Source organism: Pseudophryne corroboree, chromosome 3, assembly GCF_028390025.1.
Source record: "Pseudophryne corroboree isolate aPseCor3 chromosome 3, aPseCor3.hap2, whole genome shotgun sequence".
Taxonomy (NCBI): domain Eukaryota; kingdom Metazoa; phylum Chordata; class Amphibia; order Anura; family Myobatrachidae; genus Pseudophryne; species Pseudophryne corroboree.
Genome location: NC_086446.1, coordinates 355991443 through 356279800, shown reverse-complemented (window position 1 = coordinate 356279800; position 288358 = coordinate 355991443). Strand labels below are relative to the sequence as shown.

The 288358-nt window shown below is 45.3% G+C and overlaps 1 protein-coding gene and 1 long non-coding RNA gene across 2 annotated transcripts; both read left to right on the top strand.

The window, feature by feature from the left end:
* Positions 1–59557: 59557 nt before the first annotated feature.
* On the top strand, positions 59558–107304 carry TNS4 (tensin 4). The gene is made up of 13 exons (XM_063959792.1): positions 59558–59776; positions 67013–67570; positions 71027–71411; positions 71562–71956; positions 72107–72193; positions 73951–74064; positions 83942–84034; positions 84123–84200; positions 87523–87591; positions 87983–88151; positions 88247–88315; positions 102559–102585; positions 106136–107304. Exons 2-13 carry the CDS (start codon positions 67051–67053, stop codon positions 106275–106277), a joined length of 2148 nt encoding a protein of 715 aa, XP_063815862.1. The 5' UTR covers positions 59558–59776; positions 67013–67050; the 3' UTR covers positions 106278–107304.
* Positions 107305–148422: 41118 nt separating this feature from the next.
* Positions 148423–282289, top strand: LOC135057783 (uncharacterized). The gene is made up of 3 exons (XR_010244361.1): positions 148423–149068; positions 281468–281643; positions 281754–282289. It is a non-coding gene; the product is annotated as an uncharacterized LOC135057783 (long non-coding RNA).
* Positions 282290–288358: the final 6069 nt, after the last annotated feature.

The following is a 288358-nucleotide window of genomic DNA, read 5'->3' as shown; positions in this document are numbered from 1 at the left end:
TTTATAGAGAGTGAGACTAGAGTAGAGAGAGACACAGTAGTAATTTTGGGGAGCATTAGGAGGAGTACTTTAGGAGGAGTACTACTACTTGCTGAAGTGATAGATAGATAGTGTGACTGTATAATGTATATCTGACTTGTGGGGGAGACACTGACAGTGGGGAGCAGTTAGAGTCTGAGAGCAGGTCTCAGGAGTACATATAACGTACAGTGCACACTTTTGCTGCCAGAGTGCCACACTGCCATTGTGACCACACTGACCACCAGTATAATATATATTGTGATTGTCTGCTTAGGAGTACTACTTGCAAGTTGCTGATAGTGTGACCAGTGACCTGACCACCAGTTTATAATAATCACCACCAGTTTAATATATATAATATATATATATATATATAATTGTATATAATATATATATAATATTGTATACCACCTACCCGTGTTTTTTTTTTTTTGTCTTTCTTCTTGATACATACTACTATAGTAGCTTACTGTAGCAGTCTGCGGTGCTGCTGAGCTGACAGTGTCCAGCAGGTCCGTCATCAGTCATTACATAATAAATATATATTATATACCTGTCCGGCTGCAGTACTAGTGATATTATATATATATATATATTGATTTCATCTCATTATCATCCAGTCTATATTAGCAGCAGACACAGTACGGTAGTCCACGGCTGTAGCTACCTCTGTGTCGGCAGTCGCTGGTCCATCCATAATTGTATACCACCTACCCGTGTTTTTTTTTTTTCTTTCTTCTTGATACATACTACTATAGTAGCTTACTGTAGCAGTCTGCGGTGCTGCTGAGCTGACAGTGTCCAGCAGGTCCGTCATCAGTCATTAGTACATAATAAATATATATTATATACCTGTCCGGCTGCAGTACTAGTGTGATATTATATATATATATATATTGATTTCATCTCATTATCATCCAGTCTATATTAGCAGCAGACACAGTACGGTAGTCCACGGCTGTAGCTACCTCTGTGTCGGCAGTCGCTGGTCCATCCATAATTGTATACCACCTACCCGTGTTTTTTTCTTTTCTTTCTTCTTGATACATACTACTATAGTAGCTTACTGTAGCAGTCTGCGGTGCTGCTGAGCTGACAGTGTCCAGCAGGTCCGTCATCAGTCATTAGTACATAATAAACATATATTATATACCTGTCCGGCTGCAGTACTAGTGTGATATTATATATATATATATTGATTTCATCTCATTATCATCCAGTCTATATTAGCAGCAGACACAGTACGGTAGTCCACAGCTGTAGCTACCTCTGTGTCGGCAGTCGCTGGTCCATCCATAATTGTATACCACCTACCCGTGGTTTTTTTTTTTTCTTTCTTCTTGATACATACTACTATAGTAGCTTACTGTACCAGTCTGCGGTGCTGCTGAGCTGACAGTGTCCAGCAGGTCCGTCATCAGTCATTAGTACATAATAAATATATATTATATACCTGTCCGGCTGCAGTACTAGTGTGATATTATATATATATATATATATATTGATTTCATCTCATTATCATCCAGTCTATATTAGCAGCAGACACAGTACGGTAGTCCACGGCTGTAGCTACCTCTGTGTCGGCAGTCGCTGGTCCATCCATAATTGTATACCACCTACCCGTGGTTTTTTTTTTCTTTCTTCTTGATACATACTACTATAGTAGCTTACTGTAGCAGTCTGCGGTGCTGCTGAGCTGACAGTGTCCAGCAGGTCCGTCATCAGTCATTAGTACATAATAAATATATATTATATACCTGTCCGGCTGCAGTACTAGTGTGATATTATATATATATATATTGATTTCATCTCATTATCATCCAGTCTATATTAGCAGCAGACACAGTACGGTAGTCCACGGCTGTAGCTACCTCTGTGTCGGCAGTCGCTGGTCCATCCATAATTGTATACCACCTACCCGTGGTTTTTTTTTTCTTTCTTCTTGATACATACTACTATAGTAGCTTACTGTAGCAGTCTGCGGTGCTGCTGAGCTGACAGTGTCCAGCAGGTCCGTCATCAGTCATTAGTACATAATAAATATATATTATATACCTGTCCGGCTGCAGTACTAGTGTGATATTATATATATATATATATATTGATTTCATCTCATTATCATCCAGTCTATATTAGCAGCAGACACAGTACGGTAGTCCACGGCTGTAGCTACCTCTGTGTCGGCAGTCGCTGGTCCATCCATAATTGTATACCACCTACCCGTGGTTTTTTTTTTCTTTCTTCTTGATATATACTACTATAGTAGCTTACTGTAGCAGTCTGCGGTGCTGCTGAGCTGACAGTGTCCAGCAGGTCCGTCATCAGTCATTAGTACATAATAAATATATATTATATACCTGTCCGGCTGCAGTACTAGTGTGATATTATATATATATATATATTGATTTCATCTCATTATCATCCAGTCTATATTAGCAGCAGACACAGTACGGTAGTCCACGGCTGTAGCTACCTCTGTGTCGGCAGTCGCTGGTCCATCCATAATTGTATACCACCTACCCGTGGTTTTTTTTTTTTTCTTTCTTCTTGATACATACTACTATAGTAGCTTACTGTAGCAGTCTGCGGTGCTGCTGAGCTGACAGTGTCCAGCAGGTCCGTCATCAGTCATTAGTACATAATAAATATATATTATATACCTGTCCGGCTGCAGTACTAGTGTGATATTATATATACATATATTGATTTCATCTCATTATCATCCAGTCTATATTAGCAGCAGACACAGTACGGTAGTCCACGGCTGTAGCTACCTCTGTGTCGGCAGTCGCTGGTCCATCCATAATTGTATACCACCTACCCGTGGTTTTTTTTTTTTCTTTCTTCTTGATACATACTACTATAGTAGCTTACTGTAGCAGTCTGCGGTGCTGCTGAGCTGACAGTGTCCAGCAGGTCCGTCATCAGTCATTAGTACATAATAAATATATATTATATACCTGTCCGGCTGCAGTACTAGTGTGATATTATATATATATATATATTGATTTCATCTCATTATCATCCAGTCTATATTAGCAGCAGACACAGTACGGTAGTCCACGGCTGTAGCTACCTCTGTGTCTTTTAGTTGTGCCTATTAAAATATGGAGAACAAAAATGTTGAGGTTCCAAAATTAGGGAAAGATCAAGATCCACTTCCACCTCGTGCTGAAGCTGCTGCCACTAGTCATGGCCGAGACGATGAAATGCCAGCAACGTCGTCTGCCAAGGCCGATGCCCAATGTCATAGTACAGAGCATGTAAAATCCAAAACACCAAATATCAGTAAAAAAAGGACTCCAAAATCTAAAATAAAATTGTCGGAGGAGAAGCGTAAACTTGCCAATATGCCATTTACCACACGGAGTGGCAAGGAACGGCTGAGGCCCTGGCCTATGTTCATGGCTAGTGGTTCAGCTTCACATGAGGATGGAAGCACTCAGCCTCTCGCTAGAAAACTGAAAAGACTCAAGCTGGCAAAAGCACCGCAAAGAACTGTGCGTTCTTCCAAATCCCAAATCCACAAGGAGAGTCCAATTGTGTCGGTTGCGATGCCTGACCTTCCCAACACTGGACGTGAAGAGCATGCGCCTTCCACCATTTGCACGCCCCCTGCAAGTGCTGGAAGGAGCACCCGCAGTCCAGTTCCTGATAGTCAGATTGAAGATGTCAGTGTTGAAGTACACCAGGATGAGGAGGATATGGGTGTTGCTGGCGCTGGGGAGGAAATTGACCAGGAGGATTCTGATGGTGAGGTGGTTTGTTTAAGTCAGGCACCCGGGGAGACACCTGTTGTCCGTGGGAGGAATAGGGCCGTTGACATGCCTGGTGAAAATACCAAAAAAATCAGCTCTTCGGTGTGGAAGTATTTCACCAGAAATGCGGACAACATTTGTCAAGCCGTGTGTTGCCTTTGTCAAGCTGTAATAAGTAGGGGTAAGGACGTTAACCACCTCGGAACATCCTTCCTTATACGTCACCTGCAGCGCATTCATAATAAGTCAGTGACAAGTTCAAAAACTTTGGGCGACAGCGGAAGCAGTCCACTGACCAGTAAATCCCTTCCTCTTGTAACCAAGCTCACGCAAACCACCCCACCAACTCCCTCAGTGTCAATTTCCTCCTTCCCCAGGAATGCCAATAGTCCTGCAGGCCATGTCACTGGCAATTCTGACGAGTCCTCTCCTGCCTGGGATTCCTCCGATGCATCCTTGTGTGTAACGCCTACTGCTGCTGGCGCTGCTGTTGTTGCTGCTGGGAGTCGATGGTCATCCCAGAGGGGAAGTCGTACTCGTAAGACCACTTTTACTACTTCCACCAAGCAATTGACTGTCCAACAGTCCTTTGCGAGGAAGATGAAATATCACAGCAGTCATCCTGCTGCAAAGCGGATAACTGAGGCCTTGGCATCCTGGGTGGTGAGAAACGTGGTTCCGGTATCCATCATTACTGCAGAGCCAACTAGAGACTTGTTGGAGGTACTGTGTCCCCGGTACCAAATACCATCTAGGTTCCATTTCTCTAGGCAGGCGATACCGAAAATGTACACAGACCTCAGAAAAAGAGTCACCAGTGTCCTAAAAAATGCAGCTGTACCCAATGTCCACTTAACCACGGACATGTGGACAAGTGGAGCAGGGCAGGGTCAGGACTATATGACTGTGACAGCCCACTGGGTAGATGTATGGACTCCCGCCGCAAGAACAGCAGCGGCGGCACCAGTAGCAGCATCTCGCAAACGCCAACTCTTTCCTAGGCAGGCTACGCTTTGTATCACCGCTTTCCAGAATACGCACACAGCTGAAAACCTCTTACGGCAACTGAGGAAGATCATCGCGGAATGGCTTACCCCAATTGGACTCTCCTGTGGATTTGTGGCATCGGACAACGCCAGCAATATTGTGTGTGCATTAAATATGGGCAAATTCCAGCACGTCCCATGTTTTGCACATACCTTGAATTTGGTGGTGCAGAATTTTTTAAAAAACGAGAGGGGCGTGCAAGAGATGCTGTCGGTGGCCAGAAGAATTGCGGGCCACTTTCGGCGTACAGGCACCACGTACAGAAAACTGGAGCACCACCAAAAACGCCTGAACCTGCCCTGCCATCATCTGAAGCAAGAAGTGGTAACGAGGTGGAATTCAACCCTCTATATGCTTCAGAGGTTGGAGGAGCAGCAAAAGGCCATTCAAGCCTATACAATTGAGCACGATATAGGAGGTGGAATGTACCTGTCTCAAGCGCAGTGGAGAATGATTTCAACGTTGTGCAAGGTTCTGCAACCTTTTGAACTTGCCACACGTGAAGTCAGTTCAGACACTGCCAGCCTGAGTCAGGTCATTCCCCTCATCAGGCTTTTGCAGAAGAAGCTGGAGGCATTGAAGGAGGAGCTAAAAGGGAGCGATTCCGCTAGGCATGTGGGACTTGTGGATGCAGCCCTTAATTCGCTTAACAAGGATTCACGGGTGGTCAATCTGTTGAAATCAGAGCACTACATTTTGGCCACCGTGCTCGATCCTAGATTTAAAACCTACCTTGGATCTCTCTTTCCGGCAGACACAAGTCTGCTGGGGTTCAAAGACCTGCTGGTGACAAAATTGTCAAGTCAAGCGGAACGCGACCTGTCAACATCTCCTCCTTCACATTCTCCCGCAACTGGGGGTGCGAGGAAAAGGCTCAGAATTCCGAGCCCACCCGCTGGCGGTGATGCAGGGCAGTCTGGAGCGACTGCTGATGCTGACATCTGGTCCGGACTGAAGGACCTGACAACGATTACGGACATGTCGTCTACTGTCACTGCATATGATTCTCTCACCATTGAAAGAATGGTGGAGGATTATATGAGTGACCGCATCCAAGTAGGCACGTCAGACAGTCCGTACTTATACTGGCAGGAAAAAGAGGCAATTTGGAGGCCCTTGCACAAACTGGCTTTATTCTACCTAAGTTGCCCTCCCACAAGTGTGTACTCCGAAAGAGTGTTTAGTGCCGCCGCTCACCTTGTCAGCAATCGGCGTACGAGGTTACTTCCAGAAAATGTGGAGAAGATGATGTTCATTAAAATGAATTATAATCAATTCCTCCGTGGAGACATTGACCAGCAGCAATTGCCTCCACAAAGTACACAGGGAGCTGAGATGGTGGATTCCAGTGGGGACGAATTGATAATCTGTGAGGAGCGGGATGTACACGGTGATATATCGGAGGATGATGATGAGGTGGACATCTTGCCTCTGTAGAGCCAGTTTGTGCAAGGAGAGATTAATTGCTTCTTTTTCGGTGGGGCTCCAAACCAACCCGTCATTTCAGTCACAGTCGTGTGGCAGACCCTGTCACTGAAATGATGGGTTGGTTAAAGTGTGCATGTCCTGTTTATACAACATAAGGGTGGGTGGGAGGGCCCAAGGACAATTCCATCTTGCACCTCTTTTTTCTTTCATTTTTATTTGCGTCATGTGCGGTTTGGGGAGTGTTTTTTGGAAGGGCCATCCTGCGTGACACTGCAGTGCCACTCCTAGATGGGCCCGGTGTTTGTGTCGGCCACTAGGGTCGCTTATCTTACTCACACAGCTACCTCATTGCGCCTCTTTTTTTCTCTTTGCGTCATGTGCTGTTTGGGGAGTGTTTTTTGGAAGGTCCATCCTGCGTGACACTGCAGTGCCACTCCTAGATGGGCCAGGTGTTTGTGTCGGCCACTAGGGTCGCTTAGCTTACTCACACAGCTACCTCATTGCGCCTCTTTTTTTCTTTGCGTCATGTGCTGTTTGGGGAGTGTTTTTTGGAAGGGCCATCCTGCGTGACACTGCAGTGACACTCCTAGATGGGCCCGGTGTTTGTGTCGGCCACTAGGGTCGCTTATCTAACTCACACAGCTACCTCATTGCGCCTCTTTTTTTCTTTGCGTCATGTGCTGTTTGGGGAGTGTTTTTTGGAAGGGCCATCCTGCGTGACACTGCAGTGCCACTCCTAGATGGGCCCGGTGTTTGTGTCGGCCACTAGGGTCGCTTATCTTACTCACACAGCTACCTCATTGCGCCTCTTTTTTTCTTCTTTGCGTCATGTGCTGTTTGGGGAGTGTTTTTTGGAAGGGCCATCCTGCGTGACACTGCAGTGCCACTCCTAGATGGGCCAGGTGTTTGTGTCGGCCACTAGGGTCGCTTAGCTTACTCACACAGCTACCTCATTGCGCCTCTTTTTTCTTTGCGTCATGTGCTGTTTGGGGAGTGTTTTTTGGAAGGGCCATCCTGCGTGACACTGCAGTGCCACTCCTAGATGGGCCCGGTGTTTGTGTCGGCCACTAGGGTCGCTTATCTTACTCACACAGCTACCTCATTGCGCCTCTTTTTTTCTTTGCGTCAAGTGCTGTTTGGGGAGTGTTTTTTGGAAGGGCCTTCCTGCGTGACACTGCAGTGCCACTCCTAGATGGGCCCGGTGTTTGTGTCGGCCACTAGGGTCGCTTATCTTACTCACACAGCTACCTCATTGCGCCTCTTTTTTTCTTCTTTGCGTCATGTGCTGTTTGGGGAGTGTTTTTTGGAAGGGCCATCCTGCGTGACACTGCAGTGCCACTCCTAGATGTGCCAGGTGTTTGTGTCGGCCACTAGGGTCGCTTAGCTTACTCACACAGCTACCTCATTGCGCCTCTTTTTTTCTTTGCGTCATGTGCTGTTTGGGGAGTGTTTTTTGGAAGGGCCATCCTGCATGACACTGCAGTGCCACTCCTAGATGGGCCCGGTGTTTGTGTCGGCCACTAGGGTCGCTTATCTTACTCACACAGCTACCTCATTGCGCCTCTTTTTTTCTTTGCATCATGTGCTGTTTGGGGAGTGTTTTTTGGAAGGGCCATCCTGCGTGACACTGCAGTGCCACTCCTAGATGGGCCCGGTGTTTGTGTCGGCCACTAGGGTCGCTTATCTTACTCACACAGCTACCTCATTGCGCCTCTTTTTTTCTTCTTTGCGTCATGTGCTGTTTGGGGAGTGTTTTTTGGAAGGTCCATCCTGCGTGACACTGCAGTGCCACTCCTAGATGGGCCAGGTGTTTGTGTCGGCCACTAGGGTCGCTTAGCTTACTCACACAGCTACCTCATTGCGCCTCTTTTTTTCTTTGCGTCATGTGCTGTTTGGGGAGTGTTTTTTGGAAGGGCCATCCTGCGTGACACTGCAGTGCCACTCCTAGATGGGCCCGGTGTTTGTGTCGGCCACTAGGGTCGCTTATCTAACTCACACAGCTACCTCATTGCGCCTCTTTTTTTCTTTGCGTCATGTGCTGTTTGGGGAGTGTTTTTTGGAAGGGCCATCCTGCGTGACACTGCAGTGCCACTCCTAGATGGGCCCGGTGTTTGTGTCGGCCACTAGGGTCGCTTATCTTACTCACACAGCTACCTCATTGCGCCTCTTTTTTTCTTCTTTGCGTCATGTGCTGTTTGGGGAGTGTTTTTTGGAAGTGCCATCCTGCGTGACACTGCAGTGCCACTCCTAGATGGGCCAGGTGTTTGTGTCGGCCACTAGGGTCGCTTAGCTTACTCACACAGCTACCTCATTGCGCCTCTTTTTTCTTTGCGTCATGTGCTGTTTGGGGAGTGTTTTTTGGAAGGGCCATCCTGCGTGACACTGCAGTGCCACTCCTAGATGGGCCCGGTGTTTGTGTCGGCCACTAGGGTCGCTTATCTTACTCACACAGCTACCTCATTGCGCCTCTTTTTTTCTTTGCGTCATGTGCTGTTTGGGGAGTGTTTTTTGGAAGGGCCATCCTGCGTGACACTGCAGTGCCACTCCTAGATGGGCCCGGTGTTTGTGTCGGCCACTAGGGTCGCTTATCTTACTCACACAGCTACCTCATTGCGCCTCTTTTTTTCTTCTTTGCGTCATGTGCTGTTTGGGGAGTGTTTTTTGGAAGGGCCATCCTGCGTGACACTGCAGTGCCACTCCTAGATGGGCCAGGTGTTTGTGTCGGCCACTAGGGTCGCTTAGCTTACTCACACAGCTACCTCATTGCGCCTCTTTTTTTCTTTGCGTCATGTGCTGTTTGGGGAGTGTTTTTTGGATGGGCCATCCTGCGTGACACTGCAGTGCCACTCCTAGATGGGCCCGGTGTTTGTGTCGGCCACTAGGGTCGCTTATCTTACTCACACAGCTACCTCATTGCGCCTCTTTTTTTTCTTTGCGTCATGTGCTGTTTGGGGAGTATTTTTTGGAAGGGCCATCCTGCGTGACACTGCAGTGCCACTCCTAGATGGGCCAGGTGTTTGTGTCGGCCACTAGGGTCGCTTAGCTTACTCACACAGCTACCTCATTGCGCCTCTTTTTTTCTTTGCGTCACGTGCTGTTTGGGGAGTGTTTTTTGGAAGGGCCATCCTGCGTGACACTGCAGTGCCACTCCTAGATGGGCCCGGTGTTTGTGTCGGCCACTAGGGTCGCTTATCTTACTCACACAGCTACCTCATTGCGCCTCTTTTTTTCTTTGCGTCATGTGCTGTTTGGGGAGTATTTTTTGGAAGGGCCATCCTGCGTGACACTGCAGTGCCACTCCTAGATGGGCCCGGTGTTTGTGTCGGCCACTAGGGTCGCTTAGCTTAGTCATCCAGCGACCTCGGTGTAAATTTTAGGACTAAAAATAATATTTTGAGGTGTGAGGTATTCAGAATAGACTGAAAATGAGTGGAAATTATGGATTTTGAGGTTAATAATACTTTGGGATCAAAATGACCCCCAAATTCTATGATTTAAGCTGTTTTTTAGTGTTTTTTGAAAAAAACACCCGAATCCAAAACACACCCGAATCCGACAAAAAAAATTCGGTGAGGTTTTGCCCAAACGCGGTCGAACCCAAAACACGGCTGCGGAACCGAACCCAAAACCTAAACACAAAACCCGAAAAATTTCAAGTGCACATCTCTAATATATAATATAATAAAATGATCTTTGGGAGTCTAAATACTGCAGTATAGCTTAGTGACCCTCGGGCTTCATTACATTTTTTTAAAGTGGCCCACACTGTCTAAAAGGTTGAAGACTCCTTCTGTAAATCATTATGGACACCAGGTGGTCTAATTAAACATCACTTACTCCTATCTGAGGAATGGATTATTATCTGTAATACTACAGCATACGTATCGGACATATGAGCTACTTTGAGGAATTGTGTTTGTGATCCTGTTAGTACTTATTTACACAGGCTGCTTTTAGTGCATCACAAATCGCTGTATTAACCAGCTACATAGAATAGAATTATCTTTAGATCACGTTTATCGATGTAGCCATTATTTAGATGTTTTATTTTAGATATATGTGGCAAGATGTAATAGGGTGCAGGTTTTAAAAAGAGTGCGAGTTTAGTGCTAAAATCACACTTTTTACAACTTACACAATGTAATAGGATGCGGGAACATGCAAACTCACAATCCTGCAACACGCAGTGGAAAAACCCGCATCCAGATGTTTTGCCATTGCACACATAAAACTCCTGCAAAACATTACCAAAAAAATGTAAAAAAACAAACAAAAAAAACCACAGCAACTTCTGGCTAGCCAGTTTGACAGAAGGAGACACAGCTCAGTGAGATCTGTGCATGCTTCTGTTTGTTAAAGTTAACAAACAGTAAAAAAAAAAAAAATGTTTCATTGAGGTGGAATCTACACCAAAAAGCATAACCAGCCAGTCCTGGTTGAAAAAACTACAGGAGAAAAAATTGCGGAGGTCCCCCTGTATTTTAACAACAAGCACAGGGCTCTTAGACCATTCCTGGTTCAAAAAATAGGTGGGGGGAAAAAAGACATAGGGGTCCCCTATATTTCCGAAAACAGCTCTGGGTGCCACTAGCCAGGGAGGTAGTGCCACAGCTTGGGGGACACGTTTATATTGGTCCCTTTGGTTGTAGCATTATCCCCCCCCCCCCAACTAGTCAGCCCAGGTTGGGTATTCCTGGGGTAGTGGGGACTCCGCTATTAAAGGGGTCCCCCCTCCAGGGTACCCAAGGCCAGAGCTGAAGCTCAAGGCATCCACGGCACCCCTGGGTTGTGGGTGCTGAGTTGATAGCATTAAAATGTAAAATTTAAATATTGTCTTTTACAGTAGAACTACACTGACCTGTACATGCTTCTGTCAAAACTCGCACATTGCAATGAGGTCACCTAACAAGGTGCAAGTTTACTAGCCAAAAAACTCACCCTACATAGCACATTGTTATAGCCTCAAGCTTACAAAATCACAGGCTATTACATTGTGCGAGTTGCGGGACAAACTTGCACCTTTTAATGTGCGAGACGATGCAAGTTTGTCTTGTATAAAAAGTTCTGAACCTATTACATCCCATCCATAATTTTCAACTACTTTTGAATATATATTTCACCTAAACACCGTTGGTTTACCACGTATGATAAGAAATTACAGATTTACCTTAATGATCATTTCTTGGTAAAAAAAAAAAAAAACTGACTATTTTACTTTTTGTTGTATTGTCATTTTTGTGTGTTTAACTAAAGATAACAAATAAAAATTCTTATGGAGGAAGATTGCTGTCACACAGGGGTCAGGCAGGCTGTGTTCTCTCCTGTAAGGGGATCAAAATAGGGATGCTGAGAGATGACAGCAAGAACTACAGGTACCAGTGGGCCCTTTAATACCCTGCATGTTGGTACTTGTGGTTCTCTAAGTACCAGCATGCATTGAGGCAATATTTTATCTGATTTTTACTTAAGGGCTATCAGCTCGGCACCCACTGGCAACCGGTTCTGGGGACAGCCTTTATTGGGGGTCCCTATGCCCCCAGGGAACCTCAGCCAGGTCTGACCAGTTGGGGGGGTAATGCCATGGGCGCATGGACCTGCATAAATGTGCCCCCCAGCTGTGGTATTATCTTCTTAACTAGTGGAGCCTGGTGCTGGTTTAAAAATATGGGGGATCCCTAAGTTTTTTTTCTCCATATTTTTGGAACCAGGGTCAGTCCAAGAGCCTGGTGCTGGTTCTTAAAGTACTGGAGACCCCTACGCAATTTTTCCTTTGTATTTTTAGAACCAGGAGTGGCTCAAAGAGCCTGGGGCTGGTTATGCTTAGGAGGGTCCCATGCAGTTCTTTTTCTGAATTTTAACTCTTTCAGACATATTTACACAGAGAAGCATGCATGGATCTCACTATCTGTGCATGAGTCTAAAAACACACCAACCAAAAGTAGGTCTATTTGAAAGTTCTATTTCTGTACGAATTTCATCCTTTTGCGGCAGTGTTTGTATAATGTTGCAAGTGATTGAGAATACGAATTCTTGATAAACTACCATGTTCTATGAGGCAATGTGAAAAACTAACCATGTTTGGTTGATGGTGTATTGATTCGTATTTGTGGTGGTCGACACTGAAACTGAATACTAATTGGCCCAACACTGCAGTGTTTAGCATTTAGTAAGTTACCAAAATGGATTTTTGTCCGAAAATGCAATCTCTAATGGATTTGGGAGCTTAGTAGATTTCCCTTTTTTTGATACCTGTTACATTTGGCACCTGAACAGGGACCACAATTGCTGGACGGTATCCTCAGCAAAACCCTGAAACTGTAGCCGAATCCACCCACAGTGGCAGTGAGACACATAGCAGGACACTATCCATTGCATAGCGGCTTGGTGAGTTTTTGAATCAATAAACGGCAGTAGATAATACTACATGGTTCTTTTGCAGGCTCTGCACAATACAAACTGTTTGCTAATTCCTGTGTATAGGGCCAGAGGCCCACGGAATGGTGTGAAGTGCTAAGGGAAACCAGCTGAGATAGTGTTATGGGAAGCTGGCTTACCCTAGCCAGTTATTTAAGCCTGCTAAACTTGTATATGAAAAGCAGGGAAACATGGACGAAATTATGAAAGTGATTGCTGAGCTGGCTACAGGCCAGCAAAACCAAATACTGTTATTGCATCCTGATTTAAAAGAGAGTCACAGCGAGCCTATACTGACCTGATGATAGCTGAAGCTAGCCGTTATTTGATGAAGCCTTGGAAAGAAAGTGTCAGTCAGCCTTCTCTAGTGGCGGTGGAAACCCCAGAATGTCAGGTGCCCATTGAAGTCACCTTGAGTCCTAGCCAGAAACAAGAAGTGGTACACTTAGTAGCACGGCACCAGGATGTGTTCTCTGCCCTCCCGGGAAAAAAAACAAATCTTACAGCATGGCATTGTTACTCCACCTGGGGTGGTGATAAAACAAAGGCCATATTGTATACCTGATGCCAAACAGACAGTGGGAAGTGGAAGAGATGCTGCACCTATGGGTCATAGAGGAGTCATACAGTGAATGGTATAATCCCATTCTTTTACTGCCCAAGCCTTTGGGAGCTTTGAGATTCTTTAATGACTCCAGAAAGTTAACGTTTCTCAGTTTGATTCTTATCCTATGCCATGGGTTGATGAACTGGTAGAAAATTTAGCAACAAGACAGTTTCTTACCATGCTAGATTTTACAAGTGGGTACAGGCAAATTCCTCTGATGGAAGCCGCCAGAGCAAAGACAGCCTTTTCTAACCCCGAGGGGTTGTTCCAATATAAAGTGCTGCCCTTTGGTTTGCATGGCACCCCTAAAACTTTCCAGAGAGCTATAAATAAATTGGTCCGGCTGCACAGGAAATATGCAGCAGCATAATTAGATGACATTGTCATTTTTAGCTCTAACTGGAAGTTGCTCCTTCCAAACGTGGAGAGTGTTACAGTCTTCATGGGCACATGGGTTCACAGCTAACTCAGAGAATTGTGCCATCAGAATGGTAGAAGCAAAGTTACTGGGGGTACTGTAGGCCGAGGGCAAGTTAAACCTCAACCCAGAAAGATGGAAGCAGTCCTCATGTAGCCTAAGCGAAAATGTAAGTCACAACTCAGGACGTTCTTGGGTCTGGTGGGCTATTATCGTAGATTTATACACGATTTTGCCACCAGGGCTGACCCTTAACTGAATATCTCAGGAAACAGTCCCCAGACAACATAATGTGGTCTAGGCTCGCAGAGACTGCTTGGTAGGATTTAAGGCAAGCTTTATGCGCAGAGCCTGTATTGTGAGCAGTTGAAGACTGATGTCTCTGGGACAGGGTTATGGGCAGTACTTTCCCAAGAGGTAGAAGGGAAAGAGAACCCTTCTCTTCCTAAGCTGGAAATTGCTGCCCAGAGAATGGAACTTTGAAGCAGGAATGCTTGGTGATTAAATGGGTAGCAGAGTCACTGAGATACTATTGGTTGTAGTGAGAATTCCAGCTAATCACTGACCATGCACCCTTAAACTGGATGCACACAAACAAAAAGGTGAATGCTGTGTGACTCGCTGGTTTCTGGCCTTACAGACATTACAATTTGAGGTGCAGCATCATCCATGGAAACAGCAACTCAATGCAGATGCCCTTTCTAGGAAGTTTATGGGGCCTGATCCTCCTAGCAACCCTGTGGTGAAGTTAGGGGAGGAGGAGGATGGTGAAGAAGGGTATCCTTGGAAGCTAATTGAGGAGTGTATTCCTGGACGGATGGCACAAATAGGCATGGGAACGACAGAGAACTTTCCGGTGAATTCATAGCTTCACTAGAGTGGCTGAAGCTAAGGGGGAAGGAGTGTGGCAGGGACATCATGATTCCCTCTGAGGTTAATGTGGAATGGCAGGCTTTTGCAGGATTTGAGCAGCAGCAATCGGTCTGATGGAATCCAGTCCGAGTTTTAGCTGAGTCCATTGTAAGCCACAGCTGGGCTAATCACTACAACTTGTCTGCTACCTTTAAAAATCTGTTTGTGAGGGGGCGTGGATTAGCAGACAAGTGAGGAGAGATGTGTCCCGGTAGATCTCCTGCTGGGACAGGGTTTAAAACTCATCTAACCTGCATCCTGGGACAGTGTGTTTGTGTCATTGCTTTGTTGCTTAGTTTAGCCAGCCTTTAGCCAATATTATATGAAAGAGACTGGGGGGACTAAGCACTAACTACCTGGTAGTGCTTGGTGAAATTGGGGGCTGCACGACCCTGGCAGCGGTACCCAAATTCCCTGTAGTCAATGATATAAGCAGACCCCTTACCTTCTCCATTTAGACAATATTAGTGGTATATTGTGAGCTGTGAGGTGGTCAAAATTGAGTGGAAAGTACTGGAAATGAATGTCATTGAGGTTAGTAAGACCGCAGGAACAAAAAAGGCCCAAAGTATGTGATTTTAGCAGTTTTTATCAATTTATGAGAAAAAAAATACAGATCCAAAATCAAAACATGCGAGGGTGGTTTTGGCAAAATCAAAACCAAAACACAAATTTTATACAGATCCAAATCCAAAACATGGGGTTGGCACACATCTAATAATAATACTGTTAGGACAAGTGTCTTATATGCTTTGAAAGCTAAAAGTATGTTCTACAAGTACCAGCATTCCAAAGCAGTTTATGGCTGAAAGTGTTTGCTGTTACTGGGAGTGCCACATAAGTAAGCATATGGCAAGTATATCTTCTGCAGATATGTACAGTGGCTTTCTTAACCTATGGGCTGCAGGACTGAGGCCTCCCAGGTAAAATCCGACACCCAGCTCAGAGTCAGTGAAGTCAGTTGCAGTCCGTGAGACTGCACTGACTACACTGTGACTGGCAGTGACTTCCTATTGGAAGTCCTACCTGCCAGTCACAGACACTACAGTCAGTCCCATTGGGAGGTGTTTCCTTCCTCCAGGACTGCCAGACCGGGCTGCGATAGGCAGAGAGCTGGCTTCCTGTAGAAAGCCAGCTCCCTGCCTCATTAGCCCAAGCCGGCTTCTATGGACTGCAGCCGAAGCAGTCCATAGAAGCCGTGGGTTTGCACATGAGCAGTACCATCGCCGCTACTGCGCCGGTTCCCTGTGTCTGTGATCCGTACATAGTACAGGTGCCAGGACCCAGGCAGCAGTGGGAGCAAGGTGGCGTAGAGCCGGCAGCATCACCAGCGGCAGCCCTCCTCTTCCACCATGGTAGGAGTCGCCACTGGATATGTCTACCTCTGATTTACTTGCAGTTAGGTGAACATAGGCCCATACTGGGCATACACTCACCTGATCCTTCAGTCCATTTCACCTCTCAAAGCATAAGGAATGATACAAAATAAAATGCACCAGATGTGCATGCAGACGTAGGAATATGCATCTTTGCCTGCTTAAACATCTTGTGCATAGTACAGATATGCATTAATTAGACATGCAGAAACAGTTAGTGTTAGCATAAAAATAGTTAGCTGTGATTAATCATTATACACAGAACTCCTGTCATTTTTGTTTTTATATGCACTATGTCACTTTAAATGGGAGTCGAACACCTGATGAACTTGAATACGGACATCAAAGAATTTTCCCAAAAGGAACATATTGTATAAAAGGAACGTATTGTATTTTATATTTTTCTTTCCTAAATTTACGCGCCGAGGGTTATATACCTCCCACTTTTTTTCTTTGGTATTGTGATGTATGGTGACATCTTAGGGAGGCACGTTATCCAAGGCAGCTATATTGTGTGCCAGTGCAGCAGGAATTCTCTAACCCCCTTGTTGCAGAATATGTATCTTTGGCTGCTTATGCATCTTGTGCATAGTACAGATATGCATTAATTAGATATGTAGAATCAGTTAGTGTTAGCATAAAAATAGTTAGCTGCGATTAATTATTTTACACAGAACTCCTGCAATTTCCTTGTGATTGCTTTACAAAATTCTCCCTTTGCCAACTAATACCTCACCTATATTTACTCTACCTTATCTCCAATATATTGTCCCACAAGAAACGGTTTGTGTTAGCTTATCCCCTGTACATTTCTGTATATTACCAGACAGGTGTTCTCCTAGGTTGACCCCTGTTGAAGAAGAAATCTCCTACTACCTGCTACAAATACAAAAGGACACATCTGTGCTGAACTGATTTTGATCGATTTTTTACTGAATGGTTCCTTGAGATCCTCCGACTAACTAATTTTTCTCTATTAATTGGCTAATTAGGGAGTAGGGAGAAGTAGACATGGGTAATAGGACACTTAATAATATGACATTTTATATTTTATTTTATTCAAGTGCAGTAACACATTGTACAAAGGCGCGCACCAGTACGGGAGAGGGGGGACAAGGGGCTCCAGTTAGTGTCATGGGATGCAGTGAGCTGAGGGTACTATAAATGTTTGCCCGTCATCTGCATGTCCCCAACTGCAGTCTGTCAGCAGGAGTGTAGCGAGGGTGGGTCCGGTGGAGCGCGAGCTCCGGGTGCTGAAAAAGTTAGAAGGTGCCCTGCCGCCAGACTCCCCCCTCCCTCCACCCACTATATCGCGGGCCGCTGTTCAGGCAGCCACAGGGTAGGAGGAGGTGAAGCAGAAAGGGCAGACTTGGTATGGAACAGGGCAGGCCAGAGGTGACAGCAGGAGCCAGCAGTTTGGAAATTATTTATTTTACTAAAGTGCAGCAAAACAGTGCGCACCCATGAGCAGCAGTGTCCCGTGAGTAGAGGGAAAGTTGGAGGATCCTTTGATCACCCACTGCTCTGCTCTGCAAAGCAGTGAGTGATCTCTGAATACAGCTGTGCTCGCGCACAGCATCTATTCAGTTAGGGGAGGTGAGCCGGGGGCTGTCAAGCTGCTCAGGGAGCGCTGAGTATGCCCCCAAAATGCCAAAAACGGGTCCATACAGGTAGGCCACGCTCATTCGGCTGAGGCCAGGCATCCAATACAAGAGGCTACACACACCTTTCTGGGAACGATCCCCTTCTGATAAAAGTTGGGAGGTATGTTTTAGCTGTCACCTGCATGCCCCTGACTGCAGTGCTGCTGACTTAGGTGGGCGGCAGACAGCTTGCGACTTCTGGCTGGCTGCTCATGGTCCTGACAGATAGAGGTGTAGCTAGGTGCCATGGTGCCCGGAGCAAAGGTATGTTTCGACACCCCCTCCCCTTTACTGAATTGGGTGCATCTGATATTTGAACAGAAAAAATAATAAAAATTGGTGACAGGGTCGGTTCTAGACCATGTGGAGCTCAAGGCGAAAGTTTCCTTTGGGTGCCCCCATTTTTAAAATTGGGGCAGTGCGCACCAAAGGCACAGAACAAAAATGTAGGAGAGTGGATTCACGGGGAAGGGGCATGGCCATAGAATAGTACCAGTTCAGATTACACTGCACCGTAGTGTCCGTTATTCACATTACACCACACAGTAGTACCCACAGTAGAGGTGCTGCAGCAGCAGCTTGGACAGAGACAGGTGCTGCAGCAGCAGCTTGGACAGAGAGAGGTACTGCAGCATCAATGTAGAAAGAGAGGTGCTGTAGCAGCCAGGGCAGAGAGCGGTGCTGCAACAGCCCGGGCAAAGAGAGGTGCAGCAGCAGCTGGGACAGAGAGAGGTGCTGCAGCAGCCAGGGCAGAAAGAGGTGCTGCAGCAGCCAGGGCAGAAAGAAGTGCTGCAGCAGCCAGGGCAGAGAGTGGTGTAGCTAGACAGAAGTAACCCTGCTGCACAGCTACAAGCAGTGAGACATATAAAGAGGGCAGCAGAGCTCTGGCATGTGCTGGCTGTCAGTGTCTCCTGCTGTCACCTCTGGCCTGCCCTGTTCCATACCAAGTCTTTCCTTTCCGCTTCACCTCCTCCTACCCTGTGGCTGCCTGAACGGCGAACCGCGACGTAGCGGGTGGATGGAGGGGTGGAGTCAGGCGGCAGGGCGCCCTCTAACTTTTTCAGCACCCGGAGCTCGCGCTCCACCGGAGCCACCCTCGCTATACCCCTGCTTGCAAACCCATGCTGACTTTGCTAATAATCTTATTAACCTGCAGATAATCCTCTATGCTATCCCTCAAAATACCTTCCAATATTTTACCCACTATAGAGGTTAAGCTAACTGGTCTATAGTTAACATGATTATTTTTAGTTCCCTTTTTAAATAAAGGCACTACCTCAGCTGTGCACCAATCCTTTGGTACCATGATTGATGTAATTGAACTATGGAAAATCAAGTATAGTGGTTTTGCTAGCTGCAACCGAAGCTCCATAATAACCCTCGGATGAAAACCATCTGGGCCTGGTGATTTATTAATCTTTATGTTACTTAGTCTCTCCAGGACTACTTCCTCACTTAAACAAGCATGAAGCCAAGAGTCATTACCTTCACTATCGTTATGCAATACTCTCACCATCTGATCCTCCCTGGTGAATACTGAGGGAAAAAAATTGTTCAGTTTTTCAGCTTTTATTTTATCATCGTTTATCAAAGCTCCCAATTCATCTTTTAATGGGCCTACGCTCTCCTTCTTTAACTTTTTACTGTTTATGTATTTATAAAACTTTTTAGGATTCGTTTAACTCTCTATAGCGATTTGCTTTTCGTTTACAATTTTAGCTGCCCTTATTACTTTTTTGCATTTTTTATTGCATTCCTTATAATGCTGGAATGACTCCTCCACTTAATTAGATTTAAATATTTTGAAAGCACGCCTCTTTTTAGCAATTGCTTCTTTGACCTCCTTATTAAGCCACATAGGCTTATGTTTAGTACTCCTTCGTTTACTGCTCATGGGAATGAATTTGTGAATATTGCTATCAAGCAACCCTTTTAAAGCTACCCACATTTCCGATGTGTCTTTACCATGAAACAAAACTTCCCAGTCAATGTCGTTTAGTGCCTGTCTCAGCATATTGAAGTTAGCTTTTCTAAAGTTAAATGTTTTAGTTGTCCCCTTATAGCTATGCTTCTTGAAACTGATATTGAATGTGATCATATAGTGGTCAATGTTTCCCAAGGTCTCCCCAACTTTAGTGTTTGATATAATGTCCACATTATTGGTAATAACTAGGTCCACAATAGTTTTACCTCTAGTTTGGTCCTCGACTAATTGAGACAAGTATTGATCCTTTAATGTATTTAAGAATCTGCTGCTCCTAGTTTTTACACATGAATCGTTACTCCAATTTATATCCGGATAGTTAAAATCCCCTAACACTAGGATGTCCCCCATTCCCGCAGCTTTTTAAAATTTGCAGTAAGAGTTGTTCCTCGTCATGTACGCTAATATCTGGTTGCTTGTAGCACGTGACAATGATTAGTTTCTTTGCTTCTGTTCTCCAACTTGTGATCTCAACCCACAGTGATTCACGTTATCTCCAGTCCCTTCATAAATACCATCTATTAAGTTTGGTTTTAGAGATGGATTAACAAAGAGACATACCCCTCCTCTCCTTTTGGTAGCCCTATCCCTCCTGAAAAGAGAATATCCCTCCAAATTCGCAACCCATTCGTGAGAGTCGTCCCACCATGTTTCTGTAATACCTATATCATACTGAGATTCTGATACAAGCCAATCCAATTCCACCATTTTACCTGATAGGCTTCTTGCGTTCGCAAGCATACATTTTAGCTTAGCATCTCCCTTGCCCGTTTGTTTTAATGGTATCATATCATTATTACAAGTGCCCTTCTAGACTTACCCTTACTGACTGCTATTCTCCTCCCTCCCTTTCCACCCCATCATGCTTAATACAGTCTTCCCCACTACTATCTCTATTTGACCCATTAAGTCCTTCGAAAAAAAACCCGATGTTAGTATCTTCCCTCATGCTATGGACATCATTTTCTATATACCTTATTGTTGAGCCATATTCGTCATTAGATGATAAATTGGGAATATCTTGGGCAATACCTGCGTCAGTATTTCCAGTGTTAATACCCATGCAAATGCCCTTGCTGGCTGATATTTTGCTCCCCCCTGCTCCACCCCCAAATTGGTCAGTACCCCCATCCTTACTGTTTTCACTGTTTGACCTGTAGCTTTTAGCTAAACCCCCCCCCCCCCCAGGCTCCTAGTTTAAAAGCTCCTCCAACCTTCTAACCATTCTGCCCCCCCAGCACCGCAGCCCCCTCCTCATTCAGGTGCAATCCATCGCGACAAAAAAGATGGCGCCTGACTGAGAAGTCCACCCAGTGTTCCAAGAACACAAACCCTTCCTTCCTACACCAGTCTCTAAGCCACATATTTACCTCCCTAATCTCCCTCTGCCTCCCTGGGCTAGCGCGTGGCACTGGTAATATTTCGGAGAATATTACCTCAGATGTCCTTGCCTTTAGTTTCTTGCATAATTTCCTATAGTCTTTCTTAAGGACATCCCACCTACCACTAACTTTGTCATTGGTGCCGACTTGCACCAAGACTGCCGGGTCTTTACCAACCCCTCCCAACAATCTATCTACCCGGTCCGCGATGTGTCGTACCCGAGCACCCGGGAGACAACAGACTGTACGGCAGTTACGGTCCTGGTAGCAGATTGCCCTGTCTGTCCTCCTGATAATAGAATCCCCTACCACCACAATCTGACTAGGTACCTCACTTCCTTTTTTCCCATCTGTACCAGGGGGACCGCTCCTCTGCTTGCTAGAGGGAACAGTCTCCTCTAGTTCCAACATTTCCTCACTCCGATCCTCAAAATCTTCATCCAATCAGGGCAAATTTGTTGGGGTTTGGCAGTTCGGAGATGTCCTGTCTCCCCCTCCCCCTCTTTTTCGTCCTTCTAACTGATCGTCTACCAGTGATTCCCCCTGCAACTCCTCCTCTGTTCTATCTAAACTTTGCTCAAAATTGTGAATACTCCTCAGTCGTGTAACGGTCCACTCTAGATCAGTTACCTGGGCTTCCAGGGCGGCCGTTCACTCACATCTCGTACAGATGTACCCACACTCGGACTGTTGTGCCAGGTGCGCATACATCACGCACAACACGCACTGAGTGAGATTCTCAATCGAGGCCACCCCAATTTTTAATTAGTGCTAACTCGCTGTTACCTTTAGAAATAAAAAAAGACGGGGACAACTATATATAAGGACAATATATAAGGGACAATAAAGGACAATAAATAAATAAAGGACAAAAAGTATAAATAAAGTATAAATAAAATACAGTAAAGGTCACAATCTATGCAATACAATACTATAGCCTAGCTGTAAAGAAAAACAATATTCAATAACAGAACAGTAATTGATAAAACAATACAGTCAAGGACAATTGGAAATACAGAAGGACAGAAAAAAGAAATAAAAGAGTCACTGATACAGTCAGGGCCCGCTCTTCCATTAGGCAGCTTTAGGCGGCTGCCTAGGGGCGCCGGGCTCTGGAGGGCGGCACTGAATTCAACTAGCAAAAAACTGAAGGATGTATCTGTATGTGGCCTCCTCCTTTTACACTGCGCTGGCTGCTGCTGCAGGTCTAATCAGGAGCAACTGCTGCTATCAGGCTGTACCATAGTGTCTCAGCGCTTCCTCCGTGCTGACATGTGTAACATCAGGTCATGCGAAGGCACATAGGAGGTGGATGTAACTTTGGCTCCTGAGGGGCGCCCCCATAGCCACTCCTCATAGCCCTGATGCTCCTCCTCCAGGCCCCTGGATCCCGGCTCTCCAGCAGCAAGCAGAACCTGACTACATGTCTCCACCCCGTAGTGTCACTGTAATGCTGCTGCTGCCTATAAGAGGAACCATTCCAATTAAAAGGAAAACAAGGCAAAAACTTTTAGGTAAGTAACCCATGGGGGTCTCTGCTGGACCACAGACAGTACAGATCTTACATGATATCTGGTTTGACCTTGTGAACAGCACTATAGGGAAAACACAGGCACTGGGGCACAATACAGTACATATGGGGGGGCGGGGGCAGTAATGAAATTACAGATGGACAGATGGAACCCAATATGGAGCATACAAATATATGTATGACTGTGCGTTAATATGTATGTATAGTATACACATACAATTAAAGGGATTTAATTAGCATCCCAGCAGATACCAGCATACAGAATACCGGCACCGGAATGTTAGTATGCCAGAGAGGGTTAGGCTTAGGCTGCGGGGAGGGACGGTTAGGGGAAGGGTAAGGGGTAGGGTTAATTAATTTAATTCAAAACGTCGGGATTATGGTGGTCTGTATGCCACTGTCAGTATTCTGACCACTGACATCCCATACCCAACCCCAATTATGGTTCCCCACCAGACCCTATATATAGTATATATGTATAAAAAAAAGTAGAACTGGCCTTTGTGTCCTATATGATTCCTAACATGCTTGCTAATGTGTATATATAAAAAATAGACTGCACTCAAGGACTTTTAAAGTAAATGTATATTGGCCCTCTTTCCGAGTTGTTCGCTCGTTTCTGAGTTTCGCTATATTGCGATTAGTCGCTTACTGCGCATGCGCAAGGGTCGCAGAGCGCATGTGCTTAGTTATTTTACTCAAAAGTTAGGTATTTTACTCACGGCATAACGAGGATTTTTCATCGTTCTGGTGATCGGAGTGTGATTGACAGGAAGTGGGTGTTTCTGGGCGTAAACTGGCCGTTTTATGGGAGTGTGCGAAAAAACGCTGGCGTTTCTGGGAAAAACGCGGGAGTGTCTGAAGAAACGGGGGAGTGTCTGGGCGAACGCTGGGTGTGTTTGTGACGTCAAACCAGGAACGAAACTGACTGAACTGATCGCAATGGCTGAGTAAGTCTGGAGCTACTCAGAAACTGCTAAGAAATTTCTATTCGCAAATCTGCTAATCTTTCGTTCGCAATTCTGCTTAGCTAAGATACACTCCCAGAGGGCGGCGGCCTAGCGTGTGCAATGCTGTTAAAAGCAGCTAGCGACCGAACAACTCGGAATGAGGGCCCTTGTGAGCAAAATTCTGTGACTGTTTACAATATACTTTAAAAGTCACTGGGGGGAATTCAAATGTTTGAAAAGTCGGTTGGGTGTCTGCTTTTTCCTGTCTATTAGACAGGGAAAAAAAGACACCCAACTGACTTTTCAAACATTTGAATTCCCTCCCTTGAGTGTTGCCCCTTTTCTCTGTATATGTATAATGTAGTGATGTGCACCGGACATTTTTCGGGTTTTGTGTTTTGGTTTTGGATTCGGTTCCGCGGCCGTGTTTTGGATTCGGACGCGTTTTGGCAAAACCTCACCGAAATTTTTTTGTCGGATTCGGGTGTGTTTTGGATTCGGGTGTTTTTTACAAAAAACCCTACAAAAAAACTTCTTAAATCATAGAATTTGGGGGTCATTTTGATCCCATAGTTTTATTAACCTCAATAACCATAATTTCCACTCATTCCCAGTCTATTCTGAACACCTCACAATATTATTTTTAGTCCTAAAATTAGCACCAAGGTCGCTGGATGGCTAAACTAAGCGACACAAGTGGCCGACACAAACACCTGGCCCATCTAGGAGTGGCACTGCAGTGTCAGGCAGGATGGCACTTCAAAAAAATAGTCCCCAAACAGCACATGATGCAAAGAAAAAAAGAGGCGCACCAAGGTCGCTGTGTGACTAAGCTAAGCGACACAAGTGGCCGACACAAACACCTGGCCCATCTAGGAGTGGCACTGCAGTGTCAGGCAGGATGGCACTTCAAAAAAATAGTCCCCAAACAGCACATGATGCAAAGAAAAAAAGAGGCGCACCAAGGTCGCTGTGTGACTAAGCTAAGCGACACAAGTGGCCGACACAAACACCTGGCCCATCTAGGAGTGGCACTGCAGTGTCAGGCAGGATGGCACTTCAAAAAAATAGTCCCCAAACAGCACATGATGCAAAGAAAAAAAGAGGCGCACCAAGGTCGCTGTGTGACTAAGCTAAGCGACACAAGTGGCCGACACAAACACCTGGCCCATCTATGAGTGGCACTGCAGTGTCAGGCAGGATGGCACTTCAAAAAAATAGTCCCCAAACAGCACATGATGCAAAGAAAAATTAAAGAAAAAAGAGGTGCAAGATGGAATTGTCCTTGGGCCCTCCCACCCACCCTTATGTTGTATAAACAGGACATGCACACTTTAACGAACCCATCATTTCAGTGACAGGGTCTGCCACACGACTGTGACTGAAATGACTGGTTGGTTTGGGCCCCCACCAAAAAAAGAAGCAATCAATCTCTCCTTGCACAAACTGGCTCTAAAGAGGCAAGATGTCCACCTCATCATCATCCTCCTCACAGATTATTAATTCGTCCCCACTGGAATCCACCATCTCAGGTCCCTGTGTACTTTGTGGAGTCAATTGCTGCTGGTGAATGTCTCCACGGAGGAATTGATTATAATTCATTTTGATGAACATCATCTTCTACACATTTTCTGGAAGTAACCTCGTACGCCGATTGCTGACAAGGTGAGCGGCTGCACTAAACACTCTTTCAGAGTACACACTGGAGGGAGGGCAACTTAGGTAGAATAAAGCCAGTTTGTGCAAGGGCCTCCAAATTGCCTCTTTTTCCTGCCAGTATACGTACGGACTGTCTGACGTGCCTACTTGGATGCGGTCACTCATATAATCCTCCACCATTCTTTCAATGGTGAGAGAATCATATGAAGTGACAGTAGACGACATGTCAGCAATCGTTGGCAGGTCCTTCAGTCCGGACCAGATGTCAGCACTCGCTCCAGACTGCCCTGCATCACCGCCAGCGGGTGGGCTCGGAATTCTTAGCCTTTTCCTCGCACCCCCAGTTGCGGGAGAATGTGAAGGAGGAGATGTTGACGGGTCACGTTCCGCTTGACTTGACAATTTTCTCACCAGCAGGTCTTTGAACCTCTGCAGACTTGTGTCTGCCGGAAAGAGAGATCCAACGTAGGTTTTAAATCTAGGATCGAGCACGGTGGCCAAAATGTGGTGCTCTGATTTCAACAGATTGACCACCCGTGAATCCTGGTTAAGCGAATTAAGGGCTCCATCCACAAGTCCCACATGCCTAGCGGAATCGCTCTGTTTTAGCTCCTCCTTCAATGTCTCCAGCTTCTTCTGCAAAAGCCTGATGAGGGGAATGACCTGACTCAGGCTGGCAGTGTCTGAACTGACTTCACGTGTGGCAAGTTCAAAGGGTTGCAGAACCTTGCACAACGTTGAAATCATTCTCCACTGCGCTTGAGTCAGGTGCATTCACCCTCCTTTGCCTATATCGTGGGCAGATGTATAGGCTTGAATGGCCTTTTGCTGCTCCTCCATCCTCTGAAGCATATAGAGGGTTGAATTCCACCTCGTTACCATCTCTTGCTTCAGATGATGGCAGGGCAGGTTCAGGAATGTTTGGTGGTGCTCCAGTCTTCTGTACGCAGTGGCTGAATGCCGAAAGTGGCCCGCAATTCTTCGGGCCACCGACAGCATCTCTTGCATGCCCCTGTCGTTTTTGAAATAATTCTGCACCACCAAATTCAATGTATGTGCAAAACATGGGACGTGCTGGAATTTGCCCACAATATTGCTGGCGTTGTCCGATGTCACAAATCCCCAGGAGAGTCCAATTGTGGTAAGCCATTCTGCGATGATCTTCCTCAGTTGCCGTAAGAGGTTGTCAGCTGTGTGCCTCTTCTGGAAAGCGGTGATACAAAGCGTAGCCTGCCTAGGAACGAGTTGGCGTTTGCGAGATGCTGCTACTGGTGCCACCGCTGCTGTTCTTGCTGCGGGAGGCAATACATCTACCCAGTGGGCTGTCACAGTCATATAGTCCTGAGTCTGCCCTGCTCCACTTGTCCACATGTCCGTGGTTAAGTGGACATTGGGTACAACTGCATTTTTTAGGACACTGGTGAGTCTTTTTCTGAGGTCTGTGTACATTTTCGGTATCGCCTGCCTAGAGAAATGGAACCTAGATGGTATTTGGTACCGGGGACACAGTACCTCAATCAAGTCTCAAGTTGCCTCTGAATTAACGGTGGATACCGGAACCACGTTTCTCACCGCCAAGGCTGCCAAGGTCTGAGTTATCTGCTTTGCAGCAGGATGACTGCTGTGATATTTCATCTTCCTCGCAAAGGACTGTTGGACATTCAATTGCTTACTGGAAGTAGTACAAGTGGTCTTCCGACTTCCCCTCTGGGATGACGATCGACTCCCAGCAGCTACAACAGCAGCGCCAGCAGCAGTAGGCGTTACACTCAAGAATGCATTGGAGGAATCCCAGGCAGGAGAGGACTCGTCAGACTTGCCAGTGACATGGCCTGCAAGACTATTGGCTTTCCTGGGTAAGGAGAAAATTGACACTGAGGGAGTTGGTGGTGTGGTTTGTAGGAGCTTGGTTACAAGAGGAAGGGATTTAGTGGTCAGTGGACTGCTTCCGCTGTCACCCCAAGTTTTTGAACTTGTCACTGACTTATGATGAATGCGCTGCAGGTGACGTATAAGGGAGGATGTTCCGAGGTGGTTAACGACCTTATCCCTACTTATTACAGCTTGACAAAGGCAACACACGGCTTGACACCTGTTGTCCGCATTTGTGTTGAAATAATTCCACACCGAAGAGCTGATTTTTTTTTGTATTTTGACCAGGCATGTTAATGGCCACATTCGTCCCACGGACAACAGGTGTCTCCCCGGGTGCCTGACTTAAACAAACCACCTCACCATCAGAATCCTCCTTGTCAATTTCCTCCCCAGCGCCAGCAACACCCATATCCTCATCCTGGTGTACTTCAACAGTGACATCTTCAATTTGACTATCAGGAACTGGACTGCGGGTGCTCCTTCCAGCACTTGCAGGGGACGTGCAAATGGTGGAAGGCGCAAGCTCTTCCCGTCCAGTGTTGGGAAGGTCAGGCATCGCAACCGACACAATTGGACTCTCCTTGGGTATTTGTGATTTAGAAGAACGCACAGTTCTTTGCTGTGCTTTTGCCAGCTTAAGTCTTTTCATTTTTCTAGCGAGAGGATGAGTGCTTCCATCCTCATGTGAAGCTGAACCACTAGCCATGAACATAGGCCAGGGCCTCCGCCGTTCCTTGCCACTCCGTGTCGTAAATGGCATATTGGCAAGTTTACGCTTCTCCTCAGACGCTTTTAATTTTGATTTTTGGGTCATTTTACTGAACTTTTGTTTTTTGGATTTTACATGCTCTCTACTATGACATTGGGCATCGGCCTTGGCAGACGACGTTGATGGCATTTCATCATCTCGGCCATGACTAGTGGCAGCAGCTTCAGCACGAGGTGGAAGTGGATCTTGATATTTCCCTATTTTAACCTCCACATTTTTGTTCTCCATTTTTTAATGTGTGGAATTATATGCCAGTAACTATCAATAGCAATGGCCTACTACTATATATACTGCGCACAACTGAAATGCACCACAGGTATGGATGGATAGTATTCTTGACGACACAGAGGTAGGTAGAGCAGTGGCCTTCCGTACCGTACTGCTATATATACTGGTGGTCACTATCAGCAATATGCAAAACTAAAATGCACCACAGGTATAGAATGTAGATGGATAGTATACTTAATGACGACACAGAGGTAGGTACAGCAGTGGCCTTCCGTACCGTACTGCTATATATAGTAAACTGGTGGTCACTGTGTCAGCAAACTGCAAAACTAAAATGCACCACAGGTATAGAATGTAGATGGATAGTATACTTAATGACGACACAGACGTAGGTACAGCAGTGGCCTTCCGTAACGTACTGCTATATATAGTATACTGGTGGTCACTGTGTCAGCAAACTGCAAAACTAAAATGCACCACAGGTATAGAATGTAGATGGATAGTATACTTAATGACGACACAGAGGTAGGTACAGCAGTGGCCTTCCGTACCGTACTGCTATATATAGTATACTGGTGGTCACTGTGTCAGCAAACTGCAAAACTAAAATGCACCACAGGTATAGAATGTAGATGGATAGTATACTTAATGACGATACAGAGGTAGGTACAGCAGTGGCCTTATGTACCGTACTGCTATATATAGTATACTGGTGGTCACTGTGTCAGCAAACTGCAAAACTAAAATGCACCACAGGTATAGAATGTAGATGGATAGTATACTTAATGACGACACAGAGGTAGGTACAGCAGTGGCCTTCCATACTGTACTGCTATATATAGTATACTGGTGGTCACTGTGTCAGCAAACTTCAAAACTAAAATGCACCACAGGTATAGAATGTAGATGGATAGTATACTTAATGACGACACAGAGGTAGGTACAGCAGTGGCCTTCCGTACCGTACTGCTATATATAGTATACTGGTGGTCACTGTGTCAGCAAACTGCAAAACTAAAATGCACCACAGGTATAGAATGTAGATGGATAGTATACTTAATGACGATACAGAGGTAGGTACAGCAGTGGCCTTCTGTACCGTACTGCTATATATAGTATACTGGTGGTCACTGTGTCAGCAAACTGCAAAACTAAAATGCACCACAGGTATAGAATGTAGATGCATAGTATACTTAATGACGACACAGAGGTAGGTACAGCAGTGGCCTTCCGTACCGTACTGCTATATATAGTATACTGGTGGTCACTGTGTCAGCAAACTGCAAAACTAAAATGCACCACAGGTATAGAATGTAGATGGATAGTATACTTAATGACGACACAGAGGTAGGTACAGCAGTGGCCTTCCGTACCGTACTGCTATATATAGTATACTGGTGGTCACTGTGTCAGCAAACTGCAAAACTAAAATGCACCACAGGTATAGAATGTAGATGGATAGTATACTTAATGACGAAACAGAGGTAGGTACAGCAGTGGCCTTCCGTACCGTACTGCTGTATATAGTATACTGGTGGTCACTGTGTCAGCAAACTGCAAATCTAAAATGCACCACAGGTATAGAATGTAGATGGATAGTATACTTAATGACGACACAGAGGTAGGTACAGCAGTGGCCTTCCGTACCGTACTGCTATATATAGTATACTGGTGGTCACTGTGTCAGCAAACTGCAAAACTAAAATGCACCACAGGTATAGAATGTAGATGGATAGTATACTTAATGACGACACAGAGGTAGGTACAGCAGTGGCCTTCCGTACCGTACTGCTATATATAGTATACTGGTGGTCACTGTGTCAGCAAACTGCAAAACTAAAATGCACCACAGGTATAGAATGTAGATGGATAGTATACTTAATGACGACACAGAGGTAGGTACAGCAGTGGCCTTCCGTACCGTACTGCTATATATAGTATACTGGTGGTCACTGTGTCAGCAAACTGCAAAACTAAAATGCACCACAGGTATAGAATGTAGATGGATAGTATACTTAATGACGACACAGAGGTAGGTACAGCAGTGGCCTTCCGTGCCGTACTGCTATATATACTGGTGGTCACTGTGTCAGCAAACTGCACAACTGAAATGCACCACAGGTATAGAATCTAGATGGATAGTATACTTAATGACGACACAGAGGTAGGTACAGCAGTGGCCTACTGTACCGTAATGCTATATATTATATACTGGTGGTCACTGGTCAGCATAACTCTGCACTGTACTCCTCCTATATAATATTATACTGGTGGTCCCCAGTCCCCACAATAAAGCAGCACTCTGAGCACAGATATGGAGTGTTTTTCAGGCAGACAACGTATACTGGTGGTCACTGTCAGCAAAACTCTGCACTGTACTCCTGCTATATAATACAGCTGCTCCCCAGTCCCCACAATTAAGCAGTGTGAGCACAGATATATGCAGCACACTGAGCACAGATATGGAGCGTTTTTTTCAGGCAGAGAACGGATAACTGGTGGTTACTGATCAGCAAAACTCTGCACTGTACTTCTCCTATATTATACAGCTGCTCCCCAGCCCTCCCCACAATTAAGCAATAGTGCACAATCAAGTTCAACAATAACGGAGAGGACGCCAGCCACGTCCTCTCCCTAACATTTCCAATGCACGAGTGAAAATGGCGGCGACGCGCGGCTGCTTATATAGAATCCGAATCTCGCGAGAATCCGACAGCGGGATGATGACGTTCGGGCGCGCTCGGGTTAACCGAGCCATATGGGAGAATCCGAGTATGCCTCAGAACCGTGTAAAAAGGGTGAAGTTCGGGGGGGTTCGGTTTCCGAGAAACCGAACCCGCTCATCACTAGTATAATGATGCATTTCACCCCATCCCACCTAGTGGCCACCTGCATTTCCCCTCCAGGAGGTGATGGGGGGGAGAAGTGGTTTGCAGGTTAGGGGGCGCTAGGTTGAAGCTTTGCCTAGGGTGCAGAAAGAGCTTGCACCGGCCCTGGATACAGTAATGTAGTTAAGCTTATACTTATCGATCCTTGTGCCCCCCTTGATCTTTTTCTTTATTGCAGCAGTAGTCCCCAGTTCTCTGCAGCAAGCTCCTTAAGTAGTAGCAGCAGCAACGGCAGCAGTTTACGGCCCCCTCTGTCACGCTCCTCCGATAGCGGCAGCAGCAATCTCCGGCCCAGACCGCAGCAGAGTTGCCAGGCAGCCCCTAGTACAAACTCACACAAAAAACGCAGCACCTAACTCACATACAGAATCACAGCCACTCACACAATAACCAAAACGCAGCCCCTCACACCCACACAATATCTCAGCCCCTCACACAATAACTCAGCCTCTTACACGCCCACAAAAATGCAGCCCGTCACACACTCACACAATATCTCAGCCTCTCTCACACACACACACACACACAAAAACACAGCCCCTCACACACTCACACAATATCTCAGCCCCTCACACAAAATGCAGCCTCTTACACGCCCACAAAAATGCAGCCCGTCACACACTCACACAATATCTCAGACTCTCTCACACACACACACACACACACAAAAAAACACAGCCCCTCACACACTCACACAATATCTCAGCCCCTCACACAAAACGCAGCCTCTTACACGCCCACAAAAATGCAGCCCGTCACACACTCACACAATATCTGAGCCTCTCACACACACACACACACACACACACAAACACAGCCCCTCACACACTCACACAATATCTCAGCTCCTCACACAAAACGCAGCCCCTTACACGACCTCCACAAAGAGCAGCAGCTCCTACTCTTGCTGCACGCTCCGCTCCTCTCAGCATCGTCCCCTTCCTCTCCGGCGCCCGCTCTGTCCCCTCTCTGGTTCAGGCACCCACTCCTCCCCTGATTGGCACCACTCTCCCACACGTGCAGCCATCAACTTCCGGTTCCGGGTCTTGGCTCTCAACGCGTCATTGGCTCACGGCTTGGAAATGATGGAGAGACGCTGCTAGTGCTGTATATCTTTGAAAATGTCTTTCTCAAATAATTTCTCAACTGGGTATTGGTTACCTAAAAAGGTAAAAAGGTGTTGTGGGGTTCCAATGTTAGGTCAACAGTCATTCGGTCGACACCATATGGTCGGCATGCATGGGGTCGACACCGACAAACTGTCAACACTGGAATAGGTCGACAGGCACAAAAGGTCGACTGTTTCAAATGGTCGGCATGTCAATGGTCAACACTCTGATTGGCACCACTCTCCCACACGTGCAGCCATCAACTTCCGGTTCCGGGTCTTGGCTCTCAACGCGTCATTGGCTCACGGCTTGGAAATGATGGAGAGACGCTGCTAGTGCTGTATATCTTTGAAAATGTCTTTCTCAAATAATTTCTCAACTGGGTATTGGTTACCTAAAAAGGTAAAAAGGTGTTGTGGGGTTCCAATGTTAGGTCAACAGTCATTCGGTCGACACCATATGGTCGGCATGCATGAGGTCGACACCGACAAACTGTCAACACTGGAATAGGTCGACAGGCACAAAAGGTCGACTGTTTCAAATGGTCGGCATGTCAATGGTCAACACTCATATGGTCGACAGCATTTTAAGATTTTTTTTTGCATTTTTCACACCTTTTTCATACTTTACCATCCACGTGGACTACTATTGGGAATAGTAACCTGTGCCAGGCAGGGTCCCTGTGACGGCGAAAACGATACCCCCCAAAAAAAATTCTTGACCCTTTTTGTGTCAACCAATTGCCGTGTCGTCATTTCCATGTGTCGACCTTCAGCACCTGTCAACCTTTTTATGTGTCAACCTTTTGTCAATGTCGACTTAAGGCATGTCGACCATATGGGGTCGACCTAATGACTTTCAACCTAGACTCTGTAGATCTTCTATGCCACACCCATTAAACTGCAGTGTGTACTGTAGCTGCAGCCTTTGAAATATTTTGATGAAAATATTGACATTTGTGAGGTGGTAATTACTAATTAGAAAATTGACTGCAAATAACTTTAGATTAATGCTAATTATATAAATACTAAAGTGTGAACCTAAACAGCTCCAAATTACATGATTTTACCTTTTATTGTCTATTTGAATGAAATCCAAGATCAAAACAAATTATGATGGTTTATTGTACTGTAATGTTCTCCATGTTGCACTGTTCAGCAGAGAAGGATATTTGCAGGTGCATGTGGCACGTGTAATAAAACAGTGAGCAGTACATCATTAAAAAACATAGCAACTTAGCTTACCTCCCTCTCCTAGGGACATATTAAATAGTTAAAGATGTGTCATCCTTGACAGTTCAAAGTCAATGCTGACACCTAGGCAGCGAGCTTGTGGGGAAGGATTGATTGTCGAGTTCTCAACAGTGATAGAGATATCAGGTTGGTAACTACTATTGGCCTGTGGAAATATAATTAACTCTGTTTTGGAAATATTAAGTTTGAGGTGGCGAGATGTGATCCAAGATGAAACAGCAGAAAGGCATTCAGTGACACGGACCAATACAGAAGGTGACAAATCTGCGGAGGAAAATTAGATTGGAGTATAATCTGCATACAGATAATACGGAAATCCAAAGGAGCTAATTAGTTTGCTTTATTCCTTAAATGTACCAATATCTCCTGTTTTAATAGGAATGGTATTCAGATGTGTTAGCTCATTACCTGCAATGGGGGAGCCCTCCTGAAGAAGGATGACATAATGTCAATAGCCATCCCAGGTGCACCACTAATGCCTGTGACACCCGGTGTGTTGACAATACCGACTGTACACATTCGCCATGAGTCTCCAAATAGGGTGACGACTTTGTGGGAAGGAGCATGGCCTCATGACCCGAGAGATGCTGGGTTGCCCCCCGAAGATTGCCTGGCTGCACTGCTGACTCCTACACTGTGACAGGACTTGAGTGCTGCACATGTTACAGTGCTGCACATGTTACCCGGCTCCTGTCACTGAGGAGCAGGCACTGGGTGAGGCCTGCACCCCTCTAGTACGATCACTCTTCAATGGGCTGCAGGAGGTGCTGCGCTCATAACGGCCAAGCGTGTTCCTTACCTATGAGGGGGTCCATAAAGTAAATAGATGCTTCATTTTCAAAGGCTTGCCACATTTTAGAATAAATATGCCCCCAGCCCTCAAGCAACAGTGTAAACCAGGAGGGTATACATAAAAAAAAAAATGCTTCTACTTTCTGTCAGTCCTTCATTCAAAACGTCTGGGATTCAACCCTGTAGACTGTGTAGGCTGTGTTAATCAACCAAACAAGGGCCTCTGGAGTTCCAACATTACCACCCCGTGGTTTCATTATAATGGTCAGAGGTCTGTAATGTGTGATGTAGACATAATGTCGATATTTGCAGATGTAGACACGCCCATCTATTTGCGGCAAGCCTGGTGTGGCAAGTGTGCCCAAGACTAGGACGTGTGCTTGAGTCTAAGTACGTGTGCCCATATGAATACATGGATGACATACTAAGGCTCGTCATGCTAAGGTGCACCTAGGCACAGCACATGTGGCCATGCCGCAGACTGGATAAGCGTGGCTACATCTGTACATTGTCAACATCACAATACCGAAAGCTATGGTGTCAACATTGTTGAAATGTCATATACTAAAAAGACCAGCACTGAATATATTAGTCACACCAATAGGGTTGAATATAACCAGGACTCAGCGAATAAATTCACATATACACATGGAGCCTCTGTTATCTTTGCTGGCTGAGGTGTTAGTCACGATCAGGCATACGCAGCACGCCTGGGTGCAAGGAGGCTTACCTAGTCATAGGGAGGTACACAGAGCATTTGGCGTTACCTTTGAGTGTAATACCTGCGATCATCCACCAGATGTCACTTTTTAAAATCACCACTGCGCATGCATTTGGTCTCCATTAAAATACAACACTGAACTACAGCGTAAGAACTACTTTACCGGAGCGTCTCATTATGCTACAGTATGCTACAGTATGTCAAATACAGTATATAGTACTGTATTTAGGGGGTAATTCCAAGTTGATCGCAGCAGGAATTTTGTTAGCAGTTGGGCAAAACCATGTGCACTGCAGGGGAGGCAGATATAACATGTGCAGAAAGAGTTAGATTTGGGTGGGTAATTTTGTTTCTGTGCAGGGTAACAACTGGCTGCTTTAATTTTACACTGCAAATTAGATTGCAGATTGAACACACCACACCCAAATCTAACTCTCTCTGCACATGTTAAATCTGCCTCCCCTGCAGTGCACATGGTTTTGCCCAACTGCTAACAAAATTCCTGCTGCGATCAACTTGGAATTACCCCCCTAGTACAGAATATACAGACGCAAATAGTACAGCATATACAGATGCAAACGAATGTGCTAAAGCGACAGTATAGTCCATTGAAGTTAGGGTTATGTTAGCGTCCAAGTCCCGCAGACAAATCAACAAATAAAAATAGTAGTGTATACATACACAAATGAACGTGTTACAGGTATGGTCTATTGATGTTAGGGATATGTGAGCATCCCGCAGCCATTACGGCATAATCAAAACCAACGGGCTTATGTATCTGTCATGCGGCGACGTGTCCGAGAGGTGAAGTGTGCCGCTTCCCATGCTTAGAGTCCTGGGTTTGATTCCCAAAGTGTGAATGCATGTTAATTTTTATCTGACACTTTATTAAGTTTTTATTTTTGTATTTACTGTAATATACCTTCACATTCAATAGACGTGTGCACACAAGTTTTACATAATGCAGGGCAAAGCTGCAGGAGCGTATCTAAAATACACAGTGGCTATGGGGATAAGCAAGCTCTATGCACTGTACGGTACACATGCAATACTGTAGCAGGCCAGACTCGATTGACATGGCTGTGACCCTGCACCTCTTGGAAGCCCTCAGCTATGGGGAGATCGACGGCGATGGTTTTGCAAGAATCAGGGCAATGCTGAAGGAGTGTCTCAATACCCTAGTTATATTACACAGGAGCAATAGGGATAAGCGAGCTCTATGCACGTTATGATACACCAGACTCAATTGCATAGCAAGTTGACAAAATGGCTGCCGCCCGTGACCCTGCGCATCTTGGAAGCCCCCAGCTATGGAGCCAGTGACGGCATCAGTTTTGCAAGAGTCAGGGCAATGCTGAAGGAGTGTCTCAATACCCTAGGTAATATACACAGTGGCAATGAGGTCCCGTAGAATGAGCAATTAATAAATATAGTGTATACAGATGCAAAATAATGTGTTTAAGCTACAGTATGGTCCATTGAAGTTAGGGATACAGTACAGTACAGTATGTGAGCGGCCATGTCTCGTAGCCATTAGGGCATTATCAAAAACCAATGGGTAGGTAAGTAACACGGCAATGGACAAGTCTTTTAACACATACATTTTTAGTCTGCATAAACTATTTATTTTATTTCTTCTATTGACTCTCTCCGTCTGACCATTTGTCTATGTGTACAGTATACAGTAACATTACAGTCATCACTGACCATTAGCCAGAGCTTGTAGATCAATCCGCCGCTATTCACTGTAAAGTACTGGTTTAGTGAAGCATTAGCCACCCATTGGTGGAGATGTGTATTGCATTCTAGGTATGTAGTTGTGCCTCAATGCGCCTGTTCGTGCATAAACTCAACAACCTAAGCTATCACCTAGGTGCAACTAAATCTCCGTTTAGGTGGAGAAATGACAAAGATGAGGGAGGCTCTATCTGTACTTTTACAAATATTTATCTTATAATATTAATATATAACAGTATGGGGGTATTCAGTTGTTTGAAAAGTCAGTTGGGTGTCTGTTTTTTTCAGGGACGTGCAGTCAGGGGAGGCAGGGGAGGAGAGGATTCGTGAGGAGGAAGAGGCCGGGGATCTTCCATGAGTAACTCCTGAAGATCTGGATACCAAGCCCTCCTTGGCCAGTCCGGGGCAATGAGGATTGCTCGAACCCTTGTTCTTCTTATTATTTTGAGAACTTTTGGTATTAGTGAAAGAGGAAGGAAGACATATACCGACCGAAACACCCACTGGGTCACCAGTGCATCCACTGCTACTGCTTGAGGGTCTCTCGACCTGGAACAATATCTCTGAAGCTTCTTGTTGAGACGAGATGCCATCATGTCTACTTGAGGAACTCCCCAAAGACTTGTCACCTCTGCGAAGACTTCTTAGTGGAGGTCCCACTCTCCTGGATGGAGATCGTATCTGCTGAGGAAGTCTGCTTCCCAGTTGTCCACTCCCGGAATGAAAATTGCCGACAGAGCTTTCGCATGTCTTTCTGCCCAGAGGAGGATCTTTGTCACCTCTGCCATTGCCGCTCTGCTTTTCGTTCCGCCCTGACGGTTTATATACGTGACTGCTGTTACATTGTCCGACTGGATCTGCACTGGCCGATCTTGTAGAAGATGTACCACTTGTAGAAGGCCATTGTAAATGGCTCTCCATTCCAAAACGTTTATGTGAAGACAGGATTCCTGACTTGACCATTTTCCTTGGAAGCTTCTTCCCTGTGTGACTGCTCCCCAGCCTTGGATACTTGCATCTGTGGTTATGAGGACCCAGTCCTGAATCCCGAATCTACGTCCCTCTAATAGGTGAGAACTGTGCAGCCACCATAGGAGTGAAATCCTGGCTTTAGATGACAGGATTATCTTCTGGTGCATGTGTAGGTGGGATCCGGACCACTTGTCCAACAGATCCCACTGGAAAACTCTGGCATGGAATCTGCCAAACTGTATGGCCTCGTGTGCTGCTACCATCTTTCCCAACAACCGAATGCATTGGTGTATTGACACTTGTCGGTTTCAAAACTTGTTTGACCATTTTCTGGATCTCCAGAGCTTTTTCCATGGAAGAAATACCCTCTGAATTTCTGTGTCCAGTATCATCCCCAGAAAAGACAATCATGTCGTTGGTTCCAACTGTGACTTTGGAAAATTCGAAATCCAACCGTGTTGTTGGAGCACTGACAGGGAGAGTGCAATGTTCTGCACCAACCATTCCTTGGATCTCGCTTTTATCAGGAGATCGTCCAGGTAAGGAATTATATGGACTCCTTGTTGTCGAAGGAGGACCATCATCTCTGCCATCACCTTGGTGAATACCCTTGGTGCCGTGGAGAGTCCGAACGGCAACGTCTGGAACTGGTAATGGCAATCCTGTATGGTGAACCTCAGATAAGCCTGATGTGGAGGATAAATGGGAACATGTAAGTAGGTATCTTTTATGTCTACCGACACCATGACATCTCCTTCCTCCAGACTGGAAATCACTGCCCTCAGAGATTCCATCTTGAACTTGAAACTTTTCAGGTAGAGATTCAGAGATTTTAGGTTCAGAATTGGTCGGACCGAGCCGTCTGGCTTCGGAACTACGAAGAGGCTTGAATAAAAACCTCCTCCCTGCCGTGACAATTCTTGAAACTCCAGCTAGTATCCCTGGGACACCATTTGCAAAACCCAAGCGTCCAGGCCAGATTGAGCCCAGATCTGACTGAAAAGTTTCAGACGTGCTCCCACCCGAGCGGACTCCCACAAGGGAGCCCCAGAGTCATACTGCAGATTTGGCAGAAGCAGGGGTGGACTTCTGCTCCTGTGTTCCGGGAGACGCTGCAGACTTTTTTCCTCGTCCTCTCCCTCTACCTGCAAAGAAGTGGGAACCTTTGGCCTTTTTATATTTGTTGGGCCGAAAGGACTGCATCTGAGAGTGATGTGTCTTTTTTGTCGGTGCTGGAGCATAAGGCAAGAATGTCGACTTACCTGCGGTAGACGCAGAGACCAACACATCCAACCCATCTCCAAACAAGGCCTCACCTTTATACGGGAGAGCCTCCATATTTCTCTTGGAATCTGCGTCAGTATTCCACTGGCGAATCCACAACGACCTCCTAGCCGAGACTGCCATGGTAGCGGCTTTTGAACCTAAAAGCCCAATATCCTTCATGGCCTCTAGCATGTATGCAGCAGCGTCTTTGATATGACCTAACTTTAGGAGAATCTCGTCTCTATCTATCGTCTCATTTTCAGATGACAAGTTATCTGACCATTTTTCGCTAGCCCTACTCACCGAAGTGCAAGCAATGGTGGGCCTGAGCAGCGTACCATTGGCCACATAAATAGATTTTAATGTAGTCTCCAACTTGCCGTCTGCCGGCTCCTTTAGTGAAGCCGTCCAAGGTGCAAGGAGAATCACCTTTTTTGTTAACCGTGACAGGGCACTGTCTAAAACTGGGGATGACACCCACCTTTTCCTGTCCTCTGCCGGGAAAGGATAAGCAACCTGAATCCTTTTGGGAATCTGAAATTTCTTTTCAGGGTTTACTCAAACTCCCTCAAAAAGAGTATTTAGCTCGTGAGAAGGAGGGAAAGTTACATTAATTTTCTTTTCTTTATAAAAATAAGCCTTCTCCTGAGGTACCGGAGGGGCTTCCGTAACTTCCAAAACCTCCCTTATAGCAACAATCATGTATTGAATGCTTTTTGCCAATTTAGGATCTATCTCCCTGGATCACTAGTGTCGACACAGGAATCAGAGTCCGTGTCGGTATCAGTTTGTACTATTTGTGCAAATGGCCTTTTATGTGACCCAGAGGTGACGCCTGTGGATGAAAAAGCAGAACCACTAAAAATCACATCTTCCACTGATTTTCTCCAGCTTTCTGCATGAGACTGAGACTTATCTAATCTCTTACTGATATGATTCACACTATCACGTAATTCTTTCACCCATTCAGGCTCATGGTGTGTTAGCAGTGCCACCACATTACAACTCTGTATCCCTAAAATGGCTCCCTCAGGGGAAGAGCTCCCTTCCTCAGACATGTCACGCACGTGCACAATCACACCACAGACACTCCGGGACTTATAGGGGACAGACCCACAGTAAAGTCTGTCAGAAGGACACAGATAGGATTTGCCAGTTCACAACCCAGCGCCAGTAATAAAATGTCTGTGTAACACAAAATGTCCACAGACCTGTAGCGCTTTTATAATCACACAATATTATATATGTATAGCACCAAACTTCACTGTGCCCCCCCTGTTTAGCACCCTGATACTTAGTTCAGCAGTGGAGGAGGACCAGCGTTCTTCTCTGCAGCCTGGAGGGAGAGAAAATGGCGCTGAGCAGTGTGCTGGCTGACTGAGGAGGAAGCCCCGCCCCCGTAATGGTGCATTTCCCCTCAGATCTTTTGAACTAATATTTATACTGGCCGGGGTAGGACTGTGCCTCAGCATCTTATGCCCCTTATTTTTGCCAGTTTTAGTAGGTTTCTTGCTGCCAAGGGCGACCCCCTCCCCCCCCGTGCCTTGCACCCTGCAGTGCCTGTGTGTGATGGGAAGCATGGCGCGCAGCGTACCCGCCCGCTGTGCAGTACCTTTCAGCTATCACGATGTCTGAAGAACCTTTTCTTCTTACACTCACCTGTCTTCTGACTTCTGGCTCTGTAAGGGGGGTGACGGCGGGCTGTGGCAGTGAGCACATAGCCACAGCTAGCGTTCAGTACCCTTCAGAAGCTAATGGTGTCCTGTCAGCCAGAAGCAGAGCCATGAAACTATTCAGGAAGTTGGTTCCTACTTCTGCCCCCTAAGTCCCACGAAGCAGGAAGACTGTTGCCAGCAGTCCTCCCTGAAAATAAAAAGCATAACATAAGTCTTTCAGAGAAACTCAGTAGAGCTCCCCTGGAGTGCATCCAGTCTGCCTGGGCACATTTTCTAAACTGAGGTCTGGAGAAGGGGCATAGAGGGAGGAGCCAGTTCACACCCTTGAAAAGTCTTAAAGTGCCCATGGCTCCTGCAGATCCGTCTATACCCCATGGTACTGAAGTGGACCCAAGCATCCTCTAGGACGTATGAGAAAATATAGATACATACACAATTTTTCTAAATGAAATCAAGTTTCTTCACTGCATTGCAAAATGATGTACAGTGGTTTGCAAATTCCATATATTGCTATGAATGTATTCCCTCCTCTTCCAGGAGATCCTAGAGAGGAGATCAAGGAAGCAAATGCAAATAATGTGGCAACATGATTTCTGTCATCCTGGTTGCTCAGTACCACAATTTGTGATGGGGAGGGTGACTAGTAACGTGCATATTGTTACGGTTAATTGGGTTTTTGTAGTGATTCACCTAGGAGTCAGAAGTGAATGATGTGATGTTTATTTAAACACAAACACACAGTGGCAAAGAATAGTGGAGCCCTCAGGCTACGGGCAAAATGCAGCAATACAATACATATAGCACATATGTGGAAACCTATAGGGGGGTACACACAGAGAGATCAGTGTTTAAATGCTAAGCAATCTGACTAGATTGCTTAGAACTTAAGCACTGATCTCTCCATGTGTACCCCCTACAGCGACAGCGATGCGCTGTCCCCCGCGTCGCTATCGCCGCTGCTAGATTGGTCTGCATGCAGGCTCAATGTAGCACATCTCTCATTTCACCCGCTGGGTGAAATGAGCGCCCCCCATCCACCCCCCTCGTTCATCACACATCGCGCTGTGCTGAGCGGGGGGGGGGGGGGAGAGATGTGTGCTGAGCGGTCTGTATTAAGATCGCTCAGCACACATCTCTCCCATCAGTACTAGCCTTAACTTACAAATCCTGTGTTTGCCCCTGCTGGAAAATTGCAGACAATAATTCCTGGAAAAACAATGAATTACCTTCAAAGTGCGTAGTGAGGGCAGGAATATAAAGTCAGTGAGATAGGTGCAAGTGAGCAAACCAGAGAAGGACATTGCTTCTATATGTAATATGTAATTGTACAGGGGGTCATTCAGATTTGATCGTAGATGTGCTAAATTTACATGACTTGACATGTGGGGGGACACTCAGCACAGGGCTAGTCCGCCCCGTATGTCAGGCCCTGCCCCGTTGCACAAGTACAAAAGCATCGCACAGCGGCCATTTCTTTTGTACTGGTAGAGTAGCTCCCCACCAGCGCAGCTCCTGCGCGCTGACAGAAAGCTACTCGTCACTGCTCAGGTCGCAGCGGCTGCGTGTGATATCACGCAGCCGCCGCGCCCCCCCCAATGGTCCGGGCACGCCTGCGGCCAAACGCCGCGGCCCGTCCAGCGACCGCCTCTGCCTGTCAATCAGACAGAGGCGATCGCAGGGCTAAGACAGCCGTCGGTTGTATGGTATGCACCGACACACAGTGGCGACAGCGCATGCACAGTTCAGACCTGATCGCTGCTGTGCAAACACGCACAGCAGCAATCAGGTCTGAATTAGCCCCCAGGTACGCAAGAGGAGCACCACTGGTAAAACAGAGGAACGGTAACTCATTTACACATACAGATTCCTAACACACACAAGGGTGAATGGACCACCTAGCATTTAAAAACTTTAATTTCCAGCCATTTCCTCAGTTTGGGTTCAGTGCTGAGTTGAACGTATTTTTGCAACTACAATAGTTTAGGATGGTACACGTGCGCACTGATGATTATGAGTGATGACAAGTAACAACCCAAGTGTACGGCTAGGGCAGGGGTGGGCAATTATTTCAGCTGGGGGGCCGCTTAACACTTCCAGCGAATATTCGAGGGCCACACACAAAATACTCAAAAAGAGATCCCTTTTTACACATTACGGCAGACAGCGTGCCCTTTTTACACATTATGGCAGACAGTGTCCCCCTTTTTACACATTACGACAGACAGTGTCCCCTTTTTACAGATTATGACAGACAGCACCCCCATTTTTATAATTACGGCAGACAGCGCCCCCGCTTTTATACATTACGGCAGACAGTGCCCCCGCTTTTATACATTACGGCAGACAGCGCCCCCGCTTTTATACATTACGGCAGACAGCGCCCCCGCTTTTATACATTACGGCAGACAGCGCCCCCGCTTTTATACATTACGGCAGACAGCGCCCCCGCTTTTATACATTACGGCAGACAGCGCCCCCGCTTTTATACATTACGGCAGATAGCGCCCCCGCTTTTATACATTACGGCAGACAGTGCCCCCGTTTTTACACATTACGGCAGACAGCACCCCCCGTTTTTACACATTACGGCAGACAGCACCCCCGTTTTTATAATTACGGCAGACAGCGCCCCCGTTTTTATACATTACGGCAGACAGCGCCCCCGTTTTTACACATTACGGCAGACAGCGCCCCCGTTTTTACACATTACGGCAGACAGGGCCCCCGTTTTTACACATTACGGCAGACAGTCCCTACCCCCCTTTCCCCACCCTCCCCTAAACCTATATAGCAGTCCTTACCCCCCCCCCCACTCCCCTAAACCCATACAACCGTTTTTAACTCCCCTCCCCATAACTTATAGGGCAGCTTTAGCTTTATCCAGGGGGTTTACCTATTTGTCAGTGACGATCCCCACTGTCAGTGATGATCCGCGCTGCTGCTGCTGCTTCTGATGCTGCTTCTCCCCGCTGGCCGCCGTTTCTTCTCCCCACTGGCCTCCGCTTGTGCTCCCCACTGGCCGCTTCGTTCTGCTCCGAGTCCCACTCTGCAGTGCCCGCCCAGCACCGCCCCCGTGACGCCCAGCGCCGCCCCCGTGACGCCCAGCGCATGAGATAGAGGAAATCCCGGTCAGCTGACCATGTGACGTGACCGGGATTTCCTCAGCGGCGCCGCGTCTGCGAGCAGTGCAATGACAAGCGGCCTGTCGGGCCTCTTGTCATTGCACTCTGGTGGGGCACAGCGGGCCAGGCAGGATCGGTCCGCGGGCCGCATGTTGCCCACCCCTAGGCTAGGGGGTGGGAGCACCACAAGGTGCATATGACTGTGTAATGTGAAAGCACATGCTACTCATTTAGTTCCACCTCTGCATCTTCCTATTTCATTTATTTAAAAAAGAACGTTTCCAGAAAAATGTATTGGTTTTCAATAAATGATTCCCATTATCCCAGTAGAAATAAACATTTTAGATACAAACGGACAGAAAGATGCAAATGGTGTAACAATATCAGACCAGGCAATAGTCAAAAGGGTTATAGACATAATCACCTGTTGTACGGTACATACATTAGTATGCAAACAGATAACATCCAATAACAGGAGAAACAGAAGTATTAACAAATATATCAAAAATCATTCAAAATGTTGGGGTCAATCAGGGGAGGAAGAGGGAAGGGGAAAGACAAAGGAAAAAAAACATAAAAGGGATGAGAAAGGTAAAAATGGGAATTTCTTCCAGTTTTTTTTTTGTTAACTTGAAATATTCTTAAATTGCTCACACAAGGTAAGCACATTGTTACTTTTGTTTCAGAGTTTCCTTATGGGACATACGTGGGCAGTGGCATTACTATTGTTGATGACACCAAGTGCACAACAGAAACCCTCTGCACGCGCCTTTAGTGCACATAGCTAAAAAGGAGGTGTGGTCTCACAGGACGCCTCCATTTTCATCACTCTACTGGGCATGCGCTTAACATTCCTAGATATGTTGGGCTGCCCCCTGGAGACTTGCCTGCACTGCCAGGTCCTTCCTTAGTGACATTAGCCAGATGTGATGCACAATGATATCACAGTGCAGCACCTGGTTCCTAGTCACTGCGGAGAAGCCGGCATTTTGGTGTCACCCCTTGGAAGGGTGACACCCAGGCGGGGTCAGCATCCCCCACACCGCCATGGTGAAACCAGTATATGTAACTGAAGTGTCACAAACTGGGTATTCTGTAGATCCATCTCGGGACCCTCTGGCTTAACTGAAGCAATGGTGAAACATGGAGGCTTTAGACAGGTAACATTGATGGCATAGGCAGGAAATCACTGACTGGAGCTGTGTTAGGATACGGCACTGGAACCCATGGATGTCAACCTACAACTGTATGTGAGACACTCCCCTCATAACCTAATATAGGCTAGCAGAGCTGAAACTCACTATGGAACTCAGGACCTTACTCAGCTTCAGTTGCAATTTTGCAAAAGCACAAATCAGCCAATTATCATACAACTGAGAATGCGTTGTGTCAGTATGTGGTCCAGAAGTGGGGGCCTTGCGTTAGCAGAGACAGCCCAGGGCAAATGCAGGATTTGCGTGGGGGTTTCCAGATATGCTATACATATATATATATATATATATATATATATATATAAAATAAAAAACAGTTTCCCAAGTGCGCTAAATAAGACTGTATCTACAATGATTCTTCCAGGACACCCCTCACCAAGATGGTCACCCAAACAAGAGGCCCAAGGCCAATTAGTAAAAAATTGTTTTAATAACACATGTTAAAACAAATACAGTTTCACATAAAATTCCTCATATAGTGTTCACAAAGATGTGTTTAAAATGATGACAATAAAGGATAACCAGTATGTTCGTTGTGTGGTCTTTAACTCTAGATACTCCCTCACCTTTTTCAAGGTGCGAGCTTGGGCCTCTTGTTTGGGTGACCATCCGTTACAGGTTCCCAGATACAAATCTTCTCCAGTATTCAATTCTGACTTATGGAAACAACACTGGAAGAATCATTGTACAGTGGTTTGCAAAGATTTTAGGTATATCCAGCACTGAAAATAGGGTGGTATGGGGTGGTACGGAGTACCATTAAGAAATATGGTGGTGGTAAGCAGCACCACCAGCCCACCGCTGGGGCATAATTTATAAGGGGCATTTTTGTAAAATGGTGTCAGTGGCATAACTGTGTGTGGCATAATATGTAATAGGCATTATGGTGTGTGGTATAATATGTAATAGGCATTACTGTGTGTGCCATAATGTGTAATAAGCATTACGGTGTGTGGCATAATGTGTAATGGGCATTATGGTGTGTGGCATGATGTGTAATGAGCATTACGGTGTGTGGCATAATGTGGCCATGCCACTATTATCTTTTAGCCAATCCCCTAGTTTTGTGTGACCATGCCCCCTCATGACACGTGACCACGCACATTTTTACTATCAGTACCACTAAGAAATTTTTTCTACTTGCACTACTGGGTATATCAATGGCTCAGCAGCACATTTTATTAAATTAAATCGACTGAGGTACTATTTTAATCACCTGTAGCCAAGCATGGATAAACTTACAACCTGGACCGCTGGGGTGCCTTAAGGACCGTGTTTGAGACCCTCCGGACTAGTTCCATGTTTCCAATTACTTCTCTCAGCAGTGTTTAAGAGCCGGTGAAATAATGAACTAAATGAACTACAAGAACTAACATTTTGAACTAATCTTTTGAGTGAACAAAATCATAATAAACTAGTCACCAAAATGAACTAGATTTCCCATCACTAAGCTGATGGTGTATGCTCAGTGTCGGACTGGGGCATGAAGGGCCCACCGAGGGGATGCAGTAAAAAGGGGCCCATACTTATAGGTGTGGCCGGCCTACAAAGGGGGTGTGACCAGCCTTCACAGAGGCTTGAAATACACAATTGTTTTGTGCAGTGTAATGCAACATAGCTACCATGTATAATACAAGTGCACAGTCTGGAACCTCCTTAGAAGAGGGGGTGTGCCCTCGGGCAGTGGGGCCCACCGGTGGTTTCCCCTGTTCCCCTGTACCCCTGTGGGCCAGTCCGATCCTGTGTATGCTCCGCTCTTGAAAACAGGTACCAAAGCACTTCTTTCCCTGATAGGACAAATCACTCCCAGCTTTATCACTCTGCCCCTCTCTCCAACTGTCACCAGTGTCTGTGAACTGTATATGTGCAGCCCTAAGTCCACTGCCACCAATGCAATAAAAGTAACACACATCTCATCATAATAGGCCTTAAATAATACATGTAGATTTTACATGTGATTATGTACATACATAATATATTCACTGTATCTAACATAGGACATGAATGTCTAATACAGTTATTGTAATACGTGGTTGCATAAAGGTTAGAAATTAAAAATAGCAGCAAGTAAAATAGCAAAATCCCTGAAAACAGTTCATGTCTGGCTATTAGTATACTGGAAAATGGCTGGTTATGTGGGTGGCTATTATCACCTGTAATCTCTAGAGTACTGATGCCCCTGTTGTCATAATAGCTGTATGTGTCACACTGTTATTGTATACACTGTTCCTAGGTTACCCCAGGTTACTATAAATGTGCTGTAAAGTATTTCTACTTTAGAGACTACTAAGTGATCTGTATAGCTAGAGCATACGTATGCAAACACTTATCTTCAGCTCATATTACAGACACATATGCCTTTACTATGAAACTTATGAAATGGTAGACTGTCAAAATTTGTGTTAGCATTGTACAGACCTTTAGCTCAACGGATCTCGGATTATTTATCAAGCAATTATTATTATTTTTGCTGTTATTATGTCTTGCACCAGACTGAAAGTAATATTGTGAACAAACATATTTGTTGAAGTTCAACTCACACAACCCTTATTAATCTCCTACACACAGTGGGGTCTATGTGGCTGACTCTGTGTTCACTACATCTCTTTTCATGGATGTAAGTAGCAAGTTTTAGAACACAGCGAATTTACACATTTGTGAATATCTCCTTCCAATTCTGAGTCAGACAGACCTATGCCAGATCTTGCTTTGCATAAAATGGGCAATTCGGTGGGAACTGAGCGGTGACATTGCAGTCGCATGGAACTGTTCTGTCTTGTGGCAGTGTTGTGGGAGTGTCATGGGAGTGTTGTGGGAATGTCATGAGTGTGTAGAAAGCTCCGTGCTATTCTAAATCATGCAGGGAAGCCTGTTTCAGACAGATCTCTTGGACCTAGTGTAACCCCCTTTTCCCGTTATCCCTACCCTGTAGAGTAGTTACAAAGTAAATGTGCCTCCACCCAAGCTGTAATGGTATGATATGTAGGCTTGCTTGGGTAAGCCTAGTTTAATAAGAATATGCACAATTTTAGTGAGTTTCACTTGCAGGTTGAGATGGACAACTTCCAGGACATATCACTTATATGGTAAGTATTAGTCTTTAATGCTCAGATTCATATCACAATATGGTAAAGTATATTATTATTAACACAAATACTGCAAAATATACTCTGACAATGAATAGTGTTCAAAACTCACTCCCTCACTCTACCCCTTTCCTATACAACAACATTTGCATACAATACAAAAAAAATAAAATATTTATATACTCATAAAATAAGTCATGGACAAAAATGCTATACCTGAATTGCAGTATAGTACACCGTTGGGGTCCTTTCCTATTGGTATAATTAACTAATAACTTTTTCCGGAATAGAGTAAAGATATGTATTGTTAGATCAATCTATATGTATATCCGCTTCCTATAGTTCTCTACTTATGCACTTGTTAATGCTAATAGGTGATCCTGTCTGATGCTGAAGAACAATAGTCTTTGTTAACTGTGTTTGTGCTTCACTAGAAATCTGCTTTAAAATGCTCTGACGATAGTCTTTTGGCAGAGTAGTTGGGAAACTGTAGCTCAATAGGTAAGCAAATAGTTACAAAGTATTTCTTATGGTTGAACAGCTGGGTCCTTGAATTGGATACACTATAGTTCCCTAGTGGCTCCTAAGAGGTCAACACATTGCAACTGTGTCAGAAAGACGCTAGTTAATCAGTATAGTCAGATGTATGCACACACTCCTCTGGGCGTTAATCCCCTGATATGAATATAGTGCACAGTACTTTCAAGATTGTTCCAAATCTATAACAGAATATCTCAGCTATACACTAGGAGTGCCAATTGTCATCCAATTCATAACAAGTGGCTCTGAGAAGGCATAACATGGATAATATCTGTTGACATGAGTAATCAATACTATATGAAGATAGAAGTCCTGGTCAGCAAGGACTAGATAGCAGTACCATATAACCCAATGGTTATGTTATTATTCAAATGAAAAGGAACTTAAAAGGGGTGACACAGGGTTGAATCCACTCTTGTAGGGGTTGCGTTTAGTGTATTATGAGGTGAAGTATAAAGGGGACACCCCATACTGCAGTTAGCTCCACTAGCTAGTTTGTCATTCACTACACTCCCCCAACAGTCTGCGGCTAAAGAGGGCAGCTTCTAGTGTCTTCCCTAGGAAATTATTAATCACGTCAGAGAATCCCTGTTAATGTGCCAAGTGGGGTAATGACTACCCAGCTCTCCTCCGCTTCAGATTTGCTGTATGTGCAGAACTCCAACCAAAGGGCCTAATTCAGACCTGATCGCACCTCTGCAAATTTGCAGAGGTTTGCGATCATATAGTCACCTCCTAGCCAGAGTGAAAATCCGCCCCGCGCAAGTCTGTGCACGTTGTGCGAATAGCTTTGCATAGGCCGGTCAGCTGCAAATCCGTTCACAACTCACTCACCATCAAATTATTTTTCCAATCTGTGCAGCCTGTGCGTAGCCCAAGATTTACTCCTACTGTGCGAAAAAACAGACTGATTGGGCCGGAGCTGAGCCTCCCTGAAATTGCTTGGGACATTTCCCGACACTTCCAGATAATGACCAGTTACCACCCCCAAACATTCACTTCCTGTCAATCAATCTGCGTACGCCTAGCGATCATAAAAGACGCAGGATTTTTACCTAACCCTCCTCCTATTGCTTAACAATTACCCTCCCCTTCTATAGCCTAACCATAATACTCCCACAGCTTAACCCTAACCCACTCCATAGTGCCTAAAACTAACCCTCCCCTCCCGTAGCCTAACCTTAACACTCTCATCCCACATCCTAACCCTAACCCTCCCCATAGTGCCAAACACTGCAATGTAGTTGGCATCCTGATGGTGAGTATGCCAATGGTCACAATCCCAGCATCAGAATCGATAGCGGATCTTGCCATGGGCAAGCAGGACTTTTGCCCGGGGCGCCGCCTTCCGGAGGGCGCCGGCGCCATCCGGAGGGCGCCCACCATGGCAAGATCCGCTGCTGCTGTGCTGCCCCCCGCTGCCGCGGCCCGCTGTCCCGTTGTCCGTTGTGAAGGGAAACTAGACGCTACGCGTCTAGTTTCCCTTCGTGGGCTGCCCGCTGTGAAGGGAAACTAGACGTTACGCGTCTAGTTCCTGGAGAGGACCTTCACTGTAATGATGTGCGGTGCGCGTTAACGTCATTGTGCACCGCACAGCAAAGGTCCTCTCCACGAAGGGAACTGGATGCTTAGAGTCTAGTTTACCTTCGTGGAGAGGACCTTTGCTGTGCGGTGCGCGATGACGTAATCGCGCACCGCACATTCTACAACAGTACAGGGGCGTAACTGGCCACCACCACTGTATTAAGCCACACCCCTAATGTGCCCTGGGCGCCAGAAGCCCCGCAACCGGCCCTGATCAGAATCTCAACAGCACTCACAATACTGCCTGTACAGGCCCAGCGGTCACAGTCCCAAAGGAAAGTATTACAGTAGGGTTAGGGTTAGGCTGTGGGAGGGGAGGGTTAGGGTTATACTGGGAGAGTAGAGGGTTAGGGTTAGGCTGCGGGAGTGGAGGGAAGGGGTAAGTATTAGAGTACAGATCAAAATGTGTCTGGATTCTGACCACCGAGATGACACTGTCTGTATTCTGACTTCGGGCATCCTGACTGTCAGTATCCTGTATCCAACCTCCTAACACTAACCCTCCCCTCCCATAACCTAACCATAACACTCACATCCCACAGCACAACCCTTGCGTATGTTGACATGTCAACATTATGTACATGTCAACATTCAGCAGATGCTGACATGTTCAATGCTGCCATTTAAGCAATGTTGACATCTTAGCTGTCGACACCGTGGTGTTGACATTATGACTGTTGATATTGTAAATGTCAACATTATGACTGCATCCAATTTGCAACTGTTGTATTTACAAGTCCATCAACTGTAAATGTAAATACAGTATATGCTGTAAATATAAATCCCTTCCAAAATTATCCCCATCCATCACACTTTCTTTGTTGAAGTTTTGGATGGAGAAAGGCACAATTTGGAGACTTTGAAAGTCAGTTTGGTTAGAAACTTTCAAAGCTCTGTCATAGTTGCAGAGGTGTAGCTAGGTGCCATGGTGCCCGGAGCAAGGGTATGTTTCGGCACCCCCTCCCCTTTACTGAATTGGGTGCATCTGATATTTGAAAATAAAAAATAATAAAAAATTTGTGAAAGGTTCGGTTCTAGACCTTGTGGAGCTCAAGGCGAAAGTTTCCTTTGGGTGCCCCCATTTTTAAAATTGGGGCAGTGCGCACCAAAGGCACAGAACAAAAATGTAGGAGCATGGCTTCATGGGGAAGGGGCATGGCCATAGAATAGTACCAGTTCAGATTACACTGCACAGTAGTGTCCGTTATTCACATTACACCACACAGTAGTACCCCTTATACACGCTACACCACAATAAAGCCACTTATACATGTTACTCTACAGCTTCTAATGCAGAGAGAGGTGCTGCAGCAGCAGCAGCTTGGACAGAGACAGGTGCTGCAGCATCAATGTAAAGAGAGAGGTGCTGCAGCAGCCAGGGCAGAAAGAGGTGCTGCAGCAGCCAGGGCAGAGAGTGGTGTAGCTGGACAGAAGTAACCCTGCTGCACAGTTACAAGCAGTGAGACATATATAGAGGGCAGCAGAGCTCTGGTATGTGCTGGCTGTCAGTGTCTCCTGCTGTCACCTCTGGCCTGCCCTGTTCCATACCAAGTCTGCCCTTTCTGCTTCACCTCCTCCTGCGCTGTGGTTGCTTGAACAGCGGCCCGCGATATAGCGGGTGGAGGGAGGGGGTAGTCAGGCGGCAGGGCGCTCTCTAACTTTTTCAGCACACAGAGCTCGCGCTCCACCGGAGCCACCCTCGCTACACCCCTGCACAGTTGACATCATTAACCCCATTGCTGTGGAGGATGAGTGAGGATCCTGCTTGAACATGTTTGCTTTTGGTTCACTTTTTTTCAAATTTCATATACAGTACTTTGATAAAACAACATCTTATGAAAAAAGCAAGGTATAATTTGCATGGGGACTGCTAAAGAAAAAGGTATGATATTGATGTTGGAATGTGAAAATTGCAAATGTCTGAAAATTGCCTCAGCACAAGAGTGAGAACAATCTCAACAGTGGAAGAGTTAAAAACCTATTTACACAACTTCAAATGTTTAATTTAATGATGTGCACCGGAAATTTTTCGGGTTTTGTGTTTTGGTTGTGGATTCGGATCCACGGCCGTGTTTTGGATTCGGATGCGTTTTGGCAAAACCTCCCTGAAAATTTTTTGTCGGATTTGGGTGTTTTTTTTACAAAAACCCCTCAAAAACAGCTTAAATCATAGAATTTGGGGGTCATTTTGATCCCATAGTATTATTAACCTCAATAACCATAATTTCCACTCATTTGCAGTCTATTCTGAACACCTCACACCTCACAATATTATTTTTAGTCCTAAAATTTGCACCGAGGTCGCTGGATGGCTAAGCTAAGCGACCCAAGTGGCCGACACAAACACCTGGCCCATCTAGGAGTGGCACTGCAGTGTCAGACAGGATGGCCGATTTAAAAAAATAGTCCCCAAACAGCACATGATGCAAAGAAAAAAAGAGGCGCACCAAGGTCACTGTGTGACTAAGCTAAGCGACACAAGTGGCCGACACAAGCACCTGGCCCATCTAGGAGTGGCACTGCAGTTTTCTAGCGAGAGGATGAGTGCTTCCATCCTCATGTGAATCTGAACCACTAGCCATGAACATAGGCCAGGGCCTCAGCCGTTCCTTGCCACTCCGTGTCGTAAATGGCATATTGGCAAGTTTACGCTTCTCATCAGACGCTTTTAATTTTGATTTTTGGGTCATTTTACTGAACTTTTGTAGTATACTTGACGACACAGAGGTAGAGCAATGGACTACTGTACCGTACTGCTATATATATACTGGTGGTCACAGCAACATTCTGCACTGTCCCCTCCTACTATATACTGAGCACAACTAAAATGCAGCACAGGTATGGATGCATAGTATACTTGACGACACAGAGGTAGAGCAGTGGACTACTGTACAGTACTGCTATATATATATACTGGTGGTCACAGCAACATTCTGCACTGTCCCTCCTACTATATACTGTGCACAACTAAAATGCAGCACAGGTATGGATGCATAGTATACTTGACGACACAGAGGTAGAGCAGTGGACTACTGTACCGTACTGCTATATATATACTGGTGGTCACAGCAACATTCTGCACTGTCCCCTCCTACTATATACTGTGCACAACTAAAATGCAGCACAGGTATGGATGCATAGTATACTTGACGACACAGAGGTAGAGCGGTGGACTACTGTACCGTACTGCTATATATATACTGGTGGTCACAGCAACATTCTGCACTGTCCCCTCCTACTATATACTGCGCACAACTAAAATGCAGCACAGGTATGGATGCATAGTATACTTGACGACACACAGGTAGAGCAGTGGACTACTGTACCGTACTGCTATATATATACTGGTGGTCACACAACTTTCTGCACTGTCCCCTCCTACTATATACTGCGCACAACTAAAATGCAGCACAGGTATGGATGCATAGTATACTTGACGACACAGAGGTAGAGCAGTGGACTACTGTACCGTACTGCTATATATATACTGGTGATCACAGCAACATTCTGCACTGTCCCCTCCTACTATATACTGTGCACAACTAAAATGCAGCACAGGTATGGATGCATAGTATACTTGACGACACAGAGGTAGAGCAGTGGACTACTGTACCGTACTGCTATATATATATACTGGTGGTCACACAACTTTCTGCACTGCCCCCTCCTACTATATACTGCGCACAACTAAAATGCAGCACAGGTATGGATGCATAGTATACTTGACGACACAGAGGTAGAGCAGTGGACTATTGTACCGTACTACTATATATATATATATATACTGGTGGTCACAGCAACATTCTGCATTGTCCCCTCCTACTATATACTGCGCACAACTAAAATGCAGCACAGGTATGGATGCATAGTATACTTGACGACACAGAGGTAGAGCAGTGGACTACTGTACCGTACTGCTATATATATACTGGTGATCACAGCAACATTCTGCACTGTCCCCTCCTACTATATACTGTGCACAACTAAAATGCAGCACAGGTATGGATGCATAGTATACTTGACGACACAGAGGTAGAGCAGTGGACTACTGTACCGTACTGCTATATATATATATACTGGTGGTCACACAACTTTCTGCACTGTCCCCTCCTACTATATACTGCGCACAACTAAAATGCAGCACAGGTATGGATGCATAGTATACTTGACGGCACAGAGGTAGAGCAGTGGACTACTGTACCGTACTGCTATATATATATATATATATATATATATACTGGTGGTCACAGCAACATTCTGCATTGTCCCCTCCTACTATATACTGCGCACAACTAAAATGCAGCACAGGTATGGATGCATAGTATACTTGACGACACACAGGTAGAGCAGTGGACTACTGTACCGTACTGCTATATATATACTGGTGGTCACACAACTTTCTGCACTGTCCCCTCCTACTATATACTGTGCACAACTAAAATGCAGCACAGGTATGGATGCATAGTATACTTGACGACACAGAGGTAGAGCAGTGGACTACTGTACCGTACTGCTATATATATACTGGTGATCACAGCAACATTCTGCACTGTCCCCTCCTACTATATACTGTGCACAACTAAAATGCAGCACAGGTATGGATGCATAGTATACTTGACGACACAGAGGTAGAGCAGTGGACTACTGTACCGTACTGCTATATATATACTGGTGGTCACAGCAACATTCTGCACTGTCCTCCAACTATATACTACAATGCAGCACAGATATGGAGCGTTTTTCAGGCAGAGAACGTAGATATTTTCAGCACACTGAGCACAGATATTTGCAGCACACTGAGCAGATATTTGCAGCACACTGAACATAGAAACTGAGAGAATGCAGCCACGTCATCTCCAAAGCACGAGTGAAAATTGCGGCGACGCGCGGCTCCTTATATAGAATACGAATCTCGCGAGAATCCGACAGCGGGATGATGACGTTCGGGCGCGCTCGGGTTAACCAAGCAATGCGGGAAGATCCGAGGCTGCCTCGGAACCGTGTAAAATGGGTGAAGTTCGGGGGGGTTCGGATCCCGAGGAACCGAACCCGGTCATCACTAGTTTAATTTGACTAAAAGTGTCACTGTTGCTAATTCTGAACATATATGGTAATAGCCACAGTAATACCGTCATATAGGTACTGTACTAAACAAACTGCATTTTTCATAAATACCTTGATGACCACATGACTGTACACCTGGCACAGTAACTGCTTGGAAAGACATCCATGTACCATTAATGTATACTTTGCAGTTCTATCTACATAAACCCCACTGTAATGCTGTATAATTCAAGTCAAAGGTCTACCTTACTGCATGTGACACAGTCACACTGCTATGTCATATAATATTACAGTCACCGGTCTCCCTTACTGTATATGACATAGTAACACTTCTATGTTATATTATAATACTGTCACAGCTAAGCTCCCCCTTACTGTAAATGACACATTCACACAGCTGTACTACAGTATAGTACAGAGATGATGTGAAAATATGTCAAATATCCTGTACAATATCTCCTTATATTGAGTAGTGATCTCATTGCTTATATTTGGTGAATACTAGTAATGTCTTATCAGTCAAATATAACTCCTATTTGGAAAGTAGTGTTGTTACTTCTGCTAGATGGCTCTTTAATGGAATGTGTAACTGTCAGTCACATAATTGATAGCACCTTATACAGTACAACCAACTTTTTGTTTAAAGGGGGGTACTCACGGAGCGATATTCTAAGCAATCGGACTAGATTGCTTAGAATTTGAGCATGGGCCCTCATTCCGAGTTGTTCGCTCGTTATTTTCCTTCGCATCGGTGCGATTTTCCGCTAACTGCGCATGCGCAATGGCCCTCATTCCGAGTTGATCGCTCGCAAGGCGAATTTAGCAGAGTTGCTCACGCTAAGCCTACGCCTACTGGGAGTGTATCTTAGCTTCTTAAAATTGCGACCGATGTATTCGCAATATTGCGATTTCAAACTACTTAGCAGTTTCAGAGTAGCTTCAGACTTACTCGGCATCTGCGATCAGTTCAGTGCTTGTCGTTCCTGGTTTGATGTCATAAACACACCCAGCGTTCGCCCAGACACTCCCCCGTTTCTCCGGCCACTCCTGCGTTTTTTCCGGAAACGGTAGCGTTTTTATCCACACGCCCCTAAAACGCTGTGTTTCCGCCCAGTAACACCCATTTCCTGTCAATCACACTACGTTAGCCGGAGCGAAGAAAAAGCCGTGAGTAAAAATACTATCTTCATTGTAAAATTACTTGGCGCAGTCGCAGTGCGAATATTGCGCATGCGTACTAAGCGGAATTTCACTGCGATGCGATGAAAATTACCGAGCGAACTACTCGGAATGAGGGCCAATGTTCGCACTGCGGCTGCACCAAGTAAATTTGCTAAGAAGTTTGGTATTTTACTCACGGCATTACGAGGTTTTTTCTTCGTTCTGCTGATCATAGTGTGATTGACAGGAAGTGGGTGTTTCTGGGTGGCAACTGGCCGTTTTATGGGAGTGTGTGAAAAAACGCTGCCGTTTCTGGGAAAAACGCGGGAGTGGCTGGAGAAACGGGGGAGTGGCTGGGCGAACGCTGGGTGTGTTTGTGACGTCAAACCAGGAACGACAAGCACTGAACTGATCGCACTGGAAGAGTAAGTCTCGAGCTACTCAGAAACTGCAAAGAAAAATCTTTTCGCTATATTGCGAATACTTTGTTCACAATTCTGCTAAGCTAAGATTCACTCCCAGACGGCGGCGGCTTAGCGTGTGCACTGCTGCGAAAAGCGGCTAGCGAGTGAACAACTCGAAATGAGGGCCATTATCGCTCCGTGTGTACCCCCTACAGCGATAGCGATGCGCAGCCCTGCACATCACTATTGCTGCTGCTAGATCGGCCTGCAGTGCAGGCCAATCTAGCGGGTCGCTCATTTCACCCGCTGGGTGAAATGAGCGGCCCCCCGTCTCCCCCCGCACGCTCAGCACACATCGCGCTGTGCTGAGCGTCGGGAGAGATGTGTGCTGAGCAGTTCGCTCAGCACACATTTCTCCCGCATCGGCCCGTCTATATGGGCCTTTAGGAGTCTTTATATCATTGGTGACAGTCCCCGTGTAAACTATCAATTGTTATCAGTGCACTATACAGTGATAAGAATTTAAGAAGCTATTTTAAGTGCCAATTTATAGAGACCGTCCTGGACAAGAGTGAAAAGTTGATAGCTTGCACTATCATTTTGCTGGCACATTCAGAATAATCTTATATACTGCTCATGTGTAAAGGCTAGTACTCACTGGCCGATGCGGGAGAGATGTGTGCTGAGCGAACCGCTCAGCACACATCTCTCCCGCTGCTCAGCACAGCGCAATGTGTGCTGAGCGTGCGGGGGGAGATGGGGGGGGGGGCGCTCATTTCACCCAGCGGGTGAAATGAGCGACCCGCTAGATTGGCCTGCACGGCAGGTCAATCTAGCACCAGCGATAGCGATGTGCGGGGATGCGCATCGCTATCGCTGTAGGGGGTACACACGGAGCGATCAGGCTTAAAATCTAAGCAATCTAGTCAGATTGCTTAGATTTTAAGCAGCGATCGCTCCGTGAGTACCCCCCTTAAGTATAGACTGCCATGACGGATCTTCAGAAAGGTAACCTATAGAGTATCTTTTTTTTTTTCATGGTTACGCCACATATTTTATGTTTGGTAGCGACAAATGCTGGTTTTACCTTTTGCATTGACGTAAATAATTTGAAATTGTAAGTGTTATTCAGAGATGGACGCAGATCTTGCTTCCGCAGCCAAATCTACATCCATATACTCACATGCTGGCCCTGCGACTGCATCGAATAGAGGTTGATCCCTGTCTACGCAGCCTGGCTGCATAGGTAGGGGTTCCACCGGCATTTTTCCATACGCAGGATACGCAGGCAATGTCATAGGCCAGCCCTGAAAACAGCCATGACATGCCTGCATTTCCCGATTGCAACCGCGTTGCTGGCCCCGGATGCCCATCACCTGTCAATCAACATGCGATCACAGCCTTCCGGAATGCGATTTCATGGTGAAGGGTTGCGCACATTCACTATATGCCAGTGCATGTGAGCAGACCCTATAGACACGAACGCAGTGGCTGCATCCATCTCTGAATAATGCCCTTGGTCCTGGACCACCAACCCAGGGCACCCCTGCAAGTGACCAGAGGCACCCAGTTTGGAAAGGTGTGCTTTTAAAGAGCATTGTAATTTGGACTATATAACCATTCCCAGAGAGGTCTATAGATATCTATGCTATATCCTGCGTTTCAGCTGTAATACATTGCTCCAAAACTAAAAGTTCAGATTATGATTTACCCCCATTAGAAATCGTATGGATATTAGAAATCATTCCAAGTTTAAAGATATGTATAATAAAGTTCATATAGCTATTGTCAGAGAACTCAGCAAAAACTTCTAGTACAGTATCTCTATATTTACAACTGTCACACCAATGTGATAGATAATAGTACATGTACATGGGGAATCCGTGATGTCTGTTATAAAAAGATGTATTCATGATAGACTCTTCCATCACCTCTAAATTTTGGATACGACTCTAATTAAACGTTTGGTACACTAAAGGTGCATACACACACTGGGCGATTTTCAGCTCAAAGTAGCAAATTTTTGGCGTTTTGAGCTACTTTGAGCTCAAACTCACCTAGTGTGTATGGCCGGGCGATGAGCGCTGATGCGCGCTCCCGCATCATCGCTAGCCGCCGTCATCTGTTGGCCTGTTTTACTGCCCGAGTGACCACTTTCCACAGTCTCCTACAGTGGAAAGTGGTTCACCCCGTAAACATCACTGGCCACAGTGAAAATTGCTCAGTGTGTATGCACTGTGCGATTTTCCGGCCATCGATTTTCACATCATCTCTCAGCAGACACACTGGGCACTTGCCCAGTGTGTATGCAGCTTAAGTTATAGCACTAAGGGGGTCATTCTGACCCGTTCGCACGCAGCGGTTCTTCGCTGCGTTGCAAACCGGTCGGAACTGCCCATGCGCGGCTGGCGCAATGCACACGCGCGTCTTTGCTCGCCAGGCAGCAGCTAGAACAAAGAAGAAAGTGATTGCTGGCATGATCGCAAGAAGATTGACAGGGAGGAGGCGTTCCGGGGCGTCTACTCACCGTTTTCCGGGCGTGGAGATCCGAACGCAGATGTGTCCAGGCGATTCGAGGGCGGATGTCTGACATCAATCCCGGGACCTTCCACATGGTAAGGAGGTCTGACCCTGGTCTTGTTTTGCAGGAAACTTTTTTAGCATAGCAGGGCTGCACAAGCGATCGCATCCCTGCTATGCTAAAATGCACTCCCCCATAGGCGGCGTCAAGTTGATCGCACGAGCAGCAAAAAGTTTCTACGTGCGATCAACTCAGAATGACCACCAATGACCAACCGAATATATATGTTTTGCATTCTGTTTTGGCAATCTCCACTACAGATGAATCTGACGTCAGCATCAAATGGAGTTGTTTCACACCTTTATTCTCCCATCCCCGTCACCACAGGGGCGTAACTAGTGTCTTCTCGCCTACAGGCACAGGGAACACGCACTCTGTGTGGGAAGCCGAATTATTAACACTAACTATTCCAGCCAGGCTGTGTCACACAGAAGTGCTGATCTCACCTCTTGTGTGTCAGCAGTGCAAGGGTTACATTAAGGGTGTATCTGTTCTGTCTATATATACATCTAGATATAACCAACATGCAAGGCACAGTTTTCCCAGCTAAGCTAAAGGCAGCTCCTGATCTATAAGGGCACATACAACTCAGTACAATACAAAGGAGGTACAGTATGCTTTTTTTTCTTTAATACACAGTATAAATACCTCATTTAATTTACATACACTTCTGCTTTTAAATTTGCTATATCTGCAGCTAACAGACAAAAATAATAGAAATATTTCCAGAAAGCGCCTTGGGTACTCTTCTGTTATAAAAGTTATATTATTATTATTATTATTATTATTATTATTATTAATATTTAGCAGCAAAAATATAATTCTTGTTTGCATTTGTTTCTGAATCATTTCTACTAAGTAACAATCCCATGCATTTATCACACTTTTAGCTGTAATGTAAGTTACAGGATATGTACATTCTTGTTGTCACTAGTACTTCTTACACATATATAAATAGGATAGACAGAGGACATATTTTATGGAATAAGAATGTGTTGTTTAACATACATTGATTTTAGTAAATGTGGATGGCAATGTTGCTTTTAGTCTATGAATTGAAAGTTAAAAAGTATACTGAATAATGGAGATGTGCGGTTTGGTTTTCCTGAAATACAAACACACCCGAACTTAGGGGTTCCGTATCTAATCGGGTCCCAGTTCGGAATAAGTTTGGGGTTCCGAGTGGAACAGAGTCCTGGCTTGAGTCTGTTGTCAATTCGGAACTCAGATTTAAAAAGTGAACTCGGTTTCGGTTTCCATGGATACAGGTCCAAATTACATGATTTTAGGCGTTTTATCATTTTTTTTATCAATGTTTATTGATTTTCATTGATTTTAAAGGAATCCAAATCCCAACCAAAAGCCGAATCCAAACCAAAAAACTTGAGGTAAGTTTTGCCAAATCCAAAACTAAAACATGGTGAATTAGAACCAAATCCAGAACCAAAACATGGGGGTTCGCGCACATCTCTACTAAAAAGCTTGCTTTTAATACATGTGGCAGTCAAGATATTTTTCAGGTGCCTTGCAAAAGGCCCTGTCTTACCAGGGAAACCTTTGCTGTAAACCACCAAATCATATTAGAAGCTTGTACAGTAGGTGAAGATAACACTATTCAGTCACTTGATGACTGACCTGTTACATAGACTGAACATTAGACTAACGGGGTAATTCAGAGTTGATCGCAGCAAATTTGTTAGCAGTTGGGCAAAACCATGGCCCTCATTCCGAGTCGTTCGCTCGGTATTTTTCATCGCATCGCAGTGAAATTCCGCTTAGTACGCATGCGCAATATTCGCACTGCGACTGCGCCAAGTAATTTTACAATGGAGATAGTATTTTTACTCACGGCTTTTTCATCGCTCCGGCGATCGTAATGTGATTGACAGGAAATGGGTGTTACTGGGCGGAAACAGGCCGTTTTATGGGCGTGCGGGAAAAAACGCTACCGTTTCCGGAAAAAACGCAGGAGTGGCCGGGGAAACGGGGGAGTGTCTGGGCGAACGCTGGGTGTGTTTGTGACGTCAAACCAGGAACGACAAGCACTGAACTGATCGCAGATGCCGAGTAAGTCTGAAGCTACTCTGAAACTGCTAAGTAGTTTGTAATCGCAATATTGCGAATACATCGGTCGCAATTTTAAGAAGCTAAGATACACTCCCAGTAGGCGTAGGCTTAGCCTGAGCAACTCTGCTAAATTCGCCTTGCGAGCGATCAACTCGGAATGAGGGCCCATGTGCACTGCAGGTGTGGCAGATATAACATTTGCAGAAAGAGTTAGATTTGGGTGTGTTATTTTGTTTCTGTGCAGGGTAAATACTGGCTGCTTTATTTTTACACTGAAATTAGATTTCAGTTTGAACATACCCCACCCAAATCTAACTCTCTCTGCACATGTTATATCTTCCTCCCCCTGCAGTGCACATGGGGGGGTCATTCCGAGTTGATCGCACGTAGCAACTTTTTGCTGCTCATGCGATCAACTAGACGCCGCCTATGGGGGAGTGTATTTTATCATAGCAAGGCTGCGATTGCTTGTGCAGCCCTGCTATGCTAAAAAGGTTTGGGTTAAAGAAGACTAGCCCTGCAGTTACTTACCCTGTGCGATGAATCCAGCGATGAAGGTCCCAGAATTGACGTCAGACATCTGCCCTCCAAACGCCTCGACACGCTCGCGTTCGGATCTCAGCGCCCGGAAAACGGTGAGTAGACACTCTGATCCACCTCCCACCTGTCAAACTTCTTGCAATCCGCGATGTGACCGCTTTCTTCGTTCCCGGCATTGTTGGCCAGCGACTGCCGTCGCCGAGCAACGACGCGCCTGCGCATTGCGTCTACCATGCATGCTCAGAACTGACCCGTTGGCACTGCTGCAATGAACCGTAACCGAACTGCTAACAAAATGTGCTGCTGCTATCAACTCTGAATTACCCCCTATCTTTAGTAAAACATCAATAATCACAAGAAAGAGGACAAAAGAGCAAGACATACCTGATCAGGAAAGCTTAATGTGATCCTAATGATGGCCTTGGTGCCCTTTGAATTGGGTGTGCCTAGCATCTTTTAGTCAAAATAATTCACTATTATTTTTGTTTGTTGTTACTATATACACCAGTGGTTCCCAAACGTTTTGGAATCACAGCGCCCTAGAATATCCAGATTTTCTTCAAGGCACCCCATGGCCAAAAGTTTCTTATTGTAAAAATCTGAAAAAAATATGAAATGAAGTAAATTGTGTTTATATGTCATCCTTACAATCAGTTATGTGGTGAGGGACAGTATTTGCTCCTGTTTGTCCACATATTTTTTGACTGGCAGCCACCACCACTGGTTTTGTCTGTTACATTGATCATAAATAATTTGATATGATTCTGGATCACTAACCCAGGGAACCCCTGCAAGTGCCCCAAGGCACCTCAGGATTCCACGGTGCCCCCCCGTCAGTGGAAAGTTGTCAACAGCACAATACACACCTCTTAAAGAACACACTGTATTTTACACTAGTGTCGAGCTATATATCTCCACTAAGTGAATATTAATGCAGTTTGTATTGTAGCACAAACATGAGAATACTGTAGAACGCAGTCTACACAAATTGCCCAAGGCCACATGCAAAGGACTATGTATATGCCCTGTATTTGAATAATATTCATAACATATATGTTTTACCATTCCACCTGTCTCCTGAAACCGTAAACATAAAAATAATTTGTCATGCTTATGCTCAGGCCAATTGTTTTTAATGTTAGAAATAGTCACTCTTTGCACTCATTTTAAGGTCTTATTTGATATTTTGTGTGCTTTGTGTTTGAATTTTGTTTTGTGTGTATTTGAACAAAATAAAAACAAAAAAAATCTATAAAAAAACTTCTATAAACACAATATATGATATATTGGACGATGTTGAGATCCACAACAGGGGATGTGATTAGCATCCCTGCACTGGTGATGCCATTGGTCATGTGACCAACGCCAGAAACCCGACACCACTCGGAATCTCGGCACCTGAACACCAAATGCCGACATCCCGAGGGTAAGTATCAGACGCCCTGTTAAAGTTAGGACCTGGGGGGGTTAGGCACTAGAGGGGGGAGTTTAGCTGTAGCCACAACCCCAGGCAGGTTAGGGTAGAGGTAAAATAATGACCCCATCTCCTGTCAGCATTCTCATGGTTGAGATGCCGGTGTTAGTCATGTGACTGCCAGCATCCCGACCACGGGGATTTTGTATCACACACCACAACAGATCACAACAACCATCATATACTGTAGTGTGTACTCTCAAATTCACCCAATTCATCGTGGCATCATCCCTTCTGATGTGCTGCACATCAGAAGGGGCAATGCCCCATACAACGCAGTGTTGTTACATTATGCCTATAACAATATACTGCGTTATCATACAACAGATTGTGTAGTATATACAGCGATGCAATATATATATCGATACATGTCATTGCTGCATCGCTGGATCACACCATCGTTCAGATGTGTACCAAGCTTTAAATATACCACATATATTAAATGCAAGCTCTTCAGTGGCTGAAATCACTTTACTATATTTTCTCAGGACACTTGGCTGCTAGGCTGGCACTTCTGACCACATCTTGTGCAGGGAAGTCTAGGCAGATACCTTGCTGAATATGTCATTATTTTGTATTCTAAATAACTCATTTACAAGTCACTGAGAATAAGAGCACATACTGAGTATTGGATCCTATAAATAGAAAAATAATTGTACTATACAGTTTGCCAATACTGAAGTATAGTGATGTTTCAAGGGAACAGACTTGAAAACCTCACTGTCATTAGAAAATAGGGTGATTTGGCTTCCGCACAGTTACTTGTCCCCCTGGTTGATATTGTGGAACCCACTTACTTGTAGCGCTGGTTTGTTGATAATGCTGCTTTTGAAGATGTCTTTCCTTTTGATTTCCAAGGCGAAATCACCATGGACACATTTGGCTATCTAGTTTGTCTACTTCAGAACTAATATGAATAGGGCCATGTTAACAGCATTGTAGGTCTTGGGCAAAGCAATGCACAAGAGCTCCTCACAGAATTACTTCTGGAACTAGTTGCCAAAATTAATAAAAAGATACAAAAATAGTGCCAGCACTGTGTACCAGTGAGTATCATCAGAAAAAAAGCACTTGGTCTTAGGTGAGTTGAAAATTCTAAGTGCATAAAGTTCACTCCATTCTTTTAACATCACAACTAATATAAAATATTCTAGAAGTCTTTTCCAACTAGCCCTGTTATGATGAGGAGAGCACACTTTGGGAAAATATCATTAGATAAGTAACATTTTAGGCCTGTCCCGTGTAAATCAGAAGCCATGGGGCTGGAAACCTAAAATATGATCATAGTTGTATGCAGCAGCAGCCACAATATTCAGCAAGTGGGGGCAAAGGGGTCTAAGCCGTGGACAGAGAAAAAGTGCAGAGATATAAAGTAAAAGCCAATCAGCTCCTAACTGTCATTTTTCAAAATCAGCCTGTAACATGGCAGTTAGGAGTCGATTACACTGGTACTTTATCTCCGTCCACTTTATCTCCATCCAAGGCTTAGTAAATAGGCCCCAAAGTCAGGTAGAATTAAGCAAAAGCTAATATGGCATATGTTAACTTATTACTGGTAAGTAGGGCATCATGACCACCTCTGGCCCTATATGATGATAGGAATACCTCATAATTTAGTGGAAGGACAAGGGCCATTGAGCTAAGAGGGCGAGTATAACTATTATGAATGGAAATGAGAGGGATTGTCTCCCTTACATGGGACTAATTTCCTTATGATCAGAGGCTTGTGTTTGAACACTGGATTTCACTAAATGTGCACTAGGAAGCACCTTCACTTTGCCGCAGAGCAGTTTGGCACAGAGCACAAGGTGCACACCAGCGCTAACAAATACAACCTGAAAAGGTGCACTGTGGAAAAATGTCAATGTCACATTACAAAACAATCTGCTAACCCTTTCGAAAATTAGCATTTTATTAAGCTTCTCTGGCCTTCACTTAAAATACTGCTCTGTTTTACGTCATTGTATTTTTAATTAATCATGACAATGAGTGGGATCATTTGGAATGTTTTCATTACGTACAGTACAGTACAGTATGTCCACAGATGAAATCCTAACACAGCCAGCTCTGAGTTACAATGATCATGTTTCACCTCTGCAAAGCCTCTATAACTGCACCCTCCCCACCCCTGTATCTTGCTTCAGTAATCTTGTTTTTGCACTGCTCCATAAAACTAGGTTCATCAGTGTGTCCCTTCTCTTTACTAAGGGAACACCTTCAATCCGCCCAATTCCTCCCATCATATCAAAGTTCTACTTTCCTAACTGACAAATAGCTCCATAATAACTTATCTTTCAAGGTCATTAAAGTCTTTGGGAATGCTTCAGTTATGTACAAGTTGCCTCGTACATTGTTTCAACATGTGTAATGTGCTGGAGACCAAAAGACATTTAGACATTTTGGGAATATAACACCTATTAAAGCTATGTGTGAGAGGCAATTTGTACCAAATTGAATTGCCCGCATAATCTGCAGCCTTCCAAGTAAAAACATTCAATGTAAATAAGGGTAATGTTTATATGATGTTTAGCAATATGATATTATCTTTTATTGTTATCTTTTGTTTTTTTATAATATTTAGAGTTAAATATATCCTACAATTTTATGTTAATTTAGTCTACTGTACCGTGCATAGAACACACTTGACCACTCTATTGTAACTTCTGGAGACTCCCAAATTTGGTGAATGGCCAACTCTCCCGTATCCCGCTGACAGACACGGATGATGACAAAATTGGCTATGAATCTCATCATGGTGCCTCTGCCCCTGGTATCGCAAAGCCAGGAATTCTGGCAAAATGTTGCAGGGGGTGCGGCTGTGAGGATGCAATTTGATGGGGTCTATACACATCCCGCCCACCTGCCTTTTCCTCTTCTTAGACCTCCTGTTGCCTAAATTGGCAAGTATTAGTGTAGTGTAGAAATTATTCTTACTTTACGCAAAAGTTAAACATGTGGTGAGTTGGGAGCTCACAAGAGGTAAGCATGGCAACTCTACCGAGTGATTAATGATAACAGTTTGTGCCTAATTTCTGAAATATTAGGTTTTCTTGCAAGAAAACCACAATGGCATGTGCACCATACATTCAATTCAAAATACATGAATACTCTTGAGTTTGATCTTTGCGAATAAGGTTTCTGTCAAACTCCATTTTATGAATGGCTCTTGCCGTTTTTTGCACTACTCGTGCATCAGACTACAGACTATTCAGAGTCATAAATACCTTAGTTGCATTTCCACTTGTGGCTGGATAAGTGTAACTGGACGGCAATGGGGAGTTCACATGTAGGCTTAGTGAACTGAGGGTGTGTCATGTAGGCAGAAGTGTGGGCTATGCTGACCTAAGCACGAGCAGAGTACAGTCTGATTTCACACAGATCTCTTGCATCTGGTATAGGGATGGTACAGATGTGATGATGGTTAGTTCCACAAGCAGGTGGATAGTGGCAGTGCAGCCACATAGATGGGCGCAAACTCTGCATATAGGCAAATATCTGCATTTAGATCCATGCACACACTGTGAGTACACTGGCAGCCAACTAAAGTATAAGCATGAATCAAAATTCCTCCCCCTGAAATATTATTTTTCCGCTGGTGTTATGGACCTTGGTTTAATAAGCAAGGCTCTATGTGTTCTTGTATAATTACCAATGTAGAACTGGGTTTGCTAGTCTCTGCCTTGGACTATTATTGACCTTAGAGATCCATCTCCTCTCACTGTACACATTTTGCCTAAGCTATTTTTCATTCCTTTCTTGCAGGACTCATTTGTACCAGTTGACAATAAATAAAACCCACTATGTCCCATGTAATACCCAACCATGTGTTGCGTGTGGGACAGTCAGTTTGCATGGCACCCAAAGAAGAAGGAGGGGGTTTCAGACAAGTCATTCAGCCAAGAGGCATTCCGATGACAACTAAATACTCTTACTTCACTTCAGAAAAATGTGTCGGAAATATGACATCACAAGTATGTGCCAATAGTTTGGCTGATACAGCTCGGTACAGTGGTCAGAAACACAACTCCAGTTCATTATACAAGTCTGTGGAGGAAGCGCCTCACAACCCTATGAATGCTCACCAGCGTTTCCCAGAGAGTGTTGGAACTAACCCGCACAACATAATACATGGATCAGTACCCGAGGTCTGCAATGGAGGGGATCCTTTATCTCCATCACTGGACATATCCATAGATAACCTGAACCAGCTCATCTTGCAGCTGGATCCCACTTTCAAACCTTTGCCTCTTAACTCTGAGCTGGTGGTAAAAAGGCATGAGCCATGTAGTCAAGGGACTGTGAAGACCACCTGTCCTACAGGTAAATGAAGCACAAAAACATTCTAAGTAAAAATGTCCTATACTGAAACTCTGTTTTTTAAGCTAGTTCTCAGAATGTATGTCACTCAGATTGTTTACAATACTGATTTTCTACTGCTGTATAGTGAAGAATATTTTATTGAGCAGATACTTTAACAATATGTAGTGCTTTTCATTACCTTTGATTCAGGTTTATATCATGTCATAGTCATCTGTATAACCTGGTCCTTATTTAGCAGAAAGGATATCACAATTCTACAATTCTCTCATCCCTCATATTAATGGCACAGTTAATATCATCATACATATTGCACCTGACTCCTCAGTATTATATACAGAATACTGCATATGTACATATATATATATATATATATATTAGTAAAGTTGCACTCACAAGTAATAACCTTTCCACATAAGCTGGGGTGCACAAATCCAGGGATTTACCTGCTCCAGCAGTATCCCTATACTACTGTAGTTTAATAAGGAGAGCACTTACCAGTCTTTTTCAAGACCAGTAGTATAGCAGTGATTGTGACTGCTACACTATTGGTCTTGAAAAAGGTCCAGTTTGGTACCGAAACGTTGGCCCTGTATTTGCCGCTGATATGAGGTTTGATCAACTTTTTTTTGCACATATCCTGACGAAGGGGGAGACCCTGAAACGTTGATTTTGCACCAATACAAGTTTTTATGATTCAAAAGTCTCCGAGTGACGCCTCATCTTTCCATGGTGTATATATATATATATATATATATATATATATATATATTCCAGGGAGACCAGCACTCCATAGAAGCAATCAATAATACCTGAGTGCCCTCAAAAAAAACAGCTGAGTGGTCTAACTCACAGGTTCTCAAAGTCGGTCCTCAGGACCCCACACAGGGCATGTTTTGCAGGTCTCCTCACAGAATTGCAAGTGAAATAATTAGCTCCACCTGTGGACCTTTTAAAATGTGTCAGTGAGCAATTAATACACCTGTGCACCTGCTGGGTTACCTGCAAAACATGCACTGTGTGGGGTCCTGAGGACCGAGTTTGAGAACCACTGGTCTAACTAATAGTGGCAGATAAGGAGGCACTTCTCGGATTTTTATACCTCAATAATTGTCCATTTAATGCCCAATACAGAGTATATATGGTCATGAATCGGACATTTATTGAGGTTTGATAATCCGAGGAGTGTCTCCCTACCTGCCACTATATATATATATATATATATATATATACTTAAATATATACATACATACACAGTATATATATAATTTTTCATTTAAAGAATGTTTAACGGGTACTTAATTTATCTTAAGTGGTCATGTACATTTAATGTGGAAAATAAGGGAGTTCATGTAAATTGTTGCATATACTGTACTGATATTACACTTTTAATTTGTGGCACAGATTGATCTCAGGTACTGTAAGACTCACAAAGGTGTTGGAATCCTGTCTCAGATAGCCCAAAACCTTTGGGAAAATATATGCATGTTTCAGAAACAACAAGACCACAAAATAAAATGTGCATTTCTGCCAAATGTAGGTGGGACCACACCCCCAGTGAGATGCCACCACAGAACTATATGGAGTCCTGTGGCTATGGTAATGTTACATCTTGTATAACTGCAGCCAGACTCAACAAACATTTTATACAGCCACCTGAGGGCCTGGCAGATTAGTGAACTAAGGCACAGTACTGACTTGTTATGTTTCTGATCATCATGAAATGTGATGCCTGGAAGGCTTGCGTTTCCTGATGAAATCAGACCGACCCAGTGAGGCAGCATAAGCTATTAACTAAGAAAAGTTTGTCTTACCGTGAAGTTCCACAAGACGACCGTCATATTTGTTTCAAGTTTATGCTCGCAGGAGCAGGAGTGGTCCGTGATGTCACAGGATGCATAGACAATAAGACAGAGAGAGATTAGTATGGGGCTGCATAGCTTAAAGTGTTTAGATAAAACTGTGCCAGATTTGGAAGTTATGCAATAAAAACATTACTAACTGGGTTTTACGGCTCTTTCTGAAAAAATTTCATCAATGTCTATGTAGAAATCTAGTTATGTAAGCTAAAAAGCCAAACTTTTTCATTCAATAAAAAATAAACTTAATTATTGAGGCTTTCATATTTAAATATACAGTACATTGCTGTTTTACATTCTATATTGAATGTATTTAAATCAAGGGATGTGTGCTTTATAACATAGATCACTGCCGTAGGCAGCTTGGTAATTACCCTTTCTCCTGTTTTTTTTTTTTTTTACTTGGGCTGCTACTAACAATTGATTCAACAGATTTACCATGGCAACCACAGACATGTAGCACATGATATAGGGGACAGAAACTCTTTTAAATGCCCCACAGAGCTTTGTTTCTAATGTGACATACCCGCCCCCGCCTCCCCACTGGAACCACCACCACCACTACTGCTCTCACATGACTGCTAGAAAGCATTTATAAGGCAGCCATACTTGATTTCCTCTACAAAGGTTTTCAAATGGAAATAATGATTTGTAGGTGGATGGCTATGAAAAATTATTTGAAAAGTCTATGGTGGGATTGCTGCTTTTCTTTAAACACAAATTAATAGGATGTCCAGCAATGGAAGTTTCTGTCCTTAAACTGTGCCTCCACCATCATATATGTGATCCACCCACTGTAATCACCACATTTTTCTTGTTATAACTTCCAATGTTATCAAACTTACTGTTCTCCAGGTATCTCACTGAAGTATTTAGAAGGTGTTAAGTCTGTGTGTTAGAGGGATACCAGCATCTGGTCATGCTATCAGATGTCTCCTTCTCAGAGCTGTCTAGGCCCACTTACTAGGTTTCCAGGGCGATGAGTAGCAAATAATAAACCCGAGGGCATATAAATGTTTAGTAATTTATAGTAAAGGTAGGGATTCACAGTTTTCCGAGCCCGGAGCCCATATGCTATCTTAAGACGCATTCAATGAATAAAATGGACATCTTTTTCAAAGGCATGTGTTAATAGTCTAGTCTTTATTTTGATTTTAAAGTGTTTTGTTGCCTAGATATAATCACGCCTCTTTACAGGTACAAGCATGCTCTTAGATGTTCAGTACACTAAGGAACATTAATATTCTCAGACATTTGACTGCACTTTCCATGAGAGATTGACACAACCATTTTTGCTACAGGCTGTAAACTGTGATTGCTTTAAAAATCTGCTCTGATTTTCAAAATATAGCACTCTGGCAAAATAGGACAGTGAAATGTAAATTATGTCCTACAAGCTTCACCGATTATTTTTTTTTTTTATCAATATAGAGCAATTTATACTATTAAAGAAAATACATGAATAGTTAGGGTTGATTATTTTCAATTAATACAATAATTATAATTTAATTAGTCCCTTATTAAACTCATGCAATGCAAAACCAATAAGGAAAACACCACATACTGTTAAGAAATAAACATACTGTTTCTCTTTTCCCAGAAATTAAATGTGGCAGGGTGAATTCTACAAGAGTGGTTTGTCAGGAGAATATACAACGTTCTTCTAGTCCCACCCCAAAAGTTGAAGGCATTCTGATTGCTCGGGGAACACAAAACTGTACGCCCAATAGCAGCCTTATTTTCGGTGAGTCCCAATCACATGTCAGTGGGCACCAAGGTCATCATCAATATCCATCTGCTGCAAGTTCCTACCAAACCACTGAAATCATTGCTGTTCCACTTCAGAGGTCACGACAATACAACCCTACAATATCCACATCACTTGGCTCAGACAGCTCACATGACATAAGACCTTCATTCTTCAACAACGAGGGTTCCTTCATGTCTACAAGCCCTGGGTCAGACACCAGTTACATTCTGGGAAGGTGAGTACACCAACACTTGTCACCAATATTTGCAGAGAGGTTATTCAGGAGGGAAGATTATCAGCTCGGTAATTGTTCATGTTCTACATCAGGTATATAAAGGATGATTTAGGTTCCACCATAAAATGTAATGTCCTGTTTGTTTTACAGCACCCAGTCTCTTCAGTATGATGACTTTGATGGTCACCAATTTCCTTCAAGATTATCAGACAGCCCATTTGGGTCACTTGGCTCATTTTCCAATCTGAACAGCCCTAGTATCATGTCAACTACCACATCTATACATCACTTTGAGCACAAGGGCAGTTTTGACCACAAGTCCAAGACGTTTCCTCGCACTCCTACAAATGGCCATGCCAACAGTTGCCCCCCTTCTGTCAACAATTCTATTATGGACATCCCCATCCTTCTGGTTAACGGGTGCCTGGAAAACGGAGACAGCTCCCCCAAATCTTCAAGGCGGTTTCTGGGTGGAAACAGAAGAAAAAGTTCCTCCACGTTCAACAAAACCTGCTCTGAATCCTCTATTCCAACTTGCTCAGACAGTAAGTGACTTTCCCTATACAATTGCTGATATGGTAATGCACTAAGTAAAAAATGTCAAAATTAAGCTCATTAACTTATTGTATTATACTATTATATATTACTATTATACATGTATCTTAATGGACTACTTGGTTTTGCTTCTTGCTTAGGTACCATAAAAGAGGGGCAGCATGGCATGAAGTTTGTGATGGACACTTCCAAACACTGGTTTAAAGCCAACATCACACGAGACCAAGGTAAAATCATCTATACGCTTTCGGAAAATATGGTTTGTGGTTCAACATGAAAAAACTTCTAAGAGTTACTGTGGATCTTGTACAAGTCTATGATTTTATATAGCAATAGATAGCGAGTCTACAGTATTTATGAAAAATTATAGTCCAGGGATGTGATATATGAGAGTGTAAAATTTATCACAAAAAAAGTGTAAAATGTGTATACCTCTTTTCTCAGTAACCGAACATGATTCTAAACATGGCAAAAAAAACCTATGCTTACAATTTTACAGACCACAAAAGCTATTTTTATATTTTAATGGTGCCTGCACACTCATAAATCATTCCGACACAGTGAGACAATTTATAATCTAAAATAACCCACAGTCAGAGTTGAGCGTGTTATCTTGACCATTGTCTAAAATCATCCTTCGTATGACTCATTCTGATCCTCCTGCTATCACATGGAAAGAGTGGGAACAGGGTTGTGTCTATGTTGCCTTCGTGGTAAGGACCTGGATGTGACAAAACAAGAGGGCAGGAAAGAACTTCCGCCCTTACAGCACCTAAATGTCTTCTTCGTTCTCCGTTCGTTTGGGGGATTTATTTTTTCTATGCAGCATTGGACCCTCGCCACGCTTCGGGCTCGGTGTCTCGCTCCACTCTGCTTCGCTCGCCACACTTTACTATTACAAATAGTATGTGACATGGACCCAGGGGGTTATGGGAAAGGTCCTCTCCACGAAGGTAATCTAGACGCTACCATGGCTACAGTAATGAGTGACCAGGGTTTCTGTTCTTTTTACTATTACTTTTATATTTATATTCTCCTTTATAAATTAATGGAAATTTCATGATAATCAGCATATTTTACTTTCATTCCTGGAGTCCTTAATAATTGGAAACATGGTACTGACAGCACTTCTCACCTTCAAGCCAATCTGTTGGTGCATGTAGTGAGAACTTGAGTAGGAGGACATATCTTTACCGCTCACCGTGATTTTGTGTTTAACTGATCATTACCAAACATGGTAAAAATACAATGTCCTACTGTAACTCACACTCCCCTTTAGTTTGTTCCTTTGTCTAGGAATTGATCTGAATGCAGCAACAAATTTGTTAGCAAATGAGTAAAACCATGTGCACTACAGGAGGGGCAAATATAACATGTGCAGAGAGAGTTAGATTTGGGTGTGGTGTATTCAAACTGAACTCTAAATTGCAGTGTAAAAATAAAGCAGCCAGTATTTACCCTGCACAGAAACAAAATAACCCACCTAAATCTAACTCTCTCTGCACATGTTAGATTTGTCTCTCCTGCAGAGCACATGGTTTTGCCCAACTGCTAACAAATTTGCTGCTGCGATCAGATCTGAATTAGGCCCTAAGATCAGTTATTCAGGATGGTGAGCTAATAATAACAGGCATATCTCCCAACAAGTTTGGTGGTTTCAGCTGGACAATTCTGTAGTAAGCTCTGTGGCCTATTTGGTTATAGATATAGCCAAATTGAGGAGTCAAGTGTAGAGCATCCTAGGGTAGCCTACATAGTTTGGGAGTAGTGCATAGGTGATTTCAGTTTTTAAATGTTGAATTCAAGTGGTATGGGCATAAGTGCGCTCAGTGACTGACAAAAAATATTCCTTTATCCCCTGTTTATGGCAAGACTGATGAAAACAAGATTTTTGGGGGGCATTAATTAACACAATAAAAATCTTTGCAATGATGTGTTTCAGTGTAAGTGTTAACTAAATAGGCATTTCTTATTTTATACACAGCCATTGAGTTCCTGAAGGACAAAGTGCCTGGAACATTCATTATACGAGACAGCACATCTTACCGAGGATCCTTTGGGCTGGCCATGAAGGTCCCAGGAATGCCATCAAAAACAGGTTTGTGTACTGTCTCAATCAGTATCAGTAACACACAAACAGTAGTGGCAGCCATTTTGGGAGATGACCCAATATTTACAAGAAAGCAGCTGAAGAAGTAGGGGTCACAAGGCTAGCAGACAAGAGATCTCGGTGCAGAATCAAGGTTTTATGCCATGTTAGCTGACTGAGCTTAGTGATCAGGCACAGAGTGGCTGCATTTATTGTATGCAGATTAGGAATGGTCACTGGCATGTTAACCATTTGTGTGTACCATTGGTGGTGAACTTCGATTATATAAAATCATCCATAGGGAAACCATCAACGGTTTCACCCACCGATGGTCATCCTTGCTCTATTACTCAATGTGCTGTGGGCCAATCAGAGCTGGTAGCGAGGGGCTAAGCTCTGGCCAGGACGGCACCAAGGTCAAAAATATTACTGGGGGGGGGGGGGGCTCTGTGCCATTGATGGTGGAGAACAACTGGATCTGCACCATCACTAACAAAACTATCTAACATTAGTGGTTAACCATCTAAAGTCAATGGCCAACCCTAATGCAAGTATCAGGTAAAATTGAATCAATCATCAGAATAATTTATAATTTTACATTACATTTCTGAACTTTTTTTGTGAATAATAGAAAGAGTAATAGCCAGTACACATGGTCAGAGATGTGTGCTGCGCGATCTAACATACCGCTCAGCGCACATCTCTCCCCCGCTCAGCATAGTGTACTGAGCGAGGGGGTGGATGGGGAAGGTGCTCATTTCATCCAGCGGGTGCATGCAGGCCAATCTAGCCGCGCATCGCTATCGCCGTGGGGCATACACACGGAGAGATCCGTGCTTAACTTCTAAGCAATCTAGTCAGATTGCTTAGATTTTAAGCATGGATCTCTCCGTGTGTCCCCTTAAAGGCCCATATAGACGGGCCGATGCAGGAGAGATGTGTGCTGAGCGAACCACTCAGCACACATCTCTCCCGCCGCTCAGCACAGCACGATCTGTGCTGAGCATGCGGGGGGAGACGGGGGCCGCTCACTTCACCCAGCGGGTGAAATGAGCGACCTGCTAGATTGGCCTGCATGCAGGCCAATCTAGCACCAGCGATAGCGATGCGCGGGGCTGCGCATCTGTTAGGATCTCCTGCTCTGTGCTGCCACGTCGCCATGGCAACCGGGAGGCAAGTGTTAGCGAAGTAACCTGAGCGCAGCTGATACTCCGGTCCGGGTTTTTACTGTGTAGTGGTTACAGGCTCTGTGCACGGCAGAGAATCCGGCGCTGGTTTTGTGCTCACAGTCTGTGAGGTCTGAGTGGGGCGTGGACAGCACCTGCTATATAAACCATCCTCTCAGGCTAGGCAAATGCTGCTGAATCTTTGTTTGTTAGTCAGTTCCAGAGAGTTAGCTAGTACAGTGTGACTTTGTATTTACTTGTTGCTTACTGCGAATAGGCCTTGGGATTCGGTACTTCATTCTGCCAATCCGGACCTAGCAGTAAGACTGGAGTCAGTTGTTTGACCTGCTGGGGTTCTTTTGCTATTCTGTGAACCCAGCAGGTTTGCGGCTGTACTCTCAGACCTGCTTGCTTAATCCTCCCTCACTGTGCAGGGCGTCCAGGTGTCAGTTTAGTGGCAGTAAGCTGAACCTTTGCCCTGCAAGTGGGGGTTAGGATTGTGGATACTCTCCTTGTGTCTATATTTCTATCTCTGACCAAGGAGTTTATTCCCACACCCGTTGGTAACCCTTTGGGGTTTTTTCTGTTGCTCTTAGCAACATCATTTCAGGTGCTCCACGTGTGAAATCGCTACACATCGCTTCATTGTCCGCTCTATTCCATCTGAGCATTCCTGACACTAGGGAGACACCCAATTCCTGAGCCTTTGGGCTTCTCCGTTCACTTTGTCTTTATTAGTTATTCCATCACCTCCTTTGTATGTTATGTTATACTGTCTGTGGGTTCGTTTGCTTCGCTTCCCTCTCTGATCATACACCAGTATACTCCTGTTAGCACTGGTGTGCGTAACATATTCAGCAGCCCTACTCCTGTTGAAATTTTGTGGGAATATGGAGCATACCCCTCAAAATACTTTGCAACAGGTGGTCGATCAGGTGCAGGTCCTGACTCGACAATTTAATGAGATGTCCATTAAAATGAACACCCCGCAGGCCGCTAGCGGAGCTCCCGCAGCAGCAGCGGCAAGTTCAGGGGTTAAGGAGCCGAAAGTAAATCTCCCGGATCGTTTTTCTGGAGATCGCTCGCAGTTCTTTTGTTTCAAGGAGAGCTGTAAGCTATATTTCAGGCTTAGGCCCCAGTCTTCTGGGTCGGAGATTCAGCAGGTGGGCATGGTGATTTCCTTGCTACAAGGAGACCCACAGGTCTGGGCATATGGGTTACAGCCTGACTGTCCGTCGCTTAAAAGTGTTGATGCTTTTTTTACGGCACTGGGCATTTTGTATGATGACCCTGACAAGATGGCTTCAGCCGAGGCTCAGAGTACGGTTCTTAAGCAAGGGCGACGGCCAGCTGAGGTTTATAGTACGGAGTTTCGGAGGTTGGCTCATGATACCCAGTGGAATGACCCAGCCCTGAGAAACCAGTACCGAAGGGGCCTTTCTGACCAGATAAAGGACCAACTGGTACAATATCCCTCGCCTGATAGCTTAGATCAGCTCATGCAGTTATTCATCCGGGTGGATAGACGGCTGAGAGAGCGTAGGCTTGAAAGGGAGACCGCAGTTTCCTTTTTTCCCAAGGGAACCTCAGACTCTGAGGAATATTCCGAGGAGCCTATGCAGATTGGGGCTACCCGCCTCTCCTCGCGTGAGAAGACGCGGAGGAGACAGCAGGGTTTGTGTTTGTACTGTGGGAATAAAGGTCATGTTGTAGTATCATGCCCAGAAAAAACGGAAAACTTCAGGGCCTGAGGGTGATGGGAAATATCCTGTCAGGCCAGAAGTCAGAATTTCCCAAAAAGACTTTTCTCATTCCGGTGACTTTGGAGATCCTCGGTCAAACTGTCAAGACTGAAGCCTTTGTTGACAGTGGGGCCGATGGGGTTTTCATGGACCGTCAATTCACCCTGGAACACTCTGTTCCCTCAGTACCTTTGGCATCAGAGATTGAGATCTGTGGGTTAAACGGGGAACCATTGTCCCAGGGTAAAATTACCTCCTGCACCAGCCAAATTCCTTTGTTTATTGGAGCCACACACTCTGAAAAATTGTCTTTTTATGTGACTGTCTGTTCTTTTGCCCCATTGGTTTTGGGGTTACCCTGGTTAAGGGCCCATAACCCTCAATTTGACTGGGTCTCTGGGCAGATTCTTAGTTGGGGTAGTGATTGTTTCAGGAGTTGCTTGAGCCTTCCAGTCAGGCTCTCGCAGCTAAGTTTGCCAGGATTGCCAGGATGTTATGCAGATTTTGCGGATGTGTTCTCCAAAAAAGTTGCGGAGGTGCTACCTCCCCATCGCCCCTATGACTGTGCCATTGATTTGTTGCCGGATGCTAAGCTTCCCAAGAGCAGGTTGTACTCCCTGTCACGTCCTGAGACTCAGGCTATGGCAGAGTACATTCAGGAGAACTTGGCTAAGGGATTTATCAGACCCTCACAGTCCCCAGTTGGGTCGGGGTTCTTTTTCGTGGGTAAAAAGGACGGTTCATTGCGACCCTGCATCGACTTCAGGGAATTGAACCGTATCACGATTAAAAACTCGTACCCACTGCCTCTCATTTCGGTTTTGTTTGACCAGCTTCGTACTGCCACCATTTTTTCTAAGATTGACCTACGCGGTGCTTACAATCTAATCCGAATAAGAGAGGGGGATGAATGGAAGACTGCCTTTAATACCCACTCAGGGCATTATGAATATTTGGTGATGCCTTTTGGGCTCTCTAATGCCCCGGCAGTCTTCCAGGAATTCATGAACGATGTGCTCAGGGAATATTTGGATAGATTCTTAGTTGTTTATCTAGATGACATCCTAATCTTCTCTCATTCCCTGGAGGAACATCGGAAGCACGTACGCTTAGTCCTCCAGAAACTCAGAGACCACCAGCTTGGGGCGAAGCTGGAGAAGTGCGAGTTTGAAGTCCAGCAAATCGCATTTCTAGGGTATATTATCTCCTCAGAAGGTTTCCAAATGGAGGGTTCTAAGGTACAGGCAGTCCTGGATTGGGTGCAGCCCACTAGTTTGAAGGCGCTTCAGCGTTTTCTGGGCTTTGCGAATTTTTATAGATGGTTTATCGCTGGATTTTCGTCTATAGTGGCCCCCTTGGTGGTACTCACTAAGAAAGGGGCGGATGTTGCTCACTGGTCTTGTGAGGCCAAAGCGGCCTTTGCCCGTCTCAAAAGGGCATTTGTCTCGGCCAAGGTGCTGCGACACCCAGATCCAGAGCGTCCTTTTGTGGTAGAAGTGGATGCCTCTGAGATAGGTATTGGGGCAGTGCTCTCTCAGATGGGGGTGTCTGATAATCGCCTTCATCCCTGTGCTTACTTTTCCCGTAAATTTTCGTCTGCCGAGATGAATTATGATGTGGGTAACCGGGAATTGTTGGCTATAAAGGATGCACTCGGGGAGTGGAGACACTGGCTTGAGGGGGCTAAGTTTGTGGTCTCAATTCTCACCGACCATAAGAATCTGGCATATTTAGAGTCAGCGAAGCGGCTCAATGCCAGGCAGGCACGATGGGCTTTGTTTTTTGCTCGCTTTAATTTTTTGATAACATATCGCCCTGGGTCAAAAAACATCAAGGCTGATGCGCTCTCGGGGAGTTTTGCTCCAGTTCAAGAGACCACCGAGGAGCCATTGCCCATTGTGTCCCCATCATGTATTAAAGTGGGCATTACCCAGGACCTCTTGTCATTAGTCCTTAGAGCACAGGAGCAGGCTCCTCCAGGCCTTCCGGTAGGTCTCTTGTTTGTGCCTCCTAGGTTAAGACAGCGAGTGTTCCTGGAATTCCATGCCAAGAGGTCGGCAGGGCATCCGGGTATTGCCAGAACTCGGGAGTTGCTGTCTAGGGCGGTGTGGTGGCCCTCGGTGGCTAGGGATGTGGATCAGTGGGTTCGGGCATGTGACGTTTGTGCCCGAAATAAAACTCCTAGAGGGGTTCCTGTCGGCCCATTACATCCACTCTCTATTCCGTCTAAGCCATGGACCCACATTTCCATGGATTTTGTGGTGGACTTGCCCAAATCCTCGGGGATGACAGCCATTTGGGTTGTCGTTGACAGGTTTTCGAAGATGGCACATTTTGTTCCACTGGTTGGGTTGCCATCGGCCAGACGCCTGTCTGAGTTATTTATGCAGCATGTTGTGCGCCTCCACGGGTTGCCACTTGATGTGGTCTCTGACCGTGGATCCCAGTTTGTAGCCAAATTCTGGAGGGCATTTTGTTCTGATCTCCAGATTTCTGTGAGCTTGTCGTCAGGCTACCATCCACAATCTAATGGGCAGACTGAGAGGGTGAACCAGTCCTTGGAGCAGTTCCTCAGGTGTTATGTCTCCAAGTGTCATACTGACTGGGTTGCTCATCTGTCCATGGCGGAGTTTGCCTATAACAACGCGGCTCACTCACTACAGGGATCTCTCCCTTCCTTTGTGTGTATGGGCATCATCCTAAGGCCAATTCTTTTGACCCCCTGGATTCCACGCCTGGTGGTTCCTCTGTTGTTTCGGTCCTTAGAGGTATTTGGAGGAAAGTGAAGAAAGCCCTTGTGTCTGTGTCATTAGTGACCAAAAGGGTTTTTGATAAGCGGAGAAGACCCTGCAGCTTCAAATTAGGAGACTTCGTCTGGTTGTCCACCAAGAATCTGAAGTTGAGACAGCCATCTCATAAGTTAGGCCCTTATAAGATCACCAGGGTTATCAATCCGGTGGCATTTCAGTTAGATCTGCCCCGTTCATTGGGTATCAATAAAACATTTCATTGTTCCCTTTTAAAACTGGCGGTTAGTAATCCTTCTTCCAGTGGAAGACCTTCTCCTCTTCTGATACGGGGTCAGAGGGAGTTTGTGGTTGAAAGGGTTCTTGACTCCAAGATGGTTCGGGGTCGGCTGTAATTTTTGGTGCACTGGAAGGGGTATGGCCCGGAGGAGCGGTCGTGGGTGCGCAGTTGTGATCTTCATGCCCCCAGACTGATACGCTCTTTCTTCTCGCAGTTCCCCGATAAACCCGTGGTAGGGGTTCTTTGACCCCTCGTCAGAGGGGGGGGTACTGTTAGGATCTCCTGCTCTGTGCTGCCACGTCGCCATGGCAACCGGGAGGCAAGTGTTAGCGAAGTAACCTGAGCGCAGCTGATACTCCGGTCCGGGTTTTTACTGTGTAGTGGTTACAGGCTCTGTGCACGGCAGGGAATCCGGCGCTGGTTTTGTGCTCACAGTCTGTGAGGTCTGAGTGGGGCGTGGACAGCACCTGCTATATAAACCATCCTCTCAGGCTAGGCAAATGCTGCTGAATCTTTGTTTGTTAGTCAGTTCCAGAGAGTTAGCTAGTACTGTGTGACTTTGTATTTACTTGTTGCTTACTGCGAATAGGCCTTGGGATTAGGTACTTCATTCTGCCAATCCGGACCTAGCAGTAAGACTGGAGTCAGTTGTTTGACCTGCTGGGGTTCTTTTGCTATTCTGTGAACCCAGCAGGTTTGCGGCTGTACTCTCAGACCTGCTTGCTTAATCCTCCCTCACTGTGCAGGGCGTCCAGGTGTCAGTTTAGTGGCAGTAAGCTGAACCTTTGCCCTGCAAGTGGGGGTTAGGATTGTGGATACTCTCCTTGTGTCTATATTTCTATCTCTGACCAAGGAGTTTATTCCCACACCCATTGGTAACCCTTTGGGGGTTTTTCTGTTGCTCTTAGCAACATCATTTCAGGTGCTCCACATGTTAAATCACTACACATCGCTTCATTGTCCGCTCTATTCCATCTGAGCATTCCTGACACTAGGGAGACACCCAATTCCTGAGCCTTTGGGCTTCTCCGTTCACTTTGTGTTTATTAGTTATTCCATCACCTCCTTTGTATGTTATGTTATACTGTCTGTGAGTTCGTTTGCTTCACTTCCCTCTCTGTTCATACACCGGTATACTCCTGTTAGCACTGGTGTGCGTAACAGCATCGCTATCGCTGTTAGGGCTACACACGGAGCGATCTTGCTGAAAATCTAAGCAATCTAGTCAGATTGCTTAGATTATCGCTACGTATGTATCCCCCTTAAGTGTAGCCAAAGCTCGGATCTTCAATGTACCGTAATTAATTGCCTGATTGAAAGTAACCTCTATATTAATTCTTTGTTCTTTGATCTCAGTGATTGAAGTTATCTTGCATCTACTCTATTGGCTTACTTGTAACATACTCTATCTGAAATGAACAATGCAGTTATTTATTGCCACTTTAATTTCTATACAAACTGTTTTTTGTCTTTTGTATGAAAAGAAAAGTGACTGTAAGTGAATGTTACAGGTACAGTACTTTAAGATAACATTAGTCACTGGGAATCTGGGATGGTGATAATTAGCAAGGACTTTGCCAAGTGTACATTGCAGTAGAGTGTCTGACTCACAGTGACTCACCTCACTTACATCTTACAATTAGATAAGTCTTTTTATATGTTCCGATGAAGTCTTGCCACTTATCCTATGTTGCAAGATCCAGGAGGGATCAAGAGAATGAACTATTATTACCAACTTACAGTATATAGCACCTAGAGTGAGTGTGATAACCTATAATGTAATCAGCACTGTTTACAGATGTTTACCAGTAGTATACATTGTAACATAGTATCTGAGGTTGAAAAAAGACAATTGTCCATCGAGTTTAACCTGTTAGTGATCTCCTATGCTGTAATATTTTAAGACTAATTTTAACTGTGGTGAAAGTTTAGCCGTTATGTCAAGTACTCCTTTTTTTAATTATATTTTATTTTATTTTATTACTATATGCATTATTTACCCTCTTACTAGTACTATCATAGTATTACTACTCTCTCAGGCAGGGAATTCCAAATATGTATTGTCCTTACTGTGAAGAAACCTTTCTGTCTCTGTGTGCAAAATCTCCTCTTCTCTAACCTAAGCGAGTGTCCACGTGTCCTTTGTGATAATCTTACCAAAAACAAATCCCCCGCTGGCTCTGTGTATTGACCCTTTATAAATTTGTAAATGTTAATAATGCCCCCTCTTAATCTCCTTTTTTCCGGTGTAAACATGCCTAGCCTATCAAGCCTTTTCTCGTATTCTAGCATCTCCATCCCCTTAATCAATTTGGTTGCCCGTCTCTGCGCCTTTTTTAGTTCCATGATATCCTTTTTGTAGTAAGGTGCCAATAGTTGTGCGCAGTATTCGAGATGTGGCCTCACCAGTGATTTATATAATGGGAGTATAACACTCTCATCCCTTGCATCAATTCCCCCCTTTTACATGCTAATACCTTGTTTGCCTTTTTTGCCGCATTCCTACTTTGGGTACTGCTGCTAAGTTTGTTATCTATGTGAACACCTAAATCTTTTTCCAATACAGAATCCCCTAGTTTTTCCCCAATTAGTATGTAGATAGTATTTTTGTTCTTGTTATCAAAGTGCATTACAGATGGAGCCGAACTCATCTGAGGCGGTTCCATCGCATACGAGCACTCCTGGCATGACTAGGTCATCCATCCGCCTAGTTACGCCGGGAGCGCACTGAGACGCTCCCATTTTAGTGAATGGGGTGTGTGCATGTCACGGGCGCGTGCGTGTCACAGACGCGTGTGTGCCCTGGACCCGGTGATAGACGAGCGTGCCCAGGCACAGACGGAGCCACGATTAGCGTGGCTCCATCTGTACCTTACATTTGTCTATATTGAACCGCATTCTCCATTTTGCTGACCATGATTCCAATTTAAATAAGTCGTTCTGTAGAGACTTAGCATCCCCCTCTGAATTTAAAACCTTACACAATTTGGTATCATCTGCAAAAATTTACACTATACCCTCCTTGCTTGCTAGGAATACCCATACAATAATGGTTTGCTTACTTGTTAAATGTCTGCTTTAACACTATAAAATATATGTAATGTTCCACTTAGAAATTGTATTATATCTGAAAAGAGGAGAGCATATTCATTTTTAAATTAATAAAATTAATTGCATGAAGATAAAATTAATAACTTTGCAATGCATATGCCTTTGTTTAATGGGCCCTACACACATGCCGATCCGTCGCCGGGGATACGGCCGACGGGGGACCCGGCGGCGGGGGGGAGATGACGGGGGAGTGAAGTTTCTTCACTCCCCCCGTCACCCGGCACCATAGCACTGCATGCTAATATGAACAATCTCATCCATATTGGACTGCATGCATAAGCGGCGGGGCACCAACGATTAACGAGCGCAGGGCCTCGCATCGTTAATCGTTGGTGCCTACACACAGAACGATATGAACGAGTTCTCGTTCATTTATGAACGAGAATGTTCATATCATTCTGTTTTATCTGCTAGTGTGTAGGGCCCAAAAGATGCAGTCTGGACCCATGTGTTTATTTGTTTAGCTGTACTGTATATTTATGTACCATTAAGAATATTAAGAGCTGAATTTACAAAGCAGCACTTTTCGAAGTCACCACGCCTTTGATGGAGTCGACTGCTGGATTTAAAGGAGCAATTACATTCGATAAAAAACACACTTAGTTTTGTATTTATTAAAATTGCCACTTTAAATCTATTAACTAAAAGATTCTCATGAATATCGGTTACACTCAGAAAGTGGCTGCCTACAATGTGTGTGGGTGATGAGGGTGCTTAAATGTCTATGTGCATACATGTAAATATAAATGTAAAAAGCATTCAGATTAAACAAAAACATTCATCAATACAGGTATCCAATCATTGAGCAGAATTTCAATACAATTATTGCTGTTTCCATAGGTAACACAACAAATGAACTTGTACGACATTTCTTAATTGAATCATCTGCAAAAGGCGTCCATCTAAAAGGTGTTGCGGAAGAGCCGTATTTTGGTGAGTGTGACTAAGGCTTATATCTAGTAGTTATAGTCACATATTTCTGTAGTGCATACCACTGATCATGCATTATACTCTATTACAGGTAGCCTCTCTGCCCTGGTGTATCAGCATACTATCACCCCATTATCGTTACCATGCAAGCTGCTCATCCCAGATAAAGGTATGTCAAAATCATAGTTCATGGACACAAAGCCTTGATTGATCTACTTTTAATCCATCTTGATACATTTTTTTAATTTATCAGAAATTAATTACTGGGATTTAGCCACAATGCTTACATCTCCTACCAAATGGGCAGGGTTTTTCCTCTTTCGCCCATTAATCCTCTTTCCCCTCCAGTCCTGCAGACCAGTGACATGTGGTGAGGCAAATACATAAAATTATTAGAATAATACAACTATGACTGCACCTCCTAACTGTCCCGTTTTTTTGGACTGCCCTGCTGTCCCACCCGCGGACTGCAGTGTCCCGCAGTGGGGGGGGGGGGGGGGGGGTGCAGTTCGGAGGTCCCGGCAGTCACTGCTCTGTTTAGCAGAGCAGCGGTGAATAGACGCTGTGCGCATGCGCACAGCGTCTATTCACTGGAGACAGAGGGAGAGACAGAGGGAGAGGGGGCATGCCGGCAGCTCACAGAGCGCTGGCCATGCCCCCTCAGTGACAGAAAACAAAACTGGGGTGTGGCAAGCGGTCGCAGCATTCCCCCAAAGCCATACCCCCTTTTGCCGAGACCACGCACCCTTTTCGGACGGGCGTGCTTCGCCGCGCATAGGAGTCCCGGGTCAGCATTCTCCAAAGTTGGGAGGTATGCTATGACTATAAAACTGATTAAAATAATACAAATATTATTGTATTATATAGAGTAATACAAAAGTTTTAATTATCTTCTTTGTATTATTGTAATCATTTTTGTAGTCAAAACTCTAGAGTATACTGGAGTATGACAGGTAAGCCTTTGCCTTCACTGCCTACCCTGGCCACACATCACTGCTGCAGACAGACCTTTACTCTTTTATTAGTGCAGTATATGATCTTCTTTTCTGCAAGTAAAGCTCCACGGCAACAGTGAAAGCCCTCACTAACTCACTGACTCATCACAGTGATAAAAGTGGAGAAGTGAGCCAGTGGAGAAGCTGCCCATGGCAACCAATCAGCTGCTCTGTATACTTTTATAGTATGCAAATTATAAATGTTACGTCAATGCTGATTGGTTGCCATGGGCAAATTCTCCACTGGCTCACTTCTCAACTTTTATCACTGCTTAGTAAATGTCCCCCTTATTCTCATATGTCCCGATATGTTAGGAAGCTGAAATTTTAACATATGTATTCTGCAGGTGGGAAAAAGGAAAACTACGTAATTAGAATTTTAATAGATCTCCCCTAAGGGGATGAACATAGGGTTGACATAATGATGTCATTACCGATGCGTGGCTTGCGTTGCGTAAACGAAAATTGGATCAAAATTTGCATTGCACCTGCAGTCTGTAGAAATTAATAAACTACAAAAATGGTCCTGTCACTTTTTACCATATCTGCTACGGGTGCTCCTCGGGAAACGCCAAGAAACATGGATTAATATTTACTTACATTAATACGTCTCAAATTTACATCTCTATAGATTTACCAAATTTTGAACACTAATTTATATTTATAACTGTGAAAATCAGAAATTCTCGTGTGAAGACTGGGTAGAACAGCCAGTATATATATATATATATATATATATATATATATAAGATAGCATGGGTCCGGCACTCCTCGATGAAATCCACTATTGCATCGGTGCCTTCACATGTACTGCTGTACACAAATATAGTTACCCCAGTGCGGCACTCGACTCATAATAAACGGTCCGTTTATTATGAGTCGAGTGCCGCACTGGGGTAACTATATATATATATATATAAATATATATAAATATACCAAACTCCAAAAGCCGGCACTCCATGGAAGTCAATGTAATACCTTGCCAGGATGCTCTCCTGGGGCCTGCCAACCCCCTACCATACAATCCAAAAGACAGAGGCACTCCCAGACTTCAAACTACTTCAAAAATCGTGGTGATTTATTCAACGTTTCGGGGTACTGCCCCCCATCATCAGGACACACACCTGATGACGGGGGGCAGTACCCCGAAATGTTGAATAAATCACCACAATTTTTGAAGTAGTTTGAAGTCCGGGAGTGCCTCTGTCTTTTGGATTGTGTGTATATATATATATATATATATACACACACACACACACACACACACACACACACACACACACACAGGTTGAGTATCCCATATCCAAATATTCCAAAATACGTAATATTCTGAAATACAGAATTTTTTGAGTGAGAGTGAGATAATGAAACCTTTGTTTTCTGATGGCTCAATGTACACACACTTTGTTCAATACACAAAGTAATAAAAAAATATTGTATTAAATGACCTTCAGGCTGTGTGTATAAGGTGTATATGTAACATAAATGCATTCTGTGCTTAGACTTAGGTCCCATCCCCATGATATCTCATTATGGTATGCAATTATTCCAAAATACGGAAAAATCCGATATCCAAAATACTTCTGGTCCCAAGCATTTTGGATAAGGGACACTCAACATGTGTATATATATATTAAAAAAATATTCCTTTACTTGCTTGTTGTTTCTAACACAGTACACTCTGTCATAGTATGAGCACTTCATAGCAATAGTTAATATAATATAAAAATACATAAATTCTGTTTAAAGTTCTCTCAATGACTCCTATTATCCAGATGGCATAGCCAGTGTCGGCACTGTATAACTGCACAGAACGAGTGTAATGCTAAAAGAAATAAGGAGAGCACAAAACAAAATATACAGATGGAATAGAATAGAATGTATATTGCAGTAAGCAATACAGTACGGCTAATCACTACATGGAGAACTGATGCCATCTTGTGACAGATTTCTAATTAGTTTAGCTGTGAAGAGATTGGGATATTTGACTTTTGAAAAGAAACATATATTTTGTTAAATGGTGAGATGGTCATTGCAATATAGTTTTCTTCATATGTTGTATATCCCCCCTCATAAATGATATGAATAAAACAAGGTATCAAGAATTTCTGTTACAAAATACACATAGAATACACAAGTGAACAAAGGGCTTTCACTGCTGTAAGATTGTAAACAGTGACCTTACTTATCTATGATTATAACAATATTATGTTGATTATATAGTAAAAAAACTTGTTTATTATAAGTTAATCAAATAGTACTTCCTACTACCCGCAGCTGCTATCACAGACATAGAAAATATATGTATTTTAGCTACAAGAATTTGGAAAAACATATAGTATTTTGTTCAGATTAGATGGGCCAAGTGGTTCTTATCTGCCGTCAAAATCTATGTTTCTATGTTTCATCGATCTAATGTTTGTTCTTTATCCTGAATGTTTAATGTTGAAATGATGAGAGAATTTTTTTTTTTAAATATTATATTTTCCTATACAGCTCATAGTGATTGTGACAGCAGCCCTGATTCTTTCCCAGATGCTGTTTCAGAGCTCAAGTCTTCTGCAGGTGAGCTGAAGGTCCCAAGTATGAAAGTAACATATATCTTGTCAACCTATGTTAATAGGAATTATGTTATGAGGCATTTATTATCCATGAGCATAATATACAAATACGTCCGTCATACACGATAATGCAAATTTCTGGGTAATGTTATTTCATTTTGCACTGCAGAATACACTCACTTATGCAAATAAGGACAAATGGGAAAAGAAAAAGCTGTAAAATATGCATGTAACTATTAGATGCTTATATACTGTAAATGGCTAGGCTTTTAGGAGTGAGCATACTGTAGATGAAAATGACACAATGAATAAGCCATAAAACTAGTGACAGGTCTACAACATGCCAATCCCTGCCCAAGAAATAAAAATGACCGGGCTTTTGTATCCATCTACAGCATGCAACGTCTTATATCTGAACTCGGTCAGCACAGAGACCCTTACTGGATCCAATGCCATCCAGAAAGCTGTGACTGCTACTTTTGAACGGGCCGACCTCACTGTGCCAACCATCGTCAACTTCAAAGCCACAGAACAAGGCGTCACCCTGACTGACGTCCAACGCAAGTAAGTATTTCATTCCTTAAACATGTCCTTGTGATGGAATCACTTTCGTTGTGATCAGCCAGACTGACCTCTTTCTTGCTTTGTCTTTCCAACAGAGTATTTTTCAGACGTTTCTATCCTGTCTCGTCCCTCAGTTTCTGCAGTGTAGATCCTGAACTTAGAAAGTAAGTGGTCTCAAAAACATATTTCATGTACGGCAGAACAAAATGCAGGGATATAGAAATGATAGGAAGTATTTTACTGTTTAATGCAATATCATGCAGGATGGTTACAGTACATGTGCACTTGCTGCTTATATTCTGTGGAGTGCAGGTAGCTTAGTAGCTAGTGATATCACTGAGGAACAGCAGTCACACAGTGAAGATTGTCATTTTGTTGAAACAACTGACATGTATGAGAACGCAGCCATTCACTCAGAGCTGTCTGTACATTTAGCATCAAAGGTGCCTCTCTGTGAGGTCACGTATTTCTGGCGAAAATATCACATAAGAACAAACAATTGTGCAGACAGCATTCCGGACAAATGTGCTCCAGACTGTATGCCATATACATTTAGTTACAAATTAACACCAGTTATTTCAGGTTATTATATAGCTCAATAATACTCTATCTTCTCAATAGATTATTATGGAATAGATCATTGTCTAAAACAGCTGTTTACTTGCTTTTTAAAGACAATGACCTTTGGACTGAATACATTTTAGCTTTTTAACTACACATTTACCTAACTTGGCAAAACAGTTCAAAAGGAGCCTTCTTATACCTACAATAGATGAAAATAGCCCTGATTCCACAGAGCAGTATGACAAACAAACGTTGCTCAACTGTATTTTTTAGCTCGAGCTCAAATGTCAATGCACCATAGTTCTGGGATCCCATGGGCCCTAGGCAACACTCTGATTTGGGGCCACCCTTTCACCTTGAACAACATACAAAGCAGGTTACAGTAATGCAAAACCTTCAGGTTCCTCTTTACCCTAGGCAGCTGATTTGCTTTCCTTAATGTAGGGGCAGACAACATGTGGCACTCCAGCTGCTGTGGAACTACACATCCCAGCATGCTCTACCACAGTTTTCCTGTTACGCCATGCTTGGGATATGTAGTTCCAAAGCAGCTGTAGTGCCACATGTTTCCTATCAGTGGTCTAATGGATGGATTCTGTGGAACCTTACTACCTTAATACCCAAAGATTGTGCTCCTCTGTAAAAAAGAAAAAAAATCTGATATAAAATGCTGGTATGTATGTTGCAATAGGACGTTATATAAATAATGTTATTTATTATTATAATGAACATGTAAGCAGTTGATGGTTATGTTCTGCAGGACTTGTTGGGACAAGGTAAGGGTGTAGTCCTGATTTCCACCCTATAATGCTGCATAAAACAAAGGATAGCTGGAGGGAAAGAATGTAAAGAAGCGGTTATACCACCTCTAGACTGGATGTAGTCTGAGGTTCCTCATCACTGTGTACAGCAGCTCACGCAGTAGAGGTGGGGCAGGTGTCTAACTTTAAGGAACTCTAGTTTCAATACAATTTTGTGATTACCTCCCTTGAAAAAAATAAAGCCATGTCTCTCTTCCACATCGCTATATCATCTAAGACAGGCATTCCCAACCTAGGTCCTCAAGACACACAGTGCAAATTGTAGTGATATCCAGGCTTCAGCAACGATGGTTAAATAAATGAGGTACTAATTAAGGGCCTAATTCAGACCTGATTGCGACAGCAAACGTTTTCTCTAATGGGCAAAACCATGTGCACTGCAGAGGGGGGGAGGAGGGGGGGCAGAGAGAATTAGATTTCAGTGGGGTGTGTTCAAACTGAAATATAAATTGCAGTGTAAAAATAAAGCAGCCAGTATTTACTCTGCACAGAAACAATATAACCCACCCAAATCTAATGGGCTTTACAGACATGCCGATCCGCCACCGAGGTGCCCGACGGCCGATACGGCCGACGGGTGACCCGGCGGCGGGGGGGGGCAGTGACGGGGGGAGTGAAGTTTCTTCACTCCCCCCGTCATGCGGCTCCATTGAAGTGCAGGCAAATATGGACGAGATCGTCCATATTGGCCTGCATGCACAGCCGACGGGGGACCAGCGATGAACGAGCGCGGGGCCGCGCATCGTTCATCGCTGGAGCCTCCACACTGAAAGATATGAACGAGTTCTCGTTCATTTATGAACGAGATCGTTCATATCTTTCAAACAAATCGGCATGTGTGTAGGGCCTATAACTCTCTCTGCACATGTTATATCTGGCCCCCTGCAGCAGAGGCGTCACTAGGGTTGGTGTCACCCGGTGTGTTAACTCATGGTGTCACCCCCCCATGATCCTCCTCCTGTATCACACCACACAGAACCCTTAGTAATGTACTAGTACTAGTTTTACTTGTAAATCATAATTCCTGTATATCACTGAATGCAATGGCAATAGTAGTGACATAAACAGCTAACAAAATTAATATCATACCTTTAAATTACAATATCATATGCACAGCCTAAATGTAATAACATTTACATTGGTTAGGCAAATTAAGGCCCGTACACACTGGTCGATGTATCGGCCGTTCTCTTGAATGGCCGATACATCGCGGGACCGTCGGCCAGTGTGTACGGGCGATACGTCTGTGAACTCCGTCATTCACAGACGTATCGCGTCGGCCGCGCAGCACAGCCGACAGCCAATATATCTAACGATATATTGGCCCGTCGCTGTGTGTGTACGGGGCGGTCGTCCGACCGCCCGTACACATGCTGCGGCGGCCGGCGGTGATTGACAGGTGAACTGGGCGGGCGCGAGCGCCCGCCCGCCCAGTTCATGACGTCAGTCCCCCGACGGATCGGGCTGTGTGTATGCACAGCACACTGCCCGATCCGTACATAGATATATCTGCAGATCAATTGATCTGCAGATATATCTACTAGTGTGTACCCACCTTTAGACTCAACGCCTAAATTATTACACTCAACAGTTTCATGATTTACTGGCCACAAACTCTTGCACTGCAATGAGGTTTTTTCACCGGCAGGGTTTGTCCTCATTCGGCATACCAGAAAACGCCAGTTGCAGGTCTACTTAAGATGTTGCACATTTGATTGTGTTCTGCCTTGAAAAAAGGACGGAAGTCCTGAAATGTTGCCACTTAGCCGAATATACAGTACACACACACATATAACACACACATGTTCTGCAGCGCTGTACAGAAAATATTTGGCCATTCACATCAGTCCCTGACCCAGTGGAGCTTACACTCTATATTCCCTACCACATATACATGAACACACATTCTTCACACTAGGGTTAATTTTTTGTTGGGAGCCAATTAACCTACCAGTATATTTTTGGATTGTGACGCAAGCACGGGGAGAATATACAAACTCCGCACAGTTAGGGCCGAGGTGGGAATTGAACACACGACCTCTGTGCTGTTAGGCAGTAATGCTAATCATTACACCATCCGTGCTGCAAATTGTATCCATATTACAAGGAGGGCAACGAAGCACATTTATACTGCCGGGCTGACACAGTATATATATATATATATATATATATATAAAGCACGGCACTACATGAATTTGGTAGTGCCGTGCTTCCGGCTATATGACGTTTGGCAAGGTCAATCTGTACTATTACAGCAAAGGCAGATATATGGTTTCAACAATTGATACAGAGTGCCAGATTGCTCAAGTATATGTGTGTGTGTGTATATATATATACATAGATCTAGTTATATAAATATATAATGTATGTAAATATATATATATATGTATGAGTGTGTGTATAGCGAGAGAGAGAGAGAGATAGATATACATAGATAGCAGACAATGTGTGTGCGCGTGGAGGGGTTGTTGTGCTCTCATCTAACCCACAGCGGGGTTAATGTATAGCAGCAATATAGACGTGGCACTCTGAGGACTTTTTAGTTAAGTAAAAACTAGAGATGAGCGGGTTCGGTTCCTCTGAATCCGAACCCGCCCGAACTTCATGTTTTTTTTCACGGGTCCGAGCGACTCGGATCTTCCCGCCTTGCTCGGTTAACCCGAGCGCGCCCGAACGTCATCATCCCGCTGTCGGATTCTCGCGAGACTCGGATTCTATATAAGGAGCCGCGCGTCGCCGCCATTTTCACACGTGCATTGAGAGTCATAGGGAGAGGACGTGGCTGGCGTCCTCTCCGTTTAGAGAAGAGAGAGACACAGTAGAGACGAGAGAGACACAGTAGTAGTAATTTTGGGGAGCATTATTAGGAGGAGTACTACTATACTACTATACTACTTGCTGAAGTGATATAGATTAGATAGTGTGACTGTAAGTGTATTGTATTATCTGACTTGTGGGGGAGACACTGACAGTGGGGAGCAGTTAGAGTCTGAGAGCAGGACTCAGGAGTACATATAACGTACAGTGCACACTTTTGCTGCCAGAGTCAGTGCCACACTGCCATTGTTGTGACCACACTGACCACCAGTATAATAATATATTTTGTGATTGTCTGCTTAGGACTCGGAGTACTAGTTGCAAGTTGCAACGTGAGTGACCTGACCACCAGTTTAATAATCAATCACCACCAGTTTAATATATATATATATATATATATATATATATATAATTGTATATAATATATATATATATATATATATATATAATATTGTATACCACCTACCCGTGGTTTTTTTTTTTTCATTCTTCTTTATACATACTACTATAGTAGCTTACTGTAGCAGTCCGCGGTGCTGCTGACCTGACAGTGTCCAGCAGGTCCGTCATCAGTCATTACATAATAAATATATATAGTACCTGTCCGGCTGCAGTACTAGTGATATTATATTGATTTCATCTCATTATCAATAATTTATCATCCAGTCTAGACTCTATATTAGCAGCAGACACAGTACGTTAGTCCACGGCTGTAGCTACCTCTGTGTCGGCACTCGGCAGTCCATCCATAATTGTATACCACCTACCCGTGGTTTTTTTTTTCTTTCTTCTTTGTACATACTACTATAGTATAGTAGCTTACTGTAGCAGTCTGCGGTGCTGCTGAGCTGACAGTGTCCAGCAGGTCCGTCATCAGTCATCACTACCTAATAAATATATTATCTACCTGTCCGGCTGCAGTACTAGTGATATTATATATACATACATATATATATTGATTTCATATCATTATCATCCAGTCTATATTAGCAGCAGACACAGTACGGTAGTCCACGGCTGTAGCTACCTCTGTGTCGGCACTCGGCAGTCCATCCATAATTGTATACCACCTACCCGTGGTTTTTTTTTTCTTTCTTCTTTGTACATACTACTATAGTATAGTAGCTTACTGTAGCAGTCTGCGGTGCTGCTGAGCTGACAGTGCCCAGCAGGTCCGTCATCAGTCATCATTACCTAATAAATATATTATCTACCTGTCCGGCTGCAGTACTAGTGATATTATATATACATACATATATATATTGATTTCATATCATTATCATCCAGTCTATATTAGCAGCAGACACTGGCCCTCATTCCGAGTTGTTCGCTCGCAAGGCGATTTCAGCAGAGTTACACACGCTAAGCCGCCGCCTACTGGGAGTGAATCTAAACTTCTTAAATGTGCGACCGATGTATGCGCATTTTTGCGATCAAAAACGAGTTAGCAGTTTCTGAGTAACTCCAGACTTACTCTGCCTGTGCGATCAGTTCAGTGCTTTTCGGTCCCGGCTGACGTCAGAAACACACCCAGCGTTCGGCCAAGCACTCCCACCGTTTCTCCAGACACGCCTGCGTTTTTTCCGGAAACGGTAGCGTTTTCAGCCACACGCCCATAAAACGCCATACATCCGCCCAGTAACACCCATTTCCTGTCAATCACAATGCGATCGCCGGAGCGATGAAAAAGCCGTGAGTAAAATTACTTTCTTCATAGTAAAGTTACTTGGCGCATGCGCAGTGCGAACATTACGCATGCGCACTAAGAGAATTCTCACTGCGATGCGATGAAAAATACCGAGCGAACAACTCGGAATGAGGGCCACAGTACGGTAGTCCACGGCTGTAGCTACCTCTGTGTCGGCACTCGGCAGTCCATCCATAATTGTATACCACCTACCCGTGGTTTTTTTTTTTTCTTTCTTCTTTGTACATACTACTATAGTATAGTAGCTTACTGTAGCAGTCTGCGGTGCTGCTGAGCTGACAGTGTCCAGCAGGTCCGTCATCAGTCATCATTACCTAATAAATATATTATCTACCTGTCCGGCTGCAGTACTAGTGATATTATATATACATACATATATATATTGATTTCATATCATTATCATCCAGTCTATATTAGCAGCAGACACAGTACGGTAGTCCACGGCTGTAGCTACCTCTGTGTCGGCACTCGGCAGTCCATCCATAATTGTATACCACCTACCCGTGGTTTTTTGTTTTTTCTTTCTTCTTTGTACATACTACTATAGTATAGTAGCTTACTGTAGCAGTCTGCGGTGCTGCTGAGCTGACAGTGTCCAGCAGGTCCGTCATCAGTCATCATTACCTAATAAATATATTATCTACCTGTCCGGCTGCAGTACTAGTGATATTATATATACATACATATATATATTGATTTCATATCATTATCATCCAGTCTATATTAGCAGCAGACACAGTACGGTAGTCCACGGCTGTAGCTACCTCTGTGTCGGCACTCGGCAGTCCATCCATAAGTATACTAGTATCCATCCATCTCCATTGTTTACCTGAGGTGCCTTTTAGTTGTGCCTATTAAAATATGGAGAACAAAAATGTTGAGGTTCCAAAATTAGGGAAAGATCAAGATCCACTTCCACCTCGTGCTGAAGCTGCTGCCACTAGTCATGGCCGAGACGATGAAATGCCAGCAACGTCGTCTGCCAAGGCCGATGCCCAATGTCATAGTACAGAGCATGTCAAATCCAAAACACCAAATATCAGTAAAAAAAGGACTCCAAAACCTAAAATAAAATTGTCGGAGGAGAAGCGTAAACTTGCCAATATGCCATTTACCACACGGAGTGGCAAGGAACGGCTGAGGCCCTGGCCTATGTTCATGGCTAGTGGTTCAGCTTCACATGAGGATGGAAGCACTCAGCCTCTCGCTAGAAAAATGAAAAGACTCAAGCTGGCAAAAGCAGTAGCACCGCAAAGAACTGTGCGTTCTTCGAAATCCCAAATCCACAAGGAGAGTCCGACTCCAATTGTGTCGGTTGCGATGCCTGACCTTCCCAACACTGGACGTGAAGAGCATGCGCCTTCCACCATTTGCACGCCCCCTGCAAGTGCTGGAAGGAGCACCCGCAGTCCAGTTCCTGATAGTCAGATTGAAGATGTCAGTGTTGAAGTACACCAGGATGAGGAGGATATGGGTGTTGCTGGCGCTGGGGAGGAAATTGACCAGGAGGATTCTGATGGTGAGGTGGTTTGTTTAAGTCAGGCACCCGGGGAGACACCTGTTGTCCGTGGGAGGAATATGGCCACTGACATGCCTGGTGAAAATACCAAAAAAATCAGCTCTTCGGTGTGGAAGTATTTCAACAGAAATGCGGACAACAGGTGTCAAGCCGTGTGTTGCCTTTGTCAAGCTGTAATAAGTAGGGGTAAGGACGTTAACCACCTCGGAACATCCTCCCTTATACGTCACCTGCAGCGCATTCATAATAAGTCAGTGACAAGTTCAAAAACTTTGGGTGACAGCGGAAGCAGTCCACTGACCAGTAAATACCTTCCTCTTGTAACCAAGCTCACGCAAACCACCCCACCAACTCCCTCAGTGTCAATTTCCTCCTTCCCCAGGAATGCCAATAGTCCTGCAGGCCATGTCACTGGCAATTCTGACGATTCCTCTCCTGCCTGGGATTCCTCCGATGCATCCTTGCGTGTAACGCCTACTGCTGCTGGCGCTGCTGTTGTTGCTGCTGGGAGTCGATGGTCATCCCAGAGGGGAAGTCGTAAGACCACTTTTACTACTTCCACCAAGCAATTGACTGTCCAACAGTCCTTTGCGAGGAAGATGAAATATCACAGCAGTCATCCTACTGCAAAGCGGATAACTGAGGCCTTGGCATCCTGGGTGGTGAGAAACGTGGTTCCGGTATCCATCATTACTGCAGAGCCAACTAGAGACTTGTTGGAGGTACTGTGTCCCCGGTACCAAATACCATCTAGGTTCCATTTCTCTAGGCAGGCGATACCGAAAATGTACACAGACCTCAGAAAAAGAGTCACCAGTGTCCTAAAAAATGCAGCTGTACCCAATGTCCACTTAACCACGGACATGTGGACAAGTGGAGCAGGGCAGGGTCAGGACTATATGACTGTGACAGCCCACTGGGTAGATGTATGGACTCCCGCCGCAAGAACAGCAGCGGCGGCACCAGTAGCAGCATCTCGCAAACGCCAACTCTTTCCTAGGCAGGCTACGCTTTGTATCACCGGTTTCCAGAATACGCACACAGCTGAAAACCTCTTACGGCAACTGAGGAAGATCATCGCGGAATGGCTTACCCCAATTGGACTCTCCTGTGGATTTGTGGCATCGGACAACGCCAGCAATATTGTGTGTGCATTAAATATGGGCAAATTCCAACACGTCCCATGTTTTGCACATACCTTGAATTTGGTGGTGCAGAATTATTTAAAAAACGACAGGGGCGTGCAAGAGATGCTGTCGGTGGCCAGAAGAATTGCGGGACACTTTCGGCGTACAGGCACCATGTACAGAAGACTGGAGCACCACCAAAAACTACTGAACCTGCCCTGCCATCATCTGAAGCAAGAAGTGGTAACGAGGTGGAATTCAACCCTCTATATGCTTCAGAGGTTGGAGGAGCAGCAAAAGGCCATTCAAGCCTATACAATTGAGCACGATATAGGAGGTGGAATGTACCTGTCTCAAGCGCAGTGGAGAATGATTTCAACGTTGTGCAAGGTTCTGATGCCCTTTGAACTTGCCACACGTGAAGTCAGTTCAGACACTGCCAGCCTGAGTCAGGTCATTCCCCTCATCAGGCTTTTGCAGAAGAAGCTGGAGACATTGAAGGAGGAGCTAACACGGAGCGATTCCGCTAGGCATGTGGGACTTGTGGATGGAGCCCTTAATTCGCTTAACAAGGATTCACGGGTGGTCAATCTGTTGAAATCAGAGCACTACATTTTGACCACCGTGCTCGATCCTAGATTTAAAGCCTACCTTGGATCTCTCTTTCCGGCAGACACAAGTCTGCTGGGGTTGAAAGACCTGCTGGTGAGAAAATTGTCAAGTCAAGCGGAACGCGACCTGTCAACATCTCCTCCTTCACATTCTCCCGCAACTGGGGGTGCGAGGAAAAGGCTCAGAATTCCGAGCCCACCCACTGGCGGTGATGCAGGGCAGTCTGGAGCGACTGCTGATGCTGACATCTGGTCCGGACTGAAGGACCTGACAACGATTACGGACATGTCGTCTACTGTCACTGCATATGATTCTCTCAACATTGAAAGAATGGTGGAGGATTATATGAGTGACCGCATCCAAGTAGGCACGTCACACAGTCCGTACTTATACTGGCAGGAAAAAGAGGCAATTTGGAGGCCCTTGCACAAACTGGCTTTATTCTACCTAAGTTGCCCTCCCACAAGTGTGTACTCCGAAAGAGTGTTTAGTGCCGCCGCTCACCTTGTCAGCAATCGGCGTACGAGGTTACATCCAGAAAATGTGGAGAAGATGATGTTCATTAAAATGAATTATAATCAATTCCTCCGTGGAGACATTGACCAGCAGCAATTGCCTCCACAAAGTACACAGGGAGCTGAGATGGTGGATTCCAGTGGGGACGAATTGATAATCTGTGAGGAGGGGGATGTACACGGTGATATATCGGAGGATGATGATGAGGTGGACATCTTGCCTCTGTAGAGCCAGTTTGTGCAAGGAGAGATTAATTGCTTCTTTTTTGGTGGGGGTCCAAACCAACCCGTCATTTCAGTCACAGTCGTGTGGCAGACCCTGTCACTGAAATGATGGGTTGGTTAAAGTGTGCATGTCCTGTTTATACAACATAAGGGTGGGTGGGAGGGCCCAAGGACAATTCCATCTTGCACCTCTTTTTTCTTTAATTTTTCTTTGCGTCATGTGCTGTTTGTGGAATGTTTTTTGGAAGGGCCATCCTGCGTGACACTGCAGTGCCACTCCTAGATGGGCCCGGTGTTTGTGTCGGCCACTAGGGTCGCTTATCTTACTCACACAGCTACCTCATTGCGCCTCTTTTTTTCTTTGCGTCATGTGCTGTTTGGGGAGGGTTTTTTGGAAGGGACATCCTGCGTGACACTGCAGTGCCACTCCTAGATGGGCCCGGTGTTTGTGTCGGCCACTAGGGTCGCTTATCTTACTCACACAGCTACCTCATTGCGCCTCTTTTTTTCTTTGCGTCATGTGCTGTTTGGGGAGGGTTTTTTGGAAGGGACATCCTGCGTGACACTGCAGTGCCACTCCTAGATGGGCCCGGTGTTTGTGTCGGCCACTAGGGTCGCTTATCTTACTCACACAGCTACCTCATTGCGCCTCTTTTTTTCTTTGCGTCGTGCTGTTTGGGGAGGGTTTTTTGGAAGGACCATCCTGCGTGACACTGCAGTGCCACTCCTAGATGGGCCCAGTGTTTGTGTCGGCCACTAGGGTCGCTTATCTTACTCACACAGCTACCTCATTGCGCCTCTTTTTTTCTTTGCGTCATGTGCTGTTTGGGGAGGGTTTTTTGGAAGGGACATCCTGCGTGACACTGCAGTGCCACTCCTAGATGGGCCCGGTGTTTGTGTCGGCCACTAGGGTCGCTTATCTTACTCACACAGCTACCTCATTGCGCCTCTTTTTTTCTTTGCGTCATGTGCTGTTTGGGGAGGGTTTTTTGGAAGGGACATCCTGCGTGACACTGCAGTGCCACTCCTAGATGGGCCCGGTGTTTGTGTCGGCCACTAGGGTCGCTTAGCTTAGTCATCCAGCGACCTAGGTGCAAATTTTAGGACTAAAAATAATATTGTGAGGTGTGAGGTATTCAGAATAGACTGAAAATGAGTGTAAATTATGGTTTTTGAGGTTAATAATACTTTGGGATCAAAATGACCCCCAAATTCTATGATTTAAGCTGTTTTTTAGTGTTTTTTAAAAAAAACACCCGAATCCAAAACACACCCGAATCCGACAAAAAAAATTCGGTTTGGTTTTGCCAAAACGCGGTCGAACCCAAAACACGGCCGCGGAACCGAACCCAAAACCAAAACACAAAACCCGAAAAATTTCAAGTGCACATCTCTAGTAAAAACATTGATGGACGTCTTAGGAAGATGTCAACGTTTCATTTACTTTATTTGCAATAAACCTCATCTAACCCCGCTGTGGGCACAACAACCCCTCCACACATACACACATTACGGAATAGGTATAGCGTATATCTAAAAAAAAAAGAAAAAAAAGAAAAATCCACATAAAATACATTGCAAAAGCCAGATCCACATTAAAAAAAAAACTTTAAAAAGCCACATCCGCATTAAAAATAAAAACACTGAAATAGCCAAATCCACACAAAATATCCACATAAAATACATTGCAAACGGCAGGTCCACATTAACAAAACAATACTTAAAAAGCCAGATCCACATTAAAAATAAAAAACACTGAAAAGCCAAATCCACATAAAATACATTGCAAAAGGTAGATCCACATTAACAAAAAAATACTTAAATAGTCAGATCCACTTAAAAAAACGTATAAAGTCAGATCCACGTTACAAAAAAAGCTGAAAAAGCAAAATCCACAAAAAAAACCACTGAAAAAGCAAGATCCATATAAAATACATTGCAAAAGCCAGATCCATATGAACAAAAAAAACCCGTAAAAGCCATATACACTTTAAAAAAAAAAGTGACAGTACTATACTCACCATTGGCTGAAGTCTTACTGTTATGCGGGTCCCTCATGTGGAGCTCACAGACGGGCAGGCTGTGGGAGACCAAGCAGCAGGAATGCGAAGCTGCAATGCATCAGGCCATCAGTGGGATGGGGATAACCGGGCACAGTGGTGGGCGGCCAGGAGCCATTTTAAATGTGGCGCCTACTTGCGAACCAATAGGAGCTTGCGGTCCGGCAACGCTCCTGATCGGCTGTCGGTCCGTGAGCTCAGAATGGCTGGAGGTCGGCGCCTCATTTGAAGTATCGTCAACGCTATCATCCATAGCTGCCCAGCCCCTGCCTTACCGCTTGTGTCGATGTTCCCTTCGTGATCAGGACCCGGAAGTGACAGCACGAGAGGGCAGTAGATTACTTCCGCCCTTACAGCACCTTAATGTTGTATCCATTCTCCGTTCGTTTGTGGTTATTTCATTTTACATATGCACCATTGGACGCTCGACACGCTTCGGGCTGGGTGTCTCACTCTGCTTCGCTCGTCACAGGTTACTATTAAAAATAGTTTGTGACATGGACCCAGGGGGTTATGGGAAAGGTCCTCTCCATGAAAGATAACTAGACGCTACCCTACCTGACCGCATGCCCGGCCCCATCCTCACTACGTTCCCAGTCCCCTCTTCATAGTGTTCAGGGCCCTGGTCGCCAGGCACCAATACCTGGTCGCCATGGCGTCTTGGCCGCCGGAATTTGTCGTGCCATGCAATACACACTTACAAAATCTAATCTAATTTACCTTTTATCTTTTTGATAATCAAATAAACATTTAGTATCAGTTGTACAGCAGTCACATAGGGTTGTGTCTATGTTACCTTCATGCTAAGGACCTGGACGTGACAAAAAGAGTGGGCAGGAGAGAACTTCCGCCCTTACAGCTCCTAAATGTTTTCTTCGTTCTCCGATCGTCTGGGGTATTTTTTTTGTCTATGCAGCATTGGACCCTCGCCACGCTTCGGGCTCGGTGTCTTGCTCGCCACACTTTTCTATTCCAAATAGATTGTGACATGGACCCAGGGGGTTATGGGAAAGGTCCTCTGCACGAAGAGAATCTAGATGCTACCAGTCACATAGGTGTACTAACCTCCCCCGCCGTATTATTTGGCTTGTCTCAGAGCTCTTTTTATATTATCTTTGTGGCTACTGGTCACCGCTCCGCTGCCCGACGCTACCCATTGCTCCCCATCTTCATTCTCCTCTCTGCCATCCGCATCATCACCGCCATGGCCACTGATTCCTCCGCTCTCCGTAGAGCTTAGTCAGCACTGCGCTCCCCCTGTCAGCTGCCTAACAGGAAGTTGTGACAAGTGCGCATGCGCAGCTGACAGGGGGAGCGCAGCGCAGACCAAGCTCTACGGAGAGCGGAGGAATCAGTGGCCGCGGCGGTGATGATGCGGATGGCAGAGAGGATAATGAAGACGGGGAGCGTGGGGGAGCAACAAGTAGCGCCAGGCAGCGGAGCGGTGACCAGTAGCCGCAAAGATAATACAAAAATAGCGCTGAGAAAAGCCAAATAACATGGTGGGGGAGGTTAGTACATCCCACCCTCAGACTGTACAGGAGGAGCTTATACCAACTTACTCAGCACTGCTGTCTCTGCTCCAGACAAAAATACATGCCAGCCCTGACCCTGCTTCAAGTTTTGAACTGCGCCACAGGACTCAGCTACATGCACCCACCCAGTGTCAGCTTATCCCGCAGAGTCCCCGCCCGCTCCTCCCAGCGCCTCCCAGCCTCCCTCTACAGCCGCTACAGTGCAGAGAGAGAGACTCGCGAGATGATGATGTCATCATCTCATGAGTCTGTTCTCCGTGCATAGCTCCGCAGCGGCGGCTATGACTGAGACACAGTGCCGCTGCCGGACCCCAGTAGCAGTGACAATACCCCGGGCGGCGGCGCACACGAAGCGCGCTGTCCGTGGCATTGTCCGCGTCGCAAGGGGTATGTGTTTGTTTTGCTTTAAACATAGCGGGCGTGACTGCGGTGGTGGTGCGGACATGAGAGTGCTTGTATTTGGTGCCCCCCGCACCCACTAAGTGACGCCACTGCCCTGCAGTGCACATGGTTTTGCCCATTTGAGAAAGATTTTGCTTTTGCGATCAGGTCTGAATTAGGCCCTAAACCACCTCGGCTCAAGCATGGATATCACTGAAACCTGGACTGTTATTGTGCCTTGAGGACCGAGGTCGGGAATGCCTGATCTAAGACAAGGAAACGATGGTACTATATAACATGTACAAGTACTATGGGAGTGGCACTACACAGTATAGACAGATACAGTACTAAAAAATACAACTTCATTGTGCAATCAGATTGTTAGTTGTATGGAGGTTAAACAATTGCTTACGGCAAAAATTAGGAATCTTAAATCAAAAGAATTATACAGATCTTATTTATATTTCTTCTAAACAGCAAATATCAGAAAACATTTCTTATGTACTTATATGTTGTTTTTCAGGTGGCAGAAACATTGCAAATCTTCAAGGTAAGACATTATAGAGAAATAACTTGTTGAAACATTTCATTTTGACACTTAGGCAATGGTAGTTTCTTTTTGTTATGAAAAACATAAAACAATTCATATATTAGAAAAACAAAAATAATTACAAAACAAAAGCAATGATCTGATTTTGAGTTTTAACTGTGGATATGTTACCACAAATAAACATTTTGGGGTATATTTACCTAGTCCTATACCCGAAAATTATATTTTCTTGTCTCCGCATTTCACAGAAACAAGAAATTAAGGCCCAGGTTTATCAAGCCTTGGAGAGTGATAAATAGCACGGTGATAAAGTACCAACCAATCAGCTCATAACTGTCATGTTACAGACTGTGTTTGAAAAATTACAGTTAGGAACTGATTGATTGGTATTTTATCACAGTGCAGTTTATCACTCTCCAAGGCTTGATAAATCTGGGCCTAAGATTTGCAAGGATTTGCAAGGATGTAAGGATGTAAATACACATGCAGGGACAGGGTCTCTGAAAGGTGCCTGTCCATACAATATGTTATATCGCATTAGCAATCATTTCTCTTCTCTATCAGGACCCCACAGTGCTACTGTACATCCACAATCTGCTGACCACACATGTGCAGCAGCCATTGCTAGAGAGGGTTCCTATGCAGAGCCGGCCATAGGCATAGGCAAACTAGGCAATTGCCTAGGGCATTTGATATGCCTAGGGGCATCATCAGCTTCTGCTGATTAAAATGATATGTGACATGCCTATATTCTGTATGTAGCATTTCATATGCAGATACAGCCACAGTCTCACACAGTATATTGACATGCTGCATATCAGTTTAATCAGCAGAAGCTGCTTGTGCATCCTAGCCACATAGCAATGCAAATAAGATACATTTTCATTAAAAAAAAGTGCCCGACGTTAGCATTGATGCAAGATTTGTGAGGACACATCTGTATCCAAGCAGAGGCAGAGGTCACAGTGTTAGTGGAAGTGTGAGTGCTGTGTGCATGTGAGAGGGTTCGTTGTGCAGTAGTGTTCAGAATATGTGTAAGGGGCATTATGTGTGTCATGTAAAAATACATTAATAATCTGCAACATATGTGTAAAGGGCCACTATGTGTGTCATTAAGTGTATAAGGGCATTAATAATGTGCGGCATATGTGTAACAGGGTACTAATGTATGTGTGTCATTATGTGTAATGGGGCACTAATAATGTGCAGCAAATGTGTAGGGGGCACTATGTGTGTCATTATGTGTATAAGAGCATTAATAATGTGCAGCATATGTGTAAGGGACATTATGTGTAAAAGGGCATTAATAAAGGTTGTCATAATGTGTAAGGTGCATTATGTTTATAAGGACATTAATGTGTCTCATATGTGTAAGGGGCATTACTGTGTGGAATTGTGTATAAATGCATTACTAATGTGTGTCATTATGTGTATAAGGTGCTCTACTATGTGGCGTTGCAAATAGAAAGGGCACTACTGTGTCATCTAATGTGAATAAAGAGCAATAAGGTGTGGTGTAATGTGAATAAGGAGCAATTCAGTGTGATGTAATGTGAATAAGGGGCTCTACTGTGAGGAGTAACGTTTATAAGGTAAAGTGATACTACTGTGGGATGTAATATGAATTATGGACACTATTGCAAGATAAAATGTGAATAAAGTTGCAGTACTGTGTGGCGTAATTGGAATTGGGGTTACTATTGTGTGGCCATGTCCCTTCCCAGCAAGAAGATGCCCCTTTATGGGCTGTGCGTCAAATGTGCGAACTGTTCCTATTTATAATATAGGGGGTACAAGGACTGCTATGAGTGAGGGGTAATGGTGCTGGGAAAGATGTGCAAGGTCAGAGGCAGAACCAGCGGTGGTGCTAGGGGGCACCAGCCAAAATCTTGCCTAGGGCATCATATTGGTTAGGGCCGGCTCTGTTCCTATGGAACCTTTATCAGTACTTTTTGCAGAGTGAAGTCCACAGGATATAGCGGCTAACACAAGTACTTGGTAAATTTGACAGCCTATGGGGGGGGTGCTTCTGCTGTCTGAAATTGAGGGATTACTCCTTATTACATCCTGGGAGGTGGTATTTAGGTTGCCGGCTGTTGGGATCCCGGTGCACAGTATACTGGCGCTGGAATCCCGACACCCGGCATACCGACACCTTTTCTCCCTCTTGGGGGTCCACAACCCCCCTGGAGGGAGAATAGATAGCGTGGTGTGCGTAGCGCACCACCGTGCCCGCAGCGAACCCAAAAGAGGCTTATTTGCACTCGTCCAGCTGTCGGTATGCCGACAGTCGGGATTCCAGCACCGGTATGCTGGCCACCGGGAGCCCGCCCTTCATACCATACTACACCCCATCTTGGGGGTCCTTATTATTTATGGGTACTGCCCTAAAACAGGTGCTTTTAGGGGATAGCCCACAAATATTATTTAATTAGTAGGCTCCTTTATGTTGAAAGTAAATACAAATCAAACTAACTCTCTCAAACACACTTTCTACTTCTCTCCCCTCTGTCTCTAGCCCACACCATGGCCACTATAGCAATTGTATATAAAATAATTTTACTAGCGCTGCATGTTTTAAAGACCTACTCAGCTTTACAAATAAAATAATTAGTAATACCGGTGGATCTTTTAAATTGTGTCAGCCAGTAATTAATACACGTGAGCGCATTAACTAGGAGAGCTGTAAAACATGCACTGTTAGGGGTGCTCTGCTATAGACCATTTATAGGGCTAATTATTAATACTGTAATGTGTACATATTTGTCCAGGGCAGTTTCAAGGTTCTTCTGCTGCTCCCCCAGCCGTGCTCCAATGCTCTGGATTGTGTGCCCACATCTGATATAAAGCATTCAGCTCAGGCAGGATGTCCCTACTGCCACATCTAATGACTAAAAGCCCATACACATTAGACGATGTCGCTCTGTGAGCGACATCGTCTAATGTTTCCCCCTCCCGGGCCGGCCGACTATACACACTGAGCGATATGACCGCTCATATCGCTCAGTGACATCACGCCCCCGCCAGCCCTGCATGAAGGTCGTGGACGACAGTCCACATCCTTCATGCATGCCCTCCCGACAGCGACGATCGTTGCCGACCCGCGGGGCCGCGCATCGGTCGTCGCTGGCGGCATACACACTTGACGATAAAATGAGCGACGTCGCTCAAGGAGGGGGAAAATGAGCGACGTCGCTCATTTTATCGTTAAGTGTGTACGGACCTTTACTGTGACTGCTGGTCCTTTATTTTATTTATTTATTTATTACCAGTTATTTATATAGCGCACACATATTCCGCAGCGCTTTTCAGAGACTATTTGTCCATTCACATCAGTCCCTGCCCCCAGTGGTGGTTACAATCTATATCTCCTAGCACATTTATATGGTCCTTTATATATCGGAATTATGACATACAGCACATTGCACTTTGTATGATGCATGTTATAGCTGCTTCATGCTAATTATGCCCTCTTCATGGGCTGATCACGTGTCACTGCATTCCTGGATTCTTCCTGAGAGGTAACACTTCTGTTTCTGTCTTACTATAGGATTTTTGGCTTTGTGGCAAAGAATCCATCAGATCCTTCAGACAACGTGTGCCATGTATTCGCTGAGTATGATGTCGTTCAGCCTGCCTCACTCATAATTAGCTTCCTGTCAAACTTGATAAAGCAGCAAGAGAGGGTGTAATTCCTTTTCTCTCCACTGGAGGCATTTCTACCCTGTCTACTTATCAGAAACAAGTGACTCCAGACTCCAGTAAGAGAAAAAATGTTTTTGGAAAATCTTGGACTCCTTCATCAAGAGAACTTTTGAACTTTTAATCTGGCTTGAACAGTATCAGAGGAATTTACCAGACAATTGATCAGGATAAACATTGATGAACATTTTATTGATATCCTATTAAAGTATACCAGTCACATACACACATTAGAAGCAGCCAGTTTATTGGCTTAACCAATATTCTGTTTTATCAAGCCACGTTGTGCCTCATGCCTCAGTGATGTCACTAGTCTCCAGTAAATATAATGATATATTGGTTGCTTGCTCGTGGCTATTGGCTAATCATACTAAATGTCTGTTTGCACTGTGTGTGGTAGACATGGGCACTTTAACAACATTTTAGAAGGCCAACTTGCAGTATCATGGTTATGTGCTTTCTTAATTACTATCATTATATCAAGATAATGAAATATATATAGAGAGAGAGAGAGAGAGAGAGAGAGAGAGAGAGAGAGAGCTGTATGGCACTCAGGACGGCTTGCAACAAGCCACAAAAGACCACTGTTTATTTGTCAATGTTTCAGAACTCTATTTTTCATTCTTTCATCATACAATAATTCTGAACACTGCCACTGGGCTATTAATATGTGTATGTGCCTGCTTATTCTAGCTGTGGACTGTTTTGCACCTAAGGGTGATAGTGGTGTTGCAGGATGGGCCTAGGGCTTAGTGCAATGTGCACCACCAGAAGAACAGCACACCCATTAGTGCTCAGTATTAAACCATTAAAGTAGAAGTAGATTGCAAGCTTTTCACAGCAAAAACCCAGCCCTTATTTACATGTTGTTTTCAATATTTCATTTTCACATTTTGTATATTGAGACAATATTCAAAGCATAGCCAATGTATTATTACTGCCCCCAACTAATCCCCTTTATGCACTTTGTCCATGTTGGATATTATTTAGTAGACATATGTTATATTTATATTTTTATAGCGTCTGAAAAACATATTTAAGTGTTGTTTACTTGCATAAATAAATGTTATTTGTGTGGACCAATGTTTATACTATACAATGTTTATACTATAGCTCTAAAGGGGTCTCTATAAAGGTAAGATATCAGATAATTGCAAACCTCAGAGTACTGGGGTACCTGAACCTTTCTTCATAAAAGGGGTGTCTATCAGTAGACAGAATAAACATGATACAGCTTAATGGTGGTTTGATAAATCCACTGAAAGCAAGAGGCTGAAAGTATAGCCTGTCATAGGCTGCTATTGAAAATGAAAGATACAGTATATTAATAATTATTACATGGTTTAATATCTAATTTTACATTTACATATCACTTCACCATGCTGAAAACAATATTTATTTAGTCATTGGTGAGAAATCTTCCACAATAATAACGTAAAGATCAGGGGTATATTAAAAGAGGAGGGGGTCCATGTGCAGTTTCCATCTGGGCCCCCTCCTCTCTAGCTGGCAGCACAGAGACTCTGGGCACTAGGGTCACTAGGAGCTCCTATGGCTTTCCTGGAGCCTAGTGTAGATGCACAGGTCTCTGTGGTGAATGGCATGGCGGTATGCTTTTTCCTACAGTGCATGTGCTAAACGCTGGGAAAATAGCTGCCACACCTTTTTCCTGGTGATTTGTGCAGCATTGCTGCCACCGTTGGGGTACTCCGGAGAGGTAAGTATTGAAAAAATGGGTGCAGGGTGTGTAGTGTGGGCTCCACTGGACCCAGGGGTCCATGTGCACCACACACAATGCACCCATTATAACATTAATGTTAAAGGTCTCTGAATTACCCTTTTACACCCACTCCAATCACTGTGACTTGGCAAGTGATCACTGAAAACTCAGTGTAGAGAGGACCCAAGAACATATAACAAATAACTGATGATTTCTATCCATGTAGAAGGATTTATGATACATTGTAATAGAAGTTCCATGGTGATTTAAGTGAATCATTATGTACAGATGTCCTGTTAGACTATGGGCTGAAACACATACGCCGGCTCCCGCCGCCCGACAAAGTCCCGCCCGGCTTTTTACCACTGCCGTGCTGCAGAGACACATGCAGCGCAATGTGTCCTTTCACACAGCACGGCCCCGGCACGGCTGCCGGGTTGCAGCCGGAAATATCCACTGGAAAGTCCGGCTGCTGGGTCGGGGCCGGGCCGTCTTTGAAGGCAGAGAACCGTGTGTGTGAAGGGGAGCTTTCACACAAACTTTTTTTTTCAAGCCGTGTCTGCTGCTACGCATGCGCACAGCATTACACATGGCTCAAAAAAGCCGTTGTGTGTGGAAAAACCCTCCCGGATGGCAAAAAGCCGGACAAAGCTTTTTGGCATCTGGGAAAAACCGGAGCGTGTGTTACATTCCTGACTCTGCCCAAAGCTACTGAAGTTCACTGGCTACTGGTTTAATAAGGAATTGCCACTGAGCAATCCAAGTCTAATTGTGTGTTTAAATATCTGTATTTTACAAAGGTTTTTTTTTAATCTCTCCTCTACATCAGAAAGGCAGTTTTGCCCTTGGACAAAGACAGTACAATTAAGAAATACCTTTGAGAGGAACAATATAAGACAACATACAATATTACTATTTCTCATTTAAATTGTATTTCTCAAGATATTTGCACAAAACCTTCACTATTAAAAGCTAGAAAATGTATTAGAGGAACCAGAACAGAAGAAAGAATAATAACACCTATACATACCTCCCAACATGACCCATTGCAGGAGGGACAAAATACTCTGTTCCTGGACTTCCTCTTAATTTAGGATTGCCATCCCCTGTGTTGAACTAGTTAATTGATAAGAAAGGTGTTTCACTACAGGTGATGGCAATCATAAATTAAGAGTGAGGTCCAGGAACAGAGCATTTTGTCCCTCCTGGGATGGGTCATGTTGGGAAGTATGCCTATATATCCATGGTCTCGCTAATGTAACCAGATATGAGATGGGATGTAATGAACTTTTTAAAATGGCAGTCATTTACAAGGCATAACCCTGCTTTGCAAATGATTACCCCTTTAAAAAGTTCAGCCAGCATCCAGCACATCGTGCGAACTCGGACTCCGTTGCATCCCACCCTTTACCTAATATCAATTAGAGCATTCATGCTGCGTAGGCAGGGGTTAACCTCTATGTGAGGTTTTTGCAATGCAATTGCAATTGAATTGTGATTGCATCGCGGGGCAGCACCACACATGCTGGGCGGCCCCCAGCATGCGATTTTAGTGGTCACAGATTTTGCTAAAATAGCAAAATCTGCGCCCTACTCTGAATAACACCAAAGTACACAATTCAGATTAAATATGTAAAAGACATGTCTGACACAAAATGCAGAGCTATAGAGAGCTGTCCTGGGCCCTGTTAGTTTTTTGGGGGCATGGCAAAATTACATGATGCGTGGCCACAACTCCTTAGGAAAAAAATGAGAAAAAAAGAATTTGTAGCTCAAAGCACAGTGCAGAGAACAAGGGGATGCCGTGAACCCCTTACACTCCGGCAAATCGAGGGGCTGCAATCACTGTGATCACTTCCACCCCCTGCACAAGTAGAGTGTCATGACTGTGTTTGTCTTTGGAACAGGACTAGGGGTTTTGGCTGGAATGAAGTCTGAGGAAGTAGGACAGAAACTGGGAGGCCGGATGTAGTTTCTTTTAATGTACCAAGGATAGGATTGTGATATGAATAGTTCAGCATGAATTGGACTGGTTAGGAGGAGACCACTGACAGTGGAGGCAGTGTTGTGACAGTCCAAGTCTTGATAGATTTGTTTATACTGGATACGCCGGAGTGGACTTAGGTACTATAGATACCGATAGAACCGGAACAACTGGACATCAAGATTGAACCAGAATAACTGGACACCGGGATTAAACCAGAATAGGCTGGCACCAGGATTGAACCAGAATAGGCTGGACATCGGGATTGAACTAGAATAGGCTGAACACAGAGACTGTACCGGAATAGACTGGACACCAGGATTAAACCGGAATAGCTGGATATCGGGATTGAACTGGATTAGCTGTCCAGGAGTCAGTAGTGCTAGAGATTAATATTGCACTTGTAGTCTCAATGATGAAGTAGGAACTGGAGAAGCTCATTGGTTAGAATACAGCAGAGCTGAGGACAGTGCAGTAACTAGACATTTTAGTGCTGTGTGCAAGAAACGGCATTGGCGCCTCCCCAATGTAAAATAGGTGCAGTGTGCGCCATAGGTGCACATCCAAAATATAGGGGCGTGGCTTCATGGGGAAAGGGTGTGGCCACAAAATAATACCAATTCATATTACGGTGCACAGTAGTCTCCATTAGTCAAATTACGCCGCGCAGTAGCGCCACTACACCAGGTAGAGCCCATTTTACACATTACGGCAGACAGAGTCTACCTTTTTACACATTACGGCAGACAGCATCCCCTTTTTACACATTATGGCAGACAGCGTCCATATTTTACACATTACAGCAGACAGAGTCCCCATTCAAATGGATGTATTTTTTCTCTTTATAAAACGTAATTTCGTAATTTACTAACCAGAAGGAGGAAAATGAGGATCTCCTCCTCCTTCAACTATCAGCTCCTCGCTTGCTGTGCAGTGGTAGGGCAGGGCGCAGGGCAGTGTGGGAGAGTCTCTGTGTAAGCCGGGAGAGATGTCTGGCGTCATCACGTCTTTCCCGAATTGCAGGGGGGCCGAGTCGGCATTCAGGGCTGGGACAATTAGCAGAGGCAGACAGTGATCACAGCGCTGCTGCCAGGCCAGCTCCCAGGTCCTTTACAGCAGTGACGGCAGCAGTGGGTGATGGGAGACAGGCAGCGCCGTCAGCGGGACTCAGGTGATGCCGTGGTTCACTACATGGGAGTCTGGAGATAGCGGCCGTGGTCCGCCCTCAGATGGTCCGCCCTCAGATGGTCCGCCTTCAGTGCATTTGCGCTGTGGGCAAGGCACCATCAGCACACACCTAGTTACGGCCCTGGCTGAGGACAACATTGCACTAGCGAGTGCTGTATGCTGGTAAGATCCTTATATTCATATATTCCTCCTGTTCTCCTGTGATTGGCTGTGACCATTCTGAGATAAATCCAGACACTCCACTGGCGACTCAGCAGTCAGCTGACATCTTCCAATATGGCGGCACCGGGAAGTACTACTCGCAGACACTGATACCCCTGCTGTCGACTGAGGAGGAGAAGGAACCTGTGATGCAGCCAGGGTGGAGCAGCTTGCCGGCGTGGAGGCAGCCACTCTAGCCCCACTGGAGCCGTGCTGGGCTGTGGAGAGACAGATATGTTGAGGGGGGGGAGGGGGGGGGGGGAGCAGCAGACATAGGCTTCTGCCAGGCCCCTCCAACCAGCCCGGGCCCAGATAATTGATACCCGCTACCCACCCCCCTGCGATTCTATACAAATGACTCGTAATGTTTAATCTAGGACTTTATACCAATTGCTCTGCGACAAAAGAAAACATAATCCTAAGTACCCAGGACCTTATACAGAGATGGACGCAATGTCTATGTTGTACGCAGTGCTGTGCTTTTTTGCAACAGGACATGCATCACTGTGCATATGCCATTATGGTCCTGCAAAGGGGTCGCAGTGTGGATATATTCGCAAAGTGATTGACAGTCAGGGACCATTTATGGGAGACAACAGGGGAGTTGTGTAGCAAATGCAGGCCGGCCTCAGACATCTTAGTAATCCTCAGAATGGATGCCAGAACTCCGCTGCAGAAGCCAGAAGACGCAGACACTGGTCACAGCACACTTACAAAAAGGGGCTGACACCCTTCCATATTGTCAGATGCTCTCTATTGCTGCCCCCTCTCCATCCCCAAACAGCATCAGCTTGTCAACCATACTGCGGGATCCAGGACAATTCTACTGAAGCGCCATCGCTGGACATGCACACTGCGGCTCAGATGCATGCCCAGTTTAAAGAAAAATGTCAATTTGCTTAAAAATCCATATAGCATCCTACCTCTGTATCAGTGCCTAAGATGCAAAGTTGAGGAAAAACTATGCAGTTTGGGAATCGGGTCAGGCATCTTGTGCTATATAGTGCAAAAGGAATAGGTGTAGGATGACACATTTCTAGTATCCGCTACTGACAGCATACCACATGGAGGTTCACAGGCATACAGTAGGTCCTTCCTCCATCACAGAGCAAATTAAATGACCAGGCCTTAAAAAGACTTAATCAGGTGTGAGGGAAGGGTAGAGCATCCCAATAGATCAGGGCTGGCCAAACCAGTCCTCGAGATCTACCAACAGTTTACATTCTCCAGACTACCTAGCTGGTGCACAGGTGTAGTCATTACTAATTAAGATGTGCTGCATTCATTCCTAACTGACAATTCTACAGATCTCAATGAGGCCTGGAAAACATGAACTGTTGTTAGATCTCGAGGATCTGTTTGGCCAGCTCTGCGATAGATGAACCCCTTCCTCAAATGGGACAGTCTGTCACTCTGTTAGACCTGTTAAAGAGGGCAGATCAGAGTATGCAGATAGAAAATAAGTATTATATATATGTGTGTGTGTATATATATATATATATATATATATATATATGTATGTATGTGTATGTATATATATATATATATATATATATATATAATTTATTTATTTTTTTCCTATTTTTTTTTTTTTATTTGTACACTTTTGTTTTCTTTAAAAAAAAAAAAAACCACATTGCCTGAGACAGACTTTTTCACTGCTGTTTGATGTCACTGTCTTCGGGTCACTTGGTCCATTTATACTGTAGTTCCAAATTGCTGAATCATCCAGACATGGTGGAATGTGGCATCATTTGAACCCAAGCCACATCGGACACAAACCATTCATCAGCTGTACTAAATGAAAAAATGTCTAGTTACACATGGCTGCTGGTGCATGCCTTTTGGTTTTATATTAATTAACAAGCAAAGCCAAGGTCAGCTGATTTGTGATTCAGTGTGCCTGGGTCAGCATTAGAAAAGCACTGCTCATGACTTTGACTTTGTAAGAAGCTGAAAACGTTATTTCATTGAAAGTAATGTGTAAAAAAGTATGTGTTTTAGTAAATGTTAGTGTTTCTGGGTTTGGATTAAGCAGGAACACTATGCTCATCAGAGATCATTTTGCGATTGCTTTCCTTGGGAGTCCCATCTCTAAATCTAGAACCAGGCCTAGTGCAGGAGAACCTGAACGGTTTCACTATAACAGTGAGACCACAAACATGTTTTTCTTTCCGTTTTTGGGGCTCTTCCATGGTCTTTGGGGCCAAGGTAATTAAGAACATTCAAATCCACCCTAGTGGTCAAATTATAATGGACTTTAAGGCCCCTGTCCAATATACTAAAGGGGAAAACAACATAAGACACAATTTTAAAATAAACTGTATTAGAATGAAAGATTAATCAGTAGTCCAGGGGTGGCCAACCAGTCAGAGGCAGAGCCAGAGCAAGAGTCAAGAGCAAGAGCCACTATCATGTGCGCAAATATGGGGGCGTGGCCTAGTTGTCACAAAGCCAAACCCTATTTTTGTGTGCACACCTTTCGGTATGACGTTTGTAGGCGTATAACCTCATATCATAACCCCGTTTTTCGTCATGTTGTAGAGTGCCACATACATTTAATGCCCTAGTACAGTGCCACATACATATAAAACACAAAAAAGGGTGCCTCCACAGTGCCAGATACACATGTCCCCAGTGCCAGATACATATGTCCCCACTGTGCCTGCTATGCCCCCAGTGCCAGATACATATGCCCCCACAGTGCCAGCTATGCCCCCAGTGCCAGATACACATGTCCCCGCTATGCCCCCAGTGCCAGATACACATTTCCCCAGTGCCTGCTATTCCCCAAGTGCCAGATATGCCCCCAGTGCCTGCTATGCCCCCAGTGCAGATACACATGTCCCCACAGTGCCTGCTATGCCCCCAGTGCCAGATACACATGTCCCCACAGTGCCTGCTATGCCCCCAGTGCCATATATGCCCCCAGCGCAGATACACATGTCCCCACAGTGCCTGCTATGCCCCCAGTGCCAGATACACGTCCCCACAGTGCCTGCTATGCCCCCACAGTGCCAGATACATCCCCAGTGCCTGTTGTACCCCAGTGCCAGATACACATGTCCCCACAGTGCCTGCTATGCCCCCAGTGCCAGATATGCCCCTAGTGCAGATACATATGTCCCCACAGTGCCTACTATGCCCCCAGTGCCAGATACAGGTCCCCAGAATGCCTGCTATGCCCCCACAGTGCCAGATATGTCCTCAGTGCCTGTTATGCCCCCAGTGCCAGATATGCCCCCAGTGCAGATACACATGTCCCCACAGTGCCTGCTATGTCCCCAGTGCCAGATACACATGTCCCAACAGAGCTTGCTATGCCCCAGTTCCAGATATGCCCCCAGTCCCTGCTATGCCCCCAGTGCAAGAAACACATGTCCCCACAGTGCTCACCAGCCACCACCACCCCCCAACCCCCCCCACCCCCCCCCCCCCCCCGCGCGCGTGTGTGTGTATTATTATTTTTAATATAGTTTTTCTTTTGTTTTAAGCAGTGCCCTGTGCATGGAGACTGCTTTGTTACAGTGTCTTCTGGGGGGGTTGGTATCCTGACCGCCCGTCACCAGTATTACAGCATTTAGATGCCCGGCGGGGGAGGGGGGGGGGGGGGAGGTCGAGCGCAACGAAGCACCTTGCGTGCTCGGTGGTGAGCTGCACTCGCCAAAGGTTCTATTCCCACTCTATGGGTGTCGTGGACACCCACGAGTGGGAATAGTCCCTGTTAGTTGGCATGCCGACTGTCGGGATTGTGAGAGGGAGGGATGTAGCCAGTCACATAACAACATCCCATTCTGGGGTTCCTTGTAGAAGAACATGTTTCCTGCTTATTTGTCCTTGTGCGAGTACTGGAGTTCGGAACGCAGGTAATAATCTCTGATAACTCCTTCTTTCTAACCCTCATAAATAACTGTGACACATAATTCTTTCTTAAATATGCGGAAACAACCATTTCTGCATGTTTTAAGTAGTGATGAGCGGGTTCGGTTTCTCGGAATCCGAACCCGCCGAACTTCAGCTTTTTTTACACGGGGCCGAGCAGGCTCGGATTCTCCCGCCTTGTTCGGTTAACCCGAGCGCGCCCGAACGTCATCATCCCGCTGTCGGATTCTCGCGAGGCTCGGATTCTATCGCGAGACTCGGATTCTATATAAGGAGCCGCGCGTCGCCGCCATTTTCACACGTGCATTGAGATTGATAGGGAGAGGACGTGGCTGGCGTCCTCTCCGTTTATAGAGAAGAGAGTGGAGAGTTAGAGACACTATTTACTAATTTTGGGGAGCATATTAGGACTGGAGTACTACTACTTGCTGATAGTGTGACCAGTGACCATTGACCACCAGTTTAATTAATCCGTTCTCTGCCTGAAAAAAAACGATACACAGTGTGACACAGTCACATACCATATCTGTGCTCAGCCTCAGTGTGCTGCATCATCATATGTAATACTGTATATCTGACTGTGCTGAGTGCTCACTGCTCACACAGCTTAATTGTGGGGGAGACTGGGGAGCAGTTAGAGCAGGAGTACATAAATAATACATTTTAAGTACAGTGCACACTTTTGCTGCCAGAGTGCCACACTGCCAGTGTGACTGACCAGTGACCACACTGACCACCATTATATTGTGATTGTCTGCTTAGGACGGAGTACTACTTGCTGATAGTGTGACCAGTGACCAGTGACCACCATCCGTTCTCTGCCTGAAAAAAAACGATACACAGTGTGACACAGTCACATACCATATCTGTGCTCAGCCTCAGTGTGCTGCATCATCATATGTAATACTGTATATCTGACTGTGCTGAGTGCTCACTGCTCACACAGCTTAATTGTGGGGGAGACTGGGGAGCAGTTAGAGCAGGAGTACATAAATAATATATTTTAAGTACAGTGCACACTTTTGCTGCCAGAGTGCCACTGCCAGTGTGACTGACCAGTGACCACTGACCACCAGTATATTGTGATTGTCTGCTGACCACCAGTATATTGTGATTGTCTGCCTGAAAAAGTTAAACACTCGTCGTGTGGTGTTTTTATAAACGCATTCTGCAGACAGTGTCCAGCAGGTCCGTCATTACATAATATATACCTGTCCGGCTGCAGTACTAGTGTGATATATATATATTTTAATTTTATCTCATTATCATCCAGTCTATATTAGCAGCAGACACAGTACGGTAGTCCACGGCTGTAGCTACCTCTGTGTCGGCAGTCGCTCGTCCATCCATAATTGTATACCACCTACCCGTGGTTTTTTTTTTTTTCTATCTTCTTGATACTAGTAGCTTACTTTAGGAGTCTGCAGTGCTGACAGACAGTGTCCAGCAGGTCCGTCATTACATAATATATACCTGTCCGGCTGCAGTACTAGTGTGATATATATATATATATATATTTTAATTTTATCTCATTATCATCCAGTCTATATTAGCAGCAGACACAGTACGGTAGTCCACGGCTGTAGCTACCTCTGTGTCGGCAGTCGCTCGTCCATCCATAATTGTATACCACCTACCCGTGGTTTTTTTTTTTTTTCTATCTTCTTGATACTAGTAGCTTACTTTAGGAGTCTGCAGTGCTGACAGACAGTGTCCAGCAGGTCCGTCATTACATAATATATACCTGTCCGGCTGCAGTACTAGTGTGATATATATATATATTTTAATTTTATCTCATTATCATCCAGTCTATATTAGCAGCAGACACAGTACGGTAGTCCACGGCTGTAGCTACCTCTGTGTCGGCAGTCGCTCGTCCATCCATAATTGTATACCACCTACCCGTGGTTTTTTTTTTTTCTATCTTCTTGATACTAGTAGCTTACTTTAGGAGTCTGCAGTGCTGACAGACAGTGTCCAGCAGATCCGTCATTACATAATATATACCTGTCCGGCTGCAGTACTAGTGTGATATATATATATATTTTAATTTTATCTCATTATCATCCAGTCTATATTAGCAGTAGACACAGTACGGTAGTCCACGGCTGTAGCTACCTCTGTGTCGGCAGTCGCTCGTCCATCCATAATTGTATACCACCTACCCGTGGTGTTTTTTTTTTCTATCTTCTTGATACTAGTAGCTTACTTTAGGAGTCTGCAGTGCTGACAGACAGTGTCCAGCAGGTCCGTCATTACATAATATATACCTGTCCGGCTGCAGTACTAGTGTGATATATATATATATTTTAATTTTATCTCATTATCATCCAGTCTATATTAGCAGCAGACACAGTACGGTAGTCCACGGCTGTAGCTACCTCTGTGTCGGCAGTCGCTCGTCATCCATAAGTATACTAGCATCCATCCATCTCCATTGTTTACCTGAGGTGCCTTTTAGTTGTGCCTATTAAAATATGGAGAACAAAAATGTTGAGGTTCCAAAAATAGGGAAAGATCAAGATCCACTTCCACCTCGTGCTGAAGCTGCTGCCACTAGTCATGGCCGAGACGATGAAATTCCATCAACGTCGTCTGCCAAGGCCGATGCCCAATGTCATAGTACAGAGCATGTAAAATCCAAAACACCAAATATCAGTAAAAAAAGGACTCAAAAATCTAAAATAAAATTGTCGGAGGAGAAGCGTAAACTTGCCAATATGCCATTTACCACACGGAGTGGCAAGGAACGGCTGAGGCCCTGGCCTATGTTCATGGCTAGTGGTTCAGCTTCACATGAGGATGGAAGCATTCAGCCTCTCGCTAGAAAAATGAAAAGACTCAAGCTGGCAAAAGCACAGCAAAGAACTGTGCGTTCTTCGAAATCCCAAATCCACAAGGAGAGTCCAATTGTGTCGGTTGCGATGCCTGACCTTCCCAACACTGGACGTGAAGAGCATGCGCCTTCCACCATTTGCACGCCCCCTGCAAGTGCTGGAAGGAGCACCCGCAGTCCAGTTCCTGATAGTCAGATTGAAGATGTCAGTGTTGAAGTACACCAGGATGAGGAGGATATGGGTGTTGCTGGCGCTGGGGAGGAAATTGACAAGGATGATTCTGATGGTGAGGTGGTTTGTTTAAGTCAGGCACCTGGGGAGACACCTGTTGTCCATGGGAGGAATATGGCCATTGACATGCCTGGTGAAAATACCAAAAAAAATCAGCTCTTCGGTGTGGAAGTATTTCAACAGAAATGCGGACAACATTTGTCAAGCCGTGTGTTGCCTTTGTCAAGCTGTAATAAGTAGGGGTAAGGACGTTAACCACCTCGGAACATCCTCCCTTATACGTCACCTGCAGCGCATTCATAATAAGTCAGTGACAAGTTCAAAAACTTTGGGCGACAGCAGAAGCAGTCCACTGACCAGTAAATCCCTTCCTCTTGTAACCAAGCTCACGCAAACCACCCCACCAACTCCCTCCGTGTCAATTTCCTCCTTCCCCAGGAATGCCAATAGTCCTGCAGGCCATGTCACTGGCAATTCTGACGAGTCCTCTCCTGTCTGGGATTCCTCTGATGCATCCTTGCGTGTAACGCCTACTGCTGCTGGCGCTGCTGTTGTTGCTGCTGGGAGTCGATGGTCATCCCAGAGGGGAAGTCGTAAGACCACTTTTACTACTTCCACCAAGCAATTGACTGTCCAACAGTCCTTTGCGAGGAAGATGAAATATCACAGCAGTCATCCTGCTGCAAAGCGGATAACTGAGACCTTGGCATCCTGGGTGGTGAGAAACGTGGTTCCGGTATCCATCATTACTGCAGAGCCAACTAGAGACTTGTTGGAGGTACTGTGTCCCCGGTACCAAATACCATCTAGGTTCCATTTCTCTAGGCAGGCGATACCGAAAATGTACACAGACCTCAGAAAAAGAGTCACCAGTGTCCTAAAAAATGCAGCTGTACCCAATGTCCACTTAACCACGGACATGTGGACAAGTGGAGCAGGGCAGGGTCAGGACTATATGACTGTGACAGCCCACTGGGTAGATGTATGGACTCCTGCCGCAAGAACAGCAGCGGCGGCACCAGTAGCAGCATCTCGCAAACGCCAACTCTTTCCTAGGCAGGCTACGCTTTGTATCACCGGTTTCCAGAATACGCACACAGCTGAAAACCTCTTACGGCAACTGAGGAAGATCATCGCGGAATGGCTTACCCCAATTGGACTCTCCTGTGGATTTGTGGCATCGGACAACGCCAGCAATATTGTGTGTGCATTAAATCTGGGCAAATTCCAGCACGTCCCATGTTTTGCACATACCTTGAATTTGGTGGTGCAGAATTATTTAAAAAACGAGAGGGGCGTGCAAGAGATGCTGTCGGTGGCCAGAAGAATTGCGGGACACTTTCGGCGTACAGGCACCACGTACAGAAGACTGGAGCAACACCAAAAACGCCTGAACCTGCCCTGCCATCATCTGAAGCAAGAAGTGGTAACGAGGTGGAATTCAACCCTCTATATGCTTCAGAGGTTGGAGGAGCAGCAAAAGGCCATTCAAGCCTATACAACTGAGCACGATATAGGAGGTGGAATGCACCTGTCTCAAGCGCAGTGGAGAATGATTTCAACGTTGTGCAAGGTTCTGCAACCTTTTGAACTTGCCACACGTGAACTCAGTTCAGACACTGCCAGCCTGAGTCAGGTCATTCCCCTCATCAGGCTTTTGCAGAAGAAGCTGGAGACATTGAAGGAGGAGCTAACACAGAGCGATTCCGCTAGGCATGTGGGACTTGTGGATGGAGCCCTTAATTCGCTTAACAAGGATTCACGTGTGGTCAATCTGTTGAAATCAGAGCACTACATTTTGTCCGCCGTGCTCGATCCTAGATTTAAAACCTACCTTGGATCTCTCTTTCCGGCAGACACAAGTCTGCTGGGGTTCAAAGACCTGCTGGTGAGAAAATTGTCAAGTCAAGCGGAACGCGACCTGTCAACATCTCCTCCTTCACATTCTCCCGCAACTGGGGGTGCGAGGAAAAGGCTCAGAATTCCGAGCCCACCCGCTGGCGGTGATGCAGGGCAGTCTGGAGCGACTGCTGATGCTGACATCTGGTCCGGACTGAAGGACCTGCCAACGATTACGGACATGTCGTCTACTGGCACTGCATATGATTCTCTCCCCATTGAAAGAATAGTGGAGGATTATATGAGTGACCGCATCCAAGTAGGCACGTCAGACAGTCCGTACTTATACTGGCAGGAAAAAGAGGCAATTTGGAGGCCCTTGCACAAACTGGCTTTATTCTACCTAAGTTGCCCTCCCACAAGTGTGTACTCCGAAAGAGTGTTTAGTGCCGCCGCTCACCTTGTCAGCAATCGGCGTACGAGGTTACTTCCAGAAAATGTGGAGAAGATGATGTTCATTAAAATGAATTATAATCAATTCCTCCGTGGAGACATTGACCAGCAGCAATTGCCTCCACAAAGTACACAGGGAGCTGAGATGGTGGATTCCAGTGGGGACGAATTGATAATCTGTGAGGAGGGGGATGTACACGGTGATATATCGGAGGATGATGATGAGGTGGACAACTTGCCTCTGTAGAGCCAGTTTGTGCAAGGAGAGATTAATTGCTTCTTTTTTGGTGGGGGTCCAAACCAACCCGTCATTTCAGTCACAGTCGTGTGGCAGACCCTGTCACTGAAATGATGGGTTGGTTAAAGTGTGCATGTCCTGTTTATACAACATAAGGGTGGGTGGGAGGGCCCAAGGACAATTCCATCTTGCACCTCTTTTTTCTTTAATTTTTCTTTGCGTCATGTGCTGTTTGGGGAGTATTTTTTTGAAGGGCCATCCTGCGTGACACTGCAGTGCCACTCCTAGATGGGCCAGGTGTTTGTGTCGGCCACTAGGGTCGCTTAGCTTACTCACACAGCTACCTCATTGCGCCTCTTTTTTTTCTTCTTTGCGTCATGTGCTGTTTGGGGAGTGTTTTTTGAAGGGCCATCCTGCGTGACACTGCAGTGCCACTCCTAGATGGGCCAGGTGTTTGTGTCGGCCACTAGGGTCGCTTAGCTTACTCACACAGCTACCTCATTGCGCCTCTTTTTTTCTTTGCGTCATGTGCTGTTTGGGGGGTGTTTTTTGGAAGGGCCATCCTGCGTGACACTGCAGTGCCACTCCTAGATGGGCCAGGTGTTTGTGTCGGCCACTTGGGTCGTTGAGCTTAGTCACACAGCTACCTCATTGCGCCTCTTTTTTTCTTTGCATCATGTGCTGTTTGGGGAGTGTTTTTTGGAAGGGCCATCCTGCGTGACACTGCAGTGCCACTCCTAGATGGGCCAGGTGTTTGTGTCGGCCACTTGGGTCGTTGAGCTTAGTCACACAGCTACCTCATTGCGCCTCTTTTTTTCTTTGCGTCATGTGCTGTTTGGGGAGTGTTTTTTGGAAGGGCCATCCTGCGTGACACTGCAGTGCCACTCCTAGATGGGCCAGGTGTTTGTGTCGGCCACTTGGGTCGCTTAGCTTAGTCATCCAGCGACCTCGGTGCAAATTTTAGGACTAAAAATAATAGTGTGAGGTCTGAGGTGTTCAGAATAGACTGAAAATGAGTGGAAATTATGGTTTTTGAGGTTAATAATACTTTGGGATCAAAATGACCCCCAAATTCTATGATTTAAGCTGTTTTTTAGGGTTTTTTGAAAAAAACACCCGAATCCAAAACACACCCGAATCCGACCAAAAAAATTCGGTGAGGTTTTGCCAAAACGCGTTCGAACCCAAACACGGCCGCGGAACCGAACCCAAAACCAAAACACAAAACCCGAAAAATTTCAAGTGCACATCCCTAGTTTTAAGTAGAGAATTACCGTAGTTTGATAAATAGGCCTCATACACTATATACTACTGTTTGCTTTTACCAGTTCATACTATCAGGCAAGCTAGACAAGGATACAATTAGCCAAAACACATGCATACAGTATATTGTTGCTACAATAACGAGCTCTAGAAATATACAATCAGCATACTTGATGAGTGTAGTCTGGGACAATTGTTTGGAAGTGAGGTTGCACTTGTTTTCTGGCTGATGCTGTCTAGGGACACAAATTCATGCAGGTCTCCAAATTAAAAGGTGTGACATACACAGTCTGCACAGGTGCTGTCCCTGACATTAAAAAGGACTTTACAATACTGGAGTTGTCTCAGGCTACTATACTATGCCATTATTAGTAGTAGGTAGAGAAATATTCAAATTACGCATAATATGAGTACTTTACATCTGCAGGGAGACCACTAGTTCAGATGGACCATCTCCGCCATCAGGAGGTGATATTGGGGGTCATTCCGAGCTGATTGCTAGCTGCCGTTGTACGCAGCGCAGCAATCAGGCTAAAAATCGGGATTTCTGCACATGCGTATGCACCGCAATGCGCAGGCATGTCGTACAGGTACAATGAGCATCGTGGGTTTGCACAGAGTCTAACGAACATTCCTGTCGCACGGCCGAAACGCAGGAAGATTGACATGAAGTGGGCGTTTCTGGATGTCAACTGACCATTTTCAGGAAGTGCTTAGAAAAACGCAGGCGTGGCAGAAAAAATGCAGGCGTGGCTGGGCGTTCGCTGGGCGGGTGTGTGACGTCAAAAGCCGTCCCTCCATCCTTAGAATCAGCGCACACGAAGAGTAACTACAGGGCTGGTCTTGTTTTGCACAAAAAGATTTTGCACTTCTGCAAAGCGAAAATACACTCCCAGTGGGTGGCGACAATGCGTTTGCACGGCTGCTAAAAACTGCAGCGGGCGATCAACTCGGAATGACCCCCATTGCCTGTAGCAACAAGCAGATTCTAGCTATTATCTTCTAGAAGGTGGTAGAATCTGATTGGTTGCTATGGGCAACATCTCCATTTCTATAAACCCACACTTTAGTAATTACTCTGCTGCATCTTGAACACATACGAACTCTGGAATTCTGGGAGAATCTTCCCACTCAAGACTGTGCATAACCTTGGATCTCATATACACTAAGGCAGAGATATACTAAGCAGTGAAAAGAGTGGAGAAGTGAGCCAGTGGAGAAGTTGCCCATGGAAACCTATCAGCATTAAAGTAATATTTATAATTTGCATACTAGAATAATATGCAGAGCAGCTGATTGGTTGCCATGGGTAACATCTCCATGGGCTCACTTCTCCACTTTTTTCACTGCTTAGTTCATCTCCCCCTAATACCCCTTTCACACCGCTGCGCACAAATAACCCGGTAAATTGCTGAATCGACGAGGATCGATGTGTGGTGTGAAAGGAAAGGTCAGGCAACCCGGGAATAAAGCAGGGTTATTCCCAAGTTATTACCAGGTCAGGTGCGGTGTGAACGGGTTACCCAGGTCAATGCGACCCGGGACCCGTTCACAGTATGGAGCAGGCGGCATGGAGATGATCTCATCTCCAAGCACCGCCTCCGCACCCGCCCTTGATGACGTCGGCGCAGCCTCTGCTACAGTCCCCAATGGCAACCTGACCCGGCATATTGCCGGGTTGCGTTGCCAGACTGAAAGGGTTCTCATGGCGGGTTGCACCTGGGAAGGACCTGTATACAATTCCCGGGTGCGACCTGTGATTGCGATGTGAAAGCGATATTAGTCAGGTACCTGCTATAATACTTACCTTCTTTAGTCATTGCATATCTTTTGTGCATCTGACCCTCTTTGGAACTAGATACTGGCTAGACACTCTCTAAGGGGTCTATGTACTAAGGGCCTGATTCAGACCTGATCTCTGCTGTGCATTTTTACACAGCGGGCGATTATCGATAGACTGTGCATGTGAATGCACCGCAATGCACACGATCTTCGCCAAACAACAACAGGCATCGCCGAACAGTGACAGGCTGGTGCAAAAATTTTAATTGCATGCCGTACGCATGCTGATTGACAGGAGGAAGCCATTTCTGGGTGTTAACTGACCATTTTCAGGGAGTGTCAGGGAAAATGCAGGCGTTCCCAAGCATTTTCAGGGAAGGTGTGTGACGTCAGTTCCGGACCCGTCCAGCCTGTTCTCTTCGCACTGTAGGAGTAAGTCCTGGGCTGCGCACAGACTGCAGACACTAGTAAAAATATTCGATGGTGAGTGTGGTGCGAACAAATTTGCAGCTGTCCGTTGACTGAGGGATATTTGTAGCATGGCGTACACATGCGATCGCACACTTGCACGGGTGAATATACACTCCCGTTGGGCAAATTAGCAGCACAGCAATCAGGTCTGAATTAGGCCCTAACTCTTGGAGATAAGGGGGTCATTCTGAGTTGATCGTAGTTGTGCCAAATTTAGCACAGCTATGATCGTTAACTCAGACATGCGGGGGGACGCCTAGCACAGGGCTAATCCGCCCCGCATGTCAGTGCCGGCCCCCCCGCACAAATACAAAAGCATTGCACAGAGGCGATGCCTTTGTATCTGTGGAGTTACTCCCGGCCAGGGCAGCTACTGCGGCTGGCCGGGAGTTGCTCGTCACTCCTGCTGGCCGCAGCCGCCGCGGCCCGTCCCCCCAATGGTCCGGCCACGCCTGCGTTGGCCGGATCGCTCCCCCTAAACGGCAGCTTAACGCTGCCGTTCAGCCCCATCCCACCTAGCGACCGCCTCTGTCTCAGAGGCGATCACAAGGTAACGAAAGCTGCCATGCGCCGGCGCACTGCGCATTTCCGACCCGATCACTGCGCTGCGACAAACTGCAGCGAGCAATCGGGTCGGAATGACCCCCAAAGTGTACAGAGATTACGTACCAGTCAATGAGCACCTAACTGTCATGTTACTGTCTGTGTTTAAAAAATGACAGGAGCTGGTTGGTTAGTACTTTGGGGTCTATTTACTAAGCCTTAGGGTGTGTACACACGGTGAGATATTTTGTTTCGATTTTGACTATATAGTCAAAATCGGAGGAAAAGTTAGTGCAGATCGCAAGGTGAAAGTCACCTTGCGTTCCTGTCGATCCCGATGCGCAGTCCCACCAGGTCGGCATCGCAAGAAAAGATATACTGTGCAGGCAAGTCAATCCTTGCTAGATCGTTGTACTATCTAGTTCATCTCACATGTCAATGACATCTCACATAAGCCAAAATCGTAAACACACATAGGCCCTCATTTCGAGATGTTCGCTCGTTAGTGGTTTTCGCAACGGAGTGATTTGTTGCAAACTGCGTATGCCCAATGTTTGCAGTGCGTCTGTGCCAAGTAAATTTGCCAAAAAGTTAGGTATTTTACTCACGGCTTAACAAAGAAATTTCTTTGTTCTGGTGATCGGAGTGTGATTGACAGGAAGTGGGTGTTTCTGGGCGGAAACTGGCCGTTTTATGGGTGTGTGCGGAAAAACGCTGCCGTTTCTGGGAAAAACGCGGGAGTGGCTGGAGAAACGGGGGAGTGTCTGGGCGAACGCTGGGTGTGTTTGTGACGTCAAACCAGGAACGAAACTGACTGAACTGATCGCAGTGGCAGAGTAAGTCCCGAGCTACTCAGAAACTGCAAATAAATTTCTATTCGCAATTATGCGAATCTTTCGTTCGCAATTCTGCAAAGCTAAGATACACTCCCAGTAGGCGGCGGCTTAGCGTGTGCAAAGCTGCTAAAAGCAGCTAGCGAGCGAACAACTCGGAATGAGGGCTCTAGTCCATATCTCAAGAAAAGTTAGTCAAAATCGGTGGTGCTGGGCTCCGGGGAGCTCAAGGGAAATCGCAAGTGAAAATCGGGCATAGCACACCCTAAGGGGTGTGTACACACGGTGAGATCCTTGCTATGCCCAATTTTCACTTGCGATTTCCCTTGAACTCCCTGGAGCCCAGATAGCACAGATTTTGACTAACTTTTCTTGAGATATGGACTATGGGGGTAATTCTGAGTTGATCGCAGCAGCAAGTTTGTTAGCAGTTGGGCAAAACCATGGGGGTCATTCCGAGTTGTTCGCTAGCAAGCTGATTTTTGCAGATTTGCTCACGCTAAGCCGCCGCCTACTGGGAGTGAATCTTAGCTTCTTAAAATTGCGAACGATGTATTCGCAATATTGCGATTACACACCTTGTAGCAGTTTCTGAGTAGCTCCAGACTTACTCGGCATCTGCGATCAGTTCAGTGCTTGTCGTTCCTGGTTTGACGTCACAAACACACCCAGTGTTCGCCCAGACACTCCCCCGTTTCTCCAGCCACTCCTGCGTTTTTTCCGGAAACGGTAGCGTTTTTTCCCACACGCCCATAAAACGGCCAGTTTCCGCCCAGAAACACCCACTTCTTGTCAATCACATTACGATCGCCAGAACGATGAAAAAGCCGTGAGTAAAATTCCTAACTGCATAGCAAATTTACTTGGCGCAGTCGCAGTGCGAACATTGCGCATGCGCACTAAGCGGAAAATCGCTGCGATGCGAAGATTTTTACCGAGCGAACAACTCGGAATGACCACCCATGTGCACTGCAGGGGGGGCAGATATAACATGTGCAGAAAGAGTTAGATTTGGGTGGGTTATTTTATTTCTGTGCAGGGTAAATACTGGCTGCTTTATTTTTACACTGCAAATTAGATTGCAGATTGAACACACCACACCCAAATCTAACTCTCTCTGCACATGTTAAATCTGCCTCCCTTGCAGTGCACATGGTTTTGCCCAACTGCTAAAAAATTTCCTGCTGCGATCAATTTGGAATTACCCCCTATGTGTGCTTACGATTTTGGCTTATGTGAGATGTCATTGACATGTGAGATGAACTAGATAGTACACCGATCTAGCAAGGATTGACTTGCCTGCACAGTCTATATTTTCTTGCGATGCCGACCTGGCAGGACCGCGCATCGGGATCAAATCGGGATCACAAGGTGACTTTCACCTTGCGATCTGCACTAACTTTTCTTGCGAATTTGACTATATAGTCAAAATTGAAAGAAAATATCTCACCGTGTGTACACACCCTTAGACCGAGATAAAGTTGACAGAGATAAGGTTACCAGCTGACCAGCTCCTAACTTCCATGTTACAGGATGTGTTTGAAAAATGACAGTTAGGAGCTGGTTGGCTGGTACTGGTACAGGTAACACACTGGGTGACTCACCAATCGCTCCTGCTGCTCTTCCTTCAGTACTGTGGGAGAGACGTCATGACATCTCTCCCTACACTTTCAGTGTGCCAAGCAGTGACTGACCTAGATGGAAGGCAGAGCTCCGGATTCTGCTAAATGCTGACAGAAGGGAGTCAGCTGCAGTGCTGTAATCAATGTATGCAGCGGTGCTATACATCCACCACAGTGGGCAGCGGCAGCGCTGCAGCTGGCAGCAGGTGTCAGGTCATCATGGTGGATATGGAGGTGTTGGTTCTCCGCTTACAGTGCCTATGCGCTGTTAGCTGAGCACATTCTGCACACACCTAGTTACGGCTTTGCCACAGGGCATACTGTACACTGGACTAAAACCCACTCTGTCTCATTTCAATCTTGCTGAGCAGGATGATATCCTATTTCTACACTGCTCTGCAAACGTAGGTGCACTGGTATGTCTACTCCAGGTGTTCCCAAACTCAGGGGTATATTTACTAAGCTCCCGATTTTGACCGAGATGCCGTTTTTTCTTCAAAGTGTCATCTCGGTTAATCTCGGTCATTTACTAAACACTAATCACGGCAGTGATGAGGGCATTCGTAATTTTTTGCTAGTTCAGGTAAAAAATTACGAATGAATACACCATCGGTCAAATTACGCCTGTTTAGATATGAATCTCGGTCATTTACTAAGAAGTGCAAAGCAAAAAAACACAAAACACTGCCGTGAAAAATTACAACTCGTAAAAAAGTCCTAAAAAAAAACAGACCTGCTTTTTTTTTCCGTGATTTGAGATGCATGCAGGGATCCATGAGATCCGTGCATGTATATCAGTGGGAAGGGGTGGGAAAGTGCTTATTTTTGCCAAAAAAATTGCGTGGGGTCCCCCCTCCTAAGCATAACCAGCCTCGGGCTCTTTGAGCCGATCCTGGTTGCAGAAATATGGGGAAAAAAATGACAGGGGTACCCCCATATTTAAGCAACCAGCATCGGGCTCTGCGCCTGGTCCTGGTCCCAAAAATACGGGGGACAAAAAGAGTAGGGGTCCCCCGTATTTTTAAAACCAGCACCGGGCTCCACTAGCTGGACAGATAATGCCACAGCCGGGGGTCACTTTTATACAGCGCCCTGCGGCCGTGGCATCAAAAATCCAACTAGTCACCCCTGGCCGGGGTACCCTGGGGGAGTGGGAACCCCTTCAATCAAGGGGTCCCCCCCCCCAGCCACCCAAGGGCCAGGGGTGAAGCCCGAGGCTGTCCCCCCCCATCCAATGGGCTGCGGATGGGAGGGCTGATAGCCTTTGTTGTAAAATAAAAGATATTGTTTTTAGTAGCAGTACTACAAGTCCCAGCAAGCCTCCCCCGCATGCTGGTACTTGGAGAACCACAAGTACCAGCATGCGGCGGAAAAACGGGCCCGCTGGTACCTGTAGTACTACCACTAAAAAAATACCCAAAAAAACACAAGACACACACACCGTGAAAGTATAATTTTATTACATACATACACACATACATACATACTTACCTTATGTTCTCACGCAGGTCGGTCCTCTTCTCCAGTAGAATCCAAGGGCTACCTGTTGAAGAAATTCTACTCACCAGATCCATGGGTCCAGGCTCCTCGGCAAATCCAGGGTTAATCCACGTACTTGAATAAAAAAAAAAAACGGTGTCCCGACCACGAACTGAAAGGGGACCCATGTTTGCACATGGGTCACCTTCCCACGAATGCCAGAAACCCACTTTGACTTCTGTCTAAGTGGGTTTCTTCAGCCAATCAGGGAGTGCCACGTTGTAGCACTCTCCTGATCAGCTGTGTGCTGCTGTCCTCACTGACAGGCGGCACACGGCAGTGTTACAATGTAGCGCCTATGCGCTCCATTGTAACCAATGCTGGGAACTTTCTGCTCAGCGGTGACGTCACTTTAGGTCAACCGCAGGGCAGAAAGTTCCCATCATTGGTTACAATGTAGCGCATAGGCGCTACATTGTAACACTGCCGCGTGCTGCCTGTCAGTGAGGACAGCAGCACACAGCTGATCAGGAGAGTGCTACAACGTGGCACTCCCTGATTGGCTGAAGAAACCCACTTAGACAGAAGTCAAAGTGGGTTTCTGGCATTCGTGGGAAGGTGACCCATGTGCAAACATGGGTCCCCTTTCAGTTCGTGGTCGGGACACCGTTTTTTTTTATTTATTCAAGTACGTGGATTAACCCTGGATTTGCCGAGGAGCCTGGACCCATGGATCTGGTGAGTAGAATTTCTTCAACAGGTAGCCCTTGGATTCTACTGGAGAAGAGGACCGACCTGCGTGAGAACATAAGGTAAGTATGTATGTATGTGTGTATGTATGTAATAAAATTATACTTTCACGGTGTGTGTGTCTTGTGTTTTTTTGGGTATTTTTTTAGTGGTAGTACTACAGGTACCAGCGGGCCCGTTTTTCCGCCGCATGCTGGTACTTGTGGTTCTCCAAGTACCAGCATGCGGGGGAGGCTTGCTGGGACTTGTAGTACTGCTACTAAAAACAATATCTTTTCATTATCACAAATGGCTATCAGCCTCCCCATCCGCAGCCCATTGGATGGGGGGGGACAGCCTCGGGCTTCACCCCTGGCCCTTGGGTGGCTGGGGGGGACACCCCTTGATTGAAGAGGTCCCCACTCCCCCAGGGTACCCCGGCCAGGGGTGACTAGTTGGATTTTTGATGCCACGGCCGCAGGGCACTGTATAAAAGTGACCCCCGGCTGTGGCATTATCTGTCCAGCTAGTGGAGCCCGGTGCTGGTTTTAAAAATACGGGGGACCCCTACTCTTTTTGTCCCCCGTATTTTTGGAACCAGGACCAGGCGCAGAGCCCGATGCTGGTTGCTTAAATATGGGGGAACCCCTGTCAATTTTTTCCCCATATTTCTGCAACCAGGATCGGCTCAAAGAGCCCAAGGCTGGTTATGCTTAGGAGGGGGGACCCCACGCATTTTTTTTTGTGATTTTACATTGTTTAATAAAAAAAAAAAAAAATAAGAACCCCAGCACGGATCACACAGATCCGGCCGAGATTGATTGTAAAAAAAAACGGCAGTGTTTTGCTAATCACTGCCGTAAAAATAGGTAAAAAAAAACGAATGACATCGACATCGGAAGCAAAGAAAAATACGAATACGACAGCTTAGTAAATCCATCGTAATCAATTCAAAAAGTTGCAGTTTTACACTGTCGATGTCATTCGTGATTGAACTTTGACCTATTTTCGGAAATTACGAATCTTAGTAAATATACCCCTCAGTCCTCAGGACCCCAAACAGTTCATGTTTTACAGATCACCCAGCAGGTGCACAATTATATTCATTACTCACTGACACATTTTGAAAGATCCACATGTGGATATATTTATTTCACATGTGATTCTATGAGGAGACTTGGAAAACAGTAACTTTTTGGGGTCGAGTACAGAGTAGACTGAGTTTGAGAAACTATGGTCTACTCTGTACTTAGCGAGAACCATCCTCACTCCACCAAACTCCTCCCCTTAGACTGTAAAAAATTCTACTCCTTTCCAAATGCTGCCTTCTTGTTCTGTAAACCCGTGCTTGAGGTGCTGGTTTTGTGCTTCATATATGGCTCCAATGTCAGCATCATAAAGGTTGGAAACCATTGAAGGGAGATGCTATAGATGTTTACTGCAAACATTCTTAAGTATGATGCTAATTAAATACACCTTAATAAAACACTTGGGGTAATGGACATGCTCTGTAAATAGCGTGTGCACCATTTTTCAGTATGCATAGTAAATTCTGGAACAGTACCAGAGACCACTTGTTGCATGCGCTGCCAAGAGGAGGGGGGCACACACTGAGACTACACGAGTTTCTTCCTCTCTTAATTGACTGCTGTTACGGGTCACACAGGATCAATGTACGGGTGGTCTTCTGTATGCCGGCGGTCGGGCTCCCGGCGCTCAGTATACCAGCGCCGGGAGCCCGACAGCCGGCATACCGACACTTATTTTCCCTCGTGGGGGTCCACGACCCCCATAGAGGGAGAATAAAATAGTGTGGCGCGCGTAGCGCGCCACCGTGCCCGTAGCGTGGCGAGCGCAGCGAGCCCGCAAGGGGCTCATTTGCGCTCGCCACGCTGTCGGTAAGCCGGCGGTCGGGCTCCCGGCGCCGGGATGCTGGTCGCCGGGAGCCCGACCGCCGGCCAGCCGTAGTGAACCTCAATGTACTGTATATCGTGTTTTTAGATACTTTGTTGTTGCTTGATCATAGTTACCTACTTCATTAGATGTGCTGTTAATTAAAAACAAACTGGAATTGAGCTTAATTACTTGAATCATTGATTTGTGATATACTGTATCAATTATGTTATTTTATTTATACAGAAATATAGTTTGTTTTGTTTTACATTGTGAAATTGGCCTAATTTTGAGCAGTGCCTGGATCTTATATTCCATCTCAACTTTTAATAATCAGGTTTGGCTCCATCTAATAACTGCAGGTGACAAGGATTGCATATGACTTCTAGTACATAAGGCGTACTTGTTCTATGGTTTTCAGCAGAAATAGAGGAACTGTTACAGAGCAGCTGTGAGGCACCTATCCAAAAATAACAAAACTCCTTCTAAAACAAGCCTCAAAATGTACAGATGAAATCTGTGATAGATTTTTTTCTATTTTTTTAAAAAGCCATACAATATACTGTATATTACAATGTATAAAGAGTTATTCCAGTGGAACACACTTGTACAGTACTACTTTCACCACTGTCCCCTTATTGCTGCTGTTCAAGAATTGGTAACCTTAGTTGCTGTACTGAGAAAACTTAAATATAAATTATTTTACACAATACTTTATACATTGCTCAAAAAAATAAAGGGAACACTAAAATAACACATCCTAGATCTGAATGAATGAAATATTCTTATTAAATACTTTGTTCTTTACATAGTTGAATGTGCTGACAACAAAATCACACAAAAATTATCAATGGAAATCAAATTTATTAACCCATGGAGGTCTGGATTTGGAGTCACCCTCAAAATTAAAGTGGAAAAACACACTAAATGCTGATCCAACTTTGATGTAATGTCCTTAAAACAAGTCAAAATGAGGCTCAGTAGTGTGTGTGGCCTCCACGTGCCTGTATGACCGCCCAACAACCCACACAAGTGGCTCAGGTAGTGCAGCTCATCCAGGATGGCACATCAATGCGAGCTGTGGCTAGAAGGTTTGCTGTGTCTGTCAGCGTAGTGTCCAGAGCATGGAGGCACTACCAGGAGACAGGCCAGTACATCAGGAGACGTGGAGGAGGCCGTAGGAGGGCAACAACCCAGCAGCAGGACCACTACCTCCGCCTTTGTGCAAGGAGGAACAGGAGGAGCACTGCCAGAGCCCTGCAAAATGACCTCCAGCAAGCCACAAATGTGCATGTGTCTACTCAAACGATCAGAAACAGACTCCATGAGAATGGTATGAGGGCCCGACGTCCACAGGTGGGGGTTGTGCTTACAGACCAACACCGTGCAGGACGTTTGGCATTTGCCAGAGAACACCAAGACTGGCAAATTCGCCACTGGCGCCCTGTGCTCTTCACAGATGAAAGCAGGTTCTCACTGAGCACATGTGACAGAGTCTGGAGACGCCAAGGAGAACGTTCTGCTGCCTGCAACATCCTCCAGCATGACCGGTTTGGCAGTGGGTCAGTAATGGTGTGGGGTGGCATTTCTTTGGGGGGGGCGCACAGCCCTCCATGTGCTCGCCATAGGTATCCTGACTGCCATTAGGTACCGAGATGAGATCCTCAGACCCCTTGTGAGACCATATGCTGGTGCGGTTGGCCCTGGGTTCCTCCTAATGCAAGACAATGCTAGACCTCATGTGGCTGGAGTGTGTCAGCAGTTCCTGCAAGACGAAGGCATTGATGCTATGGACTGGCCCGCCCGTTCCCCAGACCTGAATCCAATTGAGCACATCTGGGACATCATGTCTCGCTCCATCCACCAACGCTACGTTGTACCACAGACTGTCCAGGAGTTGGCGGATGCTTTAGTCCAGGTCTGGGAGGAGATCCCTCAGGAGACCATCCGCCACCTCATCAGGAGCATGCCCAGGCATTGTAGGGAGGTCATTCAGGCACGTGGAGACCACACACACTACTGAGCCTCATTTTGACTTGTTTTAAGGACATTACATCAAAGTTGGATCAGCCTGTAGTGTGTTTTCCACTTAAATTTTGAGGGTGACTCCAAATCCAGACCTGCATGGGTTAATAAATTTGATTTCCAGTGATAATTTTTTTGTGTGATTTTTGTTGTCAGCACATTCAACTATGTAAAGAACAAAGTATTTAATAAGAATATTTCATTCATTCAGATCTAGGATGTGTTATTTTAGTGTTCCCTTTATCTTTTTGAGCAGTGTATATTTTCATCTTAGATTGAATGGCAGATTGTACCAAGAATGCTGGTCTATCCTACACTATAATTTTCATGGAAGGACATCCTGAAAAACACTTACCATTCTGGTAGTGATAGAAAAATAAAGAGCTGTAAATCCTCTTCAGTCTTATAGTTTCCTGAGCGACATTTGACATCTTCAATGTTGGGACATTGGGGGTAATTCCAAGTTGATCGCACCAGGAATTTTGTTAGCAGTTGGGCAAAACCATGTGCACTGCAGGGAAGGCAGATATAACATGTGCAGAAAGAGTTAGATTTGGGTGGGTTATTTTGTTTCTGTGCAGGGTAAATTCTGGCTGCAAATTAGATTGCAGATTGAACACACCACACCCAAATCTAACTCTCTCTACACATGTTATATCTGCCTCCCCTGCAGTGCACATGGTTTTGCCCAACTACTAACAAAACTCCTGCTGCGATTGGAATTACCCCCATTGTGGCGATAACAAGAATTACAAAAGGTTGAAGAGGTTTAAAACTTGAGACTGAGATGCATTGTCAGGTTTTGAGGGGAGTTTTTCTGTAGTGACAACTATTTGACCAGTGGATATGACATCGGTAGTGGTAGCTGGGGCTTCTCTGCCTATGTAGCCTTTCCAGGGGTGTAAGTTCATACTGAGTGCACAAAGGCAAAGCAGGCGGTGGTGCCCCCCCCCTTCCCCCCCCCCATTGGCACAGTAATCCCTTCCATCTCTCCAGCCTGCCCCACTTCTGTCTCTCCAGCCAGCCCTCCCATTTCTCCCCCTTCTGTCTCTCCAGCCTGCTCCCCTTCTGTCTCTCCAGCCAGCCCTCCCATCTTTCCTCCTTCTGTCTCTCCAGCCAGCTCCCCTTCTGTATCTCCCGCCAGCTACCCTTCTGTTTCTCAAGCCAGCCAACCTTCTTTCTCACCCTTCTTATTGCCCTATGCCAGGGGTGCCCAAATTCAGTCCTCAAGGAACACTAAAAGTCCAGGTTTTAAAGATAGCCATGGCTAAAGCACAAATGGTTAAATCTTATTGCCTGTGGTACTAATTAAGTCACCTATTGCCAAGCATGGAAATACTTAAAACCTTGACCGTTAGTGCTCCTTAAGGACCAAGTTTTGGAATCACTGCCCTAGGCACCACTTTTTAAAAAAATAACTAGTATTAAATAATTATCTACATCCCTAAACAGACTAAATGTCAGTTGTCACTAAACACAATCTGGTCCTTATGCTGTTTTTTGCAACCCAGGACACGGTTTAAGATCTTTGTTTACACACTGGAGCCCCAAATTGCATTACTTTGCCGTGCTGTATATCACTTTAAATTAGAGATGAGTGGGTTCGGTTTTACTCGGATTTATGCTAGCCATACATCAGACCAACTTCAGACCAACTTTTCTCCAACACTCCAAACTTCCAACCATCCAACTTGTCTGTTCAACTAAAACAGTGCTCCACACATCTAACCAACTTTTCATCACTGCTCCACACATCTAACCAACTTTTCATCAGACCAACCAACCTGACAACCTCTGTCCAACTTGTGATGTCACCGAAGTAGGCGGATAGTGCCTGCCTACAGTACTTTAATCGTTTTTTTTTTATTCAAAACATGCAACAGTATGGGATGAATATCACCTGCTGATTTATCCCCATGTTCAAACTAGATGTGCGGTGCAGAGGTGGCCGGTCACTCCTGTAGTTGCAGCCGGTCCCTATGATGCTAAAGGCAGTGGAGAAATGGAGCCTGGTGGCGATGAGGTGGCCGTGCCCTGCGGCCGACACAGGACAGAGGCTGGCGGACAGTGCGGGGAGTGAGCTGGCGGCAGTGGGGTGGCCGGTACCTGTATATACATACATACACACACACACACACACACACATATACACATATACTGTACATAGTATGCAGGAAGCCGGCACTCCTGCTTGCCTTTCAGACAATGTGCGCCGGTGCCATCCGCAAACCATGATTCTGCCGGATAACGGTTAATACAGTGCAAAGATCCGCAAAAGGCGGCACTCCAAGTGACTTTCAAATAAGACAAGTCAACGTCTCAGAAGTATTTTGCTTCAGTTCAGGATCCTGACAAAAGAACTGAAATAAACAACTTCTGAAATGTTGACAAAACAACGCTGACTTATTGTCTTATTTGAAAGTCACTTGGAGTGCTGCCTTCATAGATCTTAATAAATATATATATATATATATATATATATATTACAGGAATTGGAAGAACAAGCGCCCAAGAGTGAAATTATTAGGGTTAGGGAAAATGAAGGTATAACAAAATATATGATAAGAATCGATTAAAAAACTTATCTGGCAGGTAGAGACTTGACTCAAGTAGTGGTCTTTTTGAGGATTAAGAACATGCGGATAAAACAGAAAAAACTAACATAGTGTGTACCGTTTATGTTGCATATTATGTTACTGTTTAGTTTCACAGGCCTTATTAGGGAACTTAGCTTATTCCCACAAAGCAACAATTTGTAGCCTGAGTAGTATACGGTTTAAAAATACAAACAGGTTTTTAATAACATAATCACATAAAAACACACATGAAAATAGCTGTATAACATGCGTACAGGATAAAAATTAAATCAGGCTTATCTGTCCATGAAATGATTAAAATGCATGCGTACAGGATTTAAAATAGTTTTAGGCTTATCTGTCCATCAAGAGGGGGTGTCTGCAGGTACTCCCAACGCGTTTCGTCCGTCAGCAACAGGACTTCATCCTTGATGAAGTCCTGTTGCTGACGGACGAAACGCGTTGGGAGTACCTGCAGACACCCCCTCTTGATGGACAGATAAGCCTAAAACTATTTTAAATCCTGTACGCATGCATTTTAATCATTTCATGGACAGATAAGCCTGATTTAATTTTTATCCTGTACGCATGTTATACAGCTATTTTCATGTGTGTTTTTATGTGATTATGTTATTAAAAACCTGTTTGTATTTTTAAACCGTATACTACTCAGGCTACAAATTGTTGCTTTGTGGGAATAAGCTAAGTTCCCTAATAAGGCCTGTGAAACTAAACAGTAACATAATATGCAACATAAACGGTACACACTATGTTAGTTTTTTCTGTTTTATCCGCATGTTCTTAATCCTCAAAAAGACCACTACTTGAGTCAAGTCTCTACCTGCCAGATAAGTTTTTTAATCGATTCTTATCATATATTTTGTTATACCTTCATTTTCCCTAACCCTAATAATTTCACTCTTGGGCGCTTGTTCTTCCAATTCCTGTAACAAATTTTATATGCATGCCAAGCATATTTATATGTATTACAAGCTGCCGCTCTAATAATCTAATGAGAAGTGCTTTTATATGAAATAGGGATTTTTTACCTCACGTATCCTTTTTTTTTAAAATTTTTTTTATTATATTTACTACGTTTTAATATATAATACTTTTTTACTGTGCACTATTACCACATAAATTGCACCCGAGCGCCGAGGTCTTCAATTCTATATTATATATATATATATATCTATATATAACCAATAAGTTCATTATGTTGTGATCCCTGAGTGCCGTTTTCCTTATTTTTATATATATATATATATATATATATATATTTTTTTTTTTTTTTTAAGGGGCATCGCAGGAGGGAGGTTGGCAGGGGACACTGCATTGAAGGGGTTTATAGTCCTCGGGTTTGTGCTCACCGGGAAAGGGGGAGAAATATGGTGCCAGGGCATATAGTTATCACTGGGCGTTGGAAGGGGGATATTATCCACTTGCCCTAATCTTCCTCCCGGCTCCCGCTCACCCTCCGCCACTGACAGGGGTCCCGGAGTGACAGGGGCAGCACGGCAGCAGTGATGGACTGCCGCAGCTGCCCCTGAACCTCATCACTGCTCCAATGCCGCCGCTGATGAGTCCTGATGTCCCGGGGCAGGAGTGAAGTACTCCCGCAACCCGTCCCTGCTTCTCCTCCTGCCGCCGCGATGACAGGGGCAGCACGGCAGCAGTGATGGACTGCCGCAGCTGCCCCTGAACCCCATCACTGCTCCCTCCAATGCCGCCGCTGACGAGTCCTGATGTCCCGAGGCAGGAGTGAAGTACTCCCGCAACCCGTCCCTGCTTCTCCTCCTGCCGCCGCTGCCGCGATGACAGGGGCAGCACGGCAGCAGTGATGGACTGCCGCAGCTGCCCCTGAACCCCATCACTGCTCCCTCCAATGCCGCCGCTGACGAGTCCTGATGTCCCGGGGCAGGAGTGAAGTACTCCCGCAGCCCGTCCCTGCTTCTCCTCCCGCCGCCGCGATGACAGGGGCAGCACGGCAGCATTGATGGACTGCCGCAGCTGCCCCTGAACCTCATCACTACTCCTGCTTCAATGCCGCCGCTGGGATCCTGGGCTGGCCAGCAGTGAGGGTGACAAAAGTAGGTGGACACTGTCAGCCTGTGTCCACCTACTTATCGTTCAGTTGGGGGGAGAGTTTCCCCTACACCTGAACGATTAGTTGGGAAAATCAAACAGGTTTGATTTTCCCAACTAGTTGGACAGACCGTTTCTGGCCGTTTTTTAGCGTGTGGGAGCAAACGGCTGATAATCGTTTCCTCCCACACACTGCCAGATTATCTTTCCACAAAGGGGGCGACCCGGCACCGGTCTAAAAATAGTTTTTGATTACAGAAAAACCAAATTTGGACAATTTTCAAGTAAAATCTTTAATATAATGTCCAGTTTGGGGGTGCGCCCAGAGCCAGTGACATATGCATAAACAAAAGGGAGAAAGAAGAAGGCTCTTGTGTGGGCGCACTCATTAATGGTAGTTAGATAACTAGAATGAATAACACTAGGTTGATTAGTCAGCAGATAAAACAAAATTTATTTGGAAATATTAAGAATATAATTGCCCCTGGTTGAGGAGATGTGAATGATCCCAGATAAAAATGTTCTGGTCCTGCCTCAGGAAATGAGATGGAGAGGGGTAGAGACACTGCAAGTCATAAACCCTTTCTCACCCGGCCAGTACAGATGATCTGTGTTAATGAGATCAATTAAGTCAATTGATTTTAGATTCTGTCATAATCCTAATGAAGGAATAACAGCTATTATGGCAATGAGTAATAATAGAAACAAATCAAAGGATATACCAGGGTAAAGAAAGAAAAGGATAGGAACAAATGGTGATGCATCACCATTTGTTCCTATCCTTTTCTTTCTTTACCCTGGTATATCCTTTGATTTGTTTCTATTATTACTCATTGCCATAATAGCTGTTATTCCTTCATTAGGATTATGACAGAATCTAAAATCAATTGACTTAATTGATCTCATTAACACAGATCATCTGTACTGGCCGGGTGAGAAAGGGTTTATGACTTGCAGTGTCTCTACCCCTCTCCATCTCATTTCCTGAGGCAGGACCAGAACATTTTTATCTGGGATCATTCACATCTCCTCAACCAGGGGCAATTATATTCTTAATATTTCCAAATAAATTTTGTTTTATCTGCTGACTAATCAACCTAGTGTTATTCATTCTAGTTATCTAACTACCATTAATGAGTGCGCCCACACAAGAGCCTTCTTCTTTCTCCCTTTTGTTTAAGATTATCTTTCCAACCAGCCAACTAGTTGGCTGGTTGGAAAGATATCGTCCTGATGTATGGCCAGCATTACACGGATTTACTCGAATCTCCTTATTGGCTCTCGGATGTCACGTGTTTTGGTTAGCCAATAAGAAAAATCCGGAAAATCTGATTTTGCGATAATTCTGGCGTTAAGTACTGAGTAAATTTGAACCCGCTAATCTCTACTTTAAATAGCAGTAATGTCTGATACTAGAAGCGGATGTTGCTGCGTGAAGAACTTAAATTTGCTATATTTTCTCACCACATTGACCTTCTAAGACAGGATGTAGCTTTCACTTTAAATCGGCAGTCAGCTATTCTTCAGCACCTCTCAAATGATGTATTGGTCACTCAGTTCCCTGCAGCTCCAAGGGGTATATGCAATTGCGGTCGAATTCCGTCTGGAATTCAACCGTTTTTGGATTCTACACAATTCGACAGTCGAATCCCGGCTGCCGGGACCCGAATTCGACATATTCAATAAAAAACGGATTCGACAGTCCCGCTGTCGAAAAACGGACCAATTGACGATAGTGTGCATCCTGGATTCGACTTCATGGATGGCACAAAAGTGTTAAAAAAAACCCTGAAAAAAAATGCGTGGGGTCCCCCATCCTAAGCATAACTAGCCTCGGGCTCTTTGAGCCGGTCCTGGTTGTAAAAATACGGGGGGGGGGGGGGGGGAATGACATGGGATCCCCCGTATTTTAACAAAAAGCACCGGGCTCTGTGTCCGGTCCTGGTGCCAAAAATATGGGGGACAAAACACGTAGGGGTCCCCCGTATTTTTAACACCAGCACCGGGCTCCACTAGTCAGAGAGATAATGCCACAGCCGGGGGACACTTTTATATCGGTCCCTACGGCCCTGGCATTAAATCACTAACTAGTCACCCCTGGCCGGGGTACCCTGGAGGAGTGGGGACCCCTTAAATCAAGGGGTCCCCCCCTCCAGCCACCCAAGGGCCAGGGGTGAAGCCCGAGGCTGTCCCCCCCCCATCCAAGGGAGGCGGATGGGGGGGCTGATAGCCATGTCTCAAAAAAAAGAATATTGTTTTTTGTAGCAGAACTACAAGTCCCAGCAAGTCTCCCCGCAAGCTGGTACTTGGAGAACTACAAGTAGCAGCATGCGGGGGGAAACGGGCCCGCTGGTACCTGTAGTTCTACTACAAAAAAATACCCAAATAAAAACAGTACACACACCGTGAAAGTATAACTTTATTACATACATGCACACCGACATACACACATACTTGCCTATGTTGACACGAAGTGTCGGTCCCCTTGTCCACGTAGAATCCACGGGGTACCTGTAAATAAAATTATACTCACAACTGGGGTAGATTGGTCCTCTTGTTAGTTTGTAATCTACGTACTTGGCAAAATAAAAAAAACGGAAACCACGGACCACGCACTGAAAGGGGTCCCATGTTTACACATGGGACCCCTTTTCCCGACTGCCGGGACCCCCCGTGACTGCTGTCAAAGAGGGTCCCATCAGTCAATCAGGGAGCGCCACGTCGTGGCACTCTCCTGATTGGCTGTGCGCGTCTGAGCTGTCACGACGTGGCGCTCCCTGATTGGCTGAAGGGACCCTCTTTGACAGCAGTCACGGGGGGTCCCGGCAATCAGGGAAAGGGGTCCCATGTGTAAACATGGGACCCCTTTCAGTGCGTGGTCCGTGGTTTCCGTTTTTTTATTTTTCTAAGTACGTGGATTACAAACTGAAGAGGACCGATCTACCCCGGATTGTTGTGAGTATAATTTTATTTACAGGTACCCCGTGGATTCTACGTGGACAAGGGGACGGACACTTTGTGTCAACATAGGTAAGTATGTGTGTATGTCGGTGTGCATGTATGTAATAAAGTTATACTGTCACGGTGTGTGTGTACTGTTTTTATTTGGGATGGGGGGGACAGCCTCGGGCTTCACCCCTGGCCCTTGGGTGGCTGGAGGGGGGGACCCCTTGATTTAAGGGGTCCCCACTCCTCCAGGGTACCCCGGCCAGGGGTGACTAGTTAGTGATTTAATGCCAGGGCCGCAGGGACCGATATAAAAGTGTCCCCCGGCTGTGGCATTATCTCTCTGACTAGTGGAGCCCGGTGCTGGTGTTAAAAATATGGGGGACCCCTACGTGTTTTGTCCACCGTATTTTTGGCACCAGGACCGGACGCAGAGCCCGGTGCTGGTTGTTAAAATACGGGGGATCCCATGTCATTTCCCCCCTGTATTTTTACAACCAGGACCGGCTCAAAGAGCCCGAGGCTGGTTATGCTTAGGAGGGGGGACCCCACGCATTTTTTTCTGAAATTGTAACCCATTCCCACCCCTTCCCTCTGAAAAACATGCTCTGATCTCTCCATATTATTTTAGTCAGTAGAAAAAAAAAATATTCTTTTAAAAAATCTATTAAATAATACTTGTGGCTCCTAAATAGACAAACCAAGTAGATAATCCCTTCTAATATAAATAGATATGCTATTAGCAATAAAAAAAACACAAAAAAAATGTTTTTAAAATTTTTTATTAGATCACGACAGCAAAATGAGGCGGAATGAAATTGACGAAATGACTGTCGAAAAGCACTGTTGTCGAATCGACATTCTTCAATTGAATATACAGTTGTGCTCATAAGTTTACATACCCTAGCAGAATTTGTGATTTTCTGGCCATTTGTCAGAGAATATGAATGATAACTCACAAACTTTTCTTTCACTCATGGTTAGTGGTTGGGTGAAGCCATTTATTGTCAAACAACTGTGTTTACTCTTTTTAAATCATAATTACAACAGAATCTATCCAAATGACCCTGATCAAAGTTTACATACCCTGGAGATTTTGGCCTGATAACATGCACACAAGTTGACACAAACGGGTTTGAATGGTTACTAAAGGTAACCATCCTCACCTGTGATCTGTTTGCTTTAAAAAGAGTAAACACAGTTGTTTGACAATAAATGGCTTCACCCAACCACTAACCATGTGTGAAAGAAAAGTTTGTGAGTTATCATTCATATTCTCTGATAAATGGCCAGAAAATCACAAATTCTGCTAGGGTATGTAAACTTATGAGCACAACTGTACTTTTGTCGAAAGGCCGCATTTTTACCATTACAGACATGTCGAATTTGAAAAATGTCGAATTGCAAAAAGTCGAATCTGAAACAGCAGGTTTTTTGACGAAAAGTAGTGTATTGCATTGTCGAATCCAATTCGACAGTTTTTTTGTCGAAAATGCCCCATTTTTCATAATTTGCGGCAATTCGACCGCAATTGCATATACCCCCAAACCTCCCTTCCAATCTCAATCAGCATGTTAGTAAACTTAGCCAAGATTCTCCCCTTAGACACTGTCAGAGTTAGCTCCAGGGCAGCAAAGGGTGCAGTTCCTGTCCTCAGGGATGTCCTGGTACCTCGCAATCCACCCAATTAATGATCAGGAGGTATCTCCCTGGATGAGGAGAAGTGGGAGAAGAGGATTAGGCTGTATTTAGTTTGAATTGTAGAGAAAATGCTGGGATGAATGTAGCCAAAGCCAGAAGGAGCATTGAACTGCTTCCTGCGTGCAGCACATGCTTATCTGTGTCTAAACCCCCCCAGCCAGCATCAATATACAGTTGAGCTCTGAGCCATGATGTTATAGGAGTTGTTGTTGTTGTTGTTGTTGTTATGGTTCTTAAATTCCAAAGAAACAGAAAACCATTAGGAATAATCTCTGTACTAATTAGTTATATAATATTTCAGTTTTCTTAGAAACTATGCTAACATAACAGGATTTGGAAACAAGTTGTTCAATATTTAGATATGTGTCTGGACACAGTGCCTGAGACAACACTACCAAACAACTATGCCAAGCACAAATATTAAAGTAACATTGGGACTGCATTGTTGGCATCCACTACACTGACCAGGAGAGATATTCAGGAACCAGCATAAAGCTCTAACTTGTATAATGACAGATAATGTTTGCAGTACAGGAGCAACTATTTTAGGCATTGTTATTTTGTAAGTAAATAATCTGCTGATTTATATGTAACTGTGACAAATTGTAGATCTTTCATGTATAATTATTATGACAACTGTGTTGCTAGTGGAATGGAACATTAAATTCTAGAAATCCTCTATTTTTTAAAATAAAGGTAGGGCTTACAGTTTAAAATTCTTAAATGTTAACTATATTATATATTTACTAAAAGTTTCTATTTAACTTTTGCTGACCTGTTAATGCATACCAAGTGTCAAGAGTACATGGTGCTCACCTTGCTGCGCTGGTCAGGTGGGGAGTGGGCGGAGCTGGGCAGAGTTGCCCCATTTTCTGGAAGTACAGAGCTCAGAGTCAGCGTCTTCCGACTCAGACTTCCTGGCCTTGGCTGCAGACCTGTGAGAGCCAATCTGAATAACCTTAGGGATATTCGGATTGCCAATGTTCTCGCAGATGATCCAGTGCTGCATCTTAGAACTACAATGCTGTCAGGAGGTGGCTTTTTCCCTCAAATGCCTCCTGCTGCATCAGCATATTTTCACATCCTTCCTGTGTATTTCAATATAAGTCCATCTCTGAATGAGACCCATAATTCCTACAGCCACAGCAAAACACATGGGGCCAGATGTCACAACACCCGAGTTCATGGCTGTGAGAGATGTAGACCGAACTCGGACGTTTTTTTAAAGGGCAATCAGTTACAAGGCAAAACCATGCCTTGTAAGGGGTTACATATGTTATCCTGGCAGACGGGATGCTGGCTGTCAATATCCCGACAGCGGCATCCTGCCTGCAAGAATGCCAGCAGAGGGGTGAGTGCTAAGAGTCCCCTTGCGGGCTTGTGCGCTCGCCACGGTGCATGCTTGTTGGCTCATTGCGCTCGCCATGGGATCTATTCCTACTCTATGGGTGTCGTGGACACCCACGAGTGGGAATATCCCTGGTGCACCGGCATTGTCGTGTCTATCTATTGTCGGCAATCTATTGTGTCATCAGAGTGTCAGAAAGCATACTTATCCGCGGCTTCATTGCGGCTGCACCTGGACTTCCGGCTCTTGCATGTCACATGACTCACAGTGAGACGAACTCTATGCATCACTTCTGGTATCGTCACCACGTCAGTGCCCGGGACACTACAGAAAACACCAGAGACACGAGACAATCTACAAAAAAACACTGGAAATGTATGCTTTCATTCAAGCCACACGGTGCCTTAGTGTCCAATCTAAACATCCATTTGACCTCTCTCTGAAGGAGTGCTCATCTTCAGGCACCTCCCCTACTTGATTTTGGAACGTGATCAATGATCATGCTTTTAAGCAATGAAATTTGACGTCCTTGTTCCAAAAAATGTCTTGCCACAGGTGTATCACTCTGTTTACTGGTAAGGGCTTGTCTGATGGACACGCAATGGTTAGCCATTCTTTCATGAAATGTGGTTGTGGTCTGTCTCACATAATATAGCCCACATGGTGAGTGGTCATACATGTGACAAGGTGCTTTATCCGAATTTTCTTTCCAGTATGTGGGTGAGCAAACATTTTCCCAGTTAGCATACCATTACATGTCGTGCACCCCAGGCAGCGATAGCATCCAAACTTTTTAGGGTTAAGCCATGACTGTTGTGAATTTTTATTAAAGTTCTTTGTCAGTTGCATCAGTAGTTGATTTAAATTTGGCCCCCGTGCATATGAAATTAAAGGCTTACTTCCAATTTGTTTAAAAATTTTATCTGTTCCTACAATCAGCCAGTTTTTCTTAAGTGCCTGAGCAAATGCTGGGTCATTTATTATTACTATTTATTATTATTATTATCCTTTATTTATACGGCGCCACAAGGGTTCCGCAGAACCCAATTACAGAGTACATAAACAAATAATCAAAACAGGAAAACAGCAACTTACAGTTGACGTTGACGACAATATAGGACAAGTAAAGGGTAAATAAACATAGTTACATCAGCAGATGACACAGGAATAAGTATCAGGTGGCAGAAGACTGCTGGATTTGGTGCAGTTGAAGATTATTAAAGTAAGACAATGGATAAGCACATGAGGGAAGAGGACCCTGTTCGTGAGAGCTTACATTCTAAAGGGTTACTACCATCCTATTTGTAAGTATGGATGTACTCTCCCTCTGTCCGTGTTTGAAAATTTGTGTTGCTATTCTGAGTGCCCTTTTAATAACACCAGGTGCATACCCTCTCTCTTCAAATCTCTCGGCCATCTGGAGTAATTGAACATCAGCTGATTCACTTTGTGTGTTATTTCTAAGTACGCGTAGGAATTGGGAGATGGGGAGTCCATCCTTGAGAGATTTTGGGCGATGGCTAGTGGAATGTAGAATAGTATTCCTGTCAGTGGGTTTACGGAACAATGTTGTCCCCAACATATTACTATTCCTGAAAACTGATACATCAAGGAATTAGATTTGGTCAGACTGTACATTACACGTAAATCGAATAGGACTATCTAAACTGTTCAATGTGCTAACCATTTCCAAAAAGCTGTCTTTAGTGCCCCCCAAATGATGAAAATATCATCTGTGAATCTATAATAGTGCTGAATGCTGGGACCAAACCTGGGGTAGATGCTACTTTTCTCATACTGCGTCATATAAATATTTGCATAAACAGGCGCCAAATTAGATCCCATGGTGTTCTCAGCATTCTGCACATAGAAGGGCCCACCATATTGGAAGTGGTTCAACGTGAGTATATTCATAATCATCTCACACACATAATCAATCGTCGGACCACAAAACTCAAAACCCAATAGTGCCTGTTTCACCGCTACAACAACTGTCAGATGAGGTATGTCAGTGTAGAGAGATGAGACATCCATTGTTGCAAATACATAATCTTGAGTTGACATGTCTATCTCTTTCAACCTGTTGAGAAAATCTCCAGTATCATGAAAATAGATTTTAATCTGCACAACAAGGGGTTGTAATAAAAAGTCTATATATTTGGCAAGTGGCTGTAAAACAGACTTTTCTGCCAACACAATAGGTCGGCCCGGTGGTCTTTTAAGTGATTTGTGGATCTTGGGAATACAATTTAAAACAGGACAGACAGTATGGTCAACCATCAGTGTTGTTCCTATATGTTCATCCAACCAGCCACCTGAAAGACCAGTTTCCAAAAATGTGTCTACCTTGTTTTTAATCTCATACATGGGGTTGTAGGACATTTTCCTGTATGTTTGACTATCAGCCAACTGTGATCTCACATCATCATCATAAGACTGATGGTCCAGTACAACTACCCACCCTCCTTTATCTGCTGTGCGGAGTACTATCTCTTGATTGTCCTGAAGTGTCTTAATAGCCTTCTGTTGTTCCGGGCAGATGTTCTGATAATGACGAGATTCCTTAGTCATATCAACAAAATCGCCCTCAACCATTCTCAAAAAGGTTTTTATGCTAGAATTGGTACTGGAAGGATCAGAATTACTGGATTTATGAATGACAAATGTATTTTTATTCTCAACTGGTGTTTCTACATCTTTAAATTACTCCCTAAGATGCAACTTGTGTCCCATTTTATACATGTCAACCTGCAAGTCAAAAGCCTCACGTTTAAATGTCGGTACAAAAGGAAGACCTAATGCCAGTACAGATTCTTCCGCTGGAGTCAACACATATTCAGATACATTAAACCAGGCATTCCCAACCACGGTCCTCAAGGCACACTAACGGTGCAGGTTTTAGTGATATCCAGGCTGCAGCACAGGTGACTTAATTAGTAGCTCAGTTATTTTGATTTAACCATCTGTGCTGCAGCCTGGATATCACTAAAACCTGCACTGTTGGTGTGCCTTGAGGACCGTGGTTGGGAATGCCTGCATTAAACACATTGCTGGTCATTATTTATTTCTTCCCCTTCTTGCCGAGCCCCATCCTCATGAGCCCCTTCTTCCTTTGTTGCCTCCTGTGTCCGTGGGGTCCACTCTAGCCCCTAAAAACGTTTGGCCACTAGGAGGCAAGGATTCATTGTTTTCAGTCTCTGAGGAGGAATATGAGGAATTCACAGTAAATGGCAATCTATGTTTACAATGGAAAATCCGCTGTCTAGGCACTCTGTTAGTGTCCCCCATTAACCATCTGTATACAGTATGATTACGGTAATCACTCTACAAGGTCTCTAACATGTATATATTTTTAAGTGATTAAATCTCTCCTGTAATGCTCTATGCACTGTGAGTTTATCCAACCATTTGTCACTTTTATTTTCTATTAATTTTGGGTGTGAATGTGCTCTAAACTCCTCCAGGTCAGTTCTTGTCCATATCAGTTCATTACCAACCTCTTCCACTACCAATAAAATGAAATCCAAGGAGCACTTGTTTAGTACTCCGCACCGTTTACTACATAAACTAGGATTGGTACATCCAATGGTAGGGACATTGTGAATTCAAAATTCCCGAGGAATCTTCTTCTGACGGTAATAGTCTGACAAGAACTGACCATGGAGGACTAGATCAACTTCACGTTTACTTAATCGCAATAATTTAGAATATAGATCAACTGCACTATCTGCTGACACCTGGCCAAACTCCTCCTGCTCAAATAGTACCCAATCTGCATCCTCATCAATTAAGCTGATCTGTACATTTTCTGCACTTTCCAACAGTAGTTCATCCAACAACCTAGCTCCCTGTGACATGTTAACGCATAAGAGAAAACCATGTGCACTATAGAAAATCAGACCAGATGGAATTTCCAATGATGAAAACTGTAGAATTACATATGAAATCACTGAATTGCTATCAATAAAAATCAACCAAGACAAAAACTTACATAAGACACACACAATATACCAAGCACATAATAGTACTGCACTTCACAAAGTCCTGGAAGTATTAGATATCCCAATGACACTCAATGATGAGGTGCTATCTCTAATGGGTTGTAAATACTGCAACCCCACATGTACTATTTGTAAACCAATGCATACTCCTTATATTCCATGGTGCTCCCTTTAATCTGTTCCTCAGCCGTCCAGAATATATCATCTTTCCAGGAAACTCTATGCATCACTTCCGGTATCGTCACCACGTCAGTGCCCGGGACACCAGCCTTAGGCAGCGGTAACCATGGACACCTAGGCTTGCGTTACACAGGCTCAACCCTGTGTTCCACAGCCAGGACATCACGGCTCCAACAATGCCTATACACTGTTTACTAAACCGTGGAACATGCACTGTCATTGCACACAGATAGAAACAACCTGCCGGGGAACAGTCTAGCAAAGCTGCCACCCACAGATAGATGAGCTAGATAAACCTATATATTCCATGATAAAATGCTATTATATTAACCCCCAGCTGCTGTCCATGGAACGCTCTTGGCCACAATTTCCAAAGTGTCCAGTGAAGTCACAATATTGAAAGTGCTTGTCGAACATACATATACATAAACATACTGTACACATAACATTGCAGCCGCAATGAAGCCGTGGATAGGTATGCTTTCTGACACTCTGATGACACAATAGAATGTTGTGTAAGCATTGGCCGCGGGTGGTGCATGAGCACTGTGGTGGAGCGCACGCCGGAACTGTGGACAGCATGGCTGATCACCTGCAGTGATTTTGGTAATTATGCACTTTAAAGCTAGTATCTGGCTGTTTGTTTGTGGATGGTTCTTGGCTGCAATGGAGGTCTTTGGCATGGTGCAGAAGACTTGAACGGTCATTTCATGACCGAAGTCGACAGACTGGTAAGTCATGATTTTTTATGTACATTGCATTGATTTATCATGATGGACTTTAGAAGCATGTCTATTGCTTATGAAAGTTTGGATTGTTTAATTCTTCATTTGATCTGAGCCATCATTGTGGATTTTAAAGTTGTCTCACTGGAAGTGAATAAATTAAATATTAAGTTCTGATGCATTGAGTGCCCTTTTCCTGGAAAAATTATATATATATATATATATATATATATATCTCTCAGTTGGTGTCTGTTACTCCTTAATTCTTATATACCATGCACCGGTGCCTCTCCTGTGTATATTCCAAATAGCAGCAGCAATTGGATGGCAGAGTCTAAGCAATAAAGTATCACTGGAGACATAGTCAACATGTAGGTCACGTTTCAGGGATCTGCGTCCTTTTTATCAAGAAATAAAAACTGTGTTCAAGTGTACCTAGAAGAACTGACGCTGTTTTGAAGTCAAAGGGTGGTGACACCAAATATTGATTTGATTTAGATTTCTCTTTTGTTCACTTCACTATGCATTTTTCACTATTAACACTTCTATTTTTTAAAGCATTCTCACTTTGCAGAATTTTTTTCTATACCTGCGTAAAACGTATATATATATATATATATATATATATATATATATATATATATATAAGCAGCAGTATACATCTCCAATGTACAGCACTCTGGGAACAACACAGATAAAAATAACAACAGCATTTCATGGTTTATACTATTTCATCAGGATACATAAACAAACATAACTCTCACCTTACAAAGATCCCATCAACATGTGCACACTGTGCGCCGGCCAGGAAGTCGAACTTCCAGTACTCGGCACCGCCTTGATGATGCCATCACAAAGGATCAGCAATCCATCTGCATTCTATCACCATCAAGGCACACCCCCATCACCATGACTAGAGATAAACATGAAAGATAACACAAAAAGTACAAATAATAGACAAATAATAAATACAAAGTAACAGAGCTGCTATACATGAAGAATTACTACAATATTACACAGCGTATCAATATAATGGCGTGATGTAATGGAGATCGCCGGAGGTGTAGGATGCTGGATGATCTCATATTTTTTTAAAGGGGCAATCACTTACAAGGCATGGTTTTGCCTTGTAAGTGTTGATTATTAACCACCTGTTTTTTCTCTAACAATGTTTTACAGTCTAATTTTAAGACCTTATGTTCAGCTTGTTGTAAAAGGTTCAATGGATAACCCCCTATGTAAAAAAAAATCTCAATTAGCTCATCCACCTGCTGGTCTGCAAGATCAGGATTCACAGTAATCCTTCTGATATGCAATATCTAACAGTAATTATCTTTTCAAAGGTTTAGCGTGATAACTACTCATATGTAATAGGTTATTGCGATCCGCAGGTTTTGAGTACAGTGATATTACAACTCTACCTTGATTAATAGATGTTTCCACATCAAGAAAGTTATTATCATTCTTATTGACATTATATGTAAATTTAATAGGATGATCATTTAAATTTTGTTTCTCTATAACGTCAATGAAAGACTGCGAAAGACTGCTTTGTACTCTTCCACAATATCAATAGATCATCTATATATATCATGTGAAATATTTGAGGTTTTCAGACACTTGAGGATCAGTAAAGAATATTTCTTGCTCAACAAAGAACATAAATATGTTTTTCATATGATGGGGCCACAGAGGACCCCATTACACAGCCAACAAACTGCAAATACAATTTACCATCAAATAAGAAAATATTTAGTCAAAATCATATGCAAGAGTGCCAAGATAAAACCCACATGTGGTCCAGCATAAGAGGGATGTCATGTAAGGAATCTCCGAACTGCAGCAATACACATATCATGTGGTATAATTGTATACAAGTTACAGACATCTACACTGCATGAACAAACTGTTAGGGAACTCCAGCACTATTTGTGAGACCCCTAGAGCTGGTGAGAGGGTCTTCTGACAACAACAGTGCCCCGCTGTTACCTTAGTGCACAGTATGCACATCGGTACTTAGGTTGCCACCTGGACTTATATCTCTAGCAGTAGGGGCTCACACAATAGGCTGGAAACCAGAGGATAATGAGCTGGAGTATAACTGAGGGTAAATGGATACACAGTAGCACAGAGGGTTAAGGTCAGGGCTGGGCCAGGGTCTCAGAGTGGGCAGATAAGGCACTGTGAGATAGAATTCAGGCATTGTGCAGATGGCTTGTAGACACAGAAGAGATGGTATGCAGGTACTGTGCAGTTGGTACACTTTGCAGGCTGAGTATGGGATCACTGGGATAACAGACAGAGGGTTATCACACACTGGGACTGAATATAGGTACAGACAGACCAAAGCTTAGGACTCAAATGGTGAATAATAAGGATGAGTATCTACAGACAGGCACATTCGCACAAGATCTGGAAACGGGGATCAGCAGCTTATGACAAGGCACAAGACATAACCGGCACTGGAGAGCTGTTCTGAGTGACAGAAACAGAAACCAGCCCCCATCAGCACAGCCATAAAGGGAGGCATCTTTAATGAAACAAGTTCATGCAGCTGCAACACTGCACATAACACACGAGTCCCAGCTATTTAGAGAGCCACAGACCCAGAATTCACTGCAGCTGACCGACATCCTGGTTGCTAAGCAAATGGCAGGGATCGCTTGGTGGAAGTACAAGAACATCCCAGTTGCCTAGCAATGTCCAGGACCTGCTGGGAATAAGAGCCACAGCGGTAGCTCATAAACATAAACCTCATCCTCGAGCAGACTCGGACTGGCCCACCGGGGAGCCACCGAAACCACCGGTAGGCCCCACTGATTTTTGGTGTCATGCCCTCTTTAGTGTGTGGGCGGGCCTACTGTAATAATGTGGAGCCCGGGTAGCAGCGCCGTGGTGCGAGGAGACGCCTAATTATAGTAACATGCTGCCGTCAGTGGCCCCCGAGAGAGAGTGAGTCAGCACACACTGGCAGAGTCAGCTGAGGGGCAGGAGAGGCACACACTGCACTCTCCTCCCCGGCCCCGTCACAGGAGCATCAGCAGAGCCGGGTGGCGGCGGGGATTAGATTCCACGCAGAGTCGGACTGAGGGGCAGGATAGGCGCACCCTGTGCTCTCCTCCCCAGCACACAGACACGGGAGCAGCAGCGGGAGCAGCAACAGAGGCCGGGCAGTGGCGGCAGTGAGTAACTTGCACTGTGTTTGCATATGTGTAATTGACACTGGGGGCATATGTGTATCCTGCACTGTGGGGCATATGTGTAACTACCACTGGGGGTCATATGTGTAACTGGCACTGGGGGGGGCATACAGATGGATCCATGTTTATCTTGGCCTTTAATAGGATTAGCTGAGCCAGGTCAGTCAGACTTATTCCACTGCTGTAATGACTTAATCAATCATTCCGAGTTGATCGCTCGCTAGCTGCTTTTAGCAGCAATGCAAACGCTAAGCCGCCGCCCTCTGGGATTGTATCTTAGCTTAACAGAAGTGCGAACTAAAGGTTAGCAGAATTGCTCAAAAATCTTTTCCTGCAGTTTCTGAGTAGCTCCAGACCTACTCCTAGATTGCGATCACTGCAGACTGTTTAGTTCCTGGTTCGACGTCACAAACACGCCCTGCGTTCGGCCAGCCACTCCCCCGCTTCTCCAGCCACTCCTGCATTTTAGCCTGACACGCCTGCATTTTTTCGCACACTCCCGGAAAACGGTCAGTTTCTACCCAGAAACACCCACTTCCTGTCAATCATTCACCGATCAGCAGAGCGACTGAAAAGCGTGTAAAATTGCTTAGTTTTGTGTGAAATTACTTGGCGCGTGCGCCCTGCGGCCCATACGCATGCGCAGAACAGCTGATTTTTAGCCTGATCGCTATGCTGCTAAAAACGGCAGCGAGCGATCAACTCGGAATGACCCCCTTAATCCCATGATGTATTGTTCTCTGTATTGTATTGCAGCTGAGAACAATAGATGAAATCTTATGTTAATAAACCACAGTGTGCCTAGGCGCAGCAAAGAAGTCAAGATAAATGTGGACCCATCTGTATGTGTAACTGGCACTGGGGGGTATATGTGTAACTGGCACTGGGGGGCATATGTGTAACTGGCACTGGGGGGCATATGTGTAAATGGCACTGCGGGGGCATATGTGTATCTTGCACTGTGGAGGCATATGTGTAACTGGAACTGGGGGGGGGGCATATGTGTATCCTGCACTGTAGGGGGATATGTGAAACTGGCACTGGGGGGCATATGTGTAACTGGCACTGTGGGGAAATGTGTTTACCCTGCACTGTGGGGCATATGTGTACATGGTACTGGGGGGGCATATGTGTATCTGGCACTGGGGGGGCATATGTGTAACTGACACTGTGGGGGCATATGTGTAACTGGCACTGTGGGGGCATAGGTGTATCTGGCACTGCACTACTGGGGGCATATGTGTATCTGGCACTGCTGGGGCAAATGTGTACCTGGCACTGCTGGGTGCATATGTGTATCTGGCACTGCAATACTGTTGGCGTATGTTTATCTGGCACTGCTGGGGGCGTATGTGTATCTGACACTGTGGGGGCATATGTGTATATGGCACTGCAGTACTGGGAGCGTATGTGTATCTGGCACTGCTGGGGGCATATGTGTATCTGGCACTGCTGGGGGCATATGTGTATCCGGCACTGCTGGGGCCATATGCGTATCTGGCACTACTGGAGGTGTTTGTGTATCTGGCAATATACTCTGGTCATTATGTGTATCTGGCACTCTACTGGGGTCATTATTTGTATCTCGCACTATACTGGGGTTTTTATATGTACCTACTGTTCTCTCCCAGATTAACCCAGGCGCATATACTACTGCTCTCTCCCAGTGTAACCCAGGCGCATATACTACTGTTCTCTCCCGGTGTAATCCAGGCACATATACTACTGCTCTCTCCCGGTGTAACCCAGGTGCATATACTACTGTTCTCTCCTGGTGGAAACCAGGAGTGTATACTACTGTTCTCTCCAAGTGTAACCCAGGCACATATACTACTGCTCTCTCCCGGTGTAACTCAGGCACATACTGTATACTACTGCTCTCTCCTGGTGTAACCCAGGTGCATATACTATTGTTCTCTCCCAGTATAACCCAGGCGCATACACAACAGCTTGAAGTGGGCAGTGAAGTAGAGCTCTTTTTCTTTATATACTATACTAGAATATACTATGCCTATAATGGCTGGCCACTCCACTCTGGTCATATGACCACACCCCTTCCAGCAAAAGGCAGCGCCCCTTAGTGGGCACCTGAGATTACATTTCCCTGGTGGGCCCTTTATGCCCCAGTCCGACACGGTCCTCAAGAAGGGGGAGTTCACTCAATTTCTTTAATAAGGAGATAATGTCCATCTAATGTGCCAACCCCCATGTTTTGGTTTTGAAACTGTAATAATTTTGTATTTGGATTTGGTTTTGACAAAACCACCTTCGCATATTTTGGTTTTGGATTTGGATTTTTTTTATTAATAACAAAAAAAGGCTAAAATCACATCATTTTTTTACTTTTTTGTTCCAACAGTATTACTAACCTCAAAAACATTAATTTCCAGTCAATTTTAACCATCCTGTTTAGGCCAAAAGCTGTACGTTTTGGCTGGTTACTAAGTGACAAAGCAGTGGCACAAACAAATGGCAGTTTATAGCACGTCTGTGAAACAGTGCCACACAGCAGTGCCTGAATTTAAAAGTGGGCCCTCCCATATACCATTATGTTAGATATTAAAAAGGACATGCACAGTTTAACAAACCAAGCACTTTAGCGACAGGGGCTGACACTTTTGTGAGTGAAGTGCTTGGTTTGTTTTGGCCTTCACAGAACAAACTGCCAGTGGGCTTAAGGCAGCTGAGCTAACAGCTCTGCAGTGGCAAGATGTCATTGTCATTACCAACCTCATCTTCATCAGTGTGAACATCATCCCCACACAATATCAATTCATCCCCGCTGGAATCCACCATTATAGAATCTCTGTACTTTGATGTAATTGCTGGAACGGTCATCCTCGTGGAATTTCCAGTTCATTTTGAGGAACATCATCTTTTCCACATTTTAAGGAAGTAGCCTTCTACACCAATCGCAGGAAAGGCAAAACTGCTATAAGCACCTAAATTAAATGAGGTACCAGAGTGCAATAACACTAAAGTGCTGCCTAAAAGCACTGTGTATGTGCCAAATTAACAAGTTAAAACAAAAGAACAAATGGCTGCGCTTAGGGTATTGTAGGTGGATCGAGCATGTGGAGAGCTGACAAATATATAGTCATAAAAAATATATATTTATTGAATTAGAATAAAACAGTAGTAATAAAAGGACATTTGTATAGTACATAAATTACTAAACTCTGAAAACACCGTAGATATTTTCAAACAAATTATGCACACATAGTTATATCAGATTTTTGTTCCATTCAGCAAATAGTGATGGTGTTGTTTTGGCTGATTAGTTACAATATATCTCTCCAGAGTTTCCACTCTATATGCCAGAGGAAATTAGAAACTTAGTATCGGTGCAGAGGCAACATGCACTTTATGGTGTTTAAGAAAGTCTCGGCAGTATACTAGTGTGTCAAAAAATGTAGATAATGATTACCTCTCCTGTGGGCTAATTGACACCGAGCGTCCTCAGTGGAGTTGACTGCAGATCCGACGGGTATATGGGAGAGGAATTCGATACCAACACACAGACCCAGGTTTTTCCTTATAATGGCAGCGTTCTTAGATGGAAAGGAGGGAACACACCAGTAATTTCCCTTGTGGGCTGGTAAAATCCTTTTTATTGCCCACTTTAATGACGGCTGATGGAAGATGTGTGATTCACCAACGCTGATTGGGGCCGCTGCTGGTGTCTGCAATTAGCTTCAAGGTGCTTATGTGACAGCACTGGCTGAAGCCGTCAGAGCAGCTTTCAGTGTCCGCTACCTATAGCAAGGTGCTGGTGCGGTGGCGCTGTCTGGAGCTGTCAGAGCCACTGCTGGTGTCCGCTAGCAGCGGGAAGGTGCTGGTGCGGCAATGTTAGCTGGAGCCGTCGGAGCTGCTGCTTTTGTCTGCTAATAGCGGAGGATGCTTGTGCGGCAGTGCTGGCTGGAGCCGTAGGAACCGCTGTTAGTAAAGAAGGAAAGTAGAAATTCCTCTGGTGTGGAGGGTAATATGCCCGTGGATGAGATATTCGGTGATCAGAGTTTGAAAAAAGGGGAAGGAGACTAACGCGTTTCATCACGATCACGTGACTTTTTCAAAGGAATCATGTTGCCTCTGCACTGATACTAAGTTTCTAATTTCCTATGGCATATAGAGTGGAAACTCTGGAGAGATATATTGTAACTAATCAGCCAAAACAATACCATCACTATTTGCTGAATGGAACAAAAATCTGATATAACTATGTGTGCATAATTTGTTTGAAAATATCTACGGTGTTTTCAGAGTTTAGTAATTTATGTACTATACAAATGTCCTTTTATTACTACTGTTTATTCTAATTCAATAAATATATATATTTTTATGACTATATATTTGTCAGCTCTCCACATGCTCGGTCCACTTTCTGATTACAAACTGAAGGGTGGGCAGCTTAAGTAATGCAAAGCGAGTTTGTAAAAGGACCTCCAAAGTGTATTTTGTTTCCTTTCAGTAGTCAAAGGGACTCAGTGACATGCCTATTTTTACGCTGTCCTTAAATAATCTTCCACAATTCTTTGGATAGTGACCATATTAGATGGAGTTACGGTACAGGTGTCAATAATTTTGGGACATTTTTTAAGACCTGACCAGACAGATTTCAAAATGTTGTGTTGACTCCTCTGCATAACCACTGGGTCTATTGGGAAAACTGAGTTTCTTCCTGGCAACAGCAACTGACAGAAACTGAAGGAGGAATCATCATATCATGTGCCACTTGAGCTACCAACTTTCTCACCAGCAGCTCTTAGCATCTCTTAAGATCTGGGTCAGTTAGAAAGAAAGACACGATGTGTGACTTAAACCTAGGCTCAAGCAATGTAGTGATCCAATTTCAAGATATTGAACATCCTTGGACCATGGCAAAGTGAATAAAGGACTTGATCTACAAGTGTGACATATTTAGCAGAATCTCTTAGGGGGTCATTCCGAGTTGTTCGCTCGTTGCCGATTTTTGCTATATTGCGATTAGTCGCTTACTGCGCATGCGCAAGGTTTGCAGAGTGCATGTGCTTAGTTAATTTACACAAAAGTTAGATATTTTTCTCACGGCATAACAAGGATTTTTCATTGTTCTGGTGATCGGAGTGTGATTGACAGGAAGTGGGTGTTTCTGGGCGGAAACTGGCCGTTTTATGGGTGTGTGCGGAAAAACGCTGCCGTTTCTGGGAAAAACGCAGGAGTGGCTGGAGAAACGGGGGAGTGTCTGGGCGAACGCTGGGTGTGTTTGTGATGTCAAACCAGGAACGAAACTGACTGAACTGATCGCAGTGGCAGAGTAAGTCCCGAGCTACTCAGAAACTGCAAAGAAATTTCTATTCGCAATTATGCGAATCTTTCGTTCGCAATTCTGCAAAGCTAAGATTCACTCCTAGTAGGCGGCGGCTTAGCGTGTGCAATGCTGCTAAAAGCAGCTAGCGAGCGAACAACTCGGAATGAGGGCCTTAGTTTCATCTCCTCCTTCAATCTCTCAAGCTGCTTTTCCAAAAGTCTAACTATGAGACTCACCTGACTAAAGCTGGTAATATCATTTTACAGGTGACTACTTTGAAAAATTTCAGCATCTTGCACAAAATGGAAAGTATTCCCCACTGCACTGGACTAAGGTCTTCTCCTAATATCATAGCTTGTTGTCTAGCTTAGGATGCCTTTTTGCTGTTCCTCCATCCACTGAAGCATATAAAGGGTGGAATTCCACCTTGTTACCACCTCTTGCTTCAGTTAGTGTTCAGGGCAAATTGAACTCTTCTTGCAGCTGCTACAATCTCCTATATGCTGTTGCTGAATGCCAAAAATGTCCTGAAAGTTTTTGGGACACAGACATCTCCTGCACACCCCTGTCATTTCTTTAAAAACTCGGTACCACCATGTGACATGTTGGAATTCACCAGCTGTAATGCTTTCACAACATTTATGGCATTAACAGAAATCACAAATCCTGAGAACAGTCCAAGCGGGGTAAGCCAATTTGCCATGACATTCCTTAGTATTTCTAACAGGTTGTCAGCAGTATGCCTCTTAGTGAAGCCGGTGATACAGAAAGCACCTGCCCCTGAATGAGCTGGCATTGTTTGTTAGGTGCTGCTGCTGTTTCTGCTGCTGAAGGTGATTCACCAACCCAGTGGGCTGTCACAGTCATGTAATCTTTAGTTTGCCCACTACCGCTTGTCCACATATCTATAGTTTAGAGGACAATAGGTACAATGGCATTTTTTAGGCGAATAATTGTTGTTTTTTTAATGTCCTAGTACAGCCAATGAATTGCTTGTTTAGTAAATTGAACAGAGATTAAATTTGGGGTCTTATTCAAGATTGATTGCAAAAGCAAAATCTTCTGTGGGGCAAAACCATGTGCACTGCAGGTGGGGCAAATATTACATGTGCAGAGAGAGTTAGATTTGGGTGGGGTGTATTCAGACTGAAATCTAAATTGCAGTGTAAAAATAAAGCCGCCGGTATTTACCCTAGACAAGAAACAATGTAAACCACCCAAATCTAACTCTCTCTGCACATGTTATATCTGCCCCACCTGCAGTGATCATTGTTGTGCCCATTAGAGGAAGATTTTGACTTTGTAATCAACCTTGAATTGGGCCCATGGTACGATTTGGTCATGTTTACTTGTACTGCTCATCCACACATTTGCAGAGGTTACAGAAATGGTGGAAGGAGGCTTCTCTATGGGTATAGTATCAGAAAAGTCGCGCTCACACATAGCACTTGGGGACACACTTAAACTCTCCTCAGGGATTTGTGATGTTTCTGAACACAGTTTGTTCTACTGCCTTAGTGGTTTTAATTTTTACACCTCTTCTAGACGCTGAGTGAGAAGGGCTTACATCATCATGAGAGGCAGAAGAAGATGCCTCACTGACAGGTGCAGAACCACCACACATAAATAAAGGCCAAGGCCTGAGCTTTTCCTTGCCACTTCATGTGGTGAATGGCATGTTGGCAATTTTATGTTTTTCTGCACCAAACATTCCCTTTAGTAGAGATATTTTTTCTTTACCACTGTATATTGTTTTCTAATTTTAGATGCCCTAACTCAGGCATGTCCAAACTGCGGCCCTCCAGCTGTTGTGAAACTACATATCCCAGCATGCCCTAACACAGTTTTGCTGTCAGTGAATGCTAAAGCTGTGTCAGGGCATGCTGGGATGTGTAGTTTCTCAACAGCTGGAGGGCCGCAGTTTGGACATGCCTACCCTAACTTAAACCATGTATGCCCTTGGATATCAGCTTTAGTAGATGATGTTGAAGGACTACTATCGCCATAATTGGTGGCAGCAGCTGCAGTGCTAATATGTGGTTTCTGTCCTTCTCTCAACTGATCATTATCCATATCGACAAACAAGAAGATATTTTACAAACAATAGGACAATATATCTTCATTACTACTTTTTTCACAAATGACCACTCACACTACAGGATATCACAGTGCTTATATGAATATGAACAAAAACACAGTGAGGTACAGCACACACAATTTTTACTAAAAATTTTTAAAAACTTTGTTGCAACTGACACTACAGAATCACAACGCTTATGTGAACACAGTGGGGTACAGCCTGCAGAGTCACAGTCCTTGTACATTAAGGATGCACAGTTTAGTACAGCCTGCAGAGTTTACAGTATTTACATGTTATGGATACACAGTGGGGTACAGACTGCTAAGTCCACAGTATTTATACATTATGGCTAAACAATAGGGTATGGGCTGTGGAATCCAGAGTATTTATATGCTATGGATACACTGTGCTGTACAGCACACAAAAAATGTTTACTTTGTATTCACTTGTTTTTATACTTTGTTCATAAATGACATTGCAGAGTCACACCACTTATGTGAACACAGTGAGGTATGGCCTGCAGAGTCACATTACTTGTATGTTAAGGATACAAAGTGGGATACAGCCTGTGGAGTCACAGTAATTGTACATTATAGATACACAGTGGGGTACAGCAAAAAAAACTATTTAAAAAAATAAAATTGTAATTAATTGTTAATAGGCACTGGACAGGTGCATCGTCAGCACTGTAGAGGATGGACACTTGAAAGGTGCATCATCAGCACTGGAGTGGTTGGACACTGGACAGGTGCATCAGCAGCACTGGAGCAGATGGACACTGGACAGATGCATCAGTAGCACTGGAGCGAATGGACAATGGACAGGTACATTGGCAGCACTGGAGCGTATGGACACTGGACAGGTGCTTCAGCCGCACTGTAGCGGATGGACACTGCACAGGTGCATTGGCAGCACTGGAGTGGATGGACACTAGAAATTTGCATCAGCAACACTGGAGCGGATGGACACAACACAGCACTGAGAGCACAGGAGTGGATGGACAGCATAGAACTGAGCACAGGTGCAGCTACTGGAGTGTGTGGATGGAGCATAGCAAAGTAACAGTCACTGTATTGGATGGACACAGGAACATCACAGCCGAGCAGAGCACGCAGCAGTGTGGAAAAGTGGAACTGGTGCCAGAATCACCACCACCGCCATGGGGGTCTTATATAGAATCCAAAACTCATAAGAGATCTGACGCCGGCTGATGACATTTTGTATGAAACATTAAGTGAAATAGAAACAGCTGTGTAGGAGGCTGAAAACTTGGTGAGGAACAGTCAAACTGCTACAAAGACGAGGTTATAGAAGACACTGGAGTCGATGGCAACAGGAGCAGCACAGCTGAGCAGAGTACACAGCAGCATGGAAGATACAGTGATTGCTGCTGTGCTGTGCTCCATTCATACACTTCAGCGGCTGCTTCTGTTCTCAGTGCTGTACTGTGTGCTTTCAGTGCTGTGCTGAATCCATCTGCTCCAGTGCTGCTGACACACCAGTCCAGTGTCCCAGACATACTGACTCAGGACTTGTCCACTTGTCCACCAAATTTTGACTGCCTCAACCTTTCCTATCTGAGGTTTCACCTGACCCTGTCCAACTATGTAATCCAAATACTTCGCTTTAGGGATGTCCATCGTGGGTCGTCCATTGATGGTTGCCATCAATGACACCATTGGTGATAACCATTGATGGTACATAAACCATATATGGCAAACCATCGCTGGCTGGGCACCATGGATTAATCAAAAAATGGGGGCAGAGCTTAGCAGTGTCAAGGGCGGAGCTATGCTCCGTGTCCCGACACCTTGCAAAATAAAAATAAAAAATTGTTTATGCTGTGCCATCGATTGAGGGAAACCATCTGGTTCTCTCCCATCGATGGCAAAAGCATTCGACATTGGCCACAAACCATCAATGAGGTCGACGGCCATCCCTACTTAGCTTCTCATAGGGCTACTGCACATGTCTCAGGGTAGTCTGTGAAACCTATGGATCTCAATGAGGCCAGTACTGCCTCAACCTTAGGAATCCCAGTCTTGTGAGTGTATAACTACTGTATGTCATCTTAATGGGCACTACTTTATTCATCACCCTTTGGACAGTGTGTGGTAATCTATGTAAACCAAAAGGTAGGAACTTGTACTAAAAAAAAGTCCTTCGGGGGTTAAAAAAACCAAAAAACACTGTCAGTAGCCCTTTGTGAGATTTAGAGTGGTTAAATATTTGTGAAAAACATAGAGAAGCGCTGTCGTTGAAAGTATTACACAATTTATTAAAAATATATATATAATAATCACGAGTTAGTGAATAAAACCTGGTATCCTGTAACTTTGATGACACAGCATATATAATATAGCAAGCATCAATGACTTAAATTAACAGTAGCAGCAAATGGTGGACATATTAAAAAACTCCCCTAAAACAATATAACCACCTGTGCTTCAGATGGTAATGCAGCACTTGTAATTATAAAAAGCTCCTTGCTGAAAGCTCCACATGTGGGCTAATTGGACGTATAAGATCATAAGATGATTTTATAGGTTTGGAAGTCCATCCGTAGTGTGAATATATGAACAGTTCACGTTTGTTTTGTCCACTTTATAAATATCTGCTCCCAATACTTATTCCATATTTAGAAAAGGCTTTTAACGAGTGGCTTTAATTAGCGCAATTCAATGCACAGCACAATGACATTTAAGCTTAAACCGCTGTTTTGACAGTCTCGTGTTGTGCTTACCCCAGCCTCTGCTGAATGCAATTGATCGGTAATTCCTTTCAAGTGGTGGGCGCCGGCTGCCCACGCCGCTTAGCTGCGGCACCGAGGGAGTAGAAGAGAGCAGAGTGTGATGGTGGACTGAACACTCGGGACGGTGATCAGAGACGTAAGGATCCAAACCATGAACCGCTCACTTGCAGTGATGTAGCGGGAGCCGCCAAAGACGTGCCTATAGCGGGAGCCGTTCGGGGACGTGCTTGTAGTCTCTGGTGATAGCAAGAAGCAGGATACCAGACGGGATACTGGGAGGAATGCTTGACGCGTTTCTCAGCCTCAATCCTGGGGCTGTTTCATCAGAAGTACCGCCTCCAGATCCTTGGGCATTTTATACTCCTAACCTCACTAATTATCAATACAGCTGTCTATAAGCAATTAAGGACTGGTATAATGAAAGCTCACAGGCTCTTATTCACATAACAAGGCAATCTAACAAAACATAAATAATAAAAGGTTTTGTACCTCGCCATAAAAATCATTAAACAATATTTAGAGTAAATAAAACTAGACAATGAGGCAAGAGAATATTTTAGCTAAAAAATTCTTATAGTTTAACATATAAACACACAAATAATACCTATAGATGTCTCATAGCCAAGTGATTACCATATGTTTGCTTTATTGAAATGGTAGTGTCAATAATCATTATAATAAAAAATATTAAATATTCCTGGTAATATAAAATTCTGAAACTTAAACGAAATCTCAAAGGCCAATAAGGCTACTCTAATGATTCTTTAAATCTTCAGAAAAAACAGCAGAGTGGAAGAACATTATTGCGTTGATTTTTCAAGAACCCTTAGATATAGATATCTAATTAGATATAGAGATTATATCACGCTTACATGTAGACATAAGTGTACAGTATCATAAGTTTTTTATTTTTACTAAAGAAGAGTGTAAAAAACTGTACCTAATTAGAACTACTAATTAAATTACTGCGAATCTACCTAACCCAGTGTGATGAATTTTAAGGGGTCTAGATGGTGACTGGGACTTCGCCAGCACTGTTCAGAACCTCCTCAATATTCTAAACTTAATAAATAAAAGAAGCATTATAGCCTGTAAATGAAAGGTGAAATGGAACTGAAACTATATTGGGAAGCCTACCATGGGGGAGAAATGGGGTGTTTTACTGGAAATGGTGGAAAGGGAAGGAGAAGAGCAGTGCACCAGGGATGCCTACCCATAACCTATATTTACACAGTTAAATATTGTTGAGCTCGATAGTATCGTTAAGGCCCACAGGAACCATAGTTCCAAGTTTATAGATCCAAAAGGCCTCCTTGCGGCACAACTTCTTATATCTGTCCCCCCCTCTAACTGATGGGGGGATCTGTTCAATAGCTTGTACTTTTATGTCCTTGAGAATCCCCTTAGTTTACCTTGCCATTTTGGATTGTGTCCTATGTGTTCTATTGTCTTTAATAAGAAGCCTGCTATGTTCTTGAAACCGAACATTGAGTGTTCTTGTGGTACGGCCCACATATTGAACCCCGCACCCACACGTAATGACATAAATGACAACAAGATTGACAGTTGAGAAAAGATTCTAACTTATATGATTCATTATTGCTGAATGATGTGATGGTATTACATCGATGTGCTGCATGATCACATGTGTGGCACCTGGGCTTGCCGCATCTGAAAAACCCTTTTGGTTTCGGGTTTGACCCCAACCAATTCCCCGTGATCGACTCTTTAGTGGAATCTGGTCTAAGCATACTCGGTGCTAATTTAAGTTTTAGACTATCTGCTTTCCTAAAAACAACTTTCCGAGATTCCTGTATATCATTCTTCAAATATTTATCAAGCTTCAAAAGACTATAATTCCTATTAATAGTACGTTTAATCTCCATAGCTGATGAATTGTATTTTGTCACAAAAGTCAGGGGATGTTTTGCATTGGTTTTCCTATGTGTTGTAGAATTGGAGGACTTATCTTTCTTAGACACAAGAAGCCCTTTTCTATTCATTAAACTGACTTCTGTAAATGTTCTTTCTAGCAGTTCTTTTGGGTACCCTTGTTTCAAAAAAGATGTAAACATGGCCTCTGCTTGGACAGCATAATCCGCATTATTGGAACAATTCCTGCGAACTCGCATAAATTGGCCCTTAGGTATGTTAGCCTTCCAGCTCCTGTGATGGCAACTATCAAAATGAAGATACTTATTACAATCCACATCCTTAATAAATGTGACAGTGTGAAGCTGATTATCAATCACCTTCACCGTAATGTCCAAAAAATTAAGAGTGATGTCACTCACATTGTGTGTGAATTTTAAATTAAATTCATTATTGTTAAGATTCTGAACCAAATCCGTGACTGTGGTATAATCCCCATCCCAAATAATAAATAAATCATCTATATAGCACCCAAAGAAGACCAAGCTCGCCCCGTGTCCGCCACCCCAAATGTGGCGCTCCTCAAAACGCCCCATGTAGAGGTTGGCAAAACTCGGAGCGAACTTGGTCCCCATGGCTGTCCCCAGTGACTGCTGAAAAATTGTGATTCAAACAAAAAATAATTATGTGATAATATGAATGTATAGATGATAATAGAAAATTACATAACGACTCAGAAACATTCGGATCTTTTTGTAGATAATGTTGCACTGCCAATATCCCCTTCTCATGTGGGATATTGGTATAAAGTGCTTCCACATCGCATGTTATAATTTTATAAGTATCTTTCCAGACAATTTGATTTATTTTATTCAAAAAGTCGGAAGAATCTCTTAGATAAGATTGAAGAGACGTTACGTAACTTTGAAGATGTGCATCAACAAAAGAAGATAAATTAGTGGTGAGAGAACCTACACCAGAAATTATAGGCCGACCGGGTGGGATTGTGATGTGTTTATGAATCTTGGGTAAATGATAATATATGGGGATAACCGGGTGCAAAGAAAATAAAAAGTGCCATGTATCTTTGGATATAATGCCATCGACAAGAGCTGTGTCTAGAAGGGTTTTTAACTCTTTCTGATATCCAGAAGTGGGGTCAGATGATAATTTCTTATAAAAGGATATATTATTCTACTGTCTATTAGCTTCAAGAAGATAATCCTTTCTACTTTGTATTATTAGACCCCCACCTTTATCGGCTTGTCTAAAAACCAAATCAGTATCTGCTGTTAATTTTTTAAGGGCTAATCTCTCCTTCCTGGTAAGGTTATCCCCACGGAATTTGCTCTTGATTCCTCTGGACTCTACTTTCTGGCATAGTTTCCTAAAATCCTCCATGGTGGAAGAGTAAAAGCTTTCCACGAATGGTCCCTGATATTGGAGAGGATAAAACTCTGATGGTTTCTTAAAGGATATTGCTTTATTGTTAACATCATATGTCTTTATTGGTGTTGGGGGTACTTCAGAACCTACCACATTTTCAGAGAGCAGAGATTCTAACATTTCTAAAGGGATTTGATCATTGGAATCTAGTACAATGGGGTTCCCTGTGAGTTCTTTTTTATTTAATTCCTTAATGGCAAAGTACCTCTTACAGCTCAAAGACCTCACAAACCTATTAAGGTCAACAAACAAACCAAACAAATCTGGTTTAGCGGATGGGGCAAATTTAAGGCCCTTTTTAAGCAATGTCATCTCATCCACAGATATGGGTTTATCAGAAAGATTGAATACCCAAGTGGGGCTCACCTCCTCCTGGCATTCTTGTTTGGAATTCTTGTTGAACCTCCCTCCTCTACATCCTCTTTCTTCTTCTACCTCCTGCCAGCCAAACTTTCCACCTCTGCATCCCATGGCATCTACTATACATCGAACTGTGACATGCTGTTTTACTTTCTAAAGATATTGCAAAGCCGTGAGTGGTCACTGAGTTTTGTAACCAGCACAATCGTGCTACATCACCCACTGGTAGACTCCTCAATTACCCCTAGTTGGACCATGCTCTCCTCCTCCCTAGCCTCAGGAATCCGGAAGGAATTTTGTTTAACTGCTACCTTCTGAGGTGGGGAGGCAATCAATTTGCCAGCTGCCAGGATCCCGGCGGTCAGGATACAGACGCCGGAATTCCGACAGCCGACCGCAAGAGAACTCATATCGCTCGCCCTGCTTCTGGTATTCTGGCGGGCTTGATACTGCTGTTGGGATAGTGACAGCCGCATTCAAATCCGCCGGGAATACATATGTATTCCCCGGAGGTGTGACGATATCATGTTCAAGCAAAGCCATGCACCCTCGTAAGGAAGAGAACATGTTCTTATACTTTTGTACCATCTCCTCCACCTATGTAATGAAAAGTAGACACACTTAAGGCGCTGAGAATGATTCTTGGATATCTCTCACAAGTTTTAGTTAAAAAACAGGTTTTATTTACATATGTCACAATAAAAAATAATTCCACAAATAGTATGTAGAAAAAATATTAGAGGAACCATAAGCTGGATTCCATGCACATGGTTTATATACAACTGATGGTTACACCTTGCTGGAAAATGATCTTTATGATGGAATAAGGGTTGAGTCTCACCATGCCTTGGTGCTGCGGTGGGCTAGCTGTTATAACAGATCTGGTCCCGGGCTGGAGGGATCGGCACCACCGCAGAGGGCTTTCCAGGTTATCCAGGCAAACTCCTTCCCCTTGTTTCCAGCAGGTTGAAGCACAATGTCCAAGCAACGCGTTTCGGTGATGAACACCTTTTTCAAGTTTGGATAGTGTGCTGCTTCCTCTTCTGGGTTTTTATACCTAACTGATTAGAACTTAGTTGCATATTCCTGCCTCTAAACCTCCGCTGGAAGTCATCCGTCCATCTCTTTCCTTCCCCCTGTATTGCTGCATCATAGACACCGAGCTCCATTCCGCTTTTCCGGAACCGGAAGTGACGCTTTGCGTTCCACAGGCCACTTCCGGTTGCGTTCCATTGCTGGCGTTACTCGTGACCGCGTTTTCTCTTTTACATGCCATTTAGATGTTGTTATACATAAATGTACATTGCTCCTCAGTCACCATTGAAGTGGTAGAATTGATGCCTTTTATTTTTCGTCATCTTGGAATGCACAAACATTTTTCCTCTTCCTACCGTCACCATCTTTAAAGTGGGAAAGAGCTCATTTCCACCTTTTTTCCATTTTGGAGTTTTTCCTGACTTATTCCATTTCTAATGTGTCTACTTTTCATTACATAGGGGGTAATTCCGAGTTGATCGCAGCTGCAAATTAGCAGTTGGGCAAAACCATGTGCACTGCAGGGGGGGCAGATATAACATTTGCAGAGAGAGTTAGATTTGGGTGGGTTATTTTGTTTATATGCAGGGTAAATACTGACTGCTTTATTTTTACACTGTAATTTAGATTTCAGTTTGAACTCACCCCACCCAAATCTAACTCTCTCTGCACATGTTATATCTGCCTCTCCTGCAGTGCAAATGGTTTTGCCCAACTGCTAACAAATTTGATGCTGCAATCAACTCAGAATTACCCCCATAGTTCCTATTTTCAAGGAAACATTGTGCTAGTTTCCAAGACACAAAAAGGCTGCGAGGAGATTCCTAACTGCGCAGAAAGAGGTGCATATTTATTTCTTAATATCCTCCACCTGCCACTTTTGCTCTGTGGAAAAGGTAGGTTCTCTGGTAATCCAGGGCTTCTCTACTACCGTACTCAACAACCCTGCCAGTGAACCCTCATGATGCCATGGTTTCAATACATTTACATGCTATATCTGCTCTTTCTTCCTCCTCTCTGCCTGCCAGACCTTATAGTTCACAAGGCCAACTGCCTCTACCACCTCTTAGGGTCCTTGCCAATGAGTGAACAGCTTATTATCTTGGGTTGGTACTAGAACCAAGACCTTAACCCTGGTACAGAAAGACTGGATTATCGCAGTAATATCATAATATTTTTTCTGTCTCTCATGTGCATCTTCTACGGTTGGGGGTCCAAAGGGCTTATCTTCCCCAACCTCTTGTAAATTTGAGAAACAATTTGTACCACATTTGGTTCTCAAGGCCTCTTTTGTTCCCAACCTTCCTTTAGCATAAACCAAAATGCCCTGGGGTTGCCACCCATACAGTAACTCAAAAGGCCTAAACCCCATTGAGGCTTGGAGTTCATCTCTGACAGTAAGGAAGAAAAGTGTCCAAATCCTTCTTTTCCTGCACCACTGCCTTCCTGATTATATGCTTCAGGGTGTGATTAAACCTCTCCACTAATCCATCTGTTTGTGTATGGTAAACTGAAGTGCAGAGCATTTTCATCACTAGCAAGTTGACACATATCCCTCATTAGCCTGGACATAAATGGTGTAGCCTGATCGTTAAGAATTTCCCAGGCCATATGACTGCCAAACAGAGAAGCGTTATTAGTCACTCCACATACAGAGCTGTCTTAACAGCAGTGTAGGCCCCTGGGCACAGCAATGCACTGGGGCCCCTACCCACCCATCAGCAGTAGGGGGGGGGGGGTGCTATCAGCGGCAGCTTTGATGTCCCATGGGGGTAGGGGGGTTCCATCTTTCGCTCAGCATGTAGGACTTGGAGAAATCATTTCTGCTAATTACTCCTTTACTGCACAAATGGGGCGGGAAGGAGAACACTAAACTGTAGAAGGGGACATTGCACTGAATGATGGGGCCCTGGTACATGACTTCCAGGGTGGTAGGGGGTGTTTAATAAACAGGGGAGGGGTGGATAGTGGAGTGGACTTAATATTCATCATTTTCCTGGGGACAGGGCAGCTTGCTTTATTACAGATATCTCCAATTCCTGGAAAAGATTTCTTAGCTTTAATGAGATTTAAAAAAAAAAACTAGAGAGTGCCACCTTTCAGGAGGTACTGGGGACTTGGGGATCAGACTTCCGGAACCAGAGCAATCCACCAACAAAAATATAAGACTGCATATTAGGCGTGTGCAGCTGAAGCAGGGACCAGCTGCTTGAAGGCTGATATCTCTGGTTCTGGGCATAGTAGAGACAAGCTGCCCATGTCCACTGAAAGGGGAGAGTCCCAGATTTTGGAGCATACCCTCAGAAAAACTCTAAATCAGACAGAACCCGAGATATCTGGCTGGGAAGAACAATTAACAGGCTTGGATGGGGACCACTGCTTTGAAGTCGGATATCTCCGGTTCCCCAGGGCCGATTTTCAAAAATCTGGTACCCCTGGAAAGAGGGAACCCTCAGCTATCAGCCTAGGGCCCTTTTACTTCTGGGGCCCTTGGGCAAGAGCCCATTGAGCCCATACGAAAAGACGGCCCTGTCCACATAACATGTTTCGATTGCTCCACAGTCCAGTGTCGGTGTGCTTTATACCACTCCATCCGTTGTTTGGCATTAATGGCTTGCATGCAGCTGCTTGACCGTGGAAACCCATTCCATTCAAAACTTAACTGATGATTTTTTTCTCCAAAAACCACTCAGAAATTGTCATTTGTTTATGAGTGAATTAGGTGAAGAACATTATTACTACATTTTATTTATAAGGCGCCACAAGTGTTTCGCAGCGCCATACAAAGGACAGTACAGGGAGACAAAACTTAGCATTACAGTAAATAAGTAACAAATAGAGTACAATAACAAATAGAGTACAGAAGAACATGAATTTAACCTTATCCAAAATGATTTTAGTTAAAAAAAGGAAAAAATATTTTTTTTCTTGCTAAGACTCTTTGGGGGTCATTCCGAGTTGATCGTAGCTGTGCTAAATTTAGCACAGTTACGATCATGAACTCAGACATGTAGGGGGACGCCCAGCACAGGGCTAGTCCGCCCCGCATGTCAGTGCCGCCTACCCCCCGCAGAAGTGCAAAGACATCGCACAGCGGCGATGCTTTTGCACTCCAAGAGTAGCTCCCGGCCAGCGCACCTTTAGCGTGCTGGCTGGGAGCTACTCTTCGCTCCCCAGCCCGCAGTGGCTGCATGTGACGTCACGCAGCCGCTTCGGGCCACTCCCCGCACGATCCGGCGACGCCTGTGTTGGCCAGACCGCGCCCATGAGACGGCACCCATACGCCACCGTTTCACCCCCTCCTACCCATCGACCACCTCTGCCTGTCAATCAGTGAGGGAGGCCATGTGCCGGCGCACTGCAGCACCGGCGCATGCACATTTCTGACCCGATCGCTACTCTGCAAAAAACTGCAGTGTGTGATTGGGTCAGAATGACCCCCTTTATCTGACTGGTCGCATCCTGTGCGACCGGGTCAGATAAGATACTAGCTTGTATGGTCGCAGTTGATGCAACCATGCCAGGCAAGTGATTAAGCTCCCACTGCTCAGTTTTTGTGCTTGCATTAATGCCAGTGGAAGTTATGAACTCTTCAGCTATGGAATCAGCAGAGCGTTGGCGACTTTTATGCACAATGCACTGTAGCAGTCATTGGCCCCACTCTGATTTTGCGTGGTCTTCCGCTTCATGGCTGAGTTGCTGTTGTTCCTAAACGCTTGCACTTTCTAATAATATCACTTACAGTTGACAGTGGAATATCCACAGGGATGAAATTTCACGAACCATCGTATTGCAAAGGTGGCATCCTATCACAGTACCATGCTTAAGGTCACTGAGCTCTTCAGTACGACCCATTTTGTATCACATGTGTATATATATATGTATACTAGCTGTTCTACCCATTCTTCGCACAGGAGTTTCTGATTTTCACGGTTGTACTGTACATATAGATGAGTGATAATAATTTAGTAAATCTATAGAGATGTAAGTAAATATTAATCCATGGTTCTTGGAGTTACCTGAGGAGCACCCGTTGCAGATACAGTAAAAAGTGGCAGGACCATTTTAAGTAGTTTATTAAATTCTACACATTGGAGGTGCGATCCAAATTTTGATCCGATTGTCCTTCTGTGCGTTATCTTTCACGCAACACAAGCAATGCATCGGTAATGACGTCATTATGTTCATCCCCTTAGGGGAGGTTTTTAAAATTCTGAATGCGTAGTTTTAATATTTCCCACCTGAAGAATACCTATGTTAAATTTCAGCTTCCTAATATATCGGCAAGTAAGAGAATCAGTGATGAGTGAGTGAGGGCTTTCGCATTTATAGATATAGATATACAATGACGGCCTATGGGCATTAATCTGCAGCTTTGAAGAACAGTCCAAGTGCCACATATGAAGTATAGGAGTGCCGGCCAATGTACTGCAATTTATTAAGATGTCAGGCAGGAGGTTTACACTTTACAGTCGGTACAAGTCCCTGGTTCTAGCCATCAAACCACCAAAAAGTATTCCCGCGACACTGATGTAACCCCCAGTAGTTCTAGAAGACACAGTGGGGGTAATTCAGACTTGATCGGAGATGTGCTAAATTTAGCACATCTACGATCACTTTCACAGACATGCGGGGTCATAGGTGCCGATTTATGTTTTTACTGGTGGGTGTTCAGCAGGTGCGGGAATGAACGGGCGGCCGCGGCAGTGACTAATGCCCATTACACATTATGCAACACACAGTAATGCCCATTATGCCACACAACATAATGCCCATTACTAGAGATGTGCACCAGAAATTTTTCGGGTTTTGTGTTTTGGTTGTGGATTTGGTTCCACGGCCGTGTTTTGGATTCGGACGCGTTTTGGCGAAACCTCCCTGCCAATTTTTTGTCGGATTCGGGTGTTTTTTTAAACCCTCAAAAACAGGTTAAATCATAGAATTTGGGGGTAATTTTGATCCCATAGTATTATTAACCTCAATAACCATAATTTCCACTCATTTCCAGTCTATTCTGAACACCTCACAATATTATTTTTAGTCCTAAAATTTGCACCAAGGTTGCTGGATGACTAAGCTAAGCGACCCAAGTGGCCGGCACAAACACCTGGCCCATCTAGGAGTGGCACTGCAGTGTCAGACAGGATGGCACTTAAAAAAATTGGCCCCAAACAGCACTTGATGCAAAGAAAAGAGAAAAAGAGGTGCACTGTGGTCGCTGGATGGCTAAGCTAAGCGATACAAACACCTCAATATCACAGGAATTATTCGTTCTAATCAATGGTATTATTGGTCTAAATCACTGGAAGAAAATGACAAAATCACAGGAATTATTCGTTCTAATCAATGGTATTATTGGTCCAAATCACTGGAAGAAAATGACAAAATCACTGGAATTATTTGGCAAGATCACTGTAATTAATAATTATAAATCACTGATATTAATTGGTAAAATCTCGCTATCGCCTGCCTAGTGAAGTGGAATCTAGATGGGATTTTGTACCGGAGACACAATAACTTCATCAATTGTCTAAATCCCACTGCACTAATGGCGGAAAACGGGCACACGTCTAACAGCGCACTGATTATACTGAGAACTGATTATACTGATCACTGATGATACTACGGAGAACTGACACTGAGCAGCGAGAACAGCACTGGACTATTGTACTGTAGTATACTGGTCACCACAATGCAGCACTGACACTGAGCACAGATATTAAGCACTGATCAGGATACTAGAAGTGACACAGAGCTGCAAGATACAGCAATGGCCTACTGTACTGCACTACTATATACTGGTGGTCACCACAATGCTGCACACTGAGCACAGATATTACCAGGTGTATCTCACACATCGCTCAGTACAGATTACAAGATGTATAATCACCAGGTGTATCACACGCCGCACAGTACAGTATACAGGGTGTATAATCCCCAGGTGTATCTCAAACATCGCTCAGTACAGTATATAGGGTGTATAATCATCACCAAGTGTATCACACACCGCACAGTACAGTATACAGGGTGTATAATCCCCAGGTGTATCTCACACATTGCTCAGTACAGTATATAGGGGGTATAATCATCACCAGGTGTATCACACGCCGCACAGTACAGTATACAGGGTGTATAATCCCCAGGTGTATCTCACACATCGCTCAGTACAGTATATAGGGGGTATAATCATCACCAGGTGTATCACACGCCGCACAGTACAGTATACAGGGTGTATAATCCCCAGGTGTATCTCACACATCGCTCAGTACAGTATATAGGGTGTATAATCACCACCAGGTGTATCACACGCCGCACAGTACAGTATACAGGGTGTATAATCCCCAGGTGTATCTCACACATCGCTCAGTACAGTATATAGGGTGTATAATCATCACCAGGTGTATCACACGCCGCACAGTACAGTATACAGGGTGTATAATCCCCAGGTGTATCTCACACATCGCTCAGTACAGTATATAGGGTGTATAATCATCACCAGGTGTATCACATGCCGCACAGTACAGTATACAGGGTGTATAATCCCCAGGTGTATCTCACACATCGCTCAGTACAGATTACAGGATGTATAAAATCACCAGGTGTATAAAACACGTCGCACAGTACAGTATACATACTGGTCACTACAATGCAGCAGATATTGAGCACTGATCAGGATACTAGAAGTGACACAGAGCTGCAAGATACAGCAATGACCTACTGTACTGTACTATATGTATACTGCTGGTCACCAAAATGCTGCACTGTCCTACTATATACTGCTCACAATAATGCAGCACAGATATGGATAGTATACTTGACACAGAGCTGCAAGATACAGCAATGGTCTACTGTACTACTATAATTATATACTGGTGGTCCCCAGTCCCCACAATGCAGCACACTGAGCACAGATATTTGCAGCACACTGAGCACAGATATGGAGCGTTTTCAGGCAGAGAACGTAGATATTTTCAGCACACTGAGCACAGATATTTGCAGCACACTGAGCACAGATATTTGCAGCACACTGAGCACAGAATACGGAGCTTTTCAGGGAGAGAACACAGCCACGTCCTCTCTGTTCAATCTCCAATGCACGAGTGAAAATGGCGGCGACGCGCGTCTCTTTATATAGAATACGAATCTTGCGAGAATCCGACAGCGGGATGATGACGTTCGGGCGTGTTCGGGTTAACCCATTACGCAATATGCCACACACTGTAACGTCAATTACATATTATGCCACACACAGTTATGGCCCTGACACCATTTTATGCCCCACACACAATACTGCCCCTTACAAATGATGCTTCTAATTACTTTTAAGTTACCTGTCTGTTGTCATGGGTTTCATGCTCTGCATTCCATGCTCGCTGGGGGCTCCTGCGTGTTGCCAGGGGTTTCATGCGCATTGTCAGGGGTCTCCTGCGCATTGCCAGGGGTTTCATGTGCGTTGCCAGGGGCTTAATGCGTGTTCCAAGGGGTCTCCTGCACATTGCCAGCAAAGTATGGGAGGGTGGATGCAGGCGGGCATCACTAAAGGTGGGTACACACTAATAGATATATCTGCAGATCAATTGATCTGCAGATATATCTATGGACGGATCGGGCAGTGTGCTGTGCATACACACTGCCCGATCCGTCGGGGACTGACGTCATGAACTGGGCGGGCGTGTACACACGCCCGCCCAGTTCAGCTGTCAATCACCGCCGGCCGCCGCAGCATGTGTACGGGCGGTCGGCCGACCGCCCCGTACACACACAGCGACGCACCAATATATCGGTAGATATATTGGCCGTCGGCTGTGCTGCGCGGCCAAAGCGATACGACTGTGAACGACGGAGTTCACAGACGTATCGGCCGTACACACTGGCCGACTGTCCCGCGATATATCGGCCGTTCAAGAGAACGGCCGATATATCGACCAGTGTGTACGGGCCTTAAGTATACTGTGCTGCTAGCCCAGGGGCAAATGCAGGATTTTCCGGGGGGGTTTCTGTACATGATTGTTAGGAGTCAATGCAGGTTTTGTAGGGGAGGGGTGGTGGGTGAGTTTCATACACGTTACATAGAACACATACATGTACACACATAGAACACATACAAACACACACAAAGACAAACATATAACACACACAAACACATAGAAAACACACACACAGAACACACATAAAACACACACACACAAAGAGTGACACACATATAATAACACATACACATAAACACATAGAACACACACAGAGCACAGACACACCTACATATACAGTATACAGTATCCGTCTCCCCCCGTGCATTCAGCCCCCGCAGTGGATTGAGACGCGCTGGGGGCTGCAGAAGGGATTCCATACATTGCATGTAAAAAAAAAACTTAAAATGCCCACCGCCAGGGAGACAAGCGCTGGAGGTCTCCTCCTTAGCGGCGGACATTTTTGGTAGGTCTTTTTACACTGTAATGTACGGAAGCCCTTCCGCAGACCCCAGCGCGTCTTAATCCACTAGCTGCGGCGGGGGCTAGCTTTAGTGGGTGGCTGGTTCCGTGGGTGTTCCTCGATGTCTGTGGGTGCTTGGGCCCGGGAGCACCCATGGAATTGGTGCCTATGTGCGGGGTGATGCCCAGCATAGGGCTAGTCCGCCCTGCATGTCTGGCTCTGCCCCCCTACCCACACAGGTACAAAAGCATCGCACAAAATCGGGACAGTTGGGAGGTATATAGTATGGAAGAAGCGATATTGAAAGTCACAGCACATTCACAGTGAATTGATAGTAGACCCAACAGCTAGACAACAACAGAGAGAGAGAGGGAGAGAGAGAGAGAGAGGGGGAGAGAGAGGAAGAGAGAGAGAGAGAGAAAGAGAGAGGGGGTGGAGGGAGAGAGAGAGAGACTTCATCCTGACACAAACGCAGGGCTACAAGTATTTCTTGATTATTACAAAAAATTTTAATAATCTCTTAGACAGCTTATAGTTAAAAGCGAAACATTAACATGGCTTTGTCCTTGCAGAAGTAACCTAAGACAATTGCAATATCAGGACATATTAACAAGCACTAAGGTTCCAGAAATAGGAACCAAACATGTTCTATGCAAGTGAAAATTAGTATTCCAACAGCTGGAGTATATAGTAGAGATGAGCGCCTGAAATTTTTCGGGTTTTGTGTTTTGGTTTTGGGTTCGGTTCCGCGGCCGTGTTTTGGGTTCGAACGCGTTTTGGCAAAACCTCACCGAATTATTTTTGTCGGATTCGGGTGTGTTTTGGATTCGGGTGTTTTTTTCCAAAAACACTAAAAAACAGCTTAAATCATAGAATTTGGGGGTCATTTTGATCCCAAAGTATTATTAACCTCAAAAACCATAATTTACACTCATTTTCAGTCTATTCTGAATACCTCACACCTCACAATATTATTTTTAGTCCTAAAATTTGCACCGAGGTCGCTGTGTGAGTAAGATAAGCGACCCTAGTGGCCGACACAAACACCGGGCCCATCTAGGAGTGGCACTGCAGTGTCACGCAGGATGTCCCTTCCAAAAAACCCTCCCCAAACAGCACATGACGCAAAGAAAAAAAGAGGCGCAATGAGGTAGCTGTGTGAGTAAGATTAGCGACCCTAGTGGCCGACACAAACACCGGGCCCATCTAGGAGTGGCACTGCAGTGTCACGCAGGATGGCCCTTCCAAAAAACCCTCCCCAAACAGCACATGACGCAAAGAAAAAAAGAGGCGCAATGAGGTAGCTGACTGTGTGAGTAAGATTAGCGACCCTAGTGGCCGACACAAACACCGGGCCCATCTAGGAGTGGCACTGCAGTGTCACGCAGGATGGCCCTTCCAAAAAACCCTCCCCAAACAGCACATGACGCAAAGAAAAAAAGAGGCGCAATGAGGTAGCTGACTGTGTGAGTAAGATTAGCGACCCTAGTGGCCGACACAAACACCGGGCCCATCTAGGAGTGGCACTGCAGTGTCACGCAGGATGTCCCTTCCAAAAAACCCTCCCCAAACAGCACATGACGCAAAGAAAAAAAGAGGCGCAATGAGGTAGCTGACTGTGTGAGTAAGATTAAGACAATTTTATTTTAGGTTTTGGAGTCCTTTTTTTACTGATATTTGGTGTTTTGGTTTTGACATGCTCTGTACTATGCCATTGGGCATCGGCCTTGGCAGACGACGTTGCTGGCATTTCATCGTCTCGGCCATGACTAGTGGCAGCAGCTTCAGCACGAGGTGGAAGTGGATCTTGATCTTTCCCTAATTTTGGAACCTCAACATTTTTGTTCTCCATATTTTAATAGGCACAACTAAAAGGCACCTCAGGTAAACAATGCAGATGGATGGATTGGATACTAGTATACAATTATGGACGGGCTGCCGAGTGCCGACACAGAGGTAGCCACAGCCGTGAACTACCGCACTGTACTGTGTCTGCTGCTAATATATAGACTGGTTGATAAAGAGATAGTATACTCGTAACTAGTATGTATGTATAAAGAAAGAAAAAAAAACCACGGTTAGGTCACTGGTATATACAATTATGGACGGGCTGCCGAGTGCCGACACAGAGGTAGCCACAGCCGTGAACTACCGCACTGTACTGTGTCTGCTGCTAATATATAGACTGGTTGATAAAGAGATAGTATACTCGTAACTAGTATGTATGTATAAAGAAAGAAAAAAAAACCACGGTTAGGTGGTATATACAATTATGGACGGGCTGCCGAGTGCCGACACAGAGGTAGCCACAGCCGTGAACTACCGCACTGTACTGTGTCTGCTGCTAATATATAGACTGGTTGATAAAGAGATAGTATACTCGTAACTAGTATGTATGTATAAAGAAAGAAAAAAAAACCACGGTTAGGTCACTGGTATATACAATTATGGACGGGCTGCCGAGTGCCGACACAGAGGTAGCCACAGCCGTGAACTACCGCACTGTACACTGGTTGATAAAGAGATAGTGGTATACTCGTAACAACTAGTATGACGACGGTATAAAGAATGAAAAAAAAACCACGGTTAGGTGGTATATAATACAATTATGGTTGGACGGACTGCCTGCCGAGTGCCGACACAGAGGTAGCCACAGCCGTGAACTACCGCACTGTACACTGGTTGATAAAGAGATAGTAGTATACTCGTAACAACTAGTATGACGACGGTATAAAGAATGAAAAAAAAACCACGGTTAGGTGGTATATAATACAATTATGGTTGGACGGACTGCCTGCCGAGTGCCGACACAGAGGTAGCCACAGCCGTGAACTACCGCACTGTACACTGGTTGATAAAGAGATAGTAGTATACTCGTAACAACTAGTATGACGACGGTATAAAGAACGAAAAAAAAACCACGGTTAGGTGGTATATATTATAATACAATTATGGATGGACGGACTGCCTGCTGAGTTCCGACACAGAGGTAGCCACAGCCGTGAACTACCGCACTGTACACTGGTTGATAAAGAGATAGTAGTATACTCGTAACAACTAGTATGACGACGGTATAAAGAACGAAAAAAAAACCACGGTTAGGTGGTATATATTATAATACAATTATGGATGGACGGACTGCCTGCCGAGTTCCGACACAGAGGTAGCCACAGCCGTGAACTACCGCACTGTACACTGGTTGATAAAGAGATAGTAGTATAGTCGTAACAACTAGTATGACTATGACGACGGTATAAAGAAAGAAAAAAAAAACCACGGTTAGGTGGTATATAATACAATTATGGATGGACGGACTGCCTGCCGAGTGCCGACACAGAGGTAGCCACAGCCGTGAACTACCGCACTGTACTGTGTCTGCTGCTAATATAGACTGGTTGATAAAGAGATAGTATACAATACTACTAATATACTGGTGGTCAGGCACTGGTCACCACTAGTCACACTGGCAGTGGCACTCCTGCAGCAAAAGTGTGCACTGTTTAATTTTAATATAATGTTATTTATCATGTACTCCTGGCTCCTGCTATAACAACCTGCAGTGCTCCCCAGTCTCCCCCACAATTATAAGCTTTATATACAATACATTGATGTGCAGCACACTGGGCTGAGCAGTGCACACAGACTGAGTCACTGTGTGACTGTGTATCGTTTTTTTCAGGCAGAGAACGGATATATTAAATAAAACAAACAACTGCACTGTCTCTGGTGGTCACTGGTCACTGTGGTCGTCAGTCACTAAACTCTGTCTGCACTCTGCACTCTCTTCTAATCTACAGTATCACAGCAATCTCTCTCTCTCTCTCTCTCTCTCTCTCTCTCTCTTCTAAATCTAATCTAAATGGAGAGGACGCCAGCCACGTCCTCTCCCTATCAATCTCAATGCACGTGTGAAAATGGCGGCGACGCGCGGCTCCTTATATAGAATCCGAGTCTCGCGATAGAATCCGAGCCTCGCGAGAATCCGACAGCGTCATGATGACGTTCGGGCGCGCTCGGGTTAACCGAGCAAGGCGGGAAGATCCGAGTCGCTCGGACCCGTGAAAAAAAACATGAAGTTCGTGCGGGTTCGGATTCAAAGAAACCGAACCCGCTCATCTCTAGTATATAGACCTAATTGCAGGATTTATAAGCTTTACATGCACCAATAAGATATTTGGCCAATTAAGCAAGGTGATGTGTACTAATGAATGTATTGCTATAGCCATTGTAGTCATGTCAGATATGAATGTTCTAATGCTAAAGATGATGTAAACAATGCTTAACTTGGTGTTAATACAGTGCTAACTATGAGGGTCATTCCGATTTGTACGCTCGTTGCCGATTTTCGCTATGCTGCGATTTGTTGCTAATTGCGCATGCGCTTAGTTATTTAACTAAAAACTTAGCAGTTTTGCTGTGGATCCTGCGGCGCTTTTTAGTCGCACTGCTGATCGGTGAATGATTGACAGGAAAGGAGCGTTTCTGGTTGGTAACTGTGCGTTTTCCGGGAGTGTGCTAAAAAACGCAGGCGTGTCAGGGAAAAACGCGGGAGTGTCTGGAGAAACGGGGGAGTGGCTGGCCGAACACAGGGCGTGTTTGTGACGTCAAACCAGGAACTAAACAGACTGAGGTGATCGCAATCTGTGAGTAGGTCTAGAGCTACTGTACTCAGAAACTGCAAGGAATTATTTAGTAGCAGTTCTGCTAATCTTTCGTTCGCTATTCTGCTAAGCTAAGATACACTCCCAGAGGGCGGCGGCCTAGCGTGTGCAATGCTGCTAAAAGCAGCTAGCGAGCGAACAACTCGGAATGAGGGCCAATATGTATAGAAGGTAAACTTCGGAGTGATATATTTAGGGAGCCATATCTACAACTAAGGTAATAGAAATATTTCTGCTTTTAAAATAACAAGGTATAGAGTATAGTGTCTATTTGTTATATGTATTATTCTCATCTAACTTGTGATTTGATCCTTTGAAGCATACCTGCAGAAGTGTTCCAGTCTAATAAAATGGAATTTGTTTATTTAAAACTGTGTGATTATTGGGTCTATGGTCAGGTGGCCTTCACCTCTCTGCCAGGAGGAAAAAGAAAACTTACCTGCTGCAGCGAACCTGATATTTTAACCTACCCAATCCATCAGCATTGGTGAGTGTCACATCCTAGCAGGAGAGTATCACACATGCACACTCATGTGATGATGTTTTTGTATCCGTCCAAGAACATATGTAACAGATTCTACATCATACTTGCCGGGCAAATGCGGAGAATAGTACAGTAGTCTGGGGGGCGGGGCCTAATGGGTAACTACTATGGCAATTGGGTCAGACTCATTAGCCCCATCCCCTATGTAAATATGTGCCAATTGCTGTAATTTCTTTGTGAGGGGACAGGGCCTATTGATGTGATTAGCATAACCACCCACCTGCTTCTCCTCTCCAGCATCTCCCAGAGTTGGTAAGTATGGTGTAACATGGGATTATGACACCGCATACATCTTGGGGGGATACATATAATATCCTTGCAGACAAGATGCCAGCTGTCAGTATACCAACAGCGGCATCCCGTCTGCCGAAATCCCAGCAGCGAGACAGTGAGTTCCCCCACGGGCTCACTGCGCTCGCCGTGCACTGGGCCTGGTGACTTGCTTCGCTCGCCACAGGTTATATTCCCCCTTGGTTGGTTGCTTGGACTCACCAACCGAGAGGGAATACCCTGCGTGTGTCGGGGTTCGCTTCCCTCAGCACAGTTTCTATTCCCACTCATTTGATAGCGTGGACCCACCAACCGAGTGAGAACCATGCATGTGTCTAGGTTCCGGGCACCGGTATTCCGCCAGCTGTCGGGATTCTGGAGTCGGTCTCCTGAACGCTGGGATCCCGACAGCCGGTAATATAGTGACTGCATCCCATCCTGGGATCTGTGCATTTATATAACTCCTACTGCAATGACAAGGTTCCATTTGAATCATGTATTTTTTGGCTCGGCGGAAATGTTGGCTAGGTATATAGTATAAACAATCATAAACAACTCTCCTTAATGTACGGTATACTCATTTTCTGCTATATTTTGTTTAGGAAAAAACATTTCCTCTGGATTTGTCTGCAGGAATTGTTTATGTTCTCATTACTCAGCTGCCTCATGAACTGGTTGATTTATTTGTTACATTTAGAGCTGCAGCTGATTTTAATTCAGCCCCTTGATTTCCTATCCTGCTGTTTTACCTGGCTGATGTGAGATGTGATCGTCAACTCAAAAAAGCTTTAAAAGCACCAATCACTCCATCAACAGTTCAACAATATACACTTTCCTGCTGCATATAACTATAAGGTCTTAGCAATAAAAGTAATGTTTATTTTTAGATTAGTAATAGAATTTTGTTACCTTCTGACCTTACAGTCATTGGCGTTTCTATAATGGGTGCAATGGGTGCAGTGCACATGTGCCCCTGGGTCCAAGGGAGGCCCACACCACATGAAATGCACCCATGTTTTAACACTTACCTTTCCAGGGTCCAGCATCAGGCACTGCAGCCGCTGCAATAATCACAGCCAAAATGGCTGCTGCGTGTCTGCAGTAATGTAATTAGACTTCGGAACATGGTGGGTGCCATATTTCCAGAGACCTGTGCATGTGCAGTAGACTCCTGCACAATGTTGGAGCCTTCTATGCCCTGGAGAGGAGGGTGCCCACCTGGAGTCTGCACACGGGCCCCCTCCTCTGTTAAAATGTCCCTGCTTACAGTGCCTCAATCCAGAGACATCAGCCTGATCCATTTAATCTGGGAGATGTCTGTCTGTTTGCAGCATTTCCCAGCAGAATCATGAGTGTGAGACAGAGAAACAGCCTTTTCCATGAGTTTCAGTTCTGTTGCTCTGTGAGCCTGTTTTTGCCTTTATTAGCTTTAGGTAGGCTTACCATAGTTCTGTAGCTGGCTGATTTCAAGACTGCATTTCACCTGGTTTTAAATAAGTCACAGAACCTGTGTAATTCATGAGTGTCTCTCGTTTAAAGGTATAGTATGGTAAGCCTAGCTTTAGGACACTGCCTCATCTAGGCTGACCATATTATCCCTTTAACCTGGGACACTCATGAATTACACAGGTTCTGTGGTTGGCTGACTATAGTTAACACAAAAATAGTGGTTGAGCTGAACTTCATGTGTCCCCACCCCCCACCGCTCCTGTCAAGGGAGGGGGGGGGGGGGGATTCTGTCTCTCAGTCATCAATGGAACCATTGGAATTCTGTAATTGATGGCGAAATCATTAACTATTTGTGGCAAACCATCTGTGGCTGTTAGCTGCTGATGATCAATGGCCATCCTACTCCTAGGCTGAGTGGTACTGCATGGAGGACCACATGATGCTGACACAATGGGCAGGAGATTTCTCCTGACAGCCCTGAATAGACAATCATTTGATCCTCCTACAAGAAGTGTTCCAAAATGCTCCACTCCAGAGTACTTTTGCATGGATTACCTGAATTGAACTATTTAATTATTGTTTAAATTGGCCTTGTCATCAATTAAGTAATTTAAACTAGATAAGTCATCTCTGTAACTGCAATTGTAAATGGAGTGTGAAGTTGGGGAGCAAAGTATTTTGTACCAAGCAGAAGGGGTTATGTTGAAGGGTGTGAATAAATAGGGTTACCATTTAAAACCGGAAGCATGAAAGATCATGATCCAAGCATAAAATCAGACCTTATATTACTAAGTACAGTACTTCTATTGGGTATAGAAAAAAAGTGGAAACCTCCTCTAAGAGCAGTAGCCCTAGGATCTAAGAGAAAATTCTTTCAATTGCAGGAGAATAAATTGTATGCACTTTGCAGTGAAGCCGACAGCTCCGGATAAAGAAAACAAATATGTCAATGTTTATTTTTGAAAATGTTTTAGATGCCAGCAGGCTCAGCTTTATACTCCATTAGCATGTGAGACATCACATGGGGAGGGAAGAGAAACACAATCTGACTGGATTCAAGCCTCAACACTTTTCCTTAGGGGCTCCACAACATGCAGATACAGACTCACAAGGGAAGAATATTATCCAGACCAGGCATGTCAAACTCGTGGCCCTCCAGCTGTTGTGAAACTACAAGTCCCAGCATGCTTTGCCAGTATACCTTCCACTGATTAGCTGGTAAAGCATGTTGGGACTTGTAGTTTCACAACAGTTGGATGACCATGAGTTTGACATGCCAGATCTAGTCTGTATGAATAGCAACGCTGCCCACAGCTTGATCATGTATTTATTTATTAGGTTGTTGAAAATAAATAAGTGTGTGTGTGTACGAGATTTCGGTTGCTAAGTAAATCCCAGCCCTGGCTTGAGTTTTCCCACCAGGTTCGGATTCAAAATCGAGGTAAAACGTTATTCTCCTGGCATCAGATTCTCACAGGTTTTGGTAAGGCCCTCCCATGTTGATTCAAGCACCATTGGATACCAGTCATGCTGCTGTATGCTGTGCTCTGCTGTGTCCATCCACAAGTGGTTATGCTGTACCCATCCACAAGTGGCTGTGCTGTGCCCATCCACAAGCGGCTGTGCTGTGTCTATATAAAGTGGTTGTGCTGTGTCCATCAAGTGGTTGTGCTGTGTCCATCGAGTGGCTGTGCTTTGTCCATCTTCAAGTGGCTGTGCTGTGTTCAGCAAGTGGTTGTGCTGTGTCCATCCACAAGTGGTTGTGCTGTGTCCATCCACAAGTGGTTGTGCTGTGTCCATCCACAAGTGGCTGTGCTGTGTCCATCAAGTGGTTGTGCTGTGTCCATCCACAAGTGGCTGTGCTGTGTCTATCAAGTGGTTGTGCTGTGTCCATCCACAAGTGGCTGTGCTGTGTCCATCAAGTGGTTGTGCTGTGTCCATCCACTCCCTGTCCTAGTATCCATCCATAAATGCCTATGATGTGTCTAGTCCCCTTAGTCTAATTATTCTGTCACACAGTGGTGCAGCACTGACTGTGCATGCCATACCCCGCTGCATGCACATAAAAGCAGTATGACTCTGCAATGTCAGTTGGAAAAAAAAAAACTGAATAAAATGTTTAAAAAAAATTTAATTTGCAGAACCTGTATGTGCTGTACCCCATTGCTTTAGTTCACGTGCTTATAAAGGCCCTTTGCATCCTCGCAATGTGAACTGAGCTGTGAATTAAAAATAAATAAAAATAAATATATATTGTTCTATTGTTTGCACTGTTCTGTGTGTTGTACCTCAATACATTTGTTCACGTACATATAAAACCCCTTTGACTCCCCGCAGTGTCAGCTGAGCTGCGAATTGAAAAAAGTATATATAATATTCTACTGTTTGTACTGTTCTGTGTGTTGTACCCCAGTGTGTTTGTTCACATACCTATAAAAGCCTTTTTGACTCCCCACAATGTGAGCTGAGCCGCAAATTGAAAAAATAGAAAATATATATTGTTCTTTTGTTTGTACTGTTCTGTGCATTGTACCCAAGTGCATTTGTTTATGTTGGGGGAAGAGAGATGCAGATGCACACTCTTAGCACTAAGAACACTGATAATAAAAATAATTTAAATAAACCCTCACAATTAACATGGAGTATAATTGAAGTTCTTAGCACACATTTGCGCAAATATGCGGGCCCATGTACCGCGGCCAGGTGACTTCATCACATGGGTCCCTAATTATCACATTCTATAAATTTATACAGGACTTACCTCTAAATAGGGCCTTATCAATGTGTGATCTGAAATACAGGAACCCAACTAATTAAAACACCTGAGGGTGAATGGGAGGAGTGCCAATCCAGAGGAAGGAAGCCTTGCCTTCCAGTGTACAATATATACACAAATATAGTGGAAAAAAGGGTGGAACCTGGATTGCACATCCTATTACTTGTTTATGTACATATAAAAGCCATTTGAATGCCTGCAGTATGAGCTGATCTGCGAATTTAATTTTTTTTAATTGTTCTATTGTTTGTACTGTTCTCTGTGCTGTATCAAGTGCATTTCTTCATGTATATATAAAAGCCCTTTGAATTCCCACAGTGTTAGCTGAGCTGGCATCTTAGCACTGTAGAGCTGTTAGCTTAGCTACCTTAAGCCCATTAGTAGCTTGTTTTGTGGGGACCAAACACTTCAGCATAAAAGTGTCAGTCCCTGTTGCTGAAGTGCTTGGTTTGTTAAACTGTGCATGTCCTTTTTTAATATCCAACACAAGGATGGGTGGGCCCAAGGACAATTCCTTCTTGCACCACTTTTCATTTCTGTCACTGCTGTGTGGCAATGCTTCATAGATGTGCTATAAACTGCTGTGTGTCTGTGCCGCTGCTATGTCACTTAGTAACCAATCAGGGCAGCCTTTGGCCTAAACTGGATGAAAACAATATTGTGAGCTGTGAGGTGGTCAACAATGACTGGAAATGACTGGAAATTAATGTTATTGAGGTTAATAATACTGTAGGAACAAAAAAAAAACGGCCAAATACTGAGATTTTAGGGTCTTTTGTTAATCATTTTTTGAAAAATAATACAAAACCAAAAGCAGTTTTGGCAAAACCAAAACCTGATTATGAATTAGAACCAAAACCAGCAAAAATGGTCTGGCGCACATCTCTAAAAGCAATCGATCAAAACTAATTGTTGCATAGCCTAGACTAGCCTGGAGTAGAACACATTTCTTCATGCTCAACACAGACAACATCCTGATGGGGTGATACATTTCCTCCACAGGCTATTATATACTATGTGTTGGTTAGGTGAGTGATTGCCCTGCTATTCACTGTACTGCTGATCCATGGCATGAGGGCCTATATTACTGCCAGCACTAGCGTGGAAGTACAAAGACTGCAAACTGAGGCTCGGTGAGCCTGCCAGAAGTTCGGGAAAGTGGGCATTTGCTTGCTGAACCACGCACATTCGAAGAAAAATTATGCTTTTTAAGGGTAGAAATATGACCCACTGGTTTGCTAATAAATGGAAATAAAATATATCTATGTTTACAGATCTATTATGAAATGCTCTTCCAAGCCAGATTGTGGGTAGGCATACGCGCACGCAGGGGGGGTTTCCTAGTACCTGGAAACCCCCATGCCTGCCGATCAATCGGTGCAGCTGAACGTTATATATATATTTATTTATTTTGTAGACGAGGAGCTCTGTGTTTGTAGCGCAGCAGCGCTGTGTCGCCGGCTCCTCTTCTCCCTCACTTCCTGCATTAGCCTTGGGTCAGCCTATCCCCTCCTTCTCCCGCCTCCCGTGTCAGCGTTGTCCACTTGTCTTTCTGCAGTTCAAGCTAGCTTCTCCCTGGCTCCCGCCTCCCGTGTCAGTGTTGTTTCCTCTCCTCCCACGGCTCAGCATATCCCTTCCACCTCCCGCGGCTAAGCCTATCTATTCCGCTATGGCCCCAAAAGTGCTGCAGGTGAGACGATGTGGCCTTCTCCCATTTTCCAGGTAACTGCTCTACTGGGCATATCACCAATTTCTGCTGCTGATGGTGGTTTCTCTCTTTCATGTCTCTCCCACCCCCCTCTCTCTTCCCATGACCCCATTTCTGTCTCCATGCCCCATCTCTCTCCCCATGCCCTCCTCTCCCTGCCATGCCGCTTCTCTCCTTGTGCCACTGTCTTTTCCCAAGCCCCCCTCTCCCCCCATGCCTCTCTCTCTCTCTCTCTCTGTCCCACCCCATGTCTCTTTTTGTTCTGTATGCATATTGTATAGATATATATAACCACCACCACCCCCCAAAAAAACAACAACCCTGCGTTTGCACCAGCCCCCCCCCCTTCCCTCACCCCCCCTTTCCTTCTTCCTTCCAAGTGAGTACAGAAAGGGTTGATTCTATATCGGAGTGGGAGAAGGTACCTTCTGACATATCTAGGGGAGGAGACACGTCACCAGGGGGAGGAGCTACGGGCGAACAGGGTACCCGAAAAGTACCCTTACGGGCTCGCTTCGCTCGCCACGCTTCGGGCTCGGTGGCTCGCTCCGCTCCGCTTCGCTCGCCACCTGTTTACTAAAGGTAATAGTTGGTGGCGTGGATAGTAGAGGAACTATCCCGCTGGCCTAACTCCTCCCTCTTGTGTCGTTGCTCCTCCCCCTGACGGAAAAGGTCCCTTAGCCCACTTGATTCTAGCATCTACCGTACAGAAAGGGCTGGGGAAGGGAGGATACAGGATCAGACTGCAGTGGTTGTCAGGCTGCACTGTTACATTGTTGGAAGTATCTCTCTCTCCCCATGTTCCCCCTCGCTCCATATGTCTCTCTCTCTCCACACACCACCTCCCTTGCCTGCGTGTGTGTATATGTATGTACGTATAATTTGTATGTATGTGTATATATATATATATATATATATATATATATATATATATATATATACATATACATACATACATACATACATACATACATACATACATACATACATACATACATACATACACTCACATATCTGGAAACCCCCCCTTAAAAATCCTGCGTTTGCCACTGGGTAGGTGCTGAGGAGAGATTCCATTTCTTCATTACAACTTGTGAAGTTCCAATATGGACTAGCTCAGCAGCGGTTTTGCCCTCCAGCAGTGGACATTTGCTTGGGATGAAAGTATGCATTAGTTGGGATAGTGCATACACAGGGTTGGACTTGCCCACATGGATACAGGGGAAACCACTTGTGGGCCCCATTGTCTGGGCCCCCCCCTCCTCCTCTATGGATCAGGTTCCAGACTGTGCACTTGAATTATAATACATTATACTGCGCAGGACTTTGGTGTATTTTCTACAGTCCATTACTTTTATTAATCTGGTACAGCAGTATTTACTATATATATTTATCAAGGGGCCCAGCCAACACTCTCTCTAATGGTTAGCCAAGCCTCTGTAGTGGCTGGCCACACCCCCTCTGGAGACTGGCCACAGCCTTAAATATGGACCCCTACCATTGCATTCCCCCGGAGGGACCATCATATCCGAGTTCGTGGGTTAGGGCGAAGGTGATATATGTCAGCGTCCGGAGTCTTACCGGTACGCTGGGGCCGCGGGGCTGGCTTCCTTGGTGTTATGCGGGCAGCGGCGGAGGTGGGCTGCTGCACCGGATCCGTGGGCAGCAGTAGCGGAGGTGAGGGGGTCCGCTCTTGGCGGCGGGACGCCGCTACAGCGGGTCGCTCTTGCTGAACCGTTGCTTGGAGACCAGGGGCAGTGAGCAATGTGGCTTTGCAAAAAGGTCTGCATTACTGGGCGCCGCCATGTTGGAGACTAAGTTTTAAGCATAGTTCCTGTTTCCTGGTTCTTCCAGCCAATCCAGGGGAAGCTCTCCCTATAAAAGGGGGCTGGTTTAGGACAGGGATGCCAGTGCTTCAAGTTACAACCCTGTTGTAGGTGCTTTAGCCTGTGCTCCCAGGATTCCTGCTGTATCTTGGTTCCTCCTGATCCTGCTTGGTCGGTTCTCTGTTGCTGCTGCAGCCCTGCCGTTTCTTGCCTGCTACTGCCTGTGGAAGCGCTCCTGGAAAACCCGGTCCAGTAAGACTCTTTGGGCACAGTCGGTCCCGGGTCTTCTGCCTCGTCTTTCAAGCCACACTCCACAGATCTCCTTCACCAGCCACGCCTTTGTACCACTGACCACAGCCTGCAGATTATTATCTTCAAGCCTCGTTTTCCAAACCACAGTCCACAGTCCTTGTATCCAGCCACGTTTTCAACTACCATCCACAGTTCCACAGTTCATCATCTACAGTCTCGTCTTTCAAATCACAGTCCGCAGTTCTTCACCTCCAGCCACGTCTTTAACCATTGTGCTTCAGTCTCAGTTCCCTACCTCAGCCCTGTACATAATAAATACTTTCCATTGACTCTCAAACCCCGCCTACGTTCTTCATTGCTCCGTGTCCCATGCGAAGGAACTATATCCAGCCCCCTCATCTGGTTCATTCACAGCCTGCTACCTCCTCGGGCAAATCTCAGCTGCCGGATCCTCAAACCCTGCCAGACGTGACAATATATAGTTGAGTAGAATTTTTGTTATTTTGTCGCATGAAACCAAATCTACTACAGAGGTCTCACAATTGATATTTGGTATAAATGTTCATTTCATTATAATGAAGAGATGGTGCTCAGAACTGGGTGGTCATGAGGACAATTGGGAGTGAGGGAGATGTTTTTGCACCTGGGCCCACCACTCACAAGTTCCACCACTGGCTGATCGAGCTGTCTGATCAACAGGTATTTAATTCTGGTACGGTCCATTCCTACACCAGGCCAGAGTACCAATTGATTCATTTGACCTGTATATACCTTATCTCAGTATTTTCTTCTCCTCTACAGAAAGCTGCTTCAGCTGCATTTAAGTTAAAAGGTTTTATTTCAAGAGTGACTTCTGGGATCCTGTGAGTACTTACCGCTGTTTATACTGTACATTGAACTACAGTACATTGTATACTCTCTTATTTAGAGGTCGACACATTATATCCATTGTAGAGACTATTCAGAGATTGTTTCCGAATTACAAATATTTTCATTGGATGACATATACTAGAAAGCTACATCAGAGCAGTGCCCAGAACCCATGATGCTGGAGAGACTATCTGGTGCTGATCTCATTAGAGATACTGCTGATCTTTTATATTAGTACTGGTCATTCTGCCTAATGTATATTTATTTATTTTCTTACTTACTAGAAGCAATTCTCTGCTTTAACTCTCCAAACAGTTTAAAAGAGCAAGTAACTATGGATGCCTACATAGCAAGGGTTAGCTTACATGGGTATAGTATGGTATGCTGGCTGTTGGGGTCCCGGCGCACAGCATACCTGCGCCGGCATACCGACAGCATGGCAAGCACAAATGAGCCCCATGCAGGCTCGCAATCTATTCTCCCTCCAGGGGGGGCGTGGACCCCCAAGAGGGAGAAACGGTGTCAGTATGCCAGCTGTTGGGATTCTGGCGCTGGTATACTGTGTGCCGGGACTCCGACAGCCGGCAAACTGAAGACCACCCAGCTTAAATAAATAAAACCACTGAGCTGAACAGTTAAGCGTAATTTGTCCCCGGGTTTGCTCACAACATCTTAATTTCTAGTGTACATCTAGTTTTAAATACTTAGGATTATGTGTATCTCATAATAAATATTAGCATACATTATTACAATATTCAACCAGTTTTAACCCCTCACTGCTGAGGGTTTTCTCACACTCGTGCTGAGATCATTTTTCACATTTGTGCTTGGAAATAATATAATTAAAATGATTGTTCAACCTAAGTTTATATATGCATTACAGGAAACTCCTATATTCATTCCCATTCACGTTGTTCAGAAAATAGACTATACTTCTGTTCTTTTGTCTGAGTGGACAACAGTGCTAGAATTAGGCTGAGGCCATGATACTGAGTAAGACGTAATGCAGCCATAATTCTGGCTGCTTTCTGCCATCAGAATTTCTAAGCAAACATTTGCAAACATTCTGAGTTTTATGTATATATGAGACCGTAGTGCCCCCAGCTGTAGAGCTGTAAGAACAGCTGGCATCATTAGTAACGGCACTTGCGCCTACACCATGCTTGTTGCACAATATAAGACTGAAAATGGCATGAACCCGGAATATGTGACAACTCTATCTAATTTGCCCATGATATGCCCACGGGATGCTTCTTCTACATGCAAACACCCAGTTATCTCCCGACTTCCACCCAGTAACACATATTCCGCCATTAGCAAGAATCTACTGAGATGTAGAATCACTCATAGATGCACAAAGTTGCATATGGTGTAATGGTTTCTTGCATTACCGCCTCACAGCACTGAGGTCATGGGTTCAATTTCCACTTTGGCTCTGTGTGGAGTTTGTATATTCTCCCCATACTAGCATGGGTTTCCTCCGGGTACTCCGGTTTCCTCGCACAATCCAAAAATATACTATTAGGTTAATTGGCTCCCAACAAAAATTAACCCTAGCATGAATCTGATTGTAAGCTCTACTGGGACAGGGATTGATGTGAATGACTAAAATATTCTCTGTAAAGTGCTGCGGAATATGTGTGCGCTGTAATGGTCATAATATATAGAACATGATGAATGCAGAGTTTGCTGTAAGTTGTATTAGATGCTGAGTGTATTGTTCAGAGCTAGAGCCTCAGGAGGGGATCTTAAATATCTAATTGGGGGTGAGCTGAAGGCCTTTTCCCATTTGATGATTGTGGACTCTCAGGGATATATTTACAAACCAGTGGGTTGTCAATATCATCAATCATCTGCCACTTTGAAAGATAGGTTGAAAACGGCAATACAAATAAATGCTATACAAGGCTGATTTAACATTTATTTCTATTGCTTGGACAACCTGATGGTTAGTCTTTGGACACACAACACACTGTGTCATAGATTTGCTCCTACATATGATGGAGGCCAATGTTATGTTCAATACTTTATATATATATATATATATATATATTTTATATATAATTTAAACAGTATGTGTTGTGGTAGAATTAAACTAGGTGGTGATTGTGAGCCACAGGTTCTGTGTGGAGCATGAGGGAGTCGCTTACACAAGGAAGTAAAGGTAGGTGTAACCACACCTTGAGGCTGCCCTGTTGAGACAGAGCCCAGGTGAGGATGGAGCAAACACACAGTTCAAGTGGGATTGTGAAGGCTAGTCAGAGATCATTATATGAGGAAGCCATTGAGGGCCAGGAGGTCAGCCCAGACGTGTAAGTGGCAGGGTGGGCTACCAAACTCTGGGACTGTGCTACATTTTACTGGGAAGAACCCAGGCCAGTGAGCCTGAGTGTCAGTAAGCCAGGCAGGAGCCTGTGTTACCTACAAGGAAGCTGGCCAGACTGTGAGATTGTATATGTGAGTAGCTGTGGCAGTGAAGCCAATGCAGGCTGGAGCCTGTGATATGCTTGTAAGACACCGGACTGGAAAGACTTTTAGAGACTTTGGGTGGAATTCAAATGTTTTTCCGCTGGCAGCCAGTAGATAGCGCCAAATACTATTCAATTGTAGCTCTGTTCGGGCACAATGGCTCCCGACGTATGCATTTCAGCTTGCACCCCCAGGGGTTAGGGTGAAAAGTGACTCTTCTGGGTGCCCAAATGGCACTTTTAATGATTGCGCCTGGCACTTTGGTCGGGTTTAACTACTGTACTCGACTAAACCCGACCTATAAGCGTGATCAGGGTGATAAAAAAGATCAACTGAATATCACCCCACGATCTCCCATCACTTTAGATGGGAGATCGGGTATGATAATAAATTGAATATTGCCCTTTGTTTGCAGACTAGCTGCCCAAGGTTAGTCAGGGGCTAAAAAGTGAGTCGGTGCCCTGAATGGGGACTAGGCTGTTTGTTATTTTCTGTTCATGTGTGCTGAATGCTGCCAGTAAAGCTCTATTATTTAATTTATTCAAGCTGTCTTTGGATCCTCATTTAGCACTGGATGCAAGATGTAATAGAGTCCTAGATTGCCGAAGGTGCAGGATGTTGGACGGTCTCAAATGTTTTAATCATAGCAGCAGTCATTTACAATGCAAAACCATGCCTTGTAAATGACTGCAGCTTTAAAAAACCATCCGAGATCCCAAACCTCCAGCAATCTCGGATGCCATTACATCTCACCTTTAGACACTGTCCCAATACACCCCTCTACTTAATCACCACATATCATCACAGTATTTTTTCCATGTGTTTGTTTTTCTATGTTTTTGTAAGGCAACCTTGTATACAAATTTCAATTAAAATGTAAGTCTGAGATCCTACAACTGTCTTAAGGTGCATACACACGGAGCGATATAACTGAGCGATTTTGACTATATAGTCAAAATCGCTCAGAAAGTTAGTGCATATCGCTCCGTGTGTACACAGGCAGCGATAGTGATGCGCGTCCCCGCCAGGTCGCTATCGCTGGGAAAAATAGACAGTGCAGGCAAGTCAATTTAGACTATGTCGCTGGAAAAGTTAGTCAAAATCGCTCATATTTTGTGTGCACAAGCGATTTTCCCCAGTGATAGCAATGTTTCCTTCTAGCCAATCCCCGCCACCCATAGCTCATTGCGCGGAGGCTGAAGAGGGAAGAGTCAGCAGAGTTTAGGAGCTCCAGACACCGCTGAAAAGGTGAGTATGAATAGTGAGGTACCTGGCCAATTCCCGCTGCTGCTCCGTGAGGTGGGGAAGCGGGGGCAGGGGGGGAGATGCCGCTGTTCCTTGCGCCGAGTCTGACAGGGGGTTGGTGGCGGTGATATGTGCTGTGCGTTTGCTCCGGGACTGTCCCTGGCGCACAGCACGATACGAGGTGCCTGGCCTATTCCCGCTCCTCTCCTCTGCCTAGCTGCAGCTCCGTGAGGTGGGGAGCGGGGGAAGGGGGGGGGGGATGTCGCGGTCAGTGTTTGTGTTGTAAATGCTTACTTCTTTGGCGGGGGGGATAAGGGGGGGTGGTAAGTAAAGGAGAGAGTCACTGTCTGTAGCTGGCTACCTGGCGCAGTGTTTTAGTACTCTACCTGGCGCAGTGTATACGTTCTCTACCTGGCGCAATGTTTTAGTGCTCTACCTGGCGCAAAGTGTATGTGTGCTCTACCTGGCGCAAAGTGTATATGTGCTCTTCCTGGCGCAAAGTGTATACGTGCTCTACCTGGCGCAGTGTTTTAGTGCTCTACCTGGTGCAAAGTGTATACGTGCTCTACCTGGCGCAAAGTGTATACATGCTCTACCTGGCGCAAAGTGTATACGTGCTCAACCTGGCGCAGTGTTTTAGTGCTCTACCTGGTGCAAAGTTTATACGTGCTCTACCTGGCGCAGTATTTTAGTGCTCTACCTGGTGCAAAGTGTATACGTGCTCTATCAGCTATTGGGGGGGGGGGGGGAGCAACTATGTGGTGTGTCCATAGCTGTCCCTGAGGGGGGGGGGGGGGGGAGGGAGGAGAGAGCGAGAGCGAGACGGAGATGGTGCTCTGCTGCCTGGCGGGTGGCGGGGCTGCTTGCTGTTGTCCCGCAGGCATGATGGTGGAGTGCGCTGTCTGCCGTAATGTGTACAATGGGTGCGCTGTCTGCCGTAATGTGTACAATGGGTGCGCTGTCTGCTGTAATGTGTAAAATGGGTGCGCTGTCTGCCGCAATGTGTAAATAGGGGACGCTGTCTGCCGTAATGTGTAAAAAGGGGATTTTTTTTTTACAGGTACCCCTATTGGATTCTACTGGACAAGTGGACGTGATTCTCGGCGTGGGATGTAGGTAAGTAATCTGTCTCTCATTTTTACAGGTACCCTTATTGGATTCTACTGGACAAGTGGACGTGATTCTCGGCGTGGGATGTAGGTAAGTATGTGTGAGTGTGTAAGTGTGTTTAAATAAAGTTTTACTTTCACGGTGTGTAAGTTGTGTTTTTATTTGGGTATTTCTTTTGTTGTGGAACTACAGGTACCAGCGGGCCCGTTATTTCCCCGCATGCTGGTACTTGTGGTTCTCCAAGTACCAGCATGCGGGGGAGGCTTGCTGGGACTTGTAGTTCCACAGCAAAAGACAATATTATTTTTATGTCATTTTGAAAGGCTATCAGCCTCCCATCCACCGCCTACGGATGGGGGGGACAGCCTTGGGCTTCACCCTGGCCCTTGGGTGGCTGGAGGGGGGACCCCTTGATTTAAGGGGTCCTTACTCCTCCAGTGTACCCCGGCCAGGGGTGACTAGTTGGGGGGGTAATGGCACGGCCGCAGGGACCAATATAAAAGTGTCCCCCGGCTGTGGCATTATCTCCCTGGCTAGTGGAGCCCGGTGCTGGTTTGAAAAATACGGGGGATACCTATGTCTTTTGTCCCCCGTATTTTTTAAACCAGGACCGGACGCAGAGCCCGGTGCTGGTTGTCTAAATATGGGGGAACCCTACTCATTTTTTCCTCTGTATTTTAACAACCAGGACTGGCTCAAAGAGCCCGAGGCTGGTTTTACATAGGCGGGGGGACCCCACGCAATTTTTTTTTTACTTTTAGCTATTTAAATACCAGCCACCCTGTAAAATCGTCCTATATATGACACTCCCCCACTCATCCCCTTATTTAAATGAGATAGTCAAAATCTCCCATAGCCAAAATCTCCAATAGCCAAAATCTCTTGCATAGTTAGACAAAATCTCTGGTAAAGTTAGTCAAAATCTCCTACTGCCAGTTCAAGGGAAATCTCTCAGTCAAAATCTCTCATAGTCAAAATCTCCCCGTGTGTATGCACCTTCACTGTACATTAAGCACTTATTGCAATCAAGTCAAGCAGATTGCAAAAAATAGACAGAGCAGGTAATTATGATGGTCACTGTCAGTATTAGTGGAAATGTGTGTCTTCTGGCAGTTGTTATATACAAACTGGCAGTTGGTCAGTCAATTTATTGGTCCATCATAGGTGCTGGTAAGGGAGGGGCTTATCTAGAAAAACAAAACGGGTTCCCACAGCACAGTGTAAAGGATCAGCAAATGCAATTTAAATCCTACATCAGGCCTGGCCAACCTGTGGCTCTCCAGATGTTGAGAAAGTACACATCCCAGCATGCCCTGTCACAGTTATAGCTTTCCCTAATAGCAAAACTGTGGCAAAGCATGATGGGACTTGTAGTTTTGCAACAGCTGGAGAGCCACAGGTTGGCAGGCCTGTCCTACATGATAACAGTAATGTAGAGATCTCAGTTACATACATTAGCATACATATGGTAATTCAACAGCTATGGCAACGCATCCCTGCTCTGTTGGTCCTACACTACATGAACTTGTTTTGTTTTCTTATCTTTTGACAGTTTTCACTGGCTCACCCAGAAAGTGGGCTCTAATGAGCTTCCAGTCTTTGCCACCTTACAAAGGAAGTTAGAGGTTAACCTGTGAAAGAGCCACATGATGACCACCAGTAATTAACCGCTTACAATACATTGACCATGCACAGACTCCAATCTTACATTGAACTGTGTGGGTATATAACTGGTGAAACTGAAGCGGTTGCAGTACTACTTAAGATATGTGTCACTGGAACTTTTACTATTTTGATTAGTTTCTGTGCACGCTGTTGAAAGAGGAGTGCGCTACTGCACAGACTCTAGTCTTCCTGTTCTCCTGGGAGACGTCATGCTTTATCCCAAGATGGCTGCCGAGATCACTACTACTTGAGACTATGTGGAGTGACATGGTGGGAGACAGAAGTTTTCTGTTTAGCTCTTTGAGCATCATGCAACGCTACCCATTTGCAGTATATACCCACTGGCTGGTGAGCTGTATGAAACCCCAATCTGCTCAAGCTATGCTCCAACATCAGTGTACATGTAACAGTGAGTATCACAGTAACAAGGGCTTAAAGTGATCCTGAAAGGGTGGTGGAACTCATTTACCTTGCCACCTAACCAGCCCCTCCCCCCTCCCCCTGCACCCTCACATTAATCAGAGCCAGGCCAGTGCTAGTGTTTTCAGCAACCCTCTGCAAACTATAAATTAGTGTCCTACTTCCTTTACTTTATAAAGGGGCTTTAATCTCACAAACAAGTAGTGTGGTCACACAATAGTACCCCTAATTCAGATTACACCACACAGTAGTACAATCTTATTCACATTACATTGCATGTAGTGCCCTTGATTCATATTACACCACATAGTAATGCCCCTTGTTTAGGTTACATCACTCAGTAGTGCCCTTTATACTCATTGTGCTACACAATGGTACCCTTTATACTACACGTTATGCCACACAGTAGTGCCCCTTATACACAATTCCCAAAGTAGTAGTGCACCTTACACATAATGTCCACAGTTGCAGTGACCTTTATACATAATGACCACAGAAGTACCGCTTATACATGAAATGCCCACAGTAGTAGTGCTACTTATACATAATGCCCACAATAGTAGTGCCCCTTACACATAATGCCCACAATAGTAGTGCCCCTTGCACATAAAGCCCACAATAATAGTGCCCCTTCCATATATTGACTACAGTATCGCCCCTTATACATATCTCTGCCTCTATCACTACAACATCTCACCGCCTGTGTCCCCCCACCTCTCCTGTCCCTCCAGCTCCCTCTCATCTTGCCTTCAGTGCTTGTGACAGCATGACATCACTTTCGCCATAGGACTTGAGGAGGGGATGAATACTGTCCAACAGACACAGAGTGTATGAGTACCAGGAGGGGTGGGCTGTAAATGGAGGAGGACCATGGAGCCACCAGGACCTGAGGAAGGGGGAGGTGGCTGCAGCTCATCAGTAACACTAGCGTCGCCTGCATCATCTATTAACGTAGATGATGGGGCAGTTTTTTTCAGTTGTAATTACTGTGCAGGGCAATGGAGGTGGTGGAACTAGTTCCCCCTACCATTACAGGTGGTGTAATGGTAGGGGGACAATGTCATCTCCCTCCTGTCCCCCCCCCCCCCCCCTTCCCTTTCCCCGACACACACACACACACTTTATCCCCAGGGCTACCTATCAATAAATCAACACAACTGGTTAAGTAACTGGGCAGTTCATAGTTTCAGTCATCAGCTGGGATGTGCCTATATAATTCTGCATTACCAACACCTGCACACATCATTTCCAACGCATGTTGTAAACTAAAATGATCACACTATGATATGTAGGCTAACACAACATTACTGAACAAAACTTAATGATATTTTATATCTTGTGATAATATAACTCTGGTCACATCTTATATACTCTAAAAGGTCTTTTTGCTCTATATATTAATATGACAACTGCAGAGTGATGCTGACTGGCAGCAGAGAAAGGACTCTCACTGCTTCACCAGCCAGTGTTGATGGAACTGCACATCGCATGTGAGACTCGATTTTGACTTGTACATAGAGCTCTTAGTAGTTGTTTCTACCATAAATTGCAGTTAAACATCTCCCATTTCTCCTGGTTTAATGTGAGAGTGCCAATTCTTACCTCTGCCAACCTTTAACTTTCAATGTTTATTTTTTCTGGAATTCAGACTTCTGATAAACTTCAATTAACAGAATAAGTGGAAAAGGGTTGCTAAAGCTGTTAGTCTGCATTGGCACAAAAGGAAATTGATGCATGGCTTTTAAACACACTGACAATTTACAGGTGCAAAAAAATGCAAGCCCCAACTTCAAGTCATCCATGACTTGTCACTTTTTATTTATATAATGGGCCAGGAGAGAAACAGATCCCCACACAGAATGTTATGCACACCAGTGCCTGCAGGAAAGTACTGGTTGAACTGTGATGCAAAACAAATGGACTTACAGACAGACTGGGGAATATGACATAACGTACACAGAAGGTGATAGGGTAACAAAATACACACAAAGTGAACAGAGAAGCCCAGAGGCTAAGGAACTGGGTATCTCCCTTGTATTAGAACTGCTCAGATGGGAAAAGCAAGATGTTGTGTTTTAATACATAGAGAACCCGAAATGCTGTTGCTAAGGGCAACAGCAAAACCCTAAAGGGTTACCAACGGGTGTGGCAGTAAACTCCTTGGTCAGAGATGGAATGATAGACACAAGGAGAGTCTCCACAATCCTAATTCTCACTTGCAGTGCACAGGTTCAGCTTACTGCCACTAAACTGACCCCTGACACCTAGCAAAGTGAGACAGGATTAGACAGGCAAGTCTTAGAATACAGCCGCAAACTTGCTAAGTTCACAGAGTAGTAACAGAACCCCAGCAAGCTAAACGACTGACTCCAGTCTTACTGCTAGGTCTGGATTGGCAGAGTGTAATACCAAATCCCCAGGCCTATTTGCAGTAAGCAACAAACAAATACAAAGCTACACAGTACTGGCTAACTTTCAGAAACTGACTAACCAACAAAGATTCAGCAGCATCTGCTTACCCTGAGAAGAGGCCTTATAAAGCAGGTGCTGTCCACGCCCCACTCAGACCTCACAGACTGTGAGCACAAAAACCAGCACCGGATCCCCTGCCATGCACAGAGCCTATAACCACTGCACAGCAAAAGACCCGAACCGGAGTATCAGCTGCGCTCAGGTCACTCCGCTAGCACTTGTCTCCCGGTTGCCATGACGACGTGGCAGCACAGGGCAGGAGACCCTAACAGTACCCCCCCTCTGACGAGGGGTCAAAGAACCCCTACCACCGGGTTTATCAGTCTGGGGGCATGAAGATCACAACTGCGCACCCACGACCGCTCCTCCGGGCCATAACCCTTCCAGTGCACCAAAAATGACAGCCGACCCCGAACCACCTTGGAGTCAAGAATCCTTTCAACAACAAACTCCCTCTCGCCACGTATCAGAAGAGGGGAAGGTCTTCCACTGGAAGAAGGATTACTAATCGCCCGTTTTAAAAGGGAACAATGAAATGTTTTATTGATACCCAAAGAACGGGGCAGATCTAACTGAAATGCCACCGGATTGATAACCCTGGTGATCTTATAAGGGCCGATGAACCGGGGGCCTAACTTATGAGATGGCTGTCTCAACTTCAAATTCTTGGTAGACAACCAGACGAAGTCTCCTAATTTGAAGCTGCAGGGTCTTTTCCGCTTATCAAAAACCCTTTTGGTCACTAATGACACAGACACAAGGGCTTTCTTCACTTTCCGCCAAATACCTCTAAGGACCGAAACCACAGAGGAACCACCAGGCGTGGAGTCCAGGGGGTCAAAAGAATTGGCCTTAGGATGATGCCCATACACACAAAGGAAGGGAGAGATCCCTGTAGCAGAGTGAGCCGCGTTGTTATAGGCAAACTCCGCCATGGACAGATGAGCAACCCAGTCAGTCTGACACTTGGAGACATAACACCTGAGGAACTGCTCCAAGGACTGGTTCACCCTTTCAGTCTGCCCATTAGACTGCGGATGGTAGCCCGATGACAAGCTGACAGAAATCTGGAGATCGGAACAAAATGCCCTCCAGAATTTGGCCACAAACTGGGATCCGCGGTCAGAGACCACATCAAGTGGCAACCCGTGGAGACGCACAACATGCAGCATAAATAATTCAGACAGGCGTCTGGCCGATGGCAGCCCAACCAGTGGAACGAAGTGCGCCATCTTCGAAAACCTGTCAACGACAACCCAGATGGCTGTCATCCCCGAGGATTTGGGCAAGTCCACCACAAAATCCATTGAAATGTGGGTCCATGGCTTAGATGGGATAGAGAGTGGATGTAATGGGCCAACAGGAACCCCTCTAGGAGTCTTATTTCGGGCACAGATGTCACATGCCCGAACCCACTGATCCACATCCTTAGCCACCGAGGGCCACCACACCGCCCTAGATAGCAACTCCCGAGTTCTGGCAATACCCGGGTGACCTGCAGACTTCTTGGCATGGAATTCCAGGAACACTCGCTGTCTTAACCTAGGAGGCACAAACAAAAGACCTACCGGAAGGTCTGGAGGAGCCTGCTCCTGTGCTCTAAGGACTAATGATAAGAGGTCCTGGGTAATGCCCACTTTAATACATGATGGGGAAACAATGGGCAACGGCTCCTCGGTGGTCTCCTGGATTGGAGCAAAACTCCGCGAGAGCGCATCAGCCTTGATGTTTTTTGACCCAGGGCGATATGTTATCAAAAAATTAAAGCAAGCAAAAAACAAAGCCCATCGTGCCTGCCTGGCATTGAGACGCTTCGCTGACTCTAAATATGCCAGATTCTTATGGTCAGTGAGAATTGAGACCACAAACTTAGCCCCCTCAAGCCAGTGTCTCCACTCCTCGAGTGCATCCTTAATAGCCAACAATTCCCGGTTACCCACGTCATAATTCATCTCGGCAGGCGAAAATTTACGGGAAAAGTAAGCACAGGGATGAAGGCGATTATCAGACACTCCCATCTGAGAAAGCACTGCCCCAATACCCATCTCAGAGGCATCCACCTCCACCACAAAAGGACGCTCTGGATCTGGGTGTCGCAGCACCTTGGCCGAAACAAATGCCCTTTTGAGACTGGCAAAAGCCGCTTTAGCCTCACAAGACCAGTGAGCAACATCCGCCCCTTTCTTAGTGAGTGCCACCAAGGGCGCCACTATAGACGAAAATCCAGCGATAAATCGTCTATAAAAATTCGCAAAGCCCAGGAAACGCTGAAGCGCCTTCAAACTAGTGGGCTGCACCCAATCCAGGACTGCCTGTACCTTGGAACCCTCCATTTGGAAACCTTCTGGGGAGATAATATATCCTTGAAATGCGATTTGCTGAACTTCAAATTCGCACTTCTCCAGCTTCGCCCCAAGCCGGTGGTCTCTGAGTTTCTGGAGGACTAAGCGTACATGCTTCCGATGTTCCTCCAGGGAATGGGAGAAGATTAGGATGTCATCTAAGTATACAACTAAGAATCTATCCAAATATTCCCTGAGCACATCATTCATGAAATCCTGGAAGACTGCCGGGGCATTACAGAGCCCAAAAGGCATCACCAAATATTCATAATGCCCTGAGTGGGTATTAAAGGCAGTCTTCCATTCATCCCCCTCTCTTATTCGGATTAGATTGTACGCACCGCGTAGGTCAATCTTAGAAAAAATGGTGGCAGTACGAAGCTGGTCAAACAAGACCGAAATGAGAGGCAGTGGGTATGAGTTTTTAATCGTGATACGGTTCAATTCCCTGAAGTCGATGCAGGGTCGCAACGAACCGTCCTTTTTACCCACGAAGAAGAACCCCGACCCAACTGGAGACTGTGAAGGTCTGATAAATCCCTTAGCCAAGTTCTCCTGAATGTACTCTGCCATAGCCTGAGTCTCAGGACGTGACAGGGAGTACAACCTGCTCTTGGGAAGCTTAGCATTTGGCAACAAATCAATGGCACAGTCATAGGGGCGATGGGGAGGTAGTACCTCTGCAACTTTTTTGGAGAACACGTCCGCAAAATCTGCATAACACCCTGGCAATCCTGGCAAACTTAGCTGCGAGAGCCTGACTGGAAGGCTCAAGCAACTCCTGAAACAATCAGTACCCCAACTAAGAATCTCCCCAGAGACCCAGTCAAATTGAGGATTGTGGGCCCTTAACCAGGGTAACCCCAACACCAATGGGGCAAAAGTACAGACAGTCACATAAAAGGACAATTTTTCAGAGTGTGTGGCTCCAATAAACAAAGAAATCTGGCTAGTGCAAGAGGTAATTTTACCTTGGGATAATGGTTCCCCGTTTAACCCACAAATCTCAATTTCCGATGCCAAGGGTACTAAGGGAACAGAGTGTTTCAGGGCGAATTGGCGGTCCATAAAAACCCCGTCAGCCCCAACTGTCTTGACAGTTTGACCGAGGATCTTCAAGGTCACCGGAATGATAAAAGTCTACTTGGGAAATTCTGACTTCTGGCCTGACAGGATATTTCCCATCACCCTCAGGCCCTGAAGTTTTCCGGCTTTTCTGGGCATGATACTACCACATGACCTTTATTCCCACAGTACAAACACAACCCCTGCTGTCTCCTCCGCGTCTTCTCACGCGAGGAGAGGTGGGTAGCCCCAATCTGCATAGGCTCCTCGGAAAATTCCTCAGAGTCTGAGGATCCCTTGGGAAGGAAGGAAATCTCAGTCTCCCTTTCAAGCCTACGCTCTCTCAGCCGTCTATCCACCCGGATGGATAACTGCATGAGCTGATCCAAGCTATCAGGCAAGGGATATTGTACCAGTTGGTCCTTTATCTGGTTAGAAAGACCTCTTCGGTACTGGTGTCTCAGGGCTGGGTCATTCCACTGGGTATCATGGGCCAACCTCCGAAACTCCGTACAGTAAACCTCAACTGGCCTCCGCCCTTGCTTAAGGATCGAAATCTGAGCCTCGGCTGAGGCCGTCTTGTCAGGGTCATCATACAACATGCCCAGTGCCGTAAAAAAAGCATCAACACTTTTAAGCGACGGACAGTCAGGCTGCAACCCATATGCCCAGACCTGTGGGTCTCCTTGTAGCAAGGAAATCACTATGCCCACCCGCTGAATCTCCGACCCAGAAGACTGAGGCCTAAGCCGGAAGTATAGCTTGCAGCTCTCCTTGAAACAAAAGAACTGCGAGCGATCTCCAGAAAAACGATCCGGGAGATTTACTTTCGGCTCCTTAACCCCTGCAGGTGCTGCTGCTGCGGGAGCTCCGCCAGCAGCCTGGGAGGTGTGCATTTTAATGGACAAATCATTAAATTGTCGAGTCAGGACCTGCACCTGATCGACCACCTGTTGCAACGTATTTTGAGGGGTATGCTCCATATTCCCACAAAATTTCAACAGGAGTATTAGGCTGCTGAATATGTTATGCACACCAGTGCCTGCAGGAAAGTACTGGTGTTTGAACTGTTATGCAAAACAAATGGACTTACAGACAGACTGGGGAATATGACATAATGTACACAGAAGGTGATAGGGTAACAAAATACACACAAAGTGAACAGAGAAGCCCAGAGGCTAAGGAACTGGGTATCTCCCTTGTATTAGAACTGCTCAGATGGGAAAAGCAAGATGTTGTGTTTTAATACGTAGAGAACCCGAAATGCTGTTGCTAAGGGCAACAGCAAAACCCTAAAGGGTTACCAACGGGTGTGGCAGTAAACTCCTTGGTCAGAGATGGAATGATAGACACAAGGAGAGTCTCCACAATCCTAATTCTCACTTGCAGTGCACAGGTTCAGCTTACTGCCACTAAACTGACCCCTGACACCTAGCAAAGTGAGACAGGATTAGACAGGCAAGTCTTAGAATACAGCCGCAAACTTGCTAAGTTCACAGAGTAGTAACAGAACCCCAGCAAGCTAAACGACTAACTCCAGTCTTACTGCTAGGTCTGGATTGGCAGAGTGTAATACCAAATCCCCAGGCCTATTTGCAGTAAGCAACAAACAAATACAAAGCTACACAGTACTGGCTAACTTTCAGAAACTGACTAACCAACAAAGATTCAGCAGCATCTGCTTACCCTGAGAAGAGGCCTTATAAAGCAGGTGCTGTCCACGCCCCACTCAGACCTCACAGACTGTGAGCACAAAAACCAGCACCGGATCCCCTGCCATGCACAGAGCCTATAACCACTGCACAGCAAAAGACCCGAACCGGAGTATCAGCTGCGCTCAGGTCACTCCGCTAGCACTTGTCTCCCGGTTGCCATGACGACGTGGCAGCACAGGGCAGGAGACCCTAACACAGAACACTGCACTGCTTAAAATGAAAACAGTGTCTGCAGCTATAAACAGAAATATTTTTTTTAGACCACTAAAAGGAGAACTTAGCTCAATGCACATTTTCCTCTAAACCCCAAACCACCCACTGTCACCACTCTAGTGGTCACATGGTTCAGGAGATAATCACTACAGCAGAAGCCAAACGGTAATTTTTGCCTGCCTGACAGATAGAGGGTGTTTAAAAGTAAAAAGAATACATAGGACAATTGTCAATCTTGTGATATTTATTTATGAGCAGTAACTTGGATAAGGAACTCTTTTGATACACATTCAGGAGCAAATATGAGCTTGCGGGTGAAGTGCTCACTATTTCTGCAGCGGGATACACTGGGATTCCACAGGGAATACATTGGGGTGTAGAGTTGGATCTTGATCCGAGGCACCAACAGGCTTTTTGACTGTTCCCAGGATGCACTGCACAGCCTCCTCTATAACCTCGCCTCCGGGCACTGGAGTTCAGTTTGTAAGTTGGTGACATTCTGTGCTGCGGCTCCATCACCTCCCCAGCAGCACTGCATACTCCCACGGCCGGGTTCCCAGGTACTTGTAGCGGAGGCGCACCGGCCTTCAGGCACACCACCGCTGATGCTCTCCTGGATCACGTGACTGCACATCAGGGAGGAGGTAAGAGGGTCCCCCAGGTGGGACCCACCGGTAAATTGCGGTCCCAGGAGACGGACCGCGCCACTGGCGTGGACACTGTACTGCACAGTAAATTGCAGTATCCAACAGGGCAGGGAGCACAGGTCGGATTTACTAAAATTTATTTTACATAGGCTCCACAGTACCTCGGTGGTGAGGACCAGCATAGGGGATAAGGCGCTGACCTGTAGCCCCTCCCTCAGCTCTGGGAGCCATCTACTGGTGGTGTTCCCGCCCTGGAGCTGCATTTCACTCTCCCTCACTCCCTGACAGAGATTTTGGCGCCATCTTTACACAAGTAGCTGGGCTGATCTCCGGGACTGCAGGGCACTGTCTCCTCCGTAAAGCCACCTGTCTCATCAGCTCTGTGCATTTACAGGCACTTAAGTATTCTACATGTCATTTTAGACAGTGTACTGCTACCTGAATATTTAGTACAAGTATTCTGTGATATACATCCAATATCTACTGTGCATTGTTATATCTATATACATACATATCTATATGTAATTTTACTAGTCCAGTGCAGTTTTATTGTTTATCTGTAATAACTTCTGCATTGTACCTGTGACTGAGTGTGCCTGTAGCTGCTGTGTGGATTTCATTCTTGTGTATCACACTTCTTGCTATCACTATATTCTGTACCCTGGGGGGCTAGGTGCGTCAGGGTCTCATATATATATATATATATATATATATATATATATATATATATATATATATATATATATATATATATATAGTGACACACAGTATATACTGTTTGGGGTTTTTTACTGTGTATTTCAGTCACCTCATACTGCTTTAATCCTTCGTTTGTGCCCTGTATTTACTGTCACATAAATCAAGGGGTTAGTAGCAGGTATTGTGTTTGTCTGGCTATATTGTACTGTTACGCTCTAAGGCTACATTCCCTATAATGTCTGCCACACAGGGCGGGAAATCCACGGACACTTCTGCATCTTGCAGTGCTGCCACCAAGGATTTACCTAAGGGGGATGATGGTTCAGGCACTTGGTGCCATACATCTCCCAGTCAGCCTGCTGCAATTGTGGCCAATCAGGAACAACCTTGGGCAGCGTTCTCATGTATGCTGAATACACTTGTGACACATCTTACGCCCCCTGAGGGACCTCCTGTGCCATTGCAGCCACATATTGTCCCTGTAGTTAATCCGCCATGGGTGGATACTCTGTCTACCCAGTTACAACAATTAAATCAATCTTTGGTTAGACAAAAGTCTACCCCACGCCCCTCTGGAGTCAAGGGGTCATCTAAGCGGGCCATTTCTTCCTAACAATCCACTAATATTTTGGATAATTCTTCTAAAGAGGATGGGGAATATACTGATCCATCAGACACTGATACAGTCACTTCTGATGAGGAATCTACAACCCAGGATGATGTTCCTGGCCTAGTGGAGGCTATTAAGCTGATTCTCCAAATTGATGATATCGATCCCAGTACTGCGTCTGAGAAACCTGATAAGTTCCAATGTCAGAAGGTTACTAAAGTAGTCTTACCACATTCTGACCATTTAATTGACATACGTCAGGAATCCAGGTCGTTTCCAAGAAATACATTTTCCCTGTCTAAAAAGATGCTGGCTCGTTATCCTATCCCTACGGAGTTGAGTTACAAGTGGGAAACTCCACCGCCGGTGGACTCTCATGTCGCCCTTCTTGTGGTGTCATCTACTCTGCCTGTCATCACTGTCACCTCACTGAAGGAACCGACAGATAAGCGCGTGGAGGGATGCCTGAAGTCTATTTACTCTCTTATTGGTGCTGTACATAGACCCACTATAGCAGCCTCCTGGGCCGCGAAAGGAATTGAAGCATGGGTTCAGGCAATTGAGGATGAGCTGCCTCAGGATATTTCTGACACTGTCAGACATTATCTGTCTCATATTACCACCGCCTCCCACTATATTCAGGAGGCAGCCTCTGAGGCAGGTGTAATGGCAGCCAAAGCGTCTACTATGTCTATACTGGCTCGCCAAATTCTGTGGTTCAGTTCCTGGAAGGTGGACCTATCCTCAAAAAAGACCTTGGAGGTGCTCCCTTTCAAGAAAGATATCCTTTTTGGGGGAATCTGAATAAGATTGTGACTGACTTGGCAACTGCTAAGACTGCGTTTCTCCCAAGTACTAATCCTTCTGCACTGAAGGCAAAGAGTACCACTTTTCATTCCTTTTGTCCTCCAGGGAAGGTAAAGGGTCAGGCGTACCCGATACAGGTTCGTACTTCCAAATCCACTAAGCCCAAACCTAAACAATACTGGGCCGCCAGTCAGCCTGCTTCCAAACAAGACAAGCCTGCTGCATGATGGGGTGGGCCTCCTCCTGAGGGACCCAGGCCTGGTTAAAGACCACTGGGCATTTAGACCCAGACATATATGTAATTATTTATGGGGTGGGTGTGGGGTGCGGTGGCCCCTGTGTCGGCATGGCTGGGCGGCTTCAGGTCGGCACACCCTAACACTTTATTAACACTCATGATTTTCCCTATCACTTTGTATATATTTTTGTTTTTTAATCACACTTCACTTATATAGCACTTCTGTGCTTCTTATTAACCCTTATTCATTTTCAAAACAAACAGGAGTGGCACTGCGCTATAGATCAGGAATAGGTTAAAACTGTCAGTGCTGCTGCAGGAAGTGGGGCTACTACCAAGCTCCACTAAAATGTAAACACAGAAAACACAAAATCTTCCCCAGCGCACAGTACAGTATATAAGGGGAAAACTGTCAAACAATTTCTCCACTTCCCTCAATCCTTTATTAAGTATTTAAAAAAACAAAAACTAAAAATCCGGTTCATTCAATCTTTTATTTCATATGAATGGTAAAGAAAATGTCATTATCTAAAAGACAATATGATGATTAAATTAAAATGACTGCCTATTACCGGTAAACAAAACCACCACAAATACAAACATATAACATATAAAACAGGATATATAGAGTGGTAATTCACTATGCCCCACTGCACTTTAGTCGTCTCCAGTGCAAGGGTTGAAAAAGGATAATCCTGAATAGACTGGATGCGCTGATCTGCGTCTTACTCCCTCTATAGTGTTAAAGTCAGTGACTGCAGTTACTATTCCGTGCAGGGTCCTTATAGGGAAACACACTATCAATAGTGCAGACCGTGCTAATGGCAACCGTACTTCTCCCAGTTCAAAAGGCACGTCCCTTTAAACACTGTACCTATGCTGGATGAAGGAGATCCTTTATTGGTAAAGAGTTACCTTATACTAATGTCCCAGGACTGTTCTTTAAAGCGAGAACGTTCCCTGGCTATCCGGTCCTCAGCACTGGTGAGAGGGGGAACAGAGTCCGCCGGCGGAAGTCCCGTACACGCTGCTTGTAGCGCTACTCAGCGTGCTCGGGATCGATGATCTCTGGAATTGACGCGTTTCTCCTGCGTCAGGCTTCGTCAGGAATACAGAGTGATCGCTCCATCTCCCCTCATCAGTTATATAGGACGTCGGGCCGCACTTTCCTTTTCCTATATGCGTTCCAAGTGCGTTCCAAACCCGGTCTTCCTCTTCCTATAACCATTCCAAGTGCGTTCCACTACATAATACACTTCCTGCTCCACACAGGTATACCCCTACTTTCTTTTTAATGTTTCACTCTATGTACTCTCGAACAATACAAAAATACCACCACCACAAGTAACAACAACAGTGATCCTAATACTAAAAAGGCTAAGTCGATAATCATCACTACAATACAGTAATTAATATATAAAAAAAGGGGGGAGGGGTAGTATTTATCAATACAGTATTTTAAAAGGCAATATTTTCTTTAAAAAAAAAAAACGTTATTTAAAAAAGGTGGGGAAAAAGTTGTCTGTCCGCACAAAAAAAAGGTACTAGACTATGAGTAAATTCTTCTATATGCATCATTATTCGTCCAGTTTATAGTTTAAAACTGTTGCCTATACCCTAAAAGAACCATATGCTCTCAATATTTAACTACATATAAAAGAACCTTTAAGAACTTCTATTTACAATATATTAGTATAGTACTTCATATCTCTATAACACTCCTACTCATAAAAAAGGCATTAGGTCAAAATCAATATTCAGTCCCCTGGGCATGAGAGTACCCAGTTGATAAATCAATTTTGTTTCTTCTCTAATCAGATATTCCTCTACACGCCCCCCTCTCCACGGTACTGAAGCTTTCTTTAAACCTACAAACTTTAGCACATACGGATTGCCTTGATGTTTCTCTGAGAAATGGGCAGGTACGCTATGATCCTTCCTATTTTTTATGTTGCACAGGTGTTCCTGTACCCTTACATGCAACTTACGCTTCGTCTGGCCTATATATTGTAGCCCACATGGGCAGGATAACAAATAAATAACACCAGTACTGTTACAATTCAGACGTTCTCTAATCTTAAATTCTGTACCATTCGAGGCTGATACTACCATTTCAACAATCTTAACCGAATTTAATCTAGTTTTTTGGCAGGCCGTACAGACACCACATCTAGAAAAACCCACTTTACCTCCCTCCTTGAGTCTTATTCCAACTTTTGAATCACTTCTAACTAAAGTGGACTTAAGAGTGGGCGCCCTCCTATAGATTATACGTGGTTTCTCGGGGAGTAGTCCTTTCAAAACCTCATCGGATAATAAAATATGCCAGTGTTTACGGACACTCTCTTCTATCTTATTGTTTTGTGCTGAGAATGTAGTGATGAATAGTACATCCTCCTTCTGATCCAAAACCTTTTTTTGCTTATATTTAAGAAGTTCTGACCGATCTATATCCTTTATCTGGTTCCTCACTTCTATTAGTTGACCTTTATCAAAATTCTTCTCTTCAAAGTTTTTCATAAGTTCTTCCACCTGTACATCAAAATCTACCTTTTTGGAACAGTTACGCTTCAAACGTTTCATTTGGCCTCCCGGAATATTCTGAATCCACCTTTTATGGTGATTACTCCTTGCGTTCAAGTAACTGTTTATATCCGTAGGTTTTATATATGTCTTTGTCTCTAATTTATTATTTTCTACATAGACCGTGAGATCGAGGAAGTTGATTGTCTCTTCACTTATTATACTCGTGAACTCCAAATTTACTTCGTTATTATTTATCTCTTGTATGAAATTTTCAAGTTCATTTCGTTCTCCTCGCCATACAATAATAATATCATCGATATATCTACCCCAAAGATATATCTTATCTTTGAACTTCTCATTCTGCCATATGTTCATCATTTCCCACTCCGCTAGAAACAGGTTGGCGTACGAGGGTGCAAATCTCGTACCCATAGCTGTACCAGTACATTGTGCATAAAAAGTGTCTTTATAAAAAAAGAAATTGTGATCAAGAATGAACTTAATAGAATCCATAATGAAATCTACTTGTTCCTGTCTAAAAATACCATCTTCCATAATCCTATTTCTAACATATTGGCAGCTAATTTCATGTTGGATGCAGGTATAAAGTGCTTTTATGTCACACGTCGCCAGGAGAAATCCTTTCTCCCAATTGTATCTCTTGTAGCATATTCAAAACCTGGGTCGTATCTTTTATATATCCCTTTTGTTTTGTGACTATCGGTTGTAGGAATTTGTCTACATATCCAGACAGATTCGCCGTCAAAGACCCCACCCCTGCCACAATTGGGCGGCCTGGGGGATCCTTATTATTCTTATGGATTTTGGGGAGATGGTAAAAAACCGGGATATTAGGATTCTTTATATTTAGGAATTCAAATTCTAGTTTGTTAAGGATGCCTTTATTTCTTCCCTTCCTCAATAGAACCCCCAACTCTTCCATTTATTTTAATGTTGGATCTTTTTTTAGAGGTAAATATGTTGAATTATCCCCACGTTGTTTCAAAGCTTCTTTATCATATTTCTCTCGGTCTTGCACAACAATATCCCCCCCCCCCCCTTATCTGCTGGTTTAATAATAATTTCATCTCTGTTTTTTAGTGCTTGGAGGGCCAATCTTTCTTTCTTTGTAAAATTACTTCTCCTTGTAGGGATTTTTGCATCAATATTTTCGATATCGTCCTCAACCAACTTCTGAAACGTCTTGATCTGGGCACTTTTACAGTGCTGGGGATAAAAAGATGATTTCTGTCGTAATGCTGTGTGTACATACTGATCTTCTGGCGGATCCTCTCTCTTTGTTGTATTTTGATCATTATTATTGAAAAAAATCTTTAAAGTTAATTTACGAATAAACTTATGCAGATCGATAAAGGTATCAAATCTGTCTAATCTATTCGAAGGGGCATATTTCAATCCTTTACTAAGTGTCCTCAATTAAATTTCGCTAAGTTTATGACTACTCAAGTTGAAGATGCCTTTTTGTTCCGGCTCCTTTGTTCTTTTCTCCTTTTGGTTTTGTTGTTGCTGTTGGACTTTACGGCCCCCCCGTCTTCCTCGCTTGAATTTGAACTGTGGGTTCCTCTTTTCCTTTTCCCCTTCTCCTTTCTGTTGTTCATCTTCTTTTTGGGGATGGCTCCTAGGTCCATATTTTGATTTCCATTGTATGCCAGTTCTAAAAAAGCATCCATGTAACCCTCGGCTTCGTCTTCCTCACTTTCTTCCAACCCTAATCCATGTGTAGCATCATTTCTTTGCACTAATGTGGACAATTTTTCACTAATCCGATTGACCAAATTCCTCGCAAGAGTGAGAGATTCTTCTTCCCCATCTCTCCTTCCTTTATTGAAACTATTAATGAGATCTCTATTAGTGGGGTACCGTTGATTTCCTACACGTCTATTGGAGGGTGATCTTCTCCTATACCGTTCTTCGTCTCCGCCTCTTATCCTGTAACGTTCTTCATCTCTTTCCTTCGTCATCTTCGATCCACCCTTCTGTGTGCTCCAATTAGTTGCTTTTTCTTTCAAATTCTGTCCAGATATTGTTTTTCCAAAATCATCCCTATGGGTATCTCTTTTCTGATCATAGGATGGTATATGTTTTCTTTCCCTATACTGGGTTATTCTGGAATTTTGATTCCGCATATCATATCTGTGGGGATAATCGTAATAGTTCTCCCTTATTCGGTATCTTTCTTCCCTCTGGTAGTTATTCGGTTTAGGTATTCTATCTGGTCTCCAATTTCTATAGTCCCTTTCATAATCTTCAGTATCCCTAATGAACTTTCTTTTCTTTTGGTCTATTATGTCCATTTCCATTCTCTTTAGTTTACTTTCCGTAAGGGTCTCTAATTTTATGAAATCTTCCAGTTCATTCAAAGGTTCTAGCCGCTTTCTTATACTAGTAATATCTCTCTCAATTGTCTGTAGGGATACCCTTCTGTCCTCTACGATTAATCTAATAAGCTTATAGGAACAATCATCCAGAGCCTTATTCCATTTACCTATAAAGCTCTCATCTGTGGAGTGGAATGTCGGTTTCTTGATTATTCTTAACCCTCTCGGTATCGTATCATGTTCCATATATTTTGTTAGAGTTGTACTCTCCCACCATTGTTTCATTTCACTTGTTTCTAGTTTCTCTAGAGATAGATAGAGTTCACAAAATGTTTCTTCCATTACTGGAGTATCCCTAGACAGTGTCTTTTTCCCTTTAATAGGGAATGCATCCAAAAATTTCGATCTCTCCTCTTTCCTAGAGGCCATTATGCTATAGTATAATTGGATATAATAAATATTAATGCAAAGCCTAAACCTATTCTTTAACTGAAGCTGCTGTGCCTTGGTAGTATGTCGGTGCACCAAAACAAACAGGAGTGGCACTGCGCTATAGATCAGGAATAGGTTAAAACTGTTAGTGCTGCTGCAGGAAGTGGGGCTACTACCAAGCTCCACTAAAATGTAAACACAGAAAACACAAAATCTTCCCCAGCGCACAGTACAGTATATAAGTGGAAAACTGTCAAACAATTTCTCCACTTCCCTCAATCCTTTATTAAGTATTTAAAAAAACAAAAACTAAAAATCCGGTTCATTCAATCTTTTATTTCATATGAATGGTAAAGAAAATGTCATTATCTAAAAGACAATATGATGATTAAATTAAAATGACTGCCTATTACCGGTAAACAAAACCACCACAAATACAAACATATAACATATAAAACAGGATATATAGAGTGGTAATTCACTATGCCCCACTGCACTTTAGTCGTCTCCAGTGCAAGGGTTGAAAAAGGATAATCCTGAATAGACTGGATGCGCTGATCTGCGTCTTACTCCCTCTATAGTGTTAAAGTCAGTGACTGCAGTTACTATTCCGTGCAGGGTCCTTATAGGGAAACACACTATCAATAGTGCAGACCGTGCTAATGGCAACCGTACTTCTCCCAGTTCATAAGGCATGTCCCTTTAAACACTGTACCTATGCTGGATGAAGGAGATCCTTTGTTGGTAAAGAGTTACCTTATACTAATGTCCCAGGACTGTTCTTTAAAGCGAGAACGCTCTCTGGCTATCCGGCCCTCAGCACTGGTGAGAGGGGGAACAGAATCCGCCGGCGGAAGTCCCGTACACGCTGCTTGTAGCGCTACTCAGCGTGCTCGGGATCGATTATCTCTGGAATCGACGCGTTTCGCCTGCGTCAGGCTTCGTCAGGAATACAGAGTGATCGCTCCATCTCCCCTCATCAGTTATATAGGACGCCGGGCCGCACTTTCCTTTTCCTATATGCGTTCCAAGTGTGTTCCAAACCCGGTCTTCCTCTTCCTATAACCATTCCAAGTGTGTTCCACTACATAATACACTTCCTGCTCCACACAGGTATACCCCTACTTTCTTTTTAATGTTTCACTCTATGTACTCTCGAACAATACAAAAATACCACCACCACAAGTAACAACAACAGTGATCCTAATACTAAAAAGGCTAAGTCGATATTCATCACTACAATACAGTAATTAATATATAAATAAAGGGGGGAGGGGTAGTATTTATCAGATGCTGTAGGAGCCATTATCATGTGGCCTTATACTGGGCATTTAGACCCAGACATATATGTAATTATTTATGGGGTGGGTGTGGGGTGCCGTGGCCCCTGTGTCGGTATGGCTGGGCGGCTTCAGGTCGGCACACCCTAACACTTTATTAACACTCATGATTTTCCCTACCACTTTGTATATATTTTAGTTTTTTAATCACACCACTTATATAGCACTTCTGTGCTTCTTATTAACCCTTATTCATTTTCACCTGTGTGCTGACCTGGGGTAGCCGACCTGGGCCGGCATGATGGGGTCCTGCACCCCGGACCCATACCTAGTATTAGGGACCCCCAGTGACGGAGAAGCCTTGTCGATCGGCCTGGGGGCTTAACCCTATATCTGCAGATATATACGCAACTAAGATCTCCGTATTATCTGATTATTATGTAGTATTATTACTCACTCACTCAGTGTGCATTAGGGAACACAAATAGTTTTTTCTTACACAGAATTACCCCTCCCTTTTAGCACCTGATTGATATTACATCTGATTGAGCAGCTTTCCAATATTTGTGCATTGTACACAGTATATACTGTTTGGGGTTTTTTACTGTGTATTTCAGTCACCTCATACTGCTTTAATCCTTCGTTTGTGCCCTGTATTTACTGTCACATAAATCAAGGGGTTAGTAGCAGGTATTGTGTTTGTCTGGCTATATTGTACTGTAAAGGGGGTTACTCACGGGAGAGATGTGTGCTGAGCGATCTTAACACAGACCGCTCAGCACACATCTCTCACCCCGCTCAGCACAGCGCGATGTGCTGAGCGAGGGGGAAAGCCGACGGGGGGCCGCTCACTTCACACAACGGTGAAGTGAGCGACCCGCTAGATTGAGCCTGCATGCAGCTCAATCTAGCATCGGCGATAGCGATGCGCGGGGCCGCGCATTGCTATCGCTGGAGGGCATACACACGGCAGATCCGTGCTTAAAATCTAAGCAATCTAGCAAGATTGCTTAGATTTTAAGCACGGATCTCTCCGTGTGTACCCCCCTTTACGCTCTAAGGCTACATTCCCTATAATGTCTGCCACACAGGGTGGTAAATCCGCGGACACTTCTGCATCATGTAGTGCTGGCACCAAGGATTTACCTAAGGGGGATGATGGTTCAGGCACTTGGTGCCATACATCTCCCAGTCAGCCTGCGGCAATTGTGGCCAATCAGGAACAACCTTGGGCAGCGTTCTCATGTATGCTGAATACACTTGTGACACATCTTACGCCCCCTGTGGGACCTCCTGTGCCATTGCAGCCACATATTGTCCCTGTAGTTAATCCGCCATGGGTGGATACTCTGTCTACCCAGTTACAACAATTAAATCAATCTTTGGTTAGACAAAAGTCTACCCCACGCCCCTCTGGAGTCAAGGAGTCATCTAAGCGGGCCATTTCTTCCTCACAATCCACTAATATTTTGGATAATTCTTCTGATGAGGATGGGGAATATACTGATCCATCAGACACTGATACAGTCACTTCTGATGAGGAATCTACAACCCAGGATGATGTTCCTGGCCTAGTGGAGGCTATTAAGCTGATTCCCCAAATAGATGATGAGATTGAGCCTACTACTGCGTCTTAGAAACCTGATAAGTTCCAATGTCAGAAGGTTACTAAAGTAGTCTTACCACATTCTGGCCATTTAATTGACATACGTCAGGAATCCAGGTCGTCTCCAAGAAATACATTTTCCCTGTCTAAAAAGATGCTGGCTCGTTATCCTATCCCTACGGAGTTGAGTAACAAGTGGGAAACTCCACCGCCGGTGGACTCTCATGTCGCCCTTCTTGTGGTGTCATCTACTCTGCCTGTCATCACTGTCACCTCACTGAAGGAACCGACAGATAAGCGCGTGGAGGGATGCCTGAAGTCTATTTACTCTCTTATCGGTGCTGTACATAGACCCACTATAGCAGCCTCCTGGGCCGCGAAAGGAATTGAAGCATGGGTTCAGGCAATTGAGGATGAGCTGCCTCAGGATATTTCTGACACTGCCAGACATTATCTGTCTCATATTTCCACCGCCTCCCACTATATTCAGGAGGCAGCCTCTGAGGCAGGTGTAATGGCAGCCAAAGCGTCTACTATGTCTATACTGGCTCGCCAAATTCTGTGGTTCAGTTCCTGGAAGGTGGACCTAGACTCAAAAAAGACCTTGGAGGTGCTCCCTTTCAAGGGAGATATCCTTTTTGGGGGAATCTGAATAAGATTGTGACTGACTTGGCAACTGCTAAGACTGCGTTTCTCCCAAGTACTAATCCTTCTGCACTGAAGGCAAAGAGTACCACTTTTCATTCCTTTTGTCCTCCAGGGAAGGTAAAGGGTCAGGAGTACCCGATACAGGTTCGTACTTCCAAATCCACTAAGCCCAAACCTAAACAATACTGGGCCGCCAGTCAGCCTGCTTCCAAACAAGACAAGCCTGCTGCATGATGGGGTGGGCCTCCCCCTGAGGGACCCAGGCCTGGTTAAAGACCACTGGGCATTTAGACCCAGACATATATGTAATTATTTATGGGGTGGGTGTGGGGTGCGGTGGCCCCTGTGTCGGCATGGCTGGGCGGCTTCAGGTCGGCACACCCTAACACTTTATTAACACTCATGATTTTCCCTACCACTTTGTATATATTTTTGTTTTTTAATCACACTTCACTTATATAGCACTTCTGTGCTTCTTATTAACCCTTATTCATTTTCACCTGTGTGCTGACCTGGGGTAGCCGACCTGTGCCGGCATGATGGGGTCCTGCACCCCGGACCCATACCTAGTATTAGGGACCCCCAGTGACGGAGAAGCCTTGTCGATCGGCCTGGGGGCTTAACCCTATATCTGCAGATATACGCAACTAAGATCTCCGTATTATCTGATTATTATGCAGTACTATTACTCACTCAGTGTGCATTAGGGAACACAAATTGTTTTTGCTTAAACAGAATTACCCCTCCCTATTAGCACCTGACTGATATTACATCTGATTGAGCAGCTTTCCAATATTTGTGCATTGTACACAGTATATACTAGTGATGAACGGGTTCGGTTCCTCGGAATCCGAACCCCCCCGAACTTCAGCCTTTTTACACGGATCCGAGGCAGACTCGGATCTTCCCGCCTTGCTCGGCTAACCCGAGCGCGCCCGAACGTCATCATCCCGCTGTCGGATTCTCGCGAGGCTCGTATTCTATCGCGAGACTCGGATTCTATATAAGGAGCCGCGCGTCGCCGCCATTTTCACACGTGCATTGAGATTCATAGGGAGAGGACGTGGCTGGCGTCCTCTCCATTTAGATTAGAAGAGAGAGAGTGAGAGTGAGACACTTGATTTACTGGAGCTTAGGAGAGTGCAGAGTTTACTAGTGACTGACCAGTGACCACCAGTGCAGTTTTTTTATTATATTATTATTTAATATAATCCGTTCTCTGCCTGAAAATAAACGATACACAGTGACACAGTAACAGTATACCATATCTGTGCTCAGCCTCAGTGTGCTGCATCATCTATGTATATCTGACTGTGCTGAGTGCTCAGTGCTCACACAGCTTAATTGTGGGGGAGACTGGGGAGCAGTAGCAGGAGTACATATTATTTAACAGTGCACACTTTTGCTGCCAGAGTGCCACTGCCAGTGTGACTGACCAGTGACCACTGTCTGACCACCAGTATATTGTGATTGTCTGCCTGAAAAAGTTAAACACTCGTCGTGTGGTGTTTTTATTCTATAAACGCATTCTGCTGACAGTGTCCAGCAGGTCCGTCATTAATTATATAATATATACCTGTCCGGCTGCAGTAGTGATATATATATTTTTTTTATATCATTATCATCCAGTCTATATTAGCAGCAGACGCAGTACGGTAGTCCACGGCTGTAGCTACCTCTGTGTCGGCAGTCGCTCGTCCATCCATAATTGTATACCACCTACCTGTGGTGTTTTTTTTTTTCTATCTTCTTGATACTACTAGTAGCTTACTTTAGGAGTCTGCAGTGCTGCTGACAGTGTCCAGCAGGTCCGTCATTATATAATATATACCTGTCCGGCTGCAGTAGTGATATATATATATATTTTTTTATATCATTATCATCCAGTCTATATTAGCAGCAGACGCAGTACGGTAGTCCACGGCTGTAGCTACCTCTGTGTCGGCAGTCGCTCGTCCATCCATAATTGTATACCACCTACCTGTGGTGTTTTTTTTTTTTTCTATCTTCTTGATACTACTAGTAGCTTACTTTAGGAGTCTGCAGTGCTGCTGACAGTGTCCAGCAGGTCCGTCATTATATAATATATACCTGTCCGGCTGCAGTAGTGATATATATATATATATATATTTTTTATATCATTATCATCCAGTCTATATTAGCAGCAGACGCAGTACGGTAGTCCACGGCTGTAGCTACCTCTGTTTTGGCAGTCGCTCGTCCATCCATAATTGTATACCACCTACCTGTGGTGTTTTTTTTTCTATCTTCTTGATACTACTAGTAGCTTACTTTAGGAGTCTGCAGTGCTGCTGACAGTGTCCAGCAGGTCCGTCATTATATAATATATACCTGTCCGGCTGCAGTAGTGATATATATATATTTTTTATATCATTATCATCCAGTCTATATTAGCAGCAGACGCAGTACGGTAGTCCACGGCTGTAGCTACCTCTGTGTCGGCAGTCGCTCGTCCATCCATAAGTATACTAGTATTCATCCATCTCCATTGTTTACCTGAGGTGCCTTTTAGTTGTGCCTATTAAAATATGGAGAACAAAAATGTTGAGGTTCCAAAAATAGGGAAAGATCAAGATCGACTTCCACCTCGTGCTGAAGCTGCTGCCACTAGTCATGGCCGAGACGATGAAATGCCAGCAACGTCGTCTGCCAAGGCCGATGCCCAATGTCATAGTACAGAGCATGTAAAATCCAAAACACCAAATATCAGTAAAAAAAGGACTCAAAAATCTAAAAAAAAAAAAATTCAGAGGAGAAGCGTAAACTTGCCAATATGCCATTTACCACACGGAGTGGCAAGGAACGGCTGAGGCCCTGGCCTATGTTCATGGCTAGTGGTTCAGCTTCACATGAGGATGGAAGCACTCAGCCTCTCGCTAGAAAAATGAAAAGACTCAAGCTGGCAAAAGCACAGCAAAGAACTGTGCGTTCTTCGAAATCACAAATCCACAAGGAGAGTCCAATTGTGTCGTTTGCGATGCCTGACCTTCCCAACCCTGGACGTGAAGTGCATGCACCTTCCACCATTTGCACGCCCCCTGCAAGTGCTGGAAGGAGCACCCGCAGTCCAGTTCCTGATAGTCAGATTGAAGATGTCAGTGTTGAAGTACACCAGGATGAGGAGGATATGGGTGTTGCTGGCGCTGGGGAGGAAATTGACCAGGAGGATTCTGATGGTGAGGTGGTTTGTTTAAGTCAGGCACCCGGGGAGACACCTGTTGTCCGTGGGAGGAATAGGGCCATTGACATGCCTGGTGAAAATACCAAAAAAATCAGCTCTTCGGTGTGGAAGTATTTCAACAGAAATGCGGACAACCTTTGTCAAGCCGTGTGTTGCCTTTGTCAAGCTGTAATAAGTAGGGGTAAGGACGTTAACCACCTCGGAACATCCTCCCTTATACGTCACCTGCAGCGCATTCATCATAAGTCAGTGACAAGTTCAAAAACTTTGGGCGACAGCGGAAGCAGTCCACTGACCAGTAAATCCCTTCCTCTTGTAACCAAGCTCACGCAAACCACCCCACCAACTCCCTCAGTGTCAATTTCCTCCTTCCCCAGGAATGCCAATAGTCCTGCAGGCCATGTCACTGCCACTGGCAATTCTGACGAGTCCTCTCCTGCCTGGGATTCCTCCGATGCATCCTTGCGTGTAACGCCTACTGCTGCTGGCGCTGCTGTTGTTGCTGCTGGGAGTCGATGGTCATCCCAGAGGGGAAGTCGCACTCGTAAGACCACTTTTACTACTTCCACCAAGCAATTGACTGTCCAACAGTCCTTTGCGAGGAAGATTAAATATCACAGCAGTCATCCTGCTGCAAAGCGGATAACTGAGGCCTTGGCATCCTGGGCGGTGAGAAACGTGGTTCCGGTATCCATCATTACTGCAGAGGCAACTAGAGACTTGTTGGAGGTACTGTGTCCCCGGTACCAAATACCATCTAGGTTCCATTTCTCTAGGCAGGCGATACCGAAAATGTACACAGACCTCAGAAAAAGACTCACCAGTGTCCTAAAAAATGCAGTTGTACCCAATGTCCACTTAACCACGGACATGTGGACAAGTGGAGCAGGGCAGGCTCAGGACTATATGACTGTGACAGCCCACTGGGTAGATGTATGGACTCCCGCCGCAAGAACAGCAGCGGCGGCACCAGTAGCAGCATCTCGCAAACGCCAACTCTTTCCTAGGCAGGCTACGCTTTGTATCACCGCTTTCCAGAATACGCACACAGCTAAAAACCTCTTACGGCAACTGAGGAAGATCATCGCAGAATGGCTTACCCCAATTGGACTCTCCTGTGGATTTGTGGCATCGGACAACGCCAGCAATATTGTGTGTGCATTAAATATGGGCAAATTCCAGCACGTCCCATATTTTGCACATACCTTGAATTTGGTGGTGCAGAATTATTTAAAAAACGAGAGGGGCGTGCAAGAGATGCTGTCGGTGGCCAGAAAAATTGCGGGACACTTTCGGCGTACAGGCACCACGTACAGAAGACTGGAGCACCACCAAAAACGCCTGAACCTGCCCTGCCATCATCTGAAGCAAGAAGTGGTAACGAGGTGGAATTCAACCCTCTATATGCTTCAGAGGTTGGAGGAGCAGCAAAAGGCCATTCAAGCCTATACAACTGAGCACGATATAGGAGGTGGAATGCACCTGTCTCAAGCGCAGTGGAGAATGATTTCAATGTTGTGCAAGGTTCTGCAACCTTTTGAACTTGCCACGCGTGAAGTCAGTTCAGACACTGCCAGCCTGAGTCAGGTCATTCCCCTCATCAGGCTTTTGCAGAAGAAGCTGGAGACATTGAAGGAGGAGCTAACACAGAGCGATTCCGCTAGGCATGTGGGACTTGTGGATGGAGCCCTTAATTCGCTTAACAAGGATTCACGGGTGGTCAATCTGTTGAAATCAGAGCACTACATTTTGTCCACCGTGCTCGATCCTAGATTTAAAACCTACCTTGGATCTCTCTTTCCGGAAGACACAAGTCTGCTGGGGTTCAAAGAACTGCTGGTGACAAAATTGTCAAGTCAAGCGGAACGCGACCTGTCAACATCTCCTCCTTCACATTCTCCCGCAACTGTGGGTGCAAGGAAAAGGCTCAGAATTCCGAGCCCACCCGCTGGCGGTGATGCAGGGCAGTCTGGAGCGACTGCTGATGCTGACATCTGGTCCGGACTGAAGGACCTGACAACGATTACGGACATGTCGTCTACTGTCACTGCATATGATTCTCTCCCCATTGAAAGAATGGTGGAGGATTATATGAGTGACCGCATCCAAGTAGGCACGTCAGACAGTCTGTACTTATACTGGCAGGAAAAAGAGGCAATTTGGAGGCCCTTGCACAAACTGGCTTTATTCTACCTAAGTTGCCCTCCCACAAGTGTGTACTCCGAAAGAGTGTTTAGTGCCGCCGCTCACCTTGTCAGCAATCGGCGTACGAGGTTACATCCAGAAAATGTGGAGAAGATGATGTTCATTAAAATGAATTATAATCAATTCCTCCGTGGAGACATTGACCAGCAGCAATTGCCTCCACAAAGTACACAGGGAGCTGAGATGGTGGATTCCAGTGGGGACGAATTGATAATCTGTGAGGAGGGGGATGTACACGGTGATATATCGGAGGATGATGATGAGGTGGACATCTTGCCTCTGTAGAGCCAGTTTGTGCAAGGAGAGATTAATTGCTTCTTTTTTGGTGGGGGTCCAAACCAACCCGTCATTTCAGTCACAGTCGTGTGGCAGACCCTGTCACTGAAATGATGGGTTGGTTAAAGTGTGCATGTCCTGTTTATACAACATAAGGGTGGGTGGGAGGGCCCAAGGACAATTCCATCTTGCACCTCTTTTTTCTTTCATTTTTCTTTGCGTCATGTGCTGTTTGGGGGGTGTTTTTTGGAAGGGCCATCCTGCGTGACACTGCAGTGCCACTCCTAGATGGGCCAGGTGTTTGTGTCGGCCACTAGGGTCGCTTAGCTTACTCACACAGCTACCTCATTGCGCCTCTTTTTTTTCTTTGCGTCATGTGCTGTTTGGGGAGTTTTTTTTGGAAGGGCCATCCTGCGTGACACTGCAGTGCCACTCCTAGATGGGCCAGGTGTTTGTGTCGGCCACTAGGGTCGCTTAGCTTACTCACACAGCTACCTTATTGCGCCTCTTTTTTTTCTTCTTTGCGTCATGTGCTGCTGTTTGGGGAGTGTTTTTTGGAAGGGCCATCCTGCGTGACACTGCAGTGCCACTCCTAGATGGGCCAGGTGTTTGTGTCGGCCACTAGGGTCGCTTAGCTTACTCACACAGCTACCTCATTGCGCCTCTTTTTTTCTTTGCGTCATGTGCTGTTTGGGGAGTGTTTTTTGGAAGGGCCATCCTGCGTGACACTGCAGTGCCACTCCTAGATGGGCCAGGTGTTTGTGTCGGCCACTAGGGTCGCTTAGCTTACTCACACAGCTACCTCATTGCGCCTCTTTTTTTTCTTCTTTGCGTCATGTGCTGCTGTTTGGGGAGTGTTTTTTGGAAGGGCCATCCTGCGTGACACTGCAGTGCCACTCCTAGATGGGCCAGGTGTTTGTGTCGGCCACTAGGGTCGCTTAGCTTACTCACACAGCTACCTCATTGCGCCTCTTTTTTTCTTTGCGTCATGTGCTGTTTGGGGAGTGTTTTTTGGAAGGGCCATCCTGCGTGACACTGCAGTGCCACTCCTAGATGGGCCAGGTGTTTGTGTCGGCCACTAGGGTCGCTTAGCTTACTCACACAGCTACCTCATTGCGCCTCTTTTTTTCTTTGCGTCATGTGCTGTTTGGGGAGTGTTTTTTGGAAGGGCCATCCTGCGTGACACTGCAGTGCCACTCCTAGATGGGCCAGGTGTTTGTGTCGGCCACTTGGGTCGCTTAGCTTAGCCATCCAGCGACCTCGGTGCAAATTTTAGGACTAAAAATAATATTGTGAGGTGTGAGGTGTTCAGAATAGACTGAAAATGAGTGGAAATTATGGTTATTGAGGTTAATAATACTTTGGGATCAAAATGAACCCCAAATTCTATGATTTAAGCTGTTTTTTAGGGTTTTTTGAAAAAAACACCGAATCCAAAACACACCCGAATCCGACAAAAAAAATTCGGTGAGGTTTTGCCAAAACGCGTTCGAACCCAAAACACGGCCGCGGAACCGAACCCAAAACCAAAACACAAAACCCGAAAAATTTCCGGTGCTCATCACTAGTATAAACTGTTTGGGGTTTTTTACTGTGTATTTCAGTCACCTCATACTGCTTTAATCTTTTGTTTGTGCCCTGTATTTACTGTCACATAAATCAAGGGGTTATTAGCAGGTATTGTGTTTGTCTGGCTATATTGTACTGTTACGCTCTAAGGCTACATTCCCTATAATGTCTGCCACACAGGGTGGGAAATCCGCGGACACTTCTGCATCATGCAGTGCTGGCACCAAGGATTTACCTAAAGGGGATGATGGTTCAGGCACTTGGTGCCATACATCTCCCAGTCAGCCTGCGGCAATTGTGGCCAATCAGGAACAACCTTGGGCAGCGTTCTCATGTATGCTGAATACACTTGTGACACATCTTACGCCCCCTGTTGTACCTCCTGTGCCATTGCAGCCAAATATTGTCCCTGTAGCTAATCCGCCCTGGGCAGACACTCTGTCTACCCAGTTACAACAATTAAATCAATCTTTGGTTAGACAAAAGTCTACCCCACGCCCCTCTGGAGTCAAGGGGTCATCTAAGCGGGCCATTTCTTCCTCACAATCCACTAATATTTTGGATAATTCTTCTGATGAGGATGGGGAATATACTGATCTGTCAGACAGATACAGTCACTTCTGATGAGGAATCTACAACCCAGGATGATGTTCCTGGCCTAGTGGAGGCTATTAAGCTGATTCTCCAAATTGATGATATCGATCCCACTACTGCGTCTAAGAAACCTGATAAGTTCCAATGTCAGAAGGTTACTAAAGTAGTCTTACCACATTCTGGCCATTTAATTGACATACGTCAGGAATCCAGGTCGTCTCCAAGAAATACATTTTCCCTGTCTAAAAAGATGCTGGCTCATTATCCTATCCCTACGGAGTTGAGTAACAAGTGGGAAACTCCACCGCCGGTGGACTCTCATGTCGCCCTTCTTGTGGTGTCATCTACTCTGCCTGTCATCACTGTCACCTCACTGAAGCAACCGACAGATAAGCGCGTGGAGGGATGCCTGAAGTCTATTTACTCTCTTATCGGTGCTGTTCATAGACCCACTATAGCAGCCTCCTGGGCCGCGAAAGGAATTGAAGCATGGGTTCAGGCAATTGAGGATGAGCTGCCTCAGGATATTTCTGACACTGCCAGACATTATCTGTCTCATATTACGACCGCCTCCCACTATATTCAGGAGGCAGCCTCTGAGGCAGGTGCAATGGCAGCCAAAACATCTACTATGTCTATACTGGCTCGCCAAATTCTGTGGTTGAGTTCCTGGAAGGTGGACCTAGACTCAAAAAAGACCTTGGAGGTGCTCCCTTTTAAGGGAGATATCCTTTTTGGGGGAATCTGAATAAGATTGTGACTGACTTGGCAACTGCTAAGGCTGCGTTTCTCCCAAGTACTAATCCTTCTGCACCGAAGGCAAAGAGTACCACTTTTCATTCCTTTTGTCCTCCAGGGAAGGCAAAGGGTCAGGCGTACCCGATACAGGTTCGTACTTCCAAATCCACTAAGCCCAAACCTAAACAATACTGGTCCGCCAGTCAGCCTGCTTCCAAACAAGACAAGCCTGCTGCATGATGGGGTGGGCCTCCCCCTGGGGGACCCAGGCCTGGTTAAAGACCACTTCGGAGGCCTGGGTGCGGGAAGTTGTCTCTCACAGGTACGCAGTCTCTTTCAAGAGGTGTCCCCCTCACCAATTCTGCTCAATGGTTTTCCCTTCGGATCCGTTGAAAGCGCAATCTCTACACTTAGTTGTGCAATCCCTCCTGGACACAGGAGTGGTAGTGTCAATACCTCTGTCCCAGAGAGGCAGGGGATACAATTCGATCCTGTTTCTAGTTCCAAAGCCAAATGGGTCCTGCCTGCCTATACTCAACCTCAATTCCGTATGGAAACTCTGCGATCTATTGTACTAGCCATGGAACCCGATGACTATATGGTATCCCTGGATATACAGGATGTTTACCAACAAATACCTATTGCTGTATCGCATCAACAATATCTGCGGTTTCCTATTGGCAACCTCTATTATCAGTAACAGGCTCTCTGATTTGGACTGGCCATGGCTCCTCTGATCTTCACCAAGGTCATGGCTGTGATGACGGCCCTTCTCTACCGTCAAGGAATCAGGATCCTGCCATATCTGGATGACTTGCTGATCCTGGCGAACTCCCTCAGTCATCCGGTCCAATTCCTACAAGCCCACGAGTGGCTCATCAACTGGAAAAAGTCCTCGCTGGTCCCTGCTCGGAGCATGGTGCACCTGGGGACACTGCTGGACATACACAGCCAGAGATTGTTTCTGTCTCCAGAGAAAGTCCTGAAACTTCAGGACAGGATCAGATACTTCCTCTCTTGCCCAAGATTGTCGATACACTCGACAATGTAATTACTAGGCCTCATGGTGTCGGCTTTCGACATGGTAGAGTACACTTAATTTCTTTCCCGCCCTCTGCAGAGGTTAATCCTTTCCAAGTGGGATGTCCTGCCCATCCCACGGAGCATGGTGCACCTGGGGACACTGCTGGACATACACAGCCAGAGATTGTTTCTGTCTCCAGAGAAAGTCCTGAAACTTCAGGACAGGATCAGATACTTCCTCTCTTGCCCAAGATTGTCAAGATTGTCGATACACTCGACAATGTAATTACTAGGCCTCATGGTGTCGGCTTTCGACATGGTAGAGTACACTTAATTTCATTCCCGCCCTCTGCAGAGGTTAATCCTTTCCAAGTGGGATGTCCTGCCCCATCGGATCAGGTCTCAAATGATCTCCTTGACTCCAGAGGTTCGTCTGTCACTGAGCTGATGGCTACAGGGCCAATAGTTGAGCAGGGGCTGTCCCTTCTAGATCTCAACTGGGTCCTCCTGACCACGGACGTCAGTCTGTGGGTTTGGGGCACGGTGTTGCAGCAACACTCTCTCCAGGGTCGGTGGACCAGCGAGGAATCTCTACTCCCGATAAACATTCTTGAATTGCGGGCAGTGTTCAATGCTTGCACTGCCTCTGGTACAGAACAGGCCTGTTCAAGTACAATCGGACAATGCAACCACGGTGGAGTACATAAATCATCAAGGCGGCACTCAAAGCTGCATGGCAATGCTGGAAATATAAAAAACCTCCATTGGGCGGAACGCCATCTGCCAGCAATATCGACAGTGTTCATTCCCAGAGTCCTCAACTGGGAAGTGGACTTCCTCAGTCGTCAGGACGTTCACACCGGAGAGTGAAGTCTTCATCCGGAAGTCTTTCAACTCCAAGTGAACAAGTGGGGCCTACCAGATGTAGAAAGGAAGAATATTTCTGTAGGCTCCACAAATTGGTGCAAAGGGAATGCTGCCTAATGGAAACTGTTGACTCAAATGGATGTCACCCCTTAATCCAAAATGAACTGTACGAGATAGAGTCAATGGCTTCCTTTGGCGCATGGGAAAAGAGTGGAAACAGGAAGATAATTGTACTCTCCTAACTAAAATGATTTGATAGTTCTGCGTACCCCCACTCACGCTGGTATGGAGTGAGCTACACACATCAAGGTATCTTTTACTCTCCCACTTAAGACTCAAAGTCTAAAGATAATCCTGGGTGTTGTACCCCAACTCACACAGAAATGGAAATCTGGACTCCTATCAAGGATTCTTTCTGTTGTCCTCTCAATATAGTTCCTGAAGTGTATCCTCAATATGCGATGGCCTCATTTACATGGAAATAAGAAGAAATATCCAATGTGCAGTATTTCCTTTATCATACAACACATATAGGATTTATAATGATCAACCACTTCCGTGCCTTAATTGCACCCTTATTGACTCCACAGTGATTCAGTGTCCTTATGGTTTCATGTACACCATCAACATGTGGGCCCTTCACCAGATTAGTTATAGAATACGCGTACCCCTCACTCACACAGTGAATATCAGGGAAACTCCTATAGCGGTATCTTTAAATGACAACAAATGCGTCTGCTGGGCGTACCCCAACTCACAAGTGTTACGTTCCTGATGCTCAGAACTGGAGAGATGTAGTGATGCAAGTTCAGAGCACCAGAACGTGACGCTGAACTAAGGAGAGGTACGGGAATAGGCCCTAGCACCCTACCTCCGTTGTCTTACCCGTGTGGTCGACTCACGCCTGAACGACTATGGTTTCTTGGGCCCACGGCAGCCGTGTTTGAAGGGCGGATTAGGTCTGCCCAACTCCGATGCCCCCAGGTCTTAGAGAGAGAGACAAAGCATGAACCGAGACAGGGTAATAACAAGGGGACCTCTAACTAAAACAAACAGAAGCTAGGGGCTACTAACAACCCTAAAACTAAAGGTATGTGCAGCACGCCGCCAAGGAAAAAGGACAACAAAAGATACCACTGTCCGTTCCCCCACACGGCACCGCCGAGTTCCGGGGAGGACAGTGAAAAGCGGAAACCTCCGCAAAAACCTCCAACACAAAAGTAATACAAAGTTAAAGCGGCCTAGGCCGCAACTCGCGGCAGAAGCCGCTACTCACGAAACCGGGAGAGAACCCCAAATAACGAGATCCCTCGGATGACTGCAACAGGTTCGTTTTGGACAGGAAGGATTCCCATGACCAGCTTCAGAACTCCAGGACTCGGGAGCACAGGGAGCAGGATCGACCAGATACAGCTAAATCAGGAACAGACGTTACCAGGCAGGAACAGCATGCAGGAAGCTATCACCGGCGTCTGTGTGAGGCACTGAGGAGGCATATAACAGGGAACCCTCCAATGGCAGTGCAGAGCCTGATTGATGAATGTCGTGCATCTGCCTTGCTGCACGAGCAGGGTAGAACAGGTGTGAGTACTCTCATGGCAACGGGGAACGCGGTCCGCCTGTGGCGTCCCCGTTGCCATGGACCCGGCGGCCCTGGGCGCACGGCATCCTAGCGTTGCCAGGGACCCGGCGGCTATCGCGCGCACGGCGTCCCGGCATTGCTAGGCGCCGTGCGGGAGCATACAGAGCGAGAGGCGCGGCGGCCGTGACCGCTGCTCGGTCAGAGCGCGGACAAAAACCGCCGCGCCTAACAGTACCCCCCCTTGAGGAGGGGTTAAAGAACCCCTAGAGCCGGGTTTCTGAGGAAACTCCTGAAAGAATATCTTAAGTTTAGGAGCATGTAAATCCTTATCCAACACCCAAGACCTTTCTTCAGGGCCATAACCTTTCCAGTGGACCAAAAAATAAAGCCAGCCACGAGAAAGCTTAGAATCTAAAACCTTCTCCACCAGGAACTCTTGTTGACCCTGAACATCCACCGGAAGTCTACCCTGGGAAATCTTCCGGGGGAACCTCCTGGAAACAATATATTTCTTCAAAAGAGAGCAGTGGAAAGTGTTGCCAACTTTAAGTGATTTAGGCAACCGCAGCCGAAAAGCCACTGGATTGACTTTCTTGACAATAAGAAACGGTCCAATAAATTTGGGTCCCAATCTAGCCGAGGGTTGTCGGAGCTTGATGTTACGGGTTGACAACCACACCTTATCTCCCACCTTAAGAGTGCACGGGCGTCGGAACCTATCCGGAAAAAAATTCTCTCGGAAGGCAGCCTTCTTCAGGGCAAGGTGCACCTTTTTCTAAATTATTCTGAGGCGGGAAGTTAAGGTCAACGAAGAGCCTGGAAAATGAGGATAAAAGGAATTGGCTCTAGGATGAAAGCCCAGGACCGAAAAGAAAGGAGACTCCTTGGTGGAAGAATGGCAAGAGTTATTATAGGCAAACTCGGCCAAAGGAAGAAATTCAGACCAATCATTCTGAAGTTTGGCCGAATACAGCCGTAAATACTGCTTTAATGACTGATTAACACGTTCAGTTTGTCCGTTAGACTGTGGATGGTATCCAGATGTTAAAGAAAGCTTCATATTTAATGAGGCACAAAAACGTTTCCAGAAACAGGCAATGAATTGTGGTCCCCGGTCAGAGACAATATCCATGGGTAAACCATGGAGCCTGAAGACATGGCGGAGAAACAAAACTGCCAAAACTTGAGCGGAGGGTAATCGGGGAAGAGCAATGAAGTGGGCCATCTTACTAAAACGGTCTACCACCACCCAAATGACTCGGAATCCAGATGAAAGAGGAAGGTTCACCACAAAATCCATGTAAATGTGTGAACATGGCCTAAGAGGGATGGCTAAAGGCATGAGTTGCCCGACTGGCAACGATCGGGATATCTTGTGCTGAGCGCAGACCTGACAAGAAAGGACAAATTCCCTTACGTCCTTGGAAAGATTAGGCCACCACACTGAACGAGAAATTAATTCCAAGGTTTTAGTAACACCCGGATGACCGGAAACTTTGTTATCATGAAACTCAGCTAGAACAGTGCCTCTCAGAAATTCAGGGACGAAGAGACGGTCCGCAGGAGTAACTTTGGGAGCCTGCTGCTGAAGCTGGACTAGCTGTGTAAATAAATTCTGTGTGAGGCCTGCCCGGATGACAGACGACGGAACTATGGGGGTAGTAGCCGGATGGTTATTGTGAACCGGAAGAAAACAACGTGACAAGGCATCAGCTTTTGTATTCTTGGAACCGGGCCTGAAGGTGATAATAAACCTGAAACGAGTAAAAAACAGCGCCCAACGTGCCTGTCGAGCATTAAGCCGTTTAGCTGACTCAATATACTGCAGGTTCTTGTGGTCAGTAAACACTGTAATGGTATGCCTAGCTCCTTCCAGCCAATGCCTCCACTCCTCGAAAGCCCATTTAACTGCCAACAATTCTCGATTACCAACATCATAGTTGGATTCTGCGGAAGAGAATTTCCTGGACATGAAGGCACAAGAAAGGATAGCCCCCACTCCAACCTCTGAGGCATCTACCTCGACAATAAAGGGGAGCTCCGGGTTGGGGTGCCTGAGAACAGGGGCTGAGACAAAGGCCTGCTTTAAGGCCAGAAAGGCAGACTCGGCTTCAGGCGACCAATTGGAAGGGTCCACTCCTTTCTTAGTCAATGCTACTATAGGAGCGACCAAATCAGAGAAGGTATGAATAAAACGCTTACAATAATTTGCAAACCCTAAAAAGCGCTGAATTGCTTTTAAATTCGTGGGTTGTGCCCAATTTAGGATGGCCTGGAGTTTTTTGGATCCATGAAAAACCCCTTGGGAGAAATAATATACCCCAGGAAGGACACTTCTGTGATGTGGAAATCACATTTCTCCAGTTTGGCGTATAAATGATTCTCCTGTAATTTTTGAAGGACCAGTCGCACATGGGTAATATGTTGTTCAACAGACTCAGAGTAAATCAAACTGTCGTCTAAATAAACGACTACGAACTTTCCTAGGAAGTCACGAAGGACGTCATTAATGAGATCTTGAAATACCGCAGGAGCATTTGACAGCCCAAACGGCATCACCAAGTATTCATAATGACCTGAGTGTGTGCTGAAAGCCGTCTTCCACTCATCCCCAGATTTTATTCGGATGAGATTGTAAGCCCCTCTAAGATCGATCTTGGAGAAAATAACGGCAGACCGGAGCTGATCAAACAGTACTGAAATCAATGGCAAGGGGTAGGTGTTTTTAACAGAAATTTTATTCAGAGCCCGAAAATCAATACATGGTCTGAGCGACCCATCTTTTTTCTCAACAAAAAAGAACCATGCACTTAATGGAGATTTCGAGGGCCTAATGAAGCCTTTTTTTAGGCTCTCCTGAATATAATCATTCATTGCCGTGGTTTCCGGCCCGGACAGGGCATATAATCTCCCCTTAGGTAAAGAGGCACCGGGAACTAAATCAATAGTGCAGTCATAGGACTGATGGGGAGGCAGTACATCTGCATTACCCTTGGAGAAAACATTGGCAAAGTCCTGATATTCCAAAGGAATAAGTTCTGGGGTGACTGCTGCAACCCAGACTGGACGGGAAATACACTCCTTAACACAAAATTGGGAAATCTCCCCAGACCGCCAATCTATGGTGGGATTATGAAAGGCAAGCCAGGGGTGACCCAAAACTACGGGGACAGCCGGACAATGGGTAAGGTAAAATTCGATTTTCTCCGAATGTAGGGCCCTCACTGCACTGTCCGTTGTACTGGAGGTGTGCGGTGAGTGATAACCCCATTAGAAAGCGGACCACCATCCAAGCCGTGCATGGTGATACGTTTATCCAAGGGTATCTGTGGAACGCCTAAAGCCTGAGCCCAACCAAGATCCATTAAATTTCCCGCAGCTCCACTGTCGACGAAGGCCGACACCAACGAACTGAGGCTACCAAAGGAAATTTTTACAGGAACTAATAAGGAATCATTAGAGGAGATTAACTGCAGACCCAAGTGAACCCCCTCACTACTCACTTGGTCAGAGCATTTCCCTGCTTATTCGGGCAATTACGTGCAATATGTCCCTTGCCACCACAATACAAACAAAGACCAGAATTTAGCCTTCTGGTTCTTTCCTCTGGGGACAGCCGGGAGAGACCCATTTGCATGGGCTCCTCGATGTCTTCAGGAAAAGTATATACACATGGACTAGGCCTAAAAGTAGCTCCTCTTTCAGCCCTCCGCTCTCGGAGACGACGATCAATTTTAATAGTGAGCTCCATGAGTTTGTCTAGAGTCTCAGGAGCGGGGTACTGAAGAAGACTGTCTTTAATAACTTCAGACAAACCGAGGCGAAACTGACTGCGCAGGGCCGGGTCATTCCAGCCACAGTCGTTCGACCAACGGCGAAACTCGGTACAATACGCCTCTGCTGGATTTTTCCCTTGCTTAAGTGCACGCAGGTGGCTCTCAGCTGATGCTTCTCTATCAGGGTCATCATACAAAAGGCCTAAGGACTTAAAAAAGGCATCTACTGATAGCAAGGCAACATCATCCGCTCTTAGCCCAAAAGCCCAGGTCTGTGGATCACCTTGGAGTAAAGACATCACAATCCCGACCCGTTGAGACTCAGTACCAGAGGAACGGGGCCTTAAACGAAAATAAAGCTTACAAGCTTCCTTAAAATTAAAAAAAATCCTTTCGGTTACCCGAAAAACGGTCAGGTAAATGCATTTTTGGCTCTGGAACCATACTCGGGGAGGCTCGCAAAAGATCTTCCTGCGATCTCACCCAAAGAGTAAGGTCCTGAACCATCTGAGTTAGTTCCTGAATCTGGTTGGCCAAAAGCTGGCTGGGATTTGGACCTAAAACTGCCGGATTCATGAGGCCGAATTTCTAGGCCCACCAATACAAAAGAAAAAATTTACTTTTTTTTTTATGGCCGTTGATAATGTTACGTTCCTGATGCTCAGAACTGGAGAGATGTAGTGATGCAAGTTCAGAGCACCAGAACGTGACGCTGAACTAAGGAGAGGTACGGGAATAGCCCCTAGCACCCTACCTCCGTTTTCTTACCCGCGTGGTCGACTCGCGCCTGAACGACTATGGTTTCTTGGGCCCACGGCAGCCGCGTTTGAAGGGCGGATTAGGTCTGCCCAACTCCGATGCCCCCAGGTCTTAGAGAGAGACAAAGCGTGAACCAAGACAGGGTAATAACAAGGGGACCTCTAACTAAAACAAACAGAAGCTAGGGGTTACTAACAACCCTAAAACTAAAGGTATGTGCGGCACGCCGCCAAGGAAAAAGGACAACAAAAGATACCACTGTCCGTTCCCCCACACGGCACGCGGCGGGGGGAGGGGGGTGGGGGGGGGGGGGCCGGGGTGGGGGGGGGGGGGGGGGGGGAGGACAGTGAAAAGCGGAAACTTCTGCAAAAACCTCCAATACAAAAGTAATACAAAGTTAAAGCGGCCTAGGCCGCAACTCGCGGCAGAGGCCGCTACTCACGAAAACGTGAGAGAACCCCAAATAACGAGAACCCTCGGAAGACTGCAACAGGTTCGTTTTGGACAGGAAGGATTCCCAGGACCGGCTTCAGAACTCCAGGACTCGGGAGCACAGGGAGCAGGATCGACCAGATACAGCTAAATCAGGAACAGACGTTACCAGGCAGGAACAGCATGCAGGAAGCTATCACCGGCGTCTGTGTGAGGCACTGAGGAGGCATATAACAGGGAACCCTCCAATGGCAGTGCAGAGCCTGATTGATGAATGTCGTGCAGCTGCCTTGCTGCACGAGCAGGGGAGAACAGGTGTGAGTACTCTCATGGCAACGGGGAACGCGGTCCGCCTGTGGCGTCCCCGTTGCCATGGACCCGGCGGCCCTGGGCACACGGCGTCCTAGCGTTGCCAGGGACCCAGCGGCTATCGCGCGCATGGCGTCCCGGCGTTGCTAGGCGCCATGCGGGAGCATACAGAGCGAGAGGCGCGGCGGCCGTGACCGCTGCTCGGTCAGAGCGCGGACAAAAACCGCCGTGCCTAACAACAAGTACGTATGAAATCTGAATCCCATCAAGGTATCTTTATTCGGTCCTTGCTCCACAACTGATCTCAATCAAAAAAAGCCTATAGAACGCTTTTAGAGTGGAAACACTCGACCTCCAAACAAAGATTCACAAAATTTCTTCCTCAAAAACCATGTGAGTTCCAAGCATGTGCAAAAGAATGTTTTACAAAACTTATTTTTAAAAAAACAAACAGATGAATAGAAAATCTATAAAAATTCATGTAAAAGTCTCTTGAGAAAATCACATAAAAAGCACACAATGTAAATAGTTCACATCAATTATAAACATAAGTCCATAAAAAAATTCCGTTGGAAGAATGGCTACTCACACAGTTGTCTTTCTACGCGTTTCGATCCCTTGGACCTTTTTCAAGACATGACCTTCTGTGTGAGGCTGCCATACGTGTTCCCTCCAGTGTCACTCCTGCCCAGGGTACTACGGAAGTTCAAGCAAGAAAGAGGAATACTACTTCTAGTCGCTCCAGCATGACCCAGATGGCATTAGTTCTCAGACCTGCAAGGTCTATCGACAGAGCGTCCTCTTCTACTTCCTCAATGCCCAGACCTCCTCGTTCAGGGCCCTTGTGTTTATCCGGACCTGGCCTGACTGGCTTTGACGGCGTGGCTCTTGAAGCTTCACTCCTGAGGGCCAAAGGATTCTCTGAGGTGGATATTCTAACTATGTTGAAGGCCCGCAAACCGGCTTCTGCAAAGATTAATTACAGGGTCTGGAACTTTGACTTCACATGGTGTGCTGCTTAGAATTATGATGCCTATTCATTCAGAACTGCCAGGCTTTTGACTGTTCTGCAACAAGGCCTAGATTTAGGCCTTTGTCTGGCCTCCCTCAAGGTTCATAAATCTGCCTTGTCGGAGTGGTTTCAGAGAAAAATGACATCTATTCCCGATGTTCATACTTTTACTCAGGGTGTTTTATGTATTCAGCCTTTCTGTGTCCCTCCTGTGGCTCCATGGGATCTGTCTTAAATGCCCTGCAAGAGTCTCCATTTGAACCTCTTGAGTCTGTGGACCTTAATTGCCTTACGCTTAAGGTCTTGTTTTTGCTGGCTATTGCCTCTGCTAGGAGGGTGTCGGACATAGGCGCTTTGTCCTGTCATACACCCTTTTTGATTTTTCACCTTGACCGGGCAGTTCTTCGAACTTGCCCCAGTTATCTACCTAAAGTGGTGTCTTCATTCCATCTTAACCAAGAGATTGTGGTACCTGCTTTTATCTCTTCTGGTTTGTCTTCCAAAGAACCATATTTGGCTGTGGTACGGGCTCTCCGTATCTACGTGGAGAGGACTGCCTCTATCCAGAGGTCAGATACCCTTTTTGTACATTTTGGTTTTCACAAACGTGGCTGGCCTGCGAATAAGCAAACCTTGGCCAGATGGATTAGAATGGTGATTGCACAAGCTTATGCGCAGGCTGGTCTTCCAGCTCCTGCTGTTGGGTGGCCTGCCATGGTGCGTCCGCTGAACAATTGTGCAAGGTGGCTACATGGTCCTCTGTGAACACGTTCATTAGGTTCTATGCCTTTGTATACTTCCACCTCCCAGGATACTTCTTTTGGATGCCGGATTCTTGTGCCCGCTACTGTGCGTCCTCTCCCATGAGGAACTGCTTTAGTTCATCCCCGATGTTATTCCCTGTGGAATCCTAGTGTACCCCGCTGCAGAAAAGGAGATTAATGGTAGACTTACCATACTTAAATCTCTTTCTGCGTGGTACACTGGATTCCACTTCCACAGGGCGCCCACCCTGACGTACTTAGCTTCTCTGGGTTTGTGTGGTATTAGCCGCTGGTCCTATGTGACTAACATCTGCCATCTCTTTTACCTGCTACTGCATTGGACTGGTTAACGAAACTGAGCTCCAGTGCCCGGAGGCAGGGTTATAGAGGAGGCGGTGCAGTGAATCCTGGTAACAGTCAAAGCTTTAGCCTGTTCGTGCCTTGGATCAAGATCCAACTCTACACCCTGATGTATTCCCTGTGGAATCCAGTGTACCACGCAGAAAGAGATTTAACTATGGTAAGTCTACCATAAATCTCTTCCTTTTATCTTTATAAAATTTGGGAGATGTTCTTGCTGTTCATTGTAATTACTTTGAAGTTTGAAATAATTATGAATGTTTTTTCAGGTAGGAGTCCATAGTTTAAGCGCTACCATTAGTCATTGCACAGGTGTCACTAATGGGGTGCGGATTACACCCATGTGTCAATCTTAGAAGTGGTGACACCAAAATGCAGTTCTTCCTCAGTGACAGGGAACTGGGTGCTACACTGTGACATTATCTGTAGCCAGGGATAGATTAAGGCTAGTGGGGCCCGGGCAACAAAGGTGTGTGGGCCTCAACCAATAAAATGTAATCTGCACCACGCCGCTGTCACTACTATGCCCCTTAGAGGAGTAAGAGAGAGAGAGTGAGGGAAGTGAGAGACAAAGAGGGTGTCCAGGAGAGGGAAAGAGAGAGGGAGGAGCAAGGGAGACAGAGAGGGGGGAGAGAGGAGAACGAGAGAGAAAGGGGGGGTCAGGTAGAGTAAGAGGGTGTTGGGAATGATACAAAGAGGGTGTCAGGGAAAGAGGTAATAAGAGAGAGTCGGTGTCAGAGAGAGAGAGAGAGAGAGGGGGAGAGGGGGTAGGGCATAAGAGAGAGAAGGTGTCAGGGAGAGAGAGAGAGAGAGAGAGAGAGAGAGAGAGAGAGAGAAACAAGAGAGAAGGAGAAAGAAAGAGGGTGTCAGGGAGGGAAAGACAGAGGTAGAGAGAGGGGGAGCAATAGAGAGAGAGAGATTGACCAAGAGAGTCAGAGAAAGGGAGAGTGGGGAGAGAGAGAGGAGCAAGAGAGAAAGAGAGGGTGTCAGGAAAAGAGAAAGAGAACAAGAGAGAGATAGAGGAGGGCGAAAGAGACAGAGAGGAGAAGGAGCAAACGAGAGATAGAGTCATGGAGAAAAAGAGGTGTAAAGAGAGTGTGAGAGGAGCAAGAGGAAAAGAGGGTGTCAGGAGATAGAGAGAGACAGAGAGAGAGAGAGAAGGGAGCAAGAGGGAGTGTCAGGAAAAGAGATACAGGAGAGATAGAAAGAGTGAGGGGGAACAGGAGAGAGAGAGGGCGCATCAGGGAGAGAAATAGAGAGAAAAAGGGAGACAGAGAGGGGAGGGAGAAATGCTGGGCACGCCCCTAGAGTGATGAAAATGTGGGCATGCTGTGAGACCCGATGACATCTCTAAGTCCATATTAGGCTCAACTCTGTTTTGAAATTATGCGTTGTGTTCTATCATTCACTAATTTATTCTTCTTTCTGTTGTCAAACCACTTGAAGATTTGGGCATAAATTTGCTAAAGGTCAGATTTGCCATTGGATTGAAATTGATGGGCATCAACAGCAGATCGCAGTCTAAAACAACAGTATTTACTAAGCATCAGTTTGGCCCATCATTTGTCATCTGCCATCGATACATGTCGGATTTTAACCCCCTATTCCGCAGCAGATATGTTGTCAAATCTGCTGTCAATCTTTGTTGGAGTGAATGAACTGCACATATCACAGTGACCTGTCCAGACTTCCTTCTATTACTATGGAAAGGGTTTTGCCACCCCATCCCCCACCAAATCTATACCCACCCCAGGCATCTGAGATTAAGCTGGTATTGGAAAATAGGGAGGGGGGATGGTGTGGGGTCCCCCTATTTTCCAATAACCAGCACCATGCTTAACCAGCTCGGACAACAGATGCTATAGCAGGGGGATACACAGCATTAGTTCGCCTTCCATAACGGCGACCAGCCCCAAACTGGTTAGCCCAGGGCTGAAATACCTAGATAAGTGGGGAGACCTCGATAAGTGGGGAGACCTCCAAACAATTGGGGTCCCCCCCTCATCAAGAACAACCAGCCCTGGGCTCTTCTCTGTACCCCCTGTTCTTCCAATGCATGGGTAAAAGTAAAAACTTATATAATATTAGTTTTTACAGGTGGACTACAGGTCCCAGCAAGCCTGCCCTGGCATGTAACCACTTGTTGAACAACAAGTTCCAGCATGCCCAGACATTAAGGGCCAGCTGGTATGTGTACTCCTCCTATAAAAAAAATAAAAAAAATACTGTACACAGACACCAAATTCAGTATTCACACACACACACACACACACACACACACACACACACACACACACACACACACACACAGCTCTCTTTGGGGGTCATTCTGAGTTGATCGCTAGCTGAAAATGTTCGCTGCGCTGCGATTAGGTTAAAAACCGGCACTTCTGCGCATGCGTATGCGGCGCAGTGAGCATGTGCGACGTACTTTCTCAACAGCCAATGTATTTTCACACAAGGTCTAGCAAAGCTTTTCAGTCGCAATGGCCGCCACAGAGTGATTGACATGAAGTGGGCGTTTCTGGGTGTCAACTGATTTCAGGGAGTGCTTGAAAAAACGCAGGCATGCCAGGAAAAATGCAGGCGTGGCTGGGCGAACGCAGGACGTGTTTGTGACGTCAAATCCGGAACTGAATGGTCTGAAGTGATCGCAAGCACTGAGTAGGTCTGAAGCTACTCAGAAACTGCACAATATTTTTTTGTAGCCGTTCTGCGAGGCAATCGTTCGCACTTCTGCTAAGCTAAGATACACTCCCAGAGGGCGGCGGCTTAGCGTTTGCACGGCTGCTAAAAACTGCTAGCGAGCGATCAACTCGGAATGACCCCCTTTATTCTCTAATTCACACACACACACTGCTCTCTTTCACCAAATTATTATCTCACAATACGAATTGGTCAAGTCCTCTTCAGCCAACACATACAAAACAGCATTTCTGCTCATCACGGGGCACTGTCGCATATGAGATTTTACTCTGGGACATTCCCTGCAGAATGGGGACGTATTGGTTAGTCAGTACGCGGCAATTCCCACACACTGACCATAAGTGATTTGGGGGCGGGCACAACATTTTTTGAATTGTTTTAAACCTTTTTAACAATATTAGTGAAGCCTGCACAGATTTTAGTGATCTGGGCAGTGCTTTACATAAACTTGCCTGAGGCAGGTAAATTATTTGGGTGCCTTTGCGGTGGTTTCTGAACCCAACACATACAGTGGTAAATCCAGAGTTTCTATAAACTTTTACTTAAAAAAACAATGAGAGCGAGCCAACGTTCTAATGTGTTCTAAAGTAAGGCATTTGGTCGGTTTTTTAACAATTTGACCTTTAATAAATGGGCGGAATGCAAAACCGATTGAAAGCTAAGATAAAGGTAAACCATTTGCATGACCCCTATCACCTACTTTTGTAACAATTATTTTGTTTATTTCTAAAATATTTTTGTTAGTTGTATTTTTTATTTTTCTGAGTACTGTAGTTATGCCTCACAGAGGATTCTTTCATATCTTTATACACACTTGCCGAGAAAGTAAACAACATCGCTCATTTTCACCCGTCCTGAGTAACGCTGTTTACTTTCTTGGATAGTGTGTATGCCACTGATGACGAGCGTTGCACTGCCCCGCAGGCCGTTAACAACCCAATTTGGACTGTCACGGACCGGCCACGGCGTGACGTCACTGAGCGATATGGTCATCATATCGCTCAGTGTGTATGCACTGCCCCCAACCACCCGGGGAAAAACACCAGGTGACGTCGCTTATAGAGCACATCGCCTTGTGTGTCCCCACCTTTACTTTGATTGGTTAGTCTGCAGTTAAGCATACAGCATCACACAGTGGTATAAATTGGCAAGGTGCCTACATAATGAAGTGCTCTTACATACTGTGAAGGCAGCATTTGTTTTTTTGTTGGAACCATATTTATCAAATTGAGCCTATACACTTATCTCAGCATCAGACAGATTGCATAGCTCCAACTTTTCAGATTTGTTTTTTTAGGAGAGAGGGTGTGATAACATCATGAGAAAAGAAACCAGGCACTTCTCAAGCACTAGGCTGCCCTATATTTCTCTCAAAAAATATCCAATTGATTAAGCACACCAGTGTGCTATGGAAGGCAGCAGTGAACAAGAGATAAAGCTCAACTTGACTTGACAGGACACTAATATCTGCACTGCCTTCCTATCTGCACTGTCTCGGGACAGTTAGGAGGTACAGTATGTAACTACAATCTCATAAATATTAGGGCAGCACACAATATGGTTGCCTCCACTGCATACTTGCCTACCTGATCCTCTCCATGAGGGAGAAAATGCTCTGTTCCTGGACTTTCCTGGTAATGTATGATTGCCATCACCTGTGGTGAGCTAGGTAATTGATAAGAAAGGCGTTTCACCACAGGTGATGGCAATCATACATTACCAGGAAAGTCCAGGAACAGAGCATTTTCTCCATCATGGAGAGGGTCAGGTAGGCAAGTATGCTCCACTGTCTCTGAGTGATAGCTATTTCCTAATCACCAGTATCAGGTATGTAAGCAGGGCTTAGCGTAACAGGTGATAATTCCTCAAAACCTGTCACAGTGGGCCGTACTTGCCTATTGTTTTAGAATAATAAAAGAATATTCGAGAAGGCCTTGAGTATCTTGAATATCACCAGTGACTAGAGATTCCAAGTCAAAAAAAAGTCTGTATAGGGTACTTACAGTCATGCAGAGATAGATAAATATTAACTGAATATGGGTAAATATTGATTAGCTAAAATTGTCATCTTTATTGGTTGAAAGCTTAGTGAAATGTACGTTAAGTTGCTACCAGGGATCCACGCACAGATCGGCATGACCCCCCTTGTCTGTTATGCTCAGTTAACATGCATTTGCATTCATTTATGGATGACAGCTCCGATGTGCACAGTTATTACTTGCAGTGAGCACTACATCATGCCAGAAAAGATTAATCATATCAATCTGTGCCCTCCACATTTTGTTGGTGAATTCATGCTGCTATTGGTTTCTCATTGATGCAATATAAAAGCATACCTCCCAACATGACCCTCTCCAGGAGGGACAGAATGCTCTGCTCCTGGACTTCCCTCTTAATTTCTGATTGCCAGCACCTGTAGTGTAACACCTTTCTTATCCATTCACCTGTTCAACACAGGTGATGGCAATCATAAATTAAGAGGGAAGCCCAGGAGCAGAGCATTCTGTCCCTCCTGGAGAGGGTCATGTTGGGAGGTATGTAAAAGTTATTAATATTGAAAGCACAAACCCATTAGGAAAGAAAACATTTCTCATTTCTCATACAAGCTGCAGTTGTGATAAGCATTTACTTTCATTTGGGACAAATAAAAATCTACATACCTGGGGAAATATACAGGTGTATTACTACAAAGAAGGCAATTGAGACATCGGGAGAGCTGTCCTTTGCAATACTAATCGCATATGTTAGTACTACATATGCAATTAGTATCAATGCGATAAGTGGCAGGATGTATCGCAATCCTTTGGCACATCCCACCCTTTACAGGAAGGTCACCAAGCGCTGGATTCCTGTTTTTAAACCCTTTAAGTACTGTAAAAATAAAAGAGGAAGACTTTCCACTGTAGTTTATCTGTAAAGAAATTTCCAAAATGGAAATTTACCTCCTCTATGGATGAGTTCACCTTAAAAGGGGCAAATGTACCTTGCAAGGTATCTTTGTCTTCTTATCTCCAACAGACATAATCAACAGGTGATCATTTAACCATGCAGACACCTCCAAAACAAAAATCAGAAGAAATGGCCTCTCATAGTGTCTAAAAGTATAACAATTTCTGTGCAGTTGACAGCAGAAATAGAAAACACAACTCCATTTGGAAAGAGTTACTGCGTGCCACATATGGACTTCTGAGAATGGCACGAAGGGATGGAGGAGACTTCCGGGAACATCACCTTGTAGTGTAGTCCTTCTCAGGATCCCCTGGAACAGCAGCTGTCTATCTCCCCCACCAACATGTTTTGCATCTTCATTAATTTTTTTGAGGTGTATAGGAGTACTGCCATGACACTCTATACTATAAAATGATCATGTAGTACTGAAAATACACATAAAATCCAGAAAATCCATATAAGAGTAACGCAGCTGTTAGTCGAAGTCCTGTCCAGTGTTTGGTCATTTACTTAATGTCCAGCATTAACTTGCGATGGACTTCAGGTTGTTAGAAAACAAATGGAAGTCGATGGTGAAGTGCAGTTATGGGATCTTCCTTAAAGACAGCTCGAAACCGGAAGTAGTCACTACAACGCATATTTCCTTGCTAATGCGTACCAGCAGCATCTCCATTAGTGCTCAGCAATAGTAATCCAAAAGAAAAACACAGTAAAATGGGGGCATATAATTACATAACAGAATAGCCAAAAAAAAGTATACAACTTTTACTAGTATAATAAAAATCATTATTGGTTATATCGAACCACTTAAAAACCAAGGGCTATTTACTTCAATAACATATCCTCAAAATCCTCAATATTTTTACTGTACTTAAGGAGTAATATTTACTAAAGTGCGAGTTCTTAGAAGTGGAGATGTTGCCCATAGCAAACAATCATATTCTAGCTATTACCTAGGTGCTAGAAAAATGATAAGTAGAATCTAACTGGTTGCTATGGGCAACATCTCCACTTCTAACAACCTGCAATTTAGTAAATATACCACAATTGGCTCAGAAACAGAAATCCAGAGAACTCCAGAGCTCGGTGGCCTTCCTGTTAAGTTTGTTGTTTGGTTTTAGAGGGGTGGTGATCCTGGGTTGGACTCTTGCTGCCGCATTGAAAGTGCAGATTATACATTTTTTTTTCTACAGGGATAACCATAGTTTAGCACGGGTGGTCTTCTGTTTGCCGGCGGCCGGGCTCTCGACGACCAGTATACCGGCGCCGGAATCCCGACCGCCGTCATACCGACATCTTTTCTTCCTCTTGGGGGGCCACGATCCACCTGGAGGGAGAATAGATAGCGTGGTACGCGTAGCGCGCTACCATGCCCGCAGCGAGCCCGCAAGGGGCTCATTTGCGGTCGCCCAGCTGTCGGTATGCTGGCTGTCGGGATTCAGGCGCCGGTATGCTGGTCGCCGGGAGCCCGGCCGCCGACATACCCTACTACACCCGTTTAACACCACAATATATGGGCTGGGTATGTTATACCGGCGTCCGGGATCTTGGCTGTCAGCATCCCGGCCGCCAGAATGCCTGCTGGGTACATGCGCAACGAAGCCTCTTGCAGGGACGCTGTGCTTGCCACGCTGCGGGCTCAGTGGTGAGCTATGCTCGCCACGGGTTCTATTCCCACTCTGAAGGTGTCGTGGACACCCAAGAGTGGGAATAGTCCCTTTTAGTCGGCATGCCGATTGTTGGGTTTGTGAGGCTTCGGGATGTAGGGGGAGGTATTGTGACTGGCGGACTCCTGACTGCCGGTCAGATAACTACATCCCCCTTGTACAAATGGTTCATTGACAAGTGCTGCTGTTTTTGAATGGCAGTTATGCAATAGCCTAAATAGCAGTATTCTATTTAAATTATACATGCATATCAACAAAAGTTGCTGCTCTTGATATTGGTAATTATTTATCTACCTATAAGCAGCACTGATGATAAGTGCGAATGCTTTTGAATGGCAAATATACTACAGGCTAAATATCAGTGCCTCATTTGAATTGAATATATTATATCAATAGGTGGTCACTGCTTATTATATTGCCAGTTGTCTATCTGCCTACTAGCAGTGCACATGTTTGAGAATATCAACCACTTTAATTAGGGGTGTGCACCGGGCCATTGTTCGGGTTTTGGTTTTGGATCTGGATCTCCTTCGTGTGTTGGATCTGGATTGGTTTTGCCAAAACCACCCTTGCGTGTTTTGGTTTTGGATCTGAATTTTTTTGAAAAAAAATCATCAAAACAGCTAAAATAACATAATTTGGGGGTATTTTTGTTCCTACAGTATTATTAACCCCAATAACATAATTTTTCACTGATTTCCAGACTATTCTGAACACCTCATAGCTCACAATTTTGTTTTTATCCAGTTTAGGTCAAAGGGTTGTACCTAGGTAGCTGGATGGAGCAGCAGCAGCCCTTGGATGTATACACTGGGAGAACAAAATATTAAAAAAAAATGTATTTAAAAAAGACGCATTAGGCAAGGCTCAAGATTTCAGGTCACATAAAGATGTTTAATGTAAAGAAGAATAAAAAAGACAATATTTTAGATTTAATTTATTTAATTTATTTTTATTTCAATTTATTTTAATTTAATTTAATTTAATTTATTTAATTTAATTTAATTTAATTTATTTAGAATCAAATTATTCATTTCCTCCAAGATATCTTCAATATGCAGAAAGTTCACTATATGAGTGTGGAGAGTTTATTTATATTCATTTAATTTCAATTAATATAATTTATAATGATTATGAATAATATTAATTTGAATTAGTTACAATGTGTTGATAAGAGTTATGAAAAGTTATAATAAGAAAAAGAGCTACAGACACCACACCCTGAAATGGACGGAGCACGCCTGGATGTATTTTGGGAGGATACAGCACAAAATATTGAAAAAAAGATGTATTTTCTTTTGGGTGGACTGACAGAACACCCCTAGATGGACGGAGCAGCTGCAGTCCCTGGATGTATACCGGGATGACACAGCGCAAAATATTAAATTAATTAAAAATATATATATTGTTTTTTATATCACACGCTGCGTTTACAATGTCGCACAAATGAGTCAAAAATATGTAGAAGTATTGTTTATATCACACACCAGCGGTTACAGTGTCGCACAAATTAATCAGAAATATATATATAATAATTACATACTGTGGTTGACTACACTGACAGCGTCGCACAATGCGTTTATGAGTAGGAAATAATATACTGACTGGCAGTGTCACAGTACTGTATTGTATAGTACACTGGGATACAGCACAAACAAAAAAGTAGATATATTTTTTATAATTATAATTTTAGGCTTTTTGTTTTTAGCTTTAATACTTTTAATTTTACACTGGGGCAACGCCCCTGGATGGACGGACGGGACCACCCCTTTCAGATACAGCAGACAGAGCACCCCTTTCAAATACATAATAGAAATATATTTTTGGCTTTAAATCACACACAGATATATAGCAGTAGTGTACGTCAGCCGCAGTACTAGTCATCACTGAGTGACGCACCAATAGAAATATATTTTTTGCTCTGGATCACACACAGAGGATATATAGTAGTAGTGTACAGCAGTACTGGTAGTCGTCGCTAAGGTGATGCACCAATAGAAATATATTTTTTGCTTTGGATCACACACACAGGATATATATCAGTAGTGTATGGCAGCCGATGTACTAGTAGCCAGAGTGACACACCAATAGAAAATAAGATTTTAAACCTACCGGTAAATCTTTTTCTCCTAGTCCGTAGAGGATGCTGGGGACTCCGTAAGGACCATGGGGATAGACGGGCTCCGCAGGAGACATGGGCACTTTAAGAAAGAACTTTAGGTATGGGTGTGCACTGGCTCCTCCCTCTATGCCCCTCCTCCAGACCTCAGTTAGAGAAACTGTGCCCAGAGGAGACGGACAGTACGAGGATAGGATTTTTGTTAATCCAAGGGCAAGATTCATACCAGCCCACACCATTCACACCGTATAACTTGTGATATACTAACCAGTTAACAGTATGAAAACAACACAGCATCAGTCTGATACCGATGAAAACTATAACATAACCGTTATGTAAGCAATACTATATACAAGTCTTGCAGAAGCCCAGCATCCTCTACGGACTACGAGAAAAAGATTTACCGGTAGGTTTAAAATCTTATTTTCTCTTACGTCCTAGAGGATGCTGGGGACTCCGTAAGGACCATGGGGATTATACCAAAGCTCCCAAACAGGCGGGAGAGTGCGGATGACTCTGCAGCACCGATTGAGCAAACAGGAGGTCCTCCTCAGCCAGGGTATCAAACTTATAGAACTTTGCAAAGGTGTTTGACCCCGACCAAGTAGCAGCTCAACACAGTTGTAATGCCGAGACACCTCGGGCAGCCGCCCAAGAAGAGCCCACCTTCCTAGTGGAATGGGCCTTAACCGATCTTGGTAACGGCAATCCAGCCGTAGAATAAGCCTGCTGAATCGTGTTACAGAGTCTGCTTTGAAGCGGGAGCGCCAACCTTGTTGGCTGCATACAGGACAAACAGTGCTTCTGACTTCCTGACTCTAGCCGTTCTTGCGCACGTAAATTTTCGAAGCCCTGACCACATCAAGGGACTCGGAATCCTCCAAGTCTCGCGTAGCCACAGGCACCACAATAGGTTGGTTCATATGAAAAGATGACACCACCTTAGGCAAAAATTGAGGACGGGTCCGCAATTCCGCTCTATCCATATGGAAAACCAGATAGGGGCTTTTATGAGACAAGGCCGCCAATTCCGACACTCGCCTAGCCGAAGCCAAGGCTAACAACATGACCACCTTCCAAGTGAGATATTTTAACTCCACTGTTTTAAGTGGTTCAAACCAGTGCGACTTAAGGAAACTCAACACCACGTTAAGGTCCCAAGGCGCCACCGGAGGTACAAAAGGAGGCTGAATATGCAGCACTCCCTTCACAAAAGTCTGTACTTCTGGGAGAGAAGCTAATTCCTTCTGAAAGAAAATGGATAAGGCCGAAATCTGAACCTTAATGGAGCCTAATTTTAGGCCCAAATTCACTCCTGGCCTCACACCAAGAAACATACTTTCGCCATATACGGTGATAATGTTTTGCTGTCACGTCCTTCCTAGCCTTTAGCAGAGTAGGAATGACCTCATCCGGAATGCCCTTTTCCGCTAGGATCCGGCGTTCAATCGCCATGCCGTAAAACGCAGCCGCGGTAAGTTTTGGAACAGACAGGGCCCCTGTTGCAGCAGGTATTGTCTTAGAGGAAGAGGCCACGGATCTTCTGTGAGCATCTCCTGCAGATCCGGATACCAGGCCCTTCGCGGCCAATCCGGAACAATGAGAATTGTCTGCACTTCTCTTTTTCTAATTATTCTCAACACCTTTGGGATGAGAGGAAGAGGAGGAAACACACAGACCGACTGGAAAACCCATGGTGTCACTAGGGCGTCCACAGCCACTGCCTGAGGGTCTCTTGACCTGGCGCAATACCTCTGTAGCTTTTTGTTGAGGCGGGACGCCATCATGTCTATCTGTGGCAGTCCCCACTGACTTGCAATTTGTGCGAAGACTTCCTGATGAAGTCCCCACTCTACTGGATGCAGGTCGTGTCTGCTGAGGAAGTCTGCTTCCCAGTTGTCCATTCCTTGAATGAACACTGCTGACAGTGCGCTTACATGATTTTCCGCCCAGCGAAGAATCCTGGTGGCTTCCGCCATTGCCACTCTGCTCCTTGTGCCGCCTTGGCGGTTTACATGAGCCACTGCTGTGATGTTGTCTGACTGGATCAGAACCGGTAGGTCGCGAAGCAAGGTCTCCGCTTGACGAAGGGCGTTGTATATGGACCTCAGCTCCAGGACGTTGATGTGAAGACAAGTCTCTTGACTTGACCAAAGACCTTGGAAGTTTCTTCCCTGTGTGACTGCTCCCCAACCTCGGAGGCTCGCGTCCGTGGTTACCAGAATCCAGTCCTGAATGCCGAACCTGTGACCCTCTAGAAGGTGGGCACTCTGTAGCCACCACAGGAGAGATACCCTGGCCCTGGGGGACAGGGTGATTAACTGATGAATCTGTAGATGTGACCCGGACCACTTGTCCGGTATGTCCCATTGGAAAATCCTCGCATGGAACCTGCCGAAGGAAATGGCCTCATAAGATGCCACCATCTTCCCCAGGACCCGAGTGCAGTGATGCACTGACACTTGTTTTGGCTTCAATAGGTTCCTGACCAGATTCATGAGTTCCTGGGCCTTTTCTATCGGAAGATAAACCCTTTTCTGGTCCGTATCCAGAATCATGCCTAAGAAGGTCAGACGAGTCGTAGGAACCAACTGCGACTTCAGGAATTGAGAATCCCGCCGTGTTGCTGTAACACCTTCAGTGAAAGTGACACGCTGTTCAGCAACTGCTCTCGTGATCTCGCTTTTATGAGGAGATCGTCCAAGTACGGGATAATTGTGACACCTTGCTTGCGCAGGAGCACCATCATTTCCGCCATTACCTTGGTGAAAATCCTCGGGGCCGTGGAAAGCCCAAACGGCAATGTCTGAAATTGGTAATGACAATCCTTTACCGCAAGTCTCAGGTACGCCTGATGAGGTGGATATATGGGAACATGAAGGTATGCATCCTTTATGTCCAGGGATACCATTAAATCCCCCCCTTCCAGGCTGGCGATGACCGCTCTAAGCGATTCCATCTTGAACTTGAACCTTTTCAAGTATAGGTTCAGGAATTTTAAATTTAAAATGGGTCTGACCGAACCGTCCGGTTTCGGGACTACAAACAGGGTTGAGTAATTTCCCCTCCCTTGTTGAAGTAGGGGAACATTTACCACCACCTGTTGAAGATACAATTTGTGAATTGCATTTAACACTATCTCCCTTTCTGGGGGAGAAGCCGGTAAGGCCGATTTGAAAAACCGGCGAGGAGGCACCTCTTCGAATTCCAGCTTGTAACCCTGAGAAACAATATCTATTGCCCAGGGATCCACCTGTGAGTGAACCCAGATGTGGCTGAAAAGTCGAAGACGTGCCCCCACTGGGGCGGACTCCCTTAGCGGAGCCCCAGCGTCATGCGGTGGATTTAGTAGAGGCCGGGGAGGACTTCTGTTCCTGGGAACTAGCTGTGTTTTGCAGCTTTTTCCCTCTGCCCTTCCCTCTGGCAAGAAAGGACGCACCTCGTACTCTCTTGTTTCTCTGTGACCGAAAGGACTGCATTTGATTATGTGGCGCTTTCTTAGGCTGTAAGGGAATATAATTACCTGCCGTAGCTGTGGAGACCAGGTCCGAGAGACCGTCCCCAAACAGTTCCTCACCCTTTGAGTCGGCATCACCTGTCCATTGCCGGGTCCATAGGACTCGTCTAGCAGAAATCGACATAGCGTTGACTCTAGAACCCAGCAGACCAATGTCTCTTTGAGCATCTCTCATGTATAAGATAGCATCTTTAATATGTCCTAGGGTCAATAAAATGGTATCCTTATCCAGGGTATATATTTCCGTCGATAAGGTATCTGTCCACGAGCTACAGCGCTACAAACCCAAGCCGACGCTATCGCCGGTCTGAGTAAGGTACCAGAATGTGTGTAAATGGACATCAAGGTACCCTCCTGCTTGTGATCAGCAGGATCCCTAAGGGTAGCCGTATCTTGGGTTGGCAGCGCTACCTTTTTGGATAAGCGTGTCAACGCTTTGTCCACCCTAGGGGAGGATTCCCACCGTATCCTGTGCTTTGCCGGGAAAGGATAAGCCATAAGAATCCTTTTGGGAATCTGCAGTTTCTTGTCTGGAGATTCCCACGCTTTTTCACACAACTCGTTCAGCTCATGAGAGGGGGGAAAGGTTACCTCAGCTTTCTTTCCCTTAAACATGTGTACCCTCGTGTCAGGGACAGAGGGGTCATCAGTGATATGCAGTACATCCTTTATTGCAATAATCATATATCGAATACTTTTAGCCAATTTTGACTGTAATTTTGCATCATCGTAGTCGACACTGGAGTCAGAATCCGTGTCGGTATCAGTGTCTACTATTTGGGATAGTGGGCGCTTTTGAGACCCCGAAGGTCCCTGCGACATAGGGACAGGCAGGGGTTGACTCCCTTCCTGTTCCCTAGCTTCCGCTTTGTCCAGTCTTTTGTGCAATAAATTCACATTAGCACTTAAAAAATTCCACATATCCATCCAGTCAGGTGTCGGCGTTGTCGATGGAGACACCACACTCATTTGCTCCACCTCCTCTCTAGGCGAGCCTTCTACCTCAGACATACCGACACACGCGTACCGACACACCACACACACAGGGAATCCTCTTATCTGAAGACAGTTCCCCCACAAGGCCCTTTGGAGAGATGGAGAGAGAGTATGCCAGCATACACCCAGCGCCAATGACCCAGGAAAAAACACACAATATGTTTACCCAGAAAGCGCTGTAATCTGTAATTTGTGCCAAATTATGTGCCCCCCCCCCCTTCTTTAAAACCATCTTTCACCATGGATAAGCAGGGGAGAGTCCGGGGAGCTTCCTCTCAGCGCTGTGCTGTGGAGAAAATGGCGCTGGTGAGTGCTGAGGAACAAGCTCCACCCCCTCAGCGGCGGGCTTCGGTCCCGCTCAAATATTGAAAAAACTGTCGGGGGCTCTTTTATATACAGTGCCTAGCTGTGTATATATGTACTTTTGCCAGAAAATGAGGTTTATATTGCTGCCCAGGGCGCCCCCCCTGCGCCCTGCACCATTACAGTGACTGCTGTGTGTGAGCTGTGTGGGAGCAATGGCGCACAGCATTACTGCTGTGCGTTACCTCTATGAAGATCTGAAGTCTTCTGCCGCCTCTGAAGTCTTCTTCCTTCTCATACTCATCCGACTTCTATCTTCCGGCTCTGCGAGGAGGACGGCGGAGCGGCTCTGGGACGGACGGCGAGGGTGAGACCTGCGTACCGATCCCTCTGGAGCTAATGGTGTCCAGTAGCCTAAGAAACAGAGCCTAACATTAAAGTAGGTCTGTTTCTCTCTCCTCAGTCCCTCGATGCAGGGAGTCTGTTACCAGCAGTGCTCCCTGAAAATAAAAAAAACCTAACAAATATACTTTCTTTTCAGGAAACTCAGGAGAGCTCCCTGTAATGCACCCAGTCTCCTCTGGGCACAGTAATAAACTGAGGTCTGGAGGAGGGGCATAGAGGGAGGAGCCAGTGCACACCCATACCTAAAGTTCTTTCTTAAAGTGCCCATGTCTCCTGCGGAGCCCGTCTATCCCCATGGTCCTTACGGAGTCCCCAGCATCCTCTAGGACGTAAGAGAAATATATTTTTTGCTTTGGATCATATACAGAGGATATATAGCAGTAGTGTATGGCAGTACACAGCCCCTTATAGACAGAGAACACCTGGTCCTATACACAGCCACAGTATGCTATATGCAATGCACTGTATACTATACAGAGCCCTAACGCAGTGACAGTCACAGCACACCTACACAAGCAGCACCCCAGGTTAGCTCAACTCTCCTGCTGCAACCCCTCTGCTCTCTCCTGCCCCCCTTTCCTAACCTGCCTATCTGATTACAGCACAGAATACAGCACAGAAGGAACACGTCCTTAGTGTGCACTCTCCAAGGCCGGAGTGAAGATGGCGCAGATAATAAGATTTTACTTACCGATAAATCTATTTCTCGGAGTCCGTAGTGGATGCTGGGGTTCCTGAAAGGACCATGGGGAATAGCGGCTCCGCAGGAGACAGGGCACAAAAAGTAAAGCTTTTCCAGATCAGGTGGTGTGCACTGGCTCCTCCCCCTATGACCCTCCTCCAGACTCCAGTTAGGTACTGTGCCCGGACGAGCGTACACAATAAGGGAGGATTTTGAATCCCGGGTAAGACTCATACCAGCCACACCAATCACACCGTACAACTTGTGATCTAAACCCAGTTAACAGTATGATAACAGCGGAGCCTCTGAAAGATGGCTTCCTAAACAATAACCCAAATTAGTTAACAATAACTATGTACAATTATTGCAGATAATCCGCACTTGGGATGGGCGCCCAGCATCCACTACGGACTACGAGAAATAGATTTATCGGTAAGTAAAATCTTATTTTCTCTGACGTCCTAGTGGATGCTGGGGTTCCTGAAAGGACCATGGGGATTATACCAAAGCTCCCAAACGGGCGGGAGAGTGCGGATGACTCTGCAGCACCGAATGAGAGAACTCCAGGTCCTCCTTAGCCAGAGTATCAAATTTGTAAAATTTTACAAACGTGTTCTCCCCTGACCACGTAGCTGCTCGGCAAAGTTGTAATGCCGAGACCCCTCGGGCAGCCGCCCAAGATGAGCCCACCTTCCTTGTGGAGTGGGCCTTTACAGATTTAGGCTGTGGCAGGCCTGCCACAGAATGTGCAAGTTGGATTGTGCTACAGATCCAACGAGCAATCGTCTGCTTAGACGCAGGAGCACCCATCTTGTTGGGTGCATACAATATCAACAACGAGTCAGATTTTCTGACTCCAGCTGTCCTTGCAATATATATTTTTAATGCTCTGACAACGTCCAGTAACTTGGAGTCCTCCAAGTCACTTGTAGCCGCAGGCACTACAATAGGCTGGTTCAGATGAAATGCTGACACCACCTTAGGGAGAAAATGCGGACGAGTCCGCAGTTCTGCCCTGTCCGAATGGAAAATCAGATATGGGCTTTTGTAAGATAAAGCTGCCAGTTCTGACACTCTCCTGGCCGAAGCCAGGGCTAGAAGCATGGTCACTTTCCATGTGAGATATTTCAAATCCACCTTCTTTAGTGGTTCAAACCAATGAGATTTTAGAAAGTCCAAAACCACATTGAGATCCCACGGTGCCACTGGAGGCACCACAGGAGGCTGTATATGTAGCACTCCCTTAACAAAGGTCTGGACTTCAGGGACTGAAGCCAATTCTTTTTGAAAGAAAATCGACAGGGCCGAAATTTGAACCTTAATAGATCCCAATTTGAGACCCATAGACAATCCTGATTGCAGGAAATGTAGGAATCGACCCAGTTGAAATTCCTCCGTCGGAGCACTCCGATCTTCGCACCACGCAACATATTTTCGCCAAATTCGGTGATAATGTTGCACGGTTACTTCCTTCCTTGCTTTAATCAAAGTAGGAATGACTTCTTCCGGCATGCCTTTTTCCTTTAGGATCCGGCGTTCAACCGCCATGCCGTCAAACGCAGCCGCGGTAAGTCTTGAAACAGACAGGGACCCTGCTGAAGCAAGTCCCTCCTTAGAGGTAGAGGCCACGGATCTTCCGTGATCATCTCTTGAAGTTCCGGGTACCAAGTCCTTCTTGGCCAATCCGGAACCACTAGTATCGTCCTTACGCCTCTTTGCCGTATAATTCTCAATACTTTTGGTATGAGAGGCAGAGGAGGAAACACATACACCGACTGGTACACCCAAGGCGTTACCAGCGCGTCCACAGCTATTGCCTGCGGATCTCTTGACCTGGCGCAATACCTGTCCAGTTTTTTGTTGAGGCGAGACGCCATCATGTCCACCATTGGTCTTTCCCAACGGGTTACCAGCAAGTGGAAGACTTCTGGATGAAGTCCCCACTCTCCCGGGTGAAGATCGTGTCTGCTGAGGAAGTCTGCTTCCCAGTTGTCCACTCCCGGGATGAACACTGCTGACAGTGCTATCACATGATTCTCTGCCCAGCGAAGAATCCTTGCAGCTTCTGCCATTGCACTCCTGCTTCTTGTGCCGCCCTGTCTGTTCACATGGGCGACTGCCGTGATGTTGTCCGACTGGATCAACACCGGTTTTCCCTGAAGCAGAGGTTCTGCCTGGCTTAGAGCATTGTATATTGCTCTTAGTTCCAGAATGTTTATGTGAAGAGACGTTTCCAGGCTCGTCCATACTCCCTGGAAGTTTCTTCCTTGTGTGACTGCTCCCCAGCCTCTCAGGCTGGCGTCCGTGGTCACCAGGATCCAATCCTGTATGCCGAATCTGCGGCCCTCCAATAGATGAGCACTCTGCAACCACCACAGAAGAGACACCCTTGTCCTTGGAGACAGGGTTATCCGCAGGTGCATCTGAAGATGCGACCCTGACCATTTGTCCAACAGATCCCTTTGGAAAATTCTTGCGTGGAATCTGCCGAATGGAATTGCTTCGTAAGAAGCCACCATTTTTCCCAGGACTCTTGTGCATTGATGTACAGACACCTTTCCTGGTTTTAGGAGGTTCCTGACAAGCTCGGATAACTCCTTGGCTTTTTCCTCCGGGAGAAAAACCTTTTTCTGAACCGTGTCCAGAATCATCCCTAGGAACAGCAGACGAGTTGTCGGCATTAACTGGGATTTTGGAATATTCAGAATCCACCCGTGCTGTTTTAGCACTTCTTGCGACAGTGCTAATCCCATCTCTAGCTGTTCTCTGGACCTTGCCCTTATTAGGAGATCGTCCAAGTATGGGATAATTAATACGCCTTTTCTTCGAAGAAGAATCATCATCTCGGCCATTACCTTTGTAAAGACCCGAGGTGCCGTGGACAATCCGAACGGCAGCGTCTGAAACTGATAGTGACAGTTTTGTACAACGAACCTGAGGTACCCCTGGTGTGAGGGGTAAATTGGAACGTGGAGATACGCATCCTTGATGTCCAAGGATACCATAAAGTCCCCCTCTTCCAGGTTCGCTATCACTGCTCTGAGTGACTCCATCTTGAACTTGAACTTCTTTATGTACAGGTTCAAGGACTTCAGATTTAGAATAGGCCTTACCGAGCCATCCGGCTTCGGTACCACAAAAAGAGTGGAATAATACCCCTTCCCTTGTTGTAGAAGAGGTACCTTGACTATCACCTGCTGAGAGTACAGCTTGTGAATGGCTTCCAAAACCGTCTCCCTTTCGGAGGGGGACGTTGGTAAAGCAGACTTCAGGAAACGGCGAGGTGGATCTGTCTCTAATTCCAACCTGTACCCCTGAGATATTATCTGCAGGATCCAGGGATCTACCTGCGAGTGAGCCCACTGCGCGCTGTAATTTTTGAGACGACCACCCACCGTCCCCGAGTCCGCTTGAGAAGCCCCAGCGTCATGCTGAGGCTTTTGTAGAAGCCGGGGAAGGCTTCTGTTCCTGGGAAGGAGCTGCCTGTTGCTGTCTCTTCCCTCGACCTCTGCCTCGTGGCAGATATGAATAGCCCTTTGCTCTCTTATTTTTAAAGGAACGAAAGGGCTGCGGTTGAAAAGTCGGTGCCTTTTTCTGTTGGGGAGTGACTTGAGGTAGAAAGGTGGATTTCCCGGCTGTAGCCGTGGCCACCAAATCTGATAGACCGACTCCACCTTTATACGGCAAAACTTCCATATGTCGTTTTGAATCCGCATCGCCTGTCCACTGTCGCGTCCATAAAGCTCTTCTGGCCGAAATGGACATAGCACTTACCCGTGATGCCAGTGTGCAGATATCCCTCTGTGCATCACGCATATAAAGAAATGCATCCTTTATTTGTTCTAACGACAGTAAAATATTGTCCCTGTCCAGGGTATCAATATTTTCAATCAGGGACTCTGACCAAACTACCCCAGCACTGCACATCCAGGCAGTCGCTATAGCTGGTCGTAGTATAACACCTGCATGTGTGTATATACTTTTTTGGATATTTTCCATCCTCCTATCTGATGGATCTTTAAGTGCGGCCGTCTCAGGAGAGGGTAACGCCACTTGTTTAGATAAGCGTGTTAGCGCCTTGTCCACCCTAGGAGGTGTTTCCCAGCGCTCCCTAACCTCTGGCGGGAAAGGGTATAATGCCAATAATTTCTTTGAAATTATCAGCTTTTTATCAGGGGCAACCCACGCTTCATTACACACGTCATTTAATTCTTCTGATTCAGGAAAAACTATAGGTAGTTTTTTCACACCCCACATAATACCCTGTTTAGTGGTACCTGTAGTATCAGCTAAATGTAACGCCTCCTTCATTGCCAAAATCATATAACGTGTGGCCCTACTGGAAAATACGGTTGATTCGTCACCGTCACCACTGGAGTCAGTGCCTGTGTCTGGGTCTGTGTCGACCGACTGAGGCAAAGGGCGTTTCACAGCCCCTGACGGTGTTTGAGTCGCCTGGACAGGCACTAATTGATTGTCCGGCCGTCTCATGTCGTCAAACGACTGCTTTAGCGTGTTGACACTATCCCGTAGTTCCATAAATAAAGGCATCCATTCTGGTGTCGACTCCCTAGGGGGTGACATCCTCATATTTGGCAATTGCTCCGCCTCCACACCAATATCGTCCTCATACATGTCGACACACACGTACCGACACACAGCAGACACACAGGGAATGCTCCTAACGAAGACAGGACCCACTAGCCCTTTGGGGAGACAGAGGGAGAGTTTGCCAGCACACACCAAAAGCGCTATATATAACAGGGATAGCCTTATAATAAGTGCTCCCTTATAGCTGCTTTATATATATCAAAATATCGCCATAAATTTGCCCCCCCTCTCTGTTTTACCCTGTTTCTGTAGTGCAGTGCAGGGGAGAGACCTGGGAGCCGTCCTGACCAGCGGAGCTGTGAGAGGAAATGGCGCCGTGTGCTGAGGAGATAGGCCCCGCCCCTTTTCCGGCGGGCTCGTCTCCCGCTATTTAGTGAATCCAGGCAGGGGTTAAATATCTCCATATAGCCTCTGGGGGCTGTATGTGAGGTATTTTTAGCCTTTATATAGGTTACATTTGCCTCCCAGGGCGCCCCCCCCCAGCGCCCTGCACCCTCAGTGACTGCGTGTGAAGTGTGCTGAGAGGAAAATGGCGCACAGCTGCAGTGCTGTGCGCTACCTTTAGAAGACTGCAGGAGTCTTCAGCCGCCGATTCTGGACCTCTTCTGACTTCAGCATCTGTAAGGGGGCCGGCGGCGCGGCTCCGGTGACCATCCAGGCTGTACCTGTGATCGTCCCTCTGGAGCTGATGTCCAGTAGCCAAGAAGCCAATCCATCCTGCACGCAGGTGAGTTCACTTCTTCTCCCCTCAGTCCCTCGTTGCAGTGATCCTGTTGCCAGCAGGACTCACTGTAAAATAAAAAACCTAAGCTAAACTTTTTCTAAGCAGCTCTTTAGGAGAGCCACCTAGATTGCACCCTTCTCGGCCGGGCACAAAAATCTAACTGGAGTCTGGAGGAGGGTCATAGGGGGAGGAGCCAGTGCACACCACCTGATCTGGAAAAGCTTTACTTTTTGTGCCCTGTCTCCTGCGGAGCCGCTATTCCCCATGGTCCTTTCAGGAACCCCAGCATCCACTAGGACGATAGAGAAAACTGGGACTATATATAGAATCCAAAACCTGCGAGATCCAACAGCAGGAAGATGATGTTTTGCCTCTTTTTCGGTTCCGAGTTAGGCGCGAAAAACCAAGCCTGGCTCGGATCCGGGCTCGGATCTCTAAGTTCGGTGGGGTTCGGTTCTCAGAGAACCGAACCCGCTCATCTCTAACTTTAATATATATGCAGACTAAGGGCTGAATCCAATTAGCCCTGTTAAATTAATTTAATTTAACGGGGATGGAAAAGTATGGTAGCCTCGGGCTTTATCACCTGAGGCTGAAAAAGAAATGTAAAGATGGTGCTTCACTTCAAAGGTGCAGCAACTCAACAGTCAGGACAGTCACCTTAGTCCCTTAAAAGCTTTTATAGTGTTCTCATATTTGCTGTGGTGCGCTCCCTGGGTCAATAAACGACAATTTTTTCTCTCAATCCAATGATAAAGGGTATATGTTCATCAGCACTTTGTCACAGGGAAAACAAACGACGTAAAAGAATTCAGATATCTTCTCTCTCAATATACTGATATGTCTGATGGCTAAAAGTTGACAACACACAGGGATAAAGGTGCAGGTAACGGAGCAAAGCAGAACATGGGGGGTCATTCCGAGTTGTTCGCTCGCAAGCGGATTTTAGCAGATTTGCTAATGCTAAGCCGCCGCCTACTGGGAGTGAATCTTAGCATCTTAAAATTGCGAACGATGTATTCGCAATATTGCGATTACACACCTCGTAGCAGTTTCTGAGTAGCTCCAGACTTACTCGGCATCTGCGATCATTTCACTGCTTGTCGTTCCTGGTTTGACGTCACAAACACACCCAGCGTTCGCCCAGACACTCCTCCGTTTCTCCGGCCACTCCTGCGTTTTTTCCGGAAACGGTAGCGTTTTTTCCCACACGCCCATAAAACGGCCTGTTTCCGCCCAGTAACACCCATTTCCTGTCAATCACATTACGATCGCCAGAACGATGAAAAAGCCGTGAGTAAAAATCCTAACTGCATAGCAAATTTACTTGGCGCAGTCGCAGTGCGGACATTGCGCATGCGCATTAAGCGGAAAATCGCTGCAATGCGAAGATTTTTACCAAGCGAACAACTCGGAATGACCCCCCTTGTAGCAGACCTTTTGTACGCTGACAATACTTGTAAGAACTCAACCTGAGGCTATTCAATTCTACCCCTTTTTTCACCTGAACCTTTTTTAATACCCATTAACTTAATGTGTTGATGGGCGGTAACACACAGAATCCCCCTTTCCACATTCCACTTACTTCCCCAGTGAAGAGGGAGGTCTTGGGGCTTTACAATACAATTCACAGTGAGTATACATGTAAAAAGTGGGTGGGTAGGTATGTATGTATGTATGTATGTATGCAATAAGCCCCACCCCCCACTATAGGCTGCATTAATTTCTTTGATGTAAGCTACAAGATTTGATAAAGATTGGTCCATGTGGAAGTGCAACCTAACACATGACACCACCTACACACAAGCAAAGAATTTTGAAAATCCCCCTAAATTAATTTCACAATAGTGGCAATGTCTTCTTACATTGACTTCTGGACCTCCAAGAACGGCCTACCTTGTCTCAGAAAAAAGCAATGATAACGTACTGTACCTGCCAAATTTTACAGAAAACATCACCCACGTCTGGCTTTTAACCAAAACTGGTCCCATGTCTTTTACAATATTCAGAAATGCAACAAGATCAGCTAATTGGCTCCAGTTTATTTTCAAATATTTCCCAGCTGTCTGCAAGGTGCCCAATGGGGGTAACTGCTGACCCACTCTCCGGTGGTGCTGTTCTTTAGTCATAGGCAAGCACAGGCAATTCTCCCTAAGGGCCTAATTCAGAGGCGGACGCAGTGCCGATGTTTGCACAGTTGAGCAATTTTTTGGCGCATGTGACACAGTCACACTGCATGCATGGCAATTGATTAGTAATGACAGACGCAGTGCGGACCTATTCACAAAGTGAGTGACAGGTGGTGACTGTTTGCGGGACGTAATGGGGGTGGCAACAAAATCGCAGGTGTGTCGCAAGCAGTGGCGGGTCCAGAGGTGGGGCTGCAGCATACTCCAAATTTCAAATAAGGGAGCCACACCAACTGTCATCCCAAACTGACTCACTGGCAGTTGGTGTGGCTCCCCTATTTGAAATTTGGAGTATGCTGCAGCCCCACCTCTGGACCCGCCATTGGTCAGAAGCGTTTTTTGTGCATGTCCTAGTCACAATTCATTTACAGTAGTTGTACTGGCCTTGGACCCTCATTCCGAGTTGATCGCTCGCTAGCTATTTTTTGCAGAGCAGCGATCAGATAGTCGCCGCCCACGGGGGAGTGTATTTTTGCTTTGCAAGTGTGCGATCGCATGTGCAGCCAAGCGGGACGAAAAAGTTTTTTGCAGTTTCTGAGTAGGTCTGAACTTACTCAGCCCTTGCGATCACTTCAGCCTGTCCGGTCCCGAAACTGACGTCAGACACCCGCCTTTCAAACGCCTGGACACGCCTGAGTTTTCCTTACCACTCCCAGAAAACGGTCAGTTGACACCCATAAACGCCTTCTTCCTGTCAATCTCCTTGCGATCGGTTGTGCGAATGGATTCATCGCTAGAAGCATTGCACAGCAACGATGCTGTTTGTAGGAAAGAAACTGAAGGCAAGGACATCTAAGGTAATATTCTCGGAATTATTACCCGTGCCACGCGCTAGTCCAGAGAGGCAGAGGGAGATTAGGGAGGTAAATGTGTGGCTTAGGGATTGGTGCAGGAAAGAGGGGTTTGTGTCTCTGGAATACTGGGCGGACTTCTCAGTCAGGCAGGGCCGTTTCTTGGGGCAGGCAAGCAGTGCAATCGCACTGGGCGCCCGCCGCGGCACTAACTGTGGCTCTCTGCTTCCCCCTCCTATTTCTCCCCGAGTAACCCGCTCGGGGGGCGGAGTTTCACGGAATGACGCGGTTGCGTAGTTTTGTCACGATGCAACCCCATCACTCCGCGAAACTCCCCCCCCCCCCCCCCCCCCCCCCCCCGAGCGGAGTGCAGAGGGGGATCCAAGTTAGGAAGAGGGAAAGTCCAGCGCGAGGAGCGACTGGTGAGGCGGGCCGAGGAGTGGTAATCGCCTCTAAGTATTCTCTCTCTCTCTCTCCCTCAATGTGTAAAATGGGGACACCTGCCGTAATGTGTGAAATGGGGACTCTTGCCTGCCGTAGTGTGGGAATTTAATGTATCAAGGGCATTGCGGTGTGTGGCATAATATGGTGCAGGGGGCGTTACTGTGTGGGGCTTAATATGGTAGAAATTTTTTTTCCTGTGGTGGTCGTGATCTGTTGGAGCAGGGTCAAAAACTGGATTGTGAGGTAGTCTTTTCAGACGAGGCCATGTCCATTTAAATGAGGCCACACCCATTTAGATGAGGCCACACCCCCTTGCTGGGTGCGCACGCAAGTTTTTTTTTTTCATCTAGGTGTGTGTGGGGGGTGGGGGGCACATTTTTTTATGTCATGGGGGGCACATTTTAAATCTCGCACTGGGAGCCAAATTGGCTAGAAACAGCCCTGCAGTCAGGCGCCATCTCTTTTGTCATGACGGATTGCACCTGACTGAGGAGGGGGCAGCGGAGCTGGGGGGAAGGATGGTTAGAAGGTTGAAGGAGATTTTAAACTAGGAGCCTGGGGGGAGGGTTTAGCTAGAAACTACGGGTCATGCAGTGAGAATAGTGGGGATGGCGGTAGTAAACGAAATGGGGGAGAAGTTGGGGGGAGGGTAAGAGCAGGCGGTAAGGTTACTAACATGGGTACTAAAAGAGATTTTACCAAAGCACTAACCAATGACGATTACAGGTCATCATTGCTACATAAGGTGAAAGATGTCCCTAACGCAAGGGAAAATACTTATCTTAGTTGTATGTATGTAAATGCCAGAAGCATTACTGGTAAAAAGGGTGAACTAGAAATACTTGCAGCAAGCAAACAGTATGATATTATAGGCATTACTGAAACTTGATGGGACGAATCTCATGATTGGACAGTCAATCTAGAGGGCTATACACTGTTTAGGAGAGACAGACTAAATAAAAAGGGTGGAGGGGTGTGTCTTTACGTAAAGCAGTTTTTAAAACCTGATATACGGGAAGATATTCAGGAGGGGACTGTAGACACTGTCGAGACATTATGGGTAGAAATTGCATGCGGGGAAAAAGGAATAAAAAAGTTAGTATTGGGTGTATGCGATAGGCCGCCTGGTATCAACACATCTGATGATGAATTTTTACTAAAGCAAATTGAAAGAGCAGCAGGAGTAGGAGACAGTAGTGATGGGAGATTTTAACTATCCAGAGATAAACTGGAAAAACGATTCATGTGATACTGCTAGGGGCAATATGTTTTTAAACACACTTAATGATAACTACTTAGTCCAACTAATTGAGGAACCAACTAGGTACAATGCAATCTTAGACCTGGTATTAACAAACAATGGGGATTTGGTATCAGGTATTATAGTAGGGGAACCCATAGGAAACAACGACCACAATATGGTCACATTCAATATCAGTTTCCATAAAACAGCCCTATACTGGCTCAACTAGGACTCTAAACTTTAGCAAAGCAAATTTTGAAAAGATGAGGGTATTTTTCAGGGATATTGAATGGGAAGGTTTGTTTTTAGGAAAAAATACTATGGAGAAATGGGAGGTACTAAAATTCCTGCTAGCTAAAAATACACTCAAATTTATTCCTATGAGCAGCAAAAAAAGGAATAAAAATCATAAACCGATGTGGCTTAACAAAAAGATTAAGGAACTTATGGGCAAGAAAAGGCGAGCATTTAAAAAATACAAATCTGACGGGGAAGCAGAGTCATTTCAGCACTATAAGGAATGTAACAAAATTTGCAAAAAGGAAATAAGAGCGGCTAAAGTAGAAACTGAAAAACTAGTAGCAAAGGAAAGCAAAGCGAATCCCAAAAAATTCTTTAAATACATTAATAGCAAGAGATTAAAGAAGGAGAGTATAGGCCCTTTAAAAGACAAGTTGGGAGTCTTAAGCAAAAATGATAATGACATAGCGGACACACTAAATTAGTTTTTTTCAACAGTATTTACTAGAGAGGACCCAATTCAGGGACTGACACACAATCTCAATAATGAGAATATCCCACTGATAGGTACTTATTTAAGCGAGGAAGTAGTCTGTGACCGATTAAAACATTTAAAGATTAATAGATCACCAGGACCCGATGGTATATTCACCCAAGGGTTCTAATGGAGCTTCACTCTGAACTGGCAAAACCGCTATTTTTGATCTTTAAAGATTCAGTTATATCAGGTATGGTTCCCAAAGACTGGCGTATAGCGGAAGTAGTGCCTATATTCAAAAAGGGAAGTAAAGCTGAACCAGGTAATTATAGACCAGTTAGTCTTACATCTAGAGTGGGGAAAGTATTGGAAGGTATTCTAAGAGATAGTATTCAGAAGTTCCTTGAAGTCAATAAGGTCATTAAAAGGAATCAACATGGGTTTATGAAGGACAGATCCTGTCAAACCAACTTACTTGGCTTTTATGAAACAGTAAGCGCAAACCTAGATCAGGGTAAAGACGTGGATGTAATCTTTTTAGACTTTGCCAAAGCGTTCGATACTGTACCACACATGAGACTTATCTACAAGCTACAAGAATCAGGGCTAGGAAGCACAATATGCACTTGGGTCAAAAACTGGTTAGATAATAGGGAGCAGCGCGTTGTGGTTAATGGATCTTTTTCAACTTGGACTGAAGTGCTAAGTGGTGTGCCGCAAGTCTCAGTATTAGGACCGCTATTGTTCAATATTTTCATTAACGACCTAACAGAAGGTCTAGAGAGCATGGTGTCCATTTTTGCAGATGATACCAAATTGTGTAAGGCTATAAATACAGAGGAGGATGCCGAGTCTCTTCAGAATGACTTAGTTAAATTAGAAGCATGGGCAGCCAAATGGAGAATGCGCTTCAACACAGACAAGTGTAAGGTAATGCACTGTGGTAGCAAGAACAAAAATTACACCTACCTACTAAATGGGGTAAAATTAGGGGATTCTGTACTGCAAAAGGACTTAGGTGTCCTCATAGATAGCAAACTAAGCAGTAGTATCCAAAGTAGGACTGCAGCAAAGATGGCTAATAAGATATTAGCATGCATAAAACGGGGTATTGATGCTAGGGACGAGAGTATTATACTCCCGTTATATAAATCACTAGTGAGGCCACACCTTGAATACTGTGTACAATTCTGGGCACCGTACTACAAAAAGGATATCCTGGAGCTAGAAAAGGTTCAGAGGAGGGCGACCAAACTAATTAAGGGCATGGAGACGATGGAATACAAGGAAAGGCTTGAAAGACTAGGCATGTTTACATTGGAAAAGCGGAGACTAAGAGGGGATATGATCAACATCTACAAATATATAAGGGGACAATACACAGAGTTTGCGCGGGACCTGTTTTTGGTTAGATCAACACAGAGGACCCGTGGACACTCGCTCAGGTTAGAGGAGAGGAGATTCCGCACAATACGGCGTAAAGGCTTTTTCACGGTAAGGACAATACGTGTTTGGAATTCCCTGCCCGAGGGAGTTGTAATGGCGGAATCTGTCAACACCTTTAAGAATGGGTTAGATAAATTCCTAATGGATAAGGATATCCAGGGGTATGGTGCATAGTCATGCATTATAGTTACTATAAATAGGGATAAAATGCAAAGGCTGAAATCAGCATCAGTCAGAAATTTTAGTCAAATCATCATACATAGGACACCACAAATAGGTTGAACTCGATGGACAATTGTCTTTTTTCAACCTCCGATACTATGTTACTATGTTACCCGTACGACGCGCATGCACATTGTGGTGCATACGCATGCGCAGTAGTAACCTTATCGCTGCGCTGCGAAAAACGGCAGTGAGCGATCAACTCGGAATGAGGGCCTTGGTGTCTTAATTGAGACAGACATTCTGGACAACCATAGGGTTGCTTATAAGTTCAATGTTGCGACTGATGTATGACCGATGTTCCCAATGTTGCATCTTTTAAATGTAATAGTTCAATCTAAGACTACGGCTATAGGCATCTCTGTGCACAAAACAGTGGCTGTGGCATTAGAATATTTTTGCAGATCCACTGCATAGTGACTGCATTTGCGTCCACCTGTGATCAGGCCCAATGTCCCTTTTGCTCTTCATAGTGCAGTTTTTCAAATATTTGGAGGGAGTGAGCAATCTGTAAGATCTATCACATTCAGCTTCTTTGATGATTACCTATAATTAATATAATTCCATATTTATTTTGTTATGTCTATTATACACTACTGGAGAAGTCTCACATCAGTGCTACAAATATATTTCAAAGACAAGATTAAAATGCTATTGTAAATACAGGACTGTACATAGGAGTATTTTTCTATAGCACTAACATGCCTGTGTGGATGTTTACATGACTTAAGGGGGAATTCAATTACTGAAATTCTTTTATTGGGCAATCCAATTAGAGCTAGTTTTTACCACTCGAAATATGACCTGTTTTGGGGCAAAAACACATAGGTGATAAGTTCTCGGACCTCGTGTTTTTCTTGCCACTGTCACATAAACAGGGCACTTATCGTCAATCCTCGATAATTGCCGGCGTCAAGCTGCATTTGGGGTTAATTGGACAGCCCCGGGGGATCAATTAGCAACTGAATTCCCGCCTTAAATAGGAAAAGTAAAAAATGTGAAAAATAGGAAATGCTACTAAGTGTTTATTTAAAGCACATAAAAATCAGTTTGGCTATATCCTTGGCGTTTAAAGAATAAATCCTTGTGACTAAAACCATGGCCCTCATTCCGAGTCGTTCGCTCGGTAATTTTCATCGCATCGCAGTGAAATTCCGCTTAGTACGCATGCGCAATATTCGCACTGCGACTGCGCCAAGTAATTTTACAATGAAGATAGTATTTTTACTCACGGCTATTTCTTCGCTCCGGCGATCGTAGTGTGATTGACAGGAAATGGGTGTTACTGGGCGGAAACACAGCGTTTTAGGGGCGTGTGGATAAAAACGCTACCGTTTCCGGAAAAAACGCAGGAGTGGCCGGAGAAACGGGGGAGTGTCTGGGTGAACGCTGGGTGTGTTTATGACGTCAAACCAGGAACGACAAGCACTGAACTGATCGCAGATGCCGAGTAAGTCTGAAGCTACTCTGAAACTGCTAAGTAGTTTGTAATCGCAATATTGCGAATACATCGGTCGCAATTTTAAGAAGCTAAGATACACTCCCAGTAGGCGTAGGCTTAGCGTGAGCAACTCTGCTAAATTCGCCTTGCGAGCGATCAACTCGGAATGAGGGCCCATGTGTGTCTGTTTAGCTTTTATTCCACCAAAAGATTTTAACTAACAATTCTTATTTTTCCATAATATCACATAATTTTTCTATAATTTCTTATTTTTCCATCATTCAAACACATGAAATACCCATGTTAACAGAATGTGAATTGTCCTTTTTCCCTAAATATGTATATCTGACTGAGGCATTTATAAAAAAAAACAGTAACCGTGTATATTATTGGGATCCAAAATATAGGTCGACAGTCATTAGGTCAACCCCATATGGTCGACAGACACAAGGTCGATAAGGACAAAGAGTCGACATATTAAAGGTCGACACTAGAAAAGGCCGACAGGTTCATATGGTTGACATAACAATGGTCAATACACAAATGGTCAACACATGTTTTCTTTTCAGGTTTTTTTTTCATGTTTTTGGACTTGTTCCTTCCTTGACTATGCATGTCGGAAATAAAAAACCTTTAGTAACCTTGTGGCAAGTGAAGCCGAGTGGAGCGAGACACCGTGCCGAAAGCGCGGTGAGTGAAGCAATCCTGCGAGGGGACGCTTTTCTACAAATGGTGGCCCTAGATGAAAAAACTATCTACACTAACCCCAAAAATGAAAAAAAAAGAGTGTGTCGACCATTTTTGTGTAAACCATTGTCATGTCGACTTTTTGACCCTGTTGACCTTTTGTACATGCTGACCTTTCCAGCGTCGACCTTTCAAAGGTTGACCTTTTCTCCATGTCGACCTTGTGTCTGTCTGCCATATGGGGTCGACCTAATTATTTTAGACCAAATAAATGTAGATCTTCTATACCTCACCCCGTATTATTTAGGGGTCTATTTCTGAAGTTGAGAAAAAGCCCTTTCTGTAGCATTTTCACTGGAGAAAGGGCTTATCGTATCTTTTCCCTATTTAACAAATGGTTTAAACAGGAGAAATCAGAGATTTCCCTAGTGATATATTATTTTGTTCCACTTACTTCTGACCTCATAGACTGAGTCAGGTTAACAAGAAAAGATAAGACTAATGTTTCAGTGCTAAGTAATACATTTCTGGATGGTGTTAGCTATTCCCGGCAATGGAGACACACCATACAGTAACTGGAGAGGTTCTCCCTGATCCCTGTCTGGTCAAACTACTATGTACATGTGCATATTGCTTTTAACTTTAGACAATACCGTTGGGCTTCCGTTGAGACTTTCTGCTGAGGGGTGCTTTCGCCATGGATGTTAAGTCCGTGGCTCCATGCTAAATAGGACCCAGTGAAGTGAGCCAGTGGAGAAGCTGCCCATGGCAACCAATCAGCTGCTCTGTATATGTTTATAGTATGCAAATTATAAATGTTACGTCAGTGCTGATTGGTTGCCATGGGCAATTTCTCCACTGGCTCACTTCTCCACTTTTATCACTTCTTAGTACATGTCCCCCTTAGTAGCTTACTGCCGTGCAGTATTCGCAGCAGAACATAGTAATTCATACATAGGCTTATGGTGACGTGTATACAAATGTCGGCCACAGTAAACCATTTCTGCAGCATGACAAGTAGAATGAGACCAGAAACTGTGAGTAGTCTTGTCTTATAGGAAGGCTTCAGTCAAGATAAATATTTAAAGTTAAAGCTTTTAACCTTTGCAGTTGGCATGTTATTATTTCTCACTGTGACCTTCCAAAATAAGTTTCCAGGGGTCTGTAGTCCATCTATGATATGACTCGTGCCACTTGTTATTCTGTAAACCTGAAGTGGGCATGTAAAATTCAAGTTCCTTTCCCCGCTGAGCTTGGCAGGCTTCTCTCTCTCACACCCTATTTATTGTTATGCGAATATAACACAGATTTTCCATAGTTATTTATTGCATGCATAAAAAAATCAGTTATTGGTGCAAATAACTTAACAGCCATGGTAAGGGGCTAAAGTTCGAGCCAGGAGCCCGGAGGTAAAATACTGTAGACAGTGGTGCCCCGCAGGTGGCTCTGGCTTGCGCAGGTACCGACATTTGTCAGTGCATGTGCAGTACTACAGATGAAGTAATGTGCAGTAACCCTGTCAGTTGTGGCAGTGTCTCTCCAGCCCCAGTCAGCCCCTTTCTCTCTCACCAGACCCTGCCAGCCCCTTTCTGTTTCTCCAGTCCCGTAATGTCTCTTCAGCTCCAATAAAAAATAAACATAGAATTAAAATACAAAACAAAATGTATAAAACATTTAAGGCAAAATAAAAATATTATTAACAACAGTATCTCCCGGGAGAGCAAAAAATAAAAAGTTCTAATAATTGCTCAAAGGTATAATCCATGTGACTATGCAATACCCAAATGCAAACACTGAAAACACATAAACAAAGGCACCTCAGTTGAATAAGGTTGGTATATACTATATAGCTAGCAGGTTTTTCAATAAACAACATAAAATGAGACAATGTCCTGGGAATTGGATTTAATGATGAAAGTCTGCTCACCAACGCCGTTACATTTTGAAACCCCAGGTGTCTGGACTGAAGTTTCAGATGGTTCATGCACCAACATAGAGTATTCCCTTGCTTTTAGTAACCATACCTCCCAACTTTTGTCCATTCTGGATCTGGACCTCCCACACCACAGGCGAAGCTGTGGCCAAAAGGCGGTGTGGCCTCTGGGTGAGGGGCGTGGCCTAGCACAGCAACCCCCATTTTCGTCATTTTGGGAGCGTGTCCAGCGATGTCCAATTAGCACAGTGGTCAGGGAACAGGGGTAAATTACCCCAAAAGGGGTAAAAATGAAAATCCTGGGGGTAATGGTGTTACGTTCCTGATGCTCAGAACTGGAGAGATGTTTGTGTAGAGAGTCCAGAGCACCAGGACGTGACGCTGAAATAAGGGATGGTACGGGAATAGCTCCTAGCACCCTACCTCCGTTGTTTTACCCGTGTGGTCAGTTCACGCCTGAGTGACTATGGTTTCTTGGGCCCACGGCAGCCGCGTTTGAAGGGCAGATTAGGTATGCCCAACTCCGATCCCCCAGGTCTTAGAGTGAGACAAGGCGTGAACCGAGACAGGATAATAACAAGGGGACCTCTAACTAAAGCAAACAGAAGCTAGGGGCTACTAACTACCCTAAAACTAAATATATGTGCGGCACGCCGCCAAAGGAAAAGAACAACAAAAGATACCACTGTACACTCCCCCACACGGCACCGCCGAGTTCCGGGGAGGACAGTGAAAAGTGGAAACCTCCGCATAAACCACCAATACAAAAGTAAAACAAGGACTAAGCGGCCTAGGCCGCAACATGCGGCAGAAGCTGCTACTCACGAAACCGGGAGAGAACTACAACAAGCGAGAACCCCCAGATGACCGCAACAGGTTCACTTGGACAGGAAGGATTCCCAGGACCGGCTTCAGAACTCCAGAACTCAGGAGCACAGGGAGCAGGATCGACCAGATACAGCTGACCAGGAACAGACGTTGCAAGGCAGGAACAGCATACAGGAAGCTATCACCGGCGAGGCTGCAGTGTGTTGGCTCCCATAAAAAGACCCTGCTGGCCAATGACAGGAGGGCTAGCAAGACCAGCCCCCAGACTGTAATTACTAGTTGCCGTGCAGCTGCCCTGCTGCACGAGCAACTAATCAATCCTATCTGGCAACGGGGAACGCGGTCCGCCAATGGCGTCCCCGTTGCTATGGATCCAGTGGCTGAGGATGCCCGGCGTCCTAGCGTTGCCAGGGACCCGGCGGCTACAGTAAGCATGGCGTCCTGGCATTGCTAGGCGCCGGGCGGGCAGGGAGGGAGGTGCGGCGGCCGTGAGCGTCGCTCGGAAGCAGACCGAGCGGTGCCGCGGACCGCGGCACCTAACAGTACCCCCCCTTGAGGAGGGGTTAAAGAACCCCTAAAGCCGGGTTTCTGAGGAAATTCCTGAAAGAATAATCTCTTAAGTTTAGGGGCATGTAAATCGTTTCCAGGACCCAAGACCTTTCTTCCGGGCCATAGCCTTTCCAGTGAACCAAAAAATAAAGCCGGCCCCGAGAAACTTTGGAATCTAAAACCTTCTCCACCAAGAACTCTTGTTGCCCCTGAACATCCACCGGAGGTCTACCCTGGGAAGTCTTCCGAGGGAATCTCCTGGAAGAAAAATACTGCTTCAGAAGGGAACAGTGAAAAGTATTGCCAATTTTGAGTGATTTAGGCAAGCGTAGCCGAAAAGCAACTGGGTTGACCTTCTTAACGATAAGGAACGGTCCAATAAATTTGGGTCCCAATCTAGCCGAGGGTTGTCGGAGCTTGATGTTGCGGGTTGACAACCACACCTTATCTCCCACCTTAAAAGTGCATGGGCGTCGGAACCTATCAGAATTTTTTTTTTCTCGGAAGGCAGCCTTCTTAAGGGCAAAGTGCACCTTTTTCCAAATCATTCTGAGACGGGAAGTTAAGGTCAACGAGGAGACTGGAAAATGAGGGTAAAAAGAATTGGCTCTAGGATGAAAGCCCAAGACCGAAAAGAATGGAGACTCCTTGGTGGAAGAATGACAAGAGTTATTATAGGCAAACTCGGCCAAAGGAAGAAATTCAGGCCAATCATTCTGAAGTTTGGCCGAATATAGCCGTAAATACTGTTTTAACGACTGATTAACACGTTCAGTTTGTCCGTTAGACTGTGGATGGTACCCAGATGTTAAAGAGAGTTTCATATTTAATGAGGCACAAAAACGTTTCCAGAAACGGGCGATGAATTGCGGTCCCCGATCAGAGACAATATCCCTAGGTAAACCATGGAGCCTGAACACATGGTGGAGAAATAAAACTGCCAACCCTTGAGCAGAGGGTAATTGGGGGAGAGCAATGAAGTGGGCCATCTTACTAAAACGGTCTACTACCACCCAAATGACTCGAAATCCAGCTGAAAGAGGAAGGTCCACCACGAAATCCATGGATATATGTGACCATGGCCTGAGAGGAACGGCGAAAGGCATGAGTTGCCCGACCGGCAACGATCGAGATACCTTGTACTGAGCACAAACCTGACAGGAACGGACAAATTCTATTACATCTTTAGAAAGATTAGGCCACCACACTGAGGGAGAGATTAACTCCAAGGTCTTAGTGATACCCGGATGACCAGAAACCTTATTATCATGAAACTCAGCTAGAACAGTGCCTCTCAGAAATTCAGGGACGAAGAGACGATCTGCAGGAGTGACTTTGGGAGCCTGCTGCTGAAGCTGGACTAGCTGTGTAAATAAATCCTGTGTGAGGCCAGCCCGGATGACAGACGATGGGACTATGGGGGTAGTAGCCGGGTGGTTATTGTGAACCGGAAGAAAACAACGTGACAGGGCATCGGCTTTTGTATTCTTGGAACCGGGCCTGAAGGTGATAATAAACCTGAAACGAGTAAAAAACATGCCCAATGTGCCTGTCGAGCATTAAGCCATTTAGCTGACTCAATATACTGCAGGTTCTTGTGGTCAGTAAACACCGTAATGGTATGCCTTGCTCCTTCCAGCCAGTGCCTCCACTCCTCGAAAGCCCATTTAACTGCCAACAATTCTCGATTACCAATATCATAGTTGGATTCTGCGGAGGAGAATTTTCTGGACATGAAGGCACATGGGTGTAATTCCTGAGACTCCGGGTCTTCCTGAGAAAGGATAGCCCCCACTCCAACCTCTGAGGCATCTACCTCGACAATAAAGGGGAGATCCGGGTTAGGGTGTCTGAGTACTGGAGCTGAGACAAAGGCCTGCTTTAAAGCCAGAAAGGCAGACTTGGCTTCAGGCGACCAATTGGAAGGATCCGATCCTTTTTTAGTCAATGCCACAATAGGAGCAACCAAATCTGAGAAGGTATGAATAAAACGCCTATAGTAATTTGCAAACCCTAAAAAGCGCTGAATTGCTTTTAAGTTCGTGGGTTGTGCCCAATTTAGGATGGCCTGGAGTTTTTTTGGTTCCATGAAAAACCCCTTAGAAGAAATAATATACCCCAGGAAGGACACTTCTGTGATGTGGAAATCACATTTCTCCAGTTTGGCGTATAAATGATTTTCCCGTAACTTCTGAAGGACCAGTCACACATGGGTAATATGTTGTTCAAAAGACTCAGAGTAAATCAAAATGTCATCTAAATAAACGACTACGAACTTTCCTAGAAAGTCGCGAAGGACGTCGTTAATGAGATCTTGAAATACAGCAGGAGCATTAGACAGCCCAAACGGCATCACCAGGTATTCATAATGTCCCGACTGTGTGCTGAAAGCCGTCTTCCACTCATCCCCAGATTTTATTCGGATGAGATTGTAAGCCCCTCTAAGATCGATCTTGGAAAAGATAACGGCAGTCCGGAGCTGATCAAACAGTACTGAAATCAGTGGCAAGGGGTAGGTGTTTTTAACAGAAATTTTATTCAGAGCCCGATAATCAATACATGGTCTGAGCGACCCATCTTTTTTCTCAACAAAAAAGAACCCTGCACTCAATGTAGATATCGAGGGCCTAATGAAGCCTTTTTTTAGGCTCTCCTGTACATAATCATTCATTGCCGTAGTTTCCGGCCCAGACAGGGCATATAGTCTCCCCTTAGGCAAAGAGGCACCGGGAACTAAGTCGATAGCGCAGTCATAGGACCGATGAGGAGGCAGAATATCCGCATTACCCTTGGAGAAAACGTCGGCAAAGTCCTGATATTCCAAAGGAATAAGTTCTGGGGTGACTGCCGCAACCCGGACTGGACGGGAAATACATTCCTTAACACAAAAGGGGCCCCATCGGGAAATCTCCCCAGACCGCCAATCTATGGTGATATTATGAAAGGCAAGCCAGGGGTGACCCAAAACTACGGGGACAGCCGGACAATGGGTAAGGTAAAATTCGATTTTCTCCGAATGTAGGGCCCCCACTGTCAGTTGTACTGGAGGTGTGCGGTGAGTGATTACCCCATTAGAAAGCGGACCACCATCCAAGCCGTGCATGGTGATACGTTTATCCAAAGGTATCTGTGGAACGCCCAAAGCCTGAGCCCAACCAAGATCCATGAAATTTCCCGCAGCTCCACTGTCGACGAAGGCCGACACCAACGAACTGAGGCTACCAAAGGAAATTTTTACAGGAACTAATAAGGAATCATTAGAGGAGATCAACTGCAGACCCAAGTGAACCCCCTCACAATTCACTGGGTCAGAGCGTTTCCCTGCTTATTCGGGCAATTACGTGCGATATGTCCCTTGCCACCACAATACAAGCAAAGACCAGAATTTAGCCTTCTGGTTCTTTCCTCTGGGGACAGCCGGGAGAGACCCATTTGCATGGGCTCCTCGACGTCCTCAGGGAAAGTATACACACATGGACTAGGCCTGAAACTAGCTCCTCTTTCAGCCCTCCGCTCCCGGAGACGACAATCAATTTTAATAGCAAGCTCCATGAGTTTGTCTAAAGTCTCTGGAGCGGGGTACTGCAGGAGACTGTCTTTAATAACTTCAGACAAACCGAGGCGAAACTGACTGCGCAGGGCCGGGTCATTCCAGCCACAGTCGTTCGACCAACGGCGAAACTCGGTACAATACGCCTCTGCTGGATTTTTTTCCTTGCTTAAGTGCACACAAGTGGCTCTCAGCCGACGCTTCTCTATCAGGGTCATCGTACAAAAGGCCTAGAGACTTAAAAAAGGCATCTACAGATAGCAAGGCAACATCATCGGCTTTTAGCCCAAAAGCCCAGGTTTGCGGATCGCCTAGTAGTAAAGACATCACAATCCCAACCCGTTGAGACTCAGTACCAGAGGATCGGGGCCTTAAACGAAAATAAAGCTTACAAGCTTCCTTGAAATTAAAAAAATCCTTCCGGTTACCTGAAAAACGGTCAGGAAGGTGCATCTTTGGTTCTGGAATCATACTCGGGGAGGCTCGCAAAAGATCTTTCTGCGATCTCACCCGAAGAGTAAGATCCTGAACCATCTGAGTTAGTTCCTGAATCTGGTTGGCCAAAAGCTGGCTGGGATTCGGTCCTAATACTGCCGGATTCATGAGGCCGAATTTCAAGGCCCACCAAAAACAAATAACTCTTAATATTATTCCTTTTTTTTTTGTTTGTTTGTTTTTGGGCCGGTGATAATGTTACGTTCCTGATGCTCAGAACTGGAGAGATGTTTGTGTAGAGAGTCCAGAGCACCAGGACGTGACGCTGAAATAAGGGATGGTACGGGAATAGCCCCTAGCACCCTACCTCCGTTGTTTTACCCGTGTGGTCAGTTCACGCCTGAGTGACTATGGTTTCTTGGGCCCACGGCAGCCGCGTTTGAAGGGCGGATTAGGTCTGCCCAACTCCGATGCCCCCAGGTCTTAGAGTGAGACAAGGCGTGAACCGAGACAGGATAATAACAAGGGGACCTCTAACTAACGCAAACAGAAGCTAGGGGCTACTAACTACCCTAAAACTAAATATATGTGCGGCACGCCACCAAAGGAAAAGAACAACAAAAGATACCACTGTACACTCCCCCACACGGCACCGCCGAGTTCCGGAGAGGACAGTGAAAAGCGGAAACCTCCGCAAAAACCACCAATACAAAAGTAAAACAAGGACTAAGCGGCCTAGGCCGCAACATGCGGCAGAAGCCGCTACTCACGAAACCGGGAGAGAACCCCAACAAGCGAGAACCCCCAGATGACCGCAACAGGTTCACTTGGACAGGAAGGATTCCCAGGACCGGCTTCAGAACTCCAGAACTCAGGAGCACAGGGAGCAGGATCGACCAGATACAGCTGACCAGGAACAGACGTTGCAAGGCAGGAACAGCATACAGGAAGCTATCACCGGCGAGGCTGCAGTGTGCTGGCTCCCATAAAAAGACCCTGCTGGCCAATGACAGGAGGTCCAGCAAGATCAGCCCCCAGGCCCTAATTACTAGTTGCCGTGTAGCTGCCCTGCTGCACGAGCAACTAATCAATCCTATCTGGCAACGGGGAACGCGGTCCGCCAATGGCGTCCCCGTTGCTATGGACCCAGCGGCTGAGGACGCCCGGCGTCCTAGCGTTGCCAGGACCTGGCGGCTACAGTACGCACGGTGTCCTGGCGTTGCTAGGCGCCGGGCGGGCAGGGAGGGAGGTGCTGCGGCCGTGAGCGTCGCTCGGAAGCAGACCGAGCGGCGCCGCGGACCGTGGCACCTAACAATGGATGGTCGCGCTGCCGAGACACTGGCCGGCTCGCGATGTGACGTGCTGACGTCACACTGCGCTCCCTCCTGCCCGTCCTGCGCTCTGCTCCTGGCCGCCCTGTGTTGTGTTCCTGGCCACGGTGTGACGTGCTGACGTCACACCGTGCTCCCTCACGCCCCGCCCGTCTTGCGCTGTCCTGTCCTCCCGCCCGCTGCCTGTCAACCCACACACAGAACTTGAAGTGTTCTGTGGCTGACCGCTGACAGAGTTCCGCAGGATCAGACAGTGGCCCACATAACAATGGAAAATTCCCAATGACATTACTGAGCGGAGGATATGACCATCTGTCTCCTAAAAGTCGTGTCCCCTTCCCCCCTCATCCATCTTTCTTACATTCATTCTGGTGTTTTGGGGAGAAAGTGTTAATTAACCATTCATTGCCAAAAAATAACTGGCGAAAATAATAATTAAAAAAAAATATTTATATATATAAATATATATATATATATATATATACTGCTCAAAAAAATAAAGGGAACACTAAAATAACACATCCTAGATCTGAATGAATGAAATATTCTTATTAAATACTTTGTTCTTTGCATAGTTGAATGTGCTGACAACAAAATCACACAAAAATTATCAATGGAAATCAAATTTATTAACCCATGGAGGTCTGGATTTGGAGTCACCCTCAAAATTAAAGTGGAAAAACACACTACAGGCTGATCCAACTTTGATGTAATGCCCTTAAAACAAGTCAAAATGAGGCTCAGAAGTGTGTGTGGCCTTCACGTGCCTGTATGACCACCCTACAACCCACACAAGTGGCTCAGGTAGTGCAGCTCATCCAGGATGGCACATCAATGCGAGCTGTGGCAAGAAGGTTTGCTGTGTCTGTCAGCGTAGTGTCCAGAGCATGGAGGCGCTACCAGGAGACAGACCAGTACATCAGGAGACGTGGAGGAGGCTGTAGGAGGGCAACAACCCAGCAGCAGGACCGCTACCTCCGCCTTTGTGCAAGGAGGAACAGGAGGAGCACTGCCAGAGCCCTGCAAAATGACCTCCAGCAAGCCACAAATGTGCATGTGTCTACTAAAATGATCAGAAACAGACTCCATGAGGATGGTATGAGGGCCCAACGTCCACTCGTGGGGGTTGTGCTTACAGCCCAACACCGTGCAGGACGTTTGGCATTTGCCAGAGAACACCAAGATTGGCAAATTCGCCACTGGCGCTCTGTGCTCTTCACAGATGAAAGCAGGTACTCACTGAGCACATGTGACAGACGTGACAGAGTCTGGAGACGCCAAGGAGAACGTTCTGCTGCCTGCAACATCCTCCAGCATGACCGGTTTGGCAGTGGGTCAGTAATGGTGTGGGGTGGCATTTCTTTGGGGGGCCGCACAGCCCTCCATGTGCTCGCCAGAGGTAGCCTGACTGCCATTAGGTACCGAGATGGGATCCTCAGACCCCTAGTGAGACCATATGCTGGTGCGGTTGGCCCTGGGTTCCTCCTAATGCAAGACAATGCTAGACCTCATGTGGCTGGAGTGTGTCAGCAGTTCCTGCAAGACGAAGGCATTGATGCTATGGACTGGCCCGCCCGTTCCCCAGACCTGAATCCAATTGAGCACATCTGGGACATCATGTCTCGCTCCATCCACCAACGCCACGTTACACCACAGACTGTCCAGGAGTTGGCGGATGCTTTAGTCCTGGTCTGGGAGGAGATCCCTCAGGAGACCATCCGCCACCTCATCAGGAGCATGCCCAGGCGTTGTTGGGAGGTCATACAGGCACGTGGAGGCCACACACACTACTGAGCCTCATTTTGACTTGTTTTAAGGACATTACATCAAAGTTGGATCAGCCTGTAGTGTGTTTTTCCACTTTAATTTTGAGGGTGACTCCAAATCTAGACCTCCATGGGTTAATAAATTTGATTTCCATTGATAATTTTTGTGTGATTTTGTTGTCAGCACATTCAACTATGTAAAGAACAAAGTATTTAATAAGAATATTTCATTCATTCAGATCTAGGATGTGTTATTTTAGTGTTCCCTTTATTTTTTTGAGCAGTGTATATATATATATACACACACACACAGTATCTCAGAAATGCCATATAAACAGTGATAACCAGTATGTGCACAATAATATATGATTTCCTTCCTTTCAAATTAAGGGGGTAACGTCGGCGTATCTAAATATATTTTGGGGTAAAAGGTAAAAAAGTTCCCTGACCCCTGAATTAGCAGGACTGGCCCACTGTATTCAGGACAGTTGGGGGGTATGAGTAACAGCTATTTGTATGCAGTGTTCCTGATATTACTGTTGCTGTTAGTAGCACACAGGTTCAACAATCACGGTGCTTGTGACAGTAACAAGTGCTGTGAGTGCTGGTGCCACAATCCATAGTTGGGGCATTTTAAGATCACGGTGTTTAAAGGGTGAAGAGGTCAATGAAGCACTGAGAATGACCCAGCACCAGCAAGTGTAGAAGATGCAGTTGTAAATAGTGCCACTGCTCGTGAGTCGGGAGATCCCATGAGGCACCATATACACAGCATTTGTAGACAAAATATGTGTTGCGATAAATGGTGCTGCTGCTTGTCTTACTCAGGTCCAGAGAGTACAGTGGCAGGTGCTAGCAATGAGGCGTACCGTCAGTCATGGTAGGGGCATAGCCAGAACTTTGTGGGCCCCATAGCAAAATTTATAAGGGGTCCCTGTCCAAATGCTTCTAGAGACACCTCTCTGCAGCAGTTGTTAATGATATGCCCAACAATAGTGCAGTAGTTCATTTTCTGATCCACAGTATTGCCTTAGTTAATGTTAAGCCGCATAGTATTGTAATAGTTTATTTTATAAACCACAGTGCCGCCCGAGTTCACGTTATGTCACATTGTCAGTACACATTATGCAACAATATAGTGCCTACAGCTTACGGTCATTAGGTCGATAAGACTTAGGTCGACAGTCATTAGGTTGACCACTATTGGTCGACATGCATTAGGTTGACATGGTCAAAAGGTCGACATGGTCATTAGGGCGACATGAACAAGGTCGACATGGAAAAGGTCGACATTAGTTTATTTAAAAAAAAATCTTCATTTTTTTAACTTTTTCATACTTTCCGATCCACGTGGACTACGATTGGGAATGGTAACCTGTGCTGAGCGCAGCAGTAGTAGAGCAAGGCACCTTGCCCGAGGTTCGCTCATCATACGAGGGGACACGGTGCACTAATTGGGGTTCCCCACGTCACTTTACAAAGAAAACGACACCAAAAAACGTCAAATAACTCACGTCGACCTTTTTCCGTGTCAACCTTGTTCATGTTGACCTAATGACCATGTCGACCTTTTGACCATGTCGACCTAATGCATGTTGACCAATAGTGGTCGACCTAATGACTGTCAACCTAAATCTTGTCGAACTAATGACCCGTACCCATGCCTACACTGCATATTATACCACATGACAGTGCCTCCACTTAATATTGTGCCACATTACAGTGCCCCAGTTCATATTCTGCCACGCTATAGGGCCTCCACTTCATACTGTGCCACATTACAGTGCCCCAGTACATATTATGTAACTTTATAATGCCCTCCAGTTCATTTTATACCACATTACAAAGAGTGGATCCAGGTGCATAACTAGATCTATTGTAAGACCCAAAGCAAAAGTTTGTAAGGTCACCTAAGTATCATCCAATGGTGAAAAATATATATAACACATGTAACTGTGACAGGGAAGGTGGCCCCTCTCAACTCTGGGCCCCATAGCAGCTGAACTCACTTCACCTATGGTAGCTATGCCCTTGACCACAGGTATATGGGCACTAAACTACTCTCCAGCTCCAGCCAGCTTGCGCATCCCTCCGCCTTCAGCCCAGTGAGCCCACATACACTTATTTCTGGCTGCTGAGCTGCTCCTCTGTGCGCAGCTCGTGCCTCCTCTCCAGAGTCTCCTCTGTCTTTCGTCTGTGGCGTGATGTCATGACATCACCACACCGTAAAATGAAATTTTATTGAAGTGAAACAGCCACAGGCAAGTGACACCAGGCCCAATCCCATCACCCCCCAGAGAGATCCATCTATAACCGCAGTGGTTATAGATAATTATTTTTGTGCCTTCCTGACTGCTGGCATTTAGAGGCAAATGCTTCCATTGTTTGTGGGAATTCCACCACTGGTTGATGTATTATTTTAACACATCAACCAAGGTAAACAGGGAGCAGTAACGTAACTAGCGGTGGTGCAGTAGGTGCAGTGGTCCAGGGACTGCTGCAATGAAGGCGCTTACAGTCCATTATAAATTAGCCTGAGTCATTAGCACTGCATCGTGGACCACTCTGGCAATGACGGAGGAATGGAGCGAGTGTGCTAGCAGGCAGCTGTGGTCAAGCCACAGTCACTCCGCTGGTGCAGTCATTCTGACTGCACCTACCACCAGCACCATATTGTATATTCAACAAGTGCTGCGGCTCTGTTCCCTCCACCTGTGTCCCAGAATGCCGGTGGTGGTGGGTGCTATGTTGCCGCACAAGCATGGCGCATAACGTTCTGGGAGCAACCACAGGAGAGTAAGGAGCAGACAGCATTCTCAAATACCTACCGCTGCAGTCTGACTTCCGTCCTCGACTGCAGTGCTGTCAGCATTTTGACATAAGACTCCATTTTCAAATCTGCTGTGTGCAGCTCCCTGGTTTCTGTACTACCGACCCACAGTGCTGCTGTGCCCCCTACTCCCAGTGGCGCAGAGAGGGGGGGCGAGTATGTACTCTTCCCTGTTGTTGTCAGCCTCATGATCGGTGGGGAGAGAGGACTGGCCACCGCTGCAGCAGCCTCTCTCCCAGATGGGTGTGGAGAGAGGCAGCTCAGTAGCAGCCAGCCCTCTCTCCTGTGATGAAAGAAAGAAGAGCAATCTCCCGTCACCGCTCACATGACCGCCATTCACTGCCCACCGGTTCTGAAATCAAATTTTACTAATTTGTTAATAAAGTGATATGGCCAAGCTCCCCTCATTGACCAGCCCCCCTCCCCCCCTTCCCTATTACCGTGGCCCGGCAAAGCTATTAAAGCCACTGCCTACTCCTGTTGCTGGAACTGGGACTGACAACTGGTCTATAGTTACACATACTCTGCAGTGTGCAGGAGAGCAGCCCTCACTTACCCCCCTCATAATCACCACGCTGGGGATCCCTCCTGGAGGAGGTATTGGGCTCCTGCTGGTAATGGTAATTGTGTGTCCCTACAGGACCATCTGTTATCTGTGTTTGTTGATAGATATGGAGGACGAACATTTGAGAGGAGAGCAGGACCTCCTATGCTGATCGCTGACAAGGTTCCCGGCTGCGCTGAAAACTCTTAGTACACACTAGAGGGTGGGCAACTTAAGTAAAGGAAAGCCAGTTTGTGCAAGGGCCTGCAAATTGCTTTTTTTTCCTGCAGGTATTGGAACAGACTGTCTGACATGCCTGTTTGGATGCTATCACTAAAATAATCATCAACCATTTTTTGAATGGAGACCATATCATATACAGTCACAGTAGACATGTTAGTAATTGTAGGCAGTTTCTTCAGTCCGGACCAGATGTCAAATGTTTTTGCTGACTAATCTGCCAGTGGGTCTCTCAGGAAAAGTGAGTTTTTTTCCTGGCAGCCATAGTTGCGAGAGAAACTTAAGGAGGAGATGTTGCTGTGTCACATTCTCACAAACAGCTCTCTTTGCATCCCTGCAGATTTGTGTCCATTGGCAAGGAAGACACAACGTACGACTTAAACCTAAATCAAGTATGGTCACCAAAATATAGTAATCCGATTTCAAGAGACTGATGACCCTTGGATCCTGGCGAAGCAAATGCAGGGCTTGATCTACAAGTCCGACATACTTAGCGGAATCGCTTCATTCCAACTCTTTTTTCAATTTCTCCAGCTAGCTGCGTTTCCAAGAGTCTAATCAGGGGAATTACCTGACTCAAGCTGGCAGTGTCTGACTCTGAACTAACTTCACATGTGGCAACTTCAAAGGATTTGAGAACCTTGCACAACACTGAAAATATGCTCCACTGCGCTTGACTAAAATGCATTCCCCTTTCTTTTCCTATGTCATAGGCCTTGGAATGCCTTTTGCTGTTCCTCCTTGTACTGAAGCATATGGAGTATTGAATTCCACCTCGTTACTACTACCTCTTGCTTCATCTGATGGCAGGGAAAATTAAACAGTTCTTGCAAGTGCTGCATTCTTCTACATGCACTTGCAGAATGGCGAAAATGTCCCAAAATTTTCTGGCCCACGGACAGCATCTCACGGACAGTTCTCTGTCATTTAGGTGGCAGAACACATATTTATTTTTAAATCTCTTGGATGACCCTGTCATTTCAAAAATAAATTCTGAACCACCAAGTTTAATGTGTTGGCAAAACATGGGATGTGTTTATTCACCCAGTTTTTATGCTCTCACGCTGTAAATGCGTTATCGGAGATGACTTAGGGGGTCATTCCAAGTTGATCGCTCGCTAGCTAGTTTTAGCAGCCGTGCAAACGCTATGCCGCCACCCACTGGGGAGTGTATTTTAGCTTAGCAGAAGTGTGACCGCATGTGCAGCTGAGCTCTACAAAAACAGTTTGTGCAGTTTCTGAGTAGCTCTGAACCTACTCAGCGCTTGTGATCACTTCAGCCTATTCGTGTCCGGATTTGACGTCATACACCCGCCCAGCGAACGCCCAGCCACACCTGCGTTTTTTCCGACACGCCTGCGTTTTTGCAAACGCTCCCTGAAAACGGTCAGTTGACACCCAGAAGCGCCCCCTTCCTGTCAATCTTCTTGCAGCCATCAGTGCGACTGAAAACTTTGCTAGAACCTGTGCACAACCACAAAGGGATTTGTACCTGTACGTCGCACGTGCGCGTTGCGGAGCATACGCATGCACAGAAATGCTGATTTTTAGCCTGATCACTGCGCTGCGAACAACGGCAGCTAGCGATCAACTCGGAATCACCCCCTTAGTCTTAGTGGGGTAAGCCATCTTGCTATGACATCACTGAATTTTTCTACCAGAATGACACTGGTAACTAACTAATTAATTCTTCTCTCTTTTTCAGCAACTAACAGTATGGATAGTGCAATGTGTAGCATTACTGTCTCACAGCTATGAGGTTATGAGTTAGATTCCCACCATAGCCCTAACTATGTGGACTTTGTATATTCTCTCCCTGCTTGCATGGGTTTCCTCTGGGTGCTCCGGTTTGATTTCATCCCACAATCCAAAAAAATACTGGTAGGTTGACTGCTCACAACGAAAAAACTATTTTGGAATATGTGTATTAGATGGGCCAAGTGGCTCTTAACTGCTGTCAAATTCTAAGCTAATCCTTCTTTCTTTTACAGCAATTCAGAAAAGAAAAGGCGATGAAAGAAGAATGTTTGATCATTACCATCTCCAATGCTTGATTAACATTTTCAGAATTAAAGAATGAATTTACAAATCAATCCTTACTTCCTTCTGATCTAGTTTTTAAGTAATGAAAACTTTCTTGGTCACTTTATGAGGTCATACAGTTTACCACTGCAGTGTCATTTTATTTCCTAGATGTGCCATGTTTGAAGTTGAATTGCCACATTTGTGACGTCCACTGCTGTCACTTAGCTTAGTCAGTCAGCTATAGTAGCTCGGTGCAACTTTTATGCCTAAAGCGGATGAAAACAGTATTGTGAGCTGTGAGGTGTTCAAAATTGACTGGAAATGAGTGGACATTAATGTTATTGAGGTTAATAATACTGTAGGGATAAAAACATGCCAAAATTTTGTGATTTTTGCAGCTTTTATGATTTTAAAAAAATTAAAAATTAAAAAACAAAACCGGCAAGGGCAGTTTGGCAAAACCAATACAGATCCAAAACATGAAGGCGATACAGATCCAAAACCAAACCCCATTATTTGGGCCGGCGCACCTTTAATCCAAGCAGTTGTTGTCTGTGTCTTTATTTCATTTAGCGTTATAAGATTGTTTAATTATGGATAACTGCATAATGAAAGGATGCCTTATGGTAAGTCACTCCTGCAAAAGCAATCTGTGTGTGGTCCTAGCCTTGTTTCACAAAATAGTCTTAAGACGGGGTATTGAGATAAACATTTTAACTGTTACCCATGGCAACCAATAGTATGTTACTCATCCAATATCAGGGCCTGCTGCATATAGAGGGGTCAGGGATGTAGTGTAAGGTATAGAAGGGACAGTGATGTAGTATTGGGTGTAGAGTGGTCAGTAATGTAGTGTAAGGAATAGAGGGGTCAGGGATGTAGTATAGGGAATAGAGGGGTCAGGGATGTAGTATAGGAAATAGAAGGGACAGGGATGTAGTGTAGGGAATAGAGGGGTCAGGGATGTAGTGTAGGGAATATAGGGGTCAGGGATGTAGTGTAGGGTATAGAGGGGTCAGGGATGTAGTGTTGGGAATAGAAGGGACAGGGATGTAGTGTAGGGAATAGAGGGGTCAGGGATGTAGTGTAGGGTATAGAGGGGTCAGGGATGTAGAGTTGGGAATAGAGGGGTCAGGGATGTAGTGTAAGGTATAGAGGGGTCAGGGATGTAGTGTAGGGTATAGAGGGGTCAGGGATGTAGTGTAGGGTATAGAGGGGTCAGGGATGTAGTGTAGGGTATAGAGGGGTCAGGGATGTAGTGTAGGGTATAGAGGGGTCAGGGATGTAGTGTAGGGTATAGAGGGGTCAGGGATGTAGTGTAGCATATAGAGGGGTCAGTACTGAAGTGTAGCATATAGAAGGATCTATAAAGTAGTGTGCACTGTACATGAATAATACTGATACACTGTACACAGTGAGGCCACGTGCCCTTCCCATTTCTGCGCACTGAAAAAGTCTCTCATTGTGGGTTTGGGGTAGTGACTGCAAATTGTTGCACCTGGGCCCATCACTCACTAGTTCTGCCCCTGACGTAGAGGCAGAAATAACTTCTACTTGTCTAAATTGTCTCACATCAAGTCCTGGAAAGTGGAAAAACTCGTAAAACTAGGAAGCCTTTTTTAATTGCATGAATGTTTTACTCATGGAAATAGGGTGGGACATAAGCTAATATTTTCAAGATTTTATTCATCACTTCAAGTGTATTTTGACACATGAAGCAGAAAAATGTAAGCCTGATAAACAAGGCAGAGAACAGTGCCATGGCCTTGCCCAAATGTATTTCTTTTTTTTATTATTGCAAAGTCAACAGATAACTACCACCTTCCAAGTTATTCGATCTCTTCTCTCCTCTCTGTAGAGGCTCTTCCTCAGAGCATGAGCAGAGGATTATGGGAGAGCATGTGCAGTGAAGTGCCGAACAGGGCTTCAGTGGCAGATGTGCCGACACAAGGTGATCAGAGCCAGACACTGAGAGAGTCAAGCTAGCATGGAGGAGAGCTGTACAGAGCAGAGTCAAATTCAGGGTAGTCTTACCAGCAGTGTAGGCCCCTTGGCAAAACAATGCACTGGAGCCCCTACCCATCCTCCAGAGGTAGGGGTGGAGGGTGCTATCAGCTGCATCTTTGATATCACGCGGGTGGTAAGGGGCGTTCTATCATCCGCTCAGCATGTAGGACCTGGAGCTGCAATTTCTGCTAATTATTCCTTTACTGCACATATGGTGGGAGATAAGGAGTGAGGGAAAACACTAACCTGTAGAAGGGGGGGGGGGCATTGGGCTGAATGAAGGAGCCCTGGTACATGACTTCCAGGTGTTACGTTCCTGATGCTCAGAACTAGAGAGATGTTGCGTAGTGAGTCCAGAGCACCAGGACGTGACGCTGAAATAAGGGGTGGTACGGGAATAGCCCCTAGCACCCTACCCCCATTGTTTTACCCGTGTGGTCAGTTCACGCCTGAGTGACTATGGTTTCTTGGGCCCACGGCAGCCGCGTTTGAAGGGTGGATTAGGTCTGCCCAACTCTGATGCCCCCAGGTCTTAGAGTGAGACAAGGCGTGAACCCAGACAGGATAATAACAAGGGGACCTCTAACTAAAGCAACCAGAAAGCTAGGGGCTACTAACTACCCTAAAACTAAATATATGTGCGGCACGCCGCCACAGGAAAAGAACAACAAAAGATACCACTGTCCACTCCCCCACACGGCACCGCCGAGTTCCGGGGAGGACAGTGAAAAGCGGAAACCTCCGCAAAAACCACCAATACAAAATTAACACAAGGACTAAGCGGCCTAGGCCGCGACACGCGGCAGCAGCCGCTACTCGCGAAACCGGGAGAGAACCCCAACAAGCGAGAACCCCCAGATGACTGCAACAGGTTCACTTGGACAGGAAGGATTCCCAGGACCGGCTTCAGAACTCCAGAACTCAGGAGCACAGGGAGCAGGATCGACCAGATACAGCTGACCAGGAACAGACGTTGCAAGGTAGGAACAGCATACAGGAAGCTATCACCGGCGAGGCTGCAGTGTGCTGGCTCCCATAAAAAGGCCCTGCTGGCCAATGACAGGAGGGCCAGCAAGACCAGCCCCCAGACCCTAATTACTAGTTGCCGTGCAGCTGCCCTGCTGCACGAGCAACTAATCAATCCTATCTGGCAACGGGGAACGTGGTCCGCCAATGGCGTCCCCGTTGCTATGGACCCAGCGGCTGAGGACGCCCGGCATCCTAGTGTTGCCAGGGACCCGGCGGCTACAGTACGCACGGCGTCCTGGCATTGCTAGGCGCCGGGCGGGCAGGGAGGGAGGTGCGGCGGCCGTGAGCGTCGCTCGGAAGCAGACCGAGCGGCGCCGCGTACCGCGGCACCTAACACCAGGGTCGTAGGAGGTGTATAATATGCAATGGAGGGGTGGACTTAATATTCATAATTTTTCAGTGGGAGGGCATCTTCCTTGACTGCAGATATTTCCAGTTCCTGGAAATTGATTTCTTGTTTTCAATTGGATAAAAAAACAAGAGTCCCACCTTTCAGGAGGTACTGGGACTTGGGGATCAGAGTTCAGGAGCCAGAGCAATCCACCAAAGAACATATAAAATTGCATACCAGGCATGTGGAGCTGGAGCAGTGACCAGCGGCCTGAAGGCTGATATCTCTGGTTCTGGGCATAGTAGAGACAAGCTGCCAGTGAAAGGGGAGAGTCCCAGCTTTTGGAATATACCCTCAGAAAAACTCTAAGTCTGACAGAACCCGAGATATCTGGCTGGGAAGAACAATTAACGGGCTTGGATGGGGACCATTGCTTTGAAGTTACATATCTCCTGTTCCCCAGGGGCAATTTTCAAAAATCTAGTACCACTGGAAAAAGGGAACCCTCAGGTAACAGTGTAGGGCCCTTATATTCCTGGGACCCTTATGCAACTGCTCATTGAGCCTATATGAAAAGACAGCACTGGTCAAGCTGCACAGCTGCATAACCGATGGGGAGATGTTTCATTGCCTCTTTTTGTGGCACAAGCCCTATTTGGAGTATGGAAGGGTAAACAAAGCTTTTTTTGCCATAGGGCACCAAAATGTCTATTTATGGCTCTGCTATGTATGCTGCTGGAAGATGCGTGAGCAAGTGCAAATGGGCAGAAAATGAATCCGAAAATTAGCGATCTTGAAGCAAGTAGGCTACAATGAATAACAGCATCAAAAGATGTTGTTAGCTATAACAACACAAACTCCAAAAAGCTAAACATTTTGGATATTGATACATTCAGCTAGATTGCAGTCCTGATAAGAGACATACAGTAAGTACATGGGCTGCTCTGCAGAAACAAAATATAGGGACCTCTCTACACGGACTACAAATTCCCCAATTCCCCAATTCTCCAGTGTGGATGCGGACCTCACACTGTCCACTCCCCACAGGCTTCTGTACCTCCGACTCCTCTGTAACACGGTCACCTCCACAGTATGTATATTTGCTGTTTTTTCCCCAGCAGGTACAGTTTCCTTGTCCCTACCCTTTTTTTCAATTACAAGTAATAGCTAACCCTGGTGCTTCCAGAATGAGTGACAATTGAGAATAAGAGAGGCATGGCAATAGTAAGGCAGTGCAATGCCTTTATGGTGCCTGTTTTAGTTTAGCAGGGCCCCTGAGAAAAAAACCCTTTTCTAGTTACTGGGAGGCTACTTTATCTGTGAGGAAAGAAATTTGTGGCCTTCCAAGCAAGTTGTTTTGATATATCGTCAGTGGTCGAAGTGGAATTTTTGAAGTGGGGGTATGGAAAAGTAAAGGCTGTAATTCTGGGAAAGGGGGTGTGGCCTCTCAAAGGGGGGGTGTCCTTAAGTGTACTGTACCACACCGTATACCCCTTATACACATTATGCACCACAATAGTAGGACCCCTTATACTATCTAGTACTGGTGCCCTTTTCACATTATGCCACACAGTATGAGCCAAAATTCATATTACGCCACACGGAATGGCCAAAATTCACATTACACAACATGGAATGAGCCAAAATTCACATTACACCACATGGAATAAGCCAAAATTATCATTACTCCACACGGAATGAGCCAAAATTCACATTATACCACACGGAAATGGAATGAGCCAAAATACACATTACACCACAAGGAATGGGCCAAAATACAGGGACAGGGAGAGTGACAGCAGAGACAGGGAGAGTGACAGCAGGGACAGAGAGAGTGACAGCAGAGACATAGGGACAGAGAGATGACAGAGGGACAGGGAGAGTGACAGAGAGAAAAACAGGGAGAGTGACAGAGAGAGGGACAGAGAGAGGGACAGGAAGGACATACAGTAGGGAGCAGGTTAAGATTACCTAACAGGCCGCGGAGTGGAGGAAGCTGTGGTCATCGGCGGGGGAAGGAGGAGGCGGCTGTGGGCAGCTGCAGCAGTGATCTGGAGGAGGCTGTGGGCGGCGGCGGCGGAATGGAGGAGGCTGTGAGCAGCAGCGACGGCTGCTGTGTCCTTCAGTGTGGCTCTGATTGTGAAGCCACCCCCTGCATCCAGTCCGCCTATAATTCTAAATCTGGCGCGGACTGGCAGACAATCAGGAGCAGTCGCACGGCTGCTCCTCATTGGCTGCCGGTTCGAGAGCTCGAATTGGCGCTTGAGTAGCGCTAAATTTTTAATGATAGCAGCGGCGGCGATCTTCAGCGGTCAGCGGTCAGTGCTCAAAGTTCCGGTATGCCATACCGGTGTATACCGGCCCACTTCGAGCACTGTATATCATTATATATATATATATATATATATATATATATATATATATATATATATATACACACTGCTCAAAAAAATAAAGGGAACACTAAACTTACACATCCTAGATCTGAATGAATGAAATATTCTTATTAAATACTTTGTTCTTTACATAGTTGAATGTGCTGAGAACAAAATCACAAAAAAATTATCAATGGAAATCAAATTTATTAACCCATGGAGGTCTGGATTTTGAGTCACACTCAAAATTAAAGTGGAAAAACACACTACAGCCTGATCCAACTTTGATGTAATGTCCTTAAAACAAGTCAAAATGAGGCTCAGTAGTGTGTGTGGCCTCCACGTGCCTGTATGACCTCCCTACAATGCCTGGGCATGCTCCTGGACAGTCTGTGGTGCAACGTGGCGTTGGTGGATGGAGCGAGACATGATGTCCCAGATGTGTTCAATTGGATTCAGTTCTGGGGAACGGGCGGGCCAGTCCATAGCATCAATGCCTTCGTCTTGCAGGAACTGCTGACACACTCCAGCCACATGAGGTCTAGCATTGTCTTGCATTAGGAAGAACCCAGGGCCAACCGCACCAGCATATGGTCTCACAAGGGGTCTGAGGATCTCATCTCGGTACCTAATGGCAGTCAGGCTACCTCTGGCGAGCACATGGAGGGCTGTGCGGCCCCCCAAAGAAATGCCACCTCACACCATTACTGACCCACTGCCAAACCGGTCATACTGGAGGATGTTGCAGTCTGCAGAACGTTCTCCTTGGCATCTCCAGACTCTGTCACGTCTGTCACATGTGCTCAGTGAGAACCTGCTTTTATCTGTG

Coding starts and splice junctions, on each gene's coding strand:
- TNS4 (XM_063959792.1), top strand. CDS start 67,051: ATGTCCCATGTAATACCCAACCATGTGTTGCGTGTGGGACAGTCAGTT. Junction 72,194..73,950: donor CAACATCACACGAGACCAAG/GTAAAATCATCT, acceptor TTTTATACACAG/CCATTGAGTTCCTGAAGGAC. Junction 88,316..102,558: donor GTAGATCCTGAACTTAGAAA/GTAAGTGGTCTC, acceptor GTTGTTTTTCAG/GTGGCAGAAACATTGCAAAT.